The sequence below is a fragment of the Sorex fumeus genome, unplaced genomic scaffold (genome assembly GCF_029834395.1).
Source record: "Sorex fumeus unplaced genomic scaffold, SorFum_2.1 ptg000044l, whole genome shotgun sequence".
In the NCBI taxonomy this organism is placed as follows: Eukaryota; Metazoa; Chordata; class Mammalia; order Eulipotyphla; family Soricidae; genus Sorex; species Sorex fumeus.
Window position 1 is genome coordinate 70,613,659 of NW_026606101.1, and position 271,242 is coordinate 70,884,900.

A 271,242-nucleotide genomic window follows, 5' to 3' on the forward strand; every position below is an offset into this window, starting at 1 on the left:
CTGTTTTCTTCCAGAAGCCTTGCTTGGACTGGAGCCCTAGAAACTGCCCATTGTCGGCTGGAACGGCCACCTTGCTGACAACGGGCGTTTCCTCCAGTGCCCCGTCCCTAGCAGTAGACATGGCCCGAGCACTGGGAAGACATCCTGGACAAAGCTAGCACTCTGCTGGGCAAGCCGGTGGCCCCTCATACCCTAGGCACTGCTGGCGGTCAGGCTGGCTTTTCCTAGTCCCGATTCTTCCCGATTTAAAGCACCCAAAAGCTGGGGAGACGACTGCAGGGTGCTTGCCTTGCACACTGCCGACCCAGGTTCATCTCTGGCCCCATATGGTGCCAGGTATCAAGTATGATTCCTGAGTGGAGCACCAGGAGTAACCCTGGAGCATCACCGGGTGTGGAGCAGAGAGGAAAGAGGCCCACGGCAGCAGAGGGGGCAGAGAAGAGTGGGCAGTGGGCACAAGCACCCCACCTGTCGTGCGTGGCATCTCGGACCTTGTGGACAGCTGCACAGGCTCAAGCACGCGTGGCCCCGCACCCGATCATCGTCATCCCGTCCAGTCCAAATGGATCCTCGTCCTGATCCTGAATGCACGTTCTTTGCGGTTCTGACAGCAGCTGACTGCACATCCCTGGCACCCATTCAGACCCTCCGCCAGGGTTTGCCCCAGCTGCACAAGTGGCAGGAAACCCTGCAGGACTGCGTGAGGCAGATTCGGCAGGGCTGGGGTGATCGGAGGGGAGTGATGACCGGGAACCCCTCTTCCTAGGGCTGACTTCTAGGGGCACCCCAGAGATGGCCCTAATATAAACTGACCGATGGCCTTCAATTGGGTCCGGCTCTCCTGTCAGCTAGCAATACTGAGAACAAACCCGTTCAGCCCTGTTTTGTGGCTCAGTGAAAGTGCGTGAAAGGTGACGTACAGGAAAACATGGCCGTGCGCGTTCTTGGAATCGACTTTTAAGACAAAAGTAACGACATTTGGTTCACTGTCACAAATTGCACACCGGGGGCGGGGGGGGGGGGCGTCATAACAATCATGGCAGAAACTCAGCAAGCAGCTCAGTCCTAGAAAGGTGTTTCTTGGTTTTAAATGGGGTTGGGGGGTCGGTGCAGGGGGCGGGGGGAGGAGGAGGAAGACCATCGATACAAAATGCACAGCTTTGATCCAAACATAAAAGTCCCTTTGCTGGAAAAACTCCGGGTTCACCATGCTGGCAAAAGGCAGTGCTGGCAAAGTATTTAATGCACAAGGAGACGCTATTCTAGTTTGGCTTCCAGAAGTCGCCCTAGGAACGGGAACACGCACCGTCGTGCTGGCTAAGAACGCACTTGGGCATCACTGTCACTCCTAGATTCGTCGGTCAGCTCCTGTCTCGAAGCTAAGGCAGCTTAAGCGTCAAGCCCCGACCACAACCTCAGCAGTTCCACCTGGGCTCCTCGGACCACCGGAACGGGCATCTTTGCCCCCGGTCAGCCACCTCCTCCTGGCTGGTGCCGCCCCAGGGTAAGGGACCGAGACAGGGAGTCCCAACAGGATTTAATGGCATGATCTCAAGGGAGGGGGTGACCGGGGCTAAAGTGGCCCCCACCTCGCCACTTAGGCACCAGCTTGGCGCGGGCGGCCAGTTCAGGGACACGAGGCCTCTGGGTCCCCGGAGGAGAGATGCTGGGGTGGGCAACTGGATGGCCGCCAGCACCCCTGCCCGCCCGGTGCCCACCGCAGCGGTGCCCCCATCTCCAGCCAACACACGCGCAGCGCCGAGGCCAGGGCAGAAGCGATCAGAGACAAGGGCTCGCAGTAAGAACACACGGGAGCATCAAACAGTGACACGCGACTTTTCTCCGGCCTTTATTCTGGGGAGGACGAGTCCTCGTCGTCGTCCTCGTCGTCGTCCTCGTTGAAGGAACAGGGGGTCTCCCCGCGGGACTCGGAGCAGTGAGAGGCGGCGCTGCTCGACTGGTGGCTGTTGGGGGCCAGCAGCTGCCCAGTCGCTAAGGCCACTTCAGCGTCCAAGCTGAGCCCTGGGTTGACGCTGGCAGACAATGCAGAGGCACGGGCGGGCAGGTCAGTGCCCGGGGACCGGGGGCGTGGCCTGGAGGTCCCACCCCCGAGCCCCCGCCCCCAACCTACCTGGACTGGGACAGGGCGGCACCGGTGGTCAGGTCGAGGTTGGAGATGGGTTGGGTGGAGTTGAGCAGTCCCTGATTTAACCACGCGGGGCCAGTGGAGATATCTGCGGGAGGAGCAGAAACCTGAGGCAGGCAGGGCTAGGGGACTGGGACAAGCAGCGGCCAGGTGCCTCTGGCTTGGAAAATTTTCAGCTTTTTTTAAGAAGCCAATTTTATTTATTTTTCTTTTCTGGGGTCACACCCAGCAATGCTCAGGGGTTACTCCTGGCTCTGCACTCAGGAATTCCTCCTGGCGGTGCTTGGGAGACCATATGGGATGCCGGGGATCGAACCCGGGTCGGCCGCGTGCAAGGAAAAACGCAACGCCCTACCCGCTGTGCTATTGCTCCAGCCCCAGGACATTTTTAGTTTTGAAAGCGAAATTGTTTTGTTTTGGGGCCACACCGGGTGGTGCTCAGGGAGCACCCCTGGCGGGGCTCTGGGGACCCTATGTGGTGCGGGGGATCGAACCCAGGTCAGCCCGGTGCAAAGCCAAGCGCCCTACCCGTTGAACCCGTGGGCCCCTCCTCTTCCATCTGTGTAAGTTTCAATAAAAACTACTGTGCGTCACCAAAAACAAACAAAAAACACCCCAAGGTAGTGCTCTGTCGCTATACCCCAAGAAGGGCTGTGGCAAGAGGGCACTGGGTTGAGCGGAAGATTGACACACAGGCGCCCGAGGCTGCAAGGCCCCCCTGGCAACGCCGGGTGGGCTCCTCCAAACCCAGTTCTGTCCTCCTCCTGTGGGACTTACTGGCAGACGGGGCACTCATCTGGGACAAGCAGCCGGGGACGCCTCACGTACCTGTGACATAGCCTTCGAGAGCTTTCGGCACCAGCGACTTGGCGAGACGCAGGTCCTCCAGCGAGCAGCGGCCCGACTCCAGCCCGAAGGACATGCCCATGCGCTTCAGGACCTCGATGTCGTCATGGATTTCAAAGGTGTTGTCGAAATTAAAGAGATACTCAAACCTGCGGGCGGGGAAACGGGCGGCGTGAGGGCGCGGGGTGCGGGGCAGTGGCCAGGAGTCTCTGGACCCTGAGGGAACAATCTTTGACTGGCCATGAAAGCAGAGGCTGACGGGCTGAGGAGACGCCCAGGCACAAGGTGCTGCTGCGGTGCGGCCAACCCCAGTTCCACCGCTCAGCACCTCCGGGGGGCCATTCCTGAGCCCTAGGGTATGCTGCCCCCCCAACTCAATCCCCGCCCCCCTGCAATTAAGAACACGAACTTGTCCAACAGCAAACCACAGCAAGTCCAGGGAGAAAGCCAACTGGCTAATTCTGGTGCCCAGGCTTAATCGCGGTGGTCCCCTGAGCACTGCCAGGACTGACCCCTGAACGCCAAGCTGGAAGCCGCCCTTGGGCACTGAGCCAGCTGTGACCCCCCGCCCCTCCCCCAAACTGAAACAAACAGGACCAATCTGAATCGATCGGCTGGCTGAGCTAAGCTCCAGGCACTTGTCAAAGGCAGTTGGTGTGGTACAGAGCCTCCCTCGTGGCAGCGGGCAGCGAGAAGCAAGCCCCCTCGTTCCCCCGCACCCCCCCTGCGTGTTTCAGAATTACAAGACTGAAGGCAAAAGTGTATTCATTCCCCACGAGAGAAACCAGAACCTAACCCTGAACATTCTAGAATGCTCTAGAACTCTCTGCTTTGAGACGGTGCAAAAGTCCTTTAAGACATGAGTTTTGTCTTGGTGGGTGCCTGGGGTTGTGGGGTACATCTGGGTCCCACCTGTGGGTGCTCGGGAGCTATTCCCCGAGCGTGGTGCTCAGGGGACCAGGCAGAGCTGGGTCAGAACCCGGGTCTCCTACATGTAAAGCTCATGCCCTGGCTCCCGGAGCTGCTGTTCCCGCCCCAGACATGCATTCTGGTAAAGGCCTTTCAAGTCTTGACGAGAACACACACAGTGGCTGTTCCAGTGAGGCCACCGGGCTGGGCCGGGTCTCTGCTTTCATCTGAATCTTGTAAACTAATGTTTACATTGGTATTCAGTGGCGCGAAACTTCTTTATCGGGGAAGAAACAAGACATCGGGGTACCTGAATTGCCCCAAACTTTCTTTTCTAAGTTCAGATTGAAACTGCAGAGCCAGAGAAAAGACCAAAATCGTGCGCTCAACTCCGAATCTGCCTGGCCTTTATTTCTCATCATGTTTTCCAAAGTGTGAGATACCGCACTGCGATGGTGGGGTGCCCCTGAACCCGTGGGCACCTGTGGGTGCTTCTATCTGTCTGCTTAGAGAAGGGAGATGATACAGGGCTACAGGAGGGGGCAATCAGCCCAACAGCCCTGGGAGGAAACCTTTGGAATTGTAGCCAATGCTCTAAAAATCAAATTCTGGCTCCTGGTTCTTCCTTTGGTGGATGCCATATTATTGTCAGGGGACCATCTAGGGTGCTGGGAATCGAACCTGGGTCGGCCGTGTGCAAGGCAAATACCCCACCCGCTGTGATACCACTCCAGCCCCAGATACCATATTATTAACGGAAGGGGGTGGGGATGGGTGGGTTTGGGCCACTCCTGGCAGGGTTCAAGGGTCAGTATGGAGCGGCAGGGGTCTGAGGCGGGATCAGCCTTCTTCAAGGCAGGCACCTCGCCCACAGTCCTGTGGCTCTAGCCTCCACATCAGATTTTGTGCCCGCGAGTTTGCCTGGTTCGGATCGCCCACGTGAGATCATCCCCCGAGAGTCTTCCATTTCACCTGGCACCGAGCCCCGAGGGGCCGCCGAGTCGCTGCTGGATAACGGCCCGCTGTGCGTGTGCACAGTACACTGCGCTGTGTGGGGCCTGTTCTGCCCAGCTAACCGTGCCCGGGGCATGACGCAGCTTGGCACTTCTGCCCGTGCCGGCCTGCTGTGCGCCAGCCGTTCCAAAATTCCTGTTGCCTGGTGACCAAGTCGTAGCGACAGCAGCCGCCAAGAGCTCAGGGCGGGCTGAGTCCCAACACGCTGCGCTTGGTCTGCTCTGGCCCCGTCTCTCGAGGGACCCACGTGATGGGGAGGGTGACGGTAGGGAGCAGTTGGGACGGCGGCCCGAGAGCCGCCCCCATGAAGAAGGAGGGCAGAGAAGCTCCTGATGCCCCCGACTGAGAACTGGACTCAGCCCCAGGGCAATTGGCCCCAACACCAGGCCTGTGACGCTGGCTTGGCTGCCTGTTCCCTTGGCAAAGAGGGATTCGTCGAGTGAAAATGTGTGTGTGACACAGATCTGTGAGTTTCCTTCGTCCGCTTGTCGGTCAGTGTTTGTCTCTGTGTCTGGCCTGTTGTGAGTGACACCACAGGTGGGTGGTCCAAGGGGCGGCACACAGTCACCCCTCACTGCGTATGTCCCCCAAGCACTGCCAGGAGTGACCCCTGAGCACGACGCAGGAGTAAGCCCTGAGCACAACCAGGGCAAAGACGAAGGAAGGAAGCAGAGAACACAGGGAGGGCGTCAAGTCCCTTCACCCATAGCTAAGGAGACGAAGCCTGACCCACCCAAAGGGCAGAGAGATCCCCCTCCCGCCCCGCGTCTCGGTCCTTCCTGCTTGGGGCGCCCTCCTGGGCCAGGACAAACCCCAGGGGTTGGACCATGCACGGCACCCTGCCTGGAGTTAGCCCGTGTGTGGCATGCTCGCCCTGTGGGTCAGCCCTGTGCCAGGTCGGAAGGGCCCTAGCCCGGCACCCCGCAGCCGCTCACTTGTCACTGGAGATGCTGCAGTCGATGACTGTCTTCCGGCTCGTGTTGATGATGATGAAGGGGAGCTGGATGGTGGAGTTCAGTGCCGGTGGGCCCTGGTTCTGGTGTTCGTTCTGCCGGTTCCTCTGGACCAGGTTTTTGAAGGCGATTTGCTGTCCAAAGAAGAACGTTGTAGAGGGCAGGAGAACGCGTCAGGGACAGGGCAGCGGGGAAGGGTGCTGGCCTTGCACGCACAAGTTTGGTCCCCGACATCCCATATGGTCCCCCCGAACCTGTCAGGAGCGATCTCTGAGCACAGAGCCAGGCGTGGCCCCCGAGCACCGAACAGAGAGCAAGGGGCCAGGTGTTGGGGAGTGTGGGCGCAGACCCCCAAGAAGGGAAGCGGGTCCCAGAAGCAGATCCCGAGTGTCTATTTATTATGGTTTACTGCTAATCTGGGCTGGAGCGATAGCACAGCGAGTAGGATGTTTGCCTTGCACGCAGCCCACATGGCTGACCCAAGTTCGATTCCTCTGCTCCTCTCGGAGAGCCTGGCAAGCTATCTCGCCCGCAAGGCAAAGCCTGGCAAGCTCCCCGTGGCGTATTCGATATGCCAAGCACAGTAACAACAAGTCTCATGATGGAGACGTTACTGGGCCCTCTCGAGCAAATCGATGAACAACGGGAGGACAGAGCTACAGTGCAGTGCAACTGCTAATTTGGAGGGGGCACACCTGGCAGTGCTCCGACTTTACTCCTGGCTCTGTGCTCAGGGCATCCTGCCTAGAGGGACTCGCGGACCATATGTAGTGCCTGGGATCCAACCTGGGTCAGCCGTGTGCAAGACAAATGCCCTACCCTGTCCTATCTCTCTGGACCTGAGGTCCCTAGTTTTAAATGAAACAAACGAAACATCTGCAGACCAACACCGTGGCCAAATTCAAGACAAGGAGAGATTTTCCCCTCGCTTTTATGTGCCTGGCACAAGCTCACTCTCCTTTAATTTTTTTGGTGGGGGGAGAGGAGGGGGTACTCCGCAACGCTCAGGGCTTACTCTGGCTCTGCAATCAGGGATCACTCCTGGCAGAGATCACTCCCGCTTTGGGATGCTGGGGATCAAACTCAGGTCAGCGGGTGCCAGGCAAAGGCCCTCCCGCTCTACCGTATCTTGATTTGATTTGCTCTTGGGTCCACACCCAGCAGTGCTCAGGGCTTACTCCTCACTCTCTACTCAGGGATCACGCCTGGCTCTGTGCTCAGGGCTCATAACGAGTAGGGTTAGGGGACCAAATACGGTGCCGGGGATCAAACTCGGGTCGGCTGAGCACGAGGCAAGTGCCCTCCCCACTGTGCTATCTCTGGGCCTGAGAGCTCTTGTCACAAGCCGGACCAGCAGGAGCAGGCCAGCCTGACTGCTGAGAACTCGGGCTCCTTCTCCCATCGATGCAAAACTCAACCCACGCCCCCGGGCGCCAGGATGGTTCAGAGTTACCATGGCAACCCAGGGACCGGCCAACTACAGTCAGGGTCTTAGGAGCCAAGGTGGCCTGCCCACACCCAGGGGGTGAATTAAGAACACACTCCCCACTTCCCAACGCCCACCTCCTGGCTGGTGTCTGTCTTGGCAAGGAGCTGCTTCAACCCTTCCTGGGTTTTTTTCCTTCGTTCCTCAATATACACATTTCTTTGTGCTCCTCATAAAAACGACCTCTTCTTTTTCTCTATTTTAAATTTTTGTGGCAAAATTATTTATTTTGTTTTATTAAGACACCATGAATTACGAAGTTATTCATAGCAGAGTTTCTGGAATACTATTTTTACGGTACTAAGGGGGCTATTCCTGGCTCTGTACTCAGGAGTGACTCCTGGGGGTGGCTGGGGGGAAATGCCACAGAGTTAGGGATGGAACCAGGCTCCACCGCGTGTGAGACAAACTCCTTGGCCCTACACTGTATCTCCCTGGACCCCAAAATCGTTTCTGAGGGAAGCACAAAAATCAAAGACCAGGAGACCGGACAGATGTAAGTAGGCCTTGCATGCGGCTGACCCTGGTTTGAGCCCCAGGGCTGACTCAGGTGAGCCCAGAGTCAGGAGTAAGCCCTGGACACCACCAAATGTGGTCCAATCTCTGAACTCCAGCCCCGCTATCAAAGAAAGGAAGCCACACCCTGACTGTCACTGTCCTCCCATGGTTCATCCATAAGCTCGAGTGGGCACCAGTAACATCTTACAACAAATTGTGAGACTTGTTGTTACTATTATTTGGCATATCGAATACATCACGGGGACCTTGCCAGGCTTTGACATGCAGGAGAGATCTTCTCGGTAGCTTGCCAGGCTCTCTGAGAGGGGCGGAGGAATCGAACCTGGGTCGGCCACATGCAGGGCAGACACCCTACCCGCTGTGCTATCGCTCCAGTCCCACATCCTGACACCCCCCAAAAAAAGACTGAGAAGGAGCCAACTCAATAAATCCATTCTAAAGGGAAACCCGGCCACCGAGATGGAGGCTGACGTCACCCTGATGTCTAGATGGAGGCCCGTGGTTTCAGGGCCCAGAAGGGCCGGAAGTGTGTTTCCACCGAGCCCCCCCTGCCCCCAGATGGACTCCCGAGGGTCTGGGGTTCAGGAACACTTCAGCCGGGTAGGCCGGAATGTGCACGCATGAGCCACCGCACAGACGGCTGCAGGGGCCAGGACGGACCCGAGCAGGGGGGTGGGCAGCAGCCCGGGGTCCCCGAGGGCCTCTGCAGAACCTCTCCCAGGCCCAGAACCCCACCCCCCGGGCTTTACCTGCAGGAGAAGCTCTTGCAGCTGGGCCCGCTTCTGCTTTATCCGCTCTATCCGCCGCTGCTTCTCGATCTGCCGGGCACAGAACAGGGACGTGAGCCGGGCGCTGTCTGGAGGGCAGGCGGGACAGTGACGATGCCCCTCGCCCCCCCCCCCCCCCCGGGGAACAGCTGCTCCGCCAGCAGGGTCGCCACCAGGAGGAGCACTCGGGAAGGAGCTCTCTGGGGGGGAAGTGCCTCCAGCCCTGTCCACGGCCTACTCCGGCGCTGGGCTGGATGAGTGTGGGGTGGGGGAGGGGAGGGCCTGGCTCCTGGTTGCGCCTGGGGATGGAACCCAGGCCCCCCTGAGAGCAAAGCTGACCCCTGGAGCCCACGCCTGGCCCGAGTATGGCCCCATGAGCTGAGTGCCATTGGACAAGCGCAGGAAACACAGACTGGGGGTTCAGGGGCCGTCTGAGGAGTCCAGTCCAGTTCCAGAGAATGGTCCTGGGGCCCAGAAGCTGCTCCCCGCTCCCCGTCCAGAAATCCAGATGCAGTTTAACCCACTGGGATACTCAGCAGACAATTCCCCCACAGGGTGTGGGACCAACACCCGGCCTCAAACAATCTTCCTCGTTCTGATAACTCGACACAAGCCAGTTTTACTGGGCCTCAGTTTACCTCAGTTTATCAGAGGCCCAGTTCCTCATGGGCTGTTGGGACAAAAGTTACTAACAGGGACAGAGCGATAGTCCAGCAGGGAGGGCATTAGCCTTGCAGGTGGCTGACCCGAGTTCAATCCCTGGCATCCCATGTGGCCCCCTCAAGCACTGCCCCAGGAGTAACTCCAGAGCCAGGAGTAACCCCTGAGCATCGCTGGGTGTGACCCAAAAAGACCAAAAAAAAACAAAAAAAAAAAGGAACAGTCAATAGAAGACTTTCCATTTTTCTTCTCTTTTTGTGTGTGTGTGTGGGGAGCAGTATTTGGGGGGCACCTGGGGGTGTTCAGGGCTCACTCCTGGAGGTGCTGGGGGGACCCTATGCAGAGCCAGAGCAAGCCCTGGGCATATCCAGGTGCGTCCCCCACAAAACAAAACAAACAACCCCCCTCCCCCACACACTAAAACAGAAAGCCCAAACCGAAATGTTCCTTTGCTTGAAGGTCAATCTGCCCTCTGTTCTCAGAGAGACATAAATGATAAATCATCCTGCTGCTGCTGCCGGTTCTAGAGAAGAAGGTGACGTTTCAGTGCAAGCTTGATCCGCTGAGAAGCTTGAAGCCTCTCTCTCGGTCCCACACAGTACTGCTGCTTTCACATGAGCCTCCCCAAAATTATTAATCGCATAATAACAAAATGAAAGTTTATTGCTTGGAGACTGGGGAAGTAGATCAAAGGTTGGAGCAAATGCTTTTCAAAAAAAAAGTATTAAAAAAAAAAACAAAAAACCACCTGTTTTGTATGTGGGAAGCCCTAAGCATTGCTAGGGCAGCCGCCAAAACTGTCAGGTACGGCCAACAACAATTAATAAATAAATCCTTTCTGAATTGGGGGGTTGCGTGGGAGACGCTGGAGCGATAGCACAGCGGTAGGGCGTTTGCCTTGCATGCAGCCAACATGGCCGACCCGAGTTCGATTCCTCCGCCCCTCTCGGAGAGCCCGGCAAGCTACCGAGAGTATTCGATATGCCAGACACAGTAACAACAAAGTCTCCAATGGAGACGTTACTGGGCCCGCTCGAGGGAGACGTTTAATTTTCATATACAAAATAAATGAGTTCGGGGCTAGAGGGATAGTCCACTGGGCAGGACACTTTGACTTGCATGCAGCCAACCCAGTTTTGATTCCTGGCACCCCAAATGTCAGTGCCCTGCCCGCTTCCAGGGGTGAGTGATGCCTGAGACAGTGTAAGCCCCGAGCAGCCGCTATGGCTCCAAACCAGCCAACCAAACAAAAAAAGGAGCGAACCAGACCAGCCCTGTAGAGTTTCTTCCATTTCAATAACCCAGAGAGCCAGAGTGTGGCGTGGAAAACTGAAACTGGGGGCCGGAGAGGTAAGAGAGAGGAGGGCGCTTGCCTCGCACGCGGCCCTCCTGGGTTCCATCCCTGGCATCCTGCATGGAGTGAGCCCTGGACTCAGAGCCAGGAGTAAGCCCAGAGCATTCCGGGACAAGGCCCAAACCAAAAAAACAAAAAACTGCAATAGGGGCTGGGTGTGGCCCCAACATCAACAGCTAAATTAAAAAATAAGACGTGAAGGGGCTGGAGTGATAGCATAGCGGTTAGGATGTTTGCTCTGCATGCGGCCGACCTGGGTTCGATTCCCAGCATCCCATATGATCCCCCGAGCACTGCCAGGAGTCATTCCTGAGAGCAGGACCAGGAGTCAACCCTGAGCATCGCCAGGTGTGACCCAAAAAGAGAAAAATAAAAGGAAAAAAAAGATGTGAAGTAGGATATAGAAAACATGGAGTGCTTTGGTATTGTGTGACTGAGAGTAAGTGAAAAGGCCCCGATGCAGGAGGCGGCTGCGGACACGGGTGTGTGTGTGTGTGTGTGTGTGTGGCAGGGGGGGTGGGGGGCAGCCGCTCACCTCCAGGTTCTGGCACTCTTGTGCGGAGTTGGTCGGCAGCCCGATCCACTTGATTTCCTTCTTCTCCTTGGAGATGATGTTCATGGCCATGAGCACGTTTAGAGCATCATAGACTCTCCGCCTGATATTCTTCTGGTCATAAGCCTGCTAAAAAATATTTTCATTGAATGATACCAGCAAGACTGTACTACTATACAAGAAGGGAGACATTCACGACATTGGCAACTATCGCCCAATCTGCCTATTGTCTGTCATCTACAAACTGTTCACTTGAGTCATCCTGAATAGGATTAGCAGAACACTAGAAGAAGGACAACCATGTGAACAAGCCGGATTCCGAAAAGGATTCAGTACCATCGACCATATCCACACGATTACTAAGCTCATTGAGGTTTCTCGGGAGTTCAAGATGCCGCTCTGTCTAACGTTCATTGATTTAAAGAAGGCCTTTGATTCTGTTGAGACGGAAGCGGTCACACAAGCCCTAGCCAATCGGGGCGTACAAACTCAATACATCAGGATCCTTCGTGAGCTCTATTACGGATTCACTACCAGGATCTCACCATTCTACAAAGAAGTGATTGTTGATGTCAAGAGAGGGGTGCAGCAGGGTGATACCATTTCACCGAAACTCTTCAGTGTCACCCTCGAGAACGTCATGCGACGACTGGAATGGGAAGGAATGGGAGTGAAGATAGATGGTCGGCAACTACACCACCTCCGCTTTGCTGATGACATCGTTCTAATAACACCAAACATCAGCCAAGTGGCACAAATGCTGACCGACTTTGACCGTGAGTGTGAAAAGGTCGGACTACAGCTGAATCTCACAAAGACAATGTTTATGAGAAACAGCCTTGTTCCTGACGCCCCATTCGCTCTCAATGGAACGACCATCTCCGAATGCAACAGTTATATATACCTAGGTCGAGAAATCAACATGATGAATGACCTGGCACCTGAGTTGTGCAGGAGGAAGAGAGCGGCTTGGAATGCCTTCAAGAGCGTTGAAGAAATAACTAAGAGGACAAAGAACCTCCAGCTCTGAGCACATCTCTTCGATTCCACTGTTCTTCCTGCATTAACATATGCCTCAGAGACCTGGGCCCTACGAAAACAGGATGAGAATGCTATTCGGGTCTCTCAAAGAGGAATCGAAAGAGCTATGCTTGGAATATCACGATTCACTCAAATGAGAGATAGAATCCGGAGTTCTGATCTCCGTCAACGCTCAAGAATCAGGGATGCTGTCTCATTTGCCAAGGCATCAAAAATCAGATGGGCTGGACACGTAATGAGGTTTACAGACGACCGCTGGACTAGAGCCATTACGGACTGGATTCCACGGGACATCAAAAGATCGCGTGGACGCCCACCTACAAGATGGTCGGACTTCTTCGTCAAGACCCTGAATGATCAGTTAGAAGCTCTGCATGTTCCTAGAACGAACAGATGCCATTGGGCTACGCTAGCACACAACAGGGATGAATGGAGACGTTACTGGCACCCGCTCGAGTAAATCGATGAATAACGGGGGATCAAGTGATCAAGTGATACCTTTGAGGGGTTCTGTCACCAGCCCCTGTGACGGGGCAGACGGAGGCCGAGGTGGGGCCTGGAGGGGCTGGAGCACAGGCCCCCCCACCCCCCCCCCCGACTCCCCATATGTCCTTCTTATGTGACATTCAATCTGGACTATCTTGCTTTATGGCCAGAGCGACAGTACAGCGGAGGGTGCTTGTGTGGCACATAGCCTACGCAGGTTCGATTCCCAGCCACCCACATGGTCCCCCGAGTACCACCAGTCTTTTTTTTTTAATTTTATTTATTGAATCACTGTGGGAAAAGTTACAAAGCTTTCAAGTCTAAGTCTCGGTCATTCAATGATCAAACACCCTTCCCCTCACCAGTAATTCTTTTTCACCACCAAGAACCCCAATGTACCCCCCCTCCCACGCCTCCCGATGCCTGAGAGGCAGATGATTTCTACTGAACTCTCTACTTTGATTACATTCATTATTTCGACAAAAGACGCACCATTATCGTTTGGAATCCCCCCCCCCTTTTTAAAAATTTTTAATGAAACACTGTGATACAATTACAGACTTACGCACTTTCATGATTATGTTTACGTCATACAATGGTTGAGTACCCATTCCTCCACCAGTGCCCATTCTCCACCACCAATGTTCCCAGTATCCCTCTGGCCACCCCCTGCCTCTGTGGCAGGGCATTCCCTTTTGCTCTCTCTCTCCTTTTGGGCGTTATGGTTTGCAGTACAGGTAGTAAGCGGATATCATGTTCAGTCTATGGTCTGCTTACAGCACACATCTCCCCTCCCGAGCGAGCCCTCCAAGCACCCTTTGCTTGGCGGTCCCTTCTCTATCCCAGCCGCCTTTTCCCCCAGGAGGTGAGGTCGGCTTCCAAGCCATGGAGCAAAACTCCTGGTCCTTATCTCTACTGTCCCTGGGTGTTAGTCTCCCATTATGTTGCTTTATATTCAACAAATGAGTGCAGTCTCTGTTCTTCTCCTTCTGACTTATTTCACTTAGCATAATACTCTCCATGTGGATTGATTTATACGCAAATTTCACGACTTCATCTTTTCTAACGGCTGCATAGTATTCCACCTGCACCACCAGTCTTGAGCAGAGTCAGGAGTAAACCCATGAGCATGCCAGGTTTGGCCCCCACGAACAAACAAAACCCAAAGCAAGACAAACCCGAGCCTGCTCTTCAAGCCCACACTCTTCCTTGACAACGTACTTCAACTGCCTGTCTCCACAGTACTTTGGCTGTTTTCGCTCTGGAGCAGCCCATGTTCTCTCACCAGCAAGTTCCTCTCCCGTCTCACTCCCCTCACCTCTTTCTTAATAAGTTTCGATAATAACTTTCTTGCTTTTAAAAATAAAACACAAACAAAACCAAAACAAAACAAAACGCAAAAGCCCCGATCTTGCTTCTTACCCCCAAAATCCAAACAGATGCTACAAAATGCGCAATGAAAGAAGTCAGAGCCCCCAGCCCATCTGAGTCCCCCCCGCAGTGCCCAGCAACCCAGAAAGTTCTACAGCTTCTTCGTTCAGGGTCAAGTTCGCGATCCACTTACCGAATCGGCTGCCAAGTGGTTGTTTGAATTGGTGAATTCTGACACCAGCTCGTCGGCGACTTCATTGTACGAAGTTGTCCCTTTCCGCTGAACTTTCTCACACACTTTCATGGAAAAATGTCTCAAGCCTTTGCCATTTTTATCTCCTTTTTTGCTTCGTTTACTGAAAGAGGAAACACAATTATATTCCATCATCCGTAAGAAAAAAGACAAGCTGTCTTTAACATGAAGACCCTTAAAATACTGTGAGGGTCTGGAACATTTTAAAATTCTGTTTAAGGGGCTGGAACAGTCATACATAGCAGGTAAGGAATTGGCTTGCACATGGGGGATTTCATCCCCAAAACTCTACAACTCCAGCCCTGAGCAGAGAGCCAGGAGTGATCCCTGGACACAGAGCCAGGAGTGATCCCTGAGCACAGTAAGGAGAGATCCCTGAGTCAGAGTCAGGAGTCATTCCTGAGCACAGAGTCAGGACTGCTCTCTGAGTGCAGAGCTGGCAGTGGGCTGAGTAAGCTCTGAGCAAATCCAAAACCTAACTTCAATACAAATAAAATTTTATTTCAAGTGGAATTTTTTAAATTCAATTAGATATGAAAGTGGGGAGGGAACCTGGTTTGTGTGAGTGTGTATTTGTGTGTGTGTGTGTGTGTCTGTCCATTTGTCTGTCTCCCAAGCAATATCCAAAGGGCCTGGTGCCTGTCTGGGGAACACTGGGCCAAGGACTGGACGGCTCAGTGCCCGGGTGTGTGCTGGAATGCGGCCTGGCCCCGCGGTGTCGGGGGCCATCAGGGTCACACTTGGGGGCATGCGAGAGGCCTGGGTTCCGGGGCGGGGGTGGGGGTGGCACTGGGCTTGAGAATGCTGGGCCTGTGCTCCAGCCCACGGGCCACCACCCCCCTCTGGCAAGGGCTTTGAACTTGACTTAACAAACTTAATGAACTTTGACTTAATCAGGTCACGACTGTAAGAGCTCTCTATGCTGGGCAGCCTTGGAGAGAGACGTTTCTTCCTAACTTTCCCCGCCGGGGATTCATGGGGGGGGGGGCTGCGAAGAGTAGACGAAGCCTATGCTGGGGTCTCCCTCCTGGCCAATGCGATTTTCCTGTGCCTGTATCAAGCAAGGGCCTGTCTCTCCGAGACGCAAAGTGATGCTGTCTTTGTGCCCTGTTTCCACCATGGGCAGTGGAGGCCACTGGCAGGAGGGACACATCTCAGGGCCTGGGAAATGGCTCAAGGGGTCTTTATGGGGGAGCCCTGGGCTCCAGCCCTAGTTGCACACGGTCCCGAGCACCACGGTGATGTGGTCTGATCCAACCCAAACCAAAATAATGAATCCGTGCCTTCAGTTACTTGGATTAAATGAATGCGGTAATCAGTAACTATTCACGCACGAAAGCCAGCGCTGCCACCTGTGTTCAAGGGCACTGAAGTGAGCCACTGGTGGTCTGCGCCGAATTAACATATTTGTAAAGAAAATTCGAGGGGTCGGAGAGATGAGACACCGAGTGCGCGTGTCCGAGTGTCTCAGGCCAGAGAGACAGTACAGGGAGGAGTCTGTTTGCCTTGCACATGGCCAAGCTGGGTTCGATGCCCGGCACCCATATGGTTCCCTGAGCACCACTGGGAGTAATTCCTGAGCGCAGAGTCAGGAGAATAACCCCTGAGCACTGCCAAGTGTGACCCCAAAACAAAAAACCCCAAACCAGAAGAAAATTCAAATCGTCCCATGCTGGGCACTTGCCAAGTGTCTAAGTGATAATCGGCTGAATCTTTAGGTGCGTGGTTCTATTCCAGTATCTGAGCTCAACTATTTGCCAAAAACTAATGGGACCCGAGAGCGTAACACAGCAAGTGAGACAAATCCTTCCCCTCAGCAGGTCTCAGAGGACATGGGCGACAACCGGCAGCTCTCTATCCCAGCAAGTTTTAGTGCCCAGGACTACTCAATGCGACTTGGGCAGGAGCCAGAGGGAGCTTCCCAAGTCACGAGCTGAGGGGACAGCAGGAAAGTGCCCGGCGGGGCAGGAGTGCACACCTGCCTGCCCGTCCCCTGACAAGGCGGCACTCTCCCAAACGCGGACGCCATCAATTCAATGGCAAAAGTTAAAGAGCACAGCCGAGAACCAGGCTCAGGCCATCAATAGGTGATTTTCTTCCTGCATCAGGGATGAAACCTGGCAGTTGGAGGACTGAACAACGTCCCCGGCCCTTGTGAACAGACAGACAGACAGACAGACAGACAGACACACACACACACACACACACACACACACGGTGGCCAGTGGGTACATGAAAAACTGCTCATCACCGCCTGGAAACGCAAACCCAAACCACAGGAAGCTACACCCCACTCACCTACTGGGAAGACTATATGTAAACAAAACACCAAAGAGATCATGTGTCAGGGGCAAGGCAAGTAGAAGACCCTCTGTATGGGGTTGTTGGGGCAGTCAGTTAACCAAAGATAGGGGGGTGCCTCAAAAAACAAAACAAAACAAAAACGAAGCATAGAACCGCCATACAAGCCAGCAATCCTACCCCTAGCCTGAATCATGAAAACCAGCATCTCAAAGAGATCCTGGTCATGGCAGTTGGTCACCAACAGCCCAGAGAGGTACACGGCCTGAGCGTGCTCTGGGCTGATTTCCAGATGACTGCATAAAGGAAAGGTGGCAGGTCCGTGCTGTGGAGTATTAGTCAGCCCTGAAAAAGGAACAGCAGCCCTTGTCTGTTACCACGTGGATGAACTGGAGGCCCCGGCACAGAGGGAGAAAGACCTGTCACCCAATGACAGGCAAGACATGATGGCCACACTTGCAGGACGAATCTCGATCCTCAGTATACCCTGTATGGTAGGTTGAATGGACCAGACGTGATCACTGAGCACGGAGCCAGAAGTTAGCCCTGAGCACTGCAGGGCGTGCCCAACCCTCTGCCAAAAACAAAACCAAAAAGTATCCAAAAGACTGCAAACTCAGAGGGTAGAATCAGAGGGTAGAATCCTGTTTCCAATGGTCTGAGCTGGGGAGCAGGAGACAGCTGTGTGGTAGGTCTAGTTACCTACAAAGAACAAATCCTAGAGATCTGATGTACCACTTTTCCCTTGCACGTTCTTTCTCTCCTAGCTCCAGGGGCTGGAGCACTTTGCCTCTTGGAACCACAGCTGGGGATGCGCAGGGCTGACTCCTGGCTCTGCTCTTAGGAATTACTCCTGGTGGTGCTCAGGGGACCGTGGGATGCCGGGGATCAAACTTGCATTGGCGGTGAGCAAGGCAAGCGCTGTACCTGCTGTACAATCACTCTGGAACACATGGGCTGCATGCAAGAGCCCCGGGTTCGATCCCCGACACCACGCTGTCCCCCAAAGCAGAGCTGGGAGTGAGCTCAGAGCACTGCTCCGGGAGCAGTCTTTCCTGGATGTGGCTCAGTCTCCCTCTTCCTCCTCAAGTACTGAAGCTCCCCCCAAACCCCTATGGGCAGGAAGTGGCCTAGAAAGCGGCAATGGGGAGAGGTTTGGGGTACGAAGCAGAAGACAGTAGGCTTAATTCCCTGTTTTTATTTCCTTCCTCTGACTTACTAGAAATCAAAAATTCCCCGTGCTTTTTTTTTTTCTTTTTGGGTCATACCCGGCAATGCACAGGGGTTACTCCTGGCTCTGCGCTCAGGAATTACCCCTGGCGGTGCTCAGGGGACCATATGGGATGCTGGGAATCGAACCCGGGTCGGCCGCGTGCAAGGCAAATGCCCTACCTGCTGTGCTATTGCTCCAGCCCCAACTCCCCGTGCTTTGCAACACCTTTGGCCTGGGCAGGATCACACAGCGCGAAAAGGACTCCGGATGCTCCCTGGACCGGTGCGTGAATGAGCCTGCCTCGGCGGGCCCAGGCGCTCACAGGGAACTGGCCCAGCTCTGTAGCTTCTCCGGGTGGATGCTTCCAAGGTACCAGGGCTCCCTCCTTCCGCCGAGCTCAGGGAGCTGCTCTTCCCTTCCGGTTCAATTTCCCCTTTCAAAGAACCCCTTAACGAAATGCTCACCCACACCCTGACTTCCACCCTTCAAAGGAGTCCCTGGATTTTTAAGAGTCGCCACAAAATTGCTTCCTCACCGTCCCAGAGCGCCCTGCGACTCCTCGTGGCCCCGTGGATCTTCCCACGCTCCTAAGCCATCTCTGCTTTGGCTTCTTCCAAGTGCCACAAATCCTATCCACGTGTTATGAATTCAAGGCATGCGCGTTTGGGGTCAGAGTGATTGGACAGTGCGTAGGAATGCAGCCTACCTGGGTTCGATCCCCAGGATCTCATATGGTCCCCACCGGGGCACAGCTGGGAGTGATTCCCGAGTGCAGAGCCAAGAATAAGCCCTGAGCATTGCTGGATGTGACCCCAAAACAAAACAAACAAACAAAAATCCCCAAAGCAAATAAAGTCAAGTGCTTTACTTGACTGTGAGTCACAGCCTGTCACACCTCGCCGTGTGTCCTGGGGTCAGGCCTCCTGCTTCTGACCCACCTCGGTGCTGTTCAACCTTCTAAAGCTATGGGCCTGGGGCCTGAGCGATAGCACAGTGGGTGAGTCGCTAGCCTTGCATGCAGTCAATCTGGGTTCAGTCCCCGGCATCCCATGTGGTCCCCTGAGCACCGCCAGGAGTGATTCCTGAGTGCAGAGCCAGGAGTAACCCCTGAGCATCGCCGGCTGTGGTCCAAAAAGAAAAAAAAATACTAACAATAAGGACAGATGTATGAGATATCTACAAAATAAGTTATGCTGGGGGTTCATGATCACTAATGTTCAGAGATGATGCAAAGAAGGACCCTAATAAAAGCCAACAACTTTTAAAATTAGAAATGCACTAACATTACAGGGAGAAAAATAATTAAGAGGTACAGACCCTGATGAGCTACAGTGAAACTGACTCAAGGTCAGCATGAGAAGCGGAAACCCCTGGCATGTAGCACAGCGGCGAGGGCACTTGCCATGCGCGTCGCTGATCTGGGCTTGACCCCTGGTATCCCATATGGTGCCCTGAGCCCTGCAAAGAGTGATTCCTGAGCTCAGGGCCACCCCCGAAAGCACAGGAGTAAGCCCTGAGCATCGCTGGGTGAGCCAATACAAACACCAAGAACAACAACAACAACAAAAATCCTCAAAAACCAGAAGCACCAAAGAGAAAGAAGAAAGCCACACAGAACTCTGACACCACACACGGATCCCACAGCTGAAGGGTCCTATAAGCGGAGCGACTACCAGGACAGGAGAAGTTGCCTGCTTAAATAACAAGGTCCGTTAAAGACAAAGGACATGGGGGGGGAGGGGGTGGGGGTGCTGGGAAGCCAGTGTGGGAGCTGACCAGAGAAGGAACAGAAACCCCAGTTGTCACTCAGCTTTTCTACAGAGGCTGTCGGGCAAACCGACATGGTGGCCGACTCCTCTTCTGGGACCAAGAAAGTAAGGGGCCAAAGGGCCGGCGACATGGGGCTGGAGCCATAGGACAGCAGGGAGGGCGTCTGCCTTGCACACGACCAACCTAGGTTCAATCTCCAGCATCCCCTATGGTTCCCCGAGCACCGCCAGGAGTAATTCCTGAGCGCAGAGCCAGGAGGAACCCCTGAGCATCGCCCGAAAAACAACAAAAAACCCCCCAAATGAACGAAGCCACTACAGGACCTGGGTCCCAAACATCCACGTGGCTCAGACCCCGCCAAGGGCTCGGCCCCCTGTCCTTCCGCCCCCTTGAGTCACAGTCCGGAGCAACGATTTCTGTTCCCCTCCAACACAAATGGCTAGTCACGCACACACTTTCATAATTAGTGCGGCTTTGGGGACAGGAATGAACCCGAGTCCCTCAAAGCAGGAGGGTGGGGATCCCTCTGAAAGAAGCACGCTGTCCAGTAAGTACGCAACTCTCAACTCGGTGCTCGCAGATTTTTTTTTTAATTTCATTTTTTTTGCTTTTTTGGGGTCACACCTGGTGATGCTCAAGGGTTACTCCTGGCTCTGCACTCAGGAATCACTCCTGGCGGTGCTCGGGGGACCATATGGGATGCTGGGAATCAAACCCGGGTCTGCCGCGTGCAAGGCAAACGCCCTACCCGCTGTGCTATTGCTTAGCCCCGCAGATGTTTTTTCAGAAGCAGGAGACTAGGAAGCAAAGGCAGGGCCGATGTTTTTTCCATATAGTTTAGGTCTAATACATTTATTTTGGAGGTGTGGGGCCAGCCTCCCCCAGCAGTGTTCGGGGGCTCTTTCTGGCTCTGTGCTCAGGAGGAGACCGCTCGTGGTGTGGGGGGCAAGTACAGTGATGGGGATGGAACTGGGGTCACTGCACACAACGCAAGCACCTCCCCTCTCATCCTCAGGGATCACTCCTGGCTCTGCACTTAGGAATCACTCCTGGTGGTGCTCAGGGGACTGTATGGGATGCCAGGAATCGAACCCGGGTCAGCTGCGTGCAAGGCAAACACCCTTCCCGCTGTGCTATTGCTCCAGCCCCATCTTATTTTTTTCATGGAGCAACAAGAAAGTTGGGGGAGCTCTGGGGACTTCAACAGCCTTTCACGAGAGCATTAAGAGCAAACTAAGACAAACTAACTATATTCCTTACATAGGAACAACCGAACATTAAGCAACCATTACAGATGAACGGACTCTTGAATTATACACAGGAGGACTGTAGAGGAGTTTTAATGGGATTGTTCAGTGCAGGACGTGGTCTGTCAACTGGGCATAAACTCAAAGAAAGCTGGCTAAACGCCAATGTCTGTGGTTCCCCCCTTCCCCACCCCCAATCATGTTCTTTTCTGGTTTTCTGCAGGTGCTCAGGGCTTACTCCTGGCTCTGTGCTCAGGGATCCCCCCTGGGGGTGTTTGGGGGCTGTATGTTGTACTGGGATCAAACCAAGGTTAGTCAGGCCACATGGCAGCAGTGGAGATGGGCTGTCCCTTCCCGTGTCCCCGCCCCCTGGGGTCCTGGCTGTCACCCCACGATCTGCCTCCAGTGCCGTCTCAGCACACCAACCACCTTGATCCAGAGACTCCCAGATGAATCTCAAAATGGATTAGCTTCCTACAGAGATATCTGTTCTCTGGATCCCATCCCTTTACGATTTTAGAATTTCAGAAGCGACCTCTCATGATATTCATAATAAGCAACAGAAAATAAATTATCCAGCATCTGCCCCTGGCAGGCAGGCTTGAATGGTGGTGGGGAAATTTGAAACAATGGCAGTGGGAAGGTGTAATGATGGCGGGACTGATGTTGAAACAGTGAATGTGCTCAATGTGAATAACCTTATAAAAATAATTAAAAAAAAAGTAGCTTGTTGAATAACGTAAAAAACAAAATGAAACTAATAGAAAACCAGAGTTAGTAACACACAAGGCAAGAGCCTTACTTCCCGTTCTCTCTCTCCAGCATCTCTTTCTCCCTTTAAATTTGTAATTTAAAACTGACTGATTTTTTTACAAAGCGCTCACCCAGGAAGGAGCATGTGGTTCCAGGCATCAGACTCGGGCCTTGAACAGCCTAAGTATGTGCTCCAGCACGCAAGTCATCTCCTTGGTCAATAAACTTCTTCTTGGGGGGATGAGAGCTGGGTGGGGGATGAGGCCAAGCCCAGCAGTGCTCAGAGATCACTCCTGCTGGGGCTGGGGGGACCCTACGCTTGCTGGGGACAGAACCCGAGTCGGTTGTGTACCAGGCAAGAGCCCAGCCCACTGCACTGATCTCTCTGGTCCCTCACAAACGTCTTCAGCTTTCCGTGTCCAAAACAAGTCTCAGTTCCTCCCACAGAGCACTACTGCAAGGAAGGCAGCCAGCATCAATATCCCCCCCAACGGCCCACGCAGAAGACCAAGTGCCTCCCTTTGGGCACCCCCACCCCCACCCTAAATCCTGCTCAGCCGCCCTGAGAACCTTCTCGCTCCCAGGCGGCAGCCCGGGATGCGCCCCTCGGCCTCGGCCTCCTGAGAAGCAGCCCCGTCGCTGCCCGTGCAAGGCGGAACTCGGGGTTTCCCTGCGATCAGGTTCCTCCTGCAGCCTCCCCGGCCGTTCCAGTCCCTCACATACCTTTGCTTTTCTCCCTGACTCCAGGCTACAGTGCTCTCCAATTACTCCCCCCCAGGACTCCTCATTCAGGTGCTACAGATAGGCCCGTCCCTCTAGCTGGACCCCGGAGCACTGAGCACAGGTTGGGAGGAGCCCCTGAGCACTGCGAGGGTGGCCCCCTCACCAGCCCCGCCCGAACAGTATCTGAGGAATACTCAGTGCAAAAGGAGAGTGGCAGGAACTCAGCAGGAAAGGGACTGAATGGAGGGAAAAAAACCTCCAAGTGGCCCCAGAGGTCGGGTCTGGGCAGCGGGGCCCGCGGTGCACAGCAATATTTGCCCCCCGAAATACTTACACTGACACTCACCTTTCTGAAAAATCAGAGTCTATTAATTCTCTAGCCCGTTTTCTATCACTAAAAAGAAAAAAAAAGATAGCATAGAAGAAAACAAACATTAGAATGGCTTTATTTCACCAACAACTCGTTGTAATCTGTCGAACGCGCCAGCAAACATAAGAAACATAAAAGCAAATCAAAGTGATCACTAGATCCTCAGGCGGAGGAGGGCCATCAGGGAATGGGCGGGCCAAAGGAGCTTAACGCTTCTTTGGAGATTCGCAAAGGAGAAGAAACACAAACGTTTCCATCCCTCCGGCGTGACTGTGGAACTGTGTCACAGTGTCTGAGGCGGCGCAAGGCCTGGGCATGTGTGCTTTGCACGGGAAGTGCTGGGTTCCACCCTGATGACACGAGGTCCCCCGAGCATTGTTGGAGAGTGCTGAGCACTCAGCAGGGAGCATTCCCAGAGCAGTGCTGAGCACTGACCCCCCCAATAGCCCTCATCAACTATCCCAACACACCACCCGCAACAGAATGTCTCACTTGGGCTGGAAATAATCAAATCCTGGTCAGCTCCATGTATGGGGGGTCAAAACGGCAGCCGAGTCATTTTTTCTTGTTAAATTCTCCCCAAACAATGCAAAACAAAACAAAACAAAACAAAACAAACCACAACAAAACACCCCAGGGACCATAAAACCAAAGTGAGGTTGTGGGTCCATTAGAGTTGGTCTAGTCACTGCACCTCACAGGAAAATGACACGTGTGCTTGCATATGAAACTCTGTCCCCTCTGTGTGTGGACATACATGTGTTTCTGAGGGTCTACGCAGCATCTGTCCACTTACTGTTCCGGCCCCTTCCCCCCCCAGAACCATTGATTCAACGACACTCACAGTGCTCTCGCTGGCATCCACAATTACGCCCATCCATGCGCGGCCAACGCAGGATGCCACCAAGTACCAACTAAAGGAACACAACAGGAGCAAAGGGACAGCTCAAAGGGCTGGAATGTGCACTTCATACAGAGGAACCCCGGTTCGATCCCTGGCACTGCGTGGTCCCCTGAGCACTGGGTATGGAGGAGCCCCCAAAGAAAGAAGCAAAATAGTGACAAGAAAAAGTTTCAAGCTACTCATCGGACTATCATTATTGTTATCGTTTTTAGCAAGGAAGAAATTCAGAAATGAGGAGGAGGGGGAGGGCATTTTATTGGGAAAGGCAAGACGCGCTCAGGTTTTCTCTCGATGTTGGAAGAAGCATCTAGAAGAGCCGCCAATATTGAAAGACGTGAAATAAATGAGGAACCAGGAGCATTAACTTAACTGCCTGGCATTTGAAAAAAAGAAGATGAGAAAATTCAATGGAAATTTTCATAAACTCAGCTTGCTTCCCTAGGATCTCTTCCCCCTGTTAAAGCAATTCCGTTTTGACATCCGCAAAGCTGCTAAGTATCCTCATCACGCAGAACCTGTCCTCTCTGGGGGGCCGGGCAAAGCCACCAGGGACAAATCCTCGTACTACTGTTTTACTGCTATGGTTTAAAAACGGTCGCTTCAGAGATGGTTCGTATCTAAGACATTAAGTGACACAAAATAGATTCCAAAGAAAACGTGACTTTTTTATGATTAGACTGGCATTCAAAACATGAGAGCAAGGGGCTGGAGCCATAGCACAGCGGGTAAGGCGTTTGCCTTGCACGCGGCCGACCCGGGTTCGATTCCCAGCATTCCATATGGGCCCCCGAGCACCTCCAGGAGTAATTCCTGAGTGCACAGCCAGGAGTAGGCCCTGTGCATCGCTGGGTGTGACCCAAAAAGCAAACAGCAACAACAACAAAACCCCCCCAAAAACACACACAAAAAACCCATGAGAGCAAGACAAAACAGAACTTAAAAATATTTTTTAAGGGGGGTGGGGGATGGGAGGGATACTGGGACCCGTGGTGGTGGGAAATGGTCACTGGTGGAGGGATGGGTATTCAAAATAAATAAATTAATTAAAAAAAATATACATGTATATATTTTTAAGGGGCTGAAGCAATAGCACAGCGGGTAGGGTGTTTGCCTTGCACACAGCCGACCTGGGTTCGATTTCAGCATCCCATATGGTCCCCCGAGCACTGCTAGCAGTAATTCCTGAGTGCAGAGCCAGGAGTAAGCCCTGTGCATTGCCAAGTGTGACCCAAAAAGTGAAAAAATTAAAAGAAAAAATTTAAGGGCAAGTGGCTGGAGATTAAAATTAAATTAATTAAATAAATAAAATTAAATTAAATAAATTAAGATTAAAATTAAAATTAAAAAAATTTTTTAAGGGACAGTGCAGTGGGGAAGGCAGGCGAAGCGTTTGCCATGCACTGACCTACAGGGTCCGATCCCCAGCACCACACAGTCTGCATCTGCCGAGGCCGCCGGGAGTAAGCCCTGAGCAGAGCTGGGTGTGACCCAAAAAACAAAAGAAAAACTTTTTTTTCCCTTTTTAAACTAGTAACTAGCCAGAAGATGGTTCAGAGGGCTGGGGCACATGTGCGGCGTCTAGCAAGAATCCTCCACCGCTGTATGGCCCCCAGGACCACCAGAGTAGCCCCCAAAGCACCAGTGGAGGGGCCTGGAGTGATAGGACTGAGGGCAGGGTGCCTGCCTTGCTCACAGCAGACCCGGGTTCCATACCCGGCACCCCACTTGGCCCCCCAGAACCCCGCCGGGGAGTTATCCCTGAGCACAGCGCCAGGATGCGCCAGGATGAGCAGGTTATGGCCACAAAACAAACAAGCAGAAAACAAAAGGAAAAAAACCCCAAAGCAAAAGCACCAGGGAGACAGGGATTACGCTCCAAACATTTAAACATACATGTAAATCCATTGAATTGTGGTCTGTAACGCACACCCATGTAAGTTCATTGGTTCACAGTCATGAATACAAACCTAGGTCAATTCACCTACTTGCATCATTAATGCACACCTGTGAAAATTCACTGATTCACGGTCATAAGTGCATACCCGTATCAATTCACCGATTCGCATTCTTAATGCACACCTACGTCAATTCACTGATTCATGGTGGTAAGTGCACACCTATGTAAACGCACTGATTCACACCGTTCACGCTCACCCACGTGAATTCATGGATTCGACCATCCATGCACGCTGATTTCATCAGTAAATTCACTGATCGAATCATTAGTGTGCACCTGTGTCAACGCATGGTTCGCAGGCATTTATGCATCCTGTGCAGACTCCTTGCGTCAGTCACGTATTCACAACACTGTAAGTTCCTCGTTTCAGTCATTTATGCAGACTTCTGCAAATGCCTTGATTCAGTCACCGAGGCATCAACCCACGTCATTCATACATCCCCGTTGATCCATCGACCTGGGTCACCAGGCCCTGTCGGTCCAGCCACCTGTGGTCAATCATGCTGGCCCTGTCGGTCCATCGACCTGGGTCATTCACGCACCCCTGGCCGTCCACCCACCCGGGTCATTCATGCATCCGGTCGGTCCAAGGGGCCGCAGGCAGGTGCTTACCCTGGGACCCAGCCGGTGGCCTCGGCGATGTGCGTCTGCGTGACCATGGCGGGCGCGGGTGCGTAGGGGCCCCCGAGGAGGACGCTTCCAGATCCGGGGAGTCTCTGCGGTGTGCTTATGATCTGCAAGGCAGGGCGGTTACTGCGGAGGCGCCGAAGCGAACAGGAAAAATAAAAAGCGGGGAAAGGGGTCCCTGAGCAACAGCCCACCTGGTTAGAGCCCTGAGCACCACAGGGGGTAGACCCTCCCCCAAAAGAATTAAAAATAAAATAAACGCAAAGAAAACCATTATTTATTTATTTATGCTTTTTGGGTCACACCCAGCGATGCACAGGGGTTGCTCCTGGCTCTGCACTCAGAAATTATTCCTGACAGTGCTTGGGGGGCATCCTATGGGATGCTGGGAATCGAACCCAGGTCAGCCGCGTGCAAGGCAAACACCCCACCTGCTGTGCTATCGCTCTGGCCCAACAATTTTTTTAAAAAGTACAATGAAAACCAGACTGAATTCCCCGAAGCAGGTGATGAGGCCACTGGGGCTCTGGGCCAGCCTGGGGGAGGCCCTGGGGACCTCACAGAGCTCTGGGAGGCCCCCGTGGTGGCGCGCACCCCCCGCCCCCCGGCGCACCTGGCCATCCTTGGGGGTGGCGCCTTTGCACCGCGGGGCACTCGCACTCCTTGATCCCCCAGACTACGGGTGCTGGTGAGATCCCCGCTGCCCACCCGCTGCCCACCCCCAGCTCTTCTCCTGCCCAGTCTCCCACCAGCCCAAGCGCCAGGCCTCAGTACGCATCAGGCCGCACCCATCCCCCCACGCCTGCCCCAAGGGAGGAGGCCCAGGAGAGGCGCGGGTCCCCCTGGATACTGAGCCCTAGAGTCCTGGCAGGCCTCAGGGACAGTGTCCAGGCGTCCCTCAGCGGTTCACCCGTTCAGTCCAGACCCCCAGCCCCAGCGACCACTGGGCATCAGTGCGTAGAGACCCCGTTCCCTGCAGGAACCGCCACTTGAAGGGAGAACTCAGAGTTCTGGGGTCACAGGGGTTCACTTCACTTTCAAGGGGGTTAATGCTTCAAGACCTTAAATACCCATTAGGAATTTTTTTTTAATGTAGGAGTACTGCTATTTATTCAGCAACTGATTAGCTGATTAGCTGATTGAATTGGGCATGAACTCCACCTTACTTTTTTTCATTTTTTATAATTTTATTTATTGAATCACCGTGAGAGCAGTTACAAAGCTTTTGGGTTTAAGTCTCGGTCATACAATGAAACACCCGTACCTTCACCAGTGCCCATTCTCCACCACCAAAAAACCCCAGTATACCCCTATCCCACACCCTCCCCCTGCCTGTGGGGCAGATGATTTCCACATTACTCTCTCTCTACTTTGATCACATTCAATATTTCGACACCAGACCCACCATTATTTGAGATTTTACCCCAACACTCAGATCTGCTGAAAAGGCAACAGTAGACAATTTATGTTCTATTGCTGGTTATGAATAACATATGATGTCGCATGGCTGCAGTAGTGGCCGTGCGATTTTGAAATTCCGAAATTTTAACACTTAAATCTGGAGGGATTTCTGCCAAAACCTGCTGGGTTCCGAGATTTGTTCCTGAGTCTCTTGACATTAGGGATGTTTTAAAGACAGAACAATACTGGGCTGGAGTGATGGGGCAGTGGGGAGGGCGCTAGCCTTGCCCTGTGGACCCAGGTCCAATCCCCGGCATCCCATAGGGTCCCCCAAGCACCATCAAGAGTGATTCCTGAGTACAGAGGCAGGAGGAACCCCTTAGCTTTGCTGGGTGTGGCCTTCACATTCCTCCCCAACCCCCCCACCCAAAAAAAGGTTGAAGAGATGGTAACTGCGGGTAAGGCATTTGCCACTCATGTAGCAGACCCCGATTCAATCTTTATAATCGTAATATACGCCCCCTTAAAACACGTTAGCATATTTTTAAAAAGTGCTCTTACTTAAAACAAAAACAAAACAGCCATGCTTTGCTGAGTGAAGAAATGAGTGAACTGACATTGGGCTGATTACGACTGTTCATTCTTTGGGGTGACCCGCTATAAGCTGATCTCTCTACCTCTGCAGTTTCAAGAATCTCCAAAATAGTGATAAGGTTTGGCTGAAAGTCCCGGTAAGAACAGCACCAGTGTGGACTATCTATGATTTTTAAATGCTACCCCTTATGACAAAAGCAGTTATTCCAGTCAAAATGCTAGAGAATCATCCTCACCCATATCAAATGGAGCCTGACTCCAGCTAAGACCTTAAGTGGCATCGTTCAACTCCTGCTCCCTCCCATACCGAACCAGAGAAAGGATTCCCCTGCTTTCAAGATAAATTCAAACTAAATTATTCTAATTATTAGGTTTGGGGACCACACTTGGCAGTGCCCAGCAGTCACTCCTGGCGGTGCTTGGGGGGCCATATGGGATGCTGGGGATCGAACCCAGGCTGGCACGTGCAAGGAAAATGTCCTACTGTCTGTGCCATTTCTCTGGCTCAAACTAAATTATTAAAGCCTAGTCAACATGAAATTTCTTTTTCTTGGGGTGTGGGAAAGATTTCTGGGGTCACAGAGTGATGCTCCGGAATCAAGCTGGGGTCATCCACCCTTAAGGCGAGGGCCTTACCCCTGGGCCCTCTCTGGCCCAGTGCTGACCAGGGCTCAAGGGGGTCTCTGCCACACAAATGCTTCGGAGAGCTACGCTGATTGAAAAATAGATAAAAGCAAAAGACAAAAACCCGCTGACGGATGTCTGGCGAGTTCCGCACACCAAGGACTAATGAATCTGGGATTCAGACAGCGCGGGCAGACTCGTGAGAGGACGTGTCTGCACCTTCCACTCCGCCTCCGTCTTTCAGGGGAGGAGAGTGTATGTGGGCCTGGCACGGGGAAGCCCAATAAATATTCAGCCCCGAGGTGCTCGGCCTCCTCCCAGCTCTGCTCAGAGGCCTCCAGACAGGCTCAGGGATCAGATGGGGTGTTGGGACCAAACCCAAGTCAGCAGCACTACAGGCAAGTACCCGACGCCGGTGGCTACCTCTCCGACCCCCGAAAAGAAACCCTTTCCACTGTCTCTGTTTTGGACCCACCCCCCCACCGCCCCCCTGGCTCTGCTCAGGGCTCACCCCTGGCTCTGGGGACCACACATACGCCCAAGATCAGATCAGAGTCTGCTGCGAGCCACACCAGTGCTTTAACCCTCCCCCAGAACTCAGGCTCCTGGGTTTTTAAATGATGAAAAAGGAGCTTTCTGGGGCAGAAGCAAAAGAACAGTGAGTAGGGGGGTTACCTTGCTGGAAGCCTAGATGGCCCTCAGGCCCCGCCAGGAGTGATCCGTGAGCGCAGAGCCCCACCCCCACCCCCAGCACTGCCAGGGATGGTCCCCAAACGAAGCAGAAAGTAGCTTCTCTGTTCAAGGATATGCTAGAACCGATACATAAAATTCAGTAGGAAGACAGTCTGAATAGAGGGCTAAGCCCTTAGCCAGTCTCGCATGCAGCCAACCCCAGTTTGATCCCTGGCACCCCATTGAGAACAACTCCCGGCCCCTCGCGAAAGGAAATTTTCTACAATATAAAGAACATGATTCTCACTAATCACTGCATCACACGGACAAATATCCTGTCCCGGGACACCGGTCAGCTTCAGAAATGGGAGTGACTGGCAGATTTTCTTTACTGGGTGGTGCTGGGTATCAAAGCTCCAGAGTACCACACACACACACATACACACACACACACACACACACACACACACACACTTGCCTCCCATCACACACAGAGACACATACATAGACACAGATATACAGACATACACACAGACACACACACACACACACACACACACACACACACACACACACACACATCCAGCACTCTACCACTGAGATGCAACCAGCCCTAAAATGAACCAGTCAGCACTAATCAGTGAGTCACTCTGGGAGCCGGAGCCGGAGCCGGAGTCTTCAGGAGACAATTCTTATCACCCCCACTTACCCTTGCAAGAATATTAATCATGATACTGCTCTACTTCTGCACTACTATATTATGAAGGAGGGCTTTCTCTACGAGTAGGACTCGGGATTCGGTTTAACTGAATTAAAAGGGTCTCAAGGAGCACAGAACTGCAGGAAAAAAAAACAGGCAGGAAAAATGAGTTCTCTCCATGAGAAATGACTTTGGCAGGGAGCTGCCACATTTGAGTTTCCGATTCATCTGTTTATCTGCAGAACTGGGCGCTGAACCTGGGCCCTAGCATGCCCTAGGCAAATTCTCTACTGGCCACATCTCGCCTGTGGACAGTCCCTGCCGAGAGCCGTCAGCAACACTTCCTTCCTTTTAGTGGAGGCTGGAACCAAAAAAATCCTTCACAAACACTTACTGGGCTGGAGAGAGAATATGGGGAGAAGGTGCTGCCTTATACCCTGACTCCCCACCCCCAGGTTCCACGCCTGACACCACGATCTGTCCCCGAACTCCACAGGGGTCACTCCTGAGCACAGAGCCAGGGACAGCTCCTGGGCACTGTGGGGTGCAGCCTCTGAACACAAAACAAATGAAAGAAAGAAAACAGAAGGGGCTGGAGCCATAGCACAGCGGGGAGGGCGTCTGCCTTGCAGGTGGCTGACTCCGGTTTGATACCCGGAATCCCATATGGTCCCCCGAGCACCACCAGGAGTAATTCCTGAGTGCATGAGCCAGGAGTAACCCCTGAGCATCGCTGGGGGTGCCCCCCCACCCCCCAAGAAAAAGAGAGAGGAGGAGAAGAAAATGTCTTAGTTCTTTCTGCCTGCCTTCTCGGTGCTGACACAGGCATGAAGGGTGTGTGTGTGTGTGTGTGTGTGTGTGTGTGTGTGTATCTTTCTCCACCAAAGATGCCAACTGGAGGTACCTGAATCAAACCCACAAGCAATAAAGCCCACCATGCCAGACAGAGAGGCACAGGGTGTGAGGGCAGGAAAGGGTGAAAGGCTGTGGTTTGGGAGGTGGGGAGGGACAAGCAGACACCCTGAAGAAGGAAGAGTGAGCAAAAATGATGCAGGTGAGGGTCGGACACAGCTCTCCGCCCACTAGACCCCCCCCCCCGCCCCACATGCCAACCCTAGGAAGTAAGCACCCAGCTCAATCTGGGGGTACCACTAACAAGGTCCCCAAGCCCTCAGCTTTCAAAGCAGCTACAGATATACACCTCATTTCCTTAGGATGCCAACAAAGTTCAAAGACACACACACACACACACACACACACACACACATACACACGCACAAGCACACGCACGCACACGCAGTCCAACCAAATCAAGCCACAGCACCACCTGCTGGCAAAGCAGCAGTAGCTCAACTCCCTTCCCATAGCTGGAGAGATTTAAACATTATATACATACATATACAGAAAACAGTCCGAAATTCAAGGCCAGGGAGACAGGAACAGCCAGGGCTCAACCTCTGCCCAGTCTCCAGGAGTAACCCCTGAGCACAGAGCCCGGAGCGACGCCCCAAGACAAAAACAAGAAACAGGAGAAATCTAAAGGAGCAGCTATCAACGAAAATTCCAGAAAAACAAACACAAACACCCACCAGCAAGGTCAGATCCTTCAAGGGCTCATGATATCACAAGGGAGCGCAACTTTCTAGAATCCAAGCTCAGAAGATTTTATCGCCCTGTGGGACAGAGTTCAGATTCTTCCAAGAATCTGGGGAGGGGGTGGAGGGTAAGAAAGTCAAGGGCCAGAGACTGAGGTGGAAGCTTGAACTAAAAAAAGATGTTAGGGCGGCTGGAGCAACAGCACAGCGGGTAGGGCGTTTGCCTTGCATGCAGCCGACCTAGGTTCGATTCCAAGCATCCCATATGGTCCCCCGAGCACCGCCAGGAGTAATTCCTGAGTGCATGAACCAGGTGTAACTCCTGTGCATCGCTGGGTGTGACTCAAAAAGAAAAAAAAGATGTTAGGGGCAGGAGAAAAACCCAGTAAGAAAACAAATAAACAAACAAACAAAAATACTTGGAATGGATAGAAAGTATGAGAGAGGATGGCCTGGCTTTGTTTTGGGGGCCACCACGGGTGCTCAGGGTGCATGCCTGGGGACCATATGGAGAGTCAGGGATCAAACCCCGGTCAGCGGCGTGCAAGACCAGCACCCAGCCTTGCACTCTGGCCCCAGTTCCTGGTCTGACATACCTGAAATACTCCGAGATTAAAACCTGCCAAGCAAGAATATTCTGCTGCAAGATTCTTTCAGATAAGAAGAGTCAAGTCAAGGAAGCAAAAAGGGAGGGGAAAAATGTGGAGGGATGAGCCCCTGAAAGGCGCCTTCAGGGATGTGGAAAAGGAGAGACAAGACAGAAGCCTGCCGCGGCCTGGGTACGAGTCTCTGATGCCACACATGGCCCTCCAGAGCACCACCAGGGATCACTCAGCGCACAAGGACAGGAACAGCTCCGAAATCTGAACCAATGAGGTTCGGGTTTTTAGGGCCACACCTGGCGGTGCTCAGGGCTCACTCCTGGCTCTGTGCGGAGGGATCACTCGGGCAGGGTCGGGAGACTAAAGTGGTGCCGAGGATGGAACCCGGGTCGGCAAAGCAAGCGCCCTGCCAGTTTCTCAGCCGTTTATCAAGGCAAGCGGGCAAGGTGCTTGCTTGCATAAGCAAAGCCAGGGTCGATCCCTGGCACCCCATGTGGAGCCTGAAGCGCTCAAGGAGGGATCCCTGAGCAGGGAGCGAGGAGTAAGCCCTGAGCACTGACAGGGAAGGAGGGAGGGAGAGGAGGAGGAAGGAAGAAAGGAAGGAAGGAAGGAAGGAAGGAAGGAAGGGAGGGAGGGAAGGAAGGAATGAGGGAGGGAAGAAGGAGGGAGAAAAGAAAGGAAGGAAAAGAGGGAAGGAGGGAGGGAGGAAAAAAGGAAAAAAGGAAGGAGAGGGAGGGAGGAAGAAGGGAGAAGGGTGGGCATCTCCTTCACCGGAGTCCCCACCAACAGGGGTCGGACGGGCGTGGCTGAGCTTAGCGCACGCGTCTCCACATGCCTGCCAAGTGCTGCCCGTGTCGATCCCAGCACCGAGGCAGGGAGAAGCACCAAGAGCAAAGGACACTGGGTAGAAAACACTCTTCCCTAAGAGTCTCTGACTCCCAGCAGCACTGCTGAAATACTAGCAGGACGGTCCCTCAAAACAGGGGCAGCAAGCTAAGGGGGACACGCGATGTCTGGGCCTGTCGGTCTCAGTTTGTATTAAAAAACATCTCCTGGGGCTGGAGCGATAGTACAGCGGGTAGGGCATTTGCCTTGCATGTGGCCGACCCGGGTTCGATTCCCAGCATCCCGTATGGTCCCCTGAGCACCGCCAGGAGTGATTCCTGAGTGCATGAACCAGGAGTAACCCCTGTGCAAAGCAAAAAAAAAAAAACAAACCACAAACCATCTCCTAAACTGATGAAAAGGCAGCACTCGGCCGCCTTATCTCGGGGGCCCGGGCTGCAGGGGCCGGGAGCAGCCCACGCTCGCCTCCGAGCCTCTGAAAAGAGCCCGAGAGAGCGCCGGGGCCAAGCGGGGCCACTCACCTGAGAGGAATCACATTCCTCGCATGCTTAAGCGAACGGGTCAGACCCGAGCTGGAACGCGGCCGGGAAGGAACAGTCCTGCACTGACCAAGAAAAATGTGCTCGCCACAAAGTCTGAGGAGCCTTCGGGGCCGGCCGGAACGCAAGGAGACTGAAAGAAAGGTCTGTCTCGGGACGCCTGTGTTTAACACAGACACGAGCCTTATAGGCAGGGCAGAGCCGAGCCTCGAGCTCCAGGTACCCCAGGCCAGGAAGGGCAGTCACTGAATCTGTTCACAGTGGGGGAAGTGTCAGGAGCTGTTTCAGTTACTTGTTTATGAACAAGGCAATCAACCTCATTTATCAATAAAATTTATTTAATTTATATATTTAACACAGAGGGTAGGGCATTTGCCTTGCACGTGGCCTACCCGGGTTCGATTCCTCCACCCCTCTCAGAGAGCCCTACAAGCTACCCATGATGTATCCGATATGCCAAAAACAGTAACAACAAGTCTCTTGATTTGTTTTGAGACGTTACTGGTGCCCACTTGAGCAAATTGATGAACTACGGGAGGACAGTGATACAGTAGCACAGTGATATTAATATATGAATGTATATGAATACATTAAATATATATTAGTGTAGCACTGCACTGCTCTGTAGCACTGTCCTCCCATTGTTCATCAATTTGCTCAAGTGGGCACCAGTAACATTGTGAGACTTGTTACTGTGTCTGGCATATCGAACGAATATATTAAATATATTATATTTAATACTTTAAACATAGGGGCTGGAGCAATAGCACAGCAGGTAAGGCCTTGCACGCGGGCAACCCGGGTTTGATTCCTCTGTCCCTCTTGGAGAGCCCAGCAAGCTACCGAGAGTATCCCGCCCACACGGCAGAGCCTGGCAAGCTCCCCGTGGCGTATTCAATACGCCAAAAACAGTAACAAGTCTCACAATGGAGACGTTGCTGGTGCCTGCTCGAGCAAATCAATGAACAATGGGAGGACAGTGCTTCAGTGCTACGTTAAATATAAATAAAAATATTAAAATAAATAAAGTCTACCTAAACTTTATTTATAAACCTCATTTATGAACAAACCCTCCCTTGCTCTGGAAAGGGTTTAAGGGCCGCAGAGGCAGAACAAGAGTTCAGGCCCTTTGCTTTGCATGGGGCAGACCTGGGTTTGATCCTCGGTAGCACATGTGGGTCCCCCGTGCTACTCCAGAAGCACAGGATGCCCGGGCACAGAGCCAGGAGTAGGCCCTGAGCCCGGCCGAGTGTGGCCTCCAGACCAAACCAACAACAATGACAAAGAAGTGACACAGACACTGGGATATCTAATGAGCGTCTCTGGAGAAACCACCGTCTTTCCCATTTCAGCTGCTAGAGAAAAAGATAAAATGACGGGCACCACCCGCTGGCGAGAGTTTCAAAGAAACAGCTCCGGGGAGATGAACTCTTGTTCATATTCAATTCGTGAGAGTATAAACGTAGAAGGGCAACTGCCTTGCACACCTTAGGCCCGGGTTTGATCCTTGGCATCCCATATGGTCCGCCGAGTACTGCCACGAGTAATTCCTGAGCACTGAGCCAGGAGTAAGCCCTGAGCATCACCGAGCGTGGCCCGAAAGTCAAAAAGATAAAAATTAAAAAATAGTTTTTTCCAGGAAGTGCCTACGACAAAGCAAGGAGATAATCCTACAGGAGAGCGATGGCCTTACATGGGTGAAGCCCTGGGTTCCATCCCCGGTACCAGAAAACAAAAAAATAAAGGCAGGAAGTGCCTGAGAGAAATGGAGTAGCACGTTTGAGCACACGCCTTTGGTCTAAGCGAAGCCTCGGAATCTAAAACGGGACGAAGTTCTTACCATTTGGGGTCCAACATTCACATTGATTGGTCCTAAGGTTTTGGGTAAAATCTTTGTTGGTGAATTGGTACTGGAAACTGGAAACGCAACAAAGGAAATGTTACCTGCAAAGACACAAGGGAACATCTGGTTACGGGGGCAAGTTTCAGGCCCGCCGGGGTGAGCCCGTAATCCACGGTGCGGAACCTGAGGAAACAAATGGTTCCACCTTGCTCACAGTAAAGGCTGGGATGCCAGAGAGTGTGTGTGTGTGTGTGTGTGTGTGTGTGTGTGTGTGTGCGCGCGCGTGCGCGCGCTATCAGAGTTGAGCTGTACAGAGCTTTATTATCATCCTGGAAACAAAGAAATGGAAAAAAATATACATCTGAGGGCCGTAGAGGGAGTTTGATGGGCTAAGCTCAGGTAAACATGCTTGGCGTGCAGGAGGCCCAGGTTCAAACCCTGGCATCACACAGGTCTCTCAAACACACACACACACACACACACACACACACACACACACACACACGCTGAACCAATCAGAAGGTCTTGTTGGTTTGGTTTGTTTGGGGGCCATAGTTGGCAGTGCTCAGGGCTGACTCTTGGTCTGTGCTCAGGGTTCATTCCTAGCAGGGCTCAGGGGACCATATGGGGTGTTGGAGATTGAGCCCAGAGGGCTACATGCAAGGCAAGAGCCCTGTCCACTGTCCTATTGCTCAAGCTCCCATCAGAAAGGCTTTACGGGACAACACTTAAACAGTCACACTCCAAGTAATGTGCTGAAAATGCGACAAAGTATGATGCCACTTTGTCTCTGAGGCCGGACTCTGGGACCAGGGTCGGGAGCTGATTTCAATCCCGGAAATCCCCAAGGAGGAGAACCCAGAGGTCACACCCAAACCCAGAGCAAAGCAACGGTTTTCTGAACTGCTGTCAACTCCCTAACTCCTCCCAGCAACCCTCAGTTCCTCCCCGTTCTTTTCTTCGATGAGAACAGAGACCCTCACGGTTAGAGGGTGGAACTCGGGGTGCAGGGGGTGGCCCCCAGCACTGCAGAGTCTCCACAGCAATTAAAATCAAAAGAGACAGTAAGTCAATGCAACCTAAAACTGACAGAGGGCCACCTATATGAGTGGCCTTCAGTGTTGAAGCCCCCTGGGAGACAGGAGCGCAGAGACCACTCAGCCTCTTCCTCTAAGCGCCCGCCCTTCTGAGGTGCTCCTCAGCCTCCCTCAGCATCCTGCCTCTGGAAGGGGGTCACGGCTTTTCTCCCTCCCTCCCTTTCCTGAGTGGGAATGCACTTGAGAGGCGTCTGACACCTCACTATGCTGGCCGCCATTCTCTCCCTCTGCCCATTCATCTCCCTCAAGCTCCATAGAAGGGGTGTGTGTGTGTGTGTGTGTGTGTGTGTGTGTGCGTGTGTGTGTGGTGCCTGCTGTGTGTTTGTGTGTGATGTTTGGTGCCAAGAAATGGAACCTAGGATCTGTGTGTGTGTTTTTATGTATGTGTGTGCAATGGGCAATGGAACTTGTGTGTGTTTGTGTGTGATGCCAAGGAACGGAACCTAAGATCTGTCTGTGTGGTGCCAGGGATGGGCCCCAGGGCTTCTGTGTGTATGTGTGTGTGGTGCCAGGGATGAAACCCAATATCTGTTGTGTGTTTGTGTGTGTGTGTGTGCGCACACATGCACAGAAAAGAACTTAGGACCTTCTGTGTGTTTGTGTGTGATGTGTAGTGCCAAGGAATGGAACCCAAAAGCTCACAAATGTGAGGCAGGTGCTGTACCAACGGGCCATGACCCCGGCCCTGCGGGAAGCAGGAACTCCATGAAAATCCCAGCTGCTTCCCTGCAACTGGCGGGCCGCGCCCCTTCTCTCCTCTCCATACACAAACAAGTATCCTCTCTTCCATTCTGATCACAGAAACTGGGCTTCACTGCGCACCGTCCTCTGACTCTTGGTTCACAGCTGTTCCCTGCTACAGCAGAGCGGGTGATACCTGCCAGCGAGGTCGGACTCCACTTCCCCAGGGTTTTTCTTGAACTTACTCGGACCCGCGTCCTCCTGCCCCCACGACTTCCCAGAGCGAGCTCGGAGCTCTTCTCAAGGTGCGATTTCCCAGGAGCACAATTCCTGGGTCAATTCTCAGCCCTCAACTCCTGGGACCATTCAGCTGCACTTGGTACTTTCTGGATCCCGCCTTCTTTGGGGACACTCTCACTGACCTTCAACCCGACATTCTCTTTTGGGTCTAAGCGACTGACGCCTCCTCTGTAAGAATGCTCCAGGGGGCCAAAGAGATAGTACAGTGGGTAGGGCACTCATTGGCCTTGCACCAGGCTGATCCCAGTTCCATCCCAGGCATCCCAGATGGTCCCCCAAGCACCGCCAGGAGTGATCCCTGAGTGAAGAGCCAGGAGTAACCCCTGAGCACCGCCAGGTGTGAGAAGAAAAAGAATGTTCCAAGGGGCCGGGAGACAGTACAGTGGGTGGGGTGTTTGCCTTGCTTGCCTTGCGCAAGGCTGTCTGATCGGAGTGAGTCCTGAGCTCAGAGCCAGGAGTAGCTCCTGAGCGTTGCAGGGTGTGGCCCAAAAGCAAAACAAGCAAAAGAATCTGGGGCTGCGGGGACAGGACGGCAGGGAGGGCACTTGCCTTGCACACACAGCCGACCTGGGTTTGATCCCTGGCATCCCATACGGTCCCTGGAGCTCTGCCAGGAGTGATCCCCAGGTGCAGAGCCAGGAGTGATCCCTGGGCATTGACAGGTCTGACCCCAAACAAAACGAACATTTTCCAGAGCCCCGAGGATTGTCCTCCACCTCTTTCTCTGCCAGCTCTCCTCAAGGCCGTGATCTGCGGGCACCGGGCATGTTTCTCTGGACTAAAGGTGGGACTCGCTAACCGCTGCCATCTCTCTCGGCCCCCTGGAGTGCTGGGCAACTCCAGGGCATAATTCCAGGCCTTTCTCGTCCACCCAGTAACCTCCGTCCCTACACCCCTCTCTTCATCTCAGCACGGGCAGCTCCATCCTCAACGGTGCAGACCAAAAGAATACCACGAGAAAAAATACCACCGAGTCCTCCTTTCCCAGTAGTTCACAGATGCTGTCTGGCTGAGCACGTGCGTGAGTGGTACAGGACCTGCCGCGCTCACAGAGGTGCGGGGAGGCGGGGGGGGTGGCGGGTGGCGGTGGGTCAAAGCCCTACAGGTCTCCCTTCCCTCCACGTCTTGTCGGCCAAATCTGTAAAGTAGAGCCTGGGGGCCGGGGAGGTAGCACAGTGGGTAAGGCGCTTGCCTTGCATGTGGCCGGCTCTGGTTGGATCCCTGGTACCGTCTCTGGTCTCCCAAGCACCACTAGGAGTGATCCCTGAGCACAGAGCCAGGAGGAAGCCCTGAGCACCGCCAGGTGTGACCTACAAATAAAGAAAATTTCAAAATAGTCGATTCATTGGGGGCCAGTACAGTGGGGGAAGGTGCTTGCCTTGTGCGCAGCTGACCCCGGGTTCGATCCCCGACATCCCATATGGTCCCCTGAGCACTGCTAGGAGTGATTCCTGAGTGCAGAGCCAGAAGAACCCCTGAGCATCACCAGATATGGTCCAAAAACAAACAAGCAAAAAACTATCCAGCTGATTCCCACTGATTTCAAATGACATGACCTAACTGCAAGGGATCGTTAAGACGGATTCTTCACTGGGGCTGTTGGAAAACTTAAAACAATTTCTCCCACCACCCACCCACCCAGTTTATTATTTATTTATTTATTTTAGTTTTGGGGCCACACCTAGCAATGCTCGGGGGGTCACTCCTGGTGGTGCTTGGGGGACCATATGGGATACCGGGGATCGAACCCAGGTCGGTTGCATACAAGGCCAACGCCCTCCCCGCTGTGCTACCCGCTATGGCCCAAACGTACACAACTTCGTTTCTGAAAGTGGTCCCCGTTACCCTCCTGCAGAGCCCTCTTCTCGGCAGCCAGCATTCCAGCGAGCAGCTCCAACCCCCTCCTCCCCCAACCCCAACGCGGGCTCTGCACCTCGGCCAGCCTTCGTCCCTGTCCCCTGCCAGCAGCCCCGAGGTCCCCCCGGCCATGCAAGCCCGTGTTCCCCACGGCTCTGGCCCTGCAAGTCCCCCCCAAACCCTCGGACCCTTCCTCTCCCACATCTAAGAGCCTGCTGCTCTAACTTCCTCCCAGTCCCCACTAAGCTGTCACTGCCTCTGAGACCCCCGACCCCCACTAGGAACATTCACCCCAGCATCCGCCCCGCAGGCTGGGGTTCAGCCCCCCTCAGAACCCCGCCACCTGTATCGTCAGCACCAGGCCCAGTGCTAGACACAGCAAAGCAGCACAGGGCTCTGTCAGGTGTGTGCGTGAATGCACGAATGTCACACACAAGCCAGCGACACAAACTCACAAGGTCAGAGCGCACAGAGAAAGCGGAGTTGCTGCAGAGGCCCTGTACCGCTTGGCCATTCTGCTCCCTGCCCTGGTGCTAGCTTCCGGGGCCATTCTGGCATATTCCAGCCTAACTAGAATACCAACAAACACTCATAAATCCTCTTTTCCCCCTTCCACATATATCTATAGACCATCACTCCGCGCAGCTTTTTCTTAACACCATAATCTACTTCCACACCCACGTAAGCTGGCGTGGCTTTAATATTATTTTTACAATTACTAATTTTCTTCTTCTTCTTTTTTTTTTGCTTTGGGAACCACATTCTGTGGTGCTCCAGCCTACTCCTGCCTCTGTGCTCAGGGCTCACTCCTGGCAGTGCTCAGGGTATGTTGGGATAGACCCTGGGTATGCGAGGCAAGGGGGCCACCCTCCCCCATCGCTCCAGCCTCTTAACCTATATTTTGTTAGCCGCTAGGCAGAAAGCTCCTTTTATGTCCCAGCAGTTTATTGCACCCTGGAGTAATGCAAAAGCTTTTAGTGCTACAAATATTAATCACAGAACCCTATTCCAGTCACCACCGGGGCTGTGTGCTTGTCGGGGCCCCTGGTTGCACCAAGGGGCTGTGGCACTTGACCTTCGACCTCCCTTCGGTGTGGACGGGCGCACATTCTTCGCACCAGCCCAGGAGCCCACGGGAGTCAGCACGGCGTCTTGATTCTGCTTTGACCGGAGCACGCCAGTAACGCTCAACGTGTTTCCTTTGAAAGCCGCTTAAGGGCCAGAGAGCGCTCGGTCCCCGGGACACGCCCTTCTCTGGCACCACAGGGAGGCATGGTGGAGAGCCCTGAGCACCAAGTCCTGGGTCCAGGCAGGGCCATCTGGCCTGCTTGGCCAAGACAACTGGGAGTGGCCCGGGGCCGCCTGAGAACTGCTTGGGAGGTCCCCGAGAAGATAAAACTAAAATGAAGTGAAAGCCATCCAAGGTTCCCTCCTGGGCATTAAGCCCATCTTTCTTTAAAAAAGGAAAAAAAAGTTTTTTCTAAGGGGCGGGAGAGATAGTAGAGCAGGCTGAGTTTTTGAGTGGCTGCCTGGCACGCAGGCGACTGGGGTAAGATCCCCGGCATCCCATGTGGCCCCCCCAAACCCGCCACAGTGCAGAGCCAGGAGAAAGCCTTGAGCCCTGAAAAGCCTTGTTTCAGGTGTGGTCCTGAAACAAAAACACCAACAAAAAAATTTTAATTAAAAAAATTAATCAGGGGGCTGGAGAGATAGCATAGTGGGTAGGGAGTTTGCCTTGCACGCGGCCGACCCTGTTCGATTCCCAGCATCCCATATGGTCCCCTGAGCACCGCCAGGAGTAACTCCTGAGTGCAGAGCCAGGAGTAACCCCCTTGCATCTCCAGGTGTGACTCCCCCCTCCAAAAAAAAGGGAAAAAAAATTAATCAGGGGCTGGAGTGATAGCATAGCGGGTAGGGCGTTTGCCTTGCACGTGGCTGACCCGGGTTTGATTCCCAGCATCCCAGATGGTCCCTGAAGCACAACCAGGAGTAATTCCTGAGTGCATGAGCCAGGAGTAACCTCTGAGCATCGCTGGGCGTGACCCAAAAAGAAAAAAAAATTAAAATAAATAAAAACAATGTCCTTCCTTTTCAGTTTCTCCCTCTTCCCCTCATGGTTGCAGACGGCACTGGGGGCCGACTGAGGGGTCTCATGCACCTCCAGCTCCAGTGCTGGGAACCCTGGGGGTGATAACTCCGATTCCTGTGTTCCCACACTTGGCCGCGGTACACACATAGGTCCACACGTGCTCGCCAGGCGGCACACTCGGAGCTGAGCGCGTGTTACAGTGGTGGTGTTCGCCAGGGCGGCCTTGGTGCTCACAAGTCACTCCCACCTCCCAGCCATGCAGCGGGCACATCCTCTTTGCTGTGGTGCCCGCTAGGGGTGGCGCCACACACACTGGACTGTGGTTCAGCTGGACACCGCTCATAGCACTGGGGAGCTCAGGCAGCAGAGCTGGAAAGACCACAGCTGGCGCATGTGGGGGCGCTGGGGATTGAACTCTTGACCATATGTTCACAAAGCAGACGTTCTTTTTCACCATGCGGATGCTCTAAGTCTCTGCTCTAGTCTAACGGTCCGAGCCCGTCTTGGTTTTCCTAGATCATCTTTAAATATTAAAAGAACAGTCTACCTGCTGCAAATTTAAGCTTGATGTGACTTTCTTTGTAGGGAGGAGGGGAGATAAGCCATATGGCAGTGGTGGGGGGTAGGGTTACTCCCTGCTGGGTGCTTTGGTGCTTGGGCTACCAGGTGATAGGTGCTGGGGATCGAACCTGGGGCTCTCACGTACAAAGCATGCCCTGCACCCCTTTGAGTTATCTCCTAGCCCCACTTTACGTACTTTCAAACACAGAAATTAATTTTAAAGTTCTCTACTGTTATGACTCTGGGTCCTACTAAAAAAAAAAAAAAGATAGAGTTCTCTGCGGCTGGAACAATAGCACCGCAGCACGCAGCCGACATGGCCGACCTGAGTTCGATTCCTCTGCCCCTCTTGGAGAGCCCGGCAAGCTACCGAGAGTATCTTGCCCGCATGGCAAAGCCTGGCAAGCTCCCCGTGACGTATTCAATATGCCAAACACAGTAACAAGTCTCACAATGTCTCACAATGTTACTGGGCCCGTTCGAGCAAATAGATGAACAATGGGAGGACAGTGACAGTGACAGTGACAGAAGCTCTCTGGGACAGACGAAGAGGTCGTACAGCTAGCCAGACGCCTGCCTGGCATGGGGCTGATCAGTTTCAATCCCCAGCATCCCAAACCGTCCCGTGAGCACCTCCAGGAGTGATTCCTGAGAACCGAGTGTGACCCCAAACCAAAACCAAGCAAAAGCTATGTAGTTCTTATCTCCAGGGTTTGTTTCCAACTGGTGATACACTTCCTTGAAATTACCAGTTGGACATCCTAAGAGTATCTTAACTAACCCTCATGCTTTCTTACCAGACTTTAATACCTTCATTCGAAACACGGGGGCTGGGACAATAGCACAGCGGGTAGGGTGCTCGCCTTGCACATGGCCAACCCAGGTTTGATTCCCAGTGTCCCATAGGGTCCCCTGAGCACTGCCAGGAGTAATTCCTGAGTGCAGAGCCAGGAGTAACCCCTGAGCATCGCTGGGTGTGACCCCCCCAAAAAAAACCGTTAATACCTTGAGCCCTCTGGAAAGTGTCTGATGTAAGCTGGGGAAGACCAGCATCCCAGAGGTAACGTGGCTCAGAGGCGATACCACGCCTGGCGTGCCCAAGGCCTCAGCTTTGCTCCCTGACACCAAAAATGGGGTAAACACTGTCCTCCACCCCCACCTCCCAGATCACTCTTTACATGAAATCACAGCCTGCTTCCGCTCTCCAGGGCAGGGATCAATGGGATCACTCGCTCTTTCGGGATCCGCAGGTGCCTTTCTCTTCTCAGAACAGAGAATACAACCGTCTTTTTATTCCCTTTATATGGACCAGCATGACCTGACTTTACTTATTATTAATATTTCTGGGGCTGGAAAGATAGTACAGCGGGTAGGGCATTTGCCTTGCACGCGGCCGACCTGGGCTCAGTCCCTGGCATCCCATATGGTCCCCTGAACACTGTCAAGAGTAACTCCTGAGTGCAGAGCCGGAAGTAACCCCTGAGCATCCCTGGGTGTGACCAAAACCAGCAAAAACAATAATAATAACAATAATGATAATAATAATAATTTCCACTAAGCAATGAGCAGTCGTGAATTTCTTCCCTTCTGAGACCACACTTTCGGCCACTGGAGCGTGACAGTTGTCACGGGTCATTGGATGGTGTCCAATAAGGGTGTCCTAATGAGGCCTTATCACAGCTCCTGCTACAAGGGGCGATGAGAGTTAAGCGCAACCAGCTTAAGGTCGCGCAACCCACAACTCAACAGAATGGCCCGGGAGAAATGGGCGGAGGCTTGGCACACCCATTGCCTTTATGCAGAAAAAGAGCTGTGGTACGATTGATAGGCGGCACGATCTTCTTAAATGAAACACAGATTAGCCACTCATGGTTTACCTGGAATCACATCCCACTGGAAATACCAAATTGTGAAGTAAGGACAAATAGCCTGTTTGTGTATGGACAGCTGAAAAAGGGGTGTGTGTGTGTGTGTGTGTGTGTGTGTGTGTGTGTGTGTGTGTGTATAAACCTAGCTGAAAGAGGGTGTGAGGGTGTGTGTGTGTGTGTATGTATAAACCTAGTCTGTCTGCGTATGGACAGCTGAAAGAGGGTGCGAGGGTATATGTGTGTGTGAGAATAAACCTTGTAGTTACTGTCACTTTCCTTCAATTTTTCTCTTTTGATTTGGGCCATACCCTGCAGTGCTCAGGGCTCACTCCTGGCTCTGTGCTCAGGGATCACGCCTGGCAGGGGTTTGGGGAACCATACTGAGGTCCCCAGGGATCAGAACTGGGGCAAGGGCAGGAAAAGCAAGTGTCCTACCAGCTTCCTTCACTCTCATGCTAAAACCACCTCAGAGCTTTAATCTTTCTTTTGTCTTCATTTCTGCACTCCAAAGCACTTGGGGTCCATGGCCTGGTGCTTGGGGGACAATGGGGTGCCAGGGCCTGAACCCAGAAATTCCGCCTGCAGGGGATGGGCCCCAGGCTGCTGAGTCGGCTCCCTGGCCCTGGACGCTGTTTCATTCTTGCTGTAAGGGTTGGCATCTAGTATAAGGAAGGGCTGGCCCGACCTGTACATTCTAAGTCAGGTTCCTTTCTGTTACATGTCCAAGTGCCTCAGATCACAAAGCCACAGGCCACCGGCATCTCCTAACCCTGTACCACACCACTAAAAACAAAACAGACCCAAGTTCCTCACAGTCTGAAGAGTAAGAGGTAGAGACACCTCTAGGTTGGGCTCCGAACAGAGACCACACAGCCCAGAGGGCAGAGATGAGTATAAAAGAAAGACCAAGGGGCCCGAGAGATGGTTCAGTACGTAGGCACTGGCATTGCACACGGACAACCTGGGTTTGAGCACTGCCAAGGGATGGTCCAAATCAAAACATAAAATTAAAAACTGAAGTACAATAATTACAAGGCACACACACACACACACACACACACACACACACACACACGCCCCCACCATGCGCAGGACCTGAGCAACGCTAGGTGTGGTCCCAAACCAAACAAGAAAGATCGAGGTTTCTGGAGTGTTAAGAGCCATTCGCCTTGCATGCTGCCAGCTCCACTTCCATCCCTGCCACCATCAATGGTCCCATGGACACCACCAGGAGTGGCCCTGGGCCCGGGACCAGTGCTCCCTGCACGGGCTATGTCCACAGGCCCCCCACCCCCGTGACCAAGCATGGCCGCAGAAGTCCAGGGGCTCTGCAGCTGTCAGGACACCCCACCTGTCCCAGCAAGCCAAAACCTTTCCCCCAGCCGGGGAGGGCTCCGGAAATGGTGCTTTCAAGCCCAGCTCCAGACTGCAGTCAGGACATGGCCATCAATCTGTCCCCTCTGCGAGTCCTTCAAGCGTCAGATCCACTTTCCAGGCTGAGTAGAAACAGACATTTCTACGTGTGTGTGTGACCTTTGGAAATGAGGTGCTGATGTCCCTGGCTCAGCGTTCTGGGGAACACGGCGGGGCAGGGCAACGAAACTGGGCTCTGCATGCAAAGCACATACTCCAGCTCCTCCACGCTCATTTCTGAAACTTCCGAATTCCAGCTCTGGTATCTGGACTATTATCACTGTCTTCGTCATCAGACCTCCAAGCGATAGAAGTCGCCGAGTCTCTTGGCGCAAGAGTTCTCTTCTCTCCTCTCAGTGTTTTTCAAACAGCCGCCCCAAAGCCCTCATCCTGAGGAAGGACTGCTCAGCACCTGTCCCCCCCGGCCTCCATCCCTGCTGATCAAACATCCTTCCGTCCTTTTTCTATCACAGTGCTCGCTGAGGGCGCCTTTTCGTTCTGCATTTGTCTCATCTCTTTGCCACGGCTTAATGAGAATGCCTAGCTGGAGACACTGTCTTTGAGTGGCACTGAAGAGGTTTACCAGATGTCCCCAGACACACGTACACGTGGCTCTTGTCCTCTTCCACAGGGTTTCCCAGAAGCTCCTGCTTCTTCTTTTTTTTTTTCCCTCTGCTTTTTGGCTACACCTGGCGATGCTCAGGGGTTCCTCCTGGCTCTGCACTCAGGAATCACTCCTGGCAGTGCTGGGGGCCAGATGGGATGCCAGGGATGAAACCTGGCTTGGCCGTGTGCAAGGCAAATGCCCTTCCTGCTCTGCTATTGCTCTGGCCCCGCCCCTGCTTCTTAAGATGCCAAAAGGGTAGCAGTGGGGAGAAGAGACCCATGGATTCAAGAAGCACAGTCTGGGGCCACGGGAGACACGCGGGCGGGCAGGAACTCGGCCGTATTTATTTAGGTCTCTGGGCCACACCTGGCAGTGCTCCAGGGACCATACCCAGGGGTGAAGGACTGGGGTTGGCAGACTGCAAGGCAAGTGTCTCACCTCTGGGGGTTGCCTGGGGTGGACATCTCCTGCTGGGAACTCATCTATTTAACAAAAGTCTTATCAGGCAAGGTCAAGTTCCCTTTTTTCTTTTCGCCCAGATTAAGGAAGCAAAGGAGTAAGCAAAACAGGACTACAAAGAACTCTCTCAATTTTCATTTCAAAGACAAGGGAAGGGCAGATCAGTCCTCTTTTCTCCCTTTTCCTGCTCTCAATTTCAACCTCTCCTTTCACACCATCTTTGCAGATGGTGTCCAGCCCAGTCAGTCAGCGGAAGGCAGTGTTTTATCTCCCACCAACAGCCCCGCATGGCTGGCGCTGATCAAGGCAGGTGGGAGCGACCACCCAGATCGAAGGAGTGAGGGTTACAACACCCACAGGATCACTCGGAGGAAGAATCTCCAAACCCTCCTCTGTGGTGGCAAGCTCAGTGAGGAGTTCACAGCCAGAAGAGCCTTCTTCTAAGATTTATAGAAGAGGGTGCTGTCTGCGGCCAGAGCGATAGCACAGCAGGGAGGACACCTTGCCCAGGTTTAATTCACAGCATCTCATATCCGTACCCCCCATGCCCCGCAGGCTGCCAGGAGTGATCCCTGAGCACTGCTGGGTGTGACCCCTAAACCAAATTTAAAAAATAAAATACAAAAAAAGAAAAAGAAAAAAAGGTGCTGCGTGAGTCTGGAATTTATTATTTATTCGTGCAGTACTGGGGAGGACACCCAGGTTTCATTCAGGCAAGTCGTCTGCTTGACCTCGGAACTACACGCCTGGGCTGGAATTTCAAAGGTGAGCTTTTCCAAAAGGAAATGCCATGCCCCCTTCTCACTCTGCCAATTGGAGATTTCTGTCTTAATTGGTCATTCAAGTGGGGCAGAGGAAGTGTCCTCTGGAGGGAAAAAAGTCAAGCAAACTAGGTATTTTTCTTGTATCCTGTCAGCAGATACAACGGGAGGGGAAAAAAAGAAAAAAGAAATTTTAAACTCTAGGATCAGGACAGAAACTCAGATAGACCCAGGACTCCCCCATGAATTAAGTGTTTTCAAGAGGGCCTACGAGATAACCAGGGGTTGAGTCTAAATTACTGCATCTCCAGGACTGATTCTTTTTTTAAGGGTTTTTTTTTTTTTTTGAGCGGGGGTGCACACCAGCAATGCTCAGGGGTTACTCCTGGCCTTCCACTCAGAAATTACTCTAGCTGATACTCTGAGGGCCCTGGAGGGTGCCAGGGAACAAACCTGGTTGGCTGCGTGCAAGGCAAGTGCCCTACCTGCTGTACTATCACTCTGGCACGCATTGATTCTTGAGCACAGTACCAGGAGTCAGCCTTGAGCACTGTTGGGTGTGACCCTCAATACAAAATAATACATTTTTTTTAAAAAGGAGTTCCCAGTAAATTCTTTCCCTTAGCAAATAAAATGAGACTTAATCTATTCCCTAAAAGAGTGCAGTGAATAAAGAGCTCATTCAAAACGACAAATGGCTACTGACATTCTTATTTCAACCAGATGTTCTACTTGAGAACTATTATCAGAGGTACACTTGAGTCATATTTTAAAGAGCAACAAACTCTTGGTACCGAAATCGAAAAATCCATGAAAAAGATTTTGCAAGCTCTCCCTGCAAGTTCCGCTGTTCGCCTCTGAGTGCTCAGTTAACCGTCTCTTCCTCATTTTTGTCAGCGAAATCACCAAGACAGCTGCCAACGTTTGGACCACAAGCGAGCAAAAGTGCCTTAAACAAAGTCCCTTTTTTGGATGGCTTCCAGTTTGGGAAGACAAGATCCAAATTCATTTAACAACGAGAAGCCTGGTGGGGCTGGTGAGATGGTCCAGCAGGGAGGGCACTTTCCTTGCACATGGTAGACCCGAATTTGATTCAGGCATCCCATAGGGTTCCCCAGCACCACCAGGAGTGATCCCTGAGTGCAGAGCCAGGAGTAACCCCTCAGTACCACTGGGTGTGGCCTCAAACACCCCAACACGCACCCACACACAACTGCTTGCCTAAAATGTGGTTGAACCAATGCTACGAGTAAGAGGCAGCGATCCATTCCATGACCTGCTCAAGCTCAAGATCCCTCTTATCTCGCAGACTCCTCAAGGGCAGCGTGAACAGCAAACTGAAACAAACCAATGGAACAATGCCAGCAACGAAGCAAATTTTCCCTTTTCTCTCCACCGCACAGATGAGGAAGGAGATGCCGCCAATGGTTGCCGGGTCACACAGATTGTCAGGTCCGATCCAGGCAACTTCCGGGCACTCGGCCATTGCAAAGGAGCAGCTAAGGCCTCATCCTGTGCTGACGGCTCACTCCTGAGTGACACTTTCAGCACTCTGCTCATCACCTACGGTTCTGGTTCTGAGGCTGAGTCTTCCTGCTGACGGGGTTCTCCTTGCTTAGGAAGTTACTACCAGGCCTGCGTTTAGAATCCTAGGTAACACGCACTTTGGATCACTAGAACCCAGGACCTGCCGTGATGATTAGATTTCCAATGGTCTATTCCACCCAAGTTATGGATTCTTTGGTCCAAATTATAAAAATACCTCCTTTAGCCAGAGTTTGTAAACCCATCTTCATTTTCATGTAAGTTAGCTAATCTTAGGGGAAAACAAACAAAAAATCCTCTAAAGAAAGCAAAACATGAGGCAAGCATAATGGGCTCAATGGATGCTTACTATGTAGGGGGCCAGGTTCTATCCCCAGTGCCAGATGGTCTCTGGAGCACCACCAAGAGTAACCCCCCCCCCCCCCGTATGTTCTAGGAATGAGCCCTGAATACCACTTTTATCTTTGGCTTTGGGGGTGGCCCCAAAACTAAAAGCAAAGCAAAGCAAATATATATTTTTTATATATATATATATATCTTTTTTTTTTTTGGCTTTTTGGGTCACATTCGGCAATGCACAGAGGTTACCCCTGGCTTTGCACTCAGGAATTACTCCTGGTGGTGCTCAAGGATGCTGGGAATCAAACCTTGGTCAGTAGCGTGCAAGGCAAACACCCTTCCTGCTGTACTACTGCTCCAGTCCCCATAAATAATTTTTTAAGCTCAATTTTAATTGACACAATGAGCTGAAAGTCTGCAAAATCTCTCAAATCTGTCTTCATCTAAAGCAAAGAAAACGTTCTGGGAACTCTGCGGACTGGAACTGAAGGGCAGAAAAAAAATCAGGTTTTTGGTTTTTTGGGCGGGGGTGGGGAGGGCAATGCTCAGGGCTTACTCGTGGCTCTGCACTCAGGAATCACTCCTTGGCAATGCTCGGGAACTATATGGGATGCCAGGGATCGAACCCGGGTCGGCCACATGCTAAGGCAGATGCCTTACCCACTGTACTATAGGCGCCGACCGGAGAAAATTTTAATAATCACCTTCAATGTCGCTATATTTTCCCAGTCCTCCCTTAGACCCAAGGAAACGTTGAGAAAAACGTTTAATATTTATCCCCTCCACAAATTTTGCGCCAAGGCTCTGAGAGACTGTAGGCACTGACTTTCCAGCAGTAATTTAGGGCTGTGGTACCCAAGCAACACCGGCTGTGGGAAGGAGCCTGTGTCCCACCTGCAAGGGTCTGGAGAGTGCAACCAAGGCCATCAACACAGGACCCAGGAGAGCACAGACTGGGTTCCGGGTCAAAGGCAATCCTTCCTTCCACTTATGAACTCCATCGATCCAGAAAAAGACTTTCTTTACTTCTGTTTCTGGGAGCACCTCCTTCCTCCTTCCCGCTGACCAGCCCTCATTATCAACCAAAGCTTCTTTTCAGAGGCAAAATGCAGCACATCAAGTTCACTTAAACTCAAAAGCTTTCTCTGGCATTTCTTATTCAAAGACCTCCTCGGAGTGAGCCTTTCGGCTTCCAGCTGATAATAAAAATGACCTACGGCCCACGCAACTGATGTTTCCTATTGCAATTTCATTCTCTGTGCAATGACAAACTTTTGCAACCTAGGTTTACCCTAAGTACCTTACAATGGAGTGACTTGGGTGTTTTTTTCCTTCCTCCCCCTAAGATCCTACAAGATGAAGTTTTCTGCATAGTTCAAATGCACAGCTAAATGAAAGAATAAACATTCTCCCCGTGCCACTAATCACATATTTTTTCTTAGAAAAAAAAAAAACCAACCCTTCTAAAAAGGATTCTTCAAAAGTAAAGTTACCCTTGACTCTTCAAACTCTGAATCATAAAAGGGCACATTTTCAGTGACTACACATTATGAATTCACTGATTAAGTTAGATTTATGACCTTCCCTCCCCATTCCAGCTACTGTGCATTTTGAATGAAACTACCTCAATGCTAACAGAAGAAACATCTGTTGCTTTTTTTTTCTCTTTCTCCGACATCACAGGGCTTCCCTAACTGAAAGAAAGACTGGCGGCTCCTCCTGCAACCCCCTTCCCACCACACTCGGTTCCTTAAAACTTTTTTTTTTTTTCTAACGTGCATTATTTAAAACCATCCTCTTAAGGAAAAAAAGGAAATCTCTTGAAAACCATCCCGGCTCAGCAACCAGATCCAAAAAATAAGGAAAGGTTAGAGGCATCAAAAAACAAAAAAGAAATAAAAAGAAATGCAAAAGGGCTGGGGAAGTGCCCTCCGGCGCACATTTCGCTCAAGGGGGTCCCCCGTCCTGGGGTCTCCCGTCCCGGGCCCCTGCCCGGCCACGGCGGGGTCCCGCTTTCCTCCCCGGCACCCAGACCCACGGGGCACCTCGCGGGCGCTGCGCTCCCCCGTGCCAACCCGCGGCGCGCAGAATGGCAGCCGGCAAGTGGTGCCACCCACTCGCACACGGAGCCCCATAACCGGCCATAAAGCGGCGGAATGCACGGCCCCTCGCGGGCCAACAATGCCCGGCTTCATTAGAATACAGCTGACATTTGCAAAGCACAAATACTTTTAAGAAAAATGTACGGGGGGCAGGGGAAGAAAGCGCGAGGGGGAGAGAGCGCAAGCGCGCGCGGGAAGAAACTGCTAGAAAGGCTGCTGCAATATTATGCTATTATTATTATTATTATTATTATTATTATTATTATTACGTTAACGTGGCAGGTTTTGTTCCCGAGATCCCGAGGATGCTAATTTTGCGGCTGACACCGGAAAAGTTTTTTCATACACGGGAGGAACGTCTAGGTCAAGGCAGAGCTGATTTTTTTTTATGAACTAGAGGGAAAGAAATGAAAGTAAATTAAAAAAATAAAAATAATTTAAAAAGAAAGCAAAACAAAACAAGACCAAAAAAAAAAAAAGATCCATCTGAGCTGCAAAGTCAAACAGCCGAGAGTACCTGGAAAATTCTTCGTCCCCCCCAACCGCTTCCTTGGGCTCTCCAAGGAGGGAAACCCGGGCGCGCTGGGGGGACGGGGCTTTGGGTTTCCTACGATTCTTTTTTAATTTAATTTTTCGCATTTCCCTGGGTTTCTCCCGGAGTGACCAACTCAGCGCCCTGCACCCCTCCCCCAGCCCACCCCAACCCCCCGCGCCTGCAGCCGGCCGGGGCGCCCGGGGTCCAGCGTGCTGCTGGCCACTCGGCCCGGGCGGAGGGTGCCCGGGCCGCCGCGCGGAGCCCCCCGGGGAGCAGCCCCGACCCTTACCTGGAGCCCCGAAGCATGCCTCTCTCTGCAGCACCCACACTCCCCAGTCTTTGTTACCATTCACTGGAAACTTGAGACTGTGTCAGGCGTGAGCAATCGAGCGCGGAGGCGCTCCGCTCCCGGACCGCCACGCTAAGAAGATGCTCAAGAAAACCGTGCTGGGCCCAGCTGGCTCCCGCCGCCCCCAGAAGAGCAGGGGGAAAGGCAGACAAGGCCCCCTTTGAAAGAAAAATTAAAACACCAAGTCTTGCTTTCTTATTAAAGGCTGTTTTTAAATAAATATATATTTTCAATTGAATCACAGTGAGATACAGTTACCAGGTGGTTCAGGATTGGGATTCAGTTATGCAATGTTCGACACCAGTCCTTTCACCAGTGGATATTCCCCATCACCAATGACCCCAGTTTAAAGGCCTTTTTTTTTAAGTAGGTTCTAAATGAAAGTGCTGAAATACTCAAATGCCTAATGGCAAGCAAGCAAGCTAGTGCCCCCCATCCCCCCCAAAACCACCACCACCTCATTTGGATACCTGGATCTGAACTAAGAAATAAGATAAAACTTACTCGGGAACCCCACGCGATCTGAATGATACATGTCAGGGTGTCTTCCTGGCTTCTGATGAGCAAGAGACTTCAATGCATCTTGAAAGCCGTGCAAAAGGAGGGCGAGTTTCAGAAAAGTAAAAAAGAAAAAAGGGGGGTGGGGGACCCGGAGGAGAAACTCTTGAAAAACTGGCCGGGGCTTTTTCAACCTATAATAGCTATCCAGCTCTTCTAGGAAGTTAAAAAAAACATAGCTTGGGTCGTGCCCAGGAGATAGCAGGGTGGGCATGACCCAATGCCAACGTGAGTGACATGCCCATTTGTGATATCATTCGCAACAAACAGCGCTGGGCTGTTGTCTATCCCCCCCCCCCCCACTTTGCCACACAGCTGGAAGTTCTAGATTTGTCAGGTTAGTGCCGTTCGGTGTAGGGTTAAGTAACTTTCTCCATTTTCTCAAGAGAAAACCTAATTCAGTTGTCCTAGTTTTTGAAATGATTAATTAAAAATACCATCTCAGCGTTTCCACGGAAGGAGGTGGAACAGAAGGAGACCTGTTTGTTTGTTTGTTTTCGGACCATATCTGATGATGCTCAGGGGTTACTCCTGCTTCTGTACTCAGGGATCACTCCTGGCAGTGCTCAGGGGACCATAGGGGGCCCAGGGATGGAACCGGGGTCAGCTGTGTGCAAGGCCAGAGCTCAGTCTGTTGTACCATCTCACAGGCCCCTAACAGGCCTCTCACGCCCCTTTTCACACCCAGCCTTTGCAAGAGCAGCTTGCTGTTGGACTAATTATTTTTAGTAAGAAGCTCTCCCTGATAGTCACAGGCTTTCCCTAGACTTTCCAAGAAGAAACAAAACCCAAACAATATACGCAAAGTAGTGGTAATAAAATGTTTGACTCGTTGGGTGTCAATAACATTGAAAGTGCGTGTCTCTGATTATGAAAACTCACAACAGTAAACATTTTCATCACACACATTCCTCACCGAATGCCCACTACGCTGGGCACCGTGGGATCAAAGTAGTGGAGAGACCAGCAAAAGTCAATCTTATTCCTTCTCAGTTTGCTTAGAATATATCTCATTTTATGGTTGGGGGTGGGAAGGGGAGGGGGGCTGCCTGGGCCCACTCCTGGCTCTGCCCTGAGGGGTCACTCCTGGCATTTCTCAGGGATCCCATTAGGGGTGCTAGGGATCAAACCAGGGTCAGCTGCACGCAAGGCAAGTGCGTGACCTCTGCATCATCTCCTGGGCCCGAGGATAAATAATCAATCATAATTTATTCTAGATTAAAAGTAGCTTTTCTTCTTTGATGTGTTGCCACCGAATCTGAAATATTCTTTTCTGGGGGGAAGCCACACCCACAAATGTGCTGGAGGCTTCCTCTTGGCTCTGTGCTCCTCAGTCACTCCAGGGGTGGGGGTGGGGCTAGGGACCACACAGAGCATCTGGGATTTAACTGAGGTCGCACCTGTGCAAGGCAAGGTCTTATGCGCTATCTCTCTGGCCCACGAAAAACATTCCTTTCTGAGAAATAATTCCAGAGTGCAGAGACAGGACAGCAAAGATTTTGCGCTCTGCCGAGCACTGACTGGCTGAAGACCCCAATAAGTACACAGTTAAATCAATTAAAGAGAATTTTACCTTTGCTAAACTTTTCTTTGCATAGACATGTCAAAATGGTAATGATGTTGAATGTAAATTATAAATCGGGCTGCAAATATGCATTAGCCAAACATTAAAAACAGGAACTCAAATCATCCAGGACCCTTTCAGACGTTTCTCTCTGAAGAGGGCACCTCAGCACGCAGTGCTGTGGGCTTACTCATGGCTCTGCACTTAGGGGTCAGTACTGTGGGGTACAGGGGACCCTCTGAAGCGTCGGGATCCAGCCCGGCAGACACCCTAGTCATGGTGCTATCTCTCCAGCCTCTTTTCAGATCCTAAACTCCATTTTCACTATCCAGTGTGAAACATCTTTAATACCTCAGTTAAGGAACCAATTAAAATGTCTGCACCCTACCTTTTTTATGGACTATCACATTTCAGGAGTTTCAAAGAAGAAACAACTTGGAATTCACCCAGCACCTGATCAACTTTGGGAATTACTTTGTTTTTGCTTTGCTTTGGGGGGCATACCCAATAGTGCTCTGGGTACCATGTTGGTATCCGTCTTGGGTACCCTGCAGTATCCAACACTCCTAGCTCTATGCTCAGGGATCAAGCCTGGCAGAGCAGGTGCTGGGGATGGAAGCCAGGCCAGTCATGTGCCAGGCAAGCACCTGACCTGTGACACTATCTCTTGGACCCTGTGCATTAAATTCATATTCTTACTCCTTGCGGTCCAAGTAACAGCAGAGGAGTTAAGGCAATTAATTATCTTGCATGCAGCCAAGGTTTCCGCCCCTCCCCCACACACATATGGTCCAGGAGTGAGCCCCAAACCCAAACAAACCAACCGACAAATAATATTTTTGTTTCTTTTTGGGGGCCACATCCAGTGATGCTCTCTATGCCTCTGCATTTAGAAATTACTCCTGGTGGTACTTGGGGCACCATATGGGATGTGGGGGATCGAACACAGGTCAGTTGTATGCAAGGCAAGCACCCTACCCACTGTGCTATCATTCCAGCTCCAAACAAATCAATTCTTAAGCATTTACATCCCCTTCTATTCCCCTAGTTGGAATAATTTTGAATTATCCCTACTCTGATTCTCATGGCCCTTGGCCGCCTTAGGAGTGATAGCACAATGAGGAGGGCGTTTGCCTTGCACGCAGCCACCTGGGTTCGATCCCCAGCATCCCATAGGGTCCCCAGAGCACTGCCAGGAGTGATTCCTGAGTGCAGAGCCAGGAGCAACCCCTGAGCATCATCGGGTATGACCCAAAAAGCAAAAAAAACCAAAAAAAATAGGGGGGCTGGGGCAATAGCAGAGCAGGTGGGGCGTTTGCCTTACATGTGGCCGACCTGTTCGATTCCCAGCATCCCATATGGTCCCCTGAGCACCGCCAGGGGTAATTCCTGAGTGCAGAGCCAGGAGGAACCCCTGTGCATTGCCAGGTGTGACCCAAAGAGCAAAAAAAACCAACAACAACAACAACAAAAACAAACAAACAAACAAAACCCCTGCACAGAGGATGTCTGAGCATACCTCTCCCAGGGAACCCTGCCAGCGGGGGGCCGCATCCCCCCAAGGCCCTCCGACTCCCACACAGTAACTATACTGTGGCTGCGCTGATGAACCACCCACTTACTGGGTCCCAGGAAGGCGCGGGACACGGAGAACAAGTCAGGGACATAATCAGACGGGGCCAAAGTCCAGCCGACTGTCTCCGCAGTTTTCTTCCATGTTTCCTTCAATAATTTCCCAGGTCCTGGCTGAGCACTGGACCTGGGGCGGAGCAGGCACTGGGCAGAGGGCAGGCTGCTGGCTCAACGTCCACCCCTCCCGCCTTCCTTGCGCGGCCTTGGGGCTTTCACACACTCCCTTTCCTCCAGCCCTTTCCTGCTCATTCCTCACCTGCTCTGCAGTCCCCGATCCAGCCCTGGCCCTGCGCTTCCATCCGCTGCTTGGTCTTTCCCCGCGGGCAGCATGACCACCGCCTTCGGGAGCTCCTTTCTGTGGAACTGGGGGGGTCGGGAGGGGGGGGCTGACTCACTGCTCTGAGCGGGGGCTTTGCATGAGGTTTGATCCTCAGCCCCACGGAGTCCTCCAGCCATGCTGGGAGAGACCCCCCAACACCACCATGAAGGACCCCAAACAAAAACGCATCCTCTGAAGACAATTTCACGTCTTCATTTTATACAGAAAATCCATTTAGGCATCCTGTTACTAACTACTATCAATTATCTGGACCGCACCAAAGGGGGTTAAACAATCTCTCCCTCAGGGCTGCTGGGTTTAATTATTCATTTATTTTTTTGGCGGTGGTGTGTACATGGCGGGTGTGGGGGGAGGTGTACACTGGCTGTGCTCAGGCCTCACTCTTGGCTCTGCACTCCCGGATCACTCCGACAGGACTCAGGGGTGCAGGTGGGGTAGCAGGGACCAAGGCAAGCACCCTATTCGCGGTATGATCTCTCCACTTACGCAGCACCCCAGGCTTTAAAGTGAATCGCTTTAGACTAACCTTAGCCGAGCGTGTGTGTGTGTGGGGGGGGGGGGGGGGGGGGACCAAAGCACATCCTATGACCGCCTTTATGATTCTGCAGATCAGCGTTTCTCACATGATACTGGAGCGGGAGAGACAGTCCAGCAGGGACCTTGCACGAAGCTGACCCAGGCTTGATTCCCCGGCATCCCACAAAAGATTCCCAAGCACTGCCAGGAGTGATTCCATTCCTGAGTGCAGAGCCAGGAGTATCACACCCTGTGGGTCACACCTTGGTGGTATCACACCCTGAGCATCCCTGGGTGTGATCCACAAAGAAAAAAAAAGTGGAAAAAAAAGTGGCGGCTACTGAGCCCACCCCCACCCTACCTGCCGTGCTAGCCCTCCGGCCCCTTGATTCCACCTCCACTTGCTCTTCTTTTCTGTGAAGGGCCTTTTTTTTGTCCTTGTGGTTCCTTTCCTCAAGATTTACATCCCAGGGACAGAGAAGGAGCACGGGCTCTGCTCAGGGGCCTGGGTGTGGTCCCGGGGCCTGCCCAGAGTGACCCTCCAGCACTGCAGGGAGTGGTCTCAGGACAAAACAGAAATATTTACCGTCCCTCTGGTGCGCACTGCCTCTCTAGAGGACACGGAGGGGCGCAGTGCGAGGCGGGGGAGGGGCTGGAGACAGAACAGCAGGCCGGGTGCGGGCCTTGCCAGCGACCCACCAGGTTTGCTCCCCAGCATCGCACTGGGCCCCCAGGCCCCACCCCTGCCCTCATTCCCCATAGGAGTGATCCCTGAGCACAGAGGCAGAAGTCAGCCCTGAGCAGCACTAGTGTGGTCCCCAAACAAAACAAAAAATAGGCAGGAGGCAAAAAGGGGCTTGTTGAAGAGTTTAAGAAGCCCTGGGTTGGGGTGGAGCGATAGCCTTGCCTTGCAAGCGGCCGACCCGGGTTCGACTGCCAGCATCCCATATGGTTCCCTGAGCAGTGACTCAAAAAGACACACAAAAAAGAGAAGCCCTGGGTTAGTGGACTCCAGCCAGGAGGGAAGAGGGGCAGCTGGTCTCGGGCACCCAAAGGCTGGACCATGTCCACCAGGTCCGCTGGGAACAACTCCTGGCTCTGCAGTGTGGGATGGGGATCGAACCCAGGCCTCCCCCACACGCAGCATCTGGTCGTGTAAACACAGATGTCATGTGCCCTCTGTTTCTCTCTCTCTCATCCTTGGACGTCATTGGCTGGACCGGGTGACACACTCATCAGGCAGTGACATATGTCCCCGGGCTGGTCTGCGGGAGCCCGGGGTGAGGTGGGGGTCCTCGTGTGCGGTGCCTGGATGGGCAGAAACGGGAGCGGAGGGAAGAGGGACTTCGAGGTGCTCCTCAGCACACGAGCATCACGGCCGGTCCACGAACACAAAAGCGAATCCTTGAAACCACTCCGTTGGGGGACGGGGAGAGGGACGAGGCCCTGGGCAGCTCGGGGTTTTCTCTTGTTGCCGCCTGTTTTCATTTTTTTGGGTGAGGGGCACAGCTGATGGCACTCAGGGCTCACTCTTGGTGGATTCTGGGGACTGGCCTGGGATTCATGTGGCTGGCCTGGGTTCCAACTCTGGCATCCCGGATGGTCCCAACAGGTCCGCCAGGAATGATCCCCGAGTGCAGGCCAGGAGTGACCCCTGAGCATCACCGGGTGTGGCCCCCAAATGAAAAAACCCCACACCAACAGCAAAAAGAAAGTAATGGGTGCAGGTCAGAGGCTCGTGCAAAGGTCGAGGTGTCTGCCTGGCATGCTGCTGCAGAGATCCTGGATCGAACCCTGCCCCCGGCCAGGCCCCTGAGCACTGAGCACAGAGCCCAGGGGAGCACCTCTGGGTCCACACAGACTCAGCCTGAGAAGGAGAAGGTATGTGTCATATCCGTGGTGACACTCCAGGTCTCCTACCCTGCCCCAAACACAAATATAAAAGGAGGAAAAATAAAATCTAAGATGTAATTAGTTCCTCAGTTCCCAGAAGGGCTGGAGCGATAGCACAGCGGTAGGGCGTTTCCCTTGCACACGGCCGACCTGGCCAACCCGAGTTCGATTCCTCCGCCCCTCTCGGAGAGCCCGGCAAGCTACCGAGTATCTCGCCCACACGGCAGAGCCTGGCAAGCTCCCCGTGACGCATTCGATATGCCAAACACAGTAACAACAAAGTCTCCAATGGAGACGTTACTGGGCCCGCTCGAGCAAATCGATGACCAACGGGAGGACAGTGCCAGCGCTAGTGCTATAGTGCTAGTTCCCAGAAGGGTTTTGGATGCCATCCTGAAATCTCTGGGGAGAGCAGAAAATAAGGCCCCTCCTTCCACAGCCAGCAGCGCTCAGGGCTCAGGAATCCCTCCCGGGGAGGGCTTGGGGGACCATATGGGGGCTCGGGGGATTGAATCCAGGCGAGCGCATGGAGGGCCAGGACGCTACCCGTTGTACTATTGGCCCAGCCCCTTCTCCGCCTTTTTTATGATCGATGCCTAAACGTGCCCCGGAGCCAGTATCCCCGCAGTACTCAGGGCACACTGGGTGGGGGGAGTCTCGTTTCCTCACCCAGTTGCAACCTCGCTGCTGCCCCCCCCCCCGCCCCCATGCCCAGATGTGACTCAGACGCCCCATAATTCAGAAGAGGAAGCAGCCGCTTATCACGACCAGATAACCTGCTCCTAAAGGGCAGAGCTTTGCTTGTCCGTGTCAAAGTGCAGGTACTCAGGACCCAGAGGTGCCCGATGCGGCAGAAAAAGCCCGGGCCCTGCTGTCATGGAAAGGCCGAGAACTCTCCCAGACGGGTCCTTCGCGACGCACCTCACAGTGAAGATGGGGGAAAGGGAGACCCCCTTCCCGACCAGGAGTCCTGCTGGGTCCTGGATGAGGTGGCTCCCAGCGGCACTGCCAGAAATGTCCCTGGCCCCGTGACATCTCGGTCCCCCCTCCTACAAAGCCGGGGTGGCCACCCTGCCAGCGACTGGCGCACTGTGCGAGGAGCTGCCCCTCAGACACAAGTCCTATTTCTTTGTCACTGACGTGCCACTTGCTTCTAGCGCCCAGGGGCTGCCCTTTCCAGCCCCCTCTGGTCTCCCTGTGCCCTCCTGTCCAGAAGACCCTGTGAAGTTAAGGGCACAGACAATCTCCCCGCCCCTACGCTACCCCCCAAGTGAACACGTGAGCAAGGGTCCGCGGCTGACCCAGAGCCTTTGGGCACCATCTGCAGAAGAAGTGACAGCTACTCTGGTCCGGCTTCCAGGCTGCTGATGGGACCCAGATGACGCTTCCGAACAAGCGACTTTCTGTGACGCAGGACCTGCCTTCGCCATGAGCAAACCCCAGTTTTCTGGACTGGCTTTCCGAACGTGCCCGAGACGTTCCCGCGACCGTTTCCCCTTCTGTTTCTCTCTTTTTGGGTCGGAGGGGATTTGGGCTACCCCCGGGGGAAGAGGGGGCGGGTGCAACAATCTCACCGTGCTAGGGATGGAACCCGGGACTTGCCATGGGACACACGTGTCCAGCCCCCCCACCCCTCCCACCAGCCCTCTCCCCGGCCCTGCAGGCCCACAGGAAGCACGCAGGCGGGGGTGAGGATCCTGGGGAGAGGGCAGGGGGCCAGGCGGGAGACAGCAGCCACCCAGCACCATCGGCGGGAACTACCCAGGAACTTAAATCTGCAGGAGGCTTGCGACTGGCAGGGCAGATGTGGATGCAAATGACAGCCAACTAGCTCCCTTAGGTCACAGTGAGGGGCGCAGGTGACGTTCTCATGGCCCAGCCTGCTGCAGCTGGCACGGCCAGGAGTAAGCCACGGCCAACAGCAGCCTCTCGACAGCTGCTCTGAGGGCAGAGCTGCACATGAAGGGGGTGTCCATTGAGGCCTCTGTCCCCTGCACGGTGACCCGATGAGACTCCTGGGATACTCCAAGGACCCAAATCTTCCTTCCCTCCCCCACCTGGCCCGCTGTACTCCCTCCCTTCTTCCTGGAGCCCTGTTCTGGCTCTTTTTTTTTTTTTGTTTGTTTATGGGTCACACCCAGTGATGCTCAGGGGCTCCTCCTGGCTCTGCACTCAGGAATTAATCCTGGCGGAGCTTGGGGGACCATATGGGATGCTGGGGATCGAACCCAGGTCTGCCACATGCCAGGCAAATGCCCTACCCACTGTACTATCATTCGGGTCCCTATTCTGGCTCTTCAGAGGAATCTCCACACTATTTTTCAGACGGGCTGAACCAGATGGCATTCCCATCTGCGGTGGACGAGGGTTCGAATCCTGTTGGTTCCCGCTGCCCTCGCTGGGGGAAGCCCGCGTCGGTGTCTGCTGTTACGAGGTGCTTCCTGGCAGCCCGCGGAGAGAAGAAAGCAAGCGACAGCTGCGGGGTCTCGGGAGGCAGGGAGGGGCCGTTTCATGGGTGTGGAGTTTCAGTTGCAGAGATGAAAGCGCTCTGGGGCTCTGGGCGGGCAGGGCGGGGACTGGACTCACCACTTTCAGGAGTTTTTTGAAAAAAGGGAAGAAAACTCGCATGGGGAACAGGGTTGATTTCTGCACCTCCTCTTCAGTTCTGCTGTGAATATGCAGCTCTGTCAAATTAATTAAGTCTAACACACACACACACACACACACACACACACACACACACACTCACATACTCTCAGGCACAGAGACTGATACGTACATCACTCTCCCTCTGTATCTCTGTCTTTGTCTCTCTTCTCTCTCTCTCTCTCTCTCTCTCTCTCTCTCACACACACACACACACACACACACACACAAACTCACAGACACATAAACACGCTCCTCTCCCTCATGTCTGTCTCTGTCTTTCTCTTTCTCTTACACACACACACACACACACACACACACACACACACAAACTCACAGACACATAAACACACTCCTCTCCCTCATGTCTGTCTCTGTCTTTCTCTCTTACACACACACACACACACACACACACACACACTCTCTCTCTCTCTCTTACATACTTACAAGCACAAGTAAGTCTCCTTTCTCTCTCTCCCCCCCCCTCCTCCTCCTGCCTTGCCCTTTCTTCCCTCTCCCTGCACAGTCTCCCTCCAGCTCTGTGCCCACTGCAGAGGTGCCTGCACTGTAACAGCTTCTAGGAGCTCCCGAATCTCCTCAACCTCTAAATTCCGACGTCAAACACAGTCAAACACCAAGATGTAAGGGCTAAGGGGCCAGAGACAGAGAACATGGGTGAAGGGACTCGTCTTGAGCCCGGTTCCAGTCTGGTCCCTGGAGCACCGCCAAGAGTGACCCCGGAGCACTCCCATCACTGTGGTACCATCTAAATGATCCCTTTTAATAAAGTGACACGTGGACCCTTTGGCTGTGGCCAACACCCCAGCATCCAGGGCCCTCCTTCCGTCTCCACAGATTTTCTCCTTGGCTGTGCCAGCCATGGGCAAGGGCCCTACAAACCCTGAGTGAACCCTGAGTCTCGGGATGTCCTCCCCAGACCAGCCCGCCCCTGCCCGGCTGCCCCCCACGACCGGGGCTGGTGGAGAAGCTGGCAGGCGGCAGAGAACTGGGCAGGCAGCCGCGTCTGCTGGTGCAGACAAGGGGTGTGCAAACACCTCTCGGAGGGGGGAAGATTTCGGCCGCAGCAGGAGGCTGTGGGGATGTCAAGTGTTAGGGTAGAGGTGGGAGGGGACAGTGTCCCCCAGGAGCCCAGCGCAGTGAACTGATGGGAGAGACGGTAGCATTTAAGAAGGGACACAGGGGGCTGGAGCGATAGCACAGCGGGTAGGGCGTTTGCCTTGCATGCAGCCAACCCGGGTTCGATTCCCACCATCCCATATGGTCCCCCGAGCACTGCCAGGAGTGATTCCTGAGTGCGTGAGCCAGGAGTAACCCCTGTGCATCACTGGGTGTGACCCAAAAAGAAGAAAAAAAGAAGGAACATGAGTCAGGTAACTTCCCCTTTGACCCCTCAGCAGTGCTCAGTGCTCTCCTCAGCCACATGCCTGTGGCTGGCCCCTCAGGGCCGGAGAGGCAAGGACGGCGAAGCCCAGCGCATAAGCCGCAGAGGCCACCTGAGGACCCAGGACCCATGGATTCCAGTGACAGAGCAGCATGGACCAAGGACGATGTCCACGGGACCACTGAGAGACAAAAGCAGCCTGAGGCCTGGCCACGGGACCAGAGAGGCCCCAAGCCCCCTCAGGAAAGCGGCTCAGTGACCAAGTCATGCTAACCTGCTCAGCACCTTAGGGGCTGGGTGCTCATTTTACAGTGCTCCAGGAGCGCTCAGGAGACAGCCAGTTCCGTGGTGGCATCAGCCACAGTGCCACGGGAGGGGAGGTCTGGGCAGGACACGGTGCGGCTGACTCCTATCTGCAGAAGGGAGCCGGCACTTTACAAGGGGAAGACCAGTCAGACACTAATTTTGGTTCTTTATACAAAATAGCAGAAGGGATCTACTTGTCTTTTTTTATGTTCTTCCTTCTGGCACAGGAGCTACTCCTGGCAGTGCTGGGGGGGACCATATGGGATGCTGGGCATCTCATATGACCATATGGGTTGGCCAATGCAAGACAAACGCCCTACCCGCTGTGCTATCCCTCTGGCCCCTTTACTTGTCTTCTGACCTGGGGCTATAGCAAAGAACTGGGGCTTGGGTGTCAGCCCCCAGGGGCACCATCCTGAACACTGGAATTGGTGGCCTCAATCCACATTGCTAACCACAATCCATCACCGGTGTATAGTATTCCACAGCCCTAGGCCAGTCGCTTCTACTCCCCAATAAACGGTTATTTCTGAGTCTCCCTATCAGCTGTCATAAATGATTACGGAATCAACCCTCCCCAACTCCAATCTCACTTTTCCCCAGTGACAAGTACCCGAGAGAGTGTAGGCTGGGTGAAGGGGGAGAGGCTTCTGAAAGGGGGGTGCGCATGCATCACCAGCTCACCCTCCAGAGCATCCTTACAGTTTTCCTTCCCGTCAGAGGTAACTACAAAGACTAGGAAACAGAGAAGTAAAAAAAAGTGAATGGAGGGGCTGGAGCTATAGCACAGCGGGGAGGGCGTTTGCCTTGCATGTGACCAATCTGGGTTCGATTCCCAGCATCCCATAGGGTCCCCCGAGCACCACCAGGAGTAATTCCTGAGTGAAGAGCCAGGAGTAACCTCTGTGCATTGCTGGGTGTGACCCAAAAAGAAAAAAAAAGTGAATGGAAACGGCGTAAGCGACCAAGATCCCAACTTCTCACACTTGCGTCAGTATTGGTCAGGACTGCAGAAAATCTCTTAATCTGACAGAGGAAATAATTTGTTCATAAACGCGTATAAATACAAGCTCCTAAATGCCACACACAAAGCCCAGCAAAATATATAAACACACAGAAGAAAAGCTGGAGAGATGGTCCAGTAGGGAAGGCCCGTCCCCGACACACACCAGACTCTGGCTTGATCTTTTCTCTTTTTTTTTCCTTTTGGGTCACACCCAGTGATGCTCAGGGGTTCCTCCTGGCTCATGCATTCAGGAATCACTCCTGGCGGTGCTCGGGGGATATATGGGATGCTGGAATAGAACCCATGTGGGCCGCATGCAAGGCAAACGCCCTACCCGCTGTGCTATTGCTCCAGCCCTTCTGGCTTGATCTTGTCACTGCACATAGTCGTGAGCACTTACAGGGGGTCCCTCCTGAGAACAGAGCCAGAATAGCCCCTGAGCAGTGTGGGCAGAGCCCAAACCCCACTTCCCAGAGAAAACCATTTTTTTTAAGACAAAAAAACACGGGATAATAGAAAAGTCATCTATGATACAAACACCCCCCCACCCCCCCATCACTGCAATTAATGTCTTATATACTCGAATCAAGTTTTTCCGATCAAACTACTTTTCTTCTTCCCTCCTCCACAGGGACGGGAGATCATCCGACAGGAGGTATAACTTTGGTGGGGGGGGTAAGGCCACTCACAGTGGCACAGTTGGGGGGCCCTCAGTTGGGGGGCATTCAGCCAGGGACCAAACCCCAGGTTCCCACAGGCAAAAGCACGGGCTCCCGTTCTTTGAACCACCTCCCTGACTCCTGCGGGAACATTCATTCTTTGGGGAAGGACTGGGCCCCACCTGGCAGTGCTCAGTCCTTCCCCCAGCTCTGTTTTCAGGGCCACTCCTGGTGATGGCTGGGGCCCATATGGGACGCCAAGGAAGAAATCAAGCACTGTAACCCCAGTGCGATCCCTCTGGCCCTAGCGTAACTTTTCTAAATTAACACAAGACTTGGCTTATACGATCTACAGAAAGCCGCTCTCTGAGAGTATCCCATATTCAGCTACTTATCACACTGTTTCCCTTTTTCCACGTCTGTAGTAAACACGCTTGGCTCAGATCTTCCCACGGATCTTTAATTAGGATAAAGTCACAGAAGGGAAGGCGCTGACTCACTTTTTTTAATGCATAAAAAAAAAAAAGACTTTTGATATACTTGGAGCAAACGGTCTTCCGAGAGGCTGCATCAGCTTGAGTCTCTCCCATCATCCCAGAAGTGGGTGTCATCCCAGAAGTGGGTGTGAACCCGAAAAATAAGCCACCACACACACACACACACACACACACACACACACACACACACACACACACAACCACTTTGCCAATGTGACTCGCAAAAAAAGAAAAACAATCTGTTTCTATCTTTTCTCTGCTTTCTGAGTGCTGGTAGAACGGAAAGGGTCCCTACCTTTATGAGCCATCTCTAGGCCTTCTGCCAGCTTCCCAGTTGGGGACCCTACTGTGTCTCTTGCAACGACTATTTAACTGATTCACTGTGCGATGCTGATGTGTCCAGTCAATGACGCTCCCCTGCTCTGGGCCGGCACAGAGCGCCCTTCTCTTTAACAATCTTGACCCATGTGAGGACAGAGGGTCCGACTGTTTCAGAATGCCCCGCAATGGGGGCTGCAGATCCTCCCTCAGTGTCAGACAAGGGTTACAGGTTCCCAGAAGGACACTCACACACATGCCAGCACCATCATTTGGTCTGACCCAGAACCATGAGGCGCTCCGGGCCACACGGCGGCTGGGACAGGCAGCCTTGGGGAGCAAGGGGCTGGCTGGGCCTTGGTCTTCGGGCGGCAGAGTCTAGGACCCTGGGCGATGTGGGCGGGAGTTCGTTTTCCAAACCACTGAGCTTGGGGCCCTTTGGGATGACGGCCTGGCTTCCTCAGTAGCCCTGGGCCATGCTACCAAAGACATCAGGGCCCAGGCGCGGCTGGTCTGGTCTTCCACAGGCGCTTCTGACTGAGCTTGGCAAAGCACATGTCGTTCGGGGCTTTGAGGTCCCCTCCTTAAGACACCCGATCTTTGCAAAGGGGGCCCCTTAACACCCTTGGAGGGCCATTGGGCGCTGGCTGTACATGGCATGGCTCTTCTCTCTGCTTTGTCTGATCTCTCCCTCGACTCCCCCCACCCCAGGCCCCACCAGAACCAGAAGAGCTCAAGTTTGCCTTTTTTGAAATAAAAAATATTTTACTCCTTTGCTCCACGACCCTCTAAGAGACAGACAAAACTAGCAGCACTGCTTGTGACTTGACACGGTGATGCAGTTCCAGTTTGGTTTAATATGGAAGTGTTCCATTTTACTAGTGGGTTACTCCTGGCTCTGCACTCAGGGATGACTCCTGGCAGGGCTCTGCAAAGCAAGTGCCCTCCCCAGTATACTATTGCTCCAGCCCCTAGCTTAGCACATTTTAAAGTGAGTAGAACAAACAAATAAACAAAAAAGAAGCAAAAAGCATACTGATTTCTCAAGAGAACATAATTGTAGCATTCTTTTGGTTATATTACTATTTCATGGACCTTCAATATGGGAGAGATAATATCTGTTAAAGCCAGATAAGGGCTGGAGCGACAGCACAGCAGGTAGGGCGTTTGCCTTGCACGCAGCAGACCCAGGTTCGATTCCTCCATCCCTCTCGGAGAGCCGGGGAAGCTACCGAGAGCATCCGGCTCTCACAGCAGAGCCTTGCAAGCTCCCTGTGGCGTATTCGATATGCCAAAAGCAGTAACAACAGGTCTCACTATGGAGATGTTACTGGTGCCCACTCGAGCAAATCCATGGACAGTGCTACAGTGCCAAGATTGTCAAATGAGGTTTATCTGCAACTCAGATTAAAAGTAATGTCAGGCATATTTTATTAATCCCGTTCTGGAAGAAATCAAACAGTTCTCTCTTGACAAAATAAACAAAACAAAACAAAAGGGTATGGAGTGACGATACAGGAGATACAGCAGGGAGGGCGTTTGTCTTGCACACAAGTGATCTAGTTTCAATCCCTGGCATCCCATCTGGTCCCCTCAGCATCATCAGGAGTGATTCCTGAGTTCAGAGCCAGCAGTGAACCCCAAGCATCACCGAGTGTGATCCAAACACAAAGCAAAAAACCAAAACAAACAAACCAATTCTCTCTTGAAAATTAAAGTGATCATAAAGCCTGCAAAGTACTTTAGGTTAAAAAAAAATCCCCACAATTCACTGATGTTGTTCTTCTTTCATCTTCCTACGTAAATAAGTAAACACACTGTTGATGATTTTGAAGTATTTAAACCACTGTACTTTTGCGAGACAAATTCTCCTTGCTCTTTAATGGAACGTCATTTGGTAAGACTTTGACAGTTAGTGTTCTGGTCTTTTGTTCAATAGCTGCGTGACTGGTCTGTAAATGTCAGTGCCATAAAATTTTATTGTTTGAATTAAATCAGTTTTACCCACGTCCTGGAAAGTTCCTTTATGCTCCCTTTGCTTTACTGCGTGAATTACCTACTCGCAGACACAGGCCTAAGCGTGCTTGCCAGGTCTGGGGTCTTAATGCCGTGTGCAGAGAAACCCTTGCTACCTCATATTCTTCGCCCACCCCCTCCCCCGTCCAACTGTTTTCTCTTTATGAGTATTTCAAATTCCTCAATATAACTATTATCTGGTAATCTAATGAGTGTTTTTTTTTGAGGAGGGGGCACAACAGGTGGCACTCAGGGTTTATTCCCAGCTAGGGCTTACTCCTGGCTCTGCACTCTGTGTTGCCCTGAACACTCCTAACGGTGTTCAGGAGATGCCAGGGACCAAAACCAGGTCAGCTGTGTGCCAGGCAAATGCCCTTGCCCTTCCCACTGTACTATCACTCTGGCCCCTGGTAATCTATTTTTCTTTTTTTAAATTCTAGACTGGTGGTGTGGACTCAGCAACAGAGAAAAAACATAAAATAAAAATCAGGGGCGCCCCGTGCGGATGGGACCCTGAGATGAAGCCCACCAACTGCCCCTGGCTATTTACTAAGCTCCTAAATGGCCATGATCCAGAGACACACAAACAAATCTTGAAACTGAGCAGCTTGCTGCAGAGATCGCTCCAGATCCTAATTATTAAAATTTTAGAATTCCAGGAGTGTGCGGCCACAAGAGTGGTCATGTGACATTCTATGCTATTCATAACAAGCAATACAAAACAAATTTTCTAGCATTGCCTTTTCGACAGGTTTGAGCAGTGGTGGAAAAATTCCAAATACTAATGGTGGGACTGGTGTCGAAATACTGAATGTAATCCAAGTAGAGAGAGAGGATTGTGGAAATTGTCTGCCACACAGGCAGGGGAAGGGTTGGGATGGGGAGGGTGCACTGGTGAAGGGATGAGTATTTGGTCACTGTACGACCAAAACCCAAACATGAAAGCTTTGTAACTGTATCCCATGGTGATTTAATACAATTTTTTTTTAAAAAAAAAAATTAGGGGCAAGGGAGATGGTGCTGCTGGCTAGATCAAACACTTTGCGTGCAGGAGGTGCTGAATCTGATCCCAGCACTGCATGGTTCCCCAGCACTGCCGGAAGCAATCCCTGAGCACTGGGTTGGGAGTTGTCGGTCAGCACCACCAGGGATGACCCTCCCCCCCAAACATCATCTTTACTATAATCATAATGGCCAGAGATAGTTCCATGAATGGAGCGCATGCATTGTATGAGGGAGGTCCAGGTTTAAGGCCCGACACCACAAGGCCCCTGAGCATGTTTGCAAGTGACCCGAGCACTGAGCTGGGTCAGCCCCTGACCACACCAGGTGTGGCCCCAAACCCCACAACGAATACATGACTGAAACGCCACAGTCAGAACGTCCTGTATTATTTCAAATTTCCTTGGAATGCTCCTCATAGTCTAAGATTTTGCTTAATGACCCTTTTTTTTCCTTTTTGGGTCACACTCGCAATGTACAGGAGATCCTCCGGGCTCTGCACTCAGAAATTACTCCTGGCAGTGCTCAGGGGACCAAATGGGATGCTGGGGATCAAACCAGAGTCGGCCGTGTGCAAGGCAAATGCCCTGCCTGTTGTGCTATTGCTCCAGCCCCACGCTTAAGACTTCTTAGGGTTTATTGTAACTAGATTTTCCGGTTTATGATTTTTATGCCTCAGCTTTCATTGGATTTTGCTTTCCCTCGCATGACATTTCTCTACGAATACAAGGAGTGTCAAAGCAAGAGAAACAGAAATAAGAAAAAGAGCAGGACGGGAGACCATTCAAGTGCCACAGGGCGTGTGCCTTGCTAGGCCATGGAGGCGGAGGACACAAGGTCACAGGACCCCCCGGCCAAGGTGCAGCCCCCCCTTCAAAGTAAAGAGAAAGGAGAAAGGTGCCAGAAGGAGCTACCTCCGAGGGCCGGAGCAAGTGCTCCATCCGGCAGTGCCTGTCCTCACCCGCACGCATGGCTGGGGTGGCCCTGGTCCCCTCCCCACCTCCTGTTCCTGGAGCCCAGCACTGCCCCCGCCAGCCCGAGTGGCCTGCTGTATCAACAGCAGCGGCCCTGGGCCCCGAGCACTACCTGGGAACAACCCCTCCACAGCAAGAAGGAAGAGAATTCATAACAGCCCCAAAGAGGAGTCCTTCATTCTGGGGGAACACTCAGACCGGGTCCTGCATCTCGCTGCGACATCAGCCCTAAGTGTGATCTTAACCCCCTTTGCATGTGTTTGGGGGGGGGCAGTCACTGTCCTTCCCAGAAGGCGCATCTCCCCCCACCGTGCAGCCAACCTGGGTTCAACTCCTGGCACCCCCTATAGTCCCCTGAGCCCCGAGAGGGGAGATCCCTGCGTACAGAGCCAGGAATACGCCCTGAGCACCACCAAAATAAAAATAAAATAAGAGGGGCTGAAGAGAGAATACAGCAACCTGCCCAGATCCCTGGCCTCTCCGATGATCCCTCGAGCACGGCCCAGCATAATTCCTGAAGCACAGAGCCGGGAGTTAACCTCTGGGCATTGCAGGGGAGCCCAAACCAAAACCCAAAAATATCAGTCGAAAGAACTCAGCTAGAGTAGGTGTGCCGGGCAGCTGGTTCTGTCCAGGGAAGGGTCACCTTAGTCCCCGTACAAAGGGAACCGGAAGGATTTGAAGAAACAGTTTGGTAACAAAACTGTTTTCTGAGACGTCTCTGAAAAGTACCCAGTTCCTTCTACAAGACCCCAAAGAGAACAGGGGTCCCGAGCCCTGCTCTCCTCAGCACCTTTGTCGCTAGTCCCGGGAAATCAATGAGAAGCGGGCTGAGGTCTTCACTGCAGTTCACTGCTGTCACTCGCAATAATTCCCAAGCCACCAAGCTGAACTGCCTTCAGCAGACGGACTCTGGGCCACCTTGCTTTCTTTTTCTGTTTTTCCATTTGGGGGCCCAACCCAAATGGGTGCTCAGGGGACCATCCGTGGTGCCAGGGACTGACCATGGGACAGTCACAGGCGAGGGAAGAGCCTTACGGTCTGTAATATCTCTGTCAGTCACTTTTTTTGGTTCTTGTTCACTTGTTTGGTTGGGGGCCACACCCGGCAGTGCTCAGGGCTCACTCCCGGCTCTACTCTCAGGGATCACTCCTGGTGGTGTTCGGTGTTTGGGTGGGACCATAAAGGATGCCAAGGACTGAACTGGGTTGGCCGTGGGCAAAGGCAACACCCTCCCCGCTGTACTATGGCTCTGGCCCCCGGATAGGCCACTTTTCCATTGGGCTGTCTGCTTTTCCTCCATCCAAAAAGCCCTGTATGTTTCTGGATCCTGTCTGGGTTGGCCCTTTGCTCCAGAAGCTAATCTCGAAGCCTGAGGAGTCTCCTGACTGATAAAGATGTTTTGCTTAGCAGGAGGCTCTGAGGGCAGGTAGATAGAATCAAGGTGCTTTGGGGTGTAGGTTTGAAGTTGCAGCAACACTCAGACTTGGTGGGGGGGGGGCTCTGGGACCTTGTCACATCAGCTGGGCCTCCCTGGACCTCTCCACGGGCTGCGTCTAAGTCAGCCATGGGAGTGGCTAGTCAGGGTTCTCGGAGCACCCCCCGCAGTGCCCAGGTCACAGGCGTTTGCTGCCCGGCTGGGTTGCCCTGGGTGGAGAACACTGGCCTGTCTACATCCAGTAGTTTTCTGGACCCTGCTCTAACGGACCATTTTGTTCAAGTTATTTCATTCCGCACTTCTGCTCTGGTAAGAGGTGACAAGAGGAGAGCCATCTGGGTGGACGGGAGGGGCAACACCTGGAGATGCTCGTGGGGACCATATGGGTTGTTGGGGACTGGACCCGGGCCAGCAAGTGCAGACGTGCTCTGGAGTGCTCCAGTCCCACGGAGAACGAGTTTTCATAAATCCTGTGAGTTCTCTAAAAGAATTATTATTGAGCCGAAAGGTGGTACTTGGAAACCCTTGAACCTGCAACTGGAATCAAAAGTAACAGCAGGGGAAGGTGATTGACAGGCTGGGGCACATGCTTTGGGGGCACGAGGGGAAAAGGGGGGGGGCTGGGTTCCATCCCTGACCTCCATCTGGTCTCCTGAGGAGCCAGGAGGAGCCCCTGAGCACCACTGGGTGTGCCCCCAAACAGGAAAACAGAACGAAACAAAAATGTCAGAAGCAGCTGGCCAACTCCACACAGCCTGCCTGCCTGCCTCCCTCCCTCCCTCCCTTCCTTCCTTCCCCCTCCCTTCTTCCCTTCCTTCCCTCATTCCCTCCTCCCCCTTCCCTCCCTTCCCTCTTTCCCTTCCTCCCTCTCTCCCTCCCTTCCCTCCTCCCTTCCTTTCTTCCCTCCCTCCCTCCGCCCCCCCAATCCCTCCCTCCCTCCCTCCCTCCCTTCCTTCCTTCCTTCCTTCCTTCCCTCCCTCTCTTCTCTTTTTTTCTTTCTGTTTCTGCCATACCTGGCTGTGCTCAGGGCTTACTCCTGGCTCTACACTCAGGTATGATTTCTGGCAAGTTCAGGGGACCATATGGGGTGTCAGAAATCAGATCTGGGTTGGCTGCGTGCAAGGCAAGGCACGTGCCCTAACGGCTGTGACGTCTATCCCTTTGGCCTGTTTTATTTTCTTTTACTATTCAGTAATGAAGAGGGGCGACATCTTATTATCTCATTCCTACGTTGGACAAACCGGCAGGCTACCGAATGTTGCCTGCCCACAGGGCAGAGTCTGGCAAACTCCCTGTGGCGTACCCAATATGCCAGATGCCAGTAACAATGATGGGTCTCATTCTCCTGACCCTGGAAGAGCCTTGAATATGGCACTTTTTAAAAATCTCAGGACTAGGACGAAGGAGACGTTACTGGGGCCTGCTCGAGGCAATCGACGAACAACAGGATGGTCATGATCGTGATCGTGAATGAAGAGGGGGGAAGGCTACGATTAGTTTTCAATCTCTTTTTCACCCCTTATTTGGATGCTGATAGTTCATCATTTAATCTTCCTCAAAATGCGCAACTACTGTACGGAGCATCTTCCCGGACTTGTGAATTCCCTAAACTGTAAACACGGGTCATCTGTCAGCCCAGGACATTGGAGCTTGACGACTGTTCTTCTTGGACCTGTTACTCTCCTGTTCTCAGGACTACAGTGAGTTTCCAACCACCTTCAACTGTTTGATCCATACCCTCTGTTCCCTGCCCAGACCCAGGTGTGGGGGTCAATTTCTAGATTCGAACCTGAGACTTTCTTCTTCTTACATAACCTTGGGGAAGATTTAATTCAACCTATTTCTTTCCGTTTCCTTGGCAGCAATTATTAGATGAGAGTTAATGAATGACCTCACCCACGACAGGTCTGTACACAGTGTCTGGTAGCAAACATTTAGCTCTCAGGGGCCGGTGAGTTACCACGACAGGAAGGGCTCTTGCCTTGCACGCTGCTGGCCCAAGTTCAATCCCTGGGACCCCAGATAGCTCCCCACACTCATCAAGAGTGACCCCTGAGCACAGAGCCAGAACTAAGTCCCGGGTAATGCTGGGTGTGGTGCAAAAGCCTCCAAAAGACTTAGCTCTCATGACCTGGATCCTGGTTGAACGTTCTCGGGTCTACTGCAAGGTGTGTCCCCCACACCCTCACCCCAATGGTTTTCATTTTTTTTTTTTTTTTTTTTTTGCTTTTTGGGTCCTACCTAGCAACATGGTTCAGGGGTTAGTCTTGGCTCTGCACTCAGGAATTACTCCTGACGGTGGTTGGGGGGACCATATGGGATGCTGGGAATCGAACCCAGGTCAGCCATGTGCAAGGCAAATGCCCTACCCGCTGTACTACGCTCCAGCCCCTCCTAGCACAGCGGGTAGGGCGTTCGCCTTACAAGCGGCCAACATGGCCGACCCGAGTTCGATTCCTCCGCCCCTCTCGGAGAGCCCGGCAAGCTACCGAGAGTATTGGATATGCCAGACACAGTAACAACAAAGTCTCCAATGGAGACGTTACTGGGCCCGCTCGAGCAAATCGACGATCAACGGGAGGGCCTTTACCTTTAGGGCTGGAGCGATAGCACAGCGGGTAGGGCGTTCGCCTTACACGTGGCCAACATGGCCGACCCGAGTTCGATTCCTCCGCCCCTCTCGGAGAGCCCGGCAAGCTACCGAGAGTATCTCGCCCGCACGGCAGAGCCTGGCAAGCTACCTGTGACATATTCAATATGCCTATCACAGTAACAACAACAAGTCTCAGGGCTGGAGCGATAGCACAGCGGGTAGGGCGTTCGCCTTACAAGCGGCCAACATGGCCGACCCGAGTTCGATTCCTTCGCCCCTCTCGGAGAGCCCGGCAAGCTACCGAGAGTATTCGATATGCCAGACACAGTAACAACAAAGTCTCCAATGGAGACGTTACTGGGCCCGCTCGAGCAAATCAACGACCAACGGGAGGGCCTTTACCTTTACCTCCTTCAACACATTTGAAAAAAAAAAAAACAACTGGGCAATTTTTCCCCCTTTTTCCAGCAGACTTATCTAGATACAACTTCAGGTTATATACTAATTCCTGACAACATTTTGAAAAGAAAGCAAAAAAAAAGAAACCCAACAACAACAACAACAACAAACCCATCTAGTATGATCTTCTTCCTTTCCAGAATTTTTTTTCAGGTCTGAGTTTTCTCTCATCATATTGACTTTAAATGCAGCTGTTAACAAATCAGGTCCAGGGGTTGGAGAGGCATCACTGCAGGGAAGGCCTTGCACATGGTTGACCCCAGTTTAATCCCTGGCACACCACGGGGTTCCCTACGCGGCACCAGGAGTGATCCTGAGAGCACAGAGCCAGGAGGAAGCCTTGAGCACTGTAAGGATGGCCTTCCCCGACACAGATTTTAAAAGATCAACAGAGCAACTGTTTTGTTCTTTTTCTCAGTACCGAAGAGCAAACCCAGGGCCTTATGTATGTACGGTGTATGTTCGCCCGCTGACCCACACCCCCGGCTACCCAAGGAGCAAATTAACATTGATCAAGATCTTACCGGCATTTTTTTTTTCTCTATGGGCTGGAGCAATAGCACAGCAGGTAGGACGTTTGCCTTGCACAAGGCCGACCTGGCCAACCCGAGTTCGATTCCTCTGCCCCTCTCGGAGAGCCCAGCAAGCTACCAAGAGTATCCCGCCCGCACGGCAGAGCCTGGCAAGCTCCCCGTGGCGTATTCGATATGCCAAACACCGTAACAATGCGTCTCACGATGGAGACGTTACTGGGCCCGCTCGAGCAAATTGATAAACAATGGGAGGACAGTGCTACGGTGCCTCCTCCCCACTCCCACTATTTTTTGGTTTGGGGGACACAACTTCTCAGATACTCCTTGCCCTGGCTGTGGGAGCCACTCTAGGCAGTGCCCAGTGACCACAGGCACAGGCAGAATTCGAACCAGGGCCCCTCCTGAGTCTCTCCCCAGCCCCTTCTCAGCCTTTCCAGGAACTCACAAATCCCGCAGGGAGCATCTCTGAGGAGCAAGAGGTTCCTCAGCAGATAAAGGGGATTTGCACAAAGCCCAAAGAGCAGATTGGTAGCAGCAAGTTCACCTTCTTCCAGGGGACAGAAGAGTTGCCAGCAAATCACAGAATTGACCAGTGCCGAGGGCAGCTCCTAGGGCCCAAGCTATGTTAATCATAGCTGAGAGCTGGTGGCCCCAGGCTGAGCACTGGGACCCCATTTCGGGTCTAATGTCTTGTTTTGTTTCTAGTGATTTGGTCTTGGATCAACTTTGCTCCTGGCTCTGGGCTGGCACCCGGCAGAGCTGCAGACCATGTGTCGAAATGTTATTCGTGCCTGGGTCAGGACACACACACACACCCGCGCTATCTCGCTGACCCCCTCTTATCCTGTTCCTATTTAAAGGTTTTTTTTTCTATTTTTTATAATTTTATTTATTGAATCACCATTGAGTGCAGTTACAAAGCTTCCGGGTTTAAGTCTTGGTCATACAATGAAACACCCGTACCTTCACCAGTGTCCTATTTAAAGTTTTGATTTTGGGGTCACCGGCGGGGTATTCTGAGATCAGTCCCGGGTCATCTGTGTGCCTTACCGGCTGTCCTACCGCTCCATTATCTTGCTATGAAACACTGCCAATTATTTGTAAGCAAGTGATTCAGGCTTGGTGTGTGCTAAGAAAAAAGTAAGGGAAATTCTTGTCAGTCATTCCCCAAGACTGTCTGCCTGGTTCATATTTGACTTTTAACTATTAAAGATGGATTTGGGAGTAGGGGGTGCAGAGCATTAGGACAGTGGGGAGGGCGGGGAGGGCTTTGCCTTACATGTGGCCCACCCAAGGTCGATCCCGGCATCCCACATGGTCCCCTAAGCACTTCCAAGATTAGTTCCTGAGTGCCAGGAGTAGCCTCTGTGCATGGCTGGGTGTGGCCCTCAAACAAAAACAAATAAATAAAAGTAGAATCCTTAAGAAGGAAAAGGGGGAAAAAAAAGGAAAGACAGATTGAAGCAATTCTAAGCCAAAAGGCTGGGTGCCACGGATTCTCTGTGGCTTCTTTTTTTGGGAGGGCGGGTGTGCCTATCAGGAGGTGTTCGGGGGTGACTCCTGGCTCTGCACTCAGGGATCACAACTGGCGGTGCTCGGGGGCCCATATGGGATGCCGGGGATCAAACCCGGGTTGGTGGCATCAAGGCAAGTGCCGTCCCCGCTGTGCTATCTCTCGCCCCCAGAACGAAGCATTTTGTTTGTGTGCTGGGGCGAAGGAGGGCCTGAAAATGACAGATGACAGTCCCCGGCGTGCTCTCCTGTCCGTTCCTTCATGGCTGCCTGCCTGGGGACGGGAGGGAATGATAAGAGAGGGCAGGGGAAGACAGGCCTGGGCCCCACAGATAGCGGCTGTTCCGTCCTGGTGGGGGGGGGGGGGCGGGGAGCCCCGAGTTTCTGGCTGCTCAAGGCCTCCTCCTGCAGGTGCTGGTCTGTGGTAGAGGGCACCGGGCAGGAACCCAGAACTGCACGCGGGACTCCCAGGCTCCAAGCCCGGCACCGCGGGGAGTGGCTCCCGAGCACTGTTCAGCCCCGCCTCAGACGAGCAGCTGCCAGATGTTTGCAGTGAAGCCTCGGTGTGACTCGAGCTCCTCCACCATCAAGCGAAACTCAGAAATGAGTCAGCTCAGGCGGCGATGAGCACAGAGGCCGTGGAAGTCACAAGGCGACGTTAGCCCACACGCCGCTGTCTGTGGACGCCTGCGAGAAGAGCGAGGCGGGGGTGGGCTCCTCGGGTTTCCTGGTGTTCCTCCTGGTTTCGAGATTAACGTTTGGTGGTAATCGAAGATTTACCCAGAAAGATGGGCGTGCAGGGCTGGGGCCTCGAGGCGGCTGAGCTGACAGCCGCCGGGATGGTAAGGGACTGTCTCCGGCACTGCTCTGAGATTGGGTCTGTGCTTGGAGGCGTTGGGCACTAGTGCCCTGTTGGCAAGGAGGGGCAAGGATCTGAAGCAAAGGGGATGTACAGGCACGGCCGTTTGGCGCAAACACCACCCACTCTTTTTTTTTTTTTTTTTTTGCTTCTTGCTTTTTGGGTCACACCCGGCGATGCTCAGGGGTTACTCCTGGCTCTGCACTCAAGAATTACTCCTGTGGGGCTGGAGCGATAGCACAGCGGGTAGGGCGTTTGCCTTGCACGCAGCCGACCCAGGTTCGATTCCCAGCATCCCATATGGTCCCCCGAGCACCGCCAGGGGTGATTCCTGAGTGCATGAACCAGGAGTAACTCCTGTGCATCGCTGGGTATGACCCCAAAAAAGCAAAAAAAAAGAATTACTCCTGGCGGTGCTGGGTGGACCATATGGAATGCCGGGGATTGAATCCGCGTCACCCGTGTGCAAGGCAAACGCCCTCCTTGCTGTACTATCGCTCCAGCCCCCTCCGCCCACTATACTGAAAAGACCCACCTCTCCTCGTGCCATGGGTTCCCTTTTCGCGTCCAAACAGGGCCCGAGAGACAGGACGGCGGACACGGCACTTGCCTTGCATGCAGCCAACGCTGGCTCCACATATGGTGCCACAGAGAAACACCACCAGGAGTGAGCCCTGAGCAGTGCTGGGTGTGGTCCGACACCCCCAACCCGCAAAAAAAAAAAAGCTGAGATGAAATAAGATGAAAGGTGAAGTAAAACAGTACTGCACAAAAAAATCAAACTGTGAAAGGAAATGGAAAATAGTGTGTACGGAATATATGTGTCTTTTTCTTTCAGTGCTGGGAATCAAACCTGAGATCTCACACATACAAGGCGAGCTCTCTCTGGATGAGCTGTCTCCCTGGCCCAGCACTAACTATTTTCAATTGTATTTATTATTATTATTATTATTTCGAGGTGGTGGCAGAAGGGTTTATTTCTGGCTCTGAACTCAGGGGTCACTCCTGGTGTTTGTCGGGGGCCATATGGGGCACTGGGAAATCAGTCCAGGGACAGCTACATGCGAGGCAAACATCCGGTCCTGTGCTGTCTCTCAGGCTTCCAAACTACTTTTTTTTTTTCCTTTTTGGGTCACACCTGGCAATGCACATTGGCTCTGCAATCAGGAATTCCTCCTGGTGGTGCTCAGGGACCCTATGGGATGCTGGGAATTGAACCCGGGTCGGTTGCACGCAAGGCAAAAACCCTACCTGCTGTGCTATCGCTCCTGACCCGGCAATGCTCAAGGGTTACTCCTGGCTCTGCACTCAGGAATCACTCCTGGCTGTGCTCGGGGGACCATATGGGATGCTGGGAATCGAACCTGGGTCGGCCGCATGCAAGGCAAACGCCCCACCCGCTGTGCTATTGCTCCACCCCCCCAAACCTACTTTTTGAATTGTAACACACACATCAAAATCTATAACCCCTTTGCTCTTTATTTATTTACGTATTTATTGGTTTTGAGGCCACACCCAGCGGTGCTCAGGGGTTTCTCCTGGCTCTGCACTGAGGGATCACTCCTTGCCGTGCTCAGGGGACCATATGGGATGCCGGGGATGGAACCTGGTGGGCTGCATGCAAGAAGCGCCCTCCCAGCTGCACTATCGCTCTGGCTCTGTTGTCACTGTCACTGTCCTCCCGTTGCTCATCGGTCTGCTCGAGCGGGCCCAGTAACGTCTCCATCGTGAGACTTGTTGTTACTGTGTTTGGCATGCTGAATACTGCGCGCTCTTCGAAACTGACCGTATTACATAGGTAAAGGCGAGCTATGAGCTCTGTGAAGACAGACCTCGTCCGCCGTGAGGGGCGAGTTCCGAGAGTAAGACAGGAGCAACTCAACAGCCCGAATCAAACGACTGAGCGGCGCGGAGCACAGTTCCTGCAGGAGAGAAGATGTGCTCGTGGCACACAAGACGGGGGGAGGCACAGCATCACCCGCCGACGTCAGGGAAGTGCCAGCATGAACCTCGCAGAGACCCTCCGGAAGACCCAGAAACAGGGGCAAGGCACACTCGGGGGCTGCCGGCACGCTGGGCGCCAGCACAAAAGATGGGAAAGCCCAGAGGAGAGGGAGGGAGGCGGACCCCGGGACAGCGCTCGGGTCTACGCTGGACAGAGAAGCTGCACAGGGGAACGGAAGGTGCCCAAGGACGGCGAGCCCTCGGCCCTGGGTGACAGAACTGAGGGTGGGGGGGTGAGGAGGACCAGAGGGACAGAAGGACACTCCTCAACACTATGACAGAAACTGCTGGAAAGGATCACCCAGGACAGGAACTGAAGTGCCGAAAGGAGGCAAAGGCACAGACGCGATGACCTGCCAGTACCTGTACTGTGACCATAAGGAGGGAGGGAAGGAGGGAGGGGGAAAGGGAGATAGAGAAAGGGACAGAAGGAGAGAGAGAGAGAGAGAGGGAGAGAGGGAGAGTGAGAGAGACAGAGACAGAGGGAGAGAGAGGGAGAGACAGAGGGAGGAAGGGGGAGAGAGAGTGAGAGAGAGAGAGTCTGCCACAGAGGCAGGGTGGGGGAGGGTTGGAGGAGGGAGACTGGGGACGCTGGTGATGGTCCATGTACCCTGGTGAAGAGCCGGTGTTGGAGCACTGGATGACTGAAACCCACTCCTGCCCAGCTTTGTAATTCTGTACCTCATGGTGATTGAAGAAAATAATAACAAATATATAAAACTTATAAAAGGATGTTCCTAGAGAGTCACCACAGGGAAAGGAGACCGTGAGAGGCCAACACACAGCCCTGCATCTGAGTGTCTGGGCAGTTTTCACCCAGAGAAACCTGAGAGCAACACAAACCCCCCATCAACTCCCGACTGGAGGAGGCCACCGGCCACCAGGCCCTGTCCACGCTCCTCCTGTGAAGGAAACACGAGTGGGCGGGGGGAGCTACTGCTAGACACCGCGTGGATAAGCCCAGAAGCATTATGCTCTGAAGAAGATTCTAGAAGTCAGTGACATTAATCAAATGCTCACAAATGTTCTGACTGAAAAGAATTCTGATTTACAGTGTCCCGTCCCCCCCTCCAGTCACGGTCATGAGGCTTCTTGGCATGTGTTGCAATTTAGTCTCTGAGCCCGATGACCTTGGGTCAGCTGTCCTCCAGAGGGGCTTCCATGAAGCTCCTGCCAGCCCTGCGGCCACCGCGCTTCACGGCCACTGTCTCACTAGGATGTAGCTGTTTGCTTCTCAAGGCCGGGCTCCGTCCTGTTGCAGCCATGGAGGCAACTAGAATGTAGCAACAAGCCATCTTACCAGGAGTCAGCCTCCTGGCCTGGGTTCCAACCCCAGCCCCTTGACTTCCTGGGGGACCCAAGGCCAGCCACTGCGTCAAGAGAGACTCGCTGTCCCTACTGTCCCTTGAATGACACTGGGGGTGCAGTGAGGCAGTGCTGTGGCCACGGGGGAGCTCCCCTCTGCAATCGTAACTCACGGGAGGCCAAGGAGGAGCAAGGGGCCCACCGGGACGCTTGAACTTGATTTCCGGAATCAAAGGGACGTGGGGTATCCCCGAGCCTCCTTATCTCTGGGGGCTCGAGCAGGAATTACTGGAGAAGTTCCCCTGGATAACGGAAGCGGCAGATGGCGAAACATCCCGCAATATTGTGGCCTATTAGTTGGAATTGAATTCAATGAGCATTCTCTCTAAGAGAGGTGGCTGTTTAGACCAAAATGAAGCAGGTTAGTCTGACGATGCTGGGTATGGATGCTGTTGCCATAGCGACTCAGCTCAGGTGGAGAGCGAGACCGAGGGTTCAGCTACTTGCTTGGCAGGGAGGCTATATCTGGCAGAATTATTCACGCCTATGAGTCAAAATCCACCACCCGGGGCCGGCGAGACAGTGCGGGGGCTCACTGGATTGCTCACGGCCCGCCAGCCCCCCTGGGTTCCCAGCCCTGCCCATGGTCCCCCCAGCACTCTGGGTGCAGCCGGAGGAGGCACCCCCTGCCCCCGACCCCCACCCCTCAAAGAGTAACAACACGGCAGGGCTGAGAAACTTCAACTGGGGGGTGTGGGTTGCTTTACTGAGGGGTCCACACCCAAAAGTGCGTTGGGCTTATGTACAACTTGGTGCCTTTGGGGGTGGGGGTGCATTTTAGGGGTGCTCAGTATTGAAGCCGAAGGTGTGCACCAGCCCTCTCGGTGCTGGGCGCTCACTCCTGTGTACCCCAAGCAGGGATGGAGGCCGGCAAGAGTCCGGCTCATAACGGTTCTCACAGCGGCCCTGCACAGGTGGCTGACCAGCCAGCCCAGACTGTAGCAACAAGAGGACTGACTTTTTGCTTGTTTCGGTGTTTTGGGGACACACTCAGAGGCCTGAGATGGGGGTCCCTCCTGGCAGGGCTTCGGGACCAGATGCTGAGCCAGGGATGGGATGCAGGACGGTCATGCGGAAGGCAAGGGCTTTGCCCGCGGAACTCTCTCTCCTGCCTAAAGCTGACAATGTTGAAACGCTGGGAAGTCATCTGCCCAAGCTGCTGCCGTTCAACGCCGCTGTCGGGCGCCTCTGTTCTTTCTTGCTGCCCCTGAAAACCTTATTGCCACTCTAGAAAAAGCTGCGTCCAATGACCAAAGCTAAAGCCAGCACAGTTCCTGGGAAAGTGGAAGCTGAATGTGTGTTCATACTTTTCCCTCCCCAGGCAGACAGGAGGCATGCTGGTGTTCCTGCCGGGTCTGTTTTATCATTTCTGAGTCACGAGGAGGAGGAGAAGGAGGGAGAGAAGGAGGAAGAGGAGGAGGAGGAGGAGGAGAGGGAGGAGGAGGAGGAGGAGGAGGAGGAAGGGGAGGAGACAGAGGAGGGGGAGGAGATGGAGGAGGGGAAGGGAGAGGTGGGAGGAGGGAGAAGACATGGGAGAGGAGGAGAAGGAAGAGGAGGGAAGGTGGAGGGGAGGAGGGGGAGGGGGAGGAGCTAGGGGAGTAAGGAAGATTTACAGCCAAATGTTTCCCATTCTCTGCCCAGCCCACTTACAGCTGAAAGGTCAGTCCAGGCTAGAACAGGGACCAAGAGAGCGGAGGCGGGTCCTTAGGGTTCAAGCCACGATTCATCCAAGGGAACCGAGACCTCCCTGGCTCTAGGCAGAGACTGAGGCACAGTGTGTATGTGTGTGGGGTGGGGGTGGGGGGCAGGCAGAGAGGCTGAGGTAGCCTGTCCCCTCTGCAGACCCCAAGGGTGCAGGCGGGATGCCCAGCTAGAAGCGAACTCCCGGGCACCCTCCCTCGGGCCACCGGTCAGCTCTGGGGGCCGACCCTGCAATCAGGGGGCACTCCCTTCTTCCTCGCTGCTCTCTGGGAAGCTGCCCCATCCATGATTCATTTAGCAAAGCAATTAGGCCTTCCTGGGGAGAAACTGCAATTAGGTTAGCAGCACCTCTGGGTGTGGCCGGCAGGAGGGGTTGGGGGGGGGGGGCTGGTTTCGCTATTTTCAACACCTCTCCTGGGCAGTTTCACCCCAGTGGGAAGGTTCTGGGGGAACGCGAGGGAGGCAGAGGAGGGGCAAAGATGCGTTGGTTTTTTTTTTTAACGAAATAAAAACGTTTTCTATAGGAAGCACAAGAGAGATGTGTTGGGTTTCTTTTATTTATTTATTTGGCTTCTGGGCCACGCCCAACGATGCTCAGGGGTTTCTCTTGAAGGAATATATGGGATGCCGGGATCGAACCCAGGTTGGCCACGTGCAAGGCAAACGCCTCCTGCTATACTATCGCTCCGGCTCCCTGGGGTGAAGTAAGATATTTTTATTTAGGCAGTGTGTATGTGTGTGAGACACACACACACAACCGTAGTGTGAAAGGCATCACACACCCTAAGCTGGGGTTCGAGAACTGCCAAGTAGACTGAGCCCGTTTGCCAGAGCAACCCCGGGTGGGAAGGATGAGTAGGAAAAGGAAACTGAGGAATGCTACCTAAGATGATGGCCGGCCTCATTCTGACCGTTCCCTGAAAAAGGGGATGGTCTGTGGATCTCTGGAGACCCCCAACTTGGGGCCAAAGAGTGAGCTCTGGCCTTGGGCAGCTGAGAGGAGCCTGCTCACCTGACAGGCCTGGGGCAGCATGACCCGCCTAACCCCAGCCTCTGAGGTAATGTTTGTTGCTTTGGGCCTGGGAGGCTGGCAGGTAATTTGTTATGGTAGCAGCAGATAAGGGCAGCCGGGCAGGACTGCATCCGCCAAGAGCCTGAAGTGGAGGGGGTGGAGGGAGCCCCAAGGGGTGTGGGTGGCTTCTGGGAGGGGAAGGAGAAGGAAGAGGAGGAGGAGGAGGAGGAGGAGGAGGAGGAGGAGGAGGAGGAGGAGGAGGAGGAGGAGGAGGAGGAGGAGGAGGGGGAGGGAGGGGGAGGGGAGAGGGGAGCATGGGGAGGAGGAGAAGAGAAATGAGGGGGAGGAGGGGGAGAAGGGAGGGGGAGGGAGAGGAGGGAAGGAGGAGGAAGGGGAGGGGAGAAGGCGGGAGAGGAGAGGGGAGGGGGCACCCAGAGGAACTGTTGCTGCGGCTGCCCGGCTGTCTCCTGCCACAGAAGGCCTTAGTGGGGTGCCCCACGGCTGCCTCAGGGACCAGGGGACGCTCACAGACATGTTCTCTGGAAGGAAGAATCAAAGAGTTCGAAGCAAGAAGGAAAGAAAACAAATCTGTTTCACTCCAAGTCCTTGTGGAAGGCGGATGGGGGGGGGGTCAAGGCGCCTGGTGAGTCTGTTCCTGGGGCGTGGGGGTCTGGGAGCGGGGCCGAGAGCCGACCCTGCCGTTCCGAAAGGACTCTTCTGGAAGAGATGACCAGCGTGGCCAGGAAGCCCTGAGCCAATCAGCTCATCCAGGGCTCCCAGAGTGAGCGGTGGGGAGGCCCGGCTGGCCGCGAGCCTAAACGTTCTTCCCGCACACTGCAGAGATCTCCTGAGAACAGGAACATCCCAGAGAAAGACAGTTCCCTGCTCTCCACCCCGTACCCAGGGTGAGCTGGGGGTGGGAGGTGGGAGGGTGACTGCAGAGCGAAAAGGGTCCCCGGGAGGTGCCCTAGGTTCTGTAACCCTTGGGCTTTCAAAAATAAGGGTGTACCCAGAGACCAGAGAGAGTCCAGTGGGGAGAGTGTAGACATCTTCCCTTTGGTTTGGGGGCCGTACTTGACAATGCTCCGGGGTTACTCCTGGCTCGGTGCTCAGGCATTACTCCTGGCCGTGCTCGGGGGACCATATGGATGCCGAGGATTAAACCCGGGTAGGCCCTGGGCAAGACAAGACCTTCCCCTCTGTTCTATGGCTCTGGCCTCCCTAAATATATTTTTAACTTATAACCTGGCATGTACCCAATTCACAGATGTTGGTGGTGGGGAGTTTTTTTGTTGTTGTTTTGTTCCTTCCAGACTTGGATTAAGGGAAGAGGGAAATAAATCCTGAGAGCGACACATGTTGAGTTAGGAATGTTACCAGCGTATAAAAGCAGAAAGAAACCCAGCTGTTGAGCATCTTTTAAAATGATCCATGCTCCACAAGTCATAAAAAAATTTCTGTAGTCCTTGGTAGTTCAGGCAGCTAATGACGACCCTGATGACAACAGCGGATAGAGTTTTAAAAAGTGAAGTCTGTCTCTGCCAGCCGATGCAAACTCGGTCTCCTGAAGGGTGATCCTCGGAGAACGTGTCAATTTTATAACCGCAGGCCAACAGGAAAATAAAAATTCAACTACAAAATATACTTGAAAGACCCAAACCGGATCTTATTCGCTGTCACGTTACAAAGCACGTCAGGCCATAAGCCCTGACTGTCAGCAACCCTGTCCGTGACCTTGGCTCACAGCTTCGTTTAGTGCCCAGAACACTAGTGAAAAAGGGCCTGAGAGATGGTGGGAGACCCTGTTCAGACGGGGGTCTGCCTGCCCCCGCAGTCTGGATCTGAAAGCGGTCCATGGGCATTGACCAGTGTGGTCCCCAAAGCAGAACCAAACACAAGGTCTTGGAAAGCACTGCTGGGAGTCAGTTCCCTGGAATGGAGCGAAAACCTGTCTGGTGGAGAGGCTGGGGAACCGGCCAGCAGCGAGGGGGTCTGACTGTCACGGGCTGGGACCCGAGTTTGAACCTGGCACCCTCCTCCCATCCCAGCACTGCACACAAGCCCCTGGGCCGGAGCCAGGAGTGATCCCTGAGCCCTGCTGGGGGGGCCCAAGCCCCCTCCTGAGACTCCTGAGACACACACACACACACACACACACACACTCTCACACACACACAGAAATCACCCCTCCCCACACACACTCATGCGTGTGCGCGCGCACACACACACACAGAAGGCACTCTTCAGCTGGCCAGTCCCCTCTCCCCGACACACACACACACACACACACACACACACACACACACACACAGAAAGCACCCCTCCCCACACACATTCACACAAACACACAGAAGGCACTCTTCAGCTGGCAAAGTTCCCTCCCTGACACACACACGCACACACACACGCACACACGGGAAAGCACTCTTCAGCTGGCTGAGTTCCCCAGTAAAGCAACAATTCATGGTTGGGAAAGTCTAAGACTGGATGAAACTTGATGATGGGGATTTTTATCAGACACACAAAAGATACTCGTGTGTGTGTGTGTGTGTGTGTGTGTGTGTGTGGTGGGGTTCAAGCCTTCCCTGGAGGGAGCGATGCCAGGTAAAGCACTCTGTTGCCACACCGGGCTCCTACCCAGCTTGCGGCAATCATTCTCAAAGGGGGCCCGGGCAGTGCTTGCAACATCCGCTTGGCCCAGGACTGCGTGGGAGATCCACGTTCTCACAATGCAGCCAGAGATCCAGAACCCTAGGCGGGCAGCTTTATATAACAGACCCACCAGGCAACTCGGACGCGCGATAAAATCTAAGAATTACCGGCTGAAACATCCTCAACCTCCAGGCACCCTCCGAGAACAGCACGTTTTTAAGCAGGCTTGGAAAACAGTTCATCTCCCCCATAAACTCCCCACCAAACGAGACGGAGGGCCTCTTGGGAAATAATACCTGCTTTCAGCTTCCGCATCACTTTCTTTAGGTTTGTGACTTACAACATCCACCAAGTGCTGCTATTTTCATAGTTTAGCGGCCCGGATGAATTCACCAAAGCAGATGCCAAAGAGGCTTGCTCTCTCCAGCCCGGCTCCCCCTCCAACACCAAACTCCCCCTTTCTGCTTTTTCCACTCGGGAAAGGCCCTTGCATCCTCTGAACACATATTCCTCCCTTTCTCTACCCTCAAGTCTAAGTAAATTTTGTTCCATTAAAACCATCTTATGGGGTGGAGCGAGAGCACAGCAGGTAGGGCGTTTGCCTTCATGTGGCCAACCCGGGTTTGATTCCCGGCATCCCATATGGACCCCCGAGCACCGCCAGGAGTAACTCCTAAGTGCAGAGCCAGGAGTAACCCCTGTGCATCGCTGGGTGTGACCCAGAAAGGAAAAAAAAAAACCATCTTGCTTCACACAGAAAAATGAAACAGCCAAAAGAAAGCGTCATGAAAGGGTTTTTTTTGCATATTTTTTGATATGCATGAAATATTCAATTTGTTTCACAGGTAGAAAATGACAGAGGTAATTTATACTACAAGTAAGTCCTGGTAAAAATATTCCTTTATTTTCAAATATACCTTGTAATTAATTGTATTCACCTAGTCTTTTTTTCCCCTCCCCTTCAATTACTTGATTAGCAGCTTGTAGGCATTTTCTCTATGTGTAACACAATAACTTTCAAAAAAAATATATGGGTTGAAGAGACACTTCAATGGGTTGAGCACATGTTCACATGTCGGAAGCCTGGGTCTAATCCCCAACGCTGCATGCCCCCCCACCCCAAGCACTGCCAGGAATACCCTTGAACACAGAAGTGGGGAACCCCCCTGAGCGCAGCCACGTGTGGTCCCCAAAACAAAAAGAAAAGAAAAAAGGGTCAAATATCAAAGAAATGGCCAAGGAAGAAAAAAAAGAGGATCAGTATTTTTTTAAGCATAATTCTAAAGCTTTATACAAGAGTAGTTAAATGGAAACATAAAATTCCTAGCACTGTAGCACTGTCCTTCCATTGTTCATCGATTTGCTCGAGCGGGCACCAGTAACGTGAAGGCGTGAGACTTGTCACTGTTTTTGGCATATCGAATACACCACGGGGAGCTTGCCAGGCTCTGCCGTGTGGGCGGGATATCTCGGTAGCTGGCTGGGCTCTCTGAGGGGGCGGAGGAATCGAACACGGGTCGGCCGCATGCAAGGCAAACGCCCTACCCGCTGTGCTATCGCTCCACCCACAAAATCCCTAGAAGGGGGATATTATTTATCCCCTTTAACACAAATGTGAAAAACCAAACAGATTTCTCATTTACCAGTTGTAGACCTAGTAAACAGTAAAGTCCCAAATCTGAAGATATCCTTCTTTTTGTTTGTCTGGGTGCTTACTCCTGGCTTTGCATTCAGGAATTATCCCTGTTGGTGCTCAGGGTACCATATGGGATGCCGGGGATCGAACCTGGGTCCGCTGTGTGAAAGGCAAATACCCTCCCTGCTGTACTATGGCTCCGACCCCTGAAGATATACTTCCATAGTGCCAAACTATAACTTTTCAAATATATCGACTTTACTATCCTAAACAGCTAAACCTGTTTCACTGGAGTGTAGCACTGTAGCACTGTCCTCCTGTTGTTCATTGACTTGCTCGAGTGGGCCCAGTAACGTCTCCATTGTGAGACTTTGTTGTTACTGTGTTTGGCATATCGAATACGTCACGGGGAGCTTGCCGGGTCTCTGAGAGGAGTGAATACACTCAAATAGAAACAACCAAGCAGGTGATGACCTCATCTGATTTGTCTTTTTGTTTTGTTTTTGGGCCACACCTGGTGGTGCTCAGGGCTTAAGTCCTGGCTCTGAGCTCAAGGGTTATCCTGGCTGTGTTCAGGAGACCATATACGGTGCTGCGTATGGCACCCAGGTGAGTCACATTCAAGGCTAGCACCCTTCCTGCTGTATTATTGCTCCAGGCCCTGATTCCTCTCTTATACAACAGTCCCTGCAATGTGGCTGAAACTGAATAAAAGAATACTGCCATAAAAAAGATTCAAGATAATAATATCATTTTAGCAATTGTTAAATAGTTTTCCTACCATTTTTTTTTCTTTTTTGGGCCACACCTGGTGATGCACAGGGGTTTCTCCCAGCTCTGCACTCAGAAATTACTCCTGGCGGTGCTCAGGGGACCATACGGGATGCTGGGAATCAAACCCGGGTTGGCTGTGTATAAGGCAAACGCCCTACCCGCTGTGCTACTGCTCCAGCCCCAGTACCTTGTTTGTTTAAAAAAGAATAGTTGAGGGCTGGAGCGACAGCAAAGCGGGTAGGGTGCTTGCCTTGCATGCGGCCGACCTGAGTTCGATTCCCAGCATCCCATATGGTCCCCTGAGCACCGCCAATGGTAATTCCTGAGTGCAGAGCCAGGAGTAACCCCTGTGCATCGCCAGGTGTGACCCAAAAAGCAAAAGAAAAAAAAAAAGAATAGTTGAGCTACGATTTTATTTACTCTGCCATCTAGAAAGAAGAGGTCAGGTCAAATGTCAGAATGGGGAATTAACTCTCTCCCATATCCCATAAAAAACAAAAAACAAACATTTGTGGGGGCTGGTAGGCCAGCTTAGCATGTAGGGAGCCCACGAGCACGCCCAGGGGAGGCACAAAAACTTAGCACAAAAAAAGGGGAAAAAACCTCAGAGGGTTTAAACACTTAATTCCAATCTCAAAACCATCTCTCCTGAGGGCCTTGGTTTGAAACCAGGTACCAACACGAAGCGAGACGGCTGGCGAACGTCACAGGTGCAGAAAGCGTTTCTGCAGTGAGCCGACCTGGGCCGAGCTCGACCAGAGAGAAGCGTCCTCTCATTTCGCCAGCCTGCGCTTCAGCCCAGCAGTGACCGCTGAGTCACTGGAAACGAATTTTGAAATGCTATAGAAACAAGAATTCATCGCGCCAGCCTCCAAAGGACGTGGGGGTGGGTGAGGATCGGCGAAAAAGCCACTCGCCCCGTCAGGAACCTTCAGAACTCAGAAAATATCAGGTCACGCTCCTGATCACATTAGGAGAACAATGATTTGAAGCAAGAACCAGAATTTCTATTTAAAAAAATTTTTTTTTTTCTCAAAGAGCCATTCCCTCAGCCTGGGGATAAGGCAGCATTTTCAAAACCACTTGCAAACCTCCGACACGAAACCCAATGCAGAGTGAAGTTGTGTAATCCTACCTCGCCACAGCGGCCGTGGTGAAAGTGCCCAACGGGAAGGCGTGTGGCAACCCCTTAACGCTGCTCAAAAAAATGCTTCCATTTCTCCCTTCCACATGTGGCTTAACCAAGGAAGGTCTTCAAGTTCCATTTTTATTTTTTTTTCTTTTTGGGTCACATCCGGTGATGCACAGGGGTTACTCCTGGGTCTGCACTCAGGAATTACTCCTGGCGGTGCTCGGGGGACCCTATGGGATGCTGGGAATCGAACCCGGGTCGGCCACGTGCAAGGCAAATGCTGTCCCTTCAGTGCTATCACTCCAGCTCTCAGTTCCATCTTCTATTTATTCATGTTCACTTTGGGGACTTGGGGGCCACTTCACGGGGCTGTCTCCTGGCTCGGGGGACCAGATGTGGTGCTGAGGCCCTAGATAGGGTCGGCAGCATGCACCATGCACTCCAGTCGGCCTGAAGTTGGACTTTTTTTTCAAAGTAATCCCTTCCTCCTCCCCCACTCCCTCTTTTTTTTTTCTTCTTTTTGGGTCACACCCAGCGATGCATGGGGTTACTCCTGTCTCTGCACTCAGGAATCACTCCTGGCAATGCTCAGGGGACCGTACGGTGTAGGATAACACTCTTTTGTCCTTCCTCAGGTAGCTTAGGTTTGTCAGGTCACACCCATCTAAGAACACTGAACTTGTATTGTAAGCAATGTCCTTTCTGTGTGGACACAGGAAGACAGTTAATATTATGCTTTGTAACTTGGGAGTTGATTGACTCCGAATAATATTTACTCCTGGGCATCTGATTTCTTGACTCAGTTGCCCTTAGTTCCTAGCACCCCAAAAGCAGGGTCCCAACGAGGGACTGAATGGACCCAGGGCAAGCAGTGAGCTACCCTGGCATCGAAATGGGCCAGGCCAAAGAGCCACGATACTCAACTATAAGTTGAGCGCATGATCATGGACAAATGCTGTCATGATCCAAAAGTAAGTAACGAAGAGACTAGGTCCCTGCTGGAGCTAGGAAGATTAACCTGGCCTGAGGACTGCGAAATGTATAGTGAGATATTCTCAGGAAGAACCAAACTAAATTTATATCTCTTACTGTGCTCATACAGAATGACATTGCTAGAAATATTAGAAGTAGATTTATTACAACTATTTAAGTAGATTACTAACTGAAGGAAGAACACACCCTTGTTGGGATCCCACCCTTGGGTGGATCTCCTAGTAATCTGAAGTAATCTCTGTAGATGAGATTTTATCCTTGAATTAATTTCCTGGAGGAGTGGTCTTACCTCTCTTTGTTGATTCGTCAGTATTCAACCCACCTTTATGTCACCGCCTTATGTGACTGCTATATAAACTAAGACGTAAGCTCGGAAAAGGGGTGAGAAGTGAGAGAGCTCGGGCTCCAGAGATCCAGAGTCAGAGCCAGAAGGAGAGAGCTTCCAAGACTGGGGCCCAGGAGAGAAGGAGGCAGAGAAAGACAGGAGAGAAGAGGATTGGAATAAACTACTATTGATATAGACCGGCCTGGCCCCCGTTTTTTCTTCCGTCTGCCCTTGGCCAACAGCCGTTCCGATCCAGGCCACACACAGTGGCTCAAGAGCACCGAACGCAGGCGGTGAAACAGTGCCGTCCAGTGAGCCCGTGAACATACAACCTTCGGCGTGATAAGATTTTACAATACGGGATGCTGGGAATCGAACCCAGGTGGGCCGCGTGCAAGGCAAAAGCCCTACCCGCTGTGCTACCGCTCCCACCCCAGTAAGCCTTCTTTAATTCTGGCCTGTAATAAGCCAATACGGACAGCTCGGTGTTCTTAGTGAAGTGAAACTCATCCTGCTGTGGCTGTTTCTCACCCTCGCTGACCCTGGCATCCTTCTGACCTGGTTTCCTTCCTGTGGCAACTGCCCCGCTCCCCAGCTGGTCCCCCAGTTTCACGCTGTGGCCCCTGAATTTCACCTGGGTGCCCTTGGGACGTCTTGGGCGCCCACAGTGGGTCCTCCGGGTGCCGGCTGAACAACGCTGTGTGGATAAACAATCGCAGGGCAGAGAAAGGGGCCCGGGGACAGAGGCCCTGCAGGAAGAGCCAGTCCCCGGAATGAACAGGTCACTCCAACTATTCGGAGAATGGGAGAGTTGTCTATTTTCAGACCATTTAGATATTTTTAAATATCCTGAAACCAAACCCAGGCTCCAAAGGCAAAGCTGTTCACTGTGTTTATTAAAATACAATCTCCTACTAAGCCCCACTTTGGATGGAGAAACTTTTGTTTCCATAAAAATGCCGGAGTTTTGTTATGAAAATAGCAACCCACGGTCGCTAATACCTGCTGGTCAATGTGATATGAGGGAGAGCAAAAGCAAACTGAGTATTTCACGACTCACGGCTACAACAGAGTACCAAAAAGGCATAGACAAACACAGGGCAAATGTTAGTCTTTTAAATAAAATATCTACTTCTAAAAATCCGTGAGGGGCTGGAGCGATAGCACTGTGGGTAGGGAGTTTGCCTTGTACGCAGCCAACATGGCCGACACAGGTTCGATTCCCAGCATCCCATATGGTCCCCCGAGCACCACCAGGATCAATTCCTGAGTGCATGAGCCAGGAGTAACCCCTGAGCATCGCCGGGGGTGACCCAAAAAGCAAAAAAAAAAAAAAAAAAAAATCCGTGAAACAAAGATTTTGAAGACATATCATCTGTTCCTCTTTTCCCTTTTCTTCTTCTGTATTAGAAGTTTTTGGGTCATACCCGGTGGTGCGTTTGCGACCACGCGACCTCTTATGGTCTAGCCCACCGATGTACCTAAAGCGGCACACATGTGTTTGGTTTTAACATACTTGCTTGTATTCTCTTATATTCATCTTCCATCCCTCTTGGAGAGCCCAACAAGCTACCGAGGGTATCCCGCCCGCATGGCAGAGCTTGGCAAGCTCCCCGTGGTGTATTCAATATGCCAAAAACAGTCACAATAACGGATCTCATTCCCCTGACCCTGAAAGAGCCTCTAATACGGCAGCATTGGGAAAGACGAGTAAGAGGAGGCTGCTAAAATCTCTGGGACGAATGGACACATTACTGGCGCCTGCTCGAGCAAACTGATGAACAACGGGATGACAGTGATAGTGATACCTGGTGGTGCTCAAGAGTCATTCCTGGCTCTGCACTCAGAAATTACTGCTGGTGATGCTTGGAGGACCATCTGGGGTGCCAGGGATGGAACCCCGGTTGGAAGCATGTAAGGCAAGCACCTTTCCTGCTGTACTATCACTCCAGCTCTGAACACAAATCTTTTTTTTTGGGGGGGGGGTGCTGGAGGGGTTTGGGTCACACTGAGAGATGTTCAGAGCCTTCTTCCATGCTTTGCTTGGGGGACAGTGCAGTGCTGGCAATGGAACCCAGATGCCCTGGAGGTAAAGTCCCCAACCACCAAACCATCTCCCTGGGCCTGAGGTAGCGTCTGACCCTGATTCTCTGCCCTTTCACCTTGCCAAATGTTTTCACTGTTTGCCCTCAGACAGAGAGAAGTTTGCCCATTTCCTTCCCAGCACAAATGAGTGATTAGCATCTTGAAAGCAGCGTTCTCAGGCTGCAGTGTGGGAGGCCGTGAAACTACTGACCAGCCTTCTTGGTTCCTGCAGCACCAGGCCAGGCAGCCAGCAGGCATGGAAAGACTGAATCGCTTCTGGTCGAGCCTGGAACTTCTCTTCCTCCTGCCGCGCACCCCATAGGGTTCTCCCTATTCCCTGGCTGTGAGACTCTGTTCACTGCTTCAAAGCCTGGAGCGGCTGGTTCCCCTGCAGATGCCAGTTCCGTACCCTGTGCTGCAGGAAGCCCAGAATCATCCCGGCACCAATGGGTTAAAAGTAGCACAGATCAGGCCCTGACCCACGATACGCCCCCACATGGGGACACTGAACATTTTCTCTTGTCATCAAGTGGTATTTATCCAAGGAATTCAAAGTTGGTGTGACATTAAAGAAGAAAAATCAACCAATGCAACTGGTCCGATTCATGGATGGGAAACTGCCCGCCATATCATCACTGCAGAAGATACAGGGAAACCATTTTAGAGAGATGGTACAGGGAGTAAGATGCTTGCCTTGGGCTGGAGTGATCTATGGGTACGGTGCTTGTCTTGCATGTGGCCTACCCCAGTTCCATCCCCGGCATCCCGTATGTTCCTCTGAGCATCGCCAGGAGGGATTCCTGAGTGATTCCAGAACCAGGAGGGAGCCCTAAGCAATGCCAGGTATGGCCCGAAACGAAGGAAGGAAGGAAGGAAGGAAGGAAGGAAGGAAGGAAGGAAGGAAAAACTCAACTCTTCATGATCAAAACACTCAGTGCAGAGCTAGGGACACATTCAGAAGAAGGGTATTTATGAAAAATCTGCAGAGAACATCCTAATCATAAAGACTGGGAGTTTGCTTCCTCGGAGAGAAACAAAGCAAGGATTGCTGTTCTCACCACTTCTATTCAAGCTTGAACTGAAGGTCTAATCAGGGACATTGTGAGAGGAAGAAGAAAATAGAAACTGGGCAGGCATAAGAAAGGCTGTCTTTATTCACAGATGACTTGGTAGGACAAGTAGAAAATTCCAGAGCATCTGCAGAAGAATTACTAGAAATAAGTTTTCTTTCAGGTGGCAGGGAAAAAAGGAAACTCTCTCTCTCTCTCTCTCTCTCTCTCTCTCTCTCCATTCTAAGTCTCCATACCAGGACAACTGGAACTTGACCAGACGTGTTACTGCGAAACATGAAAGGAAAAGTCTTGTGTGTTGACACGTTGGAGTACTGCTCGGGTGTCAGGAAAGACGAAATCCTGCAACTTGCTGCTCTGTGGATGGACCCTGAGAGCATCGCGTGGAGTGACACCGGCCAGAAGGAGAGGTTCACACCCAGCACCACCTCTCATACGTGGGGACGTAAAGAAACACAGAAAGGGGATGACGAACGCCCAAAGACAACAGACATGGACAACTGGTCTGCAGTAGGAAGCTTGCCACAGCGCCGGGGCCGGGTGTCACAATCTGCGGGCTGCAGAGTACAGGGGCTGAAACGCCTGACTTGCATCAGCCAACCTGGATTCATCCCAAGCCCTGCAGAATGGTCCCTTGAGCACTGCCAGAAAAAGTTCCTGAGTACCCCCAAGTGCGCACTCTGGCCTTCCCCCCCACCCCGCCCTGGTTTTGTGACTCAGTCCTGCACATAACTCTGTCCCTGGTGTCCCGCATGCCCTGAGCACAATCCCAGTGGCTCCGAGGGCTGTGAGTGATTCCTGAGTGCAGAGCCAGGAGAAAAGCCCGAGCACCACCAGGCGGGGGACACAGAGACCAAAGAGAAAAGAGAGAACGTTGGGTGGAGCGATGACTGCAGGTTGGGTGCTGCCTGGCATTTGGCTGACACGGGTTCAATCCCCGGCACCCTAGAGGATCCCCAAGCCTCGCTGGGAGTGACCCCTGAGTGCAAAACCAGGAGGAAGCCCCGAGCACCCCTGGACGTGGATTCAAAGAAACAAAACTGCAATGCATCAGCAGGACTGCCTGGCGGCCAAAGGGAGCAGGGGAGGAAGGAGCAACCATTCTCTACGTCACTTTGGGGCCAGCGGGCAGCTGGGCTGGACCCTTTGAGACCCGAAGACAAGGGTGGGCAAGACAAAGCCTTCCCGGGAGCAGAGGGGACCAACTGGGAGAAGGGACTCATGGGAGAAGGGACACACAGCGTGGGGGTGACTGTGCGGTGGAGAATGTTCTAGGGTTAGGGGCCACTCAGAAAAGGCCTCTGAAAAACAAAGAGACGGACATTGGCCCAGGAAGAGTCTGAGCATCGGGGGCGGCACGCGGCAGGGGTCCTGGCAGACCAGGCCGAGAGAGGAGAGCGACGCGGACGGGAAGAGGGAGTCTGAGACAAGGCTCAGGCAGGAAGCAAGGACGCTGGCTCGCGGGAGGTATTTGCAGGTGGAACTTGGACTTTACCTTGATGGCAATAAGGAACTGCTGAAAAGTTGGGGTTTTTGTTTTGCTTTGTTCACCAGGGCACACCCAGCTGTGCTCAGGGATCCCTTCCGGCAGGGCGGGGCGAACCCTCTGGGGTGACAGGATTTGAACCCCCGTCCATCCGTGTGCGAGGCCGGCTCTGCCCCTGTGCTGGTCCTTCCCCTCCTGCTTGGGAAGCCTCGTTCCGCTTTGTGTTGGAGGGAAGAGCGGTGCAGCTGCAGCCCCGAGAGTGATGCAGTGACCTCGAGGGAGATGGGGGAGGGGCCAGGGAGCAGCCGTCATTCCCCACCATCTGGGCTCAGATCACAGAGGAAGCAGGCCGAGAGGCCCGGACATTCGGGCAGGGGGTTAGCCCATCTCCCGAGGACGGCAACGGAGGGGACAGGACATGGGACAGCACAGGGTGGACAGGGCCACGACTCGGTAAGACGAGGACAGGGCCCCGGCTCAGAGCCCCCAACGGGACGGCGGTTGGCGCTGGACAGAGACCTGTGCTGGGGATGCTGGGTCAGACTGTAGGAGGAGGCCAGGGAGAGGGGGGCTGCAGAGAGGGCCAGCTGAGTACCCAAAAGGAAACCATGAATATTAATGACAGGAAGAGGGGAGCCCACCTGCGGGCCAGTGGAGCAGGCTTATAGGCCCTGCTGGAGCCGGGATCACGTTCAAGTGCTCCAGAGCTCTGCTCAGCCCTGCGACCTGCTGTTCATGACATACCAGCAGTGGGGGCTCAGGAAGACACCTCCCCCTTGGTACCATGAGCGCGCCCCGGCCCGAGCAGATGCTCTGTCCCCAGGGATGAGCGCTCTGAGCAAACGCACAGGACCTGAGGGTTGTAGGGACGGGCCAATTCCGTGACCACTGGCACTTATACAAAATATTGGAAGTACTTAATGGAGACATTTAGTGGTTACAGACAATGTAAAATAAATTACCAAGGGGCCAGAGCGATAGTCCAGCAGGGAGGGCATTTGCCTTGCACACGGCTGACCCAGGTTCGATCCCCAACATCACATATGGTCCCCCAAGCACTACCAGGAGTAATTCCTGAGTGCAGAACCAGGAGGAACCTCTGAGCATCGCCGGGTGTGACCTGAAAAGCAATATATATATATATATATATATATATATATATACACATATATATATCACTATCACCCCATTGTTCATCAATTTGCTGGAGCAGGTGCTAGTAACGTCTCCATTCATCCCTTTCACGTGCTAGTGTAGCCCAATGGCATACTGGGGGCTCTTTTAGGGTCAAGGAAAAGAGGACCATCGTTGTTACTGTTTTTGGCACATTGAGTATGCCACGGGTAGCTTGCCAGGCTCTGTCGTGTGGGCAGGATACTCTCAGTAACTTTCCGGGCTCTCCAAGAAGGATGGAGGCCTTGGGGGCAGCCTCTAATCACCTTTACAGGTGTTCTCAGTCAGGCATATATGCGGGCAAGATACTCTCGGTAGCCTGCCAGATTCTCTGAGAGCGGGAACTATGCAGCCACGCGCTTCCAGGAGCTTGGTTTTATAGCCTCTGGATCTTGGCCGTTGATAGGGTTACACAGTTGGGGGGTATAACTGTCTAGCTACTGGAAGATGGGGGATCTGGGTGGAGAAGATCCAGTCCTGATCCGAGCAGGCTTGGAGATCTCAGCCCCGGGTCCCGCACTCCTGGGTTCCTCTGCTGACTCCCCTCATGCGTGAGGCTCATCCGAGCATGTGGAGAGTGGTCTCAGCATTGCTGTGGCTGGGTCCTGGAGGTCTTCAGCTGCCAGGGCTCTGCTCAGGGCCGGGAGGGAAACTCAACCTGCCCCCCTCCCAGGGGCCCCGGTAAGGACAGCCAGGCGCGGGGTAGGAGACTGTGCGTTGTTCTCCTCCGGGAGCTGGGTTTTATAGTCTCACATATATATGGGCTGGAGCGATAGCAGGTAAGGCGTTTGCCTTGGATGCAGCTGACCTGAGTTTGATTCCTCCGTCCCTCTCGGAGAGCCTGGCAAGTTACCGAGAGTATCTCGCCCACACGGCAAAGCCTGGCAAGCTCCCCTTGACGTATTCGATATGCCAAAAACAGTAACTGTCACTGTCCTCCCGTTGTTCATCGATTTGCTCGAGCGGGGCCCAGTAACGTCTCCATTTTGAGACTTGTTGTTACTGTTTGGCACATCGAATCCGGCACCCAAAACAGTAACAAGTCTCACAATTTGTTGTATATATAAGGACTGGAGTGATAGCACAGCGGTAGGGCGTTTGCTTTGTGCGCAGCCAGTCAGGTCGAGCCGGGTTCGATTCCTCCGCCCCTCTTGGAGAGCCCGGCAAGCTACCGAGAGTATCTTGCCCACACGCCAAAGCCTGGCAAGGTACCTGTGATGTATTCGATATGCCAAACACAGTAATAAGAAGTATCAAAATGGAGACGTTACTGGGCCCACTCGAGCAAATCACAGTGACAGTGAGTATGTGTGTGTATATATATATATATATATACACACACAATTTGATATATATGTATATATATAGAGAGAGAGAGGGGGAGGCTACTGAGGACAGGCTTGAGGAGGATTGGAGAAATGGAGGCAAAGGTGGAAGGAAGGTGATGGGGGTGTGGGACTTGGGGTGGAATAGGGACTGCCTGTAGCAAATCGTCACAAGCAACTTTGTAAACCAGGTGTTTCAATAGAGAGGGTGGGGGAGAGGAAAGTACAGGACGGGATGGGAGAGGTAAGATGACACACGGTGCCTTGGACCAGCCCACTCTGGCTTGGTCCTCAAGCACCACACCCAGTGCCCCCAGCACAGAGCACAGAGTCAGCCCTGCATGCCTCTGGGCGTCGACCCCACCTTCCCCACCCACCAAAGCAGTTAAATAAACAAACAAATAAATAAAGCACAGCTACAATGAGGAGGATTGTCCAGAGGCCACAGATACCCCAATGGAAGCCCCCCAAAGGCCACGGTGGGGCCATTTGAACAAAACAAAAAGCCAGAGCACCCGTGAAGCGTCCCTGAACCACAGAGGACAGACTAAATAAACGGAGACAGGACAGACCGAGGCTGCCCAAGGATCCTACAGAGTTCGAGAAACCATCCTCCCGCCCCACACTGGCTCTGCCCGAGGGAAGGAGAGGAACTGGGCACTGAGTGACCTGACCGCCCATGTCCCTCACCCCCAGCAGAGGATCACAGCAGGGCTCAGGGGCCAGCGACCCAAGGAGTTCTCCTGCCTGCAAAGCCTCCACTCACCTGTCAGACTATCTGCGGCCTGGAGAAGTATTGGAAACTAAATTACGACTTGAGTTGTTGGAGAGAGGAGAGCGGGGAGAGTGTTTGTCCTGCAAGTGGTGGCCCCAGGGTCGATCCCCAGCACCCCATGGTCGCCTGAGCACCGCTGGGAGTAAGCCCTGAGCACTGCCAGGCGTATCTCCTAATACCTCCAACCCCCCAAAGTATCTGAGTTGCCACTGCATGGCGGCACGAGTTCAGTGAAGTAAAATGCCCACTCAAATCGAAAGAACAACACTCTGGAGGGGAAATAAGCCAAACCAGACCTCACAGCGACTCCCAAAATCCAGGGCAGAGCCAAAACAACTTGACAGGGGCCGGAACAATAGCACAGTGGGCAGGGCATTTGCCTTGCACACAGCCAACCCCCCAGAATCCCATATGGTTCCCTGAGCACCACCAGGAGTAATTCCTGAACGCAGAGCCAGGGGAAACCCCCGATGTGACCCAAAAAACAACAAACAAACAAACAAACCCACAACAAAATGACTTGACATATGAAGGAATTAAGGGAAGACCTTGACTCCTTTTCCTGGGGGAAGTAATCAATTAATTTGGTTCCAGAATGATGGGATGTTGAAACCAACAGAAGAACTTGATTTCATCATTGTATTTCTTTATTTTTGGTCACACGGGATGGGACTCAGGGATCACTCCTGGCAGTGCTTGGGGGACTGTATGGGATGGTGGCAATTGAACCCGGTTCGGCTGTGTGAAAGGCAAGTGCCCTCCCTGTGGTACTGTCACAACAAAGAAGAATTTTAGAGCAGTCCAACTGCCCTAGGAGGTAAAGGAAGAGGTTAGCAATGACCCAGAGGACAGGAGTTATCTGTAGAGAAAGTGAACCAAGTAGAACTTCAATAACTGAAGAAAAATGCAGTCGGGGGGGGGGGGGGAGATGACATAGCAAAGCGATAAGATGAAGTAATAAGCCAAACTGATGATACTTAGGCAGGAAAATTCCAACATGAAACGTGCAAGAGCAAAGAGTTTGGAAGGAAACAGCCCCAGGAACTGCGGGACGGGGTCCAAAGATCTTACAGGCGTGACTCCGAATTCCAGAAGGGAAAACAGGCCGGCGAGGGGCAGGCACGAAAAGCCGAAATGCTCTCAAGTTTAGGGACTGGAAGGAACTTTAGAAACTCAGTGAAGGCCAAAGAATAAACACACACACACACACACACACACACACACACAACCACACCAGAGAAGGCACGCAATGCCCGGAGCTGAGAGCAACGAGGAAGGGCGACCTCCGCATCTGCCAGGTTTACCTCCCCCATCGGACCGTGGCGGGCTCTCGCTGCGAGGAAGAAGGAAACCAACATTTCTAACTTCCCCAGAGCCGCGGCCAGTGGCGCCACAGACCAGAGCAGCTAACGTGGCGGGTGCCCCTCAGGGCAGCCCGTGATCCGAACAGAGGGGATCCGTGTGGTGTGGCCCAGGGACAAAGGGCCAATCTCCGGGCAAAGGGGCCAGGTCTAGAGTCTAAGGTTCGAGGCAGGAAATGATGGAGTAACGACACCTCTGGGCATTTTTGGAAGGGTGTGTATATATGGTGTTTTGGGGATTTTTTGGTGGCAGGGGGCATGGGGACCTGACCATGCTCGGGGCTTACTTCTGTCTCTGTACTCTGGGATCACTTTTTTTTGCCTTTTTTTTTTTTCGGTCACCCCCATGATGCTCAGAGGTTACTCCTGGCTCTACACTCAGGAATTACTCCTGGCAGTGCTTGGGGAGCCATATGGGATGCTGGGAATCAAACCCGGGTCGGCCACGTGCAAGGCAAACACTCTCCCCACTGTGCTATCATTCCAGCCCCTCTGGGATCACTCCTGACAGCATTTGGGGGATTCTATGGCGTCCTGGGGATCAAGCTCCGGTCAGCTGCATGCAAGACAAGCTTTCCTGCTCTACCATCTCTCCAGTCCCACCTCCGAGGGGCTTTGTGTTTTTCTTGTTTTTTTTTTTTTATGGTGGGGGGATTCCCAAGTCCTAACCCAGCGGCCTTGGGGCCAGTCCCCATGATTCTCTGCCTGCAGGTGCAGACAGCACAACAGCTGATAGCATGTGCCCAACCCGGGTTTGCTCCCTGGCGCCCCATGGTCCCCCAGTCTCTCTGGGGACAGTCCCAGAAGCCCCCAGCACAGCCGAGATGGCCAGGGAGATCCCCAGCACTGCAGGGAGGGCCCAAGCCACGCCGCACCACAGGGCCTTTGCATGGAACTGTCGGCCCACTGGACTGAGAGTCATCAGCGGAGACTTCTGTTCTCCTGAGTACCACTTGGGAGCCCCTCCAACCCCAAACAGAAGAACCCCACGATCCAGTGATTCCACTCCAGTGATTCCAATGATTCCATTTAAAACGACCCAGGCACTCTTATGCTCTCCAAGTGTTACATGCTTCTGCCCGCCTGGAAATGGACCACACATGGCGCGACAGAGGCGTACATACACATGACATTTGGCCATCAGAAAGATGACACGAGAGCGACAGCACAGCGGGTAGGATGCTGCAGGCGCTAGCTTTCCACGCGGCCGATCTGGGGTCAACAGTGTCTCTCCCGCAAGCAAAATGTTTTTGGTTTGGTGACCACAGCCAGGGTACTCAGGGTTTACTCCGAGGCAAAAAAAGAGAATCATGAACATTTGAAGAATGTCTGTAAGGGCCGGAGCGATAGTACAGCGGGGAGGGTGTTTGCCCTGCACAGGGCAAACCCGGGTTCAATCCTCGATATCCCATAAGATGCCCCAAGCACCGCCAGGAGTAATTCCTGAGTGCAGAGCCAGGAGTAACCCCTGAGCATCACTGGGTGTGGCCCCAAAAAGAAAAAAAAATACAATGTCTTTAATTGCTTCATCATACCTGTTTAAACTCTTGGAATAATTTTTATTAATAGTAAGCGAGAGCAGGTAGGGTGTTTGCCCTGCACATGGCTGACCCGAGTTCGATTCCTCCATCCCTCTCAGAGAGCCTGGCAAGCTACTGAGAGTATCCTGCCTACCCGGCAGAGCCTGGCAAGCTCCCCATGGCATATTTGATATGCCAAAAACAGTAACAACAAGTCTCACAATGGAGACGTTACTGGTGCCCGCTCGAGCAAATCGATGAACAACGGGAGAACAGTGCTACAGTGCTAATATTAAGCTAGATTTGTGGGGGAGGGGACAGAAAGATAGATTTCTCTCTGCAGGCGCCCTACCCGATAGCCTATCTCTCCAGCCCCCTTTCATTTTTTTTGGTCACACCCAGTGAGTTTTAGGGGGCTACTTCTGGCTGCTGCTTGCTTGAGAAAGCTCCTGGGACCATTTGGTGTCAGGATTCAACCCTGGGCTCCCATATGCCAAACATGCACTCAAGCGGTTGGCACCATCTCCCCAGCCCTCTTCCTGCCTTTCATACTAGAAAATTCCAAACAGAAAGTAAGGAAGAGAGAATGACTCACACCCCACCCCCCCACCGCATAAGGTTACCATAAGGTTATCCAGCTTAGGTCGCTAATAATCTCACGGACAATTTTATCTATAAGGTAAAATTTTTTTAAAATTTATTTAATCCATAGCTCTCTCCCCCAGCAGAGTATGTAAGCCAAGAGATCAGCTCAGGCACGTACGTTTCAGTTTGTTTTCTCTCTCCCTACGGAAAGACACTGTTGAAAGATGCAGATGAAAAGACACTGCAATGTCCACAATATCCTCCGAGAATTGTGCATCAAGGTCAGAATCCTGGCAAAATCATTTCCCCCATAAAAGGGTATTTGACACAGAAAAATAACTAGCAAATACAAATATTAAATACTTATGTGCTTTTTACCGTGATTCCATAACCACTAAGAAGGACTCGGATATCAAGGAAGCTGGAAAAGCGCCAGCTGCCACAGTGCCACAGAGAGATGGCGAGAAAGCTCTCTCCGCCCCTCAGAACTTTCATACACGCTCATCGTGGAACACGTATACTCAACTGGCCTTACCTTTTGTTGGGCTGAGATTCTGGTCTGTGAATCCTCTTAGTTCTGCATTTGTGGTAGTCAAACCAACCTGAACAACACAGGTTAAAAAAAAATGGTCATAAGTATTATGTGATCACTTGATAACCATGTTATACCTTCCCACCAGATACCTACCACAAATATTACATACAGCTCCATAAAATGAATTCTAAACTAAAAAGTAGGATTAAAAGTAATGTCATGGGGCTGGAGCAATAGCACAGCGGGTAGGGCGTTTGCCTTGCACGCGTCCGACCTGGGTTCGATTCCCAGCATCCCATATGGTCCCCCAAGCACCGCCAGGAGTAATTCCTGAGTGCAGAGCCAGGAGGAACCCTTGAGCGTTACTGGGTGTGATCCAAAAAGAAAAAAAAAAAAGTAATGTCATTCAGGAGGCTGGAGAATTAGCATAGCAGGTAGGGCGTTTGCCTTGCACGCAATGGACCTGGGTTTGATCCCAGACATCCCATATGGTTCCCTGAGAACCACCAGGCGTAATTCGTGAGTGCAGAGCCAGGAGTAACCCCTGAGCATCACTGGGTGTGACCCAAAAAAGCAAAAAAAGTAAAAAAAAAAAAGTAATGTCATTCAGGCCACATAACTTGAAATACATGCCAGATTACAATAAGAAACAATAAAATAACATGATCTTAAAGCATACTGAGGTAGACAGAGGCACAGATGGTTGTTCTTTTTTCAATTTATTTTGTGGGGGCTTTGGTCTCCGGCTCTGTGCTCAGAAATGACCCCAAACACTTCTGTGCCATCTCTCAGCCCCTGGGGTTAGCCTTGAGATTTTCAGTCTTGAAGTGTTAACTTGGCACGTCAGTCTTTTGAAGGATTAACACCAAGAAGATCTTACAGCACAGCACACAGGCTTCTCTCAAAACCTGGATCTGTGCACTGGCTGACGTTCGCAAACTATCCGCTGCCTTAGCAGTCATCAACACTCCTTTAGTCGCCTGTCATTTCATTTGGAAGGACTAATGATTCCATTCTTGGGTAACTCAAAATATTCCTCGAACAGGAATCAGAGAGCGAGCGCACAGTGGGCAGTGCATGTGGCTCTCCTGGCTTTAATTTCTGGTACCCGCTGTGGTCGATGAGCCCTGCCAGAAAAGATTCCTGAGCTCAGAGCCAGGAGCAAGGCCCAAGCACTTCCGGGTGTGGCCCCCAAACAAAACCAATAAAAAGATTCCACTAATAGGTGCTGTTTATTTGGTCCAGAAGAGGAATTCTGATACATTTTTTTTTCCTTTATTGGTCACAACTGGCAATGCCCAATGGTTCCTCCTGGCTCTGCACTCAGGAATTACTCCTGGTGGTGCTTGGGGGACCATATGGGATGCCAGGGATCAAGCCCGGGTTGGCCGCGTGCAAGGCAAACGCCCTCCCCACTGTGCTATTGCTCCAGCCCTCTGATGCAAATTGATCTCTAAAATCCAGTAATGATGAAGTTTTACTCTGCAGCCGGGACAAAAACATTGAAAGCAGAGCTTTTCTTTCTTTGTCTCTGAGTCACACTGAGCAGTACTCAGGGCTTACTCCTGCCTCAGTGCTCAGGGGCCACTCCTAAGCAGTGTTCGAGGACCTCATGCAGTGCCAGGGATCAAACCCAGGTGTGTATGGCAAAGATTCGCCTGTACTGTCTCTTTGGCCCCAAGCATAGCTTCTTAATCCTATGTAGATAATGGAAAAGATATTTAATTGTGTCTAGCTCACATACTCTGTGAGGAATCAATCCTCTGCGATAAGATCTGCAACAAATCATTCTACGTGGAGCTCCAGTCACAACTATTAACGCTCAGTGTTCAATGTGTAAATGCTGCAAGTTTCCTGTGGGGTCACGGGTGTGCCTCCATTTGCTTAGCATGTGGCTGACCTGGATTCGATCTTCAGCACCCTAATGGTCCCCTGAACACCAACAGGAGTGACCCTTGAGTGCAGAGCCAGGAGTAACCCCTGAGCACTGCTGGAAGTGGAGAGGAGAGAGAGAAATAGAGAGAGAGAGAGAGAGAGAGAGAGAGAGAGAGAGAGAGAGAGAGAGAGCAGTGAAGACAGAGAGTCGTCTTCTACATGACCCACATGGAGCCCATGTTCCCAGCGACGACCGCATTACAGTCCCTTCCAGGGCATCCTTTCGCCTCGCCATTAGTCTACAGAGATAACGGCAGAAACCTCAAGTCCAACCACATGCTCCCAGCCGAGGGCTCACTGAGGCATGGGTTACTGTTCTGTTCAAACACCTGCTCGTGAGGTTCGACCAAGGCTGAATGAAATGGCAAGGGAATTCGGAAACTTTTTACCCAGTTGTACACCTGCACCTTAAAAAAAACCAACGAATGATGTTCTGACAACAAGTGAAAAGCTGGCAGTCTCACTGTTCCCAGCCCGACTACTGAGACAGCCCATCCTGCCTAGCAACGCTGCTAAGATCTCCAGGATCCGTCATTTGAGATGGACACTGCCAGGAGGGCCAGGACTTCGCACGGGATGGTCTCTGCTCAGAGACAAGCCCGACCTTTCATGAGCGTCCTTGGAGGATGACCATGAAATGAGGCCGACAACACGTGTGTCGTGCCGTGCTCAGAGGGAAGATCTCTGTGTCTGTGGTTGCCACCCACGTGGCCAAGGCTCTGAGCGGTTCAGCTGCCCAAGACGGTCCCGAGAGAAAACTGCCGGGGACCAGGATACACAGAGAATGCGTCTCTGACCCAACCAGCAGTTGGTAATAAAAATGTCCGGGGCCGGAGCAATAGCATAGCGGGTAGGGCGTTTGCCTTGCACATGGCCAACTCGGGTTCAATCCCTGGCATCCCATATGGTCCCCCAAGCACTGCCAGGAGTGATTCCTGAGTACAGAGGCAGGAGTAACCCCTGAGCATCGCTGGGTGTAACCCAAAAAGTAATGTCCAACCTCTGGGAAGGGGGAGCGGTCAAGGAGCACTGACCCACGTGGTCCCCCGGGCCCCACTGTGACATCCTCGATCCTGAGGTGGCTGGGGGTCCCCAGCACTGTAAGCTCTGAGTAGAAATGCATCCTGGGGCACATACATGGCACCATGGGCCATGAGTCGCCGGCGGGGGCTCTGGGCTGCTCCAGTGCCACCTGGAAGCCCCTCTCTACAGGATAAATCAAGTCATTTGTCGCTTTTGCTGCACACATTGCTAGTGCTGAATAGAAAGCAGGGCAGCCGGGGATCCCACAAGGCGGTGCCGTCCGTCGTCCTAACACGCGATGAGGCAGTAGGAACCCAAAGTACCCCCTAATACACACAGGTCAGGCCAGGGGCTTCCTCGGACTCAGCCTCCTGGAATGATCTCGGAAGCCAAAAGAAATGGAACCACTTTTAAAGGGAAAGAAATGGAAAAAACAAAGGACCAAATCAGGGCGTGGCTGTGCTGCCCCAGCAACAGTGAATTTCATCTGTTTATGAGGCTGTTTCCACCGAGGATCAGGAGGAGTGACGGTTGGAAGCCTGGCTCAAGGGCTGGGGGAGAGGGCAGTGGGACAGAGAGGGGACCATCAGGGCAATGATACTGGATGCCATTGATGACAATTTTGTCCTTAGATACAAGAGCCGCATTTGCCAACTCCGCTGACCCAGCCTTTTTTAACCCTTGTTTTTGGGGCCACACCTGACGATGCTCAGGGGTCACTCCTGAGTGCTCGGGGGACGCTGGGGATCGAACCAGGTCAGCTGCAAGCCAGGCAAGCGGCCTGCCCACTGTTCTATCACTCCAGCTCCCTCTGCAGACCTACATTTTGCAAAACGAGCCAGGGTGTAATCCAGGTGGTTATTTTGTGGTTTTGTCTTTTTGGGTATTTTTGGCTTTTTGGGTCACACTTATTGATGCTCAGGAGTTACTCTTGACTCTGCATTCAGGAATTAATTCTGGTGGTGCTTGGGGGACCGTATGTAATGCTGGGGGACCGAGCCCGGGTCAGCCACGTGCAAGGCAAACACCTACCTGCTGTACTATCGCTCCAGTTCTCGTTTTTGTTTTTTCCTTTTGTTTTTTAAATGGCTTTGGGGGTCAGAACCATTAGCGCTCAGGGCTTATTCTCAGCTGGCTCAGGATCTGTCCTGGAGGTGCCGGGGATTGAGGTGCTGGTGGTGCTTGGAGGACCCTGGAGGTGCCGGGTCAGCTGGGAGCAAAGCAAACGCCTACGCGCTGTAATATCGCTCTGGTCCCAACAAGGCCTTCAAGGTGTGACACCTGCGCCAGGGAGGGGGCTACTGGTTCCACCCCGCAGTGCTCAGGGGCTGTTCCCAGGGGTGCCCAGGTGACCAGACATGGGCTTGGCTTACACACAGCGTTTTTTCCCTCTCCTGATCACAACCCACCAAACTGATGCGTGCCGCCTGGACACTGCCAGGGCTCCCTCCCAAGCGTCTCCAGCGAGCGCGGCCTCCCCGCCCTCTCCACAGGCCAGCCTTGGGCCCCGGGAGGGACGCCCGGCTGCAGGTAGAGGAAAGCGCTCTGCTGAGACGCAGCAACGGGGCAGGTGCAGCAGGGCAAAGGGGACGCCGACCGTCCGGCTCCCCAGGCTGCGAGATTTGAGGCTCCTGGACCCGGGTCTTCCTGAGACGCCCCCACCTTTTGGCCTAAGTTTTGGGCAAAATTCCTCCCTTCTGGGGGCAGGGTGGCCAACACTGGCTCCTAGAGTGCCAACATGGTGACATCCAAAGTGGATGACAGCCAGGCCACTACAAGGCGCCCGTTCAGGACCCGCGTCCGGCCTATCTGGGCAGCTTCACCCCACCTGGACACGGATATTACTGACACAGGCTAACAATCGAGGCTACAGCCCCAAAGGAAGCTTATTCCGAGGTGGCCGCCTCAAGCTGGAACGCCTTCCCCCACGCCTCACGTCGAATGTCCTCTCGGAACCAGGTGACGAAGGAGACAGGGCAAGACTGTCCTGAGTGAGGGCCGTGGAGACACATATCCCCAAGGCAGAAATGCCCAGGATAAAGAAAAAAACAAAACATGCTGGAGAAAGAACAGGTTACGGGCCTGGGGCTGTAGTACAACAGGTAGGGGGTTTGCCTTGCACGCGGCCAGCCTGGGTTCGATCCCCAGCATCCCATATGGTCCCCTGAGCACCACTGGGAGTAATTCATGAGTGCAGAGCCAGAGCCAGGAGTAATCCCTGTGCATCACTGGGTGTGACTCAAAAAGAAAAAGAAAAAAAAAAACAAGAAAGGACAGGTTTCTTCAAAGAGCCAAAGCATCCTCCAACAAGTGGCAAAACAAATTTATTTTGGTATCTCAAAAGGAGGGGGGAACTTTGGGGGGCGCTCATTTTGCAGCTGATGAGAAAGGGAAGTGCACAATTAGCAAACATGGTCCTCCAGGGCCCATCTTAGTGGCGCGGGAGGGCCTTCAAGTTCCCTCCTCCGGGGCACCCACGAAGCCCTTAGCGAATGAACCCCGTGCAGGAATGGGGTTCAGCCAATCAGAACGCGGAAGGAAAAGAAGAGCTTGCTGTACAAATCCTTAGATTTTTAAAGTTCACAGATACTTACATTTTTTGCCGTCATGTCAAACTGCATTCAATTTAAAATTCTGTAAAGCCATTAAAAAACAACAACAGTAATAAAAAAAGGCTTTCGTCTTCAATGATTTCTTAAAAGAACATCTGTTAAAGAGAGAAAAGAGGGAAAAGAAATGTCAAAATAATGCCAGAAACCCTTCATGTCTTATTTACCATGCAACATGCATCTTCTTTATTTAATTTCCTCCTCACAACAATACGATATAGGCAGCATTTTTTTTACTTATTATTATTATTTTGCCTTTTGGATCACACAGGGGTTACTCCTGGCTCTGCACTCAGGAGTTACTCCTGGCGGTGCTCAGGGGACCAGATGAGATGTGGGGAATCGAACCGGGTTCGGCCGCATGCAAGGCAAATGCCCTACCCATTGTGCTAGCTCTCCAGCCCCTACTAATTTGTATTTTTTTTTTTTTTGCTTTTTGAGTCACACCCAGTAATACTTAGGGGTTACTCCTGGCTCTGCACTCAGGAATCACTCCTGGCAGCACCAGGGTAACAGACGGGATGTGGGGGATTGAACGGGAGGTCGGCTGTGCGCGCGGCAAGCGCGCTCCCTGCTGTACTATCGAAGTGACCCCCAGGCAGCATTTATTTTTTTATTTGTTGCTTTTTGGATCACACCCGGCGATGCACAGGGGTTACTCCTGGCTCTGCACTCAGGAATCACCCCTGGCCTTGCTCAGGGGACCCTATGGGATGCTGGAAATCGAACCCGGGCTGGCCATGTGCAAGGCAAACGACCTACCCGCTGTGCTATCGCTCCAGCCCCCCCAGGCAGCATTTTAATCCTCACGCTCAAAGACAAAAATGGGGGGAGAGGTTAAGAGAAGTTCATCCTTAGGTCCAAAGCAACTCCGCTCACAAGCGAGGAAGAATGGGGGCAGAAGCTGTGGTACAGCGGGGAGGGCATCGGCCTTGCGCTGGGTCGGCGGGTTCGATCTCCGGCATCCCATGTGTCCCCCGAGCACTAGCAAGAGTGGCCCCTCCATTGCCAGGTGTGGCCCCCAAACAAAACAAAATGAAAAAAAAAAACACATAATGAAAAAAATGGCCTTCGGAATGTGCTGTGCGGCTTTAGACAGGCACAGAAAAAAATGCAGAGGCGTCTGACAGGAAACGCAGGCGAGGACTGCGGCAGGAGACATGCGGGGGCACATCTGGAATACTCTATCGTGCCTAAAATAAAGACTGAGAAAAAATAATGGAGCCAACCACAGGCTTTAAAAAGTGACATCTCGTGGGAATGGAGCCCTCAAGTATATACTAATAACGAACGATAAATTCACTGAATAAAATAATCCAGGAATCTGTACTGATTAAGAAGATGAGGACAAAGGGAAAGGTCTTGGCAAAAGAACGCAGAACAATAAAGAGGAATTGTCTAATTCAATCCTTTGATGGCATTAGAAAACCATCAATTTATAACCAGCAAAATAGCAACTGTCAGAACAGAATGACAAGGAGGAAAAAATGCTACAACTTGCGAAGTGAAGCTGAAATGGTGATTACGGGCAATTTTATGATTTCCTTTTGTTCATTAAGTTACCAGTTAAAAAGTTTGGAAAGGTCAGTGAGGGGCTGGGAGAAGGCTCAGGGCTGCAGGGAGACTGCATGGGGGAGCCCTGGGTTTGAGCTCCCAGCACCACATGGTCCCTCCTGAGCACTGCACTGCAAGGGAGCAACGCCCAGCGTCAAATTGTGAGGAGCCCCTGAGAACCACCAGAGGAGGGCCCCCAAACCCACCCCTTCAGAAAGCAAAATCAGTGAGAACTCAAAGGGGGAAAAAAAGCAAATCAAGAATTCATGAATGCGGGGCTGGAGTGATAGCACAGCAGGTAGGACGTTTGCCTTGCACGCGGTCGATCCGGGTTCGATTCCCAGCATCCCATATGGTCCCCTGAGCATCAGGAGTAATTCCTGAGTGCAGAGCCAGGAGTCGCCCCTGAGCATCGCTGGGTGTGACCCAAAAAGAAAAAAAATAGAATTCATGAACGAGGGGCCAGGGGTTTGTGGGGTGGAGCACTGGTGATCCCCGAGCATGGCTGCAAGTGACCCCCAGAATGAATGACACAGAAAAACAATCACAGTGGGTGCTGAGGTGCCAGGACAGGTGGGCAGGGAAGGGGCAGGGGCGGAGAAGGGCATGTCGGGGCTGCAGCTTCGCCCCTGGTCTCTGCGACCTTGAAGTGCTCTTAACCTCCCCCCCTTGGCATCTGCATCTGAGAAGAGGTTGGCTGGTTGTTTTTGGAGGGGCAGGCAGGGCGTGGGGGAGAGAGGAAATTCAACACCTCATTCCAGTGGAAATCACCAAACACCCCGTGAGCACGAACACTTCGGACCACCCTTCCGACTTACTTAACTTACAAGGGAAATTCTCCATGTTTCAGACGGCCTGGTGATATGCTGCGGGTTGTAACCACAGACCGCGATCCCAAGTGATGACCTGGACCCATGACCAGAGGAGAAACGAGCTGGAGGGACGCTGTGCCCCCCGCGAGCGTCTCCCCCCTTCAGCAGGGGAAGCTGACAGAGGCCCCGGCCACAGCTGCAGGCACTGAGCCCCAGGCGCCCTCTCGGGTGGGCTGACCAGGCACCTGATTCTCATCAGCGAAAGATAAGGGGACGCTGCTGACCCAACTCCGCTGTCCATGGCTCCTCACCCCATTTTTTCAGGTCGAAAGTATGGCTGGAATGGTAGGGCTTGTTTATCTCTGCATCTGCCTCATTGCTAAATTCCGTCGCTCATTTTTTTTTCTTTTCTTTTTTGGGTCACACCCGGCAAGGCTCAGGGGTGACTCCTGGCTCTGCGCTCAGGAATTACTCCTGGCGGTGCTCGGGGGACCTTAGGGGATGCTGGGAGTCGAACCCGAGCTAGGCGCATGCAAGGCAAACGCCCTCCCCGTTGTACTATTGCTCTTCAACTCTGTCAAACTTAAACTCAAATCAAACGGGAGGAAATTTTCCCAGGGCGGGGCCATAAGCAGCAGCATCCTATCGTGCACGAGTGGGAAACTGACGGGGAAACTCATCCTTGGCCATTCGAGTCCATGAAGGCGTTAGACAGAAGCCACGGTGGCGGCTGTGCCCCCTCCGAGCCCCCTCCCAGGTCTCGACACGCTGGAGCCCCTCGAGGTGACCTAAACGATCAATGTCTGAGGCCGGCCGGCGTGTGTGGACTTCTTGGGAAAACTTACCTGAACCTCTCTGCGCTTCCCTCTCTCCATCTGCAAAACAGGAAGAGTGCGTCAAGTTAGTGAGATGGGGAGTGACAAGAACACGATCGAGCACAATGTTGGGGCAGGGGTCGGGGGAGGCCACCGATTTCTTAGGGGAACTTAAGGCTTCTTCTTCCAAAATAAATAAGACCAACCATAGGGAGCAGAAGAGAAACATACTGCATAAGGTCCTCCTTAAAATAGAAACAGAAACGTTTAACCAGGGTTAAGAAAAACACTTCTAAAATTAACTTCATTCACAAGCAAGCCCTCCATTCATTGATTTATGGGAGGACTGAGTAAGAAACCTTCCCGAGCCATTTGAACGATCCAAAACAGCACGTGAGGATAAATGCCATCAAGAGGCAAGAGGATTAGGGCTGGAGAGATAGTACAGTGGGCAGGGCACGAGGCAACCCGGGTTCGATTCCCAGCATCCCATATGGTCCCCTGAGCACCGCCAGGAGTAATTCTTGAGTGCAGAGCCAGGAGTAAACCCTGTGCATCACCGGGTGTGACCCCCCCCAAAAAAAGTTTAAAAATAAAGGCAAGAGGATTGTCACGGAAATCATTCCATTAAAAATGAATGCACTGGCTTCAAAGGACAGAAGTACAACCTTTTCATTTAAAACATCCAATTCTAAGTATTAAACAAGCAAAAAAAAAAAAAAACAAAAACTTTTGCCTTTCTTTTACGTTGTCTATCCAAATTATTTGAAATAGATACTTTAAACCAAGTGTCTACAGAATCAAAGTGCACGGCACTGGATGGTTCGAGAAATTGCCATCTCGAGCTGTCAGGTGATTCTCAGGATAAAGCCATTGTGTTGGCCGGGCGCAACAAAGGCCACCCTTCTGTCACCAACCTCCTCTGCGGACCGAGGAGGGAAGAGTAAGTCTCCTTCCAGTTTCATGAACACATTATGTCGAGCTTCAAAAGTCAGTGTTTGTGACCCTGCCATCTGCTGTGACCTCCAGTGGCGTTTCAGACAATACACTGAGCACAGATGGTCTCGAACCCAGCCCCTCCCTGGCCGACATCCATTCAGCGGCTTAAGCCACAAAGCCCTTCAAGCTGCGGCTCCATTCACCGACATCCAGGCAGGAAAGCGAAAGTACTCGTGGAGAGAGAAGAATGAAAAATATAAAGCAGAATAAATCAGGGTCTGCAGGCCCTGGACATCTGCAGAAAAGAGGAAACTGACGTTGGCCCAAAGCCTGCCTATGTAAATGGAAAATACTAATTTAAAAAAATACTGGTTTGTATCTCCAACTTTGGGAAGGATGCAAAAGAGTGAAGCCAGGAAAAGTATCAGCCATAATCTCACCACTCAGAGGCTGGGTTAAGTAAGTTTCTGGTATCATTTCCTTCAGTGCTTTTTTTTTTTTTTTTTTTTTGGCCTGCTAACTTTTGTTAAGTGGTATTAATTAATATGTATTTTTCATTATTAAAAACATGAGAGTGTCCTATATCTTTTTTCTTAGGGGATGAATGCTACGCTCTTTCCCACATATCTCTGATCTCATGCAACTGGCATACCTCTTAGTAATTTACATGATCCTAAATGAAGTTTGAAAGGTTTTTTTTTGGCCTTTGAGCAAAATGCAGGTGTACTCCGGGCTTATTCCTGGCTCTGCACTCAGGAATTACTCCAGGTAGTTCTTGGGAGCCCATATAGGATGTCGGGGATCAAACTCAGGCTGGCTACCTACAAGGCAAATGCCCTAACATCTCTGCTACTGCTCTGATTCCAAACACCATTAGAAGATTTATGTTTACTCTTTCTGTTAGAGCACTGCCAGGTAAGTATGATTATTATCATTATTATTATTATTATTAATCTTTTTGGGTCACACCCCGTGATGCTCAGGGGTTACTCCTGACTTTGCGTTCAGGAATTACTCCTGAGGGTGCTCGGGGGATCATATGGGATGCTGGGAATCGAACCCGGGTTGGCTGAGTGCAAGGCAAAGGCCCTACCCACTGTGCTCCAGCCCCCAGGTAAGTATTGTTACCACTTTCCCTTCCACGATGATACAGCAGCGCCTTAGAGACCTGAAGCCGCTTGTCCAGCTGAGTTGGCCAACCGTGGATACGGCAATGCCGGGGTTACAGTGCAGAGCCTCAGATTCATGCTCTTCTAAAGCCTACCTGACTTGAGATCTCATAAACATGCTCAAAATATAACAGAAGATGAAATTACTATGGCAAAAATTCCAAACAAAAGAATAACTTACAAAACCCTAAGAATCCCTCAAAATTTCATACGGGACAAATCATCATGCCCCTTGCAGTTCTTTCTTTCTTGGGGAGTGAGGGGGTCATGGTTGGTGGCACTCAGGTTTACTCCTGGCTGTCCCCAGAGTCGAGCTGGGGGTGCTCGGGGGACCACGCAGGATTGAACCGTGTACAGGGCAGATGCCCCACCTGCTATACTATCACTCTGACCCCTGTTGGTGGTTGTTTATTTTCTACAGAAGTATTTGTAGAATTAGCTATCTACGCAAATTTTAATGGTTTGCATCCTTTAATAATCATGGTAGTTCTTTTTATTATGACCTGGCCACAGAGACTGGAGAGGGGAGTAGGTATCACTTCCAGAGGCAGAAGTGAGAGTCTCCATCCCAGTGTGAGCAGAAAAGGGCTTATCATCAGCATCCTTGCTTATAATAAATTATGTAAAGAATTTACGTAAATGTAATTTATTTTACATTTTATTGGGGGAAAACTGTATGATGGGCTGCATTTAATTTCACCAAACGTTAAGGTTTGAAAATAGTAGACAAGACGAAACTTGAAGAAACCCATTAACTGCCTTATTGCCGGCACATCTATGGAATATGTCAGAGTTATAAGGCAAAGCTGATTCTTGTCAGTGTCTTTGTTTGCTTATTCAGGCTGAAAAAAAGTCCACCGTCACTGTCACTGTCCCTGTCCTCCCATTGTTCATCGGTTTGCCCGAGTGGGCCCAGCAACGTCTCCTTTGTGAGACTTGTTGTTACTGTGTTTGGCATATCAAATATGTCACGGGGAGCTTGCCAGGCTTTGCCGTGGGCGAGATACTCTCAGTAGCTTGCCGGGCTCTCCGAGAGGGGCGGAGGAATCCAATCCGGGTCAGCCGGGTTGGCTGTGTGCAAGACAAATGCCCTACCCGCTGTGCTATCGCTCCAGTCCCCCCCCGCCCCCCCAAAAAAGTCCAGAGATATATATTTACATATTTCAGAGGTCTATCTATATATCTATCTGTACATTTTCCCCCCACAATGTTTGGAAATCAACCAACAAAAATGACCTGACTTCTCAAAACAATTTTCACAAAATCTGGGCATAGTGACTCAAGGTCCCAGAACTCTTAGGGATTCTACTGCAGTCTTAGTAAATTTGTGAAGGCAATTTCAGTCTTTTGATTTTGTTTTGGGGCCACACCCAGTGATGCTCAGGTGTTTCATCTGGCTCTGCACTCAGGAATCATTCCTAGAGGTGCTTGGGGGCCGTATGGGATACCGGGGATTGAGCCTGGGTCAGCCACATGCAAGGCAAGCGCCTTACTTGCTGTGTTATCTCTCCAGCCCCTAATTTTCAGATTTGAACTTAATTCTATCCATTAGAAAGGTTGTTAATGAGAAGCCAATGATTTCAGTACTGTGATTTGTGAAGTTAACTCACTTTGGAATGCAGTACATCGATAAAAGTGACAACCTCAATACTAAAGGACAACTAGACATAAACTTGTATTTCACCAAGAAAATTTGCCAAAGTCAAATTCCTCCCACAACAGATAAATGTTATGTTCCTAGATATACTTTTACAGGAAAAGAGAGACTTTCATTTACAGGATTACAACAGACCTAATTTTTCTAAATCAAGTGTTGGAAGTGAAAATCCAAAAGAGAAAACGTATTCCCACTCAACGCAACGCCATTCTGAGAGACCACCCAGATTCAGAATAAGTCTCATTTCAAGATCCGGCCAAGATCCCTGCAGAAAGCTCCTTAAATCAGGCAGCACTGCCAGTTTTGAAGCCATGCAACTCACTTCTCACAAATGACCATGTGGATGCCATTCTCCGTTGGCCATATGCTGCTGGAACTAAGCCTCCCTCCCACCTCGACGCAGGCTGAGTGACACCAGCCCCGCACCCAGCCACTAGGTGAGTTAAAATTATCACTGGGTGCAAATATGAATTGACAAAGTATGGTGCTAAGAACATGCAGGCCTAAAATGTTCAACTGACCCCACACGAGTCTGAGAAGAGAAAAGGGAGCGATCAAACGCAAGGCAGCGGTGAAGGAAACCGCGCGATTCAGAACAGAAGGACCCTCACACTCACAGGCCCCTGCACACCCGGGTCGAGATGAAATATGGCTCGGGATGGGAGATGTGTGCTAAAGCAGATAGAGGACCAAACATCACGGCCTCTCAGTATCTGGACTGCAGACCATAATGCCCGTAAGTAGAGAGAGAGAAAGAGGGAAACTGTCATAGAGGCTGGGGAGGTGGGACAGCGGGGAGGATGCTGGGGACATTGGTGGGAGAAACGCATCCTGGTGGAGGGATGGGCGTTCAGCCATTGTATGACTGAAACTCAAACATGGAAGCTTTGTAAGTGTCGCTCATGGCGATCCGATAAAAAAGAAATACATGGCTCAGTTGTCTGTGTGTGAATGTGTACTTGACATTACTTAATATCATTTTTAAGGAAAAAAATCGCCCCGTGGTTAAGAAAAGGAAGTTTTCACATCAGCAGAGTTCATTCCTAGTCATCTCTGTTCATTTGTCTACAAAATCTCACGCTGTGCTGAGACTCCTCCAGGGGATAATTCTGTTCGTTGCTGCCCTTGTCTTTCATTAAAATAAAGATTTTATTTTATTCATTTTATTTGATTCATTAAAATAAAAATTTTATTTTCAACCCTGTCATTTTACAAACCAAAACCAAAACCAAAACCAAACCAAACCAAAAAAGATGAAATATGGGTGACGGCGTCACCAGAGCAAATGGCCTCACCTGGAGGGGGGTGGGGCGGTGGCGAGGGGCAGGGCTAGGCTCTGACCTTGGCCACAGTCGTACAGAACCCACATTTACAATAGTTTTGTTGTCTGTTTGGGGGCCACACCCGGGGAGGCTCAGGGCTTACTCCTGGCTCTGCACACGGGAATCACTCCTGGCAGTACTCAGGCAAGCATGTGGGATGCGGGGATCGAACCCAGGTCAGTGAGCACCTCACCTCACTGTACTATCCCTGTGGTCCCAGGCTACACCCTTGTCATGCTTCTTTGTCTTCCACCCAGGAGAGCTCCTCCCGATCTGTTCTCCTGGCTGATATCACTCAGCAAAACTCGACAGAGCCATCCATGGCGTGGTCAACTGTGTGATCTTTGTCTTTTCTTCTGGCCAAGGAGATTCTGGGGTGTGTGTGTGTGTGTGTGTGTGTGTGTGTGTGTGTGTGTGTGTGTGTGTGTGCGCGCGCGCGCGTGCGTGTGGTGTGGACATCACAGTTTCTTCACCCGGCCATCTGTTCTTGGACACTTGGACAGTTTCCAGATTTGGGCTATTGTGAGCAGTGCTGCCCTGCAGACGCCTTTTCTGAACGGTTTCTGGGCCCTTACAGGGACGGATACCAATGAGTGGAATTATGGGGTCCCAACATGGAACCTCACTTCTTAGTTTTCTGAGATGTGTCCGCATTGTTGTCCAAAAGGGTTGGCCCGCGCCCCATTCCCACAGCAGTGCCGGCGAGGGCCCCTTTTCCCTGCATCCACACCACTACTGCTTGATTTTGTTTCTCTGTGATATGTGCCCCTCTCCTCTCACTGGTGTGAGGTGACTTTACCTGTCCTCATTTGCATTTCCCTACTGCTAAGAGATGCTGAGCATTCCCCTTGTATCTATTAGCCTCCGTATCTATTCCTTGGGCTGGAGCGATAGCACAGCGGTAGGGCGTTTGCCTTGCATGTGGCCGACCCGAGTTCGATTCCTCCGCCCCTCTCAGGCGAACACAGTAACAAGTCTCACAACGTTACTGGGCCCACTCGAGCAAATCGATGAACAACGAGAGGACAGTGACAGTGACAGTGATCTATTCCTTGAGGCAGCTTCTGCTCACTTCTTCTCCCCAGTTTTGGATTGCACTGTGCGATTGTTCTCTTGTTAAGTTTTATATATATGTTTTTATCTATCCTGGAAATTAACCCTTCATCAGATGTCACTGTTACTGCCACTGTCCTCCTGTTGTTCATCGATTTGCTCGAGCGGGCCCAGTAACGTCTCCATTGGAGACTTCGTTGTTACTGTGTCTGGCATATCGAACACATCACGCGGAGCTTGCCAGGCTCTGCCGTGCGGGCGAGATACTCTCGGTAGCTTGCTGGGCTCTCCGAGAGGGGTGGAGGAATTGAACTCGGGTCGGCCATGTTGGCTGCATGCCAGGCAAACGCCCCACCCGCTGTGCTATCGCTCATCAGATGGAAGAGCAAATATTTTCTCCTAGTCTGTGGAGGGTCTTTCCATTCTGGTCATCATGTTTTCTGTGAGCACTGATTTCTTGCCGGATCAGAACAAAGAGAATATTCCTTTTAGTTTGGAGGATGGATTTGGAGATCACACCCAGTGGTGCTCAAGGCATGCTCCTGGCCCTGCACTCAGGGTCACTCCTGCAGGGTTTGGGGAGACCATACGGAGTGCCAGAGATTGAACCCAGTTCTGTCATGGGCACGGCAAGTGACCTGCCCACTATTCTCTCTGGTCCCAGGGCTTTATTTCATTTTATAAATGCTCAAATATGCGGATGCACAAACAAAAACATTATTTAACCAATCCCTCTTGTTGAAATTTGGGTTTCTAGTTGCTTTCTTCGTGTTTTGGGGTTGGTTTGGGTTTTTCTGCCATTATAAACAATCGTCTCATAAATAACTTTACACACATGTAGGCTAAGCACGTGGACTTCTTCGAACAGCCGATGCATTTTTACTTTTTTTATTTTGTTTTTAGGGCACACCTGGTGATCCTCAGGGCTGACTCCTGGCTCTGCGCTCAGGAATTACTCCTGGCAGAGCGTGGGCTACCATATAGGATGCCGGGGATTGAACCTGCAAGGCCAAACAATGAATATTTTTAGAGATAGCCCTGAACTGTCCTCAATAAATGTGGTTCCAATTTCTTGCATGTAATGGTTTTGGAGGGAGGGAGGTTTTGGCCATCTCTGGCCGTGCACAGGGCTTACTCCGGACTCTGCTCAGGGATCACTCTGGAGAGTGTCTGGGGGTCTAGAAGTGGTGCTGGAGACTCACCCCCGGCCACGTACAAGGCCAGGCCTCGCCCTGGCCATCTCTCCGGCCCCACCGTATTCCTGAGTCCCATCCCATAGTAATCATTCCCCAGGACAGCGTGCTGAGTTGCATTTATTCAAAAGTTATTAAAAACAGCTTTTGCTCAACATGTGATTCCTCCTCTTTGGGGGTTCAGTTTAGACCCCAGTTATTTCTCTCTTCCCCAGTGACTCTGCGTGACAGTCGCCTCATGCTCCAGGTCCCCCCAAAAGGCAGTGAGAAACAACCAATGGCATTTCTCCTGAATCGTGTCCACCTGGCCAGCGGTCACTGCACGGACCAAGAGCGCAGGCCATTTCTCCTACTCAAACCGACGCTGGGGGGCGCTGGGACGGGGCCTCCTGCCGCCATCCTGGGCTGGTCAGCGCCCCTCCCCCACAAAGCGGGTGGATGTGATCTCACCCGCTGACCCTGGCCACCTGCACCTCCCTTGGAGACGGAGGGTGTACCCGGGCACAATCAGGTCCTGAAGTCGGGCTGGGTTTTGTGCCAGCCCAGTGCCAGGGTTGCTGCTGCTCATCTGAGAGGGGAGGAAGTGACCACTGGGGCAGTGGCTGCAGGGGGAGGGGGCAGGGGTGCTTCCCTGACCGGAAGTGGAAGGCCAAGGAAACAGCGCCCCCTACATGCGGCCGGGGCTCTGCCAGGCAGCCAGTCCCATTCCAGCACTCCTCTGCAAGGTCATTGCTCAAGCCATCAAGTACCTGAGGGGTGCCCGCGGTGCGGCTGGGCTTGAGGGGACAGGCTTTTCACAGTAGGCCCTGGGTCCTCTGACGCCCCCTGCCCCCTCACCACCATTCTCGGGGGCACCACGTTTTTAATTCTGATTCTCACGCATGTTTTTCTCTCTAAGCTTGTTTTTGTTTGTGTGTTTGGATTATATGTGCTCTCCATTCCGTTTCCCGGAGTGGGTGTTCATAAGGGAGTTGGGGGCCGGATAGATAGTGCAGTGGGTAGGGTTGCTGGCTTTAAAAGCAGCCAACCCGGGTTTCTCCCCTGGTACCGCATACGGTGCCCTGATCCCCACCAGGAGGAAGCCCCGAGCACAGCCAGTGTGGCCCAAACAACCCTCCACCACCTACCACCTGTCCAAAAAAAGTTATGGAGGGGCCAGAGCGAGAGCACGGCGGGGAGGACGTTTGCCTTGCATGCGACCAACCCAGGTTCCATCTCCGGCATCCCATATGGTCCCCTGAGCACCGCCAGGAGTCATTCCTGAGTGCAGAGCCAGGAGGAACCCCTGAGCATTGCTGGGTGTGACCCAAAAAGCAAAAAAAGAAAAAAAAACTTATGGATTTCCACTCCCTGATTTTGCCCTTCGCTGTACAACGGAACTCTCCCTGTCTGCCGTGTTTTGGGGCCTGGGATAGGTGTTATGGCGACCACAGGGCCACTGAGGTTCCGAGAACCATGCAGGCAGCCGACTGCTAATCACCGCCCCTCCCCCGCCAGACATCGGGGTGCAGATGAACTGGGCCCCGCAGGACCCCCTACCTTCATCATTGTGCTGAGTGGAGCCAGAGCGCAGAGTCACCGCCGAACGCCTGCAGGAGAGAGAAAGGAGATCAACGAACATCCAAGGAGTGGCACGACCCAGCCCCAGGAAGCCAGCAGTGTGGGAGCCAGGGTGCTCGGCTCAAGTGCTCCCTGAAAACGGCCTGGGGGAGCCCAGGCCAGCTCAGACATCGGGAAAACCTGCCATGTGTGATGGACGAGCAAGAGTGGGCGAGAGCTGCAGCGAGAGCACAGGGGGAAGGCGTTAGCCTTGCACGCGGCTGACCCGGGTTCAATCCCCAGCATCCCAGTGATTCCTGAGCACTGAGCCAGGAGTCAGCCCTGGGCACTGCCGGGTGTGACCCCAAAAGCAAACAACAACAATAAAACCAAGGTTAGGGGCTGACTTGGCATCCCAAGGGTGGGGAAATGCGGCAAAGCTGTCAGTCTGGGCAGGAAGGTGGGACGGCGCCCCCCCACCCAGGTGCAGTGGGGGGGTGCGGGGGCACTTCCAGGACACGGTGCTGCTGGACTGAATCCAAGAGACAGACGGTGAGGGAAGAGGCAGGGCTCTGCAGAACCCAGGTCTGGAGCACACGCCAAGCCTTCTCCTGTACTGCCTCCCTCCTACTCTCTCTCTCTCTCTCTCTCTCTCTCTCACACACACACACACACACACACACACAGAGACACACAGACACCCAACACAGATAACCGCGTCTTGTTTAAGCTCCCCTCGGAGTTTCAAGGACATTCTGGTAGGAAGCTCCTGGATACTGTTTATTTTAATCTGGACAAAAGCTCAGGCCACGAGGACAAGACACACACGGAGGGGCTGTCTGAGACGCCGCCAATGCTTCTGCATGCCAAGGAAACCTACGGCGAGATGGGAACCCACAGCTGGCAGACGGGGCTGACGCTGGTGTCTCGGGGTTGGACCAGCAGGTCCTTAAAGTACCGGCAAGGCTCAGCATCAAGGACCACACGTCCCACAACAACTGCTGCCACCCAGGTGAGACATGCGCCCCGGGACAAGGCAGGCGGGTCCAAGGACGCCCTGCAGTGGCCACCACGCACCTCGAGTGGTTTGCTCTGAATAAAAAGGCAGAAACAGTGAGGTAAGAAGGTTCCGGAAAAGACCTGGGTCCCAACAGAAATGTATCCGCCTGGGTCTAGCTTCAGAACGGGACGACTCTGCGTGGTGGCGAGGGGGGGGTGCTATTATCCGTCAGTGAGACTGGGGTAGGGGACCACGGGGCAACCACCTGGAAAAAGAACCAACTGGAACCATCGCTGACACCCCTCTCCAAGTCCAAGTCAAATGAACACGGGGGTCATCACACTTTGGAGTACTCGGTTCCGAAGCTCGCACGTCTGGGATTCTTAAATCCCACTCAAGGGATTTAAGAATCCCAGGATAATGAGAACCTTTACTGAGTCGTTGCAGAGTCAGATCCAGTGGTTCTCGGGGGCCAGGGCCGGCAGAGTCACAGGGTGGGGTGTTCTGCGTCTGTGGGCGGGGGTGGCGGTGGTGATCCAGTGTCAGAGACTCACCCCCCCTGGCCCCCCACTGCGAGGTCTGGGCCCTACCCCCAGCCACGTCCCCGTCTCCACCCTGGACAACCTTTCCAGCAGGAACCAGATCAAGCAGTCGTCGAGGAAGAAAACGCCCATCAAACCCCAAAACGCACGTGTGTCTACAGAGAGGCGTGTGCGGGTCTATCAACACCCGGGTCTGCTAGTTCTGTCTCTGCAGAGAACGACAGGGGCCAGAGGGAGGGCAGGAAGGAGAGGCGGCGAGGCACCTGCCTTGTGTGCAGCCTGTCTGCGTTCAACTCCCAGCACTACCCGGAGTCCCCGGAGCACGGCCAGGAGTGATCCCTGAGCACTAAAAACAAAAAGGCAGAGGTGAAAGGACACGATAAAGCAAATGCCGAGAAAGCACTGGCCGGTGTTTACCGTATGAACGGATTTCCCTTATGAAAGCTTCTACGGGTAAATGAGTAAAACTCCAAGAGCTGAAAGGAAAACAGGCAAGGATACCTGGCAGAAAGCGCCACGAAGGTTTCTAGCATGGAGACACGGCAAGTGTCACTGCCCCTTGCTGAATGGTGGCAGTGGCAAATCTACCACCTACCCACTCACAGTGGCGCGAACCCTCCCAGCCCCAGACGGCGCACACCAACGTTCTCAGGCAGAAAGAAAAAATGGGCGATTTTTCTGCTAGGCGACATACGGGGCCGCTGTTCCCCAGGCCCACGGGAACAGGGCGATGACACCAGGCGGGGGCCGGCAGCAAGTCCCGGATCTGCAGAACTCACAGGTGCACAAGTGACTCGGAGCTTCCTGCAGGGGCCCTAGGGGGGGGGGCGGTCAGACGATGCCCCCGGCAAAGCCAACATCGGCAGGACTCTGAGCGGTGCCCCCACCCCACAGCTGCCCACCCGGCGAGGACCCCCAGAAAATGGAAGGCGGGGTCGGAGGAGAGGGTGCTGAAGCAGCTTCTGCAAAAGAGGCACGGAGTCACCTGACCAGAGAAAGACGAGACCGAAACCCGTTTCCCAACCTCAGCCCAGTGCATCACGGTTTAAAAAAAGCACCGAGGCTGTTGGCAGAGCGCCCCTGTGGCCGGGCCTCGGCCACCAGCTCCTCAGGGAGCAGAAGGGGGTGACCACATGGGACGGGTCAGCGCGGGTGCAAAGAACGGTCTCTGTGTCTGTCCTAGCAAGCAGGGGATGGTCATCAGTTCTTTTGTTCGTTTTAAGCATCACACCTGATGGTGCTCAGGGCTTCTTCCTGGCTCTGTGCTCAGGGCAGGGATCACTCCTGGTGGTGCTCAGGGATCCTATGGGATGTTGGGGATCGAACCCAGATTGGCTCTGTGCAGGGCAAGCTGTAATATCGCTCAGGCTCCTGACCCAATTTTCGATTTTTAATTAAGGGTTTAACCTAGCAATGCTGAGAGCCACTAAGGACACTCCCGGGGGACTGGGGAACGTGCAGTGGTCAGGCTTGGACTCGGGCCTCACGTGCTCAAGGCATGTGCTCCACCACTGAGCCTCCCAGCCCCTGATTCATTAATGAGATGACAGCAAAACTACTTACCTTGGTGCATTTTGTCTTTTATATTGTGAACACACAAATCACTGATATGAGAGACTAACTTAATTTGTTTTTTAACTTTTTGGGTCACACTGGGAGATGCTCAGGGGTTATTCCTGGCTCTGTACTCTGGGATCACTCCCGGCAGTGTCCGGGGGACCATATAGGATGCCGGGGATTGAACCCCGGTTTGTCACGTGCAAGGCAAACGCCCTCCCCACTGTCCTATCGCTCCAGCCCCAAACTTAAATTTTTTGAATCTTGTGTTTTTCATCTTATTAGAAACAATACTTTTGTTCTCTTGGAGGCCATTTCTGGGCCACCCTTGGTGGTGCAAAGGGCTTATTCCTTGCTCTGAGCCCTGGGTCACTGCTGGCGGCGCTCAGGGGGCCAGACGGGGTGCTGGGGATCGAACCAGGGTCAGCCACGCACAAGGCCAGAGCATGAGCGGCTGCACTATCACTGGCAGCCCAAAACTTTCATTTCCAAGATAAAGTAAAAAGAGTACTATTTTTGTATTATTCTAGATAGAAAACTCTTAGCTCTAAAAGCTATGATATTATATTGTAATAAAATCCTGTGCCCTCTCCAGCTCCCCAATCCCCTAAAAGTTTTTTTGTTTTTTTACAAACAGGTAAACTAGGCCAAATTCACTAAGCACAAGTTGGCTGAGGGCGAGGCTTCCCGCCTGGCCACACAGAGCTGCAGTTTGTAAGAGAGCCAGAAGGTGGCGCTATTGCCCCACTGCCGGCTCACTGGTCGCTCCCTCCCGGCTGTTCCTCCGGGCCGTTCCTCCCGTCCCCGCGCCCTACTGCACGACCCCCTCCAATATTCACCGTGACAGACAGGACCCCCCAGTAAACACTGGCAGGGCAGGAAAGCAGAAGAAATCCCTGGGTCACAATGAGACTGCTATTTTTTTTTTTTTTTTGCTTTTTGGGTCACACCCGGCGTGCTTAGGAGATGCTCCTGGCTCTGCACAATCACACACGCCCCTTCCCTTCACCCAGGAAGCCCCTCAGCTAGACAGGCGGTCACACCCACCACTGAGACCCTGCACGAGGGGGGTAGGGGGCAGGCTCGGGGCAGCCCCTGTTCCTTCCCCAAATCTGCTTCCAGAACGCAGGTGGGTTCTGGGAGATTCCTCCAGGGGGGCCCCTACCCCATCCCCCCATCACTCGGGGTCCATACTGGCAGGTAGCGACGCCCTCCCAGATGGAGCCCCAACTCAGCTCTGTCGGTGGCGGGGAGGTTTGCCCCCCCCCCCACTGCGGTGCTCAGGGATCACTCTGGCGAGTGCCAAGGTCACACCGGGGAGGGCCACATCCAAGCAAGAGTTTTCCCCGCTGGATTTTTTCCAAAACCTGGATTCTGAGTTTTAAAACAACCGCCTTTATGTCAGAGCCATAGCACAGCAGGGAGAGTGCCTGCCTTGCACACGGCTGACCCGGGCTCAATCCCCCGCGTTGCAGGTGGCCTCCCAAGCACTGCCAGGAGTGATTCCTGAGAGCAGAGACAGGAGTAAGCCCTGAGCACCACCAGGTGCGGCTCCAGAAGCAGAAGCAAAAGCAAAACCAAAAACTGCGTTTGAGGCTCCGTGATTTACAGCAAGAATGACAGGCTTCAGCGCGTACCACGCTCCTCCCCACACTCTGCACCAGTCCCTCTGCCCCGTCCTACCTCACAGGGTATCTGATTCGGGGACACTCGCACCCTGGGGAGCAGGAGCGGGAGGTGAGACCTTGCGTGGCGTGACTTGCGTTTTCCTAACGAGCCTCTTTCCAGTGCCTGTGGATCCCCCTTAGAGAAATGTCTACCGAAACCCTGGGCTCGTGTCTGGGGCCTCACCTGGCTGTGCTCTGGACTTACTCCTGGCTCTGTGCACAGGGCTCACTCCTGGAGGGGCTCGGAGCACCAGAGGGAGGGGGTTGGGGATCAAACCTGGGCCTTGCATGAGGCCGACCTGAGTTCGATCCCTGGCATCCCATATGGTGTCCGCCCCCCCTCAGCACTGCCAGGGGTGATTCCTTAGTGCAGCGCCAGGAGTAACCCCTGAGCATCGCTGGGTGTGACCCAAAATGCAAAAAAGACAAGAAGTTCGGCACATATACACAATTCAAGACTATGCAGTAGTAAGAAAATAATAACAACAACAACAACAACAACAACAACAATAATAATATTATAAGGTCATGCAGTTGGCAGCAACCTGAATGGAAATGGAGATCACGTTGGTAAAATAAGTCAGACACAGAAGGGAAATGCAGAATGATCTCAGAGACACAAATCAAGGGTATGAAAATACCCATTAAGACTGAATTCTGGGGGCTGAAGAGATAGCACAGTGAATAGGGCGTTTGCCTTGCACGTGGCTGACCCGGGTTCGATTCCCAGCATCCCATATGGTCCCCTGAGCACCGCCAGGAGTAACTTAAGAGTGCAGAGCCAGGAGTAACCCCTGTGCATCGCCAGATGTGACCCAAAAAGCAAAAAAAAAAAAAAAAAAGAAAAGAAAAGACTGAATCCTGGACAGTGGGTTACAGCTGGGCGGGGGGTGACTGGGGGCACAGGAAGTAACGCTGGAGAGCCGGGGGCAGGGGTGGGGGTGCGGGCGTCTAACAACTGGCTTACGCCTGCCCCCACATAGGGTAGACGTGTTCTCTCTCAATGAACTCTCTTCCAAAGAATGCCTCATTTCATTACAGCTAGCAAGCATTTATGCCCAAACCAAATAAGCACAAATCAATATGTTCAATTACAGATGAATATAACTGCATTAGGACACAAAAATCAATATAGTAAAACACACAAAAAAATCAAGAGACAGGGTCAGAGAGAGAGAACAGGGTAAGACGCCTGTCTTGCACACAGCTAGCCCAGCTCCATCGCCAGCACCCCGCAGGGTACCCCAAAGAACTGCAGGAGTTATCTCTGAGCACAGAGTCAGGAGTAAGCCCTGACCACCGCCAGGTGAGGCCCAAACACCCCATCCCCACATCAAGAAAGACCAGGGGACGGGCATAGCACGGCTTGCCTTGCAGGCGCCAACCCAGGCTCAATCTCTGGCACTCCGTACGGTGCCTGGAGCCCACCACGAGTGAGCCCCAAGCGCAGAGCCAGGAGTGAGCCCTGAGCACGTGCAGGTGTGGCCACCAACGCCCCCCCCCCCAAATAAAAATGACTTTTAAAAAAGAAAATCTAATAGCAGTCAAAATTGAGTACTTAGGAATAGATGACAAGAAATGTATAAAACCTTGAGAAATGGAGAACAGAGATCTACACAAAATGTTCTTATATTCGTAACAGTTTTATAATAGTCAAAGAAGTATCAGCAAATCCAATGTTCACTAAGTTTAGGAAACGGATTAGCAAAATGTGGTATATATATATACACAGGCATATTACTTGGCAGTGAAAAGGAGACGAGAGCCGGGGAGCATGACTGATGGACTGAGAGTGCTATGTCAACAGAACCCTGATTTCTCCCCCTGGCACCACCTGGCACCCCCAGCACTACTTGGTATGGCCCCTAAACCAAAGCAAAAGAAAAAGAGAAAGAAAAAAAAAGGAGGTTACATAGGATCACAGATGGATACACCTAGAACACAGAGGAAGAAGTCACCTGTCACAAGAACATGTTGCTGGAGCCCATCGATATGAAACAGTTCCAAGAGGAAAATGCAGAAAAACAAGAGGACACTGGTGGGTACCAGGGACTGAAGGGAGGGGATGGTGAAAATGTTCTAGAATTCAATCGTGGTGATGGTTCTACCTGTCTGAATATACGAAAAACCACCGAATTGCACATTAGGAAACAAAAAACAAAAAACTGGGGCCATGTCCAGTGTGTCGATACCACATTTTGCTTGTCCCTTCATCTGTCTATAGACACTTAAGCTACTGCCACATTTTCTCTGGTGTGGATAAGATTGCTTGAACCCGGGAGAACCAATGTCTCTCTGGGCCCTGATTGCAACTCTTTGGGTAAATACGCCACAAGCGACATTGCTGGCGCTTAGGATAATTCTAGCCTCCGTTTTTTGAGGACCTGCCACTTTGGCAAGGATGTGAAGTTTGTTTCAGCAGCAGCATCCTAATGGGCAGGAAGTGAATTCTGTCGGTGGGTTTTCATCTTTCAAATGTTTAGGGATGTTGGGCGTCTTTGCATTGACTTGCAGACCATTCACGAATCTCCTTCAGAGAAACATTGTGTCTCCTTATTTTGCATCAGGTATGCCCTGGAAGGAGCTCTTGGCAGAGTCTAGAGACTAACCCTTCACAACAGACAGGGCTTGCAATTATGTTCTCCCAGGCCACCGGTTGCTTTGCCATTCCGCTAATGGTGACATGCTGAACTTCGGAGATTTTTTGTTTTGCTTTGTTTTTGCTTTCTGGGTCACACCCGGCAATGCACAGGAGTCATTCCTGGCTCTGCACTCAGGAATTACTCCTGGCGGTGCTCGGGGGACCATATGGGATACTGGGAATTAAACCCGGGTCGGCTGCGTGCAAGCCAAATACCCTACCCATTGTGCTATCGTTCCAGCAGCAAACTTTGGAGGTTTTTTTTTTTGGGGGGGGGGCACACCCGGCAATGCACAGGGGCTACTCCTGGCTTTGCACTCAGGACTTACTCCTGGTGGTGCTCAGGGGACCACATGGGATGCTGGGAATCGAAGCCAGGTCAGCTGTGTGCAAGGCAAAACCCTAACCACTGTGCTATTGCTCCAGCCCCCCTGCAGTGGTAATTTTTAATGTTAACTTCTGTCACTGTTCAGAGGCATATTTAGAAGATATTGGTTAACAGAACTATGGAAGATGAATAGTACACAGTAGAAAGTCGAAAACTAATTTTTTTCTTTCTTTTTGGGCCACACCCGGCGATGCACGGGGGTTACTCCTGGTTCTGAACTCAGGACTTACTCCTGGTGGTGCTCAGGGGACCATACGGGATGCTGGGAATCGAACCCAGGTTGGCTGTGTGCAAGGCAAATGCCCTACTCACTGTACTATTGCTCCAGCCCCACTGGAGGTTTTTGATAGGACCCACTTTTTCCATATTCTCTACTGCTGAGGTTTCTGGGAGAATGTCTAAAAGAGTCATCCCCAAAGCCAGAGCAGGAAGTTTCTTTCATATGCGGCCATATTGTGACATGTATGAGACAGGTTCAACTTCGTTCTTCATCACAAGCCACCCAGCTCCCTCACCTCGTTGGAAGGCCACCCTCCCCCACTAAAGGCGCTGACCCTCGCATCACCTGTCTCCACACGCAGAGCTCTATTAGGGCCCACCGACTGTCTGTGCTGTTGCCACACTTCCTTTTTATGGCAACTATATAATAGGTGCTGAAACCAGAAGTATGCGTCTTGCATGCTTTTTCTTTTTCTTTCAAGATGCCTTTGACTAAGCAGGATTGCTTTAGGTTAAATAAGATGAGAGAGAGAGAGAGAGAGAGAGAGAGAGAGGGAGAGAGCGAGCGCAATTCCTAAAATTAACAGGTGAAAATCAAAGACAAATAGAAAGGACTCCCACAAGACTCCCAGTAGATTTGATAACTGAAACCAAGATGGGAATGGTAGAATATTTCCAAAGTAGGGGATGAACCTCAACCACAAATGCCCTATACAAACCACATTATCACTCCAACTGGAAGGAGTCACGGGATGTTTTTCAAACAGCCAAAGGAATCTGTTGCCACTAAACCAGCCCTGCAAGAAATGCTAAGTGGGCTCCTAGAAAAGGCCCAGAAATTCCACTTGGAAATGGCACAATACACACGGGAACACCCAACATGGGCGGTGGTGACGGGCAGAGATGGGGTTTGCAGGGAGAATTCAAGGTTGGCTTGCCTTAAACTCAACATGGGAGAAACATTTAGAACTTTCTATGTGAAGCACAAGATAACCTCAGGACAGGAGAGACAGTAACTGCTGGCACGCAGCTCTGCCTTTGACTCTGTGTCAACCACCACCACTGCATGTGGTCCCGAGGAACAGCCAGGAGTGCTCCCTGAGCACAGGGCCAGCTCTGGGCACCGTGGGCTGTGGCCCAACCTTCCCCCAATATGCAGAAGCGAGGAACAAGAGGCAAAGGGAAGATGATCGCTGCATGCAAGGCAGGTATCAGTGTACAAAAGAGGGGGAAAATGATATACCACAGAAATACCTCAAACCCACATAAGAAAAAATCACTGTATATCACTGTCCTCCCGTTGATCATCGATTTGCTCAAGCGGGCCCAGTAACGTCTCCATTGGAGACTTTGTTGTTACTGTGTTGGCATATCGAATACGTCACAGGTAGCTTGCCAGGCTCTGCATGTGGGCGAGATCCTCTCAGTAGCTTGCCGGGCTCTCCGAGAGGGGCGGAGGAATCGAACTCAGGTCGGCCATGTTGGCTGTGTGCAAGGCAAACGCCCTACCGCTGTGCTATCGCTCCTGGCAATAAATTCCTATAGGTCAATAATTTTTTTCCAAGTCAGTGGCTTTAATTCTCCAATCAAAACAGAATTGCTGAACAGATCAGGAATCCCAGCCCAAACTCCCGCTACTCACAAAGGGCTGGAACATCAGCGATAAAGTCGGGTTCCAAGTACAAAGGCTGGAAAACGATCACACAGGCCAGGGGGGTCTAAAGACAAGAGAGAGAAAGAGATCGGGGGGGAGAGAAAAAGAAGAGAAAGAAAAGTGCCTCTGTAGAGCAGTCTAGGGAAGGGTGGGTGGCCGGCGGGAAACCGGGGACATTGGTGTTGGGAAATGGCACTGGTAGGGGGATGGGTGTTGGATCATTGTATGACTGAAACCAGATCAGGAACAGTTTTGGGACTGTGTATCTCAGTTAAGAAAAATTAGAAAATAAAAAAATATTAGTTTCCAAAACTCAAAATAAAAAATAAGTTAAAAGGCAGGTATGGGCCGTGCTTGGTTCAGACAAAATAGACCCAGTGCTTAAAAGGTCAGGAGACTGGACAGACGTTGTGTATTCATCGAGGGATTAGTCCACCTGCAGAACCTGGCTCTCTAACAAGCGCAAGGGCAGCAGAACACTGAAGGACTCCGCATAGATCTAAGGAGAGGGTTGGTGAGATTTTGTTGTTTTTGCTTTTTGGGTCACACCCGGTGATGCACAGGGTCACTGCTGGTTCTACACTCAGGAATCCCTCCTGGCGGTGCTCGGGGGACCCTATGGGATGCTGGGGATCGAACCTGGGTCGGTCGCATGTAGGGCCAACACCCTTTACCTGCTGTAGGAGATTTTAAAGACAAACCAAGCTGGGAACTGACGGATGCGGCTCTCACCACAGGATGAATCAAGCAGGCATCACACCAAAGGCAACCACAGCCTCCCGCAAAGTGCCGGAGGTCCCCGCTGAAGAGCAAGGCCCAGGCCCACCACAGGAGGTGGACACGGAACACTGACCCATACGGGCCGGACACAGCACAGCTGCCCACGAATCCAGGACGGTTGAAATCCTATCCCGCCTCTTTTCAGATCACAGGGACTAGACAGAAAGCTGGGGGAGCTCGAACACCTGGAGACTCAGCACGCCCTACTGAACACCAAATCATTGGAGGAGAAACAAGAGATGTTGGGAGACAGACAGAGACGGGGACGGGGAGGGCAGAGCCCGCGGGCCACGGGAAAGCCGTGCCAGGGGACGGTCGTGGCACCACAGGCTTCCGGTGGGGCAGCAGAAAGGGCACGAGAAACAGCTGAACCCTCCGGCTCTAAGGGATCGGGGAAACTCACAGCTAATAAAACCCAACGTCAGCTGGGGAAAGGAAGCCAGAAAAATTGGAACAGAAATAATACAGGAACACAAAAAGCTACACGACAGATCGGTGGACTCAAGAGCTGATTCTTTGCAAGAACAAGTAAGACTGATAAACCCTTAGTGTCCTATCACAAGACAGACAGAGAAAGAGAGCGAGAGAGAGTGAGAGAGACGCCCTAAGAAACAGCATCAGAAATGAAAAGAACATTACAAAGATAACAGAAACATTCAAGAGATGGTAAGAGATTACTAGGAACAACTTTATGCCACTAAATTGAAGAATCTCAATGAAATAAATGAATTTTTAGAGTCACAGAACCTCTTAGGATTGAGTCTAAAGGAAACAGAGAAAATGAAAAAGCCAATTACTAGCAAGGAAATCGAAACTGTAATCAAAAATCACCCCTAAAACAAAAGCCCAGGTCCACATGGATTTACTAATAATTTCTTCCATACCTTTTCAAGCTCGTTCAGGATATTGGAAAAACAGAAATTTTTCTAAACAGTTTCTATAAAGCCAACATTACCCTAATACCAAAAGCACTAAAAAAAATGACAGACCAATACCCATGAGGAATATAAATACATGAACCTCAGCAAAACCTCAGTGAACTTAATTCAACAATACATTAAAAAAAATATCATGCATAGGACCAAGCAGAACTTATTCCAAGGATATGTAGATGGTCCAGTACATATGAATAAGTTAACACAACACCTCACATCAACAAGAAGAAAGGAAAACCATTATACAATATTTAATAGATATAGTGAAAGATTCTGACAAGATTCAATAGCCATTTATGATAAAAAAAATTTGAAAAAAAACAAAAAACAACTCAACAACGGGGTGGGATCAACAGTACAGAAAGCGGGATCCTTGCCTTTGCATATGGCTGACCCAGGTTCTATTCCTGGTACCCCATATGGTCCCCCAAGCAGCCCACCAGGAGTGACCCCTGAGCTCAGAGCCAGGAGTAAGCCCTGAGCAGCGCTGGGTATGGGCCTCAAACCAACACACATAAGTAACTACCAGCGAAATGGGGAGAGAAGGAACTTACCTCAATGAAGACCACATACAACAAACCCACAGCCGACTTCACACTCAACAGCAAAAACCTGGAGGCGTTTTCCCTGAGATCAGCCATGAGGCCAGGCCACTCTCAATGCCACTGTGCAACCCAGTAGTGGAAGTTCCAGACACTCAACGAGGCAAGAGAAATAGATAAAACTGATTCCAACCAGAAAGAAATGAAACTCTCCCCACCGGCAGAGGGCAAGGCGGTACACATGGGAAACTCTCAAGACACCACCAGAAAACACTGAGAAATCTGAGTGGTGAAGTGGCCGGCACAAAACCGATACATAAAAATCTGTTGCATTTTTATATTCAGACAACATTGAAGTTTTTTGGGCTTTTTTTGGGGGGGGAGTCACACCCAGGGGTGCCGAAGGCTTATTCCTGGCTCTGAGTCCGGGGATTACTCCTGGTGGGGCTCAGGGGGACCATGTGGGGTGTCGGGGATCAAATTCAGGTCAGCTGCATGCAAGGGAAGCACCCTATCTGCTGCTGGAATGCCTCTCGGGTCCCCATGTGCATTTTTGCATACTGCTGCTACCTCGATGGAAAAAAAAAAGAATTAACAAACCCAAAAAAATGCCCCCTTTATGGATTTTTTTTCTTTTTGCTTTTTGGGCCACATCCGGCGATGCTCAGGGGTTACTCCTGGCAGTGTTCAGGGGACCATATGGGATGCTGGGAATCGAACCCAGTCGAAAGCCCTACCCGCTGTGCTATTGCTCCAGCCCCTGTGGATTTTTTTTCTTTTAAGTGATAAGCACTAAACAAAAAGTAGGGGCCGGATAGGACAGCAGGGAACACACTTGACTTGCACATGCTCGCACACACAACCTTTGTTGATTCCCCAGAACCCACGGGGCCCCTAAAGGTCCCCCAGGAGCGACCCCTGAGCACCGCAGGGAGTGACCCAGGCACCAGCTTCCCCATCCCCCCAAAAGGCGATGTGGAGAAAGGAGGATTTACCATTCATGCGGTTTGAAATCAGGGCAGTTCTCCGGGGTAACCGGCTGGAAATGCGTGTTGCTGGACTTAGGTGTGGGTCACACAGATACTGTGAGCATTTGAGTGCAAGGCAAACCTGAGACTCTCTAGGCCCAGAAGGACTCAGCAAGGACAAGTTGTTTCCTTTCTCTCTCTCTCTCTCTCTCTCTCTCTCTCTTTCTCTCTTTCTTCCTTTCTTTTTTGCTTTTTGAGTCACACCCAATGATGCTCAGGGGTTACTCCTGGCTCTGCACTCAGGAAATACTCCTGGTAGTGCTCGGGGGACCATATGGGATGCTCAGAATCGAACCCGGACTGAACGGGTGCAAGGCAAGTGCCCTACCCGCTTTGCTATCACTCCAGCCCCTCCTTTATTTTCTGACCTAAGCGCCTGCTCTGTCTTCAGGAAATGGAGGATTTGTGCAAGCAAAAAGCTAAGAACAGGGGTCGGGGTGAGAGTCCAGCGGAGAGGACGTCTCCTTTGCACACAGTCGACCCGGGTCCGATCCCTGACATCTCATATGAACCCCTGAGACCACTAGGAGCAATTCTAAAGTGCAGAGCCAGAAGAAACCCCTGAACAAAGCTGTGTATGACCCAAAAATACAAATAAAAAAAACTAAAAAAAAAGAGGAGGCAAAAGGAGAAGAAGAATCAGACACACAGTAAGAACCAGGAATATACGGAGTGAGAGTTTGTGATACGAAATGTCAAAAATTCTATTATTATTATATTATGGTTTTTTTTTTTAAACCAAACACAGACCGGTGAGACTTCAGATCAATACAGATTTACTGTGCCCAATTCACCAAACTGCTATTAGTCACAATAGGAAAACCCACTTCAGACACTGCCACCATCGGAGACACCCACGACAACCCTGGCGGGCTGAGGACTGGGAACTGCGCCCCTCGGGAGAGTGAAGATGATAGAAAAAATCATCCAAAAGGGTTTATGTAAACGAGTGAGTCTGGGGAACGGAACTGTTGGCTATTTTCACCCAAGGCCTGTCTGAGTCACACAGCTTCTGAGAGGGGCGAGTTGCGGGAGTGAATGGGTACAAGCAGGAAGAAGCAGCTCACGAATCTCAGAGCCTCCCACGTCAGACAAGAACCCGGCAGCCAGAGCCCCACCACAGGGACAGAAGGCCACACGGCGGGGGACCGGGCCGAGGACTCGCCAAGAAATGCTGTCCATGCCTGAATCGTGGCGGGAAACAGAGAAGAACTGCTTCTCACGTTATTGTTTTGCCTTCTGATGTCTGATGTGAACCATGTACAGAACATCCATAATGTTTTAATCTTGGTGGTTAGATGCTGAAGAAACGAGGTCTTCATCCCACAATTAAATGTGGGATTAATTATTAATACAATCTAGGACTGAAACTGGAGCTTCCCCTATTTCTGTAATAGCATCTCTCTCTCTCTCTCTCTCTCTCTCTCTCTCTCTCTCTCTCTCTCTCGCATCTCTTTCTCTCCCCCCCACCTCCCTCCCTCCCTCCCTCTCTCTCTCTGCCTCACTCACAGCAATGCTCAGGGGATACTCCTGGCTCTGCACTCAGGAATTACTCTTGGCAGTGCTCAGGGAACCATATGGGACACCGAGGATCGAACCCGGGTCATCTGTGTGCAAGACAAGCACCCCCTCCCTCCGCTGTACTATCGCGCTGGCCCTTGCGTTTACCAATCTGTACAGCCCTTACAAAGCATACTCTGCAAAATACACATGGGGCAGTTGCTCGTGTTGGCACCAAGGCTGCAGCTCACCTACAGATTATTAGTTATTTATTAATTCGGCAGGAGTCAAAAGTTAGACTTGATTTTGGGGGGGGGGGAGAATTTCAGGGACCCACCCCTGGAAGTGCACCAGGCTCACTCCTGAGGGTGTTCTCAGGACTCTATGCAGTGCCCAGATTGCACCAGCGTTGGCAGATGCCAGGCAGGTGCTTTTAACCCCTGTGCTTTCCCTCCAGCCTTACACTCAGAGTTTTTTTGGTTTATTTTTTTTGTTTGTTTTGCTTTTGGGGTCACATCTGGCCATGCTCAAGGTTATTCCTGGCTCTGCACTCGGGAATTACTCCTGGCAGTGCTCAGGGGACCATGTGGGGTGCCGGGGATTGAACAGCCGCGTACAAGGCGAACACCCTCCCTGCTGTGCTATCGCTTCGGCCCCACGCTCGAAGTTTTAACAGGCAGGGTCTGGGCACCAATCAAAGACCCATTTGTTTTCTTCGAGTTAAACAAGGGAAGAAAAAGAATCCCCTGGTTCTACTTTCTACTCTGCTGGAAAGTTCTGGTCATTTTTACCCTAAGGACCCTGACTTTCTGGGGACATCGTAACTCTCCTGCTCGTGACACCATCGCCTACTGTCCCTTACACAGCTACATGCCAGGGGCACCGCTGCTCTATTTCTGTTCTGATGGGGACATTTCTGCCATCCTCGCCTCCTGCAGTGTCCACTGCCCCTTCATACCCACTTCTGGCCACCCTGTCTGTGCGGCCTGACAGACCAAGGGGCTAAGGACCACATCGCCACAGACCAAAAAAGTGACTGTTTCAAACCAATTACCTATTTCCATTCGGAGCAGACCGGCCCATCTGACTTCCCCAAGCTCATCCCTGTGACAGGCAGAGCAGGGCCAGCTGCAGCCACCGGAGCAGAGGACAGGGGTCCCGCCTGTCTAAAAAGTCACAGGAGGCTGATGGACGGGTGGATCCACCCAAAACAAGGGCTGTTTTTCAGATCACTCACATGCGACTGGATCCTTGGCACTTTAGAAAACCAACCTTGCGGGCCCAGACCAATAGTACAGCGGGGAGGGTGTTTACCTTGCACAGGGCAGACCTGTTTCAATCTCCAGCATCCTATACCAATAAATACACATGGTCCCCTGAGCACCACAAGTAATTCCTGGACATTGCCAAATGCGACCCAAAAAGAAAAAATATATACAAAAAGATTTGGGGGTGGGTGATGGTGTTTGGGTCAGACCAGGCTGGAACCGCAGTGCAGCTGGGATTTGACTCGAGCAGTCCACAAAGCAGAGGTTCCTGGGCCCCAATTAAGAAGATGTTCTCTTCTTTGGTTTTTGGGTCATACCCCAGCTGTGTTCAGGAGTTATTCTTGGCTCTGTGCTCAGGATCACTCCTGGCAGGGATTGTGGGACCATATGGGGTGCCGGGATCGATCCCAGGGTGTCCACATTAAAGGCAAGTGCCCCCCCACCTGCCATGCTCTATCTCTACTCCCCAGCAGAAAGAGGTCTAGGTCCTTGTGCAGAAGTTGAACATCAAAGGGCATCGAGCTGGGCAGTACATTTCCATCTTCTGGATCCCGGTTAGTCCTTACCAATGCATGGGAGGGCAGCGCCACGGCCAAAAGTGCTTTGGGGGGGCTGGGAAGGAAACTGAGGAAGATCCTCTCACACGGAGGTTTGTGGCACGAGCAAACATGGAATGGCAGATAGTGGCTGAGTTGTTTGTGATAACAGTCAATGTCATCTACTTCTAATTCACTACCCATAGTCTGTTTCCTTTCTAGATATACAAAATGAAAAACTAAATATGACTATAAAGTGGTGGAAAGTTAGACCTATTACCTGAGATACTTTATATTGATTATCTTGGTAATCACATTTAATTATTTAGTATTTGTTCATTGCTTACTTTGGCTGGACAAGCACAATTATTACAATCAAGAAAAGGAAGGAAAAAAAATCCATCATGTAAACCTACACACACACACACACACACACACACACATACACACACACACGTTAAATTAAAGAGGCAGTACAGGATGTACTGCAAAATAAATATACACGGCTCTCCAATTATAGGCCTCTGTATCTTACTTAATATTACTTTATTTCTCATTTACTTAGAAAACATGCTGTGGTCTTCCAAAACTTTGCAGGTTAACAAGAACAACGTGGCAAACAGGGGTCACCCTGTGATTGAGCTGGTCGGGATTAACGGTGACTGTGAAGTCGGAGTCTCCGTCTCTCCGACCTCCTGAGAGTCAGAACCTGGGAGGAGAATGTAGTTTCTGTTAGGCGGTGGCTCAGCATCACTTCCCCAGGTTTGCTCTTACTATTTCAAGTTTCCCAAATTTATGATTTTGTTTTCACTGTCAAGACAGGAAATTCAATTGTCTCAAACTCGTTCGCCGGAGCACAACTTCCACTAGCTCGGGAAACTAATAATAACTTGGAACCTACCTTTCTCCAAATTGCTGTCTTCCAGAGCCCTGAGAACATTACTGAATCAGATAGACAACATGAAAGGGAATCATCTGGCTAGGGCGGAGGGAGCACAGCTTGTTTGGTCCTTTCAGAGAGTTCGCTGATACTAAAGGCCATTTAGTTGCTGGGGATGGCTGGGAGGGCACTGGACTTGCACACGGCCAACCCAGGTTCAATCCCCAATATCCCGTGCGGTCCCCAGAGCACCGCCAGGAGTGATTCCTGAGTGCAGAGCCAGGAGTGATCCCTGAGCATTGCTGGGTGTGACCCCTTCAAAAAATAAACTAAACAAATAAAATTCAGATCAGCTCCTTTCAGATTCACCCGAGGGGTGAGAAAGGGCTCTGCGGAGATGCATTTTCACACTGTGGGTGAGGGTTGCAGCTGCAGGGGGTACCAGGAAGAAGTGAGGGGAAGCCAGTCGGGAGAAGGGCAGGATGGTGGTCCACACGCCCCCTGCACGCGGCCCTCAGGCTTCTGGGCCCACCTGCTGAAGTCCCCCCACGCCAGAGGCTGGGAAACACTCCGCGAGTTTCGTCCACAGTGAATGGAAACCGAGGCCCATTATGGGTGGGACTACGCAGGAGAGTTTTCCAGAAGGCACCGAGACCGCCTAGCAGATGTCGCTCTGGGTGGAATTTCCAAGCGGCCAAACTTGGAGCGCTGGGGTGGGCGGCTGGTCATGGGGAAGGGCCGCCCTGCCTGCTACCCTACACCCCCAGATCGTCGTCCAGGGCAACAACCTGACCCCGAGTCCCACTGCAGGGTCTGCGCACGCAGAATCACAACACACACAGTCTACTCAGCGAGAGCATGGCAGGCTGGCCCTGTCACACCCGGGGCCCCAAATGCCTGTAGTCGCAGAGTTTTAGGTAAGCAGCTGGCAGAGGGCTTTATCATTGGTTTATTCTGCAGAGGCCACGCCCGGCGATGCTCAGGGCTGACTCCTGGCTCTGCACTTTGGGATCACTCCTGGCAGGGCTTGGGGGATTGTATGGGGTGCCAGGGATCGAACCCGGGTCTGCCGTGTGCAAGGCAAGCACGCTCTCTGTTGTACTATTGCTCCGGCCCCAAAGTTCTTTCTTTATAGGACGCACGCGTGTGTGTGTGTGTGTGTGTGTGTACTACACAGGATATAGTAAATGGATTTCTAACTGACAGAATAGCCTAAACCAAAGTATTACAGTTTTTATTTGGTTTTGGTTTTGGGAGCCATACCAGGTAGTACTTAGGGTTTACTCTTGGCGCAGGATTCAGGGATCACTCCTAGAGCTGCTTGGGGACCATATAGGGTGCAAGGCATCGAACTCCCCCCACCAAAAAAAGGAATCAAACCCAGGTAGGACATGTGCAAGGCAAGTGCCCTACTCACTGTACTATCTCGCCAGCCCTCACTCTTTTTATTTTTTTTTGAAGTTAGCATCAAGAAATCTCCAAAAGGCAAGATTTTAGCCTTGGCTAGAATGTATTATAATAAAATTTTTGTAGGAGGACAATGTCAATATTGTCAAACTTTTATTTAATCTAGAAATAAGCAAACAAGCCCGATAAGCCTATTCACTGGATGGCCAAATGAGGCGTTATTTTTTTTTTCTCAAAAGACTGGAACCAATTTGACAAGATAAAATTTAATATGGAGAAATGCGATGTCCTACAAAAAATATTCTATTAAAAAATAAAGCATAGTGAAAAAAATTCAAGAATTTTAATTGGCTACAGAAATACCAATGATGAATAATATGTATGTAGCATATTAATACCAGGACCCTGTCAAAAGCTTTACAAAATACATACATGCTTTCATTTAACCCTTGAAGCAACCCTTTAAGATATGGACCCATTTTATAGATGAAAAAACTGAGTCCCTTCCATATGTTTACACGCTTTACTTAAAGTTGTCAAGCTAATAAACTGTTGGGTAAGAATTTAAACCCAGGTATCAGAGGCCCCAAATTTATGTTTCTTGGGGGGCAGCAAAACCGGCTTTGCTCAGGAGTTACTCCTAACTCCGTGCTCACGGGACCCTCCTGGTGAGATTCAGTAGACCATTTGCATTGCTGGGAATCAAACCTGGGTTCGAGGCATGCAAGGTGAGTTCCTTACTCACCGTACTCTCTATCACATTCCAGAGTTGGAGTTCTTAACCAGTTTAAAAACATGTCTTAAACGGGCAAATTCATGAACTGACAATACAGTGTCAGTGCCAGAGAAGGATATCCACCCATAAGGACATATTTTAAAATCAAAGAAGTGACTTGAAGCAAAGAAGTGACTCTCAGTGTTATCTCTAGTTAACATCTAACGGCTCCACAACTCAATGAAGAATTTGGATGAAGAGAAACAAACCGTAAGTCAAGTCATCAGCAGAGGCAGGAGACACCAAATCACAACAGCAAATGCACCTGCAAAGCTTTAAGATGGAGAAGAAAATCACTGAGAGGAGCTGGAGCGATAGTACAGTGGGTAGGGTGTTTGCCTTGCACATGGCTATCCGGGTTCGATTTCCAGAATCCCATATGGTCCCCCGAGCATCGCCTGAGCCAGGAATAACCCCTGAACATGGCCAGGTGTGACCGAAAAAGAAAAAAAAATCATCGCGAGAAGAAATTAATCAAGAGGAACCTCATGAGAATTTCAAATATTTGAAAACCCCAGAACAGAGAGAAGAAACACACCTTGACGCAAAGAAGAAACAACTTCAATGCAAGTTGAGCAGAAATAATTTTATTGGGATTGTCCCAACAGCTTTGCTTCTGAAACTGTGAAACCAAGAATCTTCCCTCCAGAAATACACAGATGCATGGAACGCGCACGGAATGCCCAAGGTTTCACAAGCAGATGCTGGAAGGACACGCCTCATCCTTAAGTCCCGTATCCCAGACCAAAAGGGCGAAGATTCAAGAATGAAGTGAATCGGGTGTTTGGAGGATCCACTTGGGTTGCGAGATGCATGCTGAAAGCGGACTACAGACCGAACACGGTGGCCAACTCAATTCCTCTTTTGCAAACCACAACACCCAAAAGGAGAGAGAGAACAAAAGGGAATGCCCTACCTCAGAGATGGGATGGGGGGATGAGGTGGGGGGTGGGGGTGGTGGGAGGGATACTGGGTTCATTGGTGGTGGAGAATGGGGACTTGTGGAGGGATGGGTGCTCGATCATTGTGTAATTGAAACCCAAGCACAAAAACTTGTAAGTCCACAACCGTACCTCATGGTGTTTCACTAACAAAAATTTAAAAAGAAAAAGAATGAGGTGAATCTATTTAATACTCATTGCAATGAAAACTCCTATGAGCGAGCAAACAAACAAAAAAAAGCACCCATTTTAATCCTAAATGCATAAACTTAAACATAAATGCATTTTATTTATTTATTTATTGCTTTTTGGGTCAGACCCGGCGATGCACAGGGGTTACTCCTGGCTCTGCACTCAGGAATTACTCCTGGTGGTGCTCAGGGAACCATATGGGATGCTGGGAATCGAACCCGGGTTGGCTGTGTGCAAGGCAAAAGCCCTACCCGCTGTGCTATCACTCCAGCCCCCATAAATGCATTTTAAAGAGGAAAAGAAGATGCTGAGATACTGGTCAATATTAAATGTTCAAATAAAAAAACAATCTGTCTGATTTGCGTTTTATTTTGCAGGGGGCTGGGGGGTGGCCGTGCTTAGAGGCCCGGGGACCAAGTGTGGAGAGTCTCTGTCAAGACCAGGCCCGATGTCTCGATGCCACCCAGCCGACTTGCCAAACGGGCTCTTCCATCACCCCTTTACACCCGCTCTAACGGTGAGAAAGGACAGGCCCGAACTCAGCAACCTCTGACCCGAAACTGGATCCTCAGACACTCAGACTCAATGCCTTCGCCTTCATGCCGACACTGACTTGCTCTGACCCTCGTCTTCACTCTGTTCTGAGACTTTCACACACCTCAGGGGGGTTCAGAGGTGGCAAAGTGTGGGTTGGCGATGGGGCCCAACATATCAGGTGCCTCCGTGTGTATGTGTGTTGGGGGGGGGCGCTGGGTTCCATCCCGGCCCTACACCCCAGAGACATCAAAAGATGGTGAAGTTCATATAAATAACCATGCCAAGAAACATAACTCAAGCCCTTAAATATAAAACAGACGTAGGAACACAAAGTCATTCTTCCGGTCAAAATTCTTACTTTGGGTGGTGAGGGCAAAGTAGATTCACAATTCAACTCTTTTAACTATGAAAAGCAAAAGTTGCGGTCGAGAGATGGGCTCAAGTGGTAGACTCGTGGGGAAGGGCTCCAGTGGCCCCAGAACCCCAAAGAGTAAACTTGAACCCCATGTCGGTGGAGCAGTTTCCTTCTTTCCTCCTCTTCTTTTTTTTTTTCTGGGCCTCACCAGGCGGTGCTCAGGGTTTGTTCCTGACTGCACTCGGGGGTCACTCCTGGAGGTCCTCAGGGGACCCTATGCCAGGCCAGGGATCAAAGCCCATCAGCCTCAGGCAAGGCGAGTGCCCTACCAGCTGCTCTCCGAGCTCTCGGGCCCCCATGTTTGCACTGTCATCCACAGACAAATGCTTCGCGCGGGCAGGATGAACCTCTGGACCTCCCAGTCAAGCTGTGCCTGGGAGCACGCAATCAGACAGTTACGTGTTCTGGCTGCGAGGCTGACGCTGGTGGTGCCAGCTGGACTCACACTGAGACACGGTGGGAGGCGACGGGGAGGGAAGGAGTTACACCATCACAAAGCAGTAATAGGACACACTGGAAAAGGTCCCTTTTCTCTACGAAACCACTCAGAGAACCGAAAAGCACAAGCTGACTCCGGCATGGGCCTTCGCTCACACCCAGAAGTGTCACACTGCTGAAGCGAGGCCTCTGGCAGAGCTCACCACGGGCACCGCGGCTGCCCTGGGACGCGACTCCGGTTCCAGGCACAAGATGTTCTCAGACACAGCAAACACACAAGCCCACGGAATCCGGGACTCAGGCAGCTGATTTCTCCTGGTGCCACGGCAGCGGCGGTGGGGACACAGACAGGAAAGACTTATTACCAAGAGTGATCACATTTTTGCCAAATCAGAGCCTAAACTGAGGACATGGAAAAACAGGATAAAATATCAGAGGGACTGCATTAGTTCATACTTCACCCTGAACAGAGACAAAGCTTGTTCGTTATAAAAGCCAACAACTTCAGAAGTACTCGTGTAGGTCATTACGAGAAAAGAAATGAGGGCTGAGCAGTGCCTGCCCAAACAGAGCCCCCCACAGCCACTCACTCCCACAGTCCGAAATTGCTGCCACGGCAAGGGCAAGACTCCATCTTCTCGGGATGGACCCCATGGAGAAATTAAATGGATGCAAACTCAGGTATGCAGGATTTGTGACTGAAATCTCCAGGCTTTTTCGGGGTTGGGATGGGCTACCTTCAGAAGCCCCAGCAGCTTTTGGACATCCACACTCCAAAGCTGCCACCCAGACAAAACATCAACTCCAGCAGTACCTTCCTGATAAAAATACTGAACTTTCGATAAAAGACTTAACTTCCTAACATCTCAAACTCTAAAACACTGATAAACCAGTAGTAACACACCAAATTGGAGAAGGGACCAATCCCAGTTAACAAAACAAACACAGGAAGCTGAACCTATCACAACGCCTTACAAGGACTCAATGTCTCCATAAGATACAACAATTTATTGGTCCATGGTTGGAAGCCTGCCCCAAGCGCTGGGGAGAAGGCAGTTGGGAGAGAGAAGGGATCATAAGGTCAGTGACAGTTAGAAATGATCACTGGACAAGATCTGAGTGCTGAAAGTCCTGTAAAGGAACACAACACGATGACCTCTCTGTGCCTGTATTGCAAACCATCACGCCCAAAGGGAGAGAGAAAGAAGAAAGGTGCCTGCCTCTAAGGCAGGGTGGAGGGGGGGCGGGAGGGAAACTGGGTGGGAAATGTACGCTGGTGGAGGGAAAGGTGGCAGGAACACTGCGCGACTGAAACCCGATCTTGAACAGCTTTGCAATGGTGCATCTCATGGTGATCCAATAAAAGGAACTTCAAGAAAATAAGTGAGGGCCTGGAGGGTCGGCCCCCTGGGGTTTGCATGCGGGGGCCCAGGTTCAACCCCGGCACCGCAGTAGTTCCCCCCATCACCGCCAGGGGTCCGTAGTGAGCAGAGCCAGGAGCTGTACCTGCGCTCCAGGTGTGCCCCCATCCGCAATACGAAGAGAGAGAGATGAGAAGAGTGGGGTGGGCAGGGAAAGAGGCGACAAAAGAAAGAAGAAAAAAAAACAACAACAAAACAAAACAACCAAAAAGAAAAAACCACCGAAATGCGGGAGAAAGGAAAACAGTCTGAAAGAGCCCGAGAGAGGGGGGCGCAGAGGGTCTGCGCCCTCGGAGACCCGGGCAGGGCTCTGCACGGAGGCGCGCCGGCACGCGCGCGGGCGGGGAGCTAGCCGGCCAAAGGGAAACAATGTTGCAGCGGGCCAGGCACCAGCCGGCGCTCGCGACACTCAGCACGCGGCCCGCCGCGCTCGCGGGCTCCCTCCGGGCTGAGCTTTGTCCCCGCGCGCGGCGCAGGTCAGCCCTGCGCGTCCTCGCGCTGCCCCGCCTGCACTTGCACAAAGGGCCACGCTGAGCCCCCGCGATGCCCCGCGATGCCCCGCGAGCGGGCACCAAGAGGGACCGCGTGGCTTCCCGACAAGACCCCAGAAAAATCCTTTCTGGTCTTCCCGGAGCAGGGACTGCGGGTGGGGAGCGGAGGGGGTGGCGGGGGTGGGGAGGGCGGTGCTGGGGGATCTGGGCTTTCGCAATTTCTCCAAGAGGGTCCAAGCCCCCACTCCCCACCCCGGCAGCCACTGGGTCAAAGTTCCCTCCCGCAGAGCAGCGGGGGTGGCTCCCGGGGCGCCAAGTTTTGGAACTCGGGCTCCACCTGGGAGGTGGAGGGCGAGGGCGGAGTGTCGGCCGTGCAAACAGGAAAAGTCGGGGCGGGGGGCGGGGAGGGGGGGCAAGCAGCCCCCGGGGCCCTCCCGCGCCCCTGCACGGCCCGGGGAAGTCCCCGGCCGCCCTCCCCCTCGGCACGAGGCATGACTCAGGGACGCGCCGGCCACCCCCCTCCCCTCCCCGGGGCCGAAGCCGGGGGGCTCGCCCGCGCCCGCTCGCCTCCAGGCACGCGGGGGTCACTCGGCCCGGCCCGGGAGGGCGCGTGGGAACGAGCAGATGGAGCGGGAGCGCCCGGGGGCCCCGGCCCAGGCGCGCGGAGGGGCGCCGCGCCCCGGCCCTTACCGCCGCTCGGCTGCAGAGGACGCGGCGGCCCCGCCGGGCTGTTCTTCGGGCCGATCCCGGGGCGCTGGGTCCCCGTCGGGCCGGCGGCGCGAGGAGGCCCCGGAGCTCGGCTGCAGGCCCCAGGCCGCCGACGCGCGCGCCAGGAGCCTCCCCCAGGAGGCAGGGTCAGGGCGCGCCCCGCCAGCCGCGCCGCGCGGCGCCCGCTCCGAGCCGCGCACGGCCCGCCCCCGCCCGGCCGGCGGCACCCGCTGGGGCGGCGGAGCAGCACGGGCCGCGCCCATTGGCCCGCCGCGCCGTGACGTCAGGCGCCGCCCGCCGCCCATTGGCCCGCGCGGCGGTGCGTGCCAGGAGTAAACAAACCCCGCCCCCGGGCTCCGGCGGAGGGAAAGGGGCGGCGCGGGCCGGGGGCGCCCGCCGGGGTCGGGCAGCGGCGCCCGGGACCGGCCCGCGCGCACGGGGGTCCCGCCGTGGCCCCGGCGCCCCCCTCGCCGGCCGACCCCGGAGGGCCGCGGGCTTGAGGCCTAAATGCAGTAGACCCGCCCTGCCCCGCTGCCTTCCGCCGGCCTCGGGGGCGTCTGGACGGGGCCATCCGCCCCCATCCGGCCGCCCGCACGGAGGAAAAGCCCCTTCCTGTCCTTCCTGTGCCGACGAGGCCAGCCGGGGTGGTCACGGCTCAGGTGGGTCCCCCCGCGCCGCAGCAGCAAGGCGGGAGCGCGGCCCAGAGACTGTCAAGGCGCAGGAGCGGCCGCGGGGAATGAGCAGTTCGGTCTAGGGGTTGCAGACCGCCCCCGCGATGAGCAATTCGGTCTGGGGGTCACAGACCCCAGGGGGTGCGGGTTCTTCGGGGCCGGGAAAAGCAGAACCCCACCCCCGCCCGCATACTGGCCGCTTAGTGCAAGGTTGAGACTTTTGGTGCGTCCGTTCTCAAGGGCCAGGTCACACGTGAGTTTTTCCTGGGCTGGAGAAACTATGCAGAAGAAATAAGAAAAATGTAAGTATGTGAGTTCGGGGGCCTGCTGTGGGGAGGAAAACGAAGGGGCGAGAGTCTTGAGTGTTTTTCCCCTTCCTGCAAACCCGTGAAGCGAGTGGGGAAGGTCAGAGCATCGTGGCAGGTGGAGAAACTCCCCGTGTGTCCAGAGGAACGGTCGTCGTCGTGCCGCCCTCCTCAGACCAGCTCCCAGAGGCAGAAGCTGCCGTGCAGCCATCAGAGGCCTGACACGGTCCAGGAACAAGTAGGTTTGGTTTGGTTTTGACGAATATTCTGCTGAGGTCAGTTCCAGTGAACAACACTGTGGGCTCTGAAGAGAACAGAAAGGAGAGAGAGAGAGAGAGAGAGAGAGAGAGAGAGAGAGAGAGAGAGAGAGAGAGAACCGCATCCCGAAGGATCTCAGTCTAGCAAAGGAAAGTGACTGTGATCACCCCGTAATCAATACCGTGTGGAAAAATGATCCTGGATGGAGAGAGGCAGAGGTGTGGGGTGAAGGAACGGGAGGAAAGGAGACACTGCCACTTAGAAGCTGCAACTCTGCCAGCGTCCTTGGGGGAAGGAGGGTGGGAAGAGCCTGGCACAGCCCTTGGTACTCAGGGGCTATTCCTGCCCCTGGTGGCCCTTGTGAGTTGTGGGAAATCGGAGTACAGGGATTCAACTGGACGGGCCACTTGCAAAGCAAGTGACTAACCTCCTGTACTATCTCTCCAGCCTTCTTGAGAAGCAAATCCTGTGCCGTCGGAGACAGGCTTTGGCCCTCTCAGAGCCTCTAGCCTCTCAACTGAGAGTCTGGATGTAAATATTAAGCTGAGCCATATGAAGAGTTGGCAGTCATTGTACGGCTCAACTTACTCGTGTACAGAGTAAGTGTTCAATAAGTGATCCTTCAATAATAGTGCTTTTGAGAAAAATGATGTAGAACCCGGTGTTTCATAACACATCCCAGTACCATAAGGGGAATTGGTCAGTGAAAGTTTCAAATTTTCCATATACTGGTTCGATTGAGCTGTGAATTTCCATGACCTAATCAGTGTATGTTGTAAGACACTAAATGCTAGTCTCACAGCAGGCCAAGAAATTCAGAAGAAGGAACAGCTTGGTTTGGAAGCCAAAATCTGAACAGAATAAATTTTCAACTCGCTGCCGGCAGGAAAATTCATGTAAATCAATTTTTCAATCCCACCCACCGTTCCAATTTAGCAATTTGTCCAACCATCGGCTTTCTCATTCCACCACGAAGGCATCTTCCTTCCTTGGCAAAGGAAAAGGACGCATCCATGACCCCTCATGCCAAAGGACAGTCTGAAACGTGGCAGAACTCAGATTGATCCCACGAGCACCTAGGAAGCACTTACTATATACCAAGAGTGGGGCGAAGCATTGGAAATGCAAGCAAAAGTGTTCAAATGTTCCGTGCATGGCCATGTCACATGCTCGGTTCCATTCCTCAGTTTCCTCCTCCTCTCCCCTCCCCTCCACGTGTCTACTTATCTCGGCTCAAGCAGCTCTTTCTCCTGACAGGCTTCCCCTGATGCCCCATCTCCAACTCATAAAATCCTGCCTCTCTTTCAGACTCAGGGTTTGTCTCCAAACTGTTGGCTTGTCACTCACTGAGATCGGGAGCCATGGTCCTGCTCACTGCCATCTCCTCGGGGCTTCTCAGGGTGTGGGCGTGAAGAGGATGAATGTTAGAGCCGAGAAAGTGAAGAGAAAGTTGAGGAATGCCTCCTTGACAGGAGGGAGTTCTGCAGAGAGAGAGAGACACAGAGACTGAGAGTCTATGAACTAATCTCAAAAAGAACGTGTTGCCACTCACTCTCCCCGGGTAGACAGGCCCCGGGCTAACAACTCTGGGCCCTTCCCAGGATGGGGGCGAGCAGATACCCCTTTCTGCCTGAAGCAAAGCAGCCTACAGCCACACCTGACACCCTCTGATGTAGAAACAGCCCAGCTCCAACCACCCAACCTCGTCAACTGCCGAGCCAGCAAACCATTCCAGCTCCATAGCTCCTGGACTGCGCCGCCACATAGGCGGGTTCCTGATTTCCTAATACTATCAGCCCAAAAGGGTCACCGCAAATCTGCCGGGGAAGTTGCACAGAAGATCTCTAAGCTCAGTGAGCCTTAGCAGTAACATAGAAGGCTCAGTGGGCACAAACCAGCCCAGCAGATCCTCACACAATGAAGTTAGTAAACACGATTATGAGACGGAACTATTATCATGAATTGGCTTTTTTTTTTTATTTTTGGGTCACACCCGGTGATGCTCAGGGGTTACTCCTGGCTTTGCACTCAGGAATTACTCCTGGCAGTGCTCAGGGGACCATATGGGATGCTGGGAATCGAACCCGGTCGGCCACATGCAAGGCAAACACCCTACCTGCTGTGCTATCACTCCAGCCCCATGAATTAAGTCATATTTTTAAAAAAGTTTTTATTTTATTTTTATAAAGTTGCTCACAGTGATTTATTACATTCAATATTTCAACACCAATCCCACCACCATTACACCTTCCCATCACCATTATTTCCAGTGTTTCCAACCACCACCCAAGCCTGCCCCAATCGCAGTCCCGAAATGATTTATTTTGTATTGCTCGTTATGATTAATTTGCTAAAAATTATCAAAAAAGATTTCCTAAAAAGAAAGTGTGTGAAGATTGTTGTTAATCCCGTGTATAAAAGATTTCTAACGTGTTGTTACAGGTTAAACCCTGTATGTTAATATTGTCTTTATCGAGATCAGCTGCTGTTCTACTCAACATCCCACCCGATGTGGTGTGCTACTCCTGGTATGTCAGTGGTGTAGAGTATGAGATGTTGTGGCCACAGGCTCATAAATTGACTTTTATTGATCTACTTTTTGATGATTCTATTTGCCTTTGTGTTGTAACAAGCGGTATGAAGTAAAATTTTTTTTACCTGCTAAGGATGCAAGGCTTGGGGGGGTAGGAGGGAAGCTGGGGATATTGGTGAGGGATTGGTGTTGGAACACTGAATGCCCGAAACAACTGTATTATGAAAAACTTGGAAAGTCATAGCCTTCTAATAAAAATTTAAGGAAAAGAGAAAAATTACAAGGCAAATGGAGGCATCTCCAGCCAGGGAGACAGCACAGAAGGGAAGGCACTTGCCTCGCACGTGTCCAGTACTGATCTGATCCCTGGCACTGCGTCTGTTCCAGCACCATTAGGAGTCGAGAATCCTGGGGAAAGTGCTCGTCTGCTGCCCTGACGACCCAAGGGTTCAGGGGTGACTCTCCCCTCAGCAATGTCCATTGGGTGGGTCATCTCTGAGCACGGAGCAGGAGTAAACCCCGAGCACTGCCAGGTGTGGCCACCAAACCAAATGGAGCGTTTCTCTGCTGCCCTCACCAGGGGACTAACAGGGCACTTGATTCTGTCTGCGGAGACTCAGATATGCACTAGAATTAATCTTTACTGGTTGGGGTTGGGGCACATCCAGTGGAGTGCAGAGTTTATTAACTCTTGGCTCTTTGTTCAAGCCTAACTCCTGCCGGCGCTCGGAGGACCATCTGGGGTGTCAGGGATTGAACCAGAGCCGGCCATGGGCAAGACAGGTGACCTCCTGGACTCGGGCCTTCAAGCTGATACTTTCCTTTTGGACAGAACATCTGTCTTGGCTGGGAGCGTCTCAGGTGGGACTCCCCAATTTTGGAGCGGGATGCTGATTTCACAGCCCAACCAGGACTATGAACAGAAATCATTCTCAGGAACAGGTGGAGCCTGGGGCCTCCTGCCCAGAGCGGCCTTTTCGGGTAGAATTTAGTCACTGCTGAGCGAAACAGGACAGAGGCCCTGGGACATTCCAGGGAGGGACACCAGCTTGCCCTGGCATCTCTGCAGTGGCTGGGTCAGGACAGTGGACAGATCAGTCGCCCTTAATAAATGGGACAGCTAGACTGGAGATGTATGGAGGCTGGGGTGCATGCCTGGTTCCATGCTCTGGACCCTGGTTCCATCCTCAGTACCACATGGTCCCCAGAGCATTGCTGGTGTGGCCCTGGAGACCCCAAGCTCTGTTGGGGTGGTCCAGATAATCCCCAGCACTGCAGGGTCCTCACAGGGCCAAACTGTTGGGTCCTGGCCTTGACCCAACAGACCAATTGGCTGAGAAGCGCTGGGAGTGGCCCCCCCAATACTCCTGAGCACTGCTTGGTAGGGCTCCCTCCAAAAAGTAAAAGAAATTACTTATTAATAAACTCCCAAAATGCCTTTTTTAAAAAAAATGATAAAGTGTGTTTATTCTCAAAACATAAATGCATGGTACATGCTGAAGAACACTGGGCTGGGCAGATACCACGCCGTACCACGTTCAAGGTCTTCAGTTAGTTGGTCTGTCCCCTCACCCTTTCCCTTTTGTGGTGTTGTGAAGACCTGGAGTGACACATACCTGGTGGCTGTACTTCCCAGGACTGCCTGTTTTGGTTGTGGCACTAACACACGATGGGGGCAGCAAGTGGCCACACATGGCCATAGGTCACAGCTGCGGGTTCTTTTTTTTTTTTTTTCCTATTTATTTATTTATTTATTGAATCACTGTGGGAAAGGTTACAAAGCTTTCGGGTTTATGTCTCAGTCATGCAAATATCAAACACATTTCCCTTTACCAATACTTATTTTGTACCATGCGTAGGGCCCAGGTCTCTGAGGCATATGTTAATGCAGGAAGAACAGTGGAATCAAAGAGATGTGCCCGGAGCCGGAGGTTCTTCGTCCTCTTAGCTATTTCTTCCACGTTCTTGAAGGCGTTCCAAGCCGCTCTCTTCCTCCTGCGCAGCTCGGGTGCCAGGTCATTTCTCATGTTGACCTCTCGACCTAGGTACACATAGCTGTTGCATTCGGAGATGGTCGTTCCATTGAGAGCGAATGGGGCGTCAGGAACAAGGCTGTTTCTCATAAACATTGTCTTCGTAAGATTCAGCTGTAGTCCTACCTTTCCACACTCACGGTCAAAGTCGGCCAGCATTTGTGCCGCTTGGCTGATGTTTGGTGTTATTAAAACAATGTCATCAGCAAAGCGGAGGTGGTGTAGTTGCCGACCATCTATCTTCACTCCCATTCCTTCCCATTCCAGTCGTCGCATGATGTTCTCGAGGGTGGCACTGAAGAGTTTCGGTGAAATGGTATCACCCTGCCGCACCCCTCTCTTGACATCAACGATCACTTCTTTGTAGAATGGTGAGATCCTGGTAGTGAATCCGCAATACAGCTCACGGAGGATCCTGATGTATTGGGCTTGAATGCCCTGATTGGCTAGGGCTTCAATGACCGCTTCCGTCTCAACAGAATCAAAGGCCTTCTTTAAATCAATGAACGTTAAGCAGAGCGGCATCTTGAACTCCCGAGAAACCTCAATGAGCTTGGTTACCGTGTGGATATGGTCGATGGTGCTGAATCCTTTGCGGAACCCTGCTTGCTCGCATGGTTGTCCTTCATCTAGTGTTCTGCCAATCCTATTCAGGATGACTCGAGTGAACAGCTTGTAGATGACAGACAATAGGCAGATCGGGCGATAGTTGCCAATGTCATGGATGTCTCCCTTCTTGAACAGTAGTACGGTCCTGCTGGTTTTCCATTGGGACGGAACCTTGCATTCAGACAGGTAGCGAGTGAAGAGCCGAGCCAGTGTATTGATGAGTACTGACGGCAGGTTCTTCAGGTGTTCAGGTCTGACCTTGTCTGGACCGGGTGCTGTTTGCTTCTTTACCAACGAAATGGCGTGTCGGATTTCGGAAGGGAGAACGTTAGGAACGACATACCCATCCTGTGGAATTTGGTATGTCGGCAAGTGGACATGGCTATCGAAGAGATTTGAGTAGAAGTCATGGATAATCTTCTCCATTGCCGTTCTGGAGGATGTGATGGATCCATCAGGACGTCGGAGGGCAGTCATCTTGGTCTTATAGTTGGCGAAGGACAGGCGGGCGTTACGAATACTTTTCCCGGCTTCTGCCGCATCTATCAGTACTTCTGCTCTTCTCTCTTTGAGGTCTTCCTTGATCGCATCTCTGCACTGCTTTGCAAGCTCGGACGTTCGCTTGCGGTTGCCTGAGGCATGCGCCAAACCACGCTGGCGAATTAGCTCAAGAGTTTTCGAAGATAGGCGACTTTTTGTGGCTATCTCTCTCTTGGCGTTCCTCGCACATTCATGGAGGTGCTGAACCAGTCGATCGTATTCCTCGTCAATGTTGTCAACAATGGCATCTTCCCATGTTGCCGCAATAGTACCAAAGAGTTCCCAGTTGGTGGTCATTCTGGGAGTTCTCTTTTTGAACTTTGCAGCCCTTTCTCCCCGCTCTGTGAAGTAGAATTTTGCACGAAGGAGACGGTGGTCCGATCCCGTTTGAAATTTTGGGACAACAGCGACATCAGTCAGGCAAAACCGTCGATTGAATATGATGTGGTCTATTTCGTTGTGGAATCGTCCACCGGGAGACTCCCATGTCCATCGTTTAGATTCTGCCTTCTGGAACTGTGAGTTACCATGAATGGTCTTGGTTGACATGATGAACTCAGACAGTCTCTCACCCTGTTTGTTCCATTCTAGGCCATGGGTCCCGATGTGAAGTTCTTCAGCTGATCTTCTCGGTCCTATCTTGGCATTAAAATCACCCACAATGATCTTGTAGACGGTGTGGTCTTCTTTATAGAACTTCTCTAGCTCCATGTAGAACTTCTCGATTTCTCTTTCATCATAATGAGATGTTGGTGCGTAGACAACGAAGATAGAAACTGCAGGCAGTGAGCCACATCTATTCAAATGTAAAAGTCCGATTCGGGTTGTTAGGCATTCAAATGAATCAATGCTCTTGGCCAAGTTTGTGTTGACAAGGACACCGACACCTCCAACACCTCTTTTATCGCATGTTCCGAGGATCAATTCTTCTCCGGTGTCGAAAACAGCATGGTGAGATTCGTGCCTTCTTGTCTCGGTCAGACCAATGATGTCGTACTTGATCATTCGCGCTTGTACCATCAGGTCCTCGATGGATGCATCTGATGCTAGCGTACGTGCATTGAAAGTACAGACGATCATTTTTGTCTTCCTTCGTTGTGGCAGCCTAGGTCGGCCTTGAGATTTTGTCGGCCTCTCCTTTCTCATCCTTCTCAGTGCTGCCATGTCGGTGAAGCCTTCAGGGTCAGGTGAATGAGACCAGTTGTAGTTACTGGTTTTGGCATATCGAATACACAGCGGATAGCTTGCCAGGCTCTTCCGTGCGGGCGGAATACTCTCGGTAGCTTGCCAGTCTTTCCGAGAGGTATAGAGGCTTTTGGGGTGGCCTCTAATCACCCTTGTAGGTGTTACCATATTTGAACCCTATCAAATATGGTACGACAATTCCAGTGATTAAGTGATTTTTTACCATGAAGAACCCCAATAAAACCCCACCCCCCACCCCTCCCCGTCCCTGTGAGGCAGATGAATTCTAGTTAACACTCTATCTGCTTTGATTAGATTCATTGTTTCAATAAAAGATTCACCACTATTATTTAGAGTTTACCCCCCCCCCAAATCAGACATGTTGAAAAAGCATTGTGAAGTGATTTGCTTTCTACGGCTGGGTTCAAGAATTAAATGTTGGTTTTGGATTTCTGCTCTTTTACCTATTGACCCTGGAAGTATTTCTACTGAAAGTCAGATAGTTAAGAAATTGGTTTCTGTGTTCTGGAGTCCTGGCCATGCTGGAGAGCCGCTCGCGGGCGGCAACCAGTGGCCTCGGTAGAGCGTGAAGGGCGCACCGAAACGCCCCCCTTCCCATGAGGTTTTAGTCGCCCCCACACTCCCGGCTCATACCTGCTGTCCACAAGGCTCCCATGTGGCCGCCATCTTTCTTTCCAGAGAGGAGAGGGCGAATGGGGCAACACCCTTTCCCCTCCGGCAGACTTGATGGCCTGGATCAATGCATAGTCTGTTCACTTTTCTGCTCCAAGCTGCTGGGTTCTGCATTAAGTCCTTGTGCTTCTGGGGCCGTGGCCGTGCTGGAGAGCCGCTCGCGGGGGGCAACTGGTGACCTCGGTAGGGCGTGAAGGACGGACCAGAACGCCCCCCTTCCCATGAGGTTTTAGTCGCCCCCACACCCCCGGCTCATACCTGCTGTCCACAAGGCTCCCATGTGGCCGCCATCTTTCTTTCCAGAGGGAGGAGAGCGGAAGGGAGCAACACCCTTTCCCCTCTGGGCAGAAATGATTGCCTGGATTAACGCATAGTCCTTTCACTTTTCTGCTCCAAGCTGCTGGGTTCTGCATTAGGTCATTGTGCTTCTGGGGCTGTGGCCGTGCTGGAGAGCCGCTCGTGGGGGCAACTGGTGGCCTCGGTAGGGCATGAAGGGCGGACCGAACCGCCCCCCTTCCCATGAGGTTTTAGTCGCCCCCACACTCCCGGCTCATACCTGCTGTCCACAAGGTTCCCATGTGGCCTCCATCTTTCTTTCCAGAGAGGAGAGGGCGAATGGGGCAACACCCTTTCCCCTCCGGCAGACTTGATGGCCTGGATCAATGCATAGTCCGTTCACTTTTCTGCTCCAAACTGCTGGGTTCTGCATTAAGTCCTTGTGCTTCTGGGGCCGTGGCCGTGCTGGAGAGCCGCTCGTGAGGGGTGACTGGTGACCTCGGTAGGGCGTGAAGGACGGACCAGAACGCCCCCCTTCCCATGAGGTTTTAGTCGCCCCCACACCCCCGGCTCATACCTGCTGTCCACAAAGCTCCCATGTGGCCGCCATCTTTCTTTCCAGAGGGAGGAGGGCGGAAGGGAGCAACACCCTTTCCCCTCTGGGCAGAAATGATTGCCTGGATTAACGCATAGTCCTTTCACTTTTCTGCTCCAAGCTGCTGGGTTCTGCATTAAGCCCTTGTGCTTCTGGGGCTGTGGCCGTGCTGGAGAGCCGCTCGTGGGGGGCAACTGGTGACCTCGGTAGGGCGTGAAGGACGGACCGGAACGCCCCCCTTCCCATGAGGTTTTAGTCGCCCCCACACCCCCGGCTCATACCTGCTGTCCACAAGGCTCCCATGCGGCCGCCATCCTTCTTTCCAGAGAAGAGAGGGCGAATGGGGCAACACCCTTTCCCCTCCGGCAGACTTGATGGCCTGGATTAACGCATAGTCCTTTCACTTTTCTGCTCCAAGCTGCCGGGTTCTGCATTAAGTCCTTGTGCTTCTGGGACTGTGGCCGTGCTGGGGAGCCGCTCGTGGGGGGCAACTGGTGACCTCGGTAGGGCGTGAAGGACGGACCAGAACGCCCCTCTTCCCATGAGGTTTTAGTCGCCCCCACACCCCCGGCTCATACCTGCTGTCCACAAGGCTCCCATGTGGCCGCCATCTTTCTTTCCAGAGGGAGGAGGGCGGAAGGGAGCAACACCCTTTCCCCTCTGGGCAGAAATGATTGCCTGGATTAACGCATAGTCCTTTCACTTTTCTGCTCCAAGCTGCTGGGTTCTGCATTAAGCCCTTGTGCTTCTGGGGCTATGGCCGTGCTGGAGAGCCGCTCGTGGGGGGCAACTGGTGACCTCGGTAGGGCGTGAAGGACGGACCAGAACGCCCCCCTTCCCATGAGGTTTTAGTCGCCCCCACACCCCCGGCTCATACCTGCTGTCCACATGGCTCCCATGCGGCCGCCATCCTTCTTTCCAGAGAAGAGAGGGCGAATGGGGCAACACCCTTTCCCCTCCGGCAGACTTGATGGCCTGGATTAACGCATAGTCCTTTCACTTTTCTGCTCCAAGCTGCCGGGTTCTGCATTAAGTCCTTGTGCTTCTGGGACTGTGGCCGTGCTGGGGAGCCGCTCGTGGGGGGCAACTGTTGACCTCGGTAGGGCGTGAAGGACGGACCAGAATGCCCCCCTTCTCGTGAAGTTTTAGTCGCCCCCCACACCCCCGGCTCATACCTGCTGTCCACAAGGCTCCCATGCGGCCGCCATCCTTCTTTCCAGAGAAGAGAGGGCGAATGGGGCAACACCCTTTCCCCTCTGGGCAGAAATGATGGCCTGGGTTAACTCATCGTCCGTTCACTTTTCTGCTCTAAGCTGCTGGTTTCTGCATTAAGTCCTTGTGTTTCTGGGGCTGTGGCCATGCTCCAATCTTAACTCTGATTTTCAGGGAGAAAGATTGGGTGGTTTACTTCTCATTGATCACTTTGTATATAGAGAGAGCTGTGTTTGTAGAGGCTTCTGTATTTGTATTTGTAAGCGGCCGCGCGGTTTTGAAAAAAAGTCCTCATTCCCGCATACTCGAGCTGTGTTTGTAGAGGCTTCTGGTCACCAGGGTTCCATCTGGGGGAGGCGGGATGCGGCGCCTACTCCATCTGGAACTTTCCGGTGCTCTCGGCTCTTTTTGGAATCTGTTTTTTCTTTTTTCTTTTCCTCCGGGATCCCGCACCCTCCATGTGTTCCTTCTCTTATTCTGAACGCTTCAACAGCTGCGGGTTCTTAACTAAAGCTCAGAACCTTAACACTAGGGCCTGGAGTGAGGGTGCAGTGGGTAGGCACTTGCCTCCCAGGCATCCCTTACGGTTCCCCGTAGCCCGTGTGTGAGCCCGAATACCACCCAGGCCACCAAACCCCAAATAAACAAAACCCAAAAAAGCAGCACTTGACTACAAGACTCCACCAGGGCCAGCCAGGTAGAGAGGCCGGCTCTAACTGCCAGGAACCTTAAAATCATCACTGGCAGGACAGGACCTGGGGGTCCATATGGCTAGCGCAGGGCCTGCTGGGCCAAACGTGCAGCCTGAATTCCACCCCTGGGGCTGCACCCCTGTACTGGGCGCACCCCAACGGTGCTGTTGCTTGGGCCTGGTGTTTGGTTTCAGGGACTCCACGTATAGTGCTGCCTTCAGCCACGTGTGTCAGCCACATGGCTGGAAAGTGCGACCCCTGGTGGGGACGCGTGTGGCTGCAGCACCCTCCCGGGAGCACGGAGACCGCCAAGCGCCCCAGCCAGACCAGGGAGTGGAGTTGGGGGACAAAGGAAAATGAGTCAAGATGATAAGTGACAGGCTGAGGGTCTGTCCCACGGGAGACGCGGGATGCGCGGAGATAAAGTACCACAGGGAACCCCGGACTGAATCCCGGAGCAGAGAGGGGGTATTTAGTTGGAAAATGAACAAAATTCAGAAGAGGTCTGCAGGTCAGGTCATGATACCTGATTGCTGTGAATTTCCTGGTTTTAATCATTGCAAAATGGTTCCAGGACACGATCACTTCATAAGCTGGGAGAAAGCGGCATGCTATTTTCACAACTTTTCTTCAAGTCTAAAATCACTTTAAGTTAAAAACACAAAGGAGTGAAGGGAATCTTATTATTATTCTTCTTTAACCAAAGAAACACAATAACTCTGATTCGGTATATCTGGAAGACTTAAAACTTTGCTTTTCTAAAATAAATAAATAAAATCTTTGTTTTTCTGAAAATAAAACATTCTGGCTAAATAGGTCCCAACAAGCTATTTCAGTAGAAGGACTTGTTTTCCTCCTTGGGTTGAGGTGAAATGAACACGCAACAAAACTATACATATTTAAAGTAAATAATAATTTGATGACTTTCCGCACAGGTAATATTGCCGTAAGATAATGAGTGGACTTGGGGCTGGAGCGATAGTACGGTGGGTAGGGCATTTGCCTTGCACGTGGCTGACCCGGGTTTAAGTCCCAGCATCCCATATGGTCCCCCAAGCACCACCAGGAGTAATTCCTGAGTGCAGAGCCCTGTGCATTGACGGGTGTGCACCAAAAAGAAAAAAAAAAGATAATGGATTTAGGGGCTGGAGAGCTTAATGAGTAGGGCACAGAGCCAGGAATAAGCCTGAGCAGGGCCGGGGATATCTCCAAAACCAAATCCTTCCCCCCCCCCCCCCCCGCAACAAATAATAATATCACTTGAATCACTTGACTTCGCGTTAATCATCCATTTGCTTGAGTGGGCACTAGTAACGTCTCCATTTGTCCGTCGCGTGCTAGTGTGGCCCAATGGCATCTGTTCGCTCCGGGAACATGAAGGGCCTCAAACCGATCGTTCATGATCTTGACGAAGAAGTCTGACCATCTGGTAGGTGGGCGGCCACGCGGTCTTTTGACATCCCGTGGAATCCAGTCAGTAACAGCTCTAGTCCAGCGGTCGTCTTTAAATCTCATTACGTGACCAGCCCATCTGATTTTTGACACCTTGGCAAATGAGACAGCATCCCTGATTCTTGATCGTCGACGGATGTCAGAACTCCGGATTCTTTCTCTCATTTGAGTGAAACGTGATATTCCAAGCATAGCTCTTTCGATTCCTCTTTGGGAGACCTGAATAGCATTCTCATCCTGTTTACATAGGGCCCAGGTCTCTGAGGCATATGTTAATAAATAAAATAATTAAAATAATAATTAAAATAATAACAGTGGATTTATTGTCAGGAGACAACTGTGTGTGGTTCTCGTTTCTGTTGGTCTTAAGGGCAGATACACTGAATCCTTTGCTGTCAAAGTCTCCCTCCGGAGAATAGGATGGTTTTATTCACAGTGGGGTCTATAAATTCACCCGGGGCAAGCATGGCGTAAGGTTTCCTTGCTCCCTCAGCTGGACTGCAAACCCACCCAGGGCCAGCCTCTTCTGCCCCACCAGAAGCTTCAAGGCAGAAAAGCAAATACATGGGCTAACTCCTGGCTCTGTGCTCAGGGGCCACTCCTGGTGGGGCCTGGGAAGGTGGCACATATGTGGTGCCTCTTTTAGGTATTTTTTTTTTCTTTCAGTTTTGGGCCTTACCAGCAGTGCGCAGGCCTGACTCCTGGGTCTGCGTCAGGGATCACTTTTGGAGGGGCTCGGGGAGCCATCTGGGATGCCGGGAATCCAACCCAGTTTGGCTGGTCTTTTCTTTTTTTTTTTTCCTTTCTTTTTGGGTGATGCACAGGGGTTACTCCTGACTCTGCACTCAGGAATTACTTCTGGGGGTGCTCAGGGAACCATATGGGATGCTGGGAATCGAACCCAGGTTGACTGCGTACAAGGCAAACACACTACCCACTGTGCTATCGCTCCAGCCCCTGGTCTTTTCAGTTTGAGACGCTTTGGTGACAAGCTGACAGGATTATACGGGAGACAACGCTTTGTGCTGTTTGGAGGCCACAGGGCTGGCTAATACTCCTGTCTGCATGGTGGCCGTGGTGGAGAAGGGCCGTATTCAATCTGAAGGGTTTGTCTTATGATTCCCACTTCATAAGAGTGTGGTCCTTTTTTCCAAATAGCCAAAGAAAAAGAGAGAAGGGCCGTGACTGTCATTCCCATTTCCCCCCTGGAATTTTAGCTTCTTTAAGAAGATTGCTATGGTGTGATAAATTTCAGAAGTCTCTAAGATTTCCCTCCCCTACCTTATCCTCTCCATTAGGCTAACGACCACGACCACTCTGAACCACCAGACACCCCTCCTTGCTCCCCCCACCCCCTCCTCCTCATCCTTTTGCAGGATGTTGCTTGAGGAGGAACAGGCCGCAGGGCCCAGAGTCCAGACGGTTTGACTGAATCTCCTGCGACAGGGATGTCACTCGGTATGACATGTAAAACAGAAGAAATGAATGGAGACTCTTAAGTTTAAAAAATGACTTTAATACCTACTATATCTAGATCAACCAATCACTGTCATTTTCCGAACAATCTCAGCGCGTAAGTTTCAGAAGGGATTTTTTTAAACAGTGCTAGGCTGATACTATCCCGCTAGTATTTTAAATACCTTTCCTTCAGTTATTTAAAATCTGAGTATTTTGAAAACGCAGGCTATCTTCATAACAAGTGCCATCATCTTTTACCACGAAGAATGAACCTGCTTCTCCAGTAATTCCCACAGTTCAACAAATACAGAACAGAGACACAGCAGCTTGACCAGGATTTTAAAAGGCGTGGTTACACAGAATCTTTCTTCGGCCCACAGCAAGCTCAAATTTATCTTGAATCAACACAGTAGTATTCGTTACTATATACTTATTTTTCTGTGATTCCATGTGCAAAAACAGATCAGAAAATGTTATTAAATAATTTTCAGGTAAAGCTGAAAAACATATCCCAAAGTTACAGCAGACAAAAAAGGTATAAAGGGCAAGTTTACATACAAATAAAAAAATACACTTCCAGATCTTTCACAATAGCTCATGCAGTTCTCCAGGACTGTTGAATGAAACCATGACATTGGCAAGGGAGATGAAGGGAGTAAGATGGTGAGTTCATGGAGGCCTGTACTTGCAATCCAAAGCTGCTAACACAGGCAGATGATTTTTGGAATAATATCCTACAAAATCGTTTTTGAAATAGTAGCGCAAATCCGCTTACATCAAACAATTAGAAGGATGCTGATATCTCAGTACAAACTCTGAATTTGGATGCTCCACTTAGCATCTGAAGCTGGGGCCTGTGAGGTTTTCTTTGCTATTCCACAGGATTGGCACTGGTCCTTCAGGTAACAATGGCAGAAAAACACAGATTGGGGACCAGAGCGATAGCATAGCGGGGAGGGCATTTGCCTTGCATGCGGCTGACCGGGGTTCGATTCCCAGCATCCCATATGGTTCCCCAAGCACTGCCAGGAGTAATTCCTGAGTGCAAAGCCAGGAGTAAGCCCTGTGCATCGTTGGGTGTGACCCAAAAAGAAAAAAAAAAAGAGAAGGAAAATACGGGCTGTTTGCTGAGCCCCCATAAACACAAAATCATCAAGAGCATCTACACATGTCTCCTGGAAAGATCTGGAAAGTCCAAGGCTGATTGCTTTTTAAATGGCTAAGAAGGCCAGGTACCTGGGCATGTCTGGCTCATGAAACACCAAGGGCCCTTGAGCCAACGGCTCAGTCAGCCAACGGGCAGAGGGCACGAACAGACACAGCAGGGGAGAGAGGGCACAGGGAGCGCCACAGGACAACCAGCACCACAGCGTCCAGCTGGGGAAACGTGGTGAGTCACACACCTCTCCCAGGGGCTCCCTCCGAACCTGGGGAGAACTGTGGGGAACTAATGCTGGGGCAGAGAGGGTGGACCGTCGGGGCTGGGGGGCCCAACTCGGGTCACCAGCCAGGCAGTTCCTGGAACGACAAGGTCCGTGCACCCCTGGAATCAAGTCTGTTCTAAGTAACAGAAACACATGCAGATGGAGCCTTCTTGACTCTAATAAAACAAGTGTATGGTGTATGGTGTATGTGTGTGTGTGTGTGTGTGTGTGAGAGAGAGAGAGAGAGAGACAGTGGAAACGGAATGAAGAGAATCTCAGCGATTCTCTGGATTCTGTGGGTTCCTGCCTCTATCGACCCCCCACCCGCACCCCCCTCCTCCCGTCCTCAGGGCATGTGGTGGGAACATGGCTGATCCCAGAACAGATGCTGGTGCCAGGACATTTATGGCCAAGAGATGCCCCAACTTCAAAATGCCCATGCAATTCTGCATGACCTGCCACGTACCTTCCTTGGAGGTAACCCGCTTTTTAAATTATTTGGGTTGGGGGTGCTCCTCAGTAGTGTCCGGGGCCCCTGGGGGGTCTCAGGACTCAGTCTGGCTGTGCAGGTTTGGAGGATTCAGACTGGTCAGCCCAGGGCCGCTGGGGTCAGTAGCGTTAGGGTGGGGAGCTGGGGCCCCCCTGATAGTAAGGCTCCTGCCCTCGGAGCCACCTCCCAGCTCAGGGTGACCTGTTCTGACAAGTAACTCGGAGCCATACTTCATGTGTTCCAGAATATAATCCGGGTTGGCTGGACATGCTAATCTGCCTGAGAAATGTGATCGTCCTTTTCCCAAGGGCATTTCAGCCTTCTGGTCTACCAACGGGATGCCCCAAGCATCCTACGAGGAACCCAGGGGCCAGCTTGCCGCCTCTCTGAAGGGTAAAGTCTTTCCCACCAACTCCTGAGCTGGCGTCAAGACTGCTCCCCACGACTTTTCGTAAAATCCCATTCAGGAGCCAAGCAGACGCGGAATAAAGATGCAACTCGGTTCGAGGTAGCAACCACACCTTGAGATGAGGGGGGCGAAGGACCCCGACAGACACTCTGGAGTCACGGAGTCTTGTCCGCAGCAGTGGTTTGAACACAGGACAGTTGTTGTCGCGTTGTTTTGTTGGGGGGGGGGCACAGCAGGAAGTGCTCAGGGGCTGCTCCCACTGAAGTATTTAGGGAGCTTTGGGGGTCCAGGCGGAGCTGGGGGGAGCCTCCCGCATGCAAAGCATCTGCCCCTCCCTGGGACCGAGGCTAACCTAGCAGGACGCCCTGGGCAGTGTTGGGACGTGTGTTTCTTTTTAGTCTTTCTCTCTTGACGAGGGAGCCCGGGTCCGCACACTTGCAAGGCAGGTGCCCGGCTATCAGCTGCGTCCTTGGCCCCCAGGAGACACGCCTGACAATCACAGCTTGGGGAGAATTCCTGGTCGTTACCTGAAAACCATGCAAATGCCCAGATCGCTGGCACAGTGCCCCAAAAGAAGTATCTGCTCCAGGGGCCTGAGTGATATTATAGCAGGAAGGGTGTTTGCCTCGCACGTGGTCAACCCGGGTGTGATCCCTGGCATCCCACATGGTCCCCCGAGCACCGTCAGGAGTAATTCCTGAGTGCAGAGCCAGGAGTAACCCCTGAGCATTGCCAGGCGTGACCCAAAAAGCAAAAAAAAAAGAAAAAGAAAGAAGTAATTTGCTCCAAAATGGGAATAGTGCTGTAGCTGAAAAGCCACGTCACGACAACATAACACGGCAACAGACACTGACAAGAAATTTCAAGGGGCCAGACCGACAGGATGACAGGGAGGACATTTTGCCTTGCACAAGGCCAACCCTGATTCAATCTCCAGCATCCCGTATGATTCCCCCAAGTACCACCAGGAGTAATTCCGAGTGCACAGCCAGGTACTCCTGAGCACTGCTGGTGTGGCCCCCAAACAAAACATTTAAAAACCAGTAAGGACAGAAGAGCAATTAGCATTGCCCGAAGGAGGAATCTATGAGAAATGTCTCCTAAAAAAGACAGAGTGAGAAATACTAGTACAGAGTTTTAAAGCTTCAAATGTCAGCAGAGAGTCGTAGAGCGAGGACAGCGGGCAGGATGTTTGCCTTGCGTGAGGCCAGCCCAGGTTCACTCCCCAGCATTGCATATGTTTGCCGCCCCAAGCCCTGTCAGGAGGGATTCCTGAGCACAAAGCTAGGAGTAATCCCTGAGCACCTCTGGGTGGGGCACAAAAACAGAAAAAGAAAAAAGTCAACATACAAGGGAGGAATAAATCTGAAAGATGCAAAGGCTCAAGTAGTTGGCTTCATTGATTCTGATTCAAAAACTATCTCTATGATGATACAAGGAAATGTGAAAACATTCTTCGAACTTAGGTCAACTATGACAGTATCACTAAGAACAGTCACACATACTGAGAGATCAAAGAGTAACTTCCAGGGCTGGGATGTGGTTCCTTAAGCACCATCGGGGACAGCGCTGAAGGCGTGTCCCTGCGTGAGTTAAAAAAAAATAATAAACTCTTGACAGAATAAAAAAAATTAACCACTGATTTTTGAAGAAACGCTTAATTCCAAGAAGAGATATCCAGAGCTGATCTCCTACCTCACCTAAGCCAGATTTAGTCTTTATTCTGTGGTTTCACGATGATGCAGTGTGTGGAAGGGAAGTGAATGAAGGAACTCTCACATAGCAACAGTATCACAGTGCAGAATGTCCGAAGAGAAGACAGAATCATTTCAGTCAGGCTGAGAAGCAGAATCACCAGGAGGTGAGCAGCGGCCGAGCCCTTTCTCGTTCGTGCCTTTGGGAGGGAAACCCAACTGCCAACTGAGCTTTGCAAAAAGGCTGTCAGACAAGAACTGCACGCTGACAGGAGGCAAAGCGATACGCCTGATAACCTTCATACCTGTACTGCAAACCATGAGGCCAGCAAGGGAGAGGGGGAGGGGGAGGGGGAGGGGGAGAGCGGGGTGGTGGGAGGAAACTGGGGACACAGGTGGTGGGAAATATCCACTGGTGAAGGGACGGGTGTTGGAATATTGTATGACTGAAACCCAATAGCGAACAATTTTGTAACTGTGTATCTCAAGTGAGTCTTTTTTTTTCTTTTTTAAAGAAAAAAGCTGTGAGAAATAGAATGAAAAATCGAGTAAGAAATTATCAACAGAAGGGATCAGATTAATTTCCAGGACACAAAACACCTTTCCTGAATCAAAAAGAGCTCTTCCACTGGGGAAGTTAATGGTACCAATTATTGGCTACTATGTTTCCATCATAATAAAAACCCCAAGGTCTGGGAGAGGACACAGCAGTGAGGACACAGAACTGGGGACCCCCAGCATCCCAGGGGGCAGTCTGGGTCTCCTGGCATCACGGTGGCCCAAGCAGCCCCGCATCCTTGGGCCGGGGACCTCCTGATCACTGCCTGCGAGGTCCCCCGAAATTAAAGAAATAGAAGGAAATTTCAAGAACATACTAATCGAGGAAGATCCTTTCAGTTTGCTAAGATGGAGTTGGAGCAGTGAAGTCCGGTCCGCCCGCTGGGCCCGGGGCTCAGTGACTCGGTTCCTGCTCCATCCCCAGTGCACGGCAGAGCCCAGGAGGATGGACAAACGGCCAGAAAGACACGTGGGTGAGGAGCCCCCCCCCCCCACAAAGGCGCTGCTCAGATCAGCAGTGACGCCTGCCAGGCTGTCAGTGAGGCACTTCACAAAGGCGAGGCGTTTGTGCAAAAGGCTCAGTGTCCAAGAAACGCCAGGGTGAGATGGCATGTCTGGCGGGCACTTCCCAGGAAATGAGGACGCTGAAAGGAGCTGAAGGAGCTGCGGCTCATGCAGGAAAGGGTGGTGTTCTTGCTCCTTGAGAGGCAACGGCCTTTTCCAGCACCGTTAGGGATTTTCATCCTGGACGCTCAGAGTCCCTTAAAAGACGAAGGCAGTGTCTTCAGGCCAGAAAGGAAAGACAACCAAGACACACCGAGCTGAGAGAACCAAGCTCAGACTTGGACCCAGCATGAAACCCTTATGACTTTAACCAGAACACGTTCCAAAACGCCACCTTTCCTGGCTCGTTCCCCCCCTTTTGGCTGCTGGGATTTGAAGTGATTGCACTTAAACGGAGCAATGAAAGGAGTACTTTGCCCCTTCTTCTAGAGCACCATGTGCCTGGTGCTTGGCTGAGTACTGGAGAGGTGGAGAATGACCATGTGCGTGACGTCAGGGTCCTGGGAACAAAAAGGAGGACCCACAAGGAGCCGCCCCAGTGGCTGGAAATGGCTCACATCATTGGGAATTTTCTGCACAAATAAAAAGTTCTGAGTGAGGTATTGCTTCCTGAGCACCCGACTGGATTCGGTTTTGAAAAAAAAAAGGTGACGTTGCTTCGTTTCAGTTTCACCAACGAGCACGGCTTCTTCCCCCTATTTGCGAAGCTCCCTGTAGACTTCCGGTTCTCTGTCACCGTCGTATTGGTTGGTCCCCAGCTTTGCACCTCTGTGCGGCCCATCCTCTGGCCACCGGGGGGTGGGGTCCCATCTGGCTGGACTCTAGGTCTTGTTATACCAATTCATGGAGCGTTTCACTGCCTTCACCCAGTTTTCCATACTAATTTCATAGTCCTGCCATTTCTTCTGTGGCTTGAAAACCATCTCACTCTGCCTCAGTTTCTTTAGTTCCTCCTTATCACTCCAAAACCCTACGGAGGGAAAAAAATAGTCAACCAAATATGTGGGCGAATAATGAGTCCATAAAGCTTATCCAGCACACTTAGGTGAGCCAGCATGGAGGCAAGCGATGGTTATCGAAAACACAATCTCATATTTTCTTTGACTCCTTCTCCCAAGAAATAAACAGGCCAGGAAAAAAAAATTCTCTGGGTCTCTAACTATGGGGGGCATCATTCTGACACCAATCTTACCTCTCCTCACTCACTTTCATGACTTGCTATTAAGACTTCAACAAACAAGCGTGTGTATTTTCAGAAAACAGAAACAAAAACAAAGATTCTGCCTCATATCTTGAGTTTCGAAACTCACGTGTAAAATTTGAAGATTAAAATGAAGAAGTAGGGGCCGAAGTGATAGCACAGCGGGTAGGGCGTTTGCCTTGCATGTGGCCGAGCCGGGTTCGATTCCCAGCACCCCATATGGTCCCCTGAGCACCGCCAGGAGTAATTCCTGAGTGCAGAGCCAGGAGTCACCCCTGGGCATTGCTAGGTGTGACCCGACCCAAAAAAGAAGAAGAAGAAGAAAAAAAAGAACAAGAAGAAGTAGATTCTTTTTCAAACCACTGAATTTCATGCTCGTGATGTGAACGCAAGAGCAAGATAATATTATGGTTCAAACTGTGCTGAGCTTTGTACTTGATTTGGAATAAAAAGCCAAGAGCAAGCATGTTTTAACTAAGACTATAAGTGGCCTGAGAGAGAGGTGGTGTCTTAATAATGAGGTTGGCACCTTCTACCTAGCCTCAAGTGCTAACAAGTTGTTTTCAGAGCCGTGTGCTCTGATGCCAATAAACCTGACATATAAAGTTCAGAGATTTTTTTTTCCATGATTTTCTGTTAGGTCACACTCTTTTAACACAGTCAGCATTTTGGCTATTCAGACATCTATATTTAAACATATTAATTTAGGAAAGCTTTAAAGAGATTGAACACTTTTTTATAGGCATAAAACTCAGAAATAAATCTAGTTGTGAAAGTAATTGTGCTCTTAAAACCCTTACAGCATAAGGATTTTAAGTATATATCCTATACTGTTAAAAATTTAAGACTTGCATTTTTAAAAAAGTCAATTTATTCAACACGGATAAGAACTAGCCAGGGGCTGGGCAAATTTGAAAGGATGTACACAGTCTTCAAGTCTCAAATCACAGAGAGGAAAAAACAATTCACAAATCAACCAGAAATTCAGAGCTTTTTTTTTTTTTTTTGGCAAGGGTGAAGCACTCTCTAATTCTCTGTACTGAAGAAAATGGCATTAATTATGATATAATGAAACAAGCCCTGGTGAACTCAAGAACAACCTCCATGTTTGTGGTTCATGGCATTTGCACGTTGGAAAAAATCTGACACACGTAGCCCCTTTTTGTGGGGGAGGGGTATGTGGCCACACCCAGCGGAGCTAACCACTGTACTATCTCTCTGGCCCTAATTCCTTTTTTGTATGTTATTTGGCTGTGTTCCCAGCTGTGCACCAATTCTTCTACAGTGAAAGATTGGAAACAATTTGGGAAGTGTATAAAGAATATTAAGGTGAACCTGATGACTTGCTGTAATTATCAGCTTAATCTATTCAACTTGCAGGAGCTGCTCACACACTAGCAATTTCCCCAGGTCGACTCTGACATGTCCCATCAGTCATGTTAAATCGTTGGAACAAAAACCCACCAAAGTAAATGTACTAGCATGAAAACCCACAAGAAAATTTAGTTAACTGTGTTATGCAGCGGGGAGGACTCTTTAGAGAAAGTTCTTTCTTTTTCCAGGTTGAATGAAACAATCAATGAACAACGGGTAGAAATCATTTCCATTTTGTTAAAAATTAATAGACGGCCGGGGCTACTGCGAAGGTTGAATCGACCTTACCAAGCTTCCATGCTTTCGGGATTTGTATCTTTTTTTCAGGGAGGTTGGGGGTTTTTCCACCAGACTCAGAGGCCTGCCCTCCCCATGTTGAATGCTAAGCCCTGGGCTGCTGGGGATCCCCACAGCTCTACAAAGCAGATTGGGGTGGGGGGAAACAAGTGAGCTGGGAAGGAAACTGGAGTCTGGAAGCCAGAGAGCGAGCACAAGGTTCGAGGCGCTTGTAGACGGCAAACTCAGGTTCAACCCCCAACTCCACACAGCACCCCCGGAGCAGCACCAGGAGTGATCCCTGAGGCACAGGGCAGAGAGCGAGCCCTGAGCACCTCCAGGTGTGCCCCCCGAAACAAACAAACTGGGCCGCCGGAGCCACAGCACAGTGGGTGGGGCGTTTGCCCTGCACGAGGCTGACCCCTGTTCCATCCCCGGCATCCCACATGGTCCCCCAAGCACTGCCAGGAATAATTCCCGACTGCAGAACCAGGAGGAACCGCTAAGCATCAATGGGTGTGAACCAAAACCAAACCCTAAAAAACCCCAACCAAACACACAAAAACAAATGCATGGGGGGGGGGGCTGCCTGGTGTAAGGCAAGTGCTGTCCCCCCGCCCGTGCCTCTGGCCCCCTTCATGGCTCCATGGAGCTGAGCCGTGTTCAGCCACCCCACCCCCTCCTCTCGCACCCTTCCAAGCCCAGGCACACGTTCCTCCTCTGGGGCTCCTCAGCCACCTGCTAGCTGGACTGGGCGCACACTCCCTCCGTTTCTGTTGCACACCCTGGTGCTCAGGGCTCACTCCTGGCTCTGCACCCAGGGATCACTCCTGGCAAATTCGGGGAACCGCGTGGGATGCGGGGGGATCAAACTCGGGTCAGCCGTGTGCATGCAAGGCAGGCGCCCTCCTGCTGAACTCGCGCTCGGGTCCCACCGGGGACGCCCATGGCTTGTGGCTCTACAGCTCTTAAACTGTGCTTGGCCAGGCGGCAGGTCCCAGAGCAGAGTTGGGGCAATGGGTGAGGAAGGGCAGGAGAGAAGGACGGAGGAGGAGCAGCTGACGCCCAGAGAGGGGCTGTCGGGGGTAAGCCACGGCCCTCCCTGCTTTATAGAGCGCCCCCTGGCCTTCCGCCCAAGCTCCATGGATCCTGGTGCGTGGCTGGGAGACTCGGGCCGGGAGTGCTCCCGTCTGTGAAATCCATACGTACCCACAGCTAGGCCGGCCAGGCTGGCGGCCCCGCGGCAGGACATGTCCACCTGGACGGGCCTGTCGATCGCCTGGTTGATGAGGTCGGAGGTCATCTGCATGATGAAGCTGTTCTTACACACGCCCCCGTCCGCCCTGTGGGGAGCAGGACCCGGGGGACAGATTGAGTCACAGAAGCATAAACCTGGCGAGATCTCTTATTCGAGGGGGAGCGCTGATTTCAGGGCCTCGATTTTACTTCTCATTTAATTGAAAAACATGAAACAACAGTCAAACCTGGTAGGGTGCTGGGGTCAAGGACCATCCCCTGAGAAATTTAGTCCACGTGAGCAGTGGGATGGGGCGGGGGGGGGGGGTCACCAGGGCCCCAAAGAAGTGCTGAGGGGTGTGAGTGTGTGTGTGTGAGTGTGTGTATGAGTGTGTGTATGAGAGTGTGTGTGTGATTGTGTATGTGAATGTGTGTGAGAGTATGTGTGAGTGTGTGTGTGAGAGTGTGTGAGTGTGTGTGTGAGTGTGTGAGTGTGTGAGTGTGTGTATGAGTGCGTGAGTGTGTGTGTGTGTGTGTGTGTGTGTTCCACATGGTCAGAAGTTGCACTCAGGGCCTTGCGCTTCTGGCACCCACCCTGTCCCCCGGCTCTGGCAGCTCAGTGTGGCCTGACGAGGGTCAGCGAGAGAGCCCAGGGATGAAGGCTCTTGCCTGACATATGGGAGACCCGGTCCACTCCCTGGCATGACGCAGGGTCCCTGGAGCATCGCCAAGAGTGATCCCTGAGCATGGAGCCAGGGGCAAGCGCTGAGCACTGCTGGGGGTGGCAAAAGGCACAGCTAAGTGAGAGGCTCTGATGAGGCACCTTGAAGCTTCTCTCCCCAGCCCTGTGGGCTGCTGCTGTCCTGCTTACCTGGGGACAAAGCCCCAAGCTGGCCAAGCGAGCAAAAGCAGATGATGAAAATTAACGTCGGCATTCTAACCTAGAAAATTTGAGGGTTCCATGCCCAAAGGATAGCACGCACGCCCAAAAGAGACAGTAAAGGCTTAGCCTGGGTGCCCATACAGTTCTACTTTAACTCAAACTAACTTTCCTTCCTGAAGTTCTTTTTTTTTTTTTTCTTTTCGGGTCACATCCAGCAATGCTCACAAGTTACTCCTGGCTCTGCACTCAGGAATTACTCCTGGCGGTGCTGGAGACCATATGGGATGCTGGGAATTGAACCTGGGTCAGCCGCATGCAAGGCAAACGCCCTACCTGCTGTACTATCGCTCCGCCCCCATCCCCCCTAAATTCTTTTTATTTATTTATTTTTGCTTTTTGGTCACACCTGGCGATGCACAGGGCTTAATCCTAACTCTGCACTCAGGAATTAATCCTGGCGGTACTTGGGGGACTATATGGGATGCTGGGAATCGAACCCGGGTTGGCCACGTGCAAGGCAAACGACCTACCCGCTTTGCTATCACTCCAGCCCCCCTAAATTCTTAAAACCAAGTAATTTTGATTTTGGTGTAGGGGGGTTGGGTCACACCCATGGTGCTGGGGGCTACTCCCAGCTCTTGTGCTTGTGGGTCCCTCTAGTGGCGCTCTGGTGGTGCTCAGTGCCACGGAGTAAATGGTTAAGTCACACGTGAGGCAGATGCCCCAAGCCCTGTACTCTCCCCTTAAAAGCTCTAAGCAGGAGTTTTGTTGCAGAGAAGTTTGACACTTTTTTGGGGGGGGGGGTCACATGGCGATGCTCAGGGGTTACTCCTGGCTCTATTTCTGCACTCAGGGATCACTCCTGGTGGTTCTCGGGGACCATATGGAATGTCGGGGATAGAACCTGGGTCGGATGCGTGATAGGCAAACGCCCTCCCTGCTGTACTAGGGCTCCAGCCCTTGACACGAGCTCTCTCTGAAATTGTGACTAATCACCAGAATGAACACGCCAATGGCAGGCGATCTTGCCCTAAGCGAGGGTCCCGGGAAGGCACATACCGGATTTTTGTCACAGGGATACGGATCTCTTTCTGCATCACTTCGTACAACTGTTTGTTTCTAGTTAAAAAGAAGAAAAAAAAAGAAAATGATTTAGAGAAAAAAATTTTTTTGGTGAAACAACAACAAAAAAACCCAATCCCAACCCCCTGTATTTAGAAAGATGTGAAAGGAGAAAGCGAGAGAAGCGAGTGTTTAAGAGGAGACAGGGGCGTCTCCAGGGGAGAAATAGGCGAAGACGCAGAGAGACGAGACGAGCGGAATGTGTCTGCGTGAAGAGCAGGCTGCTCCCTCATCATTCCATTTCTCTCCAGCTAGAATAATGAAAACTGCTGATTTTATTTATGTATTTAGAAAATGGGCCAGAGGAAAACGTTAAGGAGAGGGACCAAGTTGACTGAACCCGTCGGTCACAGAACCCGTGTGTGTCCCTTTTTATTCAGAACTAAATTTGACCTATCACTATTCCAACAAATAAAAATTTACAGCCCGACTCCAGACAATAGACAGTCACTCATATGCCACGGACTCCCATCTAACTGAATGCGTCAAATATAAAAACGATCACGTGAGACGTTATTTTTATTTTAAACATTACAAAGGTCCCATCATATTCATATCAGCCACAGTCTTTAAAAAAAAAAAGAAATTCAATTTGATTTGTTTACTTCTTTTAGATCTTCTGAGCCGGTGTTCACGACCGACCCCTCTCACCAGGCGGCTGGCTCTGTGCCAGGCCCTGGGGTGCTGGGGACACTGGGCTACCCAGCATTACTGGAGACCTCTGGGGATATCTGGGTCCCCGTAGTATTATTGGGGTCCCTAGGGCTGTACTCAGCAGTGCTCAGGGGCTTACCTGGTGATGCTGGGACCAAATTAGGCTAAGTGTATGCTGGGCATGGGTCCTACCCACCGTTAAGATCTCCTGCCCCCAGGTTCTTAAATTTAACTCTCACCCCCTAACCAAAGGCCACTGCAAAACAGACCTAACGCAAAATTCTGACGACTGAATCTGGGTATGACCAACATTATTCGTGGGACTCCTCTCTCAGGAATAAGGAAACAAAAATTTTATTTCGAAGTCCCAAGTACGACACTTGGGCTTTTCTTGAGTTGCCATTGCTTTTATGCGGTGCCGGGGATGGACATGCCAAGAGAGTGCTCTCCTGCATTTTGTTCTCTTTTTTCGTTTTTGGTCACACCAAGCGATGCACAGGGGTTTCTCCTGGCTCTGCACTCAGGAGTCACTCCTGACGGTGCTCGGGGGACCATATGGGATGCTGGGAATCGAACCCAGGTCGGCTGCATGCAAAGCAAATGCCTTTCCCGCTGTCCTATTGCTCCAGCCCCAGTGCTCTCCTGAGGAGCCACATCTCGGGTCTGTCAGATTGGGAGTCATTTATGCTTAAGAAATTGAACTCTTGAACAATCATCATTTGATTCTCAGGCGGTAGTTTTTGGGGGTACCGGATCTATTAAACGGGGCCGGCGGGGAGAGGAAGAGAAGACGGTTGGAAAACCAGCAACTGATGACAGGATAATGTTGTGTGAATGAAACCAATGGCGTGGACGCAGGCCCGGCTGCCCGTACCTGAAGGCGATGGACTCCAGGATGGCCCGCACCAGGTGGTACTTGCTGGTGGACGGCTTCAGGCCCATGAAGGAGGCGCAGGCACAGGGGTCGTTGACGGGCGCCTAGAGCACGAGATGAGACGCGCCTCGTGCTGCGTCCGGGCCAGGCCCACGGCCTAGACACAGCCCAAGGAGGGCCCGGGCATCCCATGCGTCACCGTCACCCCACGTTGGGCGGACGATGAGGCATCTTTGTATCAGGGCTCAAGCAAGGCTGGTGGGCACATGCAGGCCTTGGCTGGCCCTTCGGTCGGAGCACGCCCCAGAAGAAGGCTTCTGGATAGTTCCGGAAAGTCCTAGAAGCTCTTCCAGATAACCAGTGAGGAACAGCCTGGGTTTTTGAGCACAGGAAAATGAAAAGCTGTCCTTTGCCCCTGGCCTTTCCCCCCTAAAATGATGATTTATCTGATTAATTTTAGGTTTGGGGGCCACACCTGGCAGGCTCAGAGCTTACTCCTGGACCTGCCCTCGGGGGGGTCACTCCTGGCCATGCGGGGGGACCTCGATGAGGAGCTGGGGATAACATTGGCAAGAGCCTCACCGCTGTAACCCGGAATCTCTGCCCTGCCCCGCGTGCCATCTGATTTGCTATCTAACGTGTTTATTTTCCTGGACTGTTTGCAGAGGCTGCACAGTCCCTGCCCCTCCAGTGGCAGGTGTCAGCTGTGACAGGACAGTCTCCAGAGACAACTGGTGAGGAAGCCGGGGGCTCCCCTCCCTCCGGGGGCAGCTGGCACAGCCTCTCGGGGTGTCCATACCACTGAACAGTCAGACTTCCTTCAACAGTCGTGACCATGCTTTGGTCCGCTGGGGGCAAAGCAGGTCCACGCAGGGAAGCGGCGCTTGATCAGGTGGGACCAAATCGCAAACAAGTGACAAGGACGAGGGCTAGCTACCCAACCGGTGCCACGCAGGACACTGGGACTTTTGTTCCCTGAAAGAAACGACTCCTTCCAAGAACCCCACCTAGGCCTGGCAGAGGGCGAGGCACCCCCTCCCCGCCTGCCTCCCTGGGGGCAAGGAAAGCAGCCTCAGGCTCATGCCCTTTCACCCGGAAGAGGAAGAGGACAGGAGCACTGAGCACCAGGAGGCAGCACTGGGCAGCGAGTGGGGAAGCACCGGGACACAGCTGGCATCTCCGCCCCACAGTGCTCCTCTCCCGTCAGTGCTGTTCAGGGTCCACTGCCAGCCACGAGGGTCAAGACACGGAATCCTGGGTGTCACCAGGACGAACCACTCAAGGTGTTCACAATCCTTCTCTCTTTTCTTTTCCTCCCTCCCTTCCCTCCCTCCCTCCCTCCCTTCCTTCCTTTACTTCCTCCCTCCTTCCCTCCTTGTTTTCTCCTTCCTTCCTTCCTTCCTTCCTTCCTTCCTTCCTTCCCTTCCCTCCCTCCTTCCCTCCTTCCTTCCCTCCCTCCTTCCTTCCTTTCCTTCTTTTCTTCCTCCCTCCCTCCCTCCCTCCCTCCCTCCCTCCCTCCCTCCCTCCTTCCCTCCCTTCCTTCCTTTACTTCCTCCCTCCTTGTTTTCTCCTTCCTTCCTTCCTTCCTTCCTTCCTTCCTTCCTTCCTGCCTGCCTGCCTGCCTGCCTGCCTGCCTTCCTTCCCTTCCTTCCTTCTTTTCTTCCTCCCTCCCTCCCTTCCTTCCTCTTCCTCCCTCTTTCTGTTTCCTCCCTCCGTCCCTCCCTTCTTTCCTTCCTCCCTCTCTTTTTCTTCCCTCCTTCCCTCCCTCACTCCTCCCCTTTCTTAGATACCTGCAATCCACTGAAAGAAGGGACAAAATAAACGCCTTCAGAATCTTCGAGGCTTCTGGCCATTTTTTCCGTCTCGGCAGCATCTGTGAAAAGGTCTGCGGGAAGAGAGACAAACAGAAACAGCGCCCTCAAAACACGGCGGTAGACACTTCTGGGCCGGGTGCTTGCAGCCGCATCCACAAAGGTGGCGACGCGGAAACAGAAAGCCCCTTGCCCAGACCTCGGAGGGGCCCTCTGCCCCCACACGACCCCAGCGCGCAGAGGAGAGGCGGGAGCGGGGAGCGAGCCCCTCCTCTTCTCAGCCTGTACAGGCCGCTGGAACGGAACTGGGACTTGAACCAAATCTGAACGGCCCCAGGAATACTGGTGCGGGACAGGGCCGGGCTCCGGTGCTCTGCTCGGCACCACACGGTCACGCGGGTGTCCCTGGGAGGTACCCTGGACACCCCCTGCAGTCCCTGAGCACTGTCATCGGGCAGCCCTACCTCCAAACACAAAATGGGGGGGAGGGTTTGTAGTTTTCCGTTCTGGAGCCTGGGGTCTGGCCCCAGTGGGACAGCACCTCGTGCCAGGCACTCCGTAGCACCCCCCGCCCCCCGCCGGCCTCCATCATGACCATCAGCACTGCCTGGTCTGGACAGCAGGAACAGAAAGAGTCTCCCGAGGAATGTCCCCTCCAGGCCCAGGGCACACACAGCGCAGGGCGATGATTCTTTCCTTGAGCACGGCCATGAGAGCTCCCTGCAAGCAGGGTCAGGACTGAGCTCTGAGCACGGCTTATGCACGGGCCCAAAGCAAGTCAAAGCCAGCCCAGGAACAGCAGAGAGCAGCCCTTCCTTCCTGGCCGAGCCGTGCTCAGGGGTCACTCCTGGCCGGGCCTCCCACACACCCCGCCCTGCCCACGAGCTGACAGTCTTCCTGGGGGCCATCTGGAAACCCCGGCTCGTGAAGGGGCTCCTTAAGATGCATGTGGGACCGGCAGCATCAGTCAGGGGAAAAGAAAAAAGCCCAGACATCGGTTCAACTTCGTAACATGGGCTTTGGGTAGCCTTAACTTGTTTTGTTTTATTTTCTTACACGGTTCCTTTTGGGGGTCACACCCAGCGGTTCTCAGGGGCTCCTCCTGGCTCTGCACTCAGGAATTACTCCTGGCGGTGCTCAGGGGACCATATGGGATGCTGGGAATCGAACCCGGGTCGGCAGCATGTTAAGGCAAATGTTCTAGCCGCTGTGCTATCACTCCGGCCTCCCAGTTTCTGAAATGAAGGACTGGAGCTCCGACACTGTGACTCCAGATAACTAGGAACGTTCCATGGTAACTGTCCATTTAACTCAGAAGGATGATGATCACGGGGCTGGAGCAATAGCACAGCGGGGAGGGCGTCTGCCTTGCACGCGGCCAACCCGGGTTCGATTCCCAGCATCCCATATGGTCCTCCGAGCACTGCCAGGGGTAATTCCTGAGTGCAGAGCCAGGAGGAACCCCTGTGCACTGCTGGGTGTGACCCAAAAAGGGGGAAAAAAAAAGAAGGATGATGATCAGGTCTACTCGTCACACTCATCTGGCCAAAATGCTCAGATGACATCCAGATATTTCCCGCGCTTCAAAAACTACCACCTTAGTGAAAACACTTTGGTTTTTATATCAGTACTTATAAAATAAATAAATAAATAAACAAACCATGTCCAAATGATAAAAATCTCAAACCAAGACGTGCAAAACAGCCAAGAGGGCTGGTCTGGAGTTGGGGTGGTTGGAACAGACAGAAGAACTAAAACAAAGAAGGTTTGTTCCCATTCCTCATGGGGGTTCCGGCCAGCTGGAAGGATTTCTCAAAACTGGCCCTTCCCCGGGGCCCTTGAGACGGAGCTTCTGAGGAGCCTGGCCCGGGCGCTGACCACCCCGTCCTCCCCAGAGCACTACCCAGAAAAGCCACCTGTGACCCAGGGGAACGGCCAGCAGGGGGCGCTGGGGGCCACGCGGTGCCACCACCCTGGCAGGGAGTTTCCTGTTTGTGACTTTCTCTGCCGTCTCAGGCCTGCACTCAGGGCCAGGCTGAAACCTGAGTCGGGGTCAGCACTGCAGGTGGGAACGCAGAGGCCTCTGGGGGGGGGGGGGGAGGGGGGGTCACCACCGGGCGGGAGGCAGGGAAAGGACTCTGGCTCTGGATTTATTTTTTTAATCCTACCTGAATTAAGAGAGAGAGAGACAGAGAGACAGAGAGAGACAGAGACAGAGAGACAGGAGAGGGAGGCAGAGAGGAGAGAGGGAGAGAGAGAGAGAGAGAGAGAGAGAGCTAAGAACCTGCTTTGCCTATAGAAGGCCTGGATTTGATCCCTAGCACAGTCCCAAGTACCACCAGAAGCAGTAAACCTTGAGCACTGTCAGATGTGGAGGAGGGGAGGGAGAGAGAGGGAGGGGGGAGTAAGGGGGGAGAGGGAGGGAGGGGGGAATGAGAGGGGGAAGGGGGAAGAGAGAGATGGAGAGACAGTGAGAGAGGAAGGAAGAGAGAGAGACAGAGACAGAGAAGAAGAGGGACAGAGAGAGAGACAGAGAGACAAGAGACAGAGAGACAGGGAGACAGAGAATGAATGAAGTGTCTTAGAGATCCGTAGAAAGTAAGAGAAGCCTCAGACATTGGAGTGAGGCCGACAGTGCCAGCAGGCCAGTGGGCGCCGGGTCGCTCGTAACAAACCGGATGTAAGCTGAGCCCGGGGCCACGAGGGCGGCCCCCACATGGTGCTGGGACACTGTGAGCCGAGGTCAGGGCTCCGACTGCGCACAGAAGCCGACTCCAAATCAAGCAGACCGGCACGCGAGTCGGACTCCGGCCGGCATGGAAGGGAGCGCAGAGGCCTCCAGATTAGCACCCACGGAATCTCTTCAGGGTCTTGACTCTCCTGGCAGGGAACCCCAAGCCCAAAGCGGGCCAGTGGGATCGCGCAGAATGAAAGAAACAGCACCTCCAGGGAGGGACTAAAGGTACCGCAGGGAAAACAGAGCCGTCCTGGCCACACCTGCATGTCACCTGCCCGACAAGTTCCAAGCTCCGGAATAGAGACAGCACCCAGGAAACCCAGCCACCAATACGCACATCGCTGAGCGGGGAGAAGAGTGAACAGTCGGTCTGCAAAGACACAGACAGATGCCTGACAGACACCTGGCAGGGGGGAAATTACAACCACAAAGAGGATGAGGGAGGGAGCAGCTCCAAGTGGTCCGCACATCCCAGAAACAAAGTATCAGAAACAGCCACCTCCGAGGTGATGCCAGAAGGAACAAGGGTGGGTCCCTGCCGATAAGCGGATGAATGGGAACAGCGTGGAGACTGCTCAGAAATAAAATATCAGAACAGAACTGCCCAACGATCCGGCATTCTTCACGTAAGTCAGTCCATAGGGCCCCCAGACGCTCATCTGGAACGATGCCTGCACCCCTGTGTTCACTGCAGCCCGAGTACAAGAGAGCAAAGAATAACTTCAGCAGGGCTGGAGCGATAGCACAGCGGGGAGGGCTCTTGCCTTGCACGTGACCGACCCAGGTTCAATTCCCAGCATCCCATATGGTCCCCCGAGCATTGCCAAGAGGAATTCCTGAGTGCAGAGCCAGGAGTAACCCCTGTGACCCAAAAAGAAACAAAAAATAAAGAATAACTGCAGCATTCCAGGAGACAAAGGGGCGTGTGCAGGTGGGGGTCTATGCAAACAGTGGAAAACTATGCAGCCGAGAGCAAGATGAGAGCCAGCTCTGACAGGACAGCTCTTATCGGAAACAGTTCTGCATTTTTTTCGGGCCACACCTGGTGGTGCTCAGGACTTACTTTTGGCAGGGCCGGGGGAACCATATCGGGTGGCAGATCACAGATGGGAAAGTAGGTGAGGCAGAGGGGACCAGAAGAGTCTCAAAGCGGACATTACACACAGGGCAAGAAGTAAAAGAGGGCAGGCCAGAGGGATCGTACAGCAGGGAGGGCATTTGCCTTGCACACGGCCCACCTGGGTTCGATCCCTGGCATCCCATATGGTCCCTCAGCACTGCCAGGAGCGATTCCTGAGTGCAGACCCAGGAGTAACCCCTGAGCATTGCTGGGTGTGATCCAAAAAGGAAAAAAAACGTAAAAGAGGAGGCTGGAGCAATAGCACAGCAGGGAGGGCGTTTGCCATATGGTCCCCTGAGCACTGCCAGGAGTAACCCCTGAGCATCGCCGGGTGTCTCAAAGAGAAAAAAAAAGAAGTAAAAGAGGACACAGTGAAATCCATGGTGTGCATGAGACCTAAATTGCAGAGACCCCAAAGGGGACCCATTGGCACCAGGAGGACAAAGGTCCTTTTCTGATGGTCTGTTTAGGACTGTGCTCAGGGCTTGCTCCTGGTTCTGTACTCAGGACCAGTCTTGGTGGCGCTTGTGGGGGCCACATGGGGCTCCAGGGATTGGACCCAGGTCGGCCGTGTGCAAGGCGAGTGCCTCCCCCGCTGGGCCACAGCTCTGACCCAAGGACCTGGGCTCTAGGGGGTCCAGACCACCCCAACCTCTTCTAGGGAGATCCAGAACCTTGTGGAGGGAGAGAAAGGGCTTCATTTCAACAAGAAAATTTCAATCAACTTGGGGAAGGAGCCAAAGCCGATGAGAGCAAAGAGAGGTCTGACTTACCACGGGATTTTTTTTTTTTTTTTAAAGAATCTTGATATTGGGAAAGTACCTACTGGGCACCTTTCTTCCAATTCTCCCTGGTCGGGACAACCCTGTGGGCAATTCCCCCAGGAAGGACACAAGGTGTGGCCAGGAGATGTTCCTTCTGCGCCTTCTGCACCAAAACCCATCAGAGCTTTGGCTGGTCTCGGAGTCTCAGGACCAGAATACGGGCAACCTGCTCTTTCTCTCTGGGGGTGCAGAAGCCGTCTCTCTTCCAAATGTTCGGACTGATTTGCGTGTGACTCCATTCCTTTTCTAAGTTTTGTGCTGGGGCCACACCCAGTGATGCTCAGAGCTCACTCCTGGCTCTGTGCTCAGGGATCGTTCTTGGCGGTGCTCACGGAACTGTGTGGGATGCCGAGGACCGAACCCCGGTCTGTTGTGTGCAAGGCAAGCACCCTGCCCGCCCTACTATCGCTCCGGCCCCTGATTTCTTTTCTTTATACATGAACTCCTCCTGCCCTGGAAGGTTTGATTTACTGAGGACTCAGACGATATGTACATACGCCTACCTGGGTCTGAGTCTTTTTTTAAAAGTGGTGAGTCATTTCAGTGTGAAAGTGCAAATTTTCTTGACTCAAGGAAGCTTAGTGTCAATGTTCTCTCTCCCATTTTCAAAATGTCATCATTCTATTCTCCGAAATTATTTTTTCACGCTCCAGGAAGAGACTTTATATATATATATATATATATACACACATATATGTGTATATATATTCATATATATGTGTGTGTGTGTGTGTGTGTATATTGTAGCACTGTCCTCCCGCTGTTCATCAATTTGCTCGAGCGGGCACCAGTAACATCTCCATTGTGAGACTTGTCATTACTATTTTTGGCATATCAAATACGCCATGGGGAGCTTGCCAGGCTCTGCCTTGTGGGCAGGACACTTTTGGTAGCTTGCCAGGCTCTCTGAGAGGGACAGAGGAATCGAACCCAGGTCGGCCACGTGCAAGGCAAACGCCCTCCCTGCTGTGATATCGCTCCAGCCCATATGTGTATACATGTATGAAAAATTTTCTTTCTCTAATTCATCTCTCTCCTTAGAGGTCCCTCTCTCCCTTTTTTGGGCTGTAAACTCCTGCTGATCTCTACTTGGGTTCTCTGTACCACGCAGGTCACCTTCTGCTCACTATTTAATATTTGATAAAATGGTGGTGTCCATGTTCTTCAAAGCTCAGTATGTTCCACGCAGTTCTTGGAGGCATTTCCTTTTCTCTCTTTCAGTGCCACTCTGGGCTTTGTTCTTCTTTGGTTCCTTCCATTCCCCCTTCCCTGGCCTGAGCCTGGTGAATGGCGACCCCCACCCCCCACCCCAAATGCAGGGGTCGAGATGCCCTGAAACACTCTGCTCCCTTGGGGCTGCAGTGAGGGCGCAGACCCGGCGCCACGGGACTTTGCGGGGTGTGAGGGAGTCAGGCCCGACCCTCTCCGCCTGGGAAGGCCAGACCAAAAGGACCCGGCCGACCTCTTCCCGGGTTCTAGCTGGGCGGCACCGGGCCAGCTCTTCTCTCCAGCAGGCTGAGGCGGGACTTGAGAGGGCACATGTAGGGGAGGTTCTCAAGCGCCTGTAACCCACAAATCACACAGTGCCCCAGTGCTTGGAGATGGGCTTTTTAAAGATGCACCAGAAAGCGCCCCCTGATGGTGCCTGCGGGAACTACCGCCCTCTGAACGGGTCCTGAGGATGAGGGAGGGCTGCAGGAGGATGAGGGACACAGGTGCTCGCCAGGCTCCTGTGACATGTGGCCGTCCCCTGGAGGAGGCACCTGATCGCATCTCCTCCCGGGAGACTGCTTCTCACTGGCTTCCTGGACTTAGGTAAACAACATCTCACTAATTTGCACAGCCCCGGGGAGGGGGGGGGGGAGGGCAGCCAGGAGGGGAATGCGTGACAGGTCACGCAGGAGTAAAGGTGATGCTGCTGCCTCCGCTGAGGACGCTGAGGACATGGCAGGGTCTGTCCCTCACTAGGCCAAGCTCCTTCCTGCGTGCAGGGTCTTCTGGGCCTCCCTCTGCTCCCTGCGGGGAGGGCGCTGTCCCCCCTCCCATGAGAGAGGAGCCTCGATCCCCGCCCCACTCTAACCCTGAGGCATCCCCGCCCCTACACTGGTGGATGTGGGCACGGACCTGACTGAGGCTTCTTCGTTGAACCCTGGTTCTGTCATGCACAGAGTTTTCGCTGTGCCAAGTGGAGAAGCAACCCGAAGCCCTCCCGACTAGTGAGCTCTGCTACATCCGTGCCACAGAGGATTATTCCGAAATAAAAATGAGCCGAGTAAGGATCCGTCACACCGTAAGGGTCAACGTGGGAAGCGTGCTGGGAGCCAAGCCACTGGCACTGGCCACTGAGAAGGGTTCCTTCCACCCGGGACAGCTGAACAGGCCGACTCAGAAGACAGACACTGATGGACGGCAGCTTCCTTAGGGCGGGGTGGGGGAGGGAACTGTGGACAGGAACGCGGAACACAAGTAATCTTAAATTACATCATGGGGGGGGGTGCTTGGAAAACTCTGAAAACACTACAAAACAGTTCATTGCTTGGGCTGGAGAGAGAGTACGGAGGACAGAGCACTGGCCTTGCATGTAGAAGACCCGGTTCGATCCCCGGCATCCCAAAGGGTCCTCTGAGCGCCACCAGGAGTGATTCCTGAGTGCAGAGCTGGGAGTGACCCTTGAGCACCACTGCGTGTGACCCAAAACAAACTGACTTTGAACTGCATGTTTGCCCCAGCAGAGCTCAGAGCTCAGAGGACACTCCTGGCTGTCCTCAGGGGAACATGGGTCACGCCAAAGGTTAGCCTGGGGTCAGCCACACGGAAGACCTTAACCCTGGATTCCCTCTCTGGCCCCTGGGGAGCATGTCCAGTGGTCATCTGCTTTATGAAGCATCTGTACATGAGCTTTCCACCTACTGATGTCGTTTCCATTAACTTGGAGCTGTTTGGGGGCTACGCCCCGCCTGGTGTTGAGAGGGGCCACGCGGTATCAGGGATTGACCCTGGACCCTCACACTCAAAGCACGTGCTCCGGCCCTGCGAGCTGCTTCCCGGGTCCCTGCCACCATTCACGCTTACGACCCTTATGACAAACCTGCCTCAGCCAATTGACCTGCTAACTCTGCTCATGGCATCCTCCATAGTGGCGAGGAGCTGAGACACTTAGCCCTGTCCTCTTGCTGCTGCGGATGGTCTCTGGCCTTAACCCCTCACCTCTTGCCTCCCAATCTCCTACAAGAACACCCCCCATCCTCTTCTTCTTCTTTTTTTTTTGGCTTTTTGTGTCATACCCGGCGATGCACAGGGGTCACTCCTGGCTCTGCACTCAGGAATTACCCCTGGCGGTGCCCGGGGGACCATATAGGATTCTGGGAATCGAACCCAGGTCGGTCGCGTGCAAGGCAAGCGCCCTACCCGCTGTGCTATCGCTCCAGCCACCCCCGCCCCCCCACCCCGCCGTGATCTTCTTAATTTGGACAACCCGCTCCTTCCCTGCCGATCTATGGTTCTGTGCTACTCTGCGCCACGCCCAGGCTTGCCCTGGGAGACCCGGGTGGAAGGCAACTTACCCAGCTGCCGCGCCCACTGGATGGCACTGCCAGCATCTCCGGCATTGCCTTCGGCCAGACACACAACTTCCGGTCCAATCTTCCACCCAATTAATGGATAAAAGCCTTGAGGAGAAACCAACAAGCAGAGTACGTCACACAGAGGTGGATGATTCACTAGCGACTTGGACCATATGGCAGGGGGTGTGTGTGGGGGGTGGGGGCGGACAAAAACGAAGCAACTGTCTGATGACTCTGATGTCAGATGCCCAAGTTCAATCCCAGACCTCTCACTTGCTGTGGCCAGGCACGTTTCTAATCTTTCTGCCTCAGTTTCCTTGATTGTAAAATGGGTCTACCTCACAGCAGAAACAGCAGCAGAACTGGTCTTCAGTAGGGCTTCCTCTGGGGGTTCTGGGTGGGCCTGGGGGATACACCTTGATGGTGGGTGGAAGTGGTTGCTCTGGAGGACGAGGGGCAGAGCGGGTGCTGGGAGGGGGAAAGTCTCATGCAGGAAACTGCATCATAACAGGCTTGTAAGCCAGAGCCTAAAAGGGAGGGGAAAAAGGAAGGGAGGGAAATGGGGGCGGGGAGCAGTGGTGGAGGGACGTGGACACTGGTGACCGGACTGGCTGCTGGGACACCGTGTGCCTGAAATCAAACATGAGGAAGTCTGGATATAATGTGCCTCGATGGTCCAAAAATGCAGTTAAAAAAAAGAACACTGCCGTGCTCGCTTCGGCAGCACATATACTAAAATTGGAATGATCCAGAAAAGATTAGCATGGCCCCTGTGCAAGGATGACACGCAAATTCGTGAAGCGTTCCTCCGTATTTTTAAGTCTATAACTGTACCTCATAGTGTTTCACTAATAAAAAAATTAAAAAAAAAAAAAGAACACTGCTGACCCTCAGGGAGGCGGGGCAGAGCCGAGAGGGCCTCAGCGCAGGGCTTCTGGCACGCACAGGGTCACACAGACCTGCTTTTCCTCGTTGCTGGACATGCAGAAACCATGTTTCACTTATGAAATAAAAAGTCGAGGGCTGGAGAGGTGGTGCCAGGGCAGGGGCCCAGACCTGCACGCGGACGACCCCGGCCCGACCCCCAACACTATGTATGGTCCCCTGAGCACCACCAGGCACGGCCCAGATGCTCCCGCACTCACCAAACTGAAATCAAAGGCAGACAGGCTGGACTCTGAGATGAACTTGGGGGCTGGAGCGATAGGACAGGGAAGAGCGTTTGCCTGGCATGCAGCCAACCTGGGTTCAATTCCCATCATCCCATATGGTCCCCCAAGCACCGCCAGGAGTAATTCCTGAGTGCAGAGCCAGGAGTAACCCCTGTGCATCGCTGGGTGTGACCCAAAAAGCCAAATACATACATATATATACATATACATATATATACATATACACATATATATATATATACACACACACACACACACACATATACTCTGTGGTGGCATGGATTTAAAAGGAAGAAGGTGCAGAGGCCCAGAAGGAGGCTTTAGACACAGAGAACAGGCACCTTAGACACCTATTTGGAAAGCTGACTAAAACCCCCTCATGCTCTGAATATTCCACTCATTTTAAATGCTTTTGGTTTTTTTAAAAAAGTGGGTAAGATGCGTTTAAGAATAATAATAGCGGGGGCCTGGAGTGACAGTACAGCTAGGTCGGGCGTTTGCGCTGGACACAGCTGTCCTGGGCTCGATGCCTGGCATCCCATACGGTTCCCCATGCCTGCTGGGAATGATCACTGAGTGCAGAGCCAGGGAGTCAGCCCTGAGCACTGCTGGGCGTGCCCTGCCCCCCGCCCCACAACAAATGAATGAACGGTTCTAGAGGTAGTGCAGTGGTGAATGCACATGTCCCGTATTCACTTCCTGGCACCACGTGTTTGAGAGGTGCCCCCAGCACCACCAGGTACAGCCCAGGACCCCCAGTACCCAGAAGCCGAGCACCATGGCAGCTTCAGGGCCCTGGCCCTCCTGAGCCCGGCCTGGGAGCACCCCCAGCACTGTGAAGCAGAAACCCAAGGAGAATAAATATGCGAGGAGACATACTTCCCGTATCATCACACGGGAAAATCAGGGACCCAGAGATGGTCCAAAGGGCAGGGGGGCATGTGCCCAGCATGCTCGGGGCCCAGGGGCCCCGCGGCTGCTCCCGGCCTCTTAGTGCAACCACTGTTGGAAGCGACTAATAAATGAATCAAGAGGATGCTGAGTGTGAGCTTGGGCCGTGTCCCACTGCTGCACCGGGTACCGGCCATGCCCTCACCTCCGACGCTCTGCTGGGGGTCACTTCCGGTATTGATGTCCAGGAAGGTGCCCGTGCCCATGGTCAGCTTCACGTCTCCGGTCTGGAAGCAGCACTCCCCAAACATGGCGGACTGCTGGTCGGCCACCTGCCGAGAGGCCCTGAGTTAGACCCCAGCTGTCGCCAGTGTCCCCTGTCCCCTCCAGGAGAGGAGCTGCTGGGAGTGACTGGGCAGGGGGAGGAGGGACACAGGGAGGGCTTGGAAACCACCCGCCAGGGACAGGATCTGAAGGAAGACCTGGAGCAGCAGCGACCTGTGGAAGAGGGATGAAGGCGGCCCACCCCCAGCTGACCTCACGCCTCGCTCCTCCTGTCAGAGAGAAGGGTCCTAGGAGGTCTGGGCAGGGGCAGTCAGTCTAACACTGTCCAGCAGGGGCCTTGGTTCAGAGAAAAGCTCAGATTCTGCCAATAGCGGGGGCTGCTCAGGGAGCACTTGTGGGGGAGGCACGTGGCTTGTATGTGGCCAACCCAGGTTCAATCCTCGGCTCTGTGTAGGGCCCTCTGGGCTCTGCCAGGAGCAATCCCTGAGCACAGAGCCAGGAGCAAATCCTGAGCACTGCTGGTGTGGCCCCATACACAAAGAGGCAAGATAGACAGATAACAGTGAGTCAAGGTCAAAAGCTTCTTGAGGGGGCAGGAGCGATAGTTCAGCGGGGAGGGCGCTTGCCTTGCTTGTGGTAGACCCGGGTTCAAAACCCGGCATCCCATATGGTCCCCTGAGCACCGCCAGGAGTAATTCCTGAGTGCAGAGCCAGGAGGAGCCCCTGAGCATTGCTGGGTATGATCCCAAAAGACCAAAACCAAAAAACAAAACAAAAGTCAAACAAACAAACAAAAAGACTTCTTTAAGGGGGCTGAAGCAACAGTACAGCAGGGAGGGCATTTGCCTTGCAGGCTGCCCACCGGGACTGATCCCCGTGCATCCCCTGAGTTCCAGGAGGAGTGATCCCTGAGCACAGAGCCAGGAGTCAGCCCTGACCACTGCTGGGTCTGGCCCCAAAACAACAACAACGGCAGCAAAAGACAAAAACTCCTCTGAAGAACATGTCCTCGCTGCTCTCAATGCTGCACCCCTGTCCTGTCCCCTCAGCCCCATGATTCTAGCGAGTGGGTTTGTCACGTGGGGGTCCAGTCGGCTTCTGGCGTCTGTTCACTGGGCCTCTGGCCCTTCTGCTCAGGCGCTAAGAAATCAAAGCTGGAGTCCTCCATGGCCGTCCACCGAGAGCAGCCCTGTGGGGAGCTCCACGGCCTGACTCCCCCCCGCCAGCCAGAGACAGGCACCCGGGCGCTTTCAAGCAGCTCTCAGGCTCTGGGAAAGCGCAAACATAAGCTTCTCGTTTATGTTGATGCCCCATTCACCGTGGATCAAATATAGACCAAGGATTGGTTCTTGGACTTGATCTCCTGCTGTGTTCTCCCGGCATCAGAGATCAACCCAGTGTTATCCGGAAGGCAACTGTAGACAAGTTTCAACTGCTGTTTGGAAAACTCCAAGTCGGCGAGGCTACAAGGGAGTGATTCCTGGGCACAGAGCCAGGAGCAATGTGGTCCCCTAACCGCCGGGAGTACAGAGCCAGGAGCAGTGTCTGAGTACTGTTGGGTGTGACCCCCAAATAAGAACAAAGGAAAGAAAATAGGGTTGTTTATCCCAAGGGATGGAGAATGGGTGATTCTCCCCAGGGTCTTTCCACTTAAAAACCCAAAAGAGAGGGACTGGAGAGACAGGACAGCAGGTAGGGTGCTTGCCCTGCATGCAGCTGATGGCAGTCGGTCCCGGCATCCCACATGGTTCCCGGAGCTCTGCCAAGAGTGATCCCCGAGTGCAGAGCCAGGAGTGAGTCCTGATTCCCCAAACTCAAAACAACAACAATAAAAAAAGAGGGACCAGGGAGGGTAGAGTGCTCAGGGCCAGACATCTGCCTGGCACAGAGCTGACGCCCACAGTTCCATGACAGGCACCCTAACTGCCGGGAGTGATCCCTGGGCACAGAGCCAGGAGCAATGTGGTCCACTAACCGCTGGGAGCACAGAGCCAGGAGCAGTCTCTGAGCACTGTTGGGTGTGACCCCCAAATAAGAACAAAGGAAAGAAATAAAATAGGGTTGTTTATCCCGCCTTGAGCCTTTCTGTCTTGCAAATCCAATCCCAATCGCACAGAATTGTTGGGGTTACCCCGTATCAGCAGTGCATGCATAACCTCGACTCCCAGGCGTTCCACTCACCAAGGCCACGATGGGTATAGACACCCCGAGAATCTCTTCATCCACGGATCCAAAATTGTGGCTTCAAACAACGACAAAGCAAGTTAGACCCCTAGGACTATTGGCCCCCAAACGCAGCAGAAAACGGTTCCCTGGATGGGCCCCAAGGCCATGCCAGCCCCTCTGACGTGCAACTCAGAGGTGTCTCTCCAGAGATGATCTCCCCCTTCCCCCCTCCTGACATCTGGTGTGGGTCTTACCTGGTATCCCTGACGGGGGGCAGGAGGGAGAGAGGGATCGAGAGCAGGGAGGTGACGAACCCACTCCAGCGCATCTGAGCGGGAAGAAAACTGTCATCAGAAGTCACAGCGTGTAATAGGGGATTTGGCGATCCAGAAAGAAGGAGGGGGCAAGCGGAAAAGGGAACCCCATTTTACCTCATAGGGGTCGAAGAGTCCAGTTGTGCTGGCATTGGAAAAATCCGTGGCAAACTCAGCCCCTAAATTTGCACAGGAAATGACGCGTCGGGGGCATTGGTCACACTTGACCCTGAAAGTGTGCTCGTAAGGCTGCCCTTAAATGCACCCCAAAATGGGAGTGCGTGTTATCTCTGCTCGGGGATGAGACCCGAGGGAAGAAGAGGGTGACAGAGGGACAGTGTGACGAGCCCCTCCCCCCAGTCGCTCCCAGGGGGCCATGAGGCAGATCTGGGGCCGGATTCACGTCGTTTTTGTTCTTGACTGAGACTGTCCTTCGTGTTCCAGTGAAGGTTTCCTCATAATTTAAGTGCCCTCCTCCCTGAACACCAAATCTGAAACCTGGGGCCGGAGCAACAGGACAGCAAGAAGGGCATTTGTCTTGCATGCAGTCGACCCTGGTGTCCCATGAGATCCCCGGCAATCTGTATGGTCATCGCCGGAAGAGTGATCCTGAGTGCAGAGCCACGAGCAACCCCTAAGCATCGCCACGTGTGGTCCCCTCACCACCCCCCCCAAGAGAATTTGCGATCCTCCAGCAATTACGGCGCCAAGGAACAGAGTGCTCGAGAAAAAGAAAAAGGAAACGCCTCTAATCTTGGTCATGGGTGGCCTTCCCAGGGACCGGGCGTCAGTACTCGTAGCACCTAGGGGAGCGTGCTTCCCAGGGTGCTCTTTTTTTCACCCCTTTTGGGTCACACCCAGCGATGCTCAGGGGTTCCTCCTGGCTCTGCACTCAGGAATTACTCCTGGTGGTGCTCAGGGGACCACTTGGGATGCTGGGGATCGAACCCGGGTTGACTGTGTGCAAGGCAAATGCCCTCCCCGCTGTGCTATCGCTCCAGCCCCAACCCCCTCCCCCTCCAGTGGTTCTTGGGGAGTCTCTGGGCTGCACCTGAGATGCTGGGGGAGAGCGTGGTGCTGGGAATGGAACTGGGGGCGACCAGATACACCGCATGTGCCCCGGCCCTGGGAACCGGGGCTGCTCCCGAGGGGAATGTGCTCTTGCAGGCTGCAGGGCTCGGCCCCGGGCGCGTCACCTTTCGTGAGCTTGTGCAGTAGCCAGGTGTCCACGGTCCCGAAGCAGCAGTTTCCCTCCTCAATGGCCTTCCGTACCTTGGGCAGACAACAGCACAGAAGCGCTTTTTTTTAAATGAATCACTGTGAGGTACGGTTACAGACTCACAAACTTTTGTGCTTGCATTTCAATCCTGCAGTGGTCGAGTGCCCATCCCTCCACCAGTCCCCTTCTTTACCACCAACGTTCCCATATCCCTCCCTCTTAGGAATTACTCCTGGTGGTGCCCCTCCCACCCCACATCCCTCCCTTGTGCCTCTGGGGCAGGGTATTTCCTTTTACTTTCTCCCTCCTCTTCGGTGTTATGGTTTGCAATGTAGATATCGAGTGGCCTTCACGTTCAGTCTACAGTCTACTTCCAGCATGCATCTCCCATCCTGAGAGGGCCCTTCAGGCATCTTTTACTTGGTGGTCCCTTCTCTATCTGAGCTTCCTTCCCCCCTCCCCCCCCCCCCCCCCCCCCCCCCCCCCAGCATGTGAGGCTGGCTTCCAAGCTGCGGAGTAATCCTCCTGGTCCTTATCTCTACTATGCTTGGGTGTTAGCCTTCCATTCTGTTACTTTATATTCCACAAATGAGTGCAGTCCTTCTATGTCTGTCCCTCTTTTTTCTGACTCATTTCACTTAGCAGAGCAGCGTTTTGAAGAGGCCACCCTCTTCAGTGCCAGACACACTGCAACCTCAGCTCTGATCAACATTCAGGTGGAGAAACCGTTTCCAAAATATACCCCGAATGGGTCCAGGCGGTTGTCCTCATAGGGTATGAGAGGCGAGTTATACCAAGCACACGCCACGCGCGTTTCATTAGCTTTCTTGCTTAGTCTTGCCATATGTGTATGCCCAACTATAAATATCCTGACACAGAAGACAGTGTTCCAGCCAGGACAAATGCAGCCTTGGACCTGTTGAAGTGCAAGTCTGAGAGATTTCCAGGGCCAGGAATGTGGCTCAGTGGTAAAGCATGGGTCTCGCCAGCATGAGATCAGTGGTCCATGCAGTACATGCAGTAACACACACACACACACACACACACACACATTAAAACGTTTAAAGTCTTAAAAAAAGTCTACTCTGCAATGCATGAAAAGTACATACAATTCAGATCCCAGCATCCACATCTGAAATCTGTTCAAGCTCACTCGCTCCCTCTCTCACTGCCCACTTGCTCACTCTCTCCATCACTCAGTCACTTACTTGCTCCCTTCCTTACTCCCTCCTTCTCTCCCTCCCTCCCTCACTCACTCCCTCACTCGCTCGCTCACTCGCTCTCTCATGTCCAAGATCTACAGCAGCTGTCACCCAAGGCTACAGACACTTCCTGGCCTTCGAAGTCAACCCCATGAGCAGCCCGGGGCGATGACCTCCGATGACAAGATGCGGTTCAGGCTGGGGGTGGCACTGCTGCTAGACTCTAAGCCTTGGCACATCGGGCCCTGGGTTTGACCCCTGGCACCACAAACCAAACAAACAAAATGGCTCTCTGGAATTTTACAGAAAGATCTCTCCCAATCCTTAGCAAACACGGCTTCAAAGAAAAGATGCCCCTTTAAGCTAGCTAATGAAGAAAGTAAAATGCTTAGGAATTCATGCCCAAAAAGCAAAAGCGACTCCTTAAATAATAAATAATAAAGGATTTCTAACTTTTTATGGGGGGACAGGTTGGGCCACACCTGCAGTGCTCAGGAGTGACCCTGCAGTGCTCAGGGAACAGACGTGCTGGAGGGATTTGAACTGGGGTCAGCTTCGTGCAAGGCAAGTGCCTTCACCCCTGCACTCTCTCTCTGGCTGTGCGATTTCTAGCTTTCACCTGTCCTTCCAGACCAGCATTCCCTGGCTCCCCCTGCGCCCTCCGGACAGCATTCCTACAGTCTGGGACATCCCGAGCGGACCCCGAGCTCCATCGGAGTAGGGGCTACACTCTCTTCCACTTTAGCACCTCCGCGCTTAGGCCAACTCCTGGCAGACAGCTGACAATGCACAGCAACGTTTCCTGCAGGATGTGGAAAGCACCGAAACTGTCCAACAAGGGCAAATGGGTAAATGCAATGGTTCGACGGGACGCAGCACTAAGGAACCAGGACAGCGTCCAGGTAGCTGCCACGTGGACACAACCGCAGGGACCTTCAAAGGGACCGGGAGGGAGATACTGGAGATCCTTGCGGACCCTGGGGGATGTCACTCATCTGCGAGATCCAAAGACAAAACAAGGGCCAAACACAGAACAGCGACAAGTGGCTGGCCCTGGAGGACAGTCATGATTCCCCCACCCCGGTGGGGCGCGGGAAGACAGACTGTGCTTGGGCCAGGAGAACACTGACAGAGGGAAGTGGGCACCTTGTTAGGGGGTGGGAAGGGGGTGCCGTAACTTTAAACCTCAACGCCATATACTTTGGCACTAATGCAACCATCTTACCCAAGCTGTAATAAAATGGAAACCGCCAAGGAGTCCTCCCGTTGTTCATCGATTTGCTTGAGCGGGCCCAGTAACGTCTCCATCTTGAGACTTGTTGTTACTGTGTGTGGCATATCGAATACGTCACAGGGAGCTTGCCAGGCTTTGTCGTGCGGGCGAGATACTCTCCGTAGCTTGCTGGGCTCTCTGAGAGGGGCGGAGGAATCGAACCCAGCTCGGCCGGGCTGGCTGTGTGCAAGGCAAACGCCCTACCACTGTGCTATCAAGGAGCTCCAGTGGCGTAATCGGTTAGTGCGTGGTACTTATACGGCAGTACCACCAAAGAGTAAAGCAAAATATTCTTCTAAAAATCATAATGTTCGTTGCTGGGAATGCAGCTACCTGGCATACGCCAGGCCCTAGGTTCAATGCCTGGACGACCCTCCCCCCCCCCAAACAAAAACAAAACCCTGAATTTAAAGCTAGAGTTTGCTAAATAAATAATAAGATAAATAGAAAGCAAATAGAGATACTTAGGGGGTGAATTATATTTTGGCCAGAGCAATAGTACAGCAAGTAGGGCATCTGCCATGCACGCAGCCAACCAGGGTTTAATTCCCGGCATCCCATAAGGTACCCTGAACACCGCCAGGAGTAATTCCTGAGTGCAGAGCCAGGAGTAACTCATGAGCATCGCTGAGTGTGACCCAAAAGAAAAAGGGTGAATTGCATTTTAACAGATGAAAGAGATAATATGATAATGGGAAAGAGATAAAATGAACAACCCCCCCCCCAGCCCAAAATAGGTCATTGTGGGTTATTTATAACAAGTATTTAGTGTCATTCAAGTACTGATACCATTTAAATATGCAACACTTAGGAAATATCATATTTAAACTCTCTCAAATTTAGATACTGTGATTCTAGAATCGGTTCCAGTTTTGACTCAGCTACACACTGGCACAACTCTTCTTCAGGTTTGGCACTCTGTGTATTCCTAGGAAGTTTTCCCTTTTTTAGAATTTATCCAGGGCAGGAGAGGTAGCACAGCGGGTAGGGCATTTGCCTTGCACGCTGCTGACCCAGGTTCGATTCCCTGCATCCCATATGGTCCCCTGAGCACCGCCAGGAGTAACTCCTGAGTGCAGAGCCAGGAGTAAGCCCTGTGCATCGCCGGGTGTGACCCAAAAAGAAAAAATAAATAAATAAAAATAAAATCTATCCAATGTTTTTTGTATAAAATCTGTTGTCTTAGCATGATATTTTTATTTCTGAGTTCAGAATTACAGTTCTCTTTCATTCCTCCTCCTCCTCCTCCTCTTCCTCCTCCTCCTTTTTTTTTTAACCTTAGCTAATCTCCTTTAACCAAGTTTCAGTTTTTGTTCATTTCTTTTCAACTGCTTTCTGTTCTCTATTTCGTTTTCACTCCTGTCTTAGTAATTCTTTCCCGTTAGTTGCTCTGGGTAGTTTAGTTCATCTTTCCCAGTGTCTTAGGATAGAATATTAGATTAGATTCTCTTCTTTCCCCATCCCCCCACCTTTTTTGCCACACCTAGTAATGCTCAGGCCTTACTCCTGACTCTGTGCTCAGGGATCACTCCTGGTGAGACTGAGGGACCATATTCAGTAGATGGGATCAAACTGGGGTTGGCTGTGTGCCAGGCAAGTGCTTTAGCATCTGTCCTGCCTGCAGCAGTGACTTATGTGCAGGTCAACAGTGAGCCTTCTTCACATGAGCCCTCAAGTGCAGGAACTCGAACGTCCCATGAACAGAATGACCTCACAAAGACTCTGGCCACATGTACGGAAAGGTCAGGCACCCAACACCACCGAGCAAGGAAAACAAGTAAATGCACACACCACATCGGCAATTTTCACAACGAAAATGTTAAGTTCAAGGAGTCAGATACAAAAGCATTAACGCTGTATGGGTCCGTTTATACGAAGCTCAGAAACATTCAGGTAAAGGGGCTGGAGAGACAGTACAATGGGGCCAACCTGGGTTGGATCCTCGGCATCTCGTACGGTCCCCCTAAGCACTGGCAGGAGTAATTCCTGGGTGCAGATCCAAGAGTAAGCCCTGAGCACCGCCGGGTGTGGCCCCCAAATGAACAAACAAAAAAATCAGGTAAAACTATAGTATTGAGGACTACACACAAATTGTTAAGGTAGAAAGAAAATATGATTGTGTTGGCGATCCTAGAAATGGATGATTGCTCCACAGCGGATCAACTGTGAATGACCAGACACTGAGAGGTATGTACCAACGTCACTCACCCTGAGCCGCTGTTAGAGACCCAACTGCATCAAGATCCCCTGCTTTCCATCCTAGCACGCAGGTAGCAGACTCCTCTCAAAGGATCAAATGACTTCCCACAGGTGGCCTACACACACACACACACACACACACACACACACACACACACACACACACACACACATCCCTCTCTTACCTCCATGAGGTTCTGCAGTACCCAGGCCAATCTCAGGGAGACATGCTGGGTCGTGAACTTGAACAGACTGGCGGCTAAGTACCGTTTGCTTCTGGTGAAAAAGTGAAGGACTCGGCTGGAATTGTGGATCAGCTACGGACAAAGAAGAGGTTTCAGGAACATGTACTCCCCCTCACAGGTGGTGGGAGTTATGTTGCCAATGACACCCTACCTGTGCAAGCAAGACCAGTAACAAGTTCTGGAGCTCCTTTTTCTTTTCTTTCATATTTTAATTGGGGATTTTCTTTTATTTTGTTAATTTTTTTTATAAGGTAGTTCACAATATTTGATTACATTTGATATTCAAACACCAATCCCATCACCATGACACCTTCCCACCACCATATTTGGGATGTTTCCATCCCAAACCCTGTCCCAAAGCAAAACCGAAATAATATATTTTGTATTTTTTTTTTATGAAAAACCACTGAAAACGCTACAAAAAAGTATCCATAGAGGACAGAGTGTGAAGACTGTTCTGTTTTGGCAGGGACCATTAAGACCTTCTATAAGATATCACTAACGTGTTGTTAAAGGTTGAGCCTTGTGAAATTTCATATATATTTTCATTTTCATTTCATCATCCTGTTAATCGTCTATTGCCTCGAGCAGGCCCCAGTAACGTCTCTTTCATCCTAGCCCTGAGATTATATTCACGGCTCTTTAGGAGAATGAGACCCATCATTGTTACTGGTATTTGGCATATTTGGTACGCCACGGGGAGTTTGCCAGACTCTGCCCTGTGGGCAGGCTACATTCGATCTCTGTAAATATATATGTACATGTACATGTATGTATATATTTATGTTCCCTCTATGATTGGTTGCCTACTTTTGAAGTGTTGGAGCTTCTTTACTGTGTTTGCTGGCACTCAAAAACTTCAGGACAGTATTACTCCTGGTGGACGACTTATAGTCTAACAAGCAACCGTCACACATGACTGTGAGACTATGAAGCCCTTCAGTAAATGCCAGAGGCTTCCGTACTTATAAAGCCTTTCTAAAATGAGTATTTTCTACCTCTTAATTTTTACCTAGGGAAGTAAAGGGAGAGAGTCAGGGGGAGATGGTAGATTTTCTTTTGGGGGGGGCGGAGGGAGGATTCTTTTGGTTTTTGGGTCACAATCAGTGATGCTCAGGGGCTACTCTCACTCTGCACTCAGGAATCATTCCTGACAGTACTCAGGGGACCTATATGGGATGCTGGGATCAAACCCAGGCCGGCTGCATGCAAGGGCAGCGCCTTATTCACTGTACTATCACTCTACTCCGGGAAAAGGTTACGTTTAAATTTTTATTTATGATTTTTTGTTTGGTTTTGGGCCACATCAGCTGTGCCCGGGGCTTTGTCCTGGCTCTGCACTCAGGAAACACTCCCAGCAGTGCTTGGGGACCCTATGGGGTGCCGGGGATCAAACTCTTGTTGGCTGTGTGCAAAGCACATGCCCTACCTGCTGCACTACTGCTCCAGCACGGAGTTTTATAAGAAATATACTCTGTGTGTGTGTATGTGTATGTGTGTGCTGGGGTGTGGGATGGGGGTGAGCTTGGATCATACACGGTGGTGTTAACTCCCAGTTCTGTGCTCAAGGGTCACCCCAGCAGTGCTCACCCCCAGCAGGGGCCATGCAGTACTGGGGATGGAACCTGGGCCTCTTCTGAGCTCTCTCCACCCCTAGAAATGTACTTTTAATTAGGAGAATACTAATTCAGGGGAAAATGTAACTGCACATTAAGTGCTTCAACTTTGAGGCTTATGATTTATCTATTCACTGTCACTGTCACTATCCTCCCGTGGTTCATCGATTTGCTTGAGTGGGCCCAGTAACATTGTGAGACTTGTTACTGTGTTGGGCATATTGAATACGTCACGGGTAACTTGCCAGGCTTTTCCGTGCAGGTGAGATGCTCTCGGTAGCTTGCCGGGCTCTCCAAGAGAGGGAGAGGAACTGAACTCAGGTCGGCTGTGTCAGTCGCGTGCAAGGCAAACGCCCTACCCACTCTACTATCGCTCCAGCCCTGATTTATCTATTAATATTGGTAACTGTATTATCTAATGATCAAAGATGAAACATACAGTTTCACTTAATCACTTAATCACTTAATCCCCGTTATTCATCGATTTATTCGAGCGGGTGCCAGTAACGTCTCCATTCATCCCGGTTGCGTGCTAGCGTAGCCCAATGGTATCTGTTCGTTTTAGGAACATGTAGAGCCTCAAACCGATCATTTAGGGTCTTGACGAAGAAGTCTGACCATCTTATAGGTGGGCGTCCACGTGATCTTTTGATGTCTCGTGGAATCCAATCAGTAATGGCTCTAGTCCAGCGGTTGTCTGTAAACCTCATTACGTGTCCAGCCCATCTGATTTTTGATGTCTTGGCAAAAGAGACAGCGTCCCTGATTCTTGAGCGTTGACGAAGATCAGAACTCCGGATTCTATCTCTCATTTGAGTGAATCGTGATATTCCAAGCATAGTTCTTTCGATTCCTCTTTGAGAGACCCGAATAGTGTTCTCATCCTGTTTTCGTAGGGTCCAGGTCTCTGAGGCATATGTTAATGCAGGAAGAATAGTGGAATCAAAGAGATGTGCTCGTAGCTGGAGGTTCTTTGTCCTTTTAGTTATTTCTTCAATGCTCTTGAAGGCATTCCAAGTCGCTCTCTTCCTCCTGCGCAACTCAGGTGCCAGGTCATTCATCATGTTGATTTCTCGACCTAGGTATATATAACTGTTGTATTCGGAGATGGTGGTTCCGTTGAGAGCGAATGGAGCGTCAGGAACAAGGCTGTTTCTCATAAACATTGTCTTCGCAAGATTCAGCTGTAGTCCAACCTTTCCACATTCACGGTCAAAGTCGTTCAGCATTTGTGCCGCTTGGTTGATGTTTGGTGTTATTAGAACGATGTCATCAGCAAAGCGGAGGTGGTGTAGTTGCCGACCATCTATCTTCACTCCCATGTTTTCCCATTCCAGCCGTCGCATGATGTTCTCAAGGGTGGCACTGAAGAGTTTTGGTGAAATGGTATCACCCTGCCGAACCCCTCTCTTGATATGGATGATTACTTCTTTGTAGAATGGTGAGATCTTGGTAGTGAATCCGCAATAGAGCTCACGAAGGATCCTGATGTATTGAGTTTGTACGCCGATTGGCTAGGGCTTCTATGACCGCTTCCGTCTCAACAGAATCAAAGGCCTTCTTTAAATCAATGAACGTTAGACAGAGTGGCATCTTGAACTCCCGAGATACCTCAATGAGCTTGGTTACTGTGTGGATATGGTCGATGGTACTGAATCCTTTTCGGAATCCAGCTTGTTCACATGGTTGTCCTTCATCTAGTGTTCTGCTAATCCTATTCAGGATGACTCGAGTGAATAGTTTGTAGATGACAGACAATAGGCAGATTGGGCGATAGTTGCCAATGTCGTGGATGTCTCCTTTCTTGTATAGTAGTACAGTCTTGCTGGTTTTCCATTGGGATGGAACCTTGCATTCAGACAGGTAGCGTGTGAAGAGTCGAGCCAATGTATTGATGAGTACTGATGGTAAGTTCTTCAGGTGTTCAGGTCTGATCTTGTCTGGGCCAGGTGCTCTTTGTTTCTTTACAGACGAGATGGCATGTTGGATTTCGGAAGGGAGAACATTGGGAACGACATATCCATCATGTGGTATGTGGTATGTGGGCAAGTGGATGTGGCTATTAAAGAGATCTGAGTAGAAGTCATGAATAATCTTCTCCATTGCCCTTCTGGAAGATGTGATAGATCCATCATGATGTCGGAGGGCAGTCATCTTGGTTTTGTAGTTGGTGAAGGACAGGCGGGCATTACGAATGTTTTTCCCAGCTTCTGCTGCATCTACCAGTACTGCTGCTCTCCTGTTTTTGAGGTCATCCTTGATGGCTTCTCTGCACTGTTTTGCCAGTTTGGACGTTTGCTTGTGGTTGCCTGAGGCACGTGCCAAGCCACGTTGGCGAATAAGTTCAAGAGTGTTCGAAGAAAGACGGTTTTTTGTGGTTATCTCTCTCTTGGCATTCCTTGCACAATCATGGAGGTGCTGAATCATTCGATCGTATTCCTCATCAATGTTGTCAATGACGGCATCTTCCCATGTTGCCGCAACAGAGCCAAAGAGTTCCCAGTTGGTGGTTGTTCTGGGAGTCCTCTTCTTAAACCTTGCATTCTTTTCTCCTCGTTCTGTGAGGTAGAATTTTGCACGAAGAAGACGGTGGTCTGATCCCGTTTGGAATTTTGGGACAACAGCAACATCGGTTAGGCAAAACCGCCGATTGAATATGATGTGGTCTATTTCATTGTGGAACCGTCCATCGGGAGACTCCCATGTCCAACGTTTAGATTTAGCCTTTTGGAATTGTGAGTTACCATGGAAGGTTTTGGTTGACATGATGAACTCAGACAGTCTGTCACCCTGTTCGTTCCATTCCAGGCCATGGGTTCCGATGTGGAGTTCATCGACTGATCTTCTTGGTCCTATCTTGGCATTAAAATCACCGACAATGATCTTGTAGAAGGTGTGATCTTCTTTATAGAATTTCTCCAGCTCCATGTAGAATTTCTCAGTTTCTCTTTCACCATAACTGGATGTTGGTGCATAGACAACAAAGATAGAAACTGCCGGTAGTGAGCCACATTTATTTAAGTGTAATCGTCTGATTCGGGTTGTTAGGCATTCAAATGAATCAATGCTCGTGACTAAGTTTGTGTTGACAAGGATACCGACACCACCGACGCCTCTTTTATCACATGTTCCAAGGAACAGTTCTTCTCCAGTGTCGAAAACAGCATGATGGAATTGATGTCTTCTCGTTTCGGTCAGACCAATGATGTCGTACTTGATCTTTCGTGCTTGTACCATAAGGTCTTCAATGGATGCAGCAGATGCCAGGGTACGAGCATTAAAAGTACAGACAATCATTTTTGTTTTTCTGCGTTTTGGTAGCCTATGTCTGCCTTGGTGTTTTATCAGCCTCTCCTTCCATATCCTTCTCGACTCTGCATATTCAGGGTTAGGGAAATGAGATCCATTTATTACTGGATTTGGCATATCAATTTGGTCTATTTGGCATAGACCACGGATAGCTTGCCAGGCTCTGCCGTGCGGGTTGGATATTTAAGGATATTTAAGGTATCCTGAAAATTTAGAGAAAAGTAAATGAATAGTCGCGCGGCCTGTGGCCGCGCGCTCCCGGGAGCTTGTTGTGATAATCTCTGGATCCTGGCCTTTGTTGGGGTTACACGGCAGTTGGAGGGTGTAACTGTCTAGTTACTGACAGGTCCAGTCCCAAACCGTGCAGGCTTGGAGATCTCAGCCCCGGGTCCCACACACCTGGGTTCCTCTGCCAGTTTTGTTATGTCTGAGGCTTATCCAAGTGTGTGGAGAGTGGCCCCAGTAAGGCCTTGGTTGGGGCCTGCAGGTTGTTATTAAAGCAAAATCTTTAATAGTAATTTTGAAACGTCTTATAGGGGCCAGACAACAGTACAGATCAAGCACTTGCCTTGCACACAGTCAACCTGGGTTTAATCTCCAGAACCCATATGATTTCTTGAACCCTGCCAGGAGTCATCCTGAGCACAGAGCCAGGAGGAAGTCCTGAGCACCACTGGGTGTGGCCCCCAAACAAACAAAAAGCAAAAAAAATAAAGTCCTTATGTAAAAAATTGCCTTTGAGTTTTATGGTTTCTGAAACATTCCAAAGAAAACCAAAACCACTTTGTCCAGCCAGTTGTGACAATGCCACAGATGGACGCATCAAACTCTGAAGCAAAAGCTTCATAATACTTTTGTTTATGTCTAGTTTGGAGGTCACATCCAGCAGTGCTCAGGGCTTACTCCTGGCTCCGCACACAGGAGTGACTCCTCTAAGGTTTGGCGGACCATATGGGATGCCGGGAATCGAACCCAGGTGGCCTATGTGCGAGGCATGTGCCCTCCCTGCTGTGCTATCGCTCCAGCCCAAGTCTTTCCCTTATGGGGAATTTATCTACTTCTTAGTAAGATATTCTTCCCTCTGTTAATCCTTACCGCTCCTCCAAAAATTTATAAAGATTCTGGTTATTTTATTTAAAAGAGAAATGGGAATTTCTTTTTATTATATTTAACTTATTTTTGTTTTATTCTTGGGCCACACCCAGGGGTGCTCAGGCCTTACTTCTGGCTCTGCACTCAAGGATCACTCCTGCCAATGCCTAGGGGACCATACGGGGTGCTGAGGATGGAACCTGAATCAGCCACATGCAAAGTGAGCACCTTCCCTGCTGTACTATCTCTCCAGTACCCCCTTTATAGTATTTATAAAAATAAAAATCTTTGTAAAAGTATTGAAAGCTGATTTGCTACAGCTTAAGAAAGACTCCAAAGAGTATTTTCTCCCATTCAGTTAGCTATCTTTTTGTTTTGGCCCGTGTTCCTCTTGATCTGATGTTGTCCCATTTCTTCTTTTCTTTTTTTTTTTTTAAACTTTTGGGCCACACCTGGCAGGGCTCCGGGGACCTTATAAGGTGCTGGGGCCTGAAACCAGTCGGCCACATGCAAGGCACACGCCTTACTCACTAGACCACTGCTCCGGCCCGAATGCTCGAGACTTTGCAGGGAAAAGAGCTCAACTGCCCTCCAACTGCATCAGCGACTGCGCTGAGCAGGGACAAAGGAACCGACGGCTGCAGGCGGCACCACCCGAACCTGGGTGTTCCAGGCAGTAACACCGGGTGGTCAGGTGTCTAGTTGTTGAAAAACCAAACCCTAAAACGCTTTCTAGCGCAGGTGCCATGTGTACGAGATTCTGACGGGAGAAAACTATTTTCGTGGTGAGTAGGTGACGGCCTGCAGGGAGCTCAGGACGGGCTGGGGGTGTGGCGAGGCTGAAAGGAAGCACGGAGGGGAGGTGGGCACGGAGGGATGAGAGCAGCTCAAAGGTTCCTGTGGCCATGGAACTTTCTAGGGTCTTGACAATGGATCCATGAGAACAGGCTGAAAAGCTGCCCAGCAATGAACACACACACTCTCACACGCACAGTTAATCGCACTCTCTCATATACGCTCTCTCATACACACTCACAGACACTTAATCACACTCTCACACATACACTCACACACTCACTCACACCCACATACACACACACACACTTGCCCTCTCACACATACACAATACTCACACACAAAAAATGAGGTTAGTCCTAAGGGTGGGAACGTGAAGGTCTGTGGACGGTACTAAGAGTAAATCTAAGGTAAGTCAATATTCTGGGCGTGACATCAGGTACAACGTCCCCTAGGGAGAGACTGTGAAGTGTTCACCAGTCTCCCCAATGGGGGTGTGTGTACATTCATGTGTGTGCGTGTGTGTGCATATGTGTGCACGTGTGTGTATGCGTGCGTGTATGTGTGTGTGTGTGTGCATGAGTGTGCGCACGAGTGTGTGATGATGACCCAGGCCAGCAGTCGTGGCCGTGGGAGCACTTGGGGCGCTTCCTTCTAAGGCAGGCAGACGAGGGGTGGCACCAAGTGCTCTCTATTTCTGCACCGGCCAAGTCAGTCTGGCACCTCAATTTCAAGGCTCTCTGCGCCACTTCTTACAACTTCTGTCAACCTATAATTAGCTTCATGGATGTGTGATTTAAACTATGTCTGACTCGGGGACTGGAGCGATAGGATGGCCAGAAGGGGTTTGCTTGCATGTGGCCATCTCCAGGGTTGAACTCAGCACCCGGCAGGAGGGACTCCTGAGTGCAAAGCCAGCCATCAGCCCTGGGCATCACTGGGTATGGCCCAAAAAACAAAAAGAAAAAGAAAAGAAACCCTGAGAATCAGAGCAAGAGTGGGTGGGGGGCATGGGGCCCCGAGGAGAGGGGACCAGGGGTGTCAACTCCCTCCCCTCACCTCCTGTTTGGTGGCCTTCGCTGACTGAATGACCTCGGGTTAGCTCTCGGTTCCATATGCTGAGCACGGCCAGGACCCTTGGCACGAACCCTGAGTGACTAATCACGGGTGCCAAACCGTCCAAGTTGGCTTGTGAGCGTTTTTCTACTCGGTGGAGCCCAAACTCTCATCCTGCACGTGGCCACTATCCATGGTTAGTGCTGAGAGTCACGGTTTGCTCTGTGACTGTGATCTGGGCGCCGGGAGTCAGGACTTCATGGTCAAGGTAGCCTCTTTGTGGGGACAAAAACGTGCCGAACACCTCCCCTGCAATGCTACAGGAATGGACCGGCTGAGAACTCAAATGAATGTATCGAGGCCTCAAATGACACGCCACTCTGGGTGGAAAACCCACAGAACTGCATGGGGCAACCTCCTCACAGCCGTCTATGGGGGATGCCAGGTTTCTAAGGTCCTTCAGGCCTTTGTTAAAGACCTCAGCAGCGTTGGTAAACGGCCCCTCCCAGCAGAACTGGGCTCGCCTGCCAAGGGCTTAGTGCCGCTTACCAGCTCTCCCAGGCAAGTGCTTCTGAGCGCTAAAACTGGCTAAGCGGGCCTGGGCATCTTCATGGCTCCTGTTGGTGTTCGGTGAAGATCAGTGTCTCCAAGCACCTCACAGGCGGAACCGACAGTCATCACCAACAGTCATCGGTCAGCCCGCCCGGTGCATCCTTTAGCTGAGACAGCACTTCCAGGTGTAGCTACTGATGGAAGTGCTCCGAACACAGCACGGACACTAACCCAGACACTGCAAAGCTGGAGCATCCACTTACCCATCCTCTTCAGTATTTATTTATTTTTATTAGCGAAACACCATGAGGAATGGTGGTAGACTTACAAACTTCTGTGCTTGGGTTTCAGTTATACAATGATATCCATCCCTCCACCAGTGTCCATTCTCTACCACCAATGATCCCAGTAGCCCTCCCAACCCCGTACTCCATCCCCCCCACCCTGCCCCACCTCTGTGGCAGGGCATTCCCTTTTGCTCTCTCTTTCCTTTAGGGTGTTGTAGTTTGCAACAGAGGTATTGAGTAGCCATCGTATTTGGTCTATAGTCTACTTTCAGCACGCACCTTGCATCCCAAGCGAATCCTCCAAACATCCTTTACTTGGTGTTCCCTTCTCTATATGAGCTGCCTTTTCCCCAGCATCTGCTACCAGCTTTCAAGCCGTGGAGCAGACGTCCTGGTATTTATCTCAACTATTCTTGGGTATTCGTCTCCCATTCTGTTACTTTATAGTCCCCAGATGAATGCAGTTTTTCTATGTCTGTCCCTCTCTTTCTGGCTCATTTCACTTAGCATGATACTTTCCATGTACAACCACTTGTATGTAAATTTCATGACTTCATTGTTACTAACAGCTGCATAATATTCCATTGTGTAGATGTACCAAAGTTTCTTTAACCAGTCATCTGTTCTTGGGCACTCAGGTTTTTTCCAAATTTTGGCTATTGTGAACAGTGCAGCAATGAACATACAAGTGCAGATGTCATTTCGACTTTACTTTTTTGCTTCTCTGGGATATATTCCCAGCAGTGGTATTGCTGGGTCAAATGGGAGCTCAGCTTCTAATTTTTTGAGAATCGTCCATACTGTTTCCAGAAGGGCTGAACCAGTCGGCATTCCCACCAGTAGTGAAGGAGGGTCCCTTTTTCGCCACATCCGCACCAACACCGTTTGCTTTTGTTCTTTTGGATGTGGGCCAGTCTCTGTTTACCTATCCTCTTTACACTCAGGAGAGGATGTGGATGCCACACAGGCTTCCTGCCCAGCGCCCTCAGCTTCCGCTGGTCTGGGCTTCACGTTAAGAGCTGGTGGAGGGGAGCCAGTTACTCATCCCACTATCTGCTCCCTACGCTGACTGCACCACCAAAGATCTGGATGCGCCTGTAGCTTTTCTGGACACAGCCCCTGTTTTTCCATTTCCCTGGGAATGGAAACAGGAATTCTCCCTGACTGTCACACTCTGTGCTGTCCCTGACTGCCCTGGGACTTTTTGAGCTACAGGCCAGTCTCTCCATCACAGAGCCAGAGCGTTGGAAAGACTATTATTAAATCTCACTGGTCTGGGAAGTGTGTGTGTGTGTGTGTGTGTGTGTGTGTGTGTGTGTGTGTGTGTGTGTGTCTTTCCTTCTTAACCTAAACAGCCAGGTAGGAAACACTACAATTAAACCTATAATGACGGGACACTTACAGGATTAAAAATAAAAACCACACCCAGTAGTATTTAAATTACGGAAGATAAGAAAATGATTACCTTCATTAAAAGGGAACTATTCCAAGATTTTACAAGGTCAATAGCTCTTAGGTCTTGCCAACTAATGAAATTGTGAAAATGACTTCCCGTTTTCCTAAGAAAGATGGAAACAGCATGTTGAGACTCAGAACAAATCAGACAGTTATGTACAAAAGATTTGCGACAAAAGAACAAAATAAGAAGCCCAATCATTTCCAAGGACTTACTTCGATGAGTCCTTCTGAATGGCTTCTCTTTCATTTTTATGTGAACTCACTACATGACCACTGTGATGTAAATAGTAAGAAACTGTACACCAGGGGCTGGAGCAATAGCATGGCGGTAGGGCGTTTGCCTTGCACGCAGCCAACATGGCCGACCCGAGTTCGATTCCTCCGCCCCTCTCGGAGAGCCCGGCAAGCTACCGAGAGTATCTCGCCTGCACGGCAGAGCCTGGCAAGCTCCCCGTGACGTACTCAATATGCCAGACACAGTAACAACAAAGTCTCCAATGGAGACGTTACTGGGCCTGCTCGAGCAAATCGATGAACAACGGGAGGACAGTGTCAGTACACCAGATGCCTCCATAAAGATACCATTTTGGAATCAGTAGAACGTAGACAGTTGAAAAATACAAAATGAGTGGGAAGATCATGAAAAACTTGCTTATGTGCCTGAAGAAGGCAAAATAATGAGGTCAAAGTTTTGCCCCTTCATTGTGCTTATCACGCTAGACACAACTCGATAAAGAAATTTCCCGCTACAGATACAGAATGACTGCTTTCATCTGTGGGATATGAAAAGATAGAGAATAGGAGACTAATATCCATGGTCAGGGAAAACAGGGGCTAGGAGGACTGGTCAATGGTTGGAACGAACCACAAGTGTGTGTGTGGTGGGGGGGCCTGAGGGTAGATAAGCTAAAGAAGAGATCACTATGACAATAATAGCTGGGAATGATGACGCTGACAAGATCTGAGGGTTAAAAGTAGGTAAGGGATATTCTTGATAGCCTTTCAACATGAATATTGCAAATCACAATGCCCAAAAGGAGAGGGGGGAAGAATGCGGGGGAGAAGAGAGAGAGAGAGAGAGAGAGAGAGAGAGAGAGAGAGAGAGAGAGAGAGAGAGAGAGAAGAAAAGTGCTTGCCATAGAGGCAGTCTGGAGGTGGGGGTTGGAAGGAGGGAAACTGGGGACACTGGTGCTGGGAAATGCACACTGGTGGAGGGATGGGTGTTGGGTGTTGGAACACTGTATGACTGAAATCCAATCATGAATGGCTTTGTAAGGGTCTATCTCACAGTGATTCAATAAAAAAAGTTAAAAAAAAAAAAGAAGTCTGCTTCTGCCTCCAGAGAGGCCGGGACACTGCCAGCTTCATGCTGTGCTTCTCAGCGTCAGGACAGGACGGGACCATCTCAGGGAACCTACTGCACTTAGCAAACGCTGTCCACTACCAAGACATTCCACAAACTCTGGATCTACACCACAATCCAAATACAGGATGAAGAACTAGAGTGGAAACAACTCCTGTTTCCTCTGTGACTGCTACAAATGTGCAACCACAGAGATCCATCTACTGCCCCAGCATCCCTCTGGGCTGGCTGTCCGCCCCAGCTCCAGTCCCTTCCCGTAAGAGACTGACCAGCTCTCACACCCCAGTGGCCTGCCCTCACCGTCTCCCCAACTTTCTCACCTGGAAACATTCTACCATGTAAGCCCGCATATCTTGCTGCTATTTTCAGTTTTAATCCTTTTACCTCCTCAATATCCTCCCTTCAAACACACTATAACTTTGATGTTCTGGGTTTTGGATCACACCCAGCAATCTTTAGGAGTTACTCCTGGCTCTGCACTTAGGAATTACCCCTGGCGTTGCTAGGAGATCATATTTGATGCCGGGGATCGAACCCAGGCCTACAGCCTAAAAGGCAAGTGCCCTACCACTATACTGTCACTTCATCCCCAAATTCCAACCCATTCAAATTAATTCCTCAATTAATTCCTCAAACATTCCCTTTTCAACCCTCTCAGAGGGTTCCTTACTTTGTTGGGTTCCATGGTCTACTACTTAAGTGATTTCTCTCATACACTCTCCTGCTTCTACTTTAATTAGGGCGACACAACATTTGCCATGTTTACCATTTTGAAGCACACAATTCAGTGGCATTAGGTACATTTCACATACTCTAACCATCACTGCTATCCAGGTTTTTTCCAGCTTCCGGCCACAATGAATAACGGTGCTACAATCAACTCTGCTCAAGATATATGTGAGCCCCATTTCCTGTCCCCTTAGGTGTGTAGCCAGGATCAGAACTGCTGGACCACATGGTAAGTCTGTGGCTAGTTTCTGGGGAGCTGCCAAATAGTTCTCAGTCGTGGCACCACTGCAATCCACTGCAATTTCAATATAGAAGATTTTCCACTTCTCTGTATGTCTTTATCAAGACTCAAATTTTCTGATTTTCGATTACTGTTAGCCTCGTGTTTGTGAAGGGGCGTCTCTGGGGGTCTGATTTGATTCTCCAAGGCCGGCTGGTTATCTCTGAGCATTTCTCTTTGAAGAAGCTGACCAAACATTTGTGCGTTATTCAAGTCTGTTTTTCTTTGATCAGTTGGGTTGTTTTGTTGTGGCTGAATCAGCTCAGTTCTCTCTGTCAAACATACATTTACAGATATTTTCTCCCATGATTTATATTTTTATTTCACTGTTTTTTTTTTTTGGTTTGCTTTTTGGGTCATACCTGGCGATGTACAGGGGTTACTCCTGGCTCTGCACTCAGGAATCACTCCTGGCGGTGCTCAGGGGACCAAATGGGATGCTGGGGATTGAACCTGCGTCAGCTGCATGCAAGGCAAACTCCCTGCCTACAGTGCTATCACTCGAGCCCCTCTTTTCACTCTTTTTAAAAATGTCCTTTCCTCCATTTTTTTTTTTACCTTTACTAAGGGAATGGCAGCAATCACCTACAGCATGAATATGTTACTTTTTCTCTCTTTAGCGATCAAAATGGTCACCGTTATTAGTACAAATCAGAGAAGAGATTCTCCCATGGGTTGAGCCCTCAATTATAGATAAAATTATATACCAAGGCATGACCTTCCACATTACAGGCTGTAGCTGGTTTCCACAATTAAACTCAAACTTGAGTGAATGTAGACAGATTTTTTTTCAGATACACTTAGAAAATAAAAATTCTACGTGATGTCAAAATAATTTTTGATCTGGCTTTGTTTCTTATTGATGATTAAAATTTAGGACAACTCTTCTATTTGCTGAAAGCCAGCTTTGGATTGCCATATGAAGTGCCACAAATTGAGCACCTTAAAAGCAGAGCAATGGCTTAATTCGGCCAGTTGTGGAGGCTAGAGAATGACAAAGTGTTCGAGAAGAAACAAAGGAAGAGGGGCAATGATGATCAACACCTCTGAGGGGGTCACCTTATAAGGGACCCTACAGATGTCCTCCAAACCTTGGTGCATGCCATTGTCTTTTTTTTTTTTTGGTTTTTGGGGAGACATTCGGTGATGCTCAGGGGTTACTCCTGGTTCTGCACTCAGTAATCACTCCGGCAGTGCTCGGGGGACTATATGGGATGCTGGGGATAGAACCCGGGTCGGCCGCATGCAAGGCAAACACCCAGCGACCTGTACTATCACTCCAGCCACCGATTGCCTTATACAGTCTGGTTACCCCACAATCACTGCACACCTTCATTTACATACACAGTATGGCTGGGTGTTCCTATTGGACGACCTCAGAGAGCAGAACCAATCAGGTCGCAGATATAGCTGAGGGGCGGGGAGATGCAACACACATGGACAGAGGTCACTAATCCATCCCAACTACCCTAACTACACTAGCCACTGTAACTGGTGTCTATCAAGAGGGCAGATAAGCCGGGGAGGAGGACAAGGGCAGCCCTGTGACCGTAGCTGCTGGCAAGGACACCAGAGTCAGTCTGCAGGGAAGCAAGCAAGCCACAAGCTGGACAATAAAACACTACATCATTTGGGGGTCGGCGGGCTCTTCTCTTTCATGCCATCCTCAGGAACCGGAGGCTGGGGGCGTCTGCTGACCCCTCCCTCTGAAAACCCGAAGCACACCTTCGTCTCTGACGTGTGCAGAACTCTGCCTGCCTGCTCACATGGACGTGTACACGTCAAGACGCCAGTCACAACACATTAGAAGCCCAGCCTGCTGCACTGTGCCCACGGCTTACTCACTTCATCTGCACTGACCCTATTTCCAAGACTCAGGTTTTGAGGTACTGCCAGGGCTTCTTGGCATCATTTCCCTCAAATCTCCCTCGTTTCTGTGAGAGATTATGGGGTCAAAGGGCATGGCGGGTTTCCAGCTCCTCTAATGTGGCAGAAGTTGGTGCCACGACTAATCTTGTATATTGTTTTAATGATTCTAATTCCCAACAGTCTCCAGAGGCCTTCCGAGCTAGGGTGCCCAACCCAGACAGCACCCAGGGAGCAGCTGATGCATCAGTTATACTCGATAAAAAAAGTCTAGACAGAGGGCCGGTGAGGTAATACAGTGGGTAGGGCTTTCACCTTGCATGTAGCCAATGGCCGGGGTTTGATCCCAGACATCCCACATGGTCCCCCAAGCATCGCCAGGTGTGGCCCCCAAATAAAAACAAAACCAAAAATCTTTGTGACATTAATTTTCTCTCTGAAAGCAATTATCAATATAACATGCATTATGGACTTCGATAACAGTCCGTGAGTGTAACCCTTTGCCGTGGCCACGTTCCACACGGATTTCAGCTTAAGTCTAAAAACACATCGACGTCATTAAGCTCGGAGGGTGAATACTGAGAGGCTCTGATTAGAGAACTGAAAATCTGAAACTTTGCATTTTAACAAACTAATTCATCAAACATATCCTTAAGTCATGACTGATCCTTACATTGGTCTATGAGGTGTTTAAAAGCTTTCCCTTTAAAAAACAAATGTGGTGAGTTGAAACTTTACTTTTCCACTCCTCATGGGCTGCCGACTTTCCCTTCAGGCAGAGCTGGGGCTTGCCAAACTATTTTTGCAAAGAGAGTATTCCTTGGGGACCAGAGTTCAGGGGTTCAGGCACCCACCAGAGTCGCAACCCCTGGCCTTGCTATTGGGGCACCTGAGCCCTGCCAGGAGTAATCCCTGAGTATGGAGCCAGGAGTAATCCCCAGCACAGAGGCAAGAGGCAGCTCTAGGCAAGGCTGCATTTGGCCTCCAAACAAATAAAAACAGAACAAAACAAACAAGCCAAAAAACAGAGGCAGAACCCTGGCGTGTGGGCACTGAAGCCTCAGAAACGCCTGTGAGCGCTGTGATCCTGGGATTCTTTAACTGTGAGGCTCCCCAAAGTCTCAGAGAAAGGCCCGGGCACTTTTGCAGTCTTCCAGGAGGTCCTCTGGAAGTCCCTGAGGCTGACACCTCTCAGCACTGGGCCAGACTCACACTTTGTGGCACAAAAGGCAGCTTTCTGCAGGACGGGTGGCTCCACGGCCGGCCCTGGCCACCGGCTGCTGTCCCCGCATGGAGGACTGGAGGGGGAAGGCTCAGCTGCGTACAGTGGGGGCTGGGGCCATCACACATCGGGGAGACACTCACCATGCACGTGGCTGACCGGGGTTCAATCCCTGGCAACCCATAGTGTGGATCTCTGAGGATTTCCAGGAATGGTCCCTGAGCACAGAGCCAAAAGTAAGCTCTGAATATCGCCAGGTGTGGTCGCAAGCCCCCCTTCCTACCCCCTGGAAAAAACCAAAATCCAGAAGCAAAAACATTTTCCTTTGAGGAAGGGGCTGTGCTTTACAGAACATTCATGAGAAGATTTCCAGGATGCTCCAGTGTCCCCTCACCCTCCAACAGAGTGTCTGCATCCCTTTCCGTAGTCTCAGGGTCCCCACCCTGCTCCCCCCACCCCCCGCCCGCCCCAACGCTGCCCTTGGGAAGATCAGTTCTACTGACCATTCTCAGGTATGGCTGCCTTTGCTATTCCTTCACTATGTTTCTCTAAATCCTATAAACGCGAGGTCATTCTATGTCTGTCCATCTGCCTTTTTGCTTGTTTGTTTGCTTTTGGGCCACTTTAGGCAGTGCTCAGGGCTTACTCCTGGCTCTGCACTCAGGAATCACTCCTGGAGGGCGCAGGGGACCATATGGGATGCCAGGGATCGATCCTGGGTTGGCTAATTGCAAGGCAAATGCCCTCCCCGCTGTACTATCGCTCCAGCCCTGTGTCTGTTCCTCTTGTGACTGACATCACCGCGTGATACTCCCCAGTTCCACCACAGTGGGGGGCAAACTGCCTCTTCCATCATTTCTCAGAGCCGAGCAGTAGGCCACCAGACAAACAGCCAAAGTTTCTTTATCTGGTCATCACTTGGGTTGTTTCAGATCTGGGCTGCTGTGAATAGTGATGCAATGAACAGAAGCATGCAAATGTCTTTTCAAAACAGTGTTTGGGGGGCCCTGACGCAGATGCCAAGAAGTGGAAAAGCTGGGTCATTATGAAAGCGGAATTCCTAAGCCATTTGAGAAGTTTCCATACCAGTTTCCAAAGAGGTGAACCAGTCCACAATTCCACCAAGAATGGATGAGAGTTCCTTTTCCCTCATGGCCAAGCTAATGCCCAGAGCTCAGACTCAGGAGTAAGACTTGAGTGTCACAGAGTGTGATCCAGACCCGCCAATCCTGGGAGGGGAAGGGGAAGGAGGTGGGAGGGACGAAATGGCAAAGTGGCCTAAGATCTCGGACCCTTTGGAGTCATTTTACTATCACATCTACTTATCCTTGTGACCTGATTTTCAATCACAGATTCAGCAAATATTTACACAGCAATTTGATTTTAGGGGTCATGTGGGCTGTGCTCAGGGCTTACTCTTGGCTCTGAGCTCCAGGGTTGCCCTATGGGGAGCTGGGGATTGAACCTGGGTCAATTATGACCTGGCCAATACCCTCCCATTGAACTATGGCCCCAGCAATGTGGCTGAGCTGCCTTCACCCAATCTCACAGGGCCCTGAGTTTGCTTCTGTGCCTGCAGTTACCACCAATGAGGAACCACTGGCTTGGGTAGCAAGTGCTACAACAAAAGGCCCTGATTCAGCAGGACACAGAGTCCTTCACTCATCTGCATTGTGACACTAGATACTTCCTTAAAGGCCAGATTCAGCTCCACATTGAGATTAGCTGGGATATAGCACCACCCCTCCCAGACCCCTCACTCAGCAACCAAGTGAACTCCGGTTCATGTGACTCAGAGTTTCTGGGACTAAATGGCAACATCCCACTGTGACCTTGGTTGGCAAAAGGCACACACACACACACACACACACACACACACACACACACACACACTTATGAAACAGAACAGCTCATTTATGAGGGGAATAAAATCCGTGTAAAGGCTGGAGTGATAGTATGGCCGGTAGGGCATTTGCCTTACACAAAGCTGACCCAGGTTTCAGGTTCAATTCCCAGCATCCCATATGGTCCCCCGAGCACCATCAGGAGTGATTCCTGAGTGCAGAGCCAGGAATTAGCCCTGAGCATTGCTGGGTGTGACCCACAAAGCCCCCCCCCCCCAAAAAAAAAAAACAACAACCAATGTAAAACCACTGAGATTAAAAAAAAAAAAAAAGAAGGAAAGGGAAACACCCTACCCCCCCGCCCCCTGATGAAATATATTTCAAAAATTGTTTTCATCTGAAGGAAGACTAGGAGGAAAACTCAATCATATAAACTCAAGTTTCCTCAGCTTGGAAAGGTGAAAGGAACACATGGGAGAAAGACCGAAAAAATAAAAGAATGAAAATCAAATTCAAAGTTTCGACATCTTCACAGCGATCCCCAGGAAACCAAGTCTCTTTTTTCTCAGGGCCCGGACTACACAACTGGGCCAGCTGCAGGAGAGAAGGAACTGGGGGGGGGGGGCTGGGGCCCCATTGGAGGAACAATAGGGTGTTTCACGGGGCAGGAAACCGAATGTCGATTTCTCTTAAAAAAACACAGGAGAAAAAGAAAGAAGCATTTGCTACTGCATCTTGGCATCTCGGAGGCTTCCAGAACCCGCCACTTTGCGCATCACAGCAGGTCACTAGGGCCAAAGGGTTGTATGTCAAGAGACATGAAAAGGTGTCTGTGTGTGTGTGTGTATCCGTACGCACACGTGTATATGTGTATGTGTGCATGCACGCGTGTATGTGTATGTCTGTATGCATGCACATGTGTGTGCACATGTGTGGGTGTATGTGTGCACATGTGTGCATGCATGTGTGTGCACATGTGTATGTATGTGTATATGAACGTGTGTGAGTGCGCACGTGTGCATGTGTGTATGTGTGTGAGCACATGTATGTGCATGAGTGTGTGGGTGCGCGAGCGTACATGCACGGATGTGTGTTTAATATTCAGTATTTTAGCTCCCAACAACCACAGCGTGCTTCCGGAGCCCGCAGAGCCCCATCCCTGCACACGGTTTCACTGAGGGAAGGAGGTGGATTTGGGTTCCGGCTACCCCGACTGTCTCTGGGTCCAGGGACACTCTGCTCTCCCTGTCACAGCTGACTCGGCACCCAGGTCCCTGTGACACCACGTGCAGGGTTGCTGTCCCTGAGAATCCACCCTGCTGTGGCCCTTCGGTCCACTGCTTCCCGGGTGCCCAGCTTCTCGGCCCTGTCTGGCCAGGGTTTCACTGTTGGCTGCCCTTTGTCGTAGGGAGAGGAGAGTCCGTGCCCAGACCCCCAGCCTTTCTGCGCTTCTGCCCCCCTGAACTGGAGTGGAGAGCGCACAGGCCCTTCTGCAGTTGGAGGCAGGTGGCAGAGCCTGGGGACTGCTGGGTGTCACCTCCTGGGCCGGGGTGTGGGTGCTACCCGTGCTTGGACGGTGGGGGCCACTAAACATTCCTGAGTGTCCTGGGCAGCGCCCTCTGGCCCCTGCACCACTGTCCACAGGGCCTGCTGGGTCCACCTAAACCAGGCAGGTGACCTGGGGCTGCTCCCTCCTTCCTGTGATGGGGGAGGCTGGGCTGCAGGTTCTTGGTGTCCCGGGCAGCGGGCGGGAGTGGCTGAGGCAGGAGAACAGCAGCCGTGCGCAGGCGTCAGCCCGAGACCTCGGGGCTTCCCTGCAGACCCCGGTCTGTAGGACTCAGCCAGCCTCAGTCTGCACCAGGTCCCCGCCCCCAGGACCTTGGGATCGCCTCCTGTGGGTGTATCCCCAGGAACACCTACCCATCACCCCCCAACCCCTCCTCCTCTTGGAGCCTCTCACTGGGATCAGGTCCCTCAAACCTCACAGCCAGGACAGCTGCTCACCCTCGAACTCCCTCCTCTTGCCTGGTACTGAGTGACCTGGAGCCGGAGGGGGCTTGGAGCCGGGTCTCAGAATTGTCTCTGTCAGGAATGCTCTAGAACAAAGAACTCTTCTCCCCAGCCGTGGCTGCTGGCGGGGCTGCTTAAAACAAGGAACCTAAGCTGCCAGCCAGCGGAGGTCATGGGAAAAGCACGCATCGCTTCAGTCGCCAGAAGATAACTGGGAGTCTCTGTTCGACCGCTGATCCTGGTGACCCTCAGCGACTTGATTCTCAAGTGTCTGGTCTAAGGAGACCCGATGCCTGACCACTGACTTCTCTGCTAGATAAAGGATGCCAGGAGCTATGAGGATATTCTGTGTCTTATCATGACCTCGCACCTAAGGCCCTGGGAGGTCCCTCAAGACCAAAGATGAAGCCCACAGGGATACAGAGCCAGGTCCAAGCAGGAGACACGTGAGCTTTCTGGAACTCCTATATGCTAGGCCTGTGCTCGGGTGAGAGATGAGCTCACACTGCCAGCTGGGAGGGTGCTCGGCACCGTCTCGTCACATACAACAAGTCCAGGTAACACACAGGATGGACTCCAGGAAGTCGGGGCCCCTCCACCGCCCCCCCCCCACCCCGGCAGGCCTCCCCAAATGACTCTTAGTTCACGGAATCCCAACTCCCCAGACCGGTTTCAGGGCAGGCAATTACTCGTGGGGGCATCGCCCCAGCATCGGACCCAGCACTTACTTGTTCCACGTAATGAAAGTCGCCCTCTGTGTTGAAATGCCCAGACCAAGGATTTGATTCATTTCTATTCCCGCAGCTGAAAACAGGGAGATAAAAACACAAGCTGTAAAACCAGCTACGTTCTTTGCAGCGTTTCCTTTGTAAGGAAGAGAAAGCATGTCCTAGAACCGCCTTAGAAATAGGGCCCAACCCCAGAGGTACTGAGGGGCTACTAGGGTCACACCTGGAAGTGCTGGGGGGGTACAAGGGCCAACTCAAGGCCTCCTGCATGCCAGGCATGTGCTACAGGACTTGGGCTGTATCTTCCCATCCTTGACAGAAACACTGTCATCAATGACTGAGATAAAACATGAAACACTTGAGCAGAAAACATTTAACTTGAAAAATAACTTAAAAAATAAAAGAGGGGAAAAAGCCATATTCTAATAACAAAGTGGCCTTGTGCTTGAAATGCCAGACAGAAACAAGGGCTGCTCAGACTGCATTTTCTTCTTGATAATCCTGCAAGATTCCATCTGGAATTTTTCAATGACCAGGCGACAGCAGGAGCTGGGATAAGGCAGACAGGAAAGGAGCCCTCAGCTGGAGGTCAGGCCTTATTCTGTCCACCACAGGAGATTCTCGGATGCAGACAAAACCTTTAGCCAGGGGCTTCCCAAATTTCTGAAAATGCAGTCATTTCTGGATGTTTGTTTTAGCGTGTGTGGTCATCCTTTAAAAGGCAATTCATCCCAGCAAATAGAATTAATGGATTCAATCAAACAGAATTAATGGATTCAATTTGTGGAAGATGCATCCTGAGAACAGCACTTTCCCCGCAAACACAAACCTGACTGTAATCCTGCGGAAATAATCAGACGAGCCCCGCAAGCTGCCACCTAGGTGGGCCTGCTGGTGTTGGGACCCCCACGGTCTCAGTGGGGGTCCCAAAGGGCTTGCTCTGTGGTAAAGAGATGAAGCAACTCGGCTGCTCTCTGCAGCACCTCCCCTTTGGAGTCTAGATCGAAACAGTTATGAATGGCCCAGACGCAGCAAAGGGAATTACGGAGGCTAATTACGAGACAGTATTACTGCACTATGTTTAATTTCCTGGGTGATAAATTCCTCTCCAGTTACATTGGAGAAGATTCCTTCCCATTGCGGCCAGCACAGAGCTTGTGGGAGTGACCCCAGTCATTACCCAAATCAAACTTCCATGAGTCAGGCAGTGAGAGTGAGCAAAGCCTGCAAAACAGGTTCTGAAGCCGGAGGCCAGCATGCTCCATGAATCTGTTCTCGAAACTTCTCAAGAGGGGGTTTGGCCAAGCAGAAACAAACTTTCCAGCCTTGTGGAAGTCCAACTGATCACTTTTGGTTTTGTTATCTGTACCTGAAGCAATAGCACAGCCGGTAGGGCGTTTTCCTTGCATGCAGCCGACCCGGGTTCAATTTCTCCTTCCCTGTCGGAGAGCCCGGCACGCTACCGAGAGTATCCCGCCCGCACAGCAAAGCCTGGCAAGCTCCCCATGACATATTTGATATGCCAAAAACAGTAACAAGTCTCATAATGGAGACCTTACTGGTGCCTGCTCAAGCAAATCGATGAACAATGGGAAGACAGTGGACAGTGGACCAGTGGAATCAGGTCATCGAAGACCTTTTTGATGTCCACCTCCTAGATTCCTGCCTAGGTTTTCCTCAACATATTTTTCAGCTTGGGGTTCTGATTTCTGGGTCTTTGGCCCACTTGGAATTAGTGTGTGGATGTTGTGTGCTGTGGATCCAAGTACTGGTTGTTTGTTTGTTTGTTAGTTTTCATGTGGCTGTCCAGTTTTCCCTGCACCGTTTGTTGAAAAGTCTTTCCCTGTTCTACTTCTCTCACCCAAGTCCTCTGTCACAGATCTTTTTTGGTGCATGCTTGTTTTTTTTTAGGCCATCCTGGTGGTGCTCAGGACTTAGTCCTGGCTTATTGCTTAGGGATCACTGCTGGTAGTGCTCAGGGGTTCAATGCAATGCTGGGGACTGCAACTTACCCGCTGTACTATCTCTCTGGCCCCACTTTGTCCTCGAGTAACTGACCATATATCTGAGGATTGATCACTGAGGGCTCAGGCAATGGGAAGAGACGGGGGAGAGGAAAGGAATATGGGGCCAAAGTTGAAAAGGATGGGGAGGGGGCACATGTGTGTCTATTGGAGGGGGTGGTGGTGTCATGGGCACTTTGGTGATGGGTGTGTTTAGGAACTTTGTACATTAATGTCATAAACTGAAACACTACTGGAACATTATTACCTAAACTACAATAAAAAAATAAACAGAGGGTCAGAGAGATAGTTCAGGAGGTAGGGTGCTTGCCTTTCATGCAGTCAACCCAGGTTGGCTCCCCAGCATCACACACGGAACCCTGAGCCCCACCAGGAGTGATGCCTGAGCACTGAGACAGGAGTCAGCTCTGAGCACCACCAGGTGTGGTCCCCCCCAATAACCCCAAATCCAAACTAACAAACCCCAGTGAATAAATAAATAAAATGGTAAAGCATTTAAAATTAAAAGGAGGCTTTGAAAGGTTTCAAACTTTAAGAGGCAGAGAAGCTAGGAAAATAAAGCTCAAAGGGTTCCGAATTGATGTTTCTTTACGGTTGTCTCCTGCCCAAGGGAGCATCGTAAATATTCTTCTGAGAACCAAGACCTCGGAGTGGGGCAGGTGCTCTGCACCCAAGACGTTAGCAGGGGCAGGACGCAAGCGCACTGGACAAAAAGGCAGCTGGGCCGGGCTGGGCAGAGACTCTGCCCAGCACCTCTGCCTGCTACACCTGCAGGGCCTCTGTTCTGCCTGGGCTACCAGGTCCAGGGCGGGGCTGGTGTGTGTGTGTGTGTGGGGGGGGGGGGATGGACGGGGGAGGGGGGCTCTGTGCAGAGCTGAAAGGAACCAACATAAAAGGACCAGAATTGCTGTCACCTCCTCCTCAAAGAGGTTCCCTCTCAGCTGCAAAGAGCCCCCGAAATGACAGGGAACCTGTGCATGACCCGTTCGGTGCCCTAACAGAAACCCACACAGTTCAGGGGACTGTGGGCAAACCCTTGAGACAGGGGAAGAGTTAAGGCACTGGCCTCGCATACAGGCCACTCTGGGTCATTCCTGGCACCACCTACTGTTCCCCACGAGTACCAGGGGTCATTCCTGAGCACAGAGCCAGGAATAGGTCCTGAGCACTGCGAGGGGTACCCACCCCCCCACCCTTCACCCTGATAGAATGAACATTTTTTAATTTATAAATTTATAAATCCAATTACCTTTAACAGATTCCTTTATTACAGCCACAAATTTGGCCCAGAGAACGTCAGGATCAATTTCAACCCAGCCAGGTTGAGGATAAAGATTTTCTACCTATGTGAGGAAGAGAGAAGAAAAACACACACACACACACACACACACACACACACATATTAGATCAAGGCAATAGCACCTGGGCCTTAAGGTGACTGTTGAAATAATTACGATGACTTTGTAACATGATTCATGTTTACTGTTACAACGGGGAAATACAGTATCTAAGAGGACTCCCTGAAATAATAGCCATTCCTTTATGAGTTTACAGAAGACCTGCTTTCAATTTCCCAGAAAGTCAGGCTTGAAGTTACGCAGGACAGCTCTGACCTCCAGCACTGCATGCCCCCACTGAGCACTGCCAGGTCTTATTCTGGTGGTCCCTAAATGCCAATCTGCCAGGCTGGCACCACAGGGCCAAGCACTGCTGGGAGTGGCGCCCGGCCCCCCTTGTGGCTCATTCAAACACAGCGTTAGACTTCCGGAAGCGGAACACTGAGAAAACCCAGGGTGCACCCGGGCTCTGCTGGGAGTCCTGGCTTCCGTCACCGGCACCACGCAGTCCCTCAAACCCACAGGAGGCCCCTGGGACACAGCTGGGGGTGGCACCCAAACTAAAACTAAAAGATAAGAATGACGTCAGGGAGCCCGAGCAGACGCGAACTCAGGTAGAGGAGCTGCTGGGGAGTTTCCCGGGGGTCTCCCCGGGACCTCCTGGCCTGGCCCCTGGATGCTGGGATGGACACCGGTTGCAGAGGACCTTGCTTTGGCATACACGGGCAGGCAGGGAGAAACCCCATTTCTCATCCAGAGCAGTAGCTGTGGCCCTAAGGATGCACCTGGCTGCCTCGGGTCAGACACAGGGACAGCAGCTGACCGAGGTCACGAAAGCTATGGCTTTCCAGAAAGACCCACAAGGAGAGGCTGCGGGGATAGGAAAATGCCAAGAAGGTCCCAGGGGTGCAGGAGCCTGGGATGGCCTGGGAGGGTCCTCAGAGGCCGCCTGCAGGCCGCTCCCGCTTGTCCAGGAAATCCGGAAGCTTTGCTTCCTACACGGTGAGTCGGGGCCAGGCAGTCCAATGTGAGGGTCACCCCAGACTTGGCAACAATTTCAGAAAAGATGATGACATAAAAAAAAAAGAAAAGGAAATTAAAACCAAGGGAAGAGGTCAGGGTGCTAATACAGCAGGCAGAGCATTTGCCTTACATGCAGCCGACCTGGGTTCGATCCTCAGTATCCCACAGGGTCCCCCTGAGCACTGTCAGGAGTGATGTGATTCCTGAGTAAACCTGAATATCGCTGGGTGTGGCCCCCAACACACACACACACACACACACACACACACACACACACACACACGCATCGGGAATTCCAGGTGCTCTGGGCAGTGCTGGCCCGGGTGACGCCTCTAGTGCAAAGGGACTGTACTTGGAGGGCGCGTAGAAGCCAAACCACAGCAAGGCCGTCCCCCGGGGCCCAAGGGGCAGACCCCTGCCACACGGACCCCCAGGGGGCATGGACACAGGGCAGGGCCACGGAGCAGTGCCATGACGTTGAGAACAGAACAAAGGCTGAGTCCACAGCTGCAGGACGTGTGGTCTGAAGCCCACGATTCGTGGCCTGGATAGGGGAGCCAGCTAGGGAGGCATGAGGCTGGGAGTCGGACGCCTGATACAGCCCCACGAACGGGGTCCCCAGCACTAATGGGGTCGTCTGTGGCACCACCCCCAGTGTCTGTCCCTCAGTACTCTGCAACCAAGTGTGTGGTGTGTGTGTGTGTGTGTGTTTGCTCCCCACGAAGCAACACAACCACGTGTTTGCAACCCTGGCAACACAACAATTGTGTGACCCCAGGGACGGTGGCAACGAAGGCGATAATAACCATGAGAAGGGACAGAAGGGCGCAGATGCAAAAATCAAGTTACAAGGGGGACAGGGGTCTGGAGAGATAGAACAGCGGGTAGATCCTCAGTACCCCATACGGTCCCCCAAGCATCACCAGGATCCATTGAGCGCAGGGCTAGGCCTGAGCACCACTGGGTATGTCCCGAAAAGCAAAGTAAAATAAAATAAAATATTTTTAAAAGTACAAGGTAAAATGAACAGTATCTCAACTCACAGGGAAGAAGATAACATCTGTGGTCATCGAGGTTACAAGAATCTCGGACCCGGGTTTTTGACGCGCTATTACCGGCACCCTCTGAGAAGGGCAGGAAACATGGTGTGTCTCGGCAAAGACCGGACTAAGTCAAGAAAGACAAAATACAGTGATGAGGGGCTGGGGAAGAGACCCCCGGCTCAGAGGCACACACTCCTGCACGGGCAGGAACTCGATATAGACCAACAGTGGGGTATGACACCTTAGGCAAGACCGAGGTAGCCCCGGATGTCCCACTGAACTCTGAAATGCAACACTTCAGGGAGTGGGAGAAACAGGCCTTGAAGGCTGCGGGGAACAAACCTGAAATTCTTGAAATACAGACAAAGTTCTAGAGACCTAAAGAGCAGTCATGTGGGGGCTGGAGCGATAACACAGCAGGTAGGGCGTTTGCCTTGCACACAGCCAACCCAGGTTCGATCCTCAGCATCCCATATGGTCCCCTGAGAAGCACCAGGACTGATTCCTGAGTGCAGAGCCAGGAGTAACCCCTGTGCATCGCCGGGTGTGACCCCCCCCCAAAAAAAGAGCAGCCATGTGACTGGTTAATAACGTGAAACTGGCCAAGAGCAGCCTGTGCAAAGTGTGGTCCCCCACACAGGGGGGAACTGGGAAGGGGCTGGGCATATTAACTCCCCTGGCCATGCAAATGTGTAACCAAACATTATGTTGTGGAACTTAGACAGGCATTATTTGGCTTTTGGGCCACACCCAGCAATCCTCCTGGCTCTGCCCTCAGGAATCACTCCTGGCAATACTGGGGGGAGGGGGGAACCATATGGGGTGCTGGGGATTGAACCTGGTTGGTGCGTGCAACGCAAGCGCCCTTACCTGCCATCGTACCTCTCTACCCCAGACATTCTTTATACATCAAATAAAGGTAAAGGTAAAGGCCCTCCCGTTGATCGTTGATTTGCTCAAGCGGGCCCAGTAACGTCTCCATTGGAGACTTTGTTGTTACTGTGTCTGGCATATCGAATACTCTCGGTAGCTTGCCGGGCTCTCCGAGAGGAGCGGAGGAATCGAACTCGGGTCGGCCATGTTGGCCGCTTGTAAGGCGAACGCCCTACCCGCTGTGCTATCGCTCCAGCCTGATTTAAAACTGGAGGATTGAGGGTGCAAATCAGCTAACTTTAAAAAGAAAAAAAAGGTGAGAATTCAAATTTTAAAAATGTTACCAATGTGCTTTAATGATAGAATGGAAACAATGGGTTAAAAAAATAAAAAAGTCCTGGGGCTGGAGCAATAGCACAGCGGGTAGGGCATTTGCCTTGCATGCGGCCAACCCGGGTTCGATTCCCAGCATCCCGTATGGTCCCCTGAGCACTGCCAGGAGTCATTCCTGAGTGCAGAGCCAGGAGTAACCCCTGTGCATTGCCAGGTGTGACCCAAAAAGCCAAAAAAAAAAGTCCTTACAATAAAGATACGTCATTGAAAATCATCTAAACTGCACAAGACAAGGAGAAGAGAGCAGAAGGAAGGACCGGAGCCTCAGTGGGATGTGGGACGAGAGAACAGGCCTGGCTTCCAGGGAGTCAGAGTCCCTGAAGGACAACGAGCCAGAGTAGGGAGGGAAAAAAGAAAATTCTCCACAGAACTCATAGTGCTCTAAATGTCCTAGTTCCGAGAAAAATTAAAAACCTATTTATTCAAGAAATTCAGAGTACTCGTAAGGAGATAAATCCAAAGTGTTACACACTGAGAGCCAGTAGTAAAATGCTGAAAAATCAAAAGGATGAAAACCTGGATCGACCTGACACGGTCCCTACACGGAACGAGGATTCCCACGGCTGCACTTCTCGTCAGAACCTCAAATGTCCTATGAGGATAAAGGTAAAGGTAAAGGCCCTCCCCCGTTGATCGTCGATTTGCTCGAGCGGGCCCAGTAACGTCTCCATTGGAGACTTTGTTGTTACTGTGTCTGGCATATCGAATACTCTCGGTAGCTTGCCGGGCTCTCCGAGAGGGGCGGAGGAATCGAACTCGGGTCGGCCATGTTGGCCGCTTGTGAGGCGAACGCCCTACCCACTGTGCTATCGCTTTGTTGATAAAACCATGATGATTCTGAAAGGCAAGAGAGCCCAAACAATGTGGAAAGGAACACAGCAGAATCACAGCACCAAGTTCCCACCATCGAAAGCCTGTGACCAGCACAAAGAGACAGACAGAGACCAGAATGATAGCACGGAAGGACTAAGGCACAGGCCTTGCAATTGGCCGACTTTGATTTGATCCCTGGCACCACATGGTCTGCTGAGCATTGCCAAGTACAATCCTCAAGGCCCTCGATGCATTGCCGGGGTGATCGGGGTACCCCTGACCCCGCAGGGCCTAGACAGTACTCCATCCCCAGGTCCTAAACGCTGAGCCTCTGGCCAGACTATCCAAGAATTTCCAGGAGGGTCCCGGGGGCATCCTGAGCATTACTCACAAGTGCCCCTACTTCCCTCCACTCCAAATAAAGTATAAAGAAAATAGAGGGTCAGAGCGACAGAACAGCAGGGAGGGCGTTTGCTCTGCTCATGGTCAATCCGGGTTCAATCCCTGGAATCTCATTCGTTCCCCCAAGCACCACTAGGAGTAATTCCTGAGTTCAGAGCCAGGAGTAACCCCTGAGCATCGCTGGGTATGACCCCAAAAGCCAAAAAAAGATCAACAGTGTAGAATGAAGTTTAGGAAAAACCACAAAAGTCTAGATGATGATTTCTGACAAATGGAAAAGGCAATAAAAATCCCAGTTTCTTTTTTCCTCAACAGAGTTGGAACAACGAAACATCCCCATGCAAAAAGATAAACCTCAGTGTAAAGTTCGCACATCAAACCAAATGTAATTCAAACCTGATCATACACCTGAATGTAAAACATGAACCCCTAAAATGCTGAGAAGAGAAACAGGCGAATAAGCTTGCTGATTTGGGTTTAGGTCAGTTTCTTAAACATGACTACAAAAACGCAACTCATAAACACAAAGATGTGATGAACTGGACTTCATCAACATGAAAACCACTGGCTCTGCAACAGATATTGTTCGGAAAATTGAAAGGCTGACAAAAATTTCTACAAATTGAGTGATAGCACAGAGGTAGGGCGTTTGCCTTGCGTGCAGCCAGCCCGGCCGAGCTGGGTTCGATTCCTCTGTTCCTCTTGGAGAGCCCGGCAAACTACCGAGAGTATCTCGCCCACATGGCAAAGCCTGGCAAGCTACCCGTGACGTATTCAATATGCCAGACACAGTAACAACAAGTCTCAAAATGGAGACGTTACTGGGCCCGCTCGAGCAAATCGATGAACAATAGGAGGACAGTGGACAGTATTTACATATTCAATATAGGAATTATAGAGGCCCAGAAAATAGAAAGAGATCTTAAAACTCAACACTGAAAAGCAATTCCTCTCACCCTCCTCCCTGCCCCGCTCCAATAAAGGGGGACAAAAGACTCTGAACACATATTTCATCAAAGAAAAGGGCCAGAGCGATAGCCTAGCGGGTAGGGCGCCCGCCTTGCACACAGCCAGCCTGGGTTTGACCCCCAGCACCTCACATGGTCCCCGAGCCTTTCAGGAGTGATCCCCGAGCATAGTGCCAGGAGTAAGCTGCTCAGGTACGGCCCCCCACAAAAACAAACTAAAAGGGAAAATGGCAGCACCAAAGAGACTTTATAGAGGCTAAGGCACTTGCCCTGTACGCTACCGGCCCCAGCTCTATCCCTGGCATTAGGTGGTCCCCTGCGCATTCCTGGTACAGATCATGGAGGCCTCAGGGTGGTCCTGGGTCCTGCTTGCTGCTTCCAAGCATTATGGTTGAAGCTTGTTTGCCACCTTCATAATGCTCAGAATTGTTGAGGAAGACCAGGCCTAGAAAATCTGAGAAGAAACAAACTGTCTCCTGAGAAAAAACAAACTGTCAGCATTCAGTTCTGTTCGTGATTATTTTCTCTGGGGGTGTGGGGGGTTGGTGCCAGGGATCAAACCCAGGGCCTTAGGTGTGAGAAGCCTGGGCTCTACCACTGAGCTACCTCCTGGACCCCAATAAGCAAATTCCTAAATTCAGAGGCTAAACTCCTTTTTTTTTTTATTTTAATGTAGCAGTATTGCTATTTATTCAGTCATTGATTAGGCTGATTGAATTGGGCATGAACTCCACCTTACTTTTTTTTTCCTTTTTATAAATTTATTTATTGAATCACTGTGAGAGTAGTTACAAAGCTTTCAGGTTTAAGTCTCGGTCATACAATGATGAAATACCCGTCCCTTCACCAGTGCCCATCCTCCACCACCAAAAACCCCAGTATACCCTGTCCCACACCCTCCCCCACCTGTGGGGCAGATGAATTCCACTTTACTGTCTCTCAGAGACTGAACTCTTTACCCTCTTAAACGAAACTAATTCTATTTTATTTCCTGATGCATTTACCTTTGAGAAGCGAGTGATGCACCCCAGGGCCTCCCACATACAAAGCAAAGGCTCCACTACTGAGCTGCATTCCTGGCCCTACAACCAGCGATTTTGGTTCTTTTTGGTCTTTGAGCCCACCTGGTGGTGCTTAGGATACTCCCAGGAGTGCCTGGGAAGACCTTGAGGTGTGGGGATCGAACCCAGGTCTCCCGCATGCAAAGCCCGCCATGCTGTCTCCTCAGCCTCCTCCAAGCACTGGGGACAGAGGGCTGGAGATGTGGTTGTTTCCTTTCACCTGGCCTCCCTGTCCTGTCCTTCCAAGACATCGTCCTCTCTCATGGCCTTTCACACTGTTATTTCAGTGGAGAACAGGGGGTATAGAGGGTGCCCCCCAAGCAGTGCTCAGGCGGGCTGTGGGCTGCAGGGATGATTCTCAGCAAGTGGATTAACATAAGGGCCTGATGATGTGCTGCTCAGGCCTGCAGAGCCGAGGACACCCGGGCCCCGGGTGGTGCATGGGGACCTCCAGGTCTGGCACCCAGCAATGCCCGGGGAACCAGGACGCAGGGCCCTGGACCAAACCCAGGCCGGGCACTAGGAACTGTGCCCTAACCACTGTGCTATCTCTGTCCACTCAACTTTCTCTATTATAAAAAATTAAAATTGTCAAACATTCACATGTGGGCTTTCCAACTGTGTGCTCTTTTGATCTAAAGCGCCACGACATGTAAGATCTGTAAGCGGCATCTCTGCTCCAAAAGAGGCCACGAGAATCAAACAGGCATCTCCAGCATGGTCTGAAAGCTCCCTAAAGGAACGGCTCCTGTTTGCAGTGCTCAGGGGATCATATGAGATGCTGGGAATCGAACCCGGGTCGGCGGCGTGCAAGGCAAACGCCCTACCCGCTGTGCTGTCTCCCCACCATCGCGATTTCAGTTTTAAGTAAAACCCAACATGTTGATATTGTTCTCTGCTCAAAAGGGCAATCTTTCCAGCTTTTTTCCTTTCCTTTTTTTCTTTCCTTTTTCGCTTGTGGGCCTTACCCAATGGTGCTCAGGGTTTACTTCTGTCTCTGTCCTCAGGGATGACTCCTGGTGGGGTTCAGGGGAATCAAACCCAGGAGGAATCAAACCCGCTGCAAGTGCAGCTGTACTGTCTCTCTGGTCCCAGTCTTTGAGATTCTCACCCCACTTATAAAATATCTGAATAATTAGCACCAAACTATCCAACAACCCCAGTGAGACACTGTCATCTTGTAACACTCTGTCTCTCCTGGTGCAAGACTTTCATTACTGAAAACAAAACCCAAAACAAAACAAAACAAAATCACTGCTTGCAACAAATGTGCTTTGTGTCTAGAAAGGGGAGAAGGAAGGCTTGTGATAAGGCCTCAGAGAAGGATAAGGAGCACAACCGCACGGGTTGGAGGAGATGGGGGCGTGACGACGGTGGGTAGCGTGTGCAAGGGAGCCCAAGGAGAGCGCTGGGGTGGTTCCAGCTCACCCTCTAGGTCCTGCGACCAAACGCTCCAAACAGGTAACTAACACCCCCCGCGGGCTCACAGGGACCGATCAGCACCAGATCTGAGAACCCATGGTCTTGGCGCGCTGGGAATTTGTTTGGCGAGGCTCTTCTCGCCAAACAGTCCCAGGCTGTCCCCTTTGCTGAGCACCTGGTACGCTTTCTCAGAGCAGAAGAACAGAAAGTTCTCGGGAATTCTCCACTTCGGAAAGGAAGTGGCCACGCGGGCTTGCCAACGGGTCAGCTCCCTCCCGCGTTCAGGTGCATCAGAGGCCGGCGGGACTAGGGGGCACCCGAAGCGGGGCGGGTTACTAGAGATGCCCAGAGCGAGACTGAAATCGGATCGTGGCCGGGCGGGACGTGGGCGATCAAGGAAGGGCACGGAAAAATCGACCCAAACCAGCCCTGCCCCACGAGTCCCTCCCGGGAGGGCGGAGCCGCGGATGCCCCGGCGGGCGTGAGCGGCCCCGGGCGGCCAGCCGCGCCGTCCTGCCCGGCCGGGAAGGGGCAGGCAGGGGGCCGAGCGCGGGGCTCGGCGGGGCCCGGGGGGCGGGGACGCGCCGCCCCACGCGCCGCTCGGGACCCGGCGCGGCGGGCGCGGCGGGGGGCAGCGGCCCGGCCCGACCCCGCGCCCCGTTACCTTGTGCGCGCTGGAGCCGCGGACGCGCGCCGCGCGGTCGTAGACATGGCAGCGGATGACCGAGCTGCCCACGTCCAGCCCCAGCACGAAGCCGGCGGGCGACGCGCTCCCTGCGCCGGGCTTGGCGCGGCCCAGCGGCCCGACGCCCGGGACCCCCGACATCCTGCGCCCCCGCGACTCCACGCCGCGGCCGTCTGCGCAGCCGGCCCGAGGCAGGGTGCCGCGGCGCCGCCGAGGCCGAGCGCGCCCCTGCGGGCCGCCGCCCCCGGCCCGCCCCATTCGCCTGGTCCCCCGCGGGTCTCCGCCCCTTCCCCAAACCCAGCCGGAGGCCCCGCCCCCTTCGCCTGGCCCCGGGCCGAGGGCCCTTCCCTTTGGCTGGTTCCCGGAGGAGGCCCCGCCCTCTTCGCCGAGCCCCGCCGGAGGCCCCGCCCCCTTCGCCTGGCCCCGGGCCGAGGGCCCTTCCCTTTGGCTGGTTCCCGGAAAGGTCCCGCCCCCTTTTCCAAAGCCCGCCGGAGGCCCCGCCCCTTCTCCCGGTCCCCGGCCGAGGACCCTTCCCTTTGGCTGGTTCCCGGAGGAGGCCCCGCCCTCTTCGCCGAGCCCCGCCGGAGGCCCCGCCCCTTCGCCTGGTTCCACGGAGGAGGCCCCGCCCCCTCGCCTGGTTCCAGGCGGAGGGCTCTTCCCTTTGGCTGATTCCCCTGAGGCCCCGCCCGCTCGCCTGGTCCGGCGGAGGCCCCGCCCCCGCCCCACCTCGCGAAGCCACGCCCCGACGCGTGACGTTACGGCGCGTCTGCGGCCCCGAGAAGCCCAGTGACCGCGTGGGGCGCGGCGTGGTTAGCTCCCGGGTGGTCGCGCGTGCAGGCGCGTCCGGAAACCCAGGTTTCTGTGGCGCGGGGATCTGGTCCCCGAGTTAAGTTACTTCCCCAAGCGCCCGACGCTTTTTTTTTTTTTACTCCCTCTGAGTTAAGGTTTTCTGAATTAAAGGCGCAAAGAAGTTCAGAATTCCGCCGAAAGTTTTTAAAAACGAACTCAGAGCGTGTCCCCCAAGTCTTCTCCCCCCTCAGGAAACCTGGAAACGGTTGCACCGCGGGAAACGCTTCCACGGATACTGCGAAAGGAAGCAGGTCCGCGAGGAAGACCGGCCGTGCCACTCAGCTCTGCATTGGCTGGAGCGCAACCCGGCAGCTGCCCTTTCGCCCAGAGGGCGCCCGGCCCCGGGGCACTGGGCATTAAAAAAATAAAAAGGCAGGAAGGAGGTGCGTAGAAATTTCTAGAAGCCAACGGGGCGCCTCCCCCAGCCTCCAGCCCCGGCTGCGGGAAGGTTCTACCTTGTCCTGCCACCTCCCACCCCCAGCTGCACCCGCAAAAAAACGGCTGCGGAAAAGATGAGTTTTCTTTTTGTAAAATGGTTAAAGGAACCTAGGTGCGTCTGTGCTATTTTGTGCTACTACGTTTAAGAGCACAGAGTAAAGAAAAAGACAAGGATTGTGTTTTGAATCAAGTTGCTCGTTTGTGAGATGATCGAGTCTTGAGTCAAGTTGCATGTGTGTGTGTGTGTGTGTGCGCGCGTGTGTAAGGATTGTGTCTTGAATCAAGTTGCTGGTGTGTGTGTGTGTGTGTGTGTTCTCCTTAGTGCCTGTCCCTGCCCAGTCTCACTGACTTATTCTCAGCAGGCTCAGAGCTGCCTTGGGTGGGCACCATCCTGGTGAGTCACTTACACAGTGTCATCTGAAATGAGTAACAGGTCCTGTGCTTGTCAGCGTTCTTCAGAGGAACAGAACCAACAGGACGGAGAGGTCGGGATTTGTTTTAACTGGCTCAGGTGTTTGTGAGGGGTCATCAGTCCCAGGAAACTTGGGTCTGGAGTCGGAACACTTGAGGGACAGCAGGTGGGAAACACAGAAGGGCACCCATTGCTGCATTCTTGAAGAGAATTCTTAGCCCCATCCTCTCCTTCCACTGACTGGACAAGCCCGCCTCACACCATGAAGGGTGATTCAGTGTCTGTTGACTTAAGTGTTAATCATGTTGGGGGAAAAAATACCTCAGAACAATATCCAGACTGGTATTTGGCCACAACTGGGCACCCACCCAGTGTGCCCTCTCACCCAGGCAAGTTGGCACACAAAATGAACCCTTACGGGCCTTTTTACAATCAAGAATGCTGCTCCGAAGTCCCTGATGTAGATCTTAGGGCGTTTCTCAGTATGGCATTTCTTGGATTTCTTGCCATCTAGAGACTCCTTTTAATAAATTAAAATCAGTTACAGGGCAGCATAAAACTTCGTGGACCCTGGGCCTTCAGCATCCCCACTGTGGCGTGTTTGTTGGTCTCTTTTTGCTCCCAGACACCTCACAGCCTGTGGGGACCATCGTCTGCCTGAGACCGTGGGAACAGGAAAATCTGGGGTCTTCCTTGAGGGCTGGAGTGATAGTACAGTGGGTAGGTGTTTGCCTTGCACACGGCCAACCCAGGTTCAATCCCCAGCATCCCATATGGTCCCCCAAGCACCTCCAGGACTAATTCCTGAGTGCAGAGCCAGGAGTAACCTATGTGCATCACCGGGTGTGACCCAACAAGAAAAAAAAAAGAAAAAAAAATCTGGAGTCTTTCAAACTAACAGACCCACAGTTGCCTCTGAGGTGCGAGTTGTTTCCCTGTCACAGTTCCTTGCTGTCTCTCCTGCTATGCTCCATCTGGGAGGGTGAGGGGAAGGGTGTGGCTGTAGGCTGGGAACATTTTTCTTAGTTCCCAGGACACTGCTGCTCTAGCTCCAGCTCCTGCCTCTAAAGCTGTTTCTCCTCAGGTTCTGGCCTTAGCCTTGGGTTGTCTCTCCCAGCCTCTGTCTCTTCTACACTTTCTCCTCAGGCTGAGGAGTGAAACTCAGTGTACTCACCTCCCACACGTATCAGAAACTTGGATGCAGTTCTACCAGGGCTGGGGCAGAAAGTGTATGAGGTCACGCTTCCTTGTCACTGCTCAGGAAGGAGATGGTTGGTCTTCAGAGGTGACCTCAGGGCCCCCGATGGTTTCCCACCTCTAAATGAACCAGTCATTGGCCCTGTCACCTGGGGGTGACTGTTCTGGCTTCTCTGGGGCTGAGGAACTGTCAGTGATAAAACTAGGATGAATCGCCTGGCTTCTCAGAGGTTCTTGGGGTTCGAAGGTGACTTCCTTTGGGACTGGCTGCATCGTGCTGAGGCGTCAGCCACTGTTGTGGACAGCAAGCCCCCGGGGGACAAAGATGGGGCCTCAGTTTCTGTCTCTGCCAGATACACAAAGTTAACTCCTGAGTGACAGAAAGGCAGCCATCAGCAAATCAGCAGTGAAGTGGGGAAGGCACGGGCCTTGCACGTGGCCAATCTGGCTTCCATTCCCAGCACTAGACGTGGTCCCCCAGCACCACCAAGAGTGATTCCTGAGCACAGAGCCAGGAGCACACTCGCTGAGCACTGCTGATGTGCACCCCCACAAAACAACAACAGTAACAGCGAAGAAAAGGCAGTCCACTAAAAGGAATCTACTTACAAATCGTGTCTCATAAGGGGCAGGGGGCATTTTAAGCTAAAATCACCAGAAAAAAAAAGAAGGAAAGAGTGCGGCAGTTACATGCCAGGCATACATCTGACCTGGGTTCGATTCCTTGGACCGCATGGTACCCTGAGCATTGTGGTGTGTGGCCTGGAGGCACCCAGCACCTCTGGGGCACTCTGGGAATCCTGGTACCAAACGGCCCGGGCAGCACCACATCCTTGGACCCTTGCTCATTTTCAGGGTTCATTAAGCAAGCCCCAGCTTAATCTCCAAGAATCACCAACAGGGTCCTGGACCTCCCCTGAGCATCTCTTGTGAGCTCCCTCTGCTCAGAGCTTCCCCCTGGCTCTGCGCTCCGAGATGGCTCAGGGAACCAGGTGTGATGCCAGCCATTAAACCAGACGTGACGGCGCTGCAGCCTTGTGTTTGTCAGACGTATTTTCGTCTGAAAGCGTTTCACAGTCATTGGTTGCCTGAATTCCACCAGGAAAGTCAACTCCCAAGGGAACCACAAAGTTAAGTATGTGTGGGGATGGGAGCGATAGTATAGTGGGTAGGGCACTTGCCTTGCACACAGCCGACCCGGGTTCAACCCTTGGCATCTCATGTTTATTGATTTATTTTCTTGCCGTGGCTTTTCATAGGTCATTCAATTTCCATCCTTCTGTGTCCCTTTTCTTTTTTGGAGGTGGTTTTTTTTTTTTTGTAAGTGCCCCATTTTCAGAGAGGGTTTTTTTTTCTTTTTGGGTCACACCCGGCAATGCACAGGGGTTACTCCTGGCTCTGCACTCAGGAGTTACTCCTAGCGGTGCTCAGGGGACCGTATGGGATGCTGGGAATCGAACCTGGGTTGGCCGCGTGCAAGGCAAACGCCCTACCCGCTGTGCTATCTCTCCAGCCCCTCAGAGAGGTATTTTGAATAGTAGGCTTGCCTCGTGAGTGTGTATCTCAACAATGCTTTCAGTCAATTCCTCCCCTTCCCTCAGTTGCTGTGGCAATGCTCAGGGTGCCACACTTGGTTGTGGCATTTGCATACCTGGTTTTGGTGCTTGCATACTTAGTTGTCGTGTCACATCTGCGTGGGTGCCAGGGGTTATACCCTTTTGCGGGGCTGGCACGTCGTCATTGGCTGAGGTTTGCTAGACGGCACACTTTTGTTCTGGGACAGGGGAATCACACCACCGCAGTGCCCCTGGGATCTGAAAGGGCATGTGGGGTGGTTGCATGTGGGCATCAGACACATGACCTCACACCTGCTTGGCAGGTTCCCTGCTGCTGAGCTGTGACCTCAGCCCAGGGAAGTAACTTGGTGATAGCCTCACTTTCAAATGACCAATTCAGCTTGGTAAAGAGCACTGGTTTCATAGCAACTTTCTTCCTGCTCTCGAAAAGATTGGCCCATTGGTGTCTAGTGTCGGTGTGAGTCAAGCGAAGTCTCTTACCAATCAAAGTCTCACTTTTCTCTCCAGTAGCTTTATGATATTCTGCTAAAATGCAGCCTGTTGCTCTCCCAAGGTGTGGGTTGGTGATTAATCGTGCTGTGACCCTTCGGGTTGAGGGCCCGGCCTTCTGTTTTGAAAAATGTTTTACTTAGTACATTTGTCTCTTCCTCCTACTCCCTCTACTGTCTGTTGGGATAGATATTTGACTTAGAAGTCATTGTGACACAATTTCAGATTCATAGGAAGGTTTCAGGGTAGCTTGAAGGATTCACGTAGAAAAGTTGCAGGGACATTTCCGGACCCTGCACGAGGCTGAGTGGTCTGGGGTACCACAGAGGGGGTGGGTGAGCTCAGCAAATAGCCCCAGCAGCTGAAAATCCCACACTGCACAATCGCCAGCCGCCATGCTCACAGCCAGCTTCCATGCTCAGGATAAGCCTCATCCAAAAATTAACCTGTCGATAAACTCAGGTATGCAGGTTTTATGACTCACATCTTCAAGCTTTCGCAGATTCGGGGATGGACTACCTCCCCCCATCTCCCTGTATTTTGGATGCCTTGGCAGTCACACCCATGAACTACCTCTAGTGCCAAGTAAGGTCATTAACCACCTGTGATCCAGAGACTCACAAATAAATCTTGAAAGAGAATCAACAACTTGCAGAGATGCTTCCAGACCCTGCACCAGGCAAGTTTTCCAGGGCACCCAAAGTCACCACCCAGTTAAAAATTTCACTCCAGCTGTATTACTCCATTCAAAATTTTGGAATTCCTGGAGCACGTGGCTGCAACATCTCAAACTCTACATCACTGACTTAGAGTAGGACACCACAGTGGATGGGATATAAAGTAGAAGGTAGCCCATCTTGATTAACTAAATATAAAACACAGAAGGGTTAATCTATAACAACATGTTGCTAATCTCTTATATAAGGGCTTAATGGCTTAGTAGTGAGATACAACAATATTCACACACTTTCCTCTAAGGAAACATTTTGATCATTTTTAGCAAATTATTTATAATAAGCAATATAAAATAAACTGTTTAGGACCTGCTATAAGGGCAGGTTTGAGGAGTTGTAGGAAAATTGGAAATAATGATGGTTGGAAGATGAAGGTGCAATGGTGATGGGATTGGTGTTGGAATATTGAATGTATTATCATTATGAACAACTTTATAAAAAAATCCATGAGAATTAAAAAAAAAAGAATTCACATAGAAACTTCCCCCACATCCCACACACCACCACCATCGCTAGCATCTCCCAGATATGAGTTTTTTTTTTTTTAACCTCAGTTTGGTACAATTTTATTTTGTACTTTTATTTATATTTATCTAACTATTCATATATATTTTTATAAATTTGAAAGTTGCCTGCAAATATTTGTTCTTAGATACTTGCGTGAGAATTTCCTAAAAAGTAAATGTGTTATCTTTTTATATATTATCTCATCTATAGGTCTTATCTCTTTTCACAAGTTTCCACAACAGAAAAAAAAGGCAATCCTGCATCATATATGGGATTCAGTTGTCAGGTTTTTTTGTTTTGAAAGATTTTTTTGTTTGTTTGTACTTGTTTTTATTTTGGGGTCACACCTGCCAGGGCTCAGGTGCTCAGGGCTTACTCCTGGCTCTGTGCTCAGGGATCACTCTTGGCATTGCTCGGGGGACTGTATTGGGTGCCCAGGGATTGAACCCAGGTCAGCTGCCTGCAAGGCCAGTGCCCTACCTGCTGTACCATCTCTGCAGCCCCTGGAGTTTCCTTTTATTTGGGACCATGGCTTAAACTTTCTCTTTAGGGACATTGACATTTGTGTTGAGTACAAGTCACTTATTTGTGTTGAGACCAAGCTAGTTATTTTTGTAGCATGTCCTTTGAGCTTGTCTGATCTTTCCTCGTGATTAGAGTCAGGTGATTCATTTTGGGCCAGAATAGCCCAGGAGCAAAATTGTGTCTTAGTAGGGAAGCATGGAGGGAGTCTCCCAGCGAGGCCCAGGGCCCACTTCTGACCAGTGTGACCAACTCTTCCATGGGAGGCCCCGAGGATGAGGATGCGGGGTTCCTAGGGCCTGTGGTGCGAGGGATTGCCCGGAAACAGCGGCAGTGCTTGGGGAACCTCTAGGGCTGCCTTTGGCAATACTCTGGGGACCAGGGATGCTGGGAGAGAAGTGGGGCCAGCAGCAGGGCAGGTGCCTTTACCCCTGGACTGTCTCTTAGCAGGCTTGGGACTAAGGTAAGGCAGAGGAGTAGCCAGTGCAGAACGTTTAATGAGCTGCTCACTCCCAGATTTGTGCAGGAACAGGTCAGTCCAAAGGACCCAGCTGACCCTTCCCCAGCCAAGCATTCACTTCTGAAAGCATCACCAGAAGGGTGAGATCTCTCCCCTCTTAGGAGGTGGCTCGGAGGGGCCAGACAGAGCCCTCCATTGTACAATCCCCAGCACTTCTTTTCACTTCTGATTTAGAATGAATGTATCTGGAGACTGGAAATAGTCGATCCCTCTTCAGACTTTCGCCCAAGAATTTTCGTGTCTACTTTTTCGTGATTCTTGCCTTAATCAGTTATTATAATGGCTGCCAAATGGTGATTTTGTTTTTCATTCTCTCCACATGTATTCATTGCCTTTCTACAGTAAGAAAAAATGCCCTTTTCATTTGCTCATTTCATTGTTTTTCCACATATAGTGGTTGACTCATGGATCATTAAAAATTTTTTTATTAAAGCACCAAGATTTAAAAAAGTTATTCATAGTTGGGTTCTTTTTTAAATTGAATCACCATGAGATACACAGTTACAAAGTTGTTTTCATGATTCGGTTTCAGTCATATAACATTCCAACACCATCCCTTCACCAATGAATATGTCCCACCACCAGTGTCCCCGGCTGTCCTCTTGCCAAATTGCATCCCCCCACAGCCAGCCTCAATGGTGGACACTTTCATTCTCTCTCTCTCTCTCTCTCTCTCTCTCTCTCTCTCTCTCTCTCCCTCTCTCTCTCTCTCTCTCCTATTATCACTAGCAATAATGGTATTGAAAAGTACTTTCAATAACAGGTACTGAATGGTTATCATGTATGTCCCTTTAACTCCTTTCAGCACCAGTTCTCGTTCAGAGTGATCATCTCCATCTCTTGTTATCCTAGTGGTCCCTTCTCTGGCCTAGCTGGGCCTTTAAACATGCTATATTCCAGTACGAATCCCACAGCCAGTATCTTCAGCATCTTCTTCTCAGGTACCCTCCCACCCAGCCTGCCACCTTGACAAGCACAGTTGAAGTTTGGTTGTTGATGTTTGGATCTTTTGCTTTCAGTGTTGCTGACTCTCTGGTTTGGATATTAGCTATATCGGTCCTGTCACTGCCCATGACACATGGATTCGTTTTTTGTTTGTTTAATTAAAAATTTTTAATGTTGTTGAGCCATGGTCTCTCCTATTATTGCACTTAGGAATCAGCCCTGGCAGACTCAGGGTACCAGTTGGGATGCCCGGGAATTGAGCATGGGTTGGCCATATGCAAGGCAAGCATCCTACCTGCCATCCTGTCTCAGACCCTGATTCTTATAGTTAGGGGGTTACAGTTCCTCTTCTTCACACTGTTAGTGTTGTAGTGCCAGGCATTGCATCAGCAGTACAGTGGGGGCAGGGATCAAACCCAGAGCCTCACACGTGCCATTCATGCGCTCTGCCACTGAGTCAGCTCCGGCCGTATCTTTATTGTTTTCATGGTTAAATCAGCCCAGATTTGGCCAGTAGGAGCTTCTTCCAACTGACCCTCTGTCATTCCCATGTGCCCCCCATTACATGGTGCACCCTTTTATCTTACAGCCCCGTGAAATGTTCTAGGTCTATTTTGCACAGACCTCACTGCTGCTCTGAAATCACCTGTCTTGTTAAAATGCTATAGTTCTTTTTTTTTTTTAATGTAGGAGTACTGCTATTTATTCAGCCACTGATTAGCTGATTGAATTGGGCATGAACTCCACCTTACTTTTTTTTCATTTTTTAAAATAATTTTATTTATTGTATCACCATGAGAGCACTTACAAAGCTTTTGGGTTTAAGTCTTGGTCATACAATGAAACACCCGTACCTTCACCAGTGCCCATTCTCCACCCCAAAAGCCCCAGTATACCCCCTTCCTACACCCTCCCCCTACCTGTGGGGCAGATGATTTCCACATTACTCTCTCTACTTTGATTACATTCAATATTTTGATACCAGACCCACCATTATTTTTTGGGATTTTACCCCAACACTCAGATCTGCTGAAAAGGCAACAATTTGTTGCCAGAGACAATTTGTTTTCTATTCCTGGTTATAAATAACATATGATGTTGCGTGGCTGCAGTAGTGGTCACACAGTTTTAAAATTCTGAAATTTTAATGATTAAATCTGGAGGGATTTCTGCCCAAACCTGCTGAGTTCCAAGATTTGTTCCTGAGTCTCTTGGATCATGGCCGTTAAGCAGCTTGATCAGGAGCCGGAAAGGCCGTTAGTGGGCGGCAACTCGGGGTCTCCTTGGGACGAGGAGGAAAGGGCGGGCTCCACCCCCATCCCATGAGGCCCTACGTGTCTTGTCACTGTGGGCCCAAACCTGACTGTCCAGTGGCCTCTGGAGGATGGCGGCCACTGGGCCACCAGGGGGAACAGACCAAGACACGAAACCTATTCCCACCTGGGGTGGCCCAGCGACAGTAACTTACTGCAGGGACCAGACGCAGTTCTGCCAAAAGCCACTGGGTTTCGAGATTTGTTTCTGAGTCTCTGGGATCATGGCCGTTAATCTGCTTGATCAGAAGCCAAAGAGGCCGTTTTTAGGTGGCCACTCGGGGTCTTGTTGGGATGGGGAGGAAAGGGTCAGTTCCACCCCCATCTAGTGAGGCCCCGCATGTCTTGTCACTGTAGGCCCAAACCTGACTGCCCTGTGGCTTCTGGAGGATGGTGGTCACCAGCCCGCCAGGGGGAACAGGCCAAGGCACGAAACCTATTCCCACCTGAAGTGGCCCAGCACCAGTAACCTACTGCAGGAACAGGACGCATTTCTGCCAAAAGCCTTTGGGTTCTGAGATTCATTTCTGAGTCTCTGGGATCATGGCCGTTAAGCAGTTCAATCAGGAACCAGAGAGGCCTTGCCTCCAATTATATAGCTGAGCCAGAGGTGGTTTGTGGTTGTGTCTCCCACATACCTATCTTTTGGCCATTTACTTTCTTGGTAAACTTTGCCCCAAGTTGTTGGGGTCTGGCCAAAGGCACAGCAGCAATTTTGGGGTATCTGGAAGTCTGAGGGCGCCATCAGGCTGCTGTTGCACTCGCCTGACAGGTACAGACTGACCTGCTGGCGGCACCATACTCCCAAGATGCTATAGTTCTTTGAAATGGAGGATGATATTCTGCAACTGAAATTTTGTGGTCAGGACGCTAGTGCTGTGGGGTCATCATTGCTTCCAGGACCTTTCTCCTTTCTCTGCCACAGGAAGCCTTGCCCCTCTTTCCCTGTGTACTTAGGATCCATTGATCCTAGAATACTGGTGGTTTTTTGCATGGGTTAGTCCATGCTTCTGTTGCAAAGAAGCCCATTCTTTGGAGGTCGGTATTTGCATAGGCTGAGGTGCTCAGTGGTTACGAGGCTAATTCTTTTAAGCTTTTTGTTTTGTTTTGTTTGTTTTTTTGGGGGGGGATTTGCTTTTCGGGTCATACCTGGCCATGCTCAGATTTACTCCTGGCTTTGCATTCAGGAATCACTCCTGGCAGTGCTCAGGGGACCATGTGAGATGCTGGGAATGGAATCTGGGTCGGCCGCGTGCAAGGCAAACGCCCTACCCGCTGTGCTATTGCTCCAGCCACTAATTCTTTTAAATTAAATTAAATTAATTTTATTTTATTGAATCACTGTGAGATACAGTCACAAAGCTTTTATGTTTGAGTTTCACCCATACAATGATCAAACACCCATCCCTCCACCAGTGCACATTCCCCACCACCAATGACCCTAGTATACTCCACCCCCCTTTCCTACCCCCCACTGCTTCCATAGCAGAAAATTTTCCCCACTCTCTCTCTCTACTTTTGGGCATTATGGTTTGCAGTATAGATACTGAGAGGTTTTCACGCGTTTGGTCCTTTAATCTCCTTCCAGCACACATCTCCCCTCCCAAACGATTCCTCCAACCATCATCGTCTCAGTGATCCCTTCTCTATCCCAGCTGCCAAGGCTAATGCTTCCCCCCTCCTTTCAGTGAAGCTGTGTTGGCCACCTGAAGTATGATTTGGTTTATTTCCACGTGTATCTTGTGTCAGACTTAGACTTAGACTTACTCTTATTCTGACTCTTAGACTTACTCTTATTCTCTTTTGAGGAGATACAACATTGACACGGTGCCCCAAATCCAACCTGAGGGCAAAGGCACAGGGGGGGACTCCCGCTGCAGTTTCTCCCCTTTCCCACCATGATCTCTGCTTGTCTTGACCTAACCCTTTCTGCAGAAAGGACTGAGAACTATGATCTTTTCTTTCTTTTTTTTAAAAATTAATTTTATTGAATCACCGTGAGATAGTTATAAGCTTTCATGTTTGGATTATAATCACACAATGATCAAACAAACATCCCCCACCACCAATATCCCTGGTATAATCCCCCTTTCCCACCCTCCCTCTGCCTCCATGGCGGATATGATTCACCATAATCTTTCTCTACTTTTGGGCATTTTATGGTTTGCAATATAGACCCTGAGAGGTTATCATGTTTGGTCCTGATCTTTTCTTTCTTACCATTTAGGCAGGTCTTTTTTTTTTTTTAAAGAGTGAATTATTTTATTTCTCAAGCTTGTATGTGTTTTAGAGGTACAGTTTCTCATTTCTTAAAATCTATTTTGCTATATTTTACACCAACCTACTAATCTCCGTCCACTTGAGTTTAATAGCCTCCTCTTCCATCTTAGATCCTCTTCTCTCCTGTAGTAATTTCAGTCCTGTGGTCAGATTCATAGATCTGTTTTCTTTTTTTAAAATTTTTTATTTTTTAAGTTGGCAAAACCCTTCAAGATATTGAAGCTAATGGTATCTTCAAAGATGTCACACCGCTGGCCAAGCAAGTGAAAACAGAGATAGACAAATGGGACTATCTTAAACTAAGAAGCTTCTGCACCTCCAAAGAAACAGTGACCAAAATACAAAGACAGTCTACAGAATGGGAAAGGATATTCGCCGAATACACTTCCGACAAGGGGTTGATATCAAGGATATACAAAGGACTGGTTGAACTCCACAAGAAGAAAACATCCAACCCCATCAAAAAATGGGTCGATGAAATGAACAGAAACTTTCTCAAAGAAGAAATCCGAATGGCTAAAAGGCACATGAGAAAATGCTCTACACCATTAATCATCAGGGAGATGCAGATCAAAACCACAATGAGATATCATTTCACACCCTAAAGAGGCTGGCTATACACCAGTGCTCATTCTTCACCACAAATGATCCCAGTATCCCTCCCCCCACCCCCCACCCCGCACCCTGCCTCTGTGGCAGGGCCCTCCCTTTTGCTCTCGCTCTCCTTTTGGGTGTTGTAGCCAGCCTCTTCAGGGTTGCCAATGAATGTAGAAAAATATGTGTCCAGGTAGATTCTTCTTGTGCCGGGACCCAGGCAGACGCGGGGTTCACCTCCTGGGCCCGGGTCTCCAAGAGGAGCTGGAGGCAACTCTGCCCAACCTCTCCCCCTCTTCGCTATCAGAAGGCAGATCTGCTCCGTGACCCAGTGGGAAGACGCAGCGTCTCCCTGCAGGACTATCTGCTTGCAACAGTGACCAGATGCGAATGTTATCACAGCATAGAAATAGCCGGGGGATGCAGCACAAAGGTCTCCACTTCTTGCTAGTGACGCTCCATCTGGATGAATTTCTTCACGCTAAACACCCTGAGCGGCACCTTTCTTGGTTTCTGATGTGGCTGTGCTCTGTTGCTCGCCGTTGTTTCTAGGTACTGAGAATGGAGCTATGGAGGAGGGAGCAGTTTTTGTGTTTGTTTGTGGGCCACGTCTGACAGTGCTCAGAGGTTACTCCTGGCTCTGCACTCAGGAATTACTCCTGGCGGTTCTCGGAGGACCATACGGGATGCTGAGGATCGAACCTGGTGGCACATAAAAGGCTAGTGCACTACCCAACTGTACTATATCATCAGTACAGTACATCCCTGGGATTAGCGATTGGGACTACAGAACTGAGTTTAACAGTTTAATATTTAACATTGATGCGGTTCAGGGGTGGGTGGGAGGGGGTCTTTGGGACATTGGTAGAGGATGGTGAGCATCTGGTGGAGGGCATGGCATTGGAACCAAATAGACACAAAACTATCAGAAGTGGCATTGTCAATCACAGTACCTTAATAAAAATGGCAGAAATGATTCTAGAAGTGGATATAATTCCATTTGCTATTAATTTCCCAGTTAAAATATGTAATTTTTTAAAAGATCAATGAGCCATTTTTTGACAAAAATGATGAGAGCTTTTTTGTTGAATAAAGCCTGAATTTTTTGCATTCAATAAAATTTCATCCTTGTTTTTATCCATTTTGTTTGTTTTTGCATTTGCAGAAAGCTTATTGGATTTTCTTGGTTTGTTTTTCCACCCAGGAAAGCTGTTCCAAGCTGGGCTGATTCAATGAGGATTTCCTAAGAGTTCCATTTTGTGGGTTCCCTGAGTGTAAGGATTTGTTGTTTGGTTTATGCAAAGAGTTAAATCCTCCAGTGGCTCATGTTGATGGTGATTTTCCTAGTTAAACTACAGTCAGCTTGATGGAGGCCAAAAAAGGGCTTGGAATTATACGAGTCAAGACCTCTTTTTAAAATTAATTTTTTTTTAATTTTATTTATTTTTATTTATTGAATCACCTTGGGAAAGATTACAAAGCTTTCAGGTTTAGGTCTCAGTCATGCAAATATCAAACACATTTCCCTTTACCAATACTTTTTTCTCTTATTAATTAAAATTGATTTCTTTCTTACAGTATAATTTGATAAGCTTTTACTCACATTGAAATATTATTTTGGAGGCTTAGGTGGTATAATTGAGGAAAGTCACCATTGTTTTCATATATTTAACATATGTAATTACAAAAATAGTGTTTTTGTCTCCTGTTCTGATAATAGGATTTAAAGATTTGAATTTCAGTTTAATTTAATGCCCCTAACCAGGATTGAGTTCTCTTTTGTCAACTTTGTGAGCTGAAAAGTTGACCCTTACATGTAAACAATGCATTCTCCTTATTTAATTATGTTTTAAGTGCATGTGAGAATAGTCAAACAAATCCCCTATTGGATTAAAATATCCAGCATTGAAAATAAGGACATATTTGGAAGAAGAGTATTACTTTCAGAAGTTAAAATGTGTTTCATGCAGAAAGACAATTCTGTTTAAGAATGGGCCAAGAACTTGCATAGCTGTGTCCCAGAAGAAGATTTACCAATGACCAAATACGCATGACAATGTATTTGGCATCATTAGTCATTGGGGAAATGCAAGAAAACCACAGTGAGTGACTACTTTATGCCCACTGGGGTGACTGAAACGTCAGAAAAAGAGAAAAAGAAAAAGTGTTGGTGGAAGTGCGATTAAGTGGGAAAGTTTGGCTATCCTGCAATAAGCTGAACTCTATCACCCCACAATTCTGCTCTGAGGTATAGAAGGCATTGAAAATGGGTGGCCAAATGAAAAGTCGTTTATCAGAGTTCATCGCAGCATTATTTGTAACAGTCAAAAAGGTATAACCAACCCCACTGTTGGTTAAGTGGATGAATGAATAGACAAAAGGTGGTATTTGCACACTGTGAAATATTATTTAGCCATAACAAAGGCCGAAGTACCATTAGGGGCTACAACATGAATGAAGGTCAAAAACACTATTTTGATGGGAAAAGCCTTACACAAAAGGACAACTGTAATACAAGATTTCACAAGTTCTGGGTTGAGACAACTTTGAAATCATGACTAAATTTCTTGTTTCCCTTTGCCCATTTGTGGGCAGTTGACTAAGCCTCTTCCCCCCTTAACAACTTCCCTTTCAGGCCTGACACTCCCTGGTTAGACATAGTGTCAATAGTACCCAGGAGTGTCAGAAGTTAGTCTATACAGCTCTTAAACTTCCAAGGATAGCCTCTTCCCTGGGCCCATAGCATTGCTCAAATCCAAGACATCCAATTTCTGGAAAGACCATAAGCCTCACTAAGCCCAGCCTGTCTCGCTTACAGAAGCTGCTGGACCCCTTGGCCAGCCCCGCTTGGGGTCCTCAAGGCAGCTTCTTCTCTGGAGAGGCAAGCAACAGTCTTCTGACTCCATCTGGCTAAGGGTCCTTGTGATGTGTCCTGTGAACCAGAGAGTCTCCCATTGTACTCATAAATACATACTCATATTAAATGGCTAAGGGTTAGATTCTTTCATTGGTGAAGTTGAATGATTCCATTTTTAGGACAGGAAAATCCACAGAGACCAAAAAATCAGATTTGCACTTTCCAGGGGAGAAGAAGAAAGTTGAAGAGGAAAATTAAAATTGAATCACTGTGAGATAGAGCATTACAAAATCATTCGTGATTGCATTTCAGTCATGTTCCAACACCCATCCCTCCACCAGTGTCATTTCCCAGCTCCAGTGTACCCAGTTTCTCTCCTACTCCTCCAAACCACCCCCACCCCAGTCTGCCTATGACAGGCACCTCTCCTCTCTCTCTCTCTCTCTCTCTCTCTCTCTCTCTCTCTCTCTGTCATTTTAGGCATTAAGGTTTGCGATACAGATGCTGAAAGGTTGTCATGTATATCTCTTTACCTGCTTTCAGGTATATCCCTTTACCAGCTTTCATGTATAGCCTGTTACCTGATTTCAACACTCAGCTCTTGTCCAGAGTGACCATTTCCAATCAATATTGTCATAATGGACCCTCCTCTATCTTAACTATCCTCCATCTCCCCCATCACCAACCAAGCACAGAATGTCCTTTTTTGGTGTATATATTTCCACATTAGAAAAACGATATGCCAGACACAGTAACAACAAAGTCTCCAATGGAGACGTTACTGGGCCTGCTCGAGCAAATCGACGATCAATGGTAGGGCCTTTAGAAAACCTATGAAGCAAAAAATAAAAATAAGATGGGGGTGTCGAGGAGATGATACATACATTGCAACCCACTGGGGTCTGACCTCAGCGCTGCGTATGTTCTCTTGGGCCTTAAAAATAAGGTATAGCCCCCCAAATAGACAAATAAAATAGGATAGGGCTTTGATCAATTAACAAATTGATCATTACGGTGCTGGGGTTGAACCCAGAACTGATATACATGCAAAGCACATGTGTCTCTACCACTGGGCCACATTCCTGGCCCTAAGGTAGGGTTTTAAAAAGGGAAGCATTTACTTGTTTCAAAGTTTCCTAATTTCCTGTGAATTCAGGAATATAAAATCTTGTCAACTTTGGGGCTGGAGCGATAGCACAGAGGATAGGGCATTTGCCTTGCATGTGGCTGACCTGGGTTCGATTCCCAGCATCCCATATGGTCCCCTGAGCACCACCAGGAGTAATTCCTGAGTGCAGATCCTGAGAATTGCCAGGTGTGACCCAAAAAGCCAAAAAAAAAATCTTGTCAATTTCTCTAAGTATGTATGTCCCCTTTCCCCCCACTTTACCCTCCCCCCCAAAAAAACAATCAAATCAGTCTGATCAAACCAGTCTGTCTTGGTATTTAATGAATTTATCAAAAGCAAAATTTACTCCACAACCACCAACAGAAGGGTTAAAATGAAAGACTAACAGGCCACAGATTGGTGGTCCTTTGGGGTTCCCTGAATTATCAGATGTTTCTGGTAGGAGCAGAAGATGGTAAACCATTATGAAGAAAAAAGACATTTAATATATATATTATATATATATTTGCTCGAGCGGGCCCAGTAACGTCTCCATTGGAGACTTTGTTGTTACTGTGTCTGGCATATCGAATACTCTCGGTAGCTTGCCGGGCTCTCCGAGAGGGGCGGAGGAATCGAACTCGGGTCGGCCATGTTGGTCGCTTGTAAGGCGAACGCCCTACCCGCTGTGTATATATATACCTTCTGCATATCCCCTGACCTACAGATTTCAATCCTATATACTTATCCAAGTGAATAAAAATAAGTGTCCACAGAAACCCTTGTAGGGAAGGATGCTTGTTGCAGCTTGAAGCCAAGAAGGGCAAAAAGAAACAGCTCAGGAGCTGGGTAGGGCGTTTGCCTTGCATGTGGCCGACCCGAGTTCGATTCCCAAGCGTTTCATATGCCCCCCTGAGCACCGTGAGGAGTAATTTCTGAGTGCAAAGTCAGGAGTAACCCCTGTGTGTTGCTGGGTGTGACCCAAAAAAGAAAAAGAAAAGAAAAGAAAAGAAAAGACACGGCTCAGCTGCTCATCAGGGGAGAGGAAACCCAAGCTCTTCTTTTCACTCATTCAGAAACCAAGACACACCAAGCGGTGATGGCCCTTGAAGCAGGAGCCTGGGTGGGTTGACCACCTGAGGACCTGAAGCAACCTCCACAAACAGAACAAGGACACTGTGTATCTCTCCCTTCATCATGAGCTGTGGAGCTGGCTGGCAAAGTTGAATTCTGGTTAAAAACAACTAGAGCCCTGGCATGAGATCCTTTGGGAGGAGATCAAAGGCCACCCTCTGTTTGACGTCCTGGGCCGCCTGGGTTGGCATGTGTGGGAGTGTGTGTTTGCTGGGCTGCAGGCGAGGGGTGATTTCTGCTGTTGGAGCCAGCTCCTCTGATACACTTGCAAGTCTCGTTTATGATTTCTGTAAGGAATATTGAAAGAAGCCTAATCCTGAAGCACCTTAAAAATCAAGTGTCATGGTCATAGAATTTAGCACCCAAACCCAGTCAGTCCAGGAACCGGTAGAAGTCTAGGACCCTCATGTCTCCCTCCCTCAGAGCTTATACTCTCTCTCATAGCTCTTGGACCCTCAGAGCTCAAGTGCCTCCCAGAGCTGTAGGACCCTCACAACCCTAGGATCCTCAGAACTCTTGGACTCTTATAACTCTAGGACCCTCATAGCTCTGGGACCCTCATATCTCTCGGACCCTCACAACCATAGGACCCTCATAACTTTTGGACTCTCATAATTCTTGGACTATCATAACTCTCGGACCCTCATAGCTCCAGGACCTTTGTAACTCTCGAACCCTTGTAACTCTAAAACCACCATGGCTCAAGGGTCCTCAGAGCTCTTGGACCCTCATGACTCACTCCCTGCCTTCCTTTCTGTGGCTTGACACTCCATCAGAAAGCCTTTCCTTCCGTGACCGAGATCTCCAAGTCCTCTCGAATCAGTACTGGGCCTTCTCCCCCCAGGGCCCCAGTTTTCCAGAAGCTTGGCAGTCACACCCACAAACTGCCCTCCCCCCTGTTGATTGTAATCCCATCAACCCAAGGCCCAGAGACTATAAACTAAAGCTCCTTCAAGAGAGCGACACAGAATTTCCTGGAGTGTGTGGCTGCATGGCCTCTTACTCTCTATCTCACTTAGTATCAAAAGTAGCACACATTTGTTTCGTTTCTAACATACTTGCTTGTAATCTTTTATATTCGGACTTAAATGGCTCCAGAATGAAATACAACAACCTTCACACACTTCCCTCTTATTGTGGTGGGAAGGTGCTCGGTGGTGGGATTGTTGTTTGAATATTATCTGTAATAAACTATTGTGAACTGTAGCATTGTCCTCCCGTTGTTCATCGATTTGCTCGAGTGGGCACCAGTAACGTCTCCATTGTGAGACTTGTTGTGACTGTTTTTGGCATATTGAATATGCCACAGGTAGCTTGCCAGGCTCTGCTGTGCGGGTGGGATACTCTCGGTAGCTTGCGGGGCTCTTTTAGAGGGATGGAAGAATTGAACCCGGGTCTGTTGCATGCAAGGCAAACGCCCTACCCGCTGTGCTATCACTCCAGCCCTTATAATAAAGAATAAAAACAATAAAAATTATTGTGAACTACTTTTTTTTAGGTAAAGGCCCTCCCGTTGATCGTCGATTTGCTCGAGCGGGCCCAGTAACGTCTCCATTGGAGACTTTGTTGTTACTGTGTTTGGCATATTGAATACTCTCGGTAGCTTGCCGGGCTCTCTGAGAGGGGCGGAGGAATCGAACTCGGGTCGGCCATGTTGGCCGCGTGTAAGGCGAACGCCCTACCCGCTGTGCTATTGAACTACTTTTATGAAAATAAAAACTATAATTTTGAAAAAAGAAAGCCTTTCCTGGCTGCATCACTTATGCAGCCTCTAGAAACACCACTTCCCCTTAAGGTCTGTGCACTGCAGCCGGAAAGGGAAAATTCACTGAATTCTTGCCGGCTGTCAGGACCCTGGGGCTGCCTGGGAAGGTTACAGCAAGCGAGTGCACAGGGACAGCAGGCGAGAGGCAGGCTGAAACTGGGGAGTGGGTCTGTGGGCCTGTGACAATCCCCCTCCCTCCAAAGCTCTGCAACAGTCATTTCCCCTCTGCTGACCTGGGCACGCTTTTGGAAACTGTTTTCCTGTCTGTCAAAAATCACGAGGGCATGTCACTGCCGGCTCTGGGGAGACTGTGGATGGTGGCCGATAGGGGGCGAAGTTCTTTTGTTTCCAGGCTCCCTGAAGGCAGGAGGAGAGGAAGTGGGAGATGCGGGGGTGTGATGAGGGGAGGGATTGTGGGGGGAAGGGGAGCTTGCAGGAAGCACAAGAATCTCAGTGGGTCCCGGCTTTCCTTGAGTTTGGCTGCAGAAAAACAAGTTCTTCGCTGGTTTGCAGAGTACCACGTTGGTGGTGTCCAGAAGTTATAAGCAGAAATGCAGAATATGACAAGCCCCATGTCAGGATATTTCATGAAATGCCAGTAAATGCAAAACTGATCATGAATAGACAATGTTTTTTTTTTGTTTTGCACAAAACGTAGCTGCTTCAGTTAAATGATGAGAGGAATATTGTATTGGAAAATGTCACTTGGCAATATTGACCCTAGGAATGCCAGGGGACCTGTTTCCACAGAAGAGATGATTGATTGATGGATGGATTCTCCCTTAAATAAGTAGATTGATCATTATGGGTGCAGCTTCACATGTCTAATTGTGTTTAAAATTCATTGCAACCCCCCCAACCCCCACTCCCAAAGTTCCAGCTCCTTCCCACTACCAAAAAAAGACCTCAGTTTCCCTCCGCATTTTTGACCTTGTCTAGGAACTTGTTTTGTTGGTTTCCCCTGGTTGTTTGCTTTTGTTATTCATATTCCACCTAGGAATGAAGCCAACTGGTAATTTTTACTTCCTGACTCATTTCACTTCTAATTATCCACTGAAAATGCACCTTCATTGTCCCAAATGACACAAGTTCATCTTTTTTCCCTTTCATAAGTTTTAAATTTTACTTTTTATTATATATATTTAATATATATTATATAGAGGGGTTGGAGCGATAGCACAGTGGGTAGGGCGTTCGCCTTGCACGCAGCCAACATGGCCGACCCGAGTTCGATTCCTCCGCCCCTCTCGGAGAGCCCGGCAAGCTACCGAGAGTATCTCGCCCGCACGGCAGAGCCTGGCGAGCTCCCCGTGACGTACTCGATATGCCAGACACAGTAACAACAAAGTCTCACGATGGAGACGTTACTGGGCCCACTCGAGCAAATTGATGAACAACGGGAGGACAGTGACAGTGACAGATATAATATAGAGAGAGAACAGACCTGGCAGTTCTCAGCGGCCACAAGGGCCATGTCCACTGTTGCTGGGCCGGGGTGGGGGGACACAGTGCTGCGGAGGGAAGTGACGTGCTCGACCACTTGAGCCACCTACTTAGCCCCATGGCATTATTTGATCAACAAATTTTCTGGTCTATGAGTTTACATTTCCCTCTGCTAATGTAGCTTATCCCATCTATACGTGCAGCAGATTTATATCTTGGAGGTGAATCTCACTTGCTACCATTTGGTCACAGCCCAGATGATAGTTTCTTTTCGCATGCTGCTCAATTTAGTTTAATATTAGGTTGAGAATGCCTGCATTTGCATTTATCTTGATATTAGCCAGTGGGTTTTCTTTTCTTTTTTTTTAAATTTTTATTAGTGAGACACATGAGGTAGTTGCAGACTTACAAATTGTTGTGCTTGGGTTTCAGTTACACAATGATCGAGTACCCATCCCTCCACCAGTGCCCATTCTCCACCACCACTGATCCCAGTATCCCTCCTACCCCCCCATCCACCCATCCCACCCTGCCTCTGTGGCAGGGCATTCCCTTTTGTTCTCTCTCTCCTTTTGGGTGCTGTGGTTTGCAAAAGAGGCAATGGGTGACAATCATGTTCGGTCTATAGTCTACTTTCAGCATCCTGGGCGGATCCTGGGCGGATCTTCCCAACACCCTTTATTTGGTGCTCCCTTCTCTCTCTGAGCTGCCTTTTCCCCTAACATGCCTGGCTGGCCTCTAAGCCATGGAGTAATCCTCCTGGTACCGATCTCGGCTATTCTTGGGTGTTAGTCTCCTATTTTGTTACTTTATGTTCCCCAGATGAATGCAATCTTTCTATGTCTGTCCCTCTCTTCCTGACTAATTTTGCTTAGCATGATATTTTCCATGTATTAGTGGGTTTTTCTTTTATTCTCTTGTATTTATCTGGCCTTAGCATCTGCCTAATGTCTGCCTCAGAGCCCATTTGGGAGTCTCTCTCCTCTTCATATTTTCAGAGAAGTTTGTGAAGTTCTGGCATTAATTCTTCTTTAGGTTTTTAGCATAACTCACCGGGTAAACTGTGTACTCCTTTGATTTGCTTGGATAAAAAAACAAATTCAAATTACTGACTTGATTTTCTTACTTGTTACTTTCTTTTTTTTTTTTTTTTGCTTCACACCTGGCAATGCTTAAGGGTCGCTCCTGGCTCTGCACTCAGGAATTACTCCTGGTAGTGCTCAGGGGACCATATGGGATGCTGGGAATTGAACCCAGGTTGGCTGAGTGCAAGGCAAATGCCCTCCCCACTGTGCGACCACTCCAGGCCCCTCTACTTTCTATTTCTTCAACATTCACTCTTGGTTTGCATGTGTGTAGCTAGCCATTCCTTCCTCTCAGCGGCTACATTTGTCAGTGTTCACAGTGATTGGAAGAGCATCAAAGCAAGTGGCTCACTCATTGATCCCTGGACCCATGGAACTGTGTGTTCCTGGACCACCCCTGCCCTCGGGTTCTGTGCTCTGCTGCCCTGGCCCATGCTGCAAGGGGTCTCAGTGCCGCCACTTGGAGACAGTAAGTGTGTTATTGAGCTCCTCTGTGGGGGCACCCAGGAAAGGCCCCTCCATCAACACCGCAGACTCCAGTGAGCAGGTGCAGTGTCCTACTGGTCTTGCAGCTGCCTCAAGACAAGCTCAGTTACAAACCTCCTTGTTCCTCCTCGCCACCACCTGCCCGTCTGGAGCAGTTTGCCTCCTCAGTCCGTCTCTCCTGCCCTTTGTGCGGGAAAGCCAGCTTCAGACTGCACCCCAGAAGCTCCCAAGAGTGCAACAATAGTCTCATGATTCTTCGTGTAACTGCAATATCCATGGATAGGTTTCAGGTTTCTCTTATTTCTGACGTCTTCTATTTTATTTCTTAGTCTGCAATAGGACTGCCAGTGTTTTTATTCTTTTGCGTTTACAAATGGAGTCCCATTTTTTGGTGGGGGGGGGCGTTTAATCTGTCTTGGTGTTGGTTGCTCTGCAGTCATAAAGAAATCACTAAGGCTGGTATAAAGGGAATCGCTGTTTTCTTCTCTACTTTCTGTTCCAGGCCTTATTAGTATATTTCAATCTTTAACTGATTTTGCATTAGTTTTTGCTCATGTTCTAAGATTGTGTTCTAGGTTTGTTCTTTTGTGTATGTTTGTCCTGCATTTTACCATTGGCATTGACTAAAGATACTTTTGTGTCTTCTCTTTTCCATTTTGTGCTTTCTAGGTCTGATCACATGCTCTTATCAGTATCTGTGCAGGTTGCTTTCTTTGTTTTGTTTTGTCCTAGCAATACTCAGGGCTGTCTCCTGGCTCTGTGCTCAGGGATCATTGCTGGCAGGGCTCAGGGGACCGTATGCAGTGCTGGGGTTGGGTCTGGGGTCTGCTGCATGCCTGGCCTCCAGGCAAACACTTGAACCCCTGCACTGTCTCTCTGGCCCGACCTGAATTATTCCTCTCTCCCAGCTGCTGACTCATTCCTCTTCTGTCATCCCTGAGCTCATGCTTGATTTCCTTTATTGAATCTTTCACATACTCTTTCCTAAGTTCTCATTTATGGCTTTAATAATTTACTCAAACAGATCAATTTCATTCCTGTGTACAGTGAATTGTTTTCTTGTCTCTGATTTTGGAGGGTAGGGAGGACCAGCAGGGATGCTGGGCCCCCCAGGGTTACACACACAGTGTTCTATAGACCAGATTGTGACTGGACTTCTGGGACCCCGCATACATGCTAAGCTTGTGCTCCAGCCCTTGATGCAGTCTCCTTTCGGTCTGCTTCCAGATCCTTGATGGTAGATATTTGGAATGATTAGATTACTCTTTTTGGTGCTTTTAAGGGTTTTTTTTTTTTTGCATTGCATATTTTATTTATTTATTTATATTGAATCACTGTGGGATACAGTTACAGTTATTCATGATTGAATTTCAGTTATACAATGTTGCAACTCCTGTCCCTTCACCAGTGTACATTTCCCACCACCAATGTCCCCAGCAGACACTTCTCAACCCCCCCAACCCCCCATGTTTTTAAGTTTCAGGAGAATGATACTGTTGTAATTTGTACTGGTTGGAGATAAATTTCTGTCCATATGAATATTCTACGTTTTGGGGGAGGAGGGGTAAGGTAGCAGGAATCTAACTTACCTGAATTAATTTTCACCCAAGAACTTTGAATTTATCTTCGTAAATTTAATTTGTTAAATTTTATTTTCACCCTGTAGGTGGTGCTGCGGCTTCAGTTTTTGGCATCTTGGCCTTGACACAGCTTTTCTGACTGTTTATTACAGTCTCGCTGCATCACCCCATTCTTCTCTCTTCCCAGGCCCCAGGCCAACACTGAGCCTCCGTGCTGCAGGGTGTCTGCTCGGGAATGCAGGGGAGGGTTGGGGGGGGGGACGTAGGGGAGGAATGGAAGGGGATGTGCAGTTCCATGCCGCTATGCTGCTCTCCTCTTGGGCTCTGCAGTTCCACCGGGCTTACAGTGTGGTTTTCTGCGCCATCTCTCCCCTGACCTGTTCCCTCAACCCCACCCCCCATCCAGAACGTGAACATGCTGGAACTGTTCTTTCTTACTTGCTCTTCCCCACCCAACCCTGCAACTGTGGACAGGGCCGTGGACAGTCTCTTTGTGAGGAGAGACACAAAACCGACCTTTGGGGATCCTTGGCTCGGTCTCCTCCGACTTGGGTTAGAGATGAAGTCAGGGCGCCCGCTTTGGGGGAACTTCCTTTGGTTCTCAGCCAGCTACTGAGGTGTCGGTTGCCAACCGTGGGTCTAGAACTCGGACCTTGTCAGGGTGGAGCATGTCACCTTGAGAATGTCAAGGTGGGGCTGTGGCTGTGTCGCCTCCCCTTGGCTGCCCGATGCTCACCTCCTATACAGCTGCTCACCATCTGAGTCAGGAATGGACACACTAATTTTTTGGGGATACACTCCAAACCTTTGTTGAGTTTAAGCAATCTGGAAGATTCTATATCTCACGAGATCCAGTACAAAAATGCTGAGCAGGAGTCTGTCTCGGGGGCGGGACAGGGATGTACCAACTGAGGGGACTGAGACTGCCAGGGTCAGGCCGGACACTCACCCCCTGGGCCTGGCTCCCCCTCGGTGTGGCTGCTCCTGGCGTGCCCTGGGGTCAGCCCAGAGGCTGTGTGGCTGAGATTCGAGTCTGTTTCCACAGCCCTGAGTGCCCGCAGAAATCTGGTGCTCTTGTGGGCTGGAGCGAGAGCACAGCAGGTAGGGCATTTGTCTGGCACACGGCCGACCCGGGTTCGATTCCCAGCATCCCAGATGGTTCCCCGAGCACCGCTAGGAGTGATTCTGCCTCTCCCCTCCACACCACACCGTCCTTCACCCTGAAGGGGCGCACCACAGAGTTGAGTCTCCCTAGGTGATGGCTGTGTTTTCCAGTGATTTTTTTCCCCAGTGAGACCATTCCTGGCATGCCGTGGCCCCTCCAGCTCTTGCCTTCTTCCCATGGGCACTGCTGGAGCAGCACCTCACAGAACGCTTCCTCTTGCAGAACATTTCCTCTTGCGCCATCTTGGGTCTGCCCTCCAGGCCAAGTCTGTAGCACTGTAGCACTGTCCTCTCGTTGTTCATCGATATGTGTAGGATGACATTGCATTGCCCTTTCTCCCTTGCCACAAGAAGCTTAGGTTTATCAGGTGACACCCATCACAGATCACAGTACTCCCGAGTCACTCCCATTCCTTCGATTATCTGTAACCACTTCTCTATGCTCTCTTCCCCAACCAGTTAATCAGCTTTTCCCCCTAATCAGACTCTGTTAATTTGTAAGGTCAGTCCTTCTAGGATACTGAACTTTTGTAAGTTAATACTGCCTTTCTCCTCTCCTTATGCCTCATGAACAGTTTACTTTAAAGCAATGCCCTTTTTGTATAGATACAGGAAGACTGTTAATATTATGCTTTGTAACTTAGGATTTAATTGGCTTTGAATATTATTCACTCCTGGTCATCTGCTTTCTTGACTTAAGCCTCAGTTGCCCTTGGTTCCTAACACCCCAAAAGCAGGGTCCCGACGAGGGACTGAACGGACCCAGGGCAAGCGGTGAGCTACCCTGGCATCAAAATGGGCCAGACCAAAGTGCCAGGATTCTTAACTATAAGTTAAGAGCTTGATCATAGACAAATGCTGTCATGATCCAAAAGTAACGACGAGACTAGGACCCTGCTCTAGGGATCACTTGATCACTTGACTTCCCGTTAATCGGCGATTTGCTCAAGTGAGCGCCAGTAACATCTCCATTTGTCCCTGTCGCGTGCTAGTGTAGCCCAATGGCGTCTGTTCGCTCTAGAAACACGAAGAGCCTCAAACCGATCGTTCATGATCTTGATGAAGAAGTCTGACCATCTGGTAGGTGGGTGCCCACGCGGTCTTTTGACATCCCGTGGAATCCAGTCGGTAATGGCTCTAGTCCAGCGGTCGTCCTTAAATCTCATTATGTGACCAGCCCATCTGATTTTTGACACCTTGGCAAACGAGACAGTGTCCTTGATTCTTGATCATTGACAGAACTCTGGATTCTTTCTCTCATTTGAGTGAAACGTGATACTCCAAGCATAGCTCTTTCAATTCCTCTTTGGGAGACCCGAATAGCGTTCTCATCCTGTTTGCGTAGGGCCAAGGTCTCTGAGGCATGATGTTAATGAAGGAAGAACAGTGGAATCAAAGAGATGTGCCCGAAGTTGGAGGTTCTTCAGCCTCTTAGCTATTTCTTCGACGCTCTTGAAGGCGTTCCAAGCCGCTCTCTTCCTCCTGCGCAGCTCGGGTGCCAGGTCATTTGTCATGTTGACTTCTCGACCTAGGTACACATAGCTGTTGCATTCGGAGATGGTCGTTCCATTGAGAGCGAATGGGGCGTCAGGAACGAGGCTGTTTCTCATAAACATTGTCTTCGTAAGATTCAGCTGTAGTCCTACCTTTCCACACTCATGGTCAAAGTCGGCCAGCATTTGTGCCGCTTGGCTGATGTTTGGTGTTATTAGAATGATGTCATCAGCAAAGCGGAGGTGGTGTAGTTGCCGACCATCTATCTTCACTCCCATTCCTTCCCATTCCAGTCGTCGCATGATGTTCTCGAGGGTGGCACTGAAGAGTTTCGGTGAAATGGTATCACCCTGCCGCACCCCTCTCTTGACATCAACGATCACTTCTTTGTAGAATGGTGAGATCCTGGTAGTGAATCCGCAATACAGCTCACGGAGGATCCTGATGTATTGGGCTTGAATGCCCTGATTAGCCAGGGCTTCAATGACCATTTCCTTCTCAACAGAATCAAAGGCCTTCTTTAAATCAATGAACATTAGACAGAGCGGCATCTTGAACTCCCGAGAAACCTCAATGAGCTTGGTTATCATGTGGATATGGTCGATGGTGCTGAATCCTTTGCGGAACCGGCTTGCTCGCATGGTTGTCCTTCATCTAGTGTTCTGCCAGTCCTATTCAGGATGACTCAGAGTGAACAACTTGTAGATGACAGGCAATAGGCAGATCGGGCGATAGTTGCCAATGTCATGGATGTCTCCCTTCTTGAACAGTAGTACAGACCTGCTGGTTTTCCATTGGGACGGAACCTTGCATTCAGACAGGTAACGTGTGAAGAGCCAAGCCAGCATATTGATGAGTACTGATGGCAGGTTCTTCTTCTACTGATGGCAGGTGTTCAGGTCTGACCTTGTCTGGGCCGGGTGCTCTAGGTATAGGAAAGACTATTTGGCCTGAGCACTGTAGTCTGAGATCAAGATGGCCCTAGGAGAGCAATTCTATAAGCTTAAGGTATTTCTTACTGTATCCATACAAAATGATTTATATTATGTATGTTTATATATTTGTTGGACAAGGAGAGGAGAAGCACACCCAGGGGATTTCGCTCTAAGGTGGGTCGTCCTGCTGAGAGAGTATCTGTCCTAGAAGCGGCTTTCCTCTAGGGAAAGAACTTTACTTCTATTGATTGTGACCACACCTACGTGTAATTGTTACCCCAACCGCTCATGCTGGGGGATATAACTAGACTGTAAGAGTGGGCTGGGGAATCGAGATCAGGATCCAGACTCCACAAGGAAAAGGAGAAAGGGGATCCAAATTCCAGAGCGAGAAGGAGAATGAAGGGGGATCGAGGAGGAGAATGAAGTAGCATGGGGGAGGAAGAAGCAGGAGAATGGAGATGGGAATGGAATAAACTTCAACTAAGACCAGCCAGCCTGGGCCTCGTTTCCTTCCTTCACCTGCCCATCGCCACTGACCTCCCCAGGGTGGGGGAACCAGAGTGAGACTACCAAACTTGGGCGGGGGGAGAGATAGACCGCTGCTGTCTTTTTTGAGTTTACACAGATATGCTCGAGTGGGCACCAATAACGTCTCCATTGTGAGACTTGTTATTGTGTTTGGCATATCAAATATGCCATGGGGAGCTTGCCAGGCTCTGCCCTGCCATATGGGCGGGATACTCTCGGTAGCTTGCCGGGCTCTCCAAGAGAGGCGGGGTCGGCCGCATGCAAAGCAAACGCCTTACCCTCTGTGCTACCACTCCAGCCAAGTCAGTGGTTATACTTTTACTTCTCCGGTCTGTGTTTCTCTCTCTCCTTGCATTTTTTTTAAGACACCACATCTGAGTAAGGTCATCTGGTGTTTCTTTCCTTCCGACTTATTTCACTGACCATGATGCCTTCTGGTTCCACCCATGTTGTCACAAAAGGCGAAGTCAGTGAACTTAAAGCTGAGGAGGAGGAGTCTGTTGTGTATCGAAACCACAATGTCTTGGCCCGGCCCCCTGCTGTTGGCCATTTGGGTTGTATTGACCACTCTAAATACAGGTGTGTGCATACCTTTTTGAATCAGTCTGTTTATTCTTGGAGTGGAATTACTGCATCAAATGGTAGTTGTAGTGTCAGACAGATAGTTCCAGAAGGCTTTGCATGTGACTGACCCCAGTTTTATCCCTCGCACTACATATGATTCCCTGGAGGGGCGTGACCCCTCCAACCCCTTCCCAAATAAAATACATGGAGATTAATATTATTTAGTTCATGATTTTAATTTTCTAACTTCCAAAATTGCACTCTAGACAAATGTAAGACTCAATTCTTTATAAAATTTAGATGAACCCCGTTCTCCTGGCTAAAATGGATTACTGAATACAGTTCAATATTAACACAACAATGAAATACTTTTCACAGGCACCCGCCACATAAATTATTGTAGATGAAACTCAATAAGAAACAATTTATTGTAGAAGCTAATCAAAATATAATTATGTGTGTATTATTAGAAACACTATTTTAGAATAATGATTCGGGAAGGCTACTAAGATTCCAAATATGTAAAACAGATTATATAATTTTGTGCAGAGGCATGAAATATTGGCGCATTGAAGACACGAAATTGAATCATTTAGAGATGGTCTGACCAAGTGGTCGGGTTGAACGCAGTGTGAGTTCTCCGAGTGTTTGGGAGCGAGGTCTGCCACTGCAAGTCTGCTGTCATATGGAGCCAGAGCCTGACTGGGAAGGGACAGTGGTGCCATCTAGTCTTGATTTCTGACAGCCAGGGGGGTTACGGCCTCGGCCCCGAGGCTGAGCCTGGACAGCCCCAGGGTGTACTTTCAACTGCTTCCCTGATGGAAGTGCTGTGTGATATGAGTTTAGATGAGAGGAATTCAGGGCAGATTCAATTTCTATTTCTCAGCACATGAAAGGCGGCAAGAATAAGGCCGATCTCACTGACGCTCCTTCAAAAGGATGTGTCTTAATCTAACTCCTTATGACCCCCTACCAACAGCAGAGTTTGTTGCTGGGCCGAGCTAGAGACTGTGTCCAGCTTAAGGTTTTAGGCTCGGGGGTGCAGCTGCTCTCCTGCTAGCAGGCAAGCCGATGGGGGGCCCGCCCTGAACAGAACCTTAGCAGCAAATTCCACTGACCTTCCTCAGGCTCATCGGCTTTCAGGGCCTTTCCCCAGGAGACTCTGACGAAACGTTTGGGAATGTAGAACTGCTTTGCAAAGCGTTCGGCTTTATAGGCTCAAAGGACCCCTTGGCCACTGACACCCCCAGTTTCCTTATTCAGCATTGCAGAACCCTAACCCTAACAGGATAGATGATACTGCCTGGACCATGAAATTCATGATTCTGCTTCTAGGGTTCCTTCCTTCCTTCCTTCCTTCCTTCCTTCCTTCCTTCCTTCCTTCCTTCCTTCCTTCCTTCTCCTCCTCCCTTCCTCCCTCCCTCCCTCCCTCCCTCCCTCCCTCCCTTCCTTCCTTCCTTCCTTCCTTCCTTCCTTCCTTCCTTCCTTCCTTCCTTCCTCTTTCCCTCCCTTCCTCCCTTCCTCCCTTCCTTCCCTCCTTCCTCCCTTCCTCCCTTCCTTCCTTCCTCCCTCCCTTCCTTCCTTCCTCCCTCCCTTCCTTCCTTCCTTCCTTCCTTCCTTCCTTCCTTCCTTCCTTCCTTCCTTCCCTCCTTTTCTTCCTCCCTCCCTCCCTCCCTCCCTCTCTCTTTCTCTCTTTCTCTCTCTCTTCTCTCTTTCTTTCTTTCTTTCTTTCTTTCTTTCTTTCTTTCTTTCTTTCTTTGCCACACCTGGCAATACTCAGGGGTTGTCCTAGCTCTGTGCTGAGGACACCCCTGGCAGGGCTCTGGAGACCATATGGAGTGCTGAGGATTGAACCCAGGTCCGCTGCATCCAAGGCGAGTTCCCCCTGCGGTACCCAAGCTCTCCTAAGGGCATTTCTTAATTCCTACATATTGCAGCTGTATCCCATCAGCTTTGTCCTCAGGACCTTTCTCCTAACCATTACTTTCCGGTAGTCCAAATTTTGTGCTGTACAAGCACGAACACTTATCCATGATTTTGCTTTGTTTTGTTTTTGTTTTGGGATCAGACCTAGTGGTGCTCAGGACTCACGCCTGGTTCTGAGCTCAGGGATCACTCCTGATGGGACTTGGGGACCCTATGTGGTGCAGGATAGCACCCTCCCTGCTGTGCAATTGTCCTGACCCCAAATGTCTCCGTGATTTTGATAGAACTCTTATGCTTCTGTGAGACGCTCCAGCCACTGACTCGAGCACAGCACTGTGACACGTGTCCTCATCAATCTTCCCATCCAGCTTTCTACCACAAACAAGGTAGGTGCCTGACAAAGTTCCTTTGAAAGAGCACATCTGAGACATGATCCCTCTGATTCCAATCTACAGTTGAGTCTACATCTGAGATCTTAACGATTTTCATGCCAGCATATTGCATCATATCCCGTAGCACAGTTAACCAGGCAAGCTACCGGGCTCATGTGCAGAACGTGTTGATTCATAATCTTCCTTTTTCTGATAAATCCTCTTGTTATCCTAGGAGCTATAAACACAACAAGCTCACACTGATTCATCATCTGGATCTGTAGCACTGTAGCACTGTCCTCCAGTTGTTCATCAATTTGCTTGAGTGGGCACCAGTAACGTCTCACAGCAAATTGTGAGACTTGCTCTTACTGTTTTTGGCATATCAAATATATCACAGGGAGTTTGCCAGGTGCAGGTGAGATACTCTGGGTAGCTTGCCGGGTTCTCGGAGAAGGGTTGGAGGATTTGAACCTGGGTCAGCTGCGTGCAAGGCAAATGCCTTACCCGCTGTGTTGAAATAATTTTTTAACTCTTTATTTTTTTATTAGTGAAACACCATGAGGTACAGTTGTAGACTTACAAGTTTTTGTGCTTGAATGATCAAGTACCCATCCCTCCACCAGTGCCCATTTTCCACCCCCACCAATCCCAGTATTCCTCCCCCCTCCCTAACTCCCCCCCCCCCCCGCCCCCATCCCACCCTGCCTCTGTGGCAGGGCTTATTTGCTTTTCACCTGATTGCTGGGCCAGCTTCCCAGTCCCACCAACATTTTATTAGGGGGCGGGGGGGGGGGCGTCATTGGGTCACATCTAGCGATGCTCAGGGGTTACTCCTCCTGACTCTGCACTCAGGAATCATTCCTGGCGGTGCTCGGGGGACCCAATGGGGTGCCAGGGATAGAACCCAGATCTGCCATGTGCAAGGCAAATGCCTTACCTGTTGTGCTATTGATCTGGGCCCCTGTCTACTGCAAATATTTTTAATCGGCTCCTAGAACTAAGCCTATCTCCATTCTACTTGGAACTTTCCAGGCTTGAAGAGTTTCACAAAAGTCACACCTGATTTCATTAATATGACCAAAATGTGTACACTCTCAGTTCTAGATCGTAGCTCACTCATCAGCTTTATTTATTTAATTAATTAATTTATTTTTATTGGCATATTTAATTTTGGGGCTGGAGTAACAGGATGTCAAGTGATCAAGTGTATTTTGTTTGTGTTACAGATTTATTCTGAGAGGTGAATCTGGTACAGAAAGTTCACATTTGTGTTTTTACTTTTGGCGGAAAGAATTTTATTATGGTGAATGAAGAGCCATGTGGATCTCAATCAGGTGGAGGGTACTTAGTCTGAGAGAGGAGGAGTCAGTGCAAAAAGCTAAAAATTAAAACATATTTAATCATTATATATTTACGAGGTGAGTTACTATTATATATCAAGAGGCGAGTTACTATTAAGCTCATTATTAGAACATGTTCTGAATTTCAACCACGGTGTTACGGACATAATTCTGAGATGCTTAGTACATTCTAGTCTTAATCTTGTACCAAGGGCTGACAAGCTATTGACCACTTAGAAAGAAATCTTCCTAAACTTTATGAGCTGTAGAGTTTGGGGAGGGCTGGAGCGATAGCACAGCAGTAGGGCATTTGTCTTGCAAATCGCCGCCCAGTCGAGCTTGGTTCGATTCCTCCGCCCCTTTCGGAGAGCCCGGCAAGCCACAGAGAGTATTTCGCCCGCACAGCAAAGCCTGGCAAGCTACTTGTGACATATTCGATATGCCAAACACAGTAACAAGTCTCACAATGGAGACGTTACTGGGCCTGCTAGAGCAAATCCATGAACAACAGGAGGACAGTGACAGTGATTTAATTTTTAAAATTTTTAAATTTTTTGTTCTTTTAAAAATTTTTTTTTTTACTTTGGGGTGAGAGGGCTACTGGGTTCATTGGTGGCGGAGAATGGGCACTGGTGGAGGGATGGGTACTCGATCATTGTGTAACTGAAACCCAAGCATGAAAGTTTGTAAGTCTACAACTGTACCTCATGGTGTCTCACTAATAAAAAAAATAATGTAATAAAAATCCACATAATACCAGCAGTAGTTGGATGTTTAGATGTACAATTTCTCCTCGGTTGGACATGTACTGTTCTCCTATGCTATTCCAGCCTGCATTTGAAATTACATTCGAAATGACAAAACATTCTGCACTTGGCTCAGTATTTGCAGAAACTTTGCCACAGTAAACTTGTCAAGGAAGTGATCTGTGTAAACCAGTGATAGGTGGATGGTATTATACGTGGATGGTATTATCTGCTGTGTTCCTAAAACATGGTACCACAACTCACTGTGTTATGAAATGGACACACACCTAAACACTCTGTCTTGCAGCTTCTGTAGAAACTGTCTTTCTCATGCTCTCATACTGATGGGGCCATGGAGGTAGGATCAGCACAGGTGTTTATTTGTTTATTGTTTATTTGTCAGCCTGAGAGACTTAAGGTAATGCTTTAGCAGCTTCCTCTGAGATGTAACACCCCCTGCCTCCCTCTACCACCTACGTTGGTGCACGCAGGCAATCTCTCAGTCTCTGCTTAACCATCGCCTCCCCTAATAAACTTTGTCATGTGACTCTGAGTCTATGGACTGTGTGGTTGACTTTGTCCCGGCCATGCTGCGTGGGTGAATCTTTGAGAATCCATTGTCATAGATTCAAGGGATCATCTCATTCCTGGGGTCTCCATGACAGCGAATCATCTAAGTAGTTTGGAATCATTACCCCAGCACAAGCGTAGGGGGATGACTGTGAGTGGGTCCCCCCATGGGGGGGAGAACCCAAGCTGTCTTCCCTGCTAGGAAATTAAACAAAGGTCATGAGACTGAGGTGGCCCATCTCGGTGGCCTCTGTGACAATAAATTCAGTGAAAACTTAGAGTGTCAAGGACTGAGTAATTTAGAACTTTCAATAGCAAAACCCGGTGCCACTGTGTCCAACAAATGAAGGCGAGAAGCTTCATTTTTCAAAGAAAATTGGAAACAAAGAGAATCAGGGGATTTCCACGTCAGGCATGGGGTCTTAGGCAACATCTCCAGAGGTCCTGCCAGAGTCCCCTATTAGGGATTGGGGGTGGGATGGGGAATAATAACCATATTGTAGAAGAAGCTGGCAGGCGGCCTCCAAACCAACATGAGCTAAGTCCACATCAGCAGGAAGCAGGAAAACCGGCAGCCGTCTCGTCTGACCCATCACAGCTGAGATAGTGTTTAGGAAAACAATGTAAATTGCAATGTGGGTCTAATGGTGTGATTTGAAAACGCACATTCATGCTCATGTTCAGGATTCTGATATTTTTTTTTTGCCTTTTGGGTCATAATTCAGTGATGCTCAGGGGTTACTCCTGGCTCTGCACTCAAGAATTACTCCTGGCGGTGCTTGGGGGACCATATGGGATGCTGGGAATTGAACCCGGGTCGGCCGTGTGCCAGGCAAACGCCCCACAAGCTGTACTATCGCTCCAGCCCCGATTCTGATGGATCTTAAACAGCATATCTTTCAGGGAGGCAATCTAGAAAGTCAGGCTTTTTCCTAGAATGGAGTTGTTTGGGGCCCTAGAGCCTACAGCCCTATATGTGTACGTTTCCTGAGTCCTGCCTCCTGATAGCCCTGAATCCTGCACATCCTGTCTTCACTCATGTGCCAGCTCCCATCCTCATCACTTGGGCATCTTGGGGACCAGTGTATTCCCTTCTGGATCTGTCAGACAGGGAAACCTCTTGATAGGAGGGGGCGCACCGGTGCTGCTCAAGGTGTGCTTCTGGCTCTGCGCTCAGGGGTCACTCCTGATGGGCTCAGGGGACATAAGGGGTGCTGGGATTGAAGCCCAGTGCAAGGCAAGTGCCCATGCTGCTGTCAGAAGGACCTTAATGTGCATGTCAGTGATCACATGTTTCAAAACCACTGACTTCAGGAGTTTCCTGCCCCCTGGTTGCAGGTGGGGGCGGGGGCTGCCCAGACTTCCCTCCCACCAGGAAAAATGAGCTCCTGTTAGCTGCTTTGAAGCAGGTGGCGGTAGTTCTCGAACCCTTCACAGGGTCCTCATTGGCTGAGAATGTCTGGGCTCAAGGTCTAACGCACGTGTCAGTCACTTGGTGCTCCAGAGCCTCTTGGAGGGAATTTGTAGAACTGGGTCCATGTTCCTCTCCTGCTGCCCAGCGCCACTGATCCAAGCCGGGGCCTCACAGACGCAAGGCAAATGCTTGACTGCAGAGCTGCAGCTCCAGTCCTGAACTGGCATCTGGGCCGAAGCCTCAGCAAGGCTGCCGCTCTCCAGACCCCTTTCTCCGGGACAGTAGTAGGAAGAGAATACTCCGGCCCCTGCTGACGTACTGCTGCTGGTTCCCAGGCAAACTGCCCTGCCATCCCCGGAAAGCAAGTGCTTTGCTGACAGTTGTTTTGGGGCGGGTGGTGGTGGTGGTTAGGACAATGGAGGAGCTTGAGGCCATACCCGGGGGTGCTCCAGGCTTACTCCTGGCTCTCTACTCAGGCTTCACTCCTGGTGGTGCCTGGGAAACCATCTGTGTGGCCGGGGCTTGAATCTAGCTTGACCAGATGCAAAGCAAACACGTCATTTTTGGTACTATCTCTCTGGCCCCAGTCTCTAGATTATTATATCATAGCATCCTGATTTTTAAAAGTTTTATTTAAAAATGTATTTTTTTCTTTCTTAAATTTTTTCTTGCTTGCTATACTTTCTATCTAGGACCACCAGTAAAACACTGGCAATAAAAGATGATAGAAGGTAATCCTGGGGGCCTGAACAGTAGAACAGCGGAGAGGGAGTTTGCCTTGCACACAGCTGACCTGAGTTAAATCCTAGGCATCCTATATGGTCCCCCAAATACCACCAGGAGTAATTCCTGAGTGCAGACTCAGGAGTAACCCCTGAGCATCTCTGGGGATGGCCCCCAAACAAACAAGAAGGTCATCTTGCTCCTTCATATCAGAGGAAAAAATTCTATACAATACCTTCCACAAACAAAAAGAGGAATGTTTGGGCTTGTTAGGGTTATAAATAAAAATGTATTGCAAAGCTGCTCGCTTCTCCAGCAGGCATCATAGCATACTATAATGACGGTATACTATTGACAGTCTCATAGTATCAGCTGGAAGTTATGAGGGAAGGAAATGAGTTTAAAGAGCTTGTATTCTTTTTTTTTTTTTAAGAGGTAAGCTGTGGACCTGTTTACCAAAGAAGAGAAAGATAAACTTATGGGAACCGATGGCTTCCCAAATTCAGTGTGGAGAATTTTCCTTCTAAATCAGCATAATGCCTAGTCATATCTTCACTGATTTCATCAGATCAGATTGGCACCGTTCACTGAATCAGATACATTGAGCGTTTCTCCATGTCTTTGTCTTCACGGGAGGTGGGGGGAGAGCACAGTTCTTTTTCACACTGAATAGTGTTCCATTGTCTGAATACACACAGTCCATTCATCTCCTCAGGGACATCTTGGTGGTTTCCCTGTTTTGGCAGCTATAAATAGGGCTTCTGTAAACAGCTGGGAGCAGTTTTTGTGTCATATATTTTGGGTAAATATCAAAGAGTCTTGCATGGCAAGAGTATGTCTAGTTGTGGAAGAAATTGCCACTATCCCTGTAGAATAACATTAGTTTGTCCTTTCTCCCTTGCCATAGGGAGCTTTGGCTTATCAGATCACACCCATCTCAGTGCTTCGACATTCCCATTCCTTTGTTTGTCTGTAACCTTTCTTTGTGCTCTGCTTCCCCAACCGGTCAATCACCTGTATCTTCTCATCAGACTCTGTTAACTTGTCAGGTCAGATCCTTCTAAGGACACTAGAACTGTATTCAAAGTAAAATATTGCCTTTCTCTTCTCCTTAGTCTTTTACTTTAGAGCAATATCTTTTTTGTTAGACACAGGAAGATAGTTAATGCTATGCTTTTGTAACTTGGGAGTTAATTGACTCTGAATAATATTAATTCCTGGGCATCTGTTTTCTCAACTTAAGCCTCAGTTACCCTTACTTCCTAGCACCCCCAAAACAGGGTCCCGACAAAGGACTGGATGGACCCAGGGCAAGCTATGAGCTACCTTGGCATCGAAATGGGTCAGGCCAAAGCGCCATATTACTTAACTATAAGTTAAGAGCATGGTCATGGACAAATTCTGTCATGATCCAAAAAGTAATAACTAGATTAGGACTCTGCTAGGGTTAGGAAAGACTAATTTGGCCTGAGCACTGTAGTCTGAGATCTACAGTGAGATGTCCCCTGGAGAGCCATCCTATAAGCTTAATGTATCTCTTACGAAATGTCCATACAAAATGACAAATATTATGAATGTTTATATGTTTGTTGGACTAAGGAAAGGAGAAACACACCATAGGTGGTATTTCACTCTTGGGCGGGTTGTCTTGCTGAATGAGAATTTGTCCTAGAAGAAGCTTTCCCTGAGGGAAGAACTTTACCTCTGTTGATTGTATGACCACTCCTATGTGTAACTGTTACCCCAACCCCTCCTGATTGGGGATATAACCAAGGCTGTGCGAGTGAGCAGGGGAATCAGGAAGAGGAATGGAAATGAGATTAGAACAAACTGCAACTGATACCAACCAGCCTGGCCCTCGTTCCCTCCGTTCGCCCATCACCAGAGGCCGTCCCAGGGTGGGGGAAGCGGCCCGAGACCACCAAACGCAGGTGGCAAGAGAGGAACTGCAGCCTTTGTATTTGTTTTTTGAATGCACAATCCCCATCTTGGATGTCGAATTCACACCAGAAATGGGTTTCTGTTGCCTACGCCCTTGCCAGCAGATAGGGTGCCAGTCATAAATGTCTTCGTTTGCATTTCCCCATAACAGGATACAGAACATCCTCTTGTGTGTTTATGTGCCATCTTTAGTTCTTCTTTAGTGTGGTGATCTTATCTTAAGAACTTTAGCTCATTAAAATTTTTTTTTATCAGATCACCTTTAAGACACACAGTTACAAAGTTGTTCATAATTGAGCATTAGTCATACAATACTCCAACACCCATCCCTAAACCAGTGTACATTTCCCACCACCAATGCCCCCAGTTTCCTTCTCATCCCCCACCCACTGCCTATGGCAGGCACTTTTCCATGCATCGGCATTCTCCTGGATTCCCCCCTGCCGGGCCCTTGACCTTGACTGTACTTTCACAGCCTGTGAAACCCATGTCTTCTCTCCAAAGGGTCCGTTCTGGTTCTTAGGTGCAAAGCCTTAAGCTCCAAGTCAGGACTTTGGCAATAGCCTTGTCCAGTAGTTCCCCTTACAAAGCAAGTGACCATGTGGTGTTTATCAAAACAGAGACATTTTGGTGCCTAAAAGTAGTTTATCATGTCACGAAAATGGGTAAACACCAGAACTTTGGACTATTCTAGTTGTAGAATTTCACTGATATATTTTTATATTTGCCCTTTCATGTAAACAGCTTTATGCTTGCAATAGGAATTTAGTAAACACTCAGAAGAACATCATTTTCCATAAGCTCTAAATTGCATTCAGTGTAAACAGGACCTGAATTTATAAACTCAACGATCTGATTTTAAGTTTGGTCATCAAGCAGTTGGGATACTGTATTCAAAGTTGATGAAGTCTCAAAGTTACTATGTACTGACTTTTATTTACTTATTCTTTTGGTTTTCTGGTCACACCTGGTGGTGCTCAGGGCTTATTCCTGGCTCTGTTAGGGATCTGGCAGGGGTGGGAATGGGCTGGGGGCGGGAACCACAAGTGGTACCAAACCAGGGTTGGCAGCATACAAGGCAAGTGCCTGAACCTCTCTACTGTCTCTCCAACCCTCCACCAACTTAAAGGAAAAAATGTCAGCAGCTTCATTATTTTATCTCAATTCTGAGAAAATGCTTTGTATTTTCCTCTCACTTGCTAGTTACTTAGAAGACTGCAGCTGGGTCAGAGGAAGGGAAACCGCCATGGGGTTGATTAGAAATTTGTCGTGTTAACCTGATAGTAACAAAGGGGAGGATAAGGGTGAATACAAATAATAGGAAAAGTAAAAAAATAGCAATTTTCCCTCTGTAAAATGGGTAAGAGATGCTTCTCTTTTCCCTTGAAAGCAACTTCTTGATGAAAGTTGCCATGCTCAATTCTTTGAGATCTATGTACACCTTAAAAAAAAAATCTAAGCAAAGGGCTGGAGCAATAGCACAGTGCGTAGGGGTTTGCCTCGCACACGGCTGACCCAGGTTCGATTCCCAGAATCCCATATGGTCCCCCGAGCACTGCTGGGAGTAATTCCTGAGTGCGGAGCCAGGAGTAACCCCTGTGCATTGCCGGGTGTGACCCAAAAAACAAAAACAAAAAATCTTAACAAGTTCTTACTAGTTTGATCACCCAGAAATATCTTTAGCAGAGACTTGGTGGGGGGTGGCAGCTCTGAAGCACAATCCTCTGAAAGGCACTCTTCCCCAGTTTCTGAGGGAGAGATGGATCCCCCTTCTGCACACATCTTGGGCTCTTCCCCTCCAAACTACTTCCAATTAGGAAGACAGCATTTCTCCTTTGAATGAACGTGACTGGCTCACACACCTTCATTCATTTTGTCCAGTGAGGGGAATTGGCTAACACAGGTGAACAACCAGGTGAAATGTAGGGTGAACTGTGTGTGTGCTAAAAAGTGCTGTCAAATTCACTTCATGAGTTAGGGGTAACTTCACAAATGTGTGGAATAGTTTCTACCTGCATGGCTGTAGAATAAGGCAGCCTTTACTGTGCTTTATTTATTTTATTTATTTTCTTTGGTTTTGGGGCCACACCCAGTGGTGCTCAGGGCTTACTCCTGATTCTGTGCTCAGGGATCATTCTTGGTAATGCTCAGGACACCTTATACCAGGAACCGAGCTCTGGTTGGCTGCATGCAAAGCAAGAGCCCTACTCTCACCCGCTGTATTATCTCTCTGGCTCCCTGCGACTGTTTTTAACTCTTAACTGTTTGTTCATGAGGTATATTACATTCTGGTTTTCCTGTCCCCCTCCACTTCTATTATCTCTTTCTAACTTTCTGTTCATAGGGATGATTAATATATGAACTCTTTTTTCCAAAAGTCCAGATGTCTAATGAGAGAAGTGAATTTATTATTTTGAGGTTCAAGTTTTAAAATGTATGATTTTTTTTTTTAATGAATCAATGCTCATGGCCAAGTTAGTGTTGACAAGGACACCTCCGACACCTCTTTCATCGCATATTCCGAGGAATAGTTCTTCAGTGTCGAAAACGGCGTGATGTGATTGATGCCTTCTTGTCTCGGTCAGACCAATGATGTCAGGCTTGATCTTACACGCTTGTATCATCAGGTCCTCGATGGATGCATCTGATGCCAGCATACGTATTGGTGATGTAAATTCAAGATACCACTCTGTCTAACATTCATTGATTTAAAGAAGGCCTTTGATTCTGTTGAGACAGAAGCAGTCATTAAAGCCCTAGCCAAACAGGGCATTCAAACTCATACATCAGGATCCTCTGCGAGCTGTATTACGGATTCACTACCAGGATCTCACTATTCTACAGGGAGGTGATCATTGACGTCAAGAGAGGGGTTCGGCAGGGTGATACCATTTCACTGAAACTCTTCAGTGCCACCCTCGAGAACGTCATGCGACGACTGCAATGGGAAGAAATGGGGGTGAAGATAGATGGTCGGCAACTACACTACCTCTACTTTGCTGATGACATTGTTCTAATAACACCAAACATTAGCCAAGCGGCACAAATGCTGGTTGACTTTGACTGTGAGTGTAGAGAGGTTGGACTCCAGATGAATCTCACGAAGACGATGTTTATGAGAAATGGTCCCGTTCCCAGGGCTGGAGCGATAGCACAGCGGTAGGGCATTTGCCTTACACGCAGCCAACATGCCCAACCCAAGTTCGATTCCTCCGCCCCTCTCAGAGAGCCCGGCAAGCTACCGAGAGTATCTCGCCCGCACGGCAGAGCCTGGCAAGCTCCCCGTGATGTATTCGATATGCCAGACACAGTAACAACAAAGTCTCCAATGGAGACGTTACTGGGCCCGCTCGAGCAAATCGATGAACAACGGGAGGAGAGTGGTCTTGTTCTTGACGTTCCATTCACTCTCAACGGGACAAACATCTCCGAATGCAACAGTTATGTACACCTAGGTTGAGAAGTCAACATGATGAATGACCTGGGACTGAGTTGGAGGAAGAGAGCAGCTTGGAATGCCTTCAAGAGCGTCGAAGAAATAACTGAGAGGATGAAGAACCTCTGGTTCCAGGTACATCTCTTCAATTCCACTGGTCTTCCTGCATTAACATACGCCTCAGAGACCTGGGCCCTATGAAAATAGGATGAAAACGCTATTTGGGACTCCCAAAGAAGAATCGAAAGAGCTATGCTTGGAGTATCACGCTTCACTCAAATGAGAGAAAGAATCTGGAGTTCTGATCTTCATCGATGGTCAAGAATCAGGGACGCTGTCTCATTTGCCAAAGCGTTGAAAATCAGATGGGCTGGACACATAATGAGATTTGGAGACAGCCGCTGGACTAGGGCCATTACCAACTGAATTCTACGGGACTTCAAAAGACCACGTGGCCACCCACCTACTAGATGGTCAGACTTCTTCGTCAAGACCCTGAACGATCGGTTTAAGGCAATTCGTGTTCCTAGAACGAACAGATGCCATTGGGCTACACTAGCATGCGACAGGGACAAATGGAGACATTACTGGTGCCCGCTAGAGCAAAATGATGATTAACTGGAAGTGAAGTAAGTGATCAAGTGATTATTTTTGTTTGTTTGTTTGCTAGACTGAAACTTACTTTGTTCTTAACCTTTAATTGAGAGGCTGGAGCGAGAGCAGAGTGAGTAGGGCGCTTGCCTTGCACGCAATCCACTTAGGGTTTTTTTTTTTTTTTTGCTTTTTGGGTTGCACCCAGCGATGGACAGGGGTCATTCCTGGCTCTGCACTCAGGAATTACTCTTGGCGGTGCTGGGGAACCATATGGGATGCTGGGAATCTAACCTGGGTTGGCCACGTGCAAGGCAAACACCCTCCCCGTTGTGCTATCGCTCCAGCCCCCACTTGGGTCTAATCTCTGGCACCTCATGATTCTACCAAGCACTGCCAGGAGTAATTCCTGAGTGCAGAATCAGGAGTAAGCCCTGAGCATTGCTGAGTATGGCTCCCAAGCAAATGACAACCCCTTACATAATTCCTCACAGAGGGACGATTCATTCTTGTTTATTTTGGAAAAACTCAATTATTTGCAGCTTAAAACTCATTCTCCTTTTGGTAACACTATAGCACTGTCCTCCTGTTGTTCATCTCTTTGCTCAGCAGGCACCAGTAATGTCTCCATTGTGATACTTGTTGTTACTGTTACATATCGAATACAGCATGGGAGCTTGCCAGGCTCTGTTACTCAAATTAGAAAACTAGAGAAGTTTTCCCATCCTTAGCATCACTTGGCACTCTTGGTTGATAAAGGTGGAAACTTCTCGTCTTTGGCTACTTCTGCTGACACCTATTTCTAATCTACCTTTGTCAACACGTGCCTATTTTAATAAAAGACTCACAGCACTAAGAAATATGCCTGTAATTATATATTCCATTTTTCGCATCTTTATCACATCATGTTTGTTCAAACTTGAGAATGTTCATGGAAGTACAATAGTAATCAAATGAGCCCTTAACACCATTGCCAACTTGCAATTCAGTCACTCTGGATTATCTAACTATTGGCTGCGTTGAATAAATTATGCTTACACGATAGGCATAATAATCAGGTTAAGTGCTGAGGCATTTTTTATAAACCTCAATCAAAACACCCCTCTGTACTTTCCTCAACATAGTTAAAGCCATCTACCACAAGCCTACAGCAAGCATCATCCTCAATGGGGAAAAACTGAGAGCCTTCCCTCTAAGATCAGGGACGAGACAAGGATGCCCACTCTCTCCACTGCTGTTCAATATAGTACTGGAAGAACTTGCAATAGTGATTAGGCAAGAAAAAGATATTAAGGGCATTCAGGTAGGAAAGGAAGAAATCAAGCTCTCACTATTCGCAGATGATATGATACTCTACTTAGAGAACCCAATAACCTCCACCAAGAAACTCCTAGAAACAATAGACTAGTATAGTAAAGTTGCTGGCTATAAAATCAATACCCAAAAGTCCATGGCTTTCCTATACGCAAACAGTGAGAGAGAAGAAAGCGACATAAAAAAAATCCCGTTCACAATTGTTCCCCAGAAAATCAAGTACCTAGGAATCAGCTTAACTAGGGAAGTAAAGGACCTGTACAAAGAAAACTACAAAACGCTACTTCAGGAAATAAAAGAGGACATGAGGAAATGGAAAGATATCCCCTGCTCATGGTTCGGGAGACTTAACATTGTCAAAATGGCAACACTACCGAAAGCACTGTATAAATTCAACGCGATCCCTATTAGGATACCCATGACATTCTTCAAAGAAATGGAGCAAACACTCCTGAAATTTATATGGAACAATAAGCCCCCACGAATAGCTAAAGCAATTCTTGGGAAAAAGAAAATGGCAGGAATCAACCTCCCTAACTTCAAGCTCTACTACAAAGCAGTAATAATTAAAACAGCATGGTACTGGAACAAAGGCAGAACTGCAGACCAATGGAACAGGGTTGAATACACTGACATCTCCCCTCAATCATATGATCATCTAATCTTTGATACAGGTGAAAAAAATGTGGAGTAAGGAAAGCCTCTTTAACAAATTGTGCTGGCATCACTGGACAGCTACATGCAAAAAAATGGGCTCAGAACTCTGCCTAACACCATGTACAAAAGTAAGATCAAAATGGATTAAAGACCTCAACATCAGACCAGAAACCATAAGGTACATTGAAGACAAAGTCGGCAAAACCCTCCATGACATTGAAGCTAACGGTATCTTCAAAGATGTCACGCCACTGGCCGAGCAAGTGAAAACAGAGATAGATAAATGGAACTATCTTAAAACTAAAAAGCTTCTGCACCTCCAAAGAAACAGTGACCAAAATACAAAGACAGTCTACAGAATGGGAAAGGATATTCGCCGAATACACATCTGACAAGAGGTTGATATCAAGGATATACAAAGTACTGGTTAAATTCCACAAGAAGAAAACATCCAACCCCATCCAAAAATGGGGCAATGAAATGAACAGAAACTTTCTCAAAGAAGAAATCTGAATGGCAAAAAAGCACATGAGAAAATGCTCTACATCATTAATCATCAGGAAGATGCAGATCAAAACCACAATGAGATACCATCTCACACCTCAGAGACTGGCCCACATCCAAAAGAACAAAAGCAACCGATGCTGGCGCGGATGTGGCGAGAAAGGGACACTCCTTCACTGTTGGTGGGAATGTTGACTGGTTCAGCCCTTCTGGAAAACAGTATGGACGATTCTCAAAAAATTAGAAATTGAGCTCCCATTTGACCCAGCAATACCACTCCTGGGAATATATCCCAGAGAGGCAAAAATATATAGTCGAAGTGACATCTGCACTTGTTTGTTCATTGCAGCACTCTTTACAATAGCCAGAAACTGGAAGAAACCTGAATGCCCAAGAACAGATGACTGGTTAAAGAAACTTTGGTACATCTACACAATGGAGTACTATGTAGCTGTTAGAAAAGATGAAGTCATGAAATTTACATACAAGTGGTACTACATGGAAAGTATCATGCTAAGTGAAATGAGTCAGAAAGAGAGGAATAGACATAGAAGGATTGCATTCATCTGGGGGATATAAAGTAACAAAATATGAGATTAATACCCAAGAATAGCTGAGATCAGCACCAGGAGGATTACTCCATAGCTTAGAGGCCAGCCGGGCATTCTAGGGGAAAGGGCAGCTCAGATAGAGAAGGGAGCACCAAATAAAGTGTGTTTGGAGGATCCTCCCAGGAGGGGAGATGCATGTCGAAAGTAGACTATGGACTGAACATGTTTGCCACTCAATGCCTCTTTTGCAGACCACAACACCCAAAAGGAGAGAGAGAACACAGGGGATTGCCCTGCCACAGAGGCAGGGGGGGATGGGGGTGGGGGTGGGAGGGATATTATCTATGATGGTGGAAAATGGGCACTGGTGGAGGGATGGGTATCTGATCATTGTATAATCAAACCCAAGCACAAAAAATTGTAAATCTACAACTGTACTTCATGGTGTTTCACTAATAAAAAGAAAAAAAAACACCCCTCTGTGAGTCTACCTAATACAGAGCAACCCTATAGGTTTACAAAGTCAATTTTTGCCACTAAAAAAAATTCCTAGTTTCAGTTTAACATCTTTCAGCAAATGATAAAACTGCATCATACAAAGAAGAGATGATAGTTTTGATCATTCAGTGCATCCACAATGCTAGGCAATGTCAAAGAGAAGGAAATGAGTTTTAGGATTTTTAATAATAAATCATTTGTAATTGAAATGAATATTAAACCAACTACCACTGAGAGGCAGTAGTTCCCCGAAGTATCCTTTTCTCCCATTAAAAATGGACGGATACAAAGAGTATCATGCTTTGTGAAATGTGTCAGAGGATATAGAAAGACTGTTTTCATTTTTGGTATAGAAAAAAATAGTATGAGTCTAATATTCAAGCCAAGAAAAGCAGGGAACAGGAGGACTGATCAATGTTTGGACTTTACCACAATGTCCAGTTGTGCTGGGAGCAGAGGGCAGGAAAGAAGAGAAAGGACCAAAATGATAATAATAGTTGGAAATGATCACGCTGAATGAGAACTGAGTGTTGAAAGTAGGTAAAGGGATACACATGATAAGCTTTCAGTATCTGTATTGCAAACCATAGTGCCAAAAGAGTGTGTGTGTGTGTGTGTGTGTGTGTGTGTGTATGAGAGAGAGAGAGAGAGAGAGAGAGAGAGAGAGAGAGAGAGAGAGAGAGAGAGAGAGAGAGAGAGAGGAACCATGGAGGCAGGCTGAGGGTGGGGAGAATTGGGGGAAGGAACAATCTGGGGACACTGGTGCTGGGAAATGTACACTGGTAGAGGGATGGGTGTTGGTTGGAACACCGTATGACTGAAAACCATTCACAAACAGTTTACAATTCTGTATCTCACTGTGATTCAATTAGCGTCCCCAGGCTGTCTGATCTCTGCACAGCCTGGTCCGACATTCTGCTGTATGCTGTCACCCCTGCCTTGCATACGGCCACATTTCTGCCTGCTTCTGGAAAAGCAGGCCAGGAAACTCTTCATCACCATCAAGGCTCCTAGTGGCATACACACGCCCCACACAAGATAAGTTGCATTGCCAGGACCCTCTCTATTCACAGAA

The 271,242-nt window shown here is 51.0% G+C and overlaps 2 protein-coding genes, 1 non-coding gene and 1 pseudogene across 10 annotated transcripts; 2 read left to right on the forward strand and 2 right to left on the reverse strand.

Annotated features, from left to right (window-relative positions):
• Window positions 1-1,825: 1,825 nt before the first annotated feature.
• Window positions 1,826-144,707, reverse strand: TFDP2 (transcription factor Dp-2). 8 transcript variants are annotated; one of them, XM_056121120.1, is made up of 16 exons: window positions 144,499-144,707; window positions 120,055-120,104; window positions 111,213-111,242; window positions 107,987-108,099; window positions 102,435-102,501; window positions 38,910-39,027; window positions 35,637-35,740; window positions 26,209-26,330; window positions 22,712-22,759; window positions 14,299-14,461; window positions 11,190-11,336; window positions 8,623-8,691; window positions 5,851-6,002; window positions 2,975-3,141; window positions 2,132-2,234; window positions 1,826-2,033 (listed from the first exon to the last, which is right to left on the reverse strand). In XM_056121120.1, the coding sequence occupies exons 6-16, from the start codon at window positions 38,914-38,916 to the stop codon at window positions 1,850-1,852; spliced, it is 1,266 nt and encodes a 421-aa protein (XP_055977095.1). In that variant the 5' UTR covers window positions 38,917-39,027; window positions 102,435-102,501; window positions 107,987-108,099; window positions 111,213-111,242; window positions 120,055-120,104; window positions 144,499-144,707; the 3' UTR covers window positions 1,826-1,849. The 8 variants fall into 8 exon arrangements, with proteins under 8 accessions (XP_055977095.1, XP_055977093.1, XP_055977092.1 ...); XM_056121118.1 differs by lacking the exon at window positions 38,910-39,027 and having other exon boundaries at window positions 11,190-11,333; XM_056121117.1 differs by lacking the exon at window positions 38,910-39,027.
• Window positions 47,363-47,498, forward strand: LOC130030885 (uncharacterized; annotated as a pseudogene).
• A 14,358-nt stretch (window positions 144,708-159,065) lies between the features above and the next one.
• On the reverse strand, window positions 159,066-225,346 carry GK5 (glycerol kinase 5). The gene is made up of 16 exons (XM_056122071.1): window positions 225,039-225,346; window positions 216,289-216,382; window positions 213,016-213,091; window positions 202,981-203,074; window positions 192,749-192,880; window positions 187,867-187,942; window positions 186,788-186,849; window positions 186,611-186,684; window positions 186,372-186,432; window positions 184,111-184,237; window positions 181,843-181,947; window positions 173,578-173,672; window positions 171,788-171,891; window positions 170,197-170,256; window positions 168,228-168,361; window positions 159,066-165,137 (listed from the first exon to the last, which is right to left on the reverse strand). Exons 1-16 carry the CDS (start codon window positions 225,315-225,317, stop codon window positions 164,989-164,991), a joined length of 1,722 nt encoding a protein of 573 aa, XP_055978046.1. The 5' UTR covers window positions 225,318-225,346; the 3' UTR covers window positions 159,066-164,988.
• LOC130030813 (U6 spliceosomal RNA) lies at window positions 182,551-182,657 on the forward strand. The gene has a single exon (XR_008793495.1). It is a non-coding gene; the product is annotated as a U6 spliceosomal RNA (small nuclear RNA).
• Window positions 225,347-271,242: the final 45,896 nt, after the last annotated feature.

Excerpts from the sequence above, each read along its gene's own strand:
- TFDP2 (XM_056121117.1), bottom strand. The coding sequence starts at position 108,013 with ATGCAGTTTGACATGACGGCAAAAAAT. Across the intron at positions 102,502-107,986 it reads TTGACATGACGGCAAAAAAT|GTTGGTTTGACTACCACAAA; the intron begins GTAAGTATCTGT and ends TGTGTTGTTCAG. Across the intron at positions 22,760-26,208 it reads GCCACCGGCTGGGTCCCAGG|TGATAGAAAACGGGCTAGAG; the intron begins GTAAGCACCTGC and ends TTTTCTTTTTAG.
- GK5 (XM_056122071.1), bottom strand. The coding sequence starts at position 225,317 with ATGGGGCGGGCCGGGGGCGGCGGCCCGCAGGGGCGCGCTCGGCCTCGG. Across the intron at positions 186,850-187,866 it reads ACTGCACAAGCTCACGAAAG|GGGCTGAGTTTGCCACGGAT; the intron begins GTGACGCGCCCG and ends GTGCAAATTTAG. Across the intron at positions 171,892-173,577 it reads CTTCTTTCAGTGGATTGCAG|GCGCCCGTCAACGACCCCTG; the intron begins GTATCTAAGAAA and ends CTCGTGCTCTAG.